At 41.7% G+C, this 288,358-nt stretch overlaps 1 protein-coding gene across 4 annotated transcripts; it reads left to right on the top strand.

The window, feature by feature from the left end:
- Positions 1-87,375: 87,375 nt before the first annotated feature.
- Positions 87,376-287,750, top strand: SCML4 (Scm polycomb group protein like 4). Of its 4 annotated transcripts, none has more exons than XM_073627032.1 (10): positions 87,376-87,898; positions 175,671-175,890; positions 183,718-183,887; positions 212,363-212,482; positions 220,846-220,975; positions 222,609-222,809; positions 257,513-257,707; positions 262,506-262,781; positions 264,678-264,823; positions 279,569-287,750. In XM_073627032.1, exons 3-10 carry the CDS (start codon positions 183,732-183,734, stop codon positions 279,692-279,694), a joined length of 1,350 nt encoding a protein of 449 aa, XP_073483133.1. In that variant the 5' UTR covers positions 87,376-87,898; positions 175,671-175,890; positions 183,718-183,731; the 3' UTR covers positions 279,695-287,750. The 4 variants fall into 4 exon arrangements, with proteins under 4 accessions (XP_073483133.1, XP_073483132.1, XP_073483131.1 ...); XM_073627031.1 differs by having other exon boundaries at positions 87,377-87,898; positions 183,676-183,887; positions 262,509-262,781; XM_073627030.1 differs by having other exon boundaries at positions 87,377-87,898; positions 183,676-183,887.
- The last annotated feature ends 608 nt before the right edge of the window (positions 287,751-288,358 follow it).

Raw genomic sequence — 288,358 nt, 5'->3', positions numbered from 1 at the left:
TGCCACCAAGAAGACGAACACAGGCCCGTCGTGCCCATAGTGCCCTTCCTGCTGCATTCGCCAATCCGAATTGGGTACCCACCACTTCTGCAGCACCCGTACTTCCCCCTTTCACTGGCCAACCCGGAATTCAGGTGGAAACAGTTGACTTTATGCCACTGGATTTTTATTCACTGTTTTTCACCGAAGATCTCTATAGATCTATTGTGGACCAAAGCAATATATACGCTGGTCAACACATCGCCGCTAATCCCCAGTCCTCCCTTGCCAGAGATTGGAGACCAATTACGGTCTCCGAATTTAAGATCTTTCTGGGCCTTTCCCTCAACATGGGCATAACCAAAAAGAGTGAGTTGCGGTCATATTGGTCCACATGACCCAATTCACCATATGCCCGTGTTCTCTGCTTCAATGGCCAGGGCACGATACGAGCAGATTTTGCGGTTCATGCACTTCAGCGACAATGAACTCTGTCGTCCTCGTGGAGACCCTGCATACGATCGGCTCTACAAAATTCGGCCCCTCGTAAACCACTTCAACCAACGTTTTGCAGACTTGTTTACTCCCCATCAAGTTGTCTGCGTTGATGAGTCCCTGATTAAGTTTTCTGGCCGCTTGTCCTTCAAACAGTACCTTCCCAGCAAGCGTGCCAGATACGGGGTCAAGATGTATAAGCTCTGTGACAGGGCCACAGGCTATACATGTAGTTTTATGGTTTACGAGGGCAAAGATAGTCACGTAGAGCCGACAAACTGCCCTGACTACATAGGAAGCGCTGGCAAGATAGTGTGGGACTTGGTGTCACCCTTATTCGGAAAGGGGTACCACTTGTACGTGGACAATTATTATACGAGCGTGCCACTTTTTAGTCACCTTTTTGATCATCAAATTGGAGCATTAGGCACCGTGCGACCTAATCGCCAGGGCTTTCCCCAGCGGCTTGTAGAGTCCCGTCTTAGGCTGGGGGAGAGAGCCTGCTTGAAGTATAATAATTTGCTCGCTGTGAAGTGGAGGGATAAGAAGAATGTTTTCGTTCTCACCTCCCTTCATGCAGACACGACGACCAAAATTACTACGGCGACTGGTGTTGTGGAGAAACCCCTCTGTGTCCACGAATATAACCTTAATATGGGAGGGGTGGACCTCAACGACCAGTTGTTGGCGCCGTACCTAGTTGCCCGTAAGGCCAGACGCTGGTACAAAAAAGTGTCTGTCTATTTATTTCAATTGGCTTTGCTGAACGCTCATGTGCTATACAGAGCTTCAGGACGGATTGGATCCTTCCTTAAATTCCAGGAAGAGATCGTCAGAGCCCTTCTGTTTCCAGACGGTGCTCCACCTCACCTTCCCAATCCAAATGCAGTAGGCCGGCTGCATGAGAGACATTTTCCTTATGTCCTCCAGAGTACCCCTACCCAACGAGCCCCCCAAAGAAAATGTCGTGTCTGCAGAAAGCGCGGATTTAGGCGTGACACCCGGAATTATTGTCCCTCCTGTCCTGGCAATCCTGGTCTTTGCATTGGTGAATGTTTTGAACGCTACCATACACTAGTTGAGTTTTAGCGTAGGGTACAGCACTGCACAGACTAGGACACACTTTCACAGGGTCTCCCAAGATGCCATCGCATTTTGAGAGACCCAAACCTGGAACCGTTACAGTTTTAAAAGTTACAGTTATAAAAAAAAATGTAAAAAAAAGTAAAAAAAAAAAACACAAAAAATATATAAAATAAAAAACCAAAAATAGTTGTCGTTTTATTGTTCTCTCTCTCTATTTTCTCTCTATTGTTCTGCTCTTTTTTACTGTATTCTATTCTGCAATGTTTTATTGTTATGTTTTATCATGTTTGCTTTTCAGGTATGTAATTTTTTTATAGTTTACTGTGTTTTAAACATTTTTTTGTTTTCAGGTATGCCATTCAGCTGCAGCGCGGATTTATTTATCTTGACAGCAACAGCGTTTGCTCCCACGATACATAAAGCCGTGACTCCAGCGCTGTCGGAGGTGATTTCACCACCACAGTTACATACTTCAGCATATATGCCGAAGCATGGGGGCAGAAGTGGGTGGAGGAGCGATTTGCTCCTGACTTTTGCGGGAGGATGCCCCCATGCTTTGGCATATATATATTTTAGGTAGGCACAGGTTGCGTTAAATGTTTTATTTTTTACTATGTTTTTTTTTTGTATTTGCTTTGCAGGTATGGTAAGTATTACTGTTCTACTGTAATGTTACTTTGTTTTTTGTTAACCATCATTTGCTTAGCAGGTACGCCATTCAGTTGCAGCACGGATTTATTTATCTTGACAGCAACAGCGTTTGCTCCCACGATACATAAAGCCGTGACTTCAGCGCTGTCGGAGGTGATTTCACCACCACAGTTACATACTTCAGCATATATGCCGAAGCGTGGGGGCAGAAGTGGGTGGAGGAGCAATTTGCTCCTGCCTTTTGCGGGAGGATGCCCCCATGCTTCGGCATATATAAATGGTGCATGTATGCCCATCATTAGAAGTGGGTGGATGAAGGGAGGTATTCTAATGGTGGGCATACCCACCGATCAATATCTTTTTTTCGTTCAGCCCACAGGCTGCATGAAAAAAAAGTTTACAATATATGCCCAACAAGGACCAGCAACGTACTGGTATGTTGCTGGACTTTGAGTGGTTATACCAGAATGATGCCTGCAGGTTTAGGTATCATCTTGGTATCATTCTTTTCAGCCAGCGTTTGGCTTTCATGTAAAAGCAATCCTAGCGGCTAATTAGCCTCTAGACTGCTTTTACAAGCAGTGGGAGGGAATGCCCCCCCCCCCCGTCTTCCATGTTTTTCTCTGGCTCTCCTGTCCCAACAGGGAACCTGAGAATGCAGCCGGTGATTCGGCCAGCTGACCATAGAGCTGATCAGAGACCAGAATGGCTCCAAACATCTCTATGGCCTAAGAAACCGGAAGCTACGAGCATTTCATGACTTAGATTTCGCCGGATGTAAACAGCGCCATTGGGAAATTGGGAAAGCATTTTATCACACCGATCTTGGTGTGGTCATATGCTTTGAGGGCAGAGGAGAGATCTAGGGTCTAATAGACCCCAATTTTTTCAAAAAAGAGTACCTGTCACTACCTATTGCTATCATAGGGGATATTTACATTCCCTGAGATAACAATACAAATGATTAAAAAAAAATAAAAATGAAAGGAACAGTTTAAAAATAAGATAAAAAATCAAAAAATTAAAAAAAAAAAAAAAAAAAAAAGCACCCCTGTCCCCCCCTGCTCTCGCGCAAAGGCGAACGCAAGCGTCGGTCTAGCGTCAAATGTAAACAGCAATTGCACCATGCATGTGAGGTATCATCGCGAAGGTCAGATCGAGGGCAGTAATTTTAGCAGTAGACCTCCTCTGTAAATCTAAAGTGGTAACCTGTAAAGGCTTTTAAAGGCTTTTAAAAATGTATTTAGTTTGTCGCCACTGCACGTTTGTGCGCAATTTTAAAGCATGTCATGTTTGGTATCCATGTACTCGGCCTAAGATCATCTTTTTTATTTCATCAAACATTTGGGCAATATAGTGTGTTTTAGTGCATTAAAATTTTAAAAAGTGTGTTTTTTCCCCAAAAAATGCGTTTGAAAAATCGCTGCGCAAATACTGTGTGAAAAAAAACAAAATGAAACGCCCACCATTTTAATCTGTAGGGCATTTGCTTTAAAAAAAATATATAATGTTTGGGGGTTCAAAGTAATTTTCTTGCAAAAAAAAATAATTTTTTCATGTAAACAAAAAGTGTCAGAAAGGGCTTTGTCTTCAAGTGGTTAGAAGAGTGGGTGATGTGTGACATAAGCTTCTAAATTTTGTGCATAAAATGCCAGGACAGTTCAAAACCCCCGCAAATTACCCCATTTTGGAAAGTAGACACCCCAAGCTATTTGCTGAGAGGCATGTCGAGTCCATGGAATATTTTATATTGTGACACAAGTTGCGGGAAAAAGACAAATTTTTTTTTTTTTTTTTTTTTGCACAAAGTTGTCACTAAATGATATATTGCTCAAACATGCCATGGGAATATGTGAAATTACACCCCAAAATACATTCTGTTTCTTCTCCTGAGTACGGGGATACCACATGTGTGAGACTTTTTGGGAGCCTAGCCGCGTACGGGACCCCAAAAACCAAGCACCGCCTTCAGGCTTTCTAAGGGTGTAAATTTTTGATTTCACTCTTCACTGCCTATCACAGTTTCGGAGGCCATGGAATGCCCAGATGGCACAAACCCCCCCCAAATGACCCCATTTTGGAAAATAGACACCCAAAGCTATTTGCTGAGAGGTATAGTGAGTATTTTGCAGACCTCACTTTTTGTCACAAACTTTTGAAAATTGAAAAAAGAAAAAAAAAATATGTTTTTCTTGTCCTTTCTTCATTTTCAAAAACAAATGAGAGCTGCAAAATACTCACCATGCCTCTCAGCAAATAGCTTGGGGTGTCTACTTTCCAAAATGGGGTCATTTTGGGGCGGTTTTGTGCTATCTTGGCATTTTATGGCCTTCAAAACTGTGATGGGTAGTGAGGAGTGAAATCAAAAATTAACGCTCTTAGAAATCCTGAAGGCGGTGATTGGATTTCGGGGCCCCGTATGAAGCTAGGCTCCCACAAAGTGCCACTCATGTGGTATCCCCGTACTCAGGAGAAGCAGCAGAATATTTTGGGGTGTAATTCCACATATGCCCATGGCATGTTTGAGCAATATATCATTTAGTGACAACTTTGTGCAAAAAAAAAAAAAAAATTTGTCACATTCCCGCAACTTGTGTCAAAAAATAAAATATTCCATGGACTCAACATGCCTCTCAGCAAATAGCTTGGGGTGTCTACTTTCCAAAATGGGGTCATTTGGGGGGGTTTTGTGCCATCTTGGCATTTTATGGCCTTCAAAACTGTGATAGGTAGTGAAGAGTGAAATCAAAAATTTATGCCCTTTGAAATCCTGAAGGCGGTGCTTGGTTTTCGGGGCCCCGTACGCGGCTAGGCTCCCAAAAAGTCCCACACATTTGGTATCCCCGTACTCAGGAGAAGCAGCTGAATGTATTTTGGGGTGCAATTCCACATATGCCCATGGCCTGTGTGAGCAATATATCATTTAGTGACAACTTTTTGTAATTTTTTTTTTTTTTGTCATTATTCAATCACTTGGGACAAAAAAAAATAAATATTCAATGGGCTCAACATGCCTCTCAGCAATTTCCTTGGGGTGTCTACTTTCCAAAATGGGGTCATTTGGGGGGGTTTTGTACTGCCCTGCCATTTTAGCACCTCATGAAATGACATAGGCAGTCATAAACTAAAAGCTGTGTAAATTCCAGAAAATGTACCCTAGTTTGTAGGCGCTATAACTTTTGCGCAAACCAATAAATATACGCTTATTGACATTTTTTTTACCAAAGACATGTGGCCGAATACATTTTGGCCTAAATGTATGACTAAAATTGATTTTAATGGATTTTTTTCATAACAAAAAGTAGAAAATATCATTTTTTTTTCAAAATTTTCGGTCTTTTTCCGTTTATAGCGCAAAAAATAAAAGCGGCAGAGGTGATCAAATACCATTAAAATAAAGCTCTATTTGTGGGAAGAAAAGGACGCAAATTTCGTTTGGGTACAGCATTGCATGACCGCGCAATTAGCGTTTAAAGCGACGCAGTGCCAAATTGTAAAAAGTGCTCTGGTCAGGAAGGGGGTAAATCCTTCCGGGGCTGAAGTGGTTAAAGCGACGCAGTGCTGTATCGCAAAAAATGGCCTGGTCATTAAGGGGGTAAATCCTTCCCAGTCCCTAAGTGGTTAATTTGGTGCTTAGAGAGAATTCACACTTAGTTGACATATTTCATGGTTTACCTAGTCCACAAAAGAATTAATAGAACCCTGAAATTCAGCATTGGAGCAGAGTGGGGTTTTTTTTTGTGTGCCCCCCCCCCCATTACACTTTCTACTCAAGGACTTGCATGTGTGCACAACCAAATACTTTTGTATGCAACTAGATTTAAGACAGATTTGCAGGGGTATGAATAGTTTGCACTTAGAAATTATATATTTATACTCTGCAAAAGTCAAAGCAAAAAAAAAAAATCAACTTTAGTATAAACATTTGGTACATTAACCACTTTAGCCCTGGAAGATTTTCCCCCTAATGACCAGGCCATTTTTTGCGATACAGCACTGTCCCTTTAACTGATTATGTGGTCGTGCGATGCTGTACCCAAATATTATTTGGCGTCCTTTTTTTCCCACAAATAGAGCTTTCTTTTGGTGGTATTCGATCATCTCTGCGGTTTTTATTTTTTGCGCTGTAAACAAAAAAAGCCCAACAATTAAAAAAAAAAAAAAAAACAATATTTTTTACTTTTTGCTAATAATATCCCCAATTTTTTTTTTTTAAACAAATTTCTTCAGCAGTTTAACCCACTATGTATTCTACATATTTTTGGTAAAAAAAAATCGCAATAAGCGTATATTGATTGGTTTGCGCAAAAGTTATAGTGTCTACAAAATAGCGGATAGATTTATGGCATTTTTATTTAGTTAATTTTTTTTACTAGTAATGGCAGCAATCTATGTGTGTATGCATGTACAGTATATATGTATATGTGTGTGTGTGTGTATATATCTATAACATTTTTTTTTTTTTTTTTTTTTTTAAGCAGGACTGCGACATTGCGGCCAACAGATCGGACACTTGACACTTTTTTGGGACCATTGAAATTTATACAGCGATCAGAGCTAAAAATGGCCACTGATTACTGTATAAATGTCACTGGCAGGGAAGGGGTTAACACATGGGGCGATCAAGGAGTTAAATGTGTTCCCTTATGAATGTTTTGTTTCTAACTGGGGGGGATGGGACTGACTGGAGGAGAAATATCACTGTTCCTAAGTCCTAGGAACAGCTGATCTGTCTCCTTCCCTGTCAGAACGGGGATTTGTGTGTTTACATACACAGATCCCCATTCTGGCTCTCGTGCCTGCGATTGTGGGTGGCCGGCAGACATCGCAGACATCGCAGCCGACGGCCACGAGCATCAGGTCCTTCACGGTGCAGCGGGCGTGCATTTCTATGGCTCTTAACCACCTCAATACAGGGCACGTACACCCCCTTCCTGCCCAAGCCATTTTTCAGTTTTCAGCGCTGTCGCACTTTGAATGACAATTGCGCGGTCGTGTTACACTGCACCTTAATTAAATTTTTATCATTTTTTTCCCACAAATAGAGCTTTCTTTTGGTGGTATTTGATCACCTCTGCGGTTTTTATTTCTTGCGCTATAAACAAAAGAAGAGGGACAATTTTGAAAAAACACTATTTTTTACTTTTTGCTATAATAAATATCCAATTTTTTTTTTTTTTTTTAACAAATTTTTTCCTCAGTTTAGGCCGATACGTATTCTTCTACATATTTTTGGTAAAAAAAAATTGCGATAAGTGTATATTGATTGGTTTGCGCAAAAGTTATAGCGTCTACAAAATACGGGATAGATTTATAGCATTTTTATTATTTATTTATTTTTTACTAGTAATGGCGGCGATCTGCAATTTTTATTGTGACTGCGATATTGCGGCGGACACATCGGACACTTTTGACACATTTTTGGGACCATTCACATTTATACAGCGATCAATGCTATAAAATTGCATTGATTACTGTGTAAATGTGACTGGCAGGGAAGGGGTTAACACTAGGGGGCGCTCGAGGGGTTAATGTATTACCTAAGGAGGTGATTCTAACTGTGGGGGGAGGGGACTGACTGGGGGAGGTGACCGATCGCTGTCCCTATGTACAAGGGACACGCCATCGGTCTCCTCTCCTCTCTGACAGGACGTGGATCTGTGTTTACATGCACAGATCCACGCTCCTGCTGTGTTACCCGGCAATCGCGGGTGCCCGTCGGACATCGCGGCCGCCGGGCACGCGCACCGGGTCCCGAGTGACACGGCGGGCGCGCGCGCCGCCGGCGGCGCGCGCGCGCCCCCTAGTGGCTCGGGAAGGCGAGGACGTCATATGACGTCCTCCCAGAATAACAGAAGCCTCGTCCAGCCGTCATATGACGGTGGGCGGTGGCTTAGCGGTTAAAGGAGCCAACGTTCAAGTACGGCGATGCGCGGGAACAAGCCTCTTTGCTGTTGTAAATGTGTGTGAACTGGTCAGCAAGTGGTTAGTGTACTTGGGCCAAAAAAACATAAAAGGCATGGAAATGATGCTGCAGCATTTGACAATATAGTTAGAAGGGCCCTGCTCAAAAGCGCTTACAATCTACAAGGGTAAGGCACTAACAATTACACATTAGAAAAGCAGGGATACAAATCAAGCTAATAGCAACCATGGCAAACCTTCGTAGTGTTCAGAAGTCCTCGCCCCAAACCCCGAAAAAGTTAAATGGCAGGATTATCGTAAGCAAAAACAGACAGAATTAATACAAAAGCCAAAAATGCAGCTCACAAACTCCATTGACACCACACCAAAGGAAGAACATACAAACCCCTAGTCTGGTAGCGGAATTGGGATTCAAACCAAGAACCTCAGTTCTGCTAGGCAGAAGTGCTAACCAATTAGCCACTGTGCTGCCACATGTCTGTAGACTGCATCTCTGTGGTGTGATACGGTCCTAAGTCCCAGGGCTGCAAGAAGTAAATGCAGATGTAATGTGGAAGGCCGGAGAGCCATTGAACAACCTGTTTCTGACATATGCCACCTGTTTTGAAGGCTGGTTATGGCTGATTACTGTTAGCATGCTGAGAGATAAACGGCTGTCATTTTGTCGGTTTAGGCTTGGTAAGCGGCTGTAATTAGTGCTGGTGAGGAAATGTTCAGGCTGATTATAGTCCTTGCCCATGGGAAACATATGACAAGATTTACAATGTTGGTAGAACCCTGCTACACATAGTCATGCTCAAAAGTTTGCATACCCTGGCGGAAATTGTGAAATTTTGGCATTAATATTGAAAATATGACTGTTCAGGCCAAAAAACTGTCTTTATTTAACCCCTTCAGATCCACGCTACAGCCGAATGACGGCTACAGCACGGATCTACTTTGCCAGGAGGCCGTCAATAGATGTCCTCCTCTTTGCACGCTCCCCGCATGCCCTGCAGGGTCAATGAGACTCTGGTGATCACAGATCAGTGTAAGGGGTCGATCCCAGCCCCTTACCACGTGATCAGCTGTCAGCAAATGACAGCTAATCACGTGATGTATACAGAAGATCGGTAATCCGTTTTTTTTAAATTTTTCTTCTCACACTGACAGCGGAGGAGAAAAAGGCGATAGACCGGCTTCTGGGAACTGACATCGGTCCCAAAGAGGAAGAGGCGAAGCCGCCTCATCTGTGCCCACCAGTACCGCCTGCCAGTGCCACGAATCAGTGCCCACAGTGCTACGAATCAGTACAGTACATAAAAGTGCCAGCAATCAGTGCGACCTCTCAATGCTCACCAGTGGTGCCAATCAGTGCCACCTACCAGTGTTGCCTATCAGTGCCACCTATTAGTGCCCTTTAGTGCCGCCCACCAATGCTACCTCATGAGTGCCCACCAGTGCCACCTATCAGTGCCCATAAGTGTCGCCTTATCAATGCCCATCAATGCAGCCTATCAGTGCAGCCTCATCAGCGTACATCAATGAAGGAAAAAAATTACCTGTTTCCAAAATTGTATTAACAAAATATAAAACGGTTTTGTATTTTTTTTTAAAGAATTTTTTAAAGAACAAAACAAAAAAAAAAAGCCCAAAGGTGATCAAATACCACCAAAAGAAAGCTCTATTTGTGGAGAAAAAAAAAAAATTTAATTTGGGTACAGTTCTGTATGACTGCGCAATTGTCATTCAAAGAGTGACAGCGCTAAAGCTGAAAATTGGTCTGGGCAGCAGGGGGGTTTAGGTGCCCAGTAAGCAAGTGGTTAAGGCTAGCAATCACATGAAGCCATTTATTATCACATAGTTTTTTGCATCCTTTTTAAATCATAATATGCCCTGATAAAAAGTTTACATACCCTGAAATGTTTGGCCTTGGTACAGACAAAGATATGAACAAGTAAGGCCCCTTTTACACGGGTGTCAGTTTTTTAGGCGGTTTGAACGGATGCTCCATTGCGGTCTATGGAGTGACGGATGTCAGCGCTGACATCTGATCCGCTAAAATCAGACGTATGGCGATACGTTCGCCATCTGTCCTGGCAGGCATCAGATGAGATCTGATGAAAACGGACATGCTGTCCGTTTTTCGTCCCATCCTTCCATAGGAGTCCGCGGCACTCGACAGGCCCCTCCCCGCTCAGTGAGCAGAGACAGACCTGTCATCCGCTGGCTCAGTAGAGATCAACAGAGAGAAATCTTGCTGAGCTGGTGGACTCTGCTGAAACGCATCCGCCTCATGTGGAAGGGGCCTAAAAGGCGCAATACTCTAGTACCTCGGTATGACTATATAAAAAACATAATAGTCCAAAAGCAGATATCGGGAGGAGTAGATGAGTTTGTCAAGGCTGCCGCCAATGGGGACCAGAAGCCGATTCCAGTGAAGCTGAGAGAAAAACGAGAGGGGGGCGCCTCTGAGTATATATCAAAACACTTTAATAGTAAACCAATATTCACTCGCATAGAAGAAGGTATAGTTGACTACATCTCTGGGTGGAGCAGGTGGGACAACAAGTCACAGTAAGTCCGCTTGTCCCTGGCAAGGTGCAGCACATCAGATCCCAGGGAGGAGTATGGCGGTGAACAGTCAGCGCCTGTAGATATCAGCGCTGCAGCTCAAAAGATCCTAGCTGGTGACCACAATGATGGGAAACGACCGCGTGTGGATCCCAAAGTGAGGCTTGGACAGCAAACAGCGTGGCACAGGACGGTGACGTCACAAGAATGCAATGCGTTTCTGAGCATGCGCGGTACGAGTAGTATGATAGCCGCGCTCCTTTATCAAGAATAATGAATGGAATGAGAAGACAGTCTTATGTAGGGGGAGGAGTCAAAGAAAAATAACATGTGGAAATAGTATCTGATCATGATAATGGCAATGCATGAATATAAATGAACCCAAAAACAAATATATAATGATGATGGAGTATACCGTAACATAAGTTAAATAGTAAAAATAAATAATTGATAAATAAGATTAATAATGACAATAGCATTAGTAATATAGCAAGTATGACTTAATCTTATAGTTTATACATGGTTATAATGTGTGAATGTATACTGCAACCTAGCTATGTGCATGATGTGTAATAAAATAATTCAATGTTTTGGAGAAATTTTAAGAGGAAGTTCTGGGAGGAGTTTATGGGGAGGGAATTGTTATATATACTCATTAATTGATAATAATATAAGAATAAATAATGAATTAGAGATAGGACTAGATATAAAATGTATAAAAAAAATTAATCGTTCAATTGATCACTGTTTAAACTTATATGGTGTTCTGTGATGGAATAACAATCCAATCGATCTGGAAATATATAGACAGATAGGATATGGGTTATGAGACGTATATAATAATAAGAGAGAGGTATGGTATGGCTAGAGACAAAAAAAAAAGAAGGGGGTGTTTGGGGGGAAAAGGGGAAGGCAAAAACAACAAGAGGAAAGGTGGTGGGGGGGGGGCGGTTAAACGTAATGTTAAAATAACATCCAATATTCTATATTAAAAGAATCAAAGTACAGTCGCAATCTCAATACCCTCGTTTAAGCCACCTGGTGAAAGAACATCAAGATTATAAATCCAGAAAGTCTCTCTGGCGCACAATTTTTTGAAATGTTCAGCTTCTGTGAGGGATTTGGGAATTTGTTCAATGACCCATACTGTTAGGCCAGTGGTAGATTTTTTATGAAATTCAGCAAAGTGCCATGGGACACTGCATGTCCTTACCCCCTTAAGGCAGATGGTACGGCCAACATAGATCAGTCCACAGGAGCATGTGAGACCATAGACCACGAAATCTGATGAACAATTATAAAAATGGTCTAGCGGGTAGGTTTTCCCCTTAGGGCAGAATTTTTTTTTTGCCGTGTTGGACAAAGGAACAAGTTTTACATAGAGCCTTTTAGCATTGATACATACCCACAAGGGGTATAAGGGTCATAGGGCTGGGGCTCGTGTGGATAGATTTTAATTTGCTGGGGGCAATCTTATTTTTAAGGTTAGGGACTTTCCGATAGGTGACTCTCGTTACCGGTGGGAGAATAGTTTTGAGATGGGGGTCTTGTTGCAGAATGCTCCAATGTTTAGTAAGTATTTTTTCAATTTTTTTGTATTGGAAGTGGAAAGTGGTGATGAATCTGGTGGAATGGTCTATCGGTTTTCTGACTGTTTTGGCGGGTTTGCCTTTGGAGTAAAAGCCACGAGCTTTATCCACCAATTCTGGGTACTGCTTATCCATAAGTTTCTTTTTTAGGGGGACACTTAGCAATAATAGTGTCACCTGCGTGGCCTAGTCCTAAATCCAAGAAAGCCAGACTTATGGGATTGAGACGTAGGTGAATGATAAGCCATAGGAATTGGGATTGCAATGATCCATAAACAGGGTGATAAGGTCAAAGGGGCCATCCCAGATGACAATGATGTCATTGATATATCGTCCGAAAAAGACAATATTCGCAGAGAAAGGGTTTTGTCGCCAAATGTGGTTATTTTCCCAATAGCCCATGGCTAAATGTGCATATGATGGGGCAAAATTTGCACCCATGGTGGTTCCCTGCACCTGCAGGTAGAAATTGCCATAAAAATTAAAATATTTGTGGGTGAGGCAAAAGTTAGTAGCTTCCAAAATGAAAGCAGCTTGTCTGGGGTTGATGAGGTCTTGGGCTAGGAAAGATTCCAGAGCTAGTAGGCCTAATTGGTGGGGGATGTATAGAGGGAATTGACATCTAAAGAAAGCCATACATAGGAAGATTCCCATTTATATGGTGACAGGAGTTCCAAGAGATGGGAACCATCTCTAATGTATGATTGTAACTGATGAACCAGAGGCTGCAGATAATGATTGATATATTGGTTAAAACCGGTAGTCACACTATCCATAGCAGCTACTATGGGCCTACCAGGAGGGGATGTAGAGTTTTTATGCATTTTGGGCAAATGATAGATAAATGGGATTTGGTAGAAATCCTTACGGAAGAAAGAGGCTTCTATTTTGGGGATGATTCCTTTTGTCAAAGGCTGATTTACCTAAAATATCAACCTCATGAGCAAAGTCAGATGTGGAGTCCTTTTTGAGTTTAATGTAGGTGGCCCTATCAGAAAGAAGTCTGTGGGCTTCCGTGATATAGTCTACTCTGTTCTACAAGACTATCCCTCCTCCTTTATCAGCAGATTTGATAATATCTGCCTTGTGTATCAGAGAGTCTAAAGCTTTAGTCTCAGAGGCAGTGAGATTGTGTTGATTAGATGACACAGTAGAGGATGACTGGCAAAGCTTGAGAAAATCAGCATAAACAACTCTGTAAAAACTCTCAAGATAAGGTCCTTTAGATTGGGCAGGATAGAAGACTGATTTAGGCTTAAAGGACGAGTGGACTATAGGGAGAGGTGGCAAGATGCTGTGTGAATAAGCTCAATGAGCTATCTTCCTCGGCTAGTGATTCCAGAGCGTCTATGATGTCACTGTCATAATCAAAATAACTCGATGGGATGGGTGGAAGAGGATCAACAAGATCAACGATGGGTTTATTTTGTTTAATATGTAAAAACCATTTGAGGGTAAGATTGCAGATGTATCTGAGGTCTTTGAAAAGCAAAAAAGGGTTAGGTTTGTTGATGGGAGCAAAATTGAATCCTCAGTTAAGCAGTGTCAGCAATGGAAAGATTATGAGATGAAAGGTTAAATATTTTTACAGTTTGCAAGATTTTTAGACTTGGTTCGTCCTCTGCAGCCTCTCCTGTGAGTTTTTTCTTTTTTTGGAGTTGGCTCTAGGAGGACTGGAGACTAAAAAAGTGGGATCTGTGGGAGAAGCTGAGCATGGAATGTGAGGTACAGGGGTAATCATCACTGAGGAAGATATATTGGGTGAATGAATGGCCATAGATGGATCAGAAATGTCCACAGGGCTGTTGGTAGGCAGGTGAACATCCATAGATGGGTCAGAAATGTCTACAGGGCTGTTAACTAAGGGATTTAAGTCTGTCAGGTCAGTGGCATCATCTGAACGGATGACATTTGGTAATGATATAGAGGAGGAGAAAGATGGACAGACGGATGGGTGGTGAACAGTATTCTGCTGTGGAGCACCTGGAGGTTGGCTGGTTATATGATTATTAACCCCGGCCCTCCCAATCCCACTGCCCTCTGTTATAAAACCGATTCAGGTCTTCTAATAAGGTACGGGTATTGGGAGTGTGGCTTTTGGGTAAGGGAATAATGGAGTGTCTAGAAAAGGGAAATGGCGGACCAGAAATGGTGCGTGTAGTAGGCAACTCCAAGGCGGGGGGGGGGGGGCATATGGATCTCAGGTCATAAGGTGGTAGTGTAGATTTTTGTTTCCAATTGAAAACTCTATCCAAATTAAAATCGTCTAGGTCTCTTGAATTTCCCTAGTTTGGTTTTGATGATGAAGTCCTCATCTGACTTGGTGTTTTTCTTTAGTACATCATGGCAAGAGAGGGGGATGGTGACATTATGATTAATGATGTCCAGAGCTAAAGTTTGGGTTTCGTGGGTAAGTTTCTCAAAGCGATGATATCTATGCTCGATGAGAATCTCCATCCGTTTGGATGTACAAAATTTTGAGATGTTTTCCCACTCCTTTTTACTAATAGTATTGAGTAATGGACAGTCTTTAGTAACTCTGACGCATTTTTCCGTCAGAAAAAGTTTGATGGGAGCTTTTCATCATATATTCCAACCGTGTGTATGCCCCATCTGACTTTTTCCGTGGAAAATTCAGACTGACTTAGATAGAGAACATGTTCTATATTTTTCCAACGGAACTAATTACTATCAGAAAAAACGCTCGTCTGTTTGCTGTTCCGACGCACCAAAAACGACGCTCTGAAGCAAGTACGAGACGGAAGCGCTCAGTCTGGTAAAACTAGCGTTTGTAATGGACATAGCACATTCCTCACGCTGCAAATTCTGTGATCTTTTAATGCAGCGCATTCTTTTGTGCTTTATAATGCTAGAAGAATGAAGTTTTTTGCTGCTGATATTCACACAGCGTTCTCACAAACTTATTTCTTTATTATTTCTCATGATCTCATGAATAATCTTTTATTTTTTTAAAGCCAGATCTCCAGAATAATGTTTCGAATTATTTTTTATAGTCTTTTTCTTTTTTTTTTCTTTTTTTTATTTCATCCAGATCTCCTTTTTTTTGGATTATTGAAATTTTTTTTTCTAGTGATCTCCATAATATTTTTTTTTGTGTGTGTCAAGTTACCACAACACCATAATTATCTTGTATTTTTTAACCTCAAGGAGGTTGGTGTTGGTTTCCCTTGTTAATTTGACATTGTATTTTTGAAATATACCTGCCTACTCTCAAACTGTCCTTTTTGTAGAAAAACACATAGGCAAGTATTTGAAAAAAAAATATCCATTTATTCTGGGTAACAAAATAGAGAGGAAGGCAACACTGGAGAAGCTTTTGGAATTCGCAAAGCCTTTTGGCCCCCATGGCAGACATCAAGTCTGTGGAAAATAAATTGGTTAGCTTGAGGAGTCCATATAATTTGGAGCAGTAAAACGATCTGAAAAGCACGAATCGTCTCTCACCAAACTTCTACTAACACAAGATAAACACGAGATTAGCAGAAGGAGCCCAAAGGGTGGCGCACTGGCTATTGCACTTCCTTTTTCTAGTCCAGTCATACGTGTTGTACGTCACCGCGTTCTTGATGGTCGGACTTTGGTGTGACCGTGTGTATGCAAGACCGCTTGAGCGGAATTCCGTTTAAGAAACCTTCAGAGTTTATTCCGACGGCAAAACTGCTTGTGTGTACGCGGCATAAGTCCTCTAGGAGAGATCTTAGTAGCAAGGTATTTCTCCAAAAAATTGTTTTTAATGATTCTTTCTAGGTGTTTAAATTTCCCACACAATGTGTGTCTAGAGATTCCAGTCAGTTTGGCATTACTGGAGAAGATGGGGGTAAGCGCCGTAGAGATAATCTAAAATATTGGGTTTCTACATCATTCAAGAGGTCCATAATTATAAAGGGTATATCATAAAACTGGGGTCTTTAGGAGCAACATAAAAAATATAGTGGCATGGATGTAAAATATTTGTGTGTATATATAGGAAATTTATCTAAAAAAGATTATATACGTAGAATATTTGAAAATGTATATGCGTGATATGGCACTACATACAAATAAAAATACAATATATTATCGAACCTATAGATAAAAACAAGACAAACAGGTAGAGGAGGGAGGGGAAGGAAATTTCAAGGATACTGTAATGGCATACGTAGAGGTCTAGGCATGCAGCACTAAGCTTCTGAGAACAAAGATATGGACAAGTAAAAGGCACAATACTCTAGTACCTCAGTATGACTTTATAAAATCCATAATAGTCCAAAAGCAGATATCGGGAGGAGTAGATTAGGGCTTCTGCCAGTGGAGACCAGAAGCCAATTCCAGTGAAGCTGAGAGAAAACAAGGAGTTGGGCGCCTCTGAGTATATATCAAAACACTTTAATAGTAAAACAATATCCACTCAAAGAAGGTATAGTTGAGTGCATCTCTGGGCTGAGCAGGTGGGACAACAAGTCACAGTAAGTCCGCTTGTTGCTGGCAAGGTGCAGCACATCAGATCCCAGGGAGGAATAGGGCGGTGAACAGTCAGAGCCTGTAGATATCAGCGCTGCAGCTCCAAGGATCCTAGCTAGTGACCATGATGATGGGAAACGGCCGCACGGTGTGGATCAAAAGCGAGGCTTGGACAGCAAACAGCGTGGCACAGAACGGTGGCGTCACAAGAATGCGACGTGCTCTGAGCGTGCACGCTACGAGTTGTATGGTAGCCAAGCTCCTTTACCAAGCAAAATGAATGGATTGAGGGGACAGTCTTATATTGTGGAGCAGGGGGAGGAGTCAAAGGAAATAGTATCCAATCATGATGGCAATGCATGAATATAAATGAACCCAAAAACAAATATATAATGAAGATGGAGTATACCGTAACATAAGTTAAATAGTAAAAATAAATGATAAATGAGATTAATGACAATAGCATTCGTAATATAGCAAGTACAACTTAATCTGATAGTTTATACATGGTTATAATGTGTGAATGTATGCTGCAACCTAGCTATGTGCATGATGTGTGATAAATAAAATTCAATGTTTTGGAGAAATTTAAGAGGAAGTTCTGGGAAGAGTTTATGGGGAGGGAATTATTATAGATACTCAATTGGTAATATAAAAATGAATAATGAATTAAAGATAGGAATAGATATAAAATTGATAAACAATCGTTCAATTAATCACGAAGTAAACTTATATGGTATTCTGTGATGGAATAACAATCCAATCGATCTGGAAATATTTAGACAGATAGGATATAGATTATGAAATGTATATAATAATTGATTGAGAGAGGTATGGTATGGCTAGAGACAGAAAAAGTAAGGGGGGGTTGGGGGGAAAAGGGGAAGGCAAAAATAAAAAAGAAAAGGTGGGGGGGAGGGCGACGGGAGTGTTACAAATACATAAAAGTTACAAATACATAAAAGTAAGAATGAAGATTATAACATAAATGCATCTATGAATATTGTGCAGTGAGCCACAATATATTGCATTTATGTTATAATCTTCTTTCTTACTTTTATGTATTTGTAACCTTCAATAAATTTATATGTTTATACTGTTATTTCCTCTCCAGTGTTTCTCAGCCTAAAAAGTCCGCCCCCCTGGTGATACGTAGTACTACCTATTTTTTTTGTCTTCAATAATAAAATAATGTCATGTTAAAATGACATCCAATAGTCTATATTAAAAGAATCGAAGTACAGTCGCAATCTCAATACCCTTGTTTAAGTCACCTGGTGAAAGAACACCAAGATTATAAATCCAGAAAGTCTCTCTGGTGCACTATTTTTTGAAACATTTGGCTTCTGTGAGGGATTTGGGAATTTGTTCAATGACCCATACTGTTAGGCCAGTGGTAGATTTTTTTGTGAAATTCGGCAAAGTGCCGTGGGACACTGTGCATGTCCTTACCCCCTTCAATGAGCCTTCTATGTTACATAGTTTTATAGTAGGTGAGGTTGAAAAAAGACACAAGTCCATCAAGTTCAACCTAAGTGCCTTAAGGGGCAGTTGGTGCGGCCAACATAGATTAGTCCACAGGGGCATGTGAGACCATGGACCACGAAATCTGATGAACAATTATAAAAATGGTCTTGCGGGTAGGTTTTCCCCTTAGAGCAGAAAGACTTTTTGCCGTGTTGGACAAAGGAACAGGTTTTAAATAGAGCCTTTCGGCATTGATACATACCCACAAGGGGTAAAAGGGCTGGGGCTCGTGTGGATAGATTTTATTTTGCTGGGGGCAATCTTATTTTGATACCAAGCCAAGGTCGGTTAGACCAAGAAAGATTGCAGCCACAACTGGCGGAAGAATTGGTCAGGATACAAAGAAAAACCCACAGGTAACCTCAGGCGAAATACAGACTGCTCTCCAAAAAGACGGTGTGGTTGTTTTTCAGGAGCAGAATTCAACAATACTTGAACAAAAAAGAGCTCTATGCATAGGCGTGCACACAGGGTGTGCCGGGGGTGCCTAGGCACACCCTAATCACCCTGTGTGATGCAGATTCCCCCTGCCGAACTGCCGTGGAAGCTGAGGCTACAGAGAAAGGGACTGGGGAATCTCTGTCCTCAGTTCCTTTCTCTGCTATTTCACCAAAGCCTCTCAATGGGGCTCCTAACAAATTGAGAAAAAATTTAAAAAATATTAAAAATAACATTATACAAAAATAATTTAAAAAAAATATTGTACAAAAATAATTAAAAAAAAAAGAATAATTAAAAAAAAGACACCATCCACTGTTCTACTGACACCACCCACTGCTCTACTGTGCATGTGTGTTTGAACTTTGGGGTGCACACCCTAATGCAATAGACTGCGCACACCTATAGCTCTATGGTTGAGCTGCCAGAAGCCTTTACTGCGCCAATGCCACAAAAAAGCCAATGAGGCATGTCAAGCTGTTGTTGGGCATATTGTAACCAGGCTTTTTTGTGGAACTTATACAGTAAAGGCTTCTTTCTGGCAACTTGACCATGCAGCTCTTTTTTGTTCAAGTATTATTGTATTGTGCTCCTTTAACCACTTCCCTACCCAGCCATAGACATATGACGTCCACAGATGGGATCTCCCATCCTGGGTGGACGTCATATGACGGCCCGGGATTCCCGGCCGTCTAGGGGGCGTGCGCCCGCTGCGTTGCTCGGGACCTGGTGCGTGTGCCCGGTGGCCGCAATTGTCCGTTAACCAGGCCGGACCGTGAATCTGTGTGTATAAACACACAGATCCAAGTCCTGTCAGTTGTGAGGAGAGCGATCTGTGTTCCTAGTACAGCGGAACACTGATCGGTCTCCTCCCCTTATACGTCCCCGCCCCCTACAGTTAGAAACACTCCCTTAGGAAACATATTAACCCCTTGTGCCCCCCTAGTGGTTAACCCCTTCACTGCCTGTCACATTTAAACAGTAATCAATGCAATTTTATACATTGATAGCTGTATAAATGTGAATGGTCCCAAAAATGTGTCAAAAGTGTCCGCCATAATGTCGCAGTCACGAAAAAAAATCGCAATCGCCGCTAAAAAAATAAATAAATATTTTTTTTTTAAAAATGCCATAAATCTATCACGTATTTTGTAGACTCTATAACTTTTGCGCAAACCAATCAATATATGCTTATTGCAATTTTTTTTTTTCTTTTTTTACCAAAAATATGTAGAATACGTATCGGCCGAAACTGAGGAAAAAAATTTTTTTTTTTTTTTTTAAATTGGGATATTTATTATAGCAAAAAGTAAAAAATATTGTGTTTTTTTTCAAAATTGTCGCTCTTCTTTTGTTTATAGCGCAAAAAATAAAAACCGCAGAGGTGATCAAATACCACCAAAAGAAAGTTCTATTTGTGGGGAAAAAGGGACGTCAATTTTTTTGGGGTACAACGTCGCATGACCACGCAATTGTCATTTAAAGTGCGACAGCGCTGAAAACTATAAATTGGCCTGGGAAGGAAGGGGGTGAAAATGCCCTGTATTGAACCGGTTAAAAACAACCACACCATCTTTTTCCAGAGTGGCCTGTATTTCTCCTGAAGATACCTGTGGGTTTTTCTTTGTATCCCAAACAGTTCCTGTGACCGTTGTGGCTGAAATCTTTCTTGATCTACCTGACCTTGGCTTGGTATCAAAAGAGCCCCTGATTTTCCACTTCTTAATAAGTGATTAAACAGTACTGACTGGCATATTCAAGACTTTTGGTGTCTTTTTATGTCCTTTTCCATCCTTATAAAGTTTCATTACCTTGTTACGCAGGTCTTTTGACTGTTCTTTTTTACCTCCTCGTGGCCCAGTGTCTAGCCTGCTTAGTGCATCCATGTGAGAGCTAACAAACTCATTGACTATTTATACACAGACACTAATTGTGATTGCCATTTTAACCTGTGTGCTACCTTCTGTGTCTATTCCAAGGCCAAACATTCCAGGGTATGTAAACTTTTTATCAGGGCCATTTGGGTAATTTCTGTTGTTATGATTTAAAAAGGATCCAAAAAACTATGTGATAATAAATGGCTTCATGTGATTGCTATCCCTAAATAAGACAGGTTTTTTGGCATGATCAGTAATATTCTCAATTTCTGCCTGGGTATGCAAACTTTTGGGCACAACTACTACATTTAGACATAATTTATGTAAGGACCTGAGTCGGGAGCTGTGTTTAACAACATAGGGAGAACAGATAACTTCTGTACATGAAGTGGCATGTTTGGGATTCGAGCCAAGAACCTCAGTGCTGCTAGGCAGAAGTGCTAAACTGTTAGCCACTGTGCTGCCACATGTGGAGCCCTCCTATACAGAAATACACATAAACACTGCATTTCTTTGGACATATAGGTGGTGGAATTACATTAGTCAGGAGTTGTTCTTCTTGATTGATTCTGTGATATTTGGTGGTTCTTGGTGTGTGAGTGTAGAATAGTGTTGTTAACCTCTGAATTTTGGGAATGACATTTTTATTTCTGTTGTTGGTACACATTTTTTGGGCTCAAATTATGATCATTTGGAAATACTAAACAACACACAAAATTGTGACTTATTGTAAATAAAATCAGCAATGGTATGGTATTTGTGGTTTGGGTAAAGATTTATGTGATATGGTCAGCAACAAGTGAGAGAGACAGAGAAAAATATTTTTGATGAAAACATCAAAATATTCCACATTCTAGCATTCTTAGCCACTTAAGGAGCTGAAGAATTTGCCCCCTTAATGACCAGGCAATTTTTTTTGATACGGCATTGCGCCGCTTTAACAATTGCGCGGTCGTGCGAAGTTGTACCCAAACAAAATTGACGTCCTTTTTTTCCCACAAATAGAGCTTTCTGTTGGCGGTAGGTAGGTGTTTCTAACTGTGGGGGCAGTGTAGTGACTGGAGAAGGAGAGAGATCTGCTGTTCCTAATCACTAGAAACAGCAGATCTGTCTATCCTCCCCTGACAGAACAGGGATCTGTCTGTTTACATTGACAGATCCCCGTTCTGTCTCTCTCAGGAGCAATCGCGGGTGGCCAGCAGACATCATGGCCGCCGGCCACGCGCATTGGCTGTGGCGTCGTGCCCCCTAGTGGTCTTAAAGTGGCCAACGGACAATGATGGCGATTTGCCCAGGAGAGCCAACCTGCCGCAGTACAACTGCAGCGGCTGGTCCTTAACTGGTTAAAAACAAAATGGATGAAGCAGAAGCAACAATTTTAGAGAAGGATACAGTTAATCTCAACATTAAAAGTACTTATTTGGGAAAGTTACAATTGTACCTAATTTTGGTATTTACTATAGCTCTTGGTAAAAAAGGCATGGAAGTTAAGAGTAGTTTGCATGTCTGAGCATGCTCAGTTGTGCTGGCACATAGTGATGGGGAATGTATCTCTTCTCAGACTTTTAAAGATATTTCAGTGTATATATCACTTTTTAAAGTAGTTTAAAAGCAGATTATCTTTAAACAATATACCACATATTATATTATATCATGCTCTAAACATTATTTCCATGTGCAATACTTCAGGTTCTAGCAAGAGTTGAGCCTCGCACACACGCTTAGATTTTCGGATGACCGAACGTCTGATTTTTTTTTTTTTGTGGCATGCTAGTCTCATGTCGAAAGTGAAGAGGCTACTAACAATACGAAATTTTTTGTACAACAAAATACAATGTCAGAAGTGATGGAACGTGTTAAATTGTTTTCTATGTATTCTTTCTGAGCATGCGCAGTCTTGCCCTTATGATTTTTTTTTCGTAAGAAAACTGTACTAATGAAATGAAATCGGACGTTGAGTTCACATCCGACAAAAATTTGGAGTACAGTAGAGGACACTGTTTACTACCCTCTCTTCTCTGTGATCTTTTCATTGCTTACTAACAAAACTGGAGTCTCCGACAGGCAGGGTTATATGGACACAGGGGACAGTGTCCAATCACTGGACGGTAGTAGCATATAACCCATGGTCTGTGAATTGATTCCTTGGTTCTGTACTCTACCCCAAAATGAGGAATTTACAGGTCTGCCAAAATTTCCTTTTTTACACCCAGCCTAAATGACCTCAAAGGATAACTGGACCTTTTTTAGTTGTGTTTCTTTGCAGCTGTAATCTTATTCTGCAGAGGACTAAGCAAAAAGTATAGAAATAGGCATTGCTGATGGCATCTACACAGCACGACCCACAGCTAAATCGCAGGGCATTCTGCATTTCTTGTTTTACATTTCCCACTATGCACTGTGGTCTGCCTCACTGTCCGATCTCTGTTTAGTCCTTCATCTTTCTCTCTCTTCTCAGTGTTCTCTCTCTTCTCAGTGTTCCCCCTCCATCTTGCTATGAGCCCCTATCCCATTGGAGCACAGCGTGTGTTTACTACATACGGAGTAGACCGGTCAGACAGAGGCTGAAAAGAGAAAGCTGCTACTGGACTTTTTATCTGCTTTTCTAGAATGGTAGTCTGAGGAGCATTATTCTGCATGGTTGCACATTAATACGCTCATGAATACTGCAAATGTGCCAAGTGTAATTGCATATGTATATTGGGTTATTTGTAGTCTGAATGTCATATTTACAAGTGAATTGTCATATATTCGCAACAGGATCCTTCATAAAAGATTGAAGTATGCAGGTTTGCATCTCCATTCCTTGACTTACAATTGCCAAACTTAGACTTTAGAATTCCACATCTAAATCGAAATACATCTTTACAAGCCCACGTTCACTGATATCAAAGGTAAAGTCCAAGTAGAAAAAAAGTTTTTTGGGGCAGGACCAAACACCTAATGGCAGAAACAAGATTTTAGATCCAGTTTTTACATTTTGAACTATGAATGATTGAACAAGGTACTGTAGAATGGAAAGTACAATAGTCTGTGTTCTTTAATGTCAAGATAAGGATCTTTTATTTCATCCATGTGATATAATTGTCATAGCCTATTGGACTTAGTTTAAATTAAATATCGCCTTTTTACGTACTTGACCTTCAGAAGGTTTTACCTCCTTAGTGACCATACCACTTTTTGCTATTCAGCACTGGCAATTGCTCAGTCATTCGACACTAAAATTTATATCCTTTTTTTCAAATAGAGCTTTCTTTTGGTGGCATTTGATCACCACTGGCTTTTTTATTATATAAACTAACATTTTGAAAAAAAAAAAAACAATATTTTCTACTTTGTTATAAAACCTATCCAATAAAATATAATTTCCTCAAGTGTAAGCCAAAATGTATTCTGCGTATTGTATTAATTGGTTTGTTTGAAAGTTATAGGGTCTACAAACTATGGTGTATACTGGAATTTACGCAGCTCCTAACCACTTCTGGACTGGCTCATGACGATATACGTCGGAATATTGCTAGCTGCCATAACCCCGGTATTCTCTTCAGTGAGCGGTCTAGTTTCAGATAAAAGTGGTCTCTGTGGCGATGCAAGATCACTTTTATCGGTGGCGGCAGAGGGCCCCTCTACCGCGCTTCCTGTCCTCTCCCCTCTGTGGTATGGAGCTAAGGGAAGATGGCCCCCACCCAGCTCCATACCATAGCACGTCAAAACGTCACTTCCGTCCATAGCTCTTAAAGGGATTTTTTAATTTTATTTTTTATTGCATTTTTGTGTAAATCTGAGGTATTTTTGACCACAGATCTCATGTTTAAGAGGTCCTGTCATGCTTTTTTTTCTATCACAAGGGATGTTTACAATCCCTTAATAGGAATAAAAGTGACACATTTTTTTTCTTTAAAAAGAACAGTGTAAAAATAAAAAGTAAAATAAATAAGAAAACATCTTTTTTTTTTTTATGCACCCTGTCCCCGCCGAGCTCGCGTGCAGAAGCAAAAGCATATGTGAGTAACGCCTGCATATGAAAAAGGTGTTCAAACCACACGTGAGGTATCGCCGCGATCATTACAGCAAGAGCAATAATTCTAGCCCTCGTAACTCAAAACATCCAACCTGTAGAATTTTTTAAACATCGATTTTTAAGTGTAAAAGTTTGTTGCCATTCCACGAGTGGGCAAGCGTGACATGTTGGATATCATGAGTATATGTGGCATTACATCCCATAACACATTCTGCTACTTCCGAGTATGGGGATACCACATGTGTAAGACTTTTTGGTAGCCTAGCCACGTACGGGGACCCAAAATCCAATGGGTTTCCTGACAACTTACCACTGCTGTGGAGGCCCTAAAATGCCAGGATAGTACAAATGCCCCTTTTCTTGAAAGTAAACATTCCAAGGTATTTGATAAGAGGCATCTTGAGTATTTTGTAGATCCTTTTTTTTTGTCACAAGGTTTTGAAAAAAAAATACATTTTCGTTTTCTTTCTTTTTCCAAAAATGTGTGGCAACAAATGAGATGCCAGAAAAAGTGTATGCCCAACATTAGAAGCTTCTACCACACATCCACCCCACGCTTCTAATGTTGGGCATACATGTAATTTTTTTTTTTTTTTTTTGTTCTTTCCTTCAGCCCACAGGCTCTATTCCAATTGATCGATGTGGATGGAAAAAAATCTCTGCCAGAAAAAAATATAGTCAAGAGCATAGGAGCTTGTGAATATGTCTCTCGCGCTACTGTGAGTAATGATAAGTAAACCTAATCCAGAACTTCAAGTGATCAATAAATAATTGCAGCCAAACCTCAAAGTGTATCACAAAACACTCAAATATAGTAAAATTAAATAGTGGTCTCGCGCAAAAATCATGTCACTAAATAACACTGTGATGCAATGTACACACGTAGTGGTATTTAAATGAATATGTAAAACATACAACGTGTAAAATCAATGTGCAAAAATTAGCCACATAATCTGACATAAATAAATAGATAAATATCCAAAGTAAAAGTGGAGTATATATTGGACACTTTTACTTAAGAGCATAGGAGCTACTGCCATCTGACCACTCCAAGCTCCTAATGCTGGGCATATGAAGAAATCTCCCCCGGCAGTGCTGCAGGAACTAACATATGTATTCTGAGAGTAGCACTTGACTGCCTTTTTCTCCATATGTTTGAAAGCAGTATGAATAGCCTGTGCCCCTCCCACAGAGCTTATACATTTTAAACTCCATATCTGGCACGTTTGCTGGGGAGATATTGCTTGATTGCCAGTAAAATGTGCAAGGGACTCCTCTATGCAGATGTTTTGTTGGGGCGTATACACTGTATCAAAAGAGTGTATTTTGCGCTAACCATATGTAATAAAACAACAAAACGGTGCAGCTGCTCGTGTAAGTCAAAAATACAAAAAGGACCCAAACAAAGTAACAAAAAAATACAATCGTGCCACCAATAACTATGTATCTGAATACAATGTATACAACTACATTTCCGTGATTCACCACTATTCTCGTGAAGAAATGTTTTAAAAAAATAGATACATTTTTCAAACTAGCTGAAATATCTTGTTTATGCAAAGTGTTTTATATGTCATAAATAAGGAGCAACTAATTTGCTCCATTTACTTTTACTTATACCAATGGGTTAAACGAATAACTATTCAAATGGTGAAATATAAGTAAAAAGTTACCAAGTGCCTTAAAACTGGTGCTTATGTGAAAAAAATCAATTGTATAGATCTTAAAGGCTTGTTGCATTCGCCTGCCGGCATCTGTGATCTCCACCTGGGTAGTAATCCAGAAATGTTTTCCTGTTTTTCTTCAATGGAATAACCAAAAGACACTTTCTTTGGGTTCAGGTGTTAAACTTCCACAGCTGTGGGAGGGAAGGTCAATTATCTTCCCTCAATTCTCCACACATCCAGACCCCTCAATGAAAACAAAACGGGGGAAACTCCATAGTGTAGATGTAAAAATGTATTAAAAGTCACTTGTAATTCCACAGCAATTGCACACAGCACTAAGAACACAGCATTTCGGAAACTGCAAGCCAAAAAGTCAAATCAAATTGCACAGCAACATCACCGCAAATAGTGCACAGCAAAGGGAACTGGATAAAAATGTTTCACAGGCAGCAGAGGCTTGAGCCTTCTCACTGCATAGGGAAAAAATGAATAAAACGTGATGGCATCACAGCCACTTGCTCCATCCGACACGCGTTTCCCCTCAACAAGCTTCCACTGGGAACGGAGACATGAATATGCTCTGACACAGCATGCCTATATATTCAAATGGCAGGAGAGACACAGGAACTAGCAATTAAGCTTATCATCCAGTTGTCATTTAGCACACCTTTGCTTTTCTTTGTATTCAGATACATAGTTATTGGTGGCGCGCTTGTATTTTTTTGTTACTTTGTTTGGGGCGTATACACATCTTGGAATTTCTGAGACCGGTAACTTATGGGGGGCTGAATTTTGTGAGCAGATCATAGGGTCACTCCGGGGATGACAGAGGTTATTGTCACTGTAATGCATAAAACCTATTCTCATCTTTTCCTGGCCATTGTAGAAGAGAACACAGGCATATGATGAATTGGATCCGTAGACCAATAGAAATGCAAATCATTCATTTTTGTACTGCACATGTTAAGCGTTGGGCACAAAAAAGTTTTACACTCGGAAATTGTGATAGGTTTCCACTTGAATAGCCCGGCAAAGTATAAATTTGGGTTGGCAGTGATGTACTGTAAACATTAAACATAACTTTGGTCCACAATCAAATTATAAAGGTTTTCGGTGAAAAACAGCTCAAAAAAATCAAGGGATGTTGTTAAGTTGGCTGTTTCCACCCGAACCCCCGAGCTGGGCTGTGAATGGGGTGGATAACAGGTGCTGCTAATCTGGGGGCAGCAAACACATTTTCCCTTTAGATTTTCCAAAACCATATAATAGGAGGGCAAACCTAAACACTTTCAATTTGTATGCAATCAGGCAGGCCCTTGCACTACATATTTAAAGGTAAATCTGAAGGAAATTAAATAAAATTGTATAATGTATGGCCAGCTTAACTAATTGGCTGACAGTATCTGACATCGCTAGTGATTCTAATACAGTGATTAGCGATAATACTGTACACTGTCCCTGTACTAATGCTACTGGCTGGGTGAAAGGGGTGACCAGGAGTGCAATCAAGGGGTCAACTGTGCCTAACAAATGTATGTGTGCTGACTTTACTCAGGCTGGCTGGCTTTTCTCCCTGATCTTAGCTCTGAACGATAAGTAAAATCAGGAAGAAAAAACGGCCAGGTCTGGGTTTCGTGTTTACTAGCACACTGATCTCTGTGCTGTGGTTGGCCACAACCATCTGCAGGTTTACAGCCAAAATCATTAGCTTCATTACTGCTGACAAACTAATGCTGGGTCCAACCACAGCACGAGTGGCAGGGGGTGCATGTGCCTGTAAACCTTGAAGTTTCCCTGCGACGTACGTGTACATTGTGGGGGAACAACAGAGCCTCCGACCAGCAGTAAAGGTTAAACTGCTGGTTGGCAAATGGTTTAAAAAATAAGTATCCCTATACTGGTGTGTTAGCTTTGTGAATTGAGCCTTATGTATGTTGTTGTGACTTAGTTGAATATTGGACCACATTGTAGGGGCATTTATGCAGAAATTCAATAACTTCAGCTGCATTTTGTCAGCTGTTTTAGGCAGGATTCTCTACCTAGGCCAATTTGCACCTCTGCATTACAATATATGGTATGTTTTTCATTTATTTTACATGACATTCCATTTATCCTCATGTAAGACACTCTTGCTGCAAACCACAACAAAATGCTGCAAGTTGGATTTTTAAAATACACCAAATACTAAAAGGCATAGATGTGAACTGTAAGCCCTTACTTTGTGCATAGCTATGGAAGATTTGGGATCTATATTATACAAATATATAATATAAAAAAGATCTATAATTATAATCTAAATACAAACATATAGATAAATTGTATATTAAAAAAATCAATAATTCCTCTAACAGGTTTTGTACAGATTGCTTTGCCTACTCGTTATTCAAACCCTGCATGCCTCATTAATACCCTCTAACATGTCATAGGACCACCCAATTAGTTGACATTGCTTAACATTTTCTAATTCCCTAATTAGCGAAAGCTGGGAAAAGCTTATCCAGCCAAACAGAACATGGATGATGATTGACAAAGGCCTCCTGCTACATATTTCTGGCACTGTGTATAATCCAGATTGCATCCAACAGGGAAAATACATTACCTGTCTATGGAAATCGAATCCCTCATATTAAAGGGTTATTACAATAATGTTAGCTATTTATTATATATAATGTAATCAATGAAAATTAACATTTTATATGACAGTAAAATGTATTAGTAGAATAGAATATGACATTTAGCGCATGATAACAGGCCTTGTCATTATCTCCGTTCTGTCCAGTGTCATGATACCACTGTATCGTTGCTTGCATTTGTGTGTTCACCAGGATGCTGCATGGTAGAAGAGATAGTGTAAGTTGAGTGTTTATTACACTGTTACTGTATTAAATATTTGAGTGTTGCTCTTTTTGCTACTGTTAGGATTATCCACTTAGGGAGTGCGTTGTTTTGAAGGAGTCAGCTGAATCAAAGACTTGCCTTATGCTAAGGAATAGTAAAGCACAACTACAGTGCAGCATTGAAAATTAGGAATCGGGCCCTGTTCATGCAATAAGAAAATATGGCTGCCAATACTTAGAGTTTTTTATTGGTTTTACATATGTACTAACAATGCATATTTATTTTTACAAGGTAGTCTCTTATTATAGGTATACCTAAACAGCAGGGTTTTTTATTTTGTGTGTATGCTTTATAGTCATGTAAAAGTGATTTGCTGAAAGGGTAAGTTCACCTTTACAGAAAAATCTCCTCACCCCCCCCAGTCCCGATCTGCCGTTATGAGCCGCGGTATAGCCGCCTCACACCTCCGGGGCTTAGAAATCCCCGGAGCTTAAAGCATTTGTTAACCCGACACAAAAAAAAGATCCTATTCCTTTAAAGCATTTTATATACAGCACAGTGCTTGGCCCCCTGTAACATCTGACATGCCTGGCTGATCCTGCCTGGCTATATCCTCCCCTTTGAAAAATGACCACGATGTATCATGGCTGCTGAGCCCTGACACCATGGTCAGTTTGTGTCTCTGCAATCCGCAGCCTGCTATCTGTCTCCTCTGTGATCTCTCCGCTCTCCTTCTCTGCCTGTCAGCTCATGACAGTGCCCACCCCTGCAACTCCTGGTGCTCAAATAATTTTCACATCTTCATACCATCCCCTCTGTGTTCTTATCCTGTGTGTCCCTGTGTGAGTGATTTATTTAAAAAAAAAAAAAGCCTGCTATACCTCATTTCACAGCTCTTCTCAGCGATCACATGGCCGGCCAGCTCTCTCTCTACTTGCCTCCTCCTCTCCTGAGTGACGTCAGCAGGGGAATCTTGGCCCCGCCCGCTGCATCTGTCAGATTGGGAGAGGAGAAAGACAGCTGATCATGTGATCACTGAGAAGAGCTGTGAAATTAGGTATAGCAGGCTTTTTTTTTTTTTTATAAATCACTCTCACAGGGACACACAGGATTAGAACACAGAGGGGATGGTATGAAGTTGTGAAGGTGGCTTAACAACCACTTTAAATTGATTGTAAAGGCTCGTTTTTTTTTTTAAATAAAAAACATGTTATACTTACCATTTTTGTGCAGTTGGTTTTACACAGAGCAGCCTCGATCCTCCTCCTTCTTGGGTCCCTCTTTGCTGCTCCTAGCCCCTCCCTCCTTTGACTGCCCCTCAGCCAGCAGCTTGCTACAAGAGCACCCAAGCAGAGTCAGTGCTCCGTGTGTCCATTCAGACACGGAGTCCTGACTTGGCCCCATAGGATGCATTAAGATAAAAAAACTGTGTTTACAACTCCCTTAATCTAAACGCACCCCATCAGGAGGGACGTTTAGAAGCATTCTAATTGATTGGTCGGCACCGCCCATGTGATGGCACCAATCGGAACCCACATAGCCCGTCCTCTCATTAGGAAAGAAAGAGAAGCTGAGGGGATTTCTAGGCGCCTATACCGGGGCTCATAATGGCAGATCGCTGCCATGCAGGTCAGCTTGACTGGGGGGGGGGGGGCGAGGAGGGGGTCCTTTGTAAGTTCACCTTACAGATTTTTCTGTAGAGGTGAACTTACACTTGAATGTAATCTCAAGGTTAAGTCCTGTTATAACAATGCGTTATTGTGTGCAGAGTTGAGGCAGCCCATTCATTTTGAATGGGCTGGCAGTGCACCTTAATGCACAAAAACAAAACATCTGACGTGCCTTTTTTTTTTTTTTTTTTTTTATTAAATTCAGCACACCACACATGCATTGCCTGCTTTTGAGTGCCATTCAAAATTATCATCACTGCAATGCACCAGTTGCAGGTTACTGTATGTTGTGGAAAAACCTGGCCAAATACATGTTTTAACGCAATACGGCAGGATAAAGGGGGCCTTATATTGTATAAGGAAGCAGCCATATTTACTCAAAACATACATCAGTGGATACATAATGGCTGTGCTTTACTGTTCATCCTCCCCAAGTTACATCTCTCTTAATAACAACAATGCACATTTTAGTGAATGTTCTATTTGAACCAGTGCTAATCAAGGATGAGTTGATGGAGAATGATTGCAGTAAAATACAAATTCATAATCCACATATCTGTACATATAGTAAAAATATGGTACTACCATGTATGTATAAATGTGTAAAAATATACTTACAGTAATAACATGCACTCACTGATGATACAATAACATTTTCTTTATGCCCCGTACACACGGTCGGATTTTCCGATGGAAAATATCCGATCGGAGCGTGTTGGAAATTCCGACCGTCTGTGGGCTCCATCGGACATTTTCCATCGGATTTTCCGACACACAAAGTTGGAGAGCAGGAGATAAAATTTTCCGACAACAAAATCCGTTGTCAGAAATTCCGATCGTGTGTACACAAATCCGACGGACAAAGTGCCACGCATGCTCAGAATAAATAAAGAGATGAAAGTTATTGGCCACTGCCCCGTTTATAGTCCCGATGTACGTGTTTTACGTCACCGCGTTTAGAACGATCGGATTTTCCGACAACTTTGTGTGACCGTGTGTATGCAAGACAAGTTTGAGCCAACATCCGTCTGAAAAAATACTAGGATTTTGTTGTCGGAATGTCCGACCAAAGTCCGACCGTGTGTACGCCCTATTACAGTTTTGCTATGATATGGAAAATCAGGCTTTTGACTTAAGCAGGTAAACTTAAAGAAGTTGTAAAGGCTGAAGGTTTCTAAAAAAGCTTTTGTGTGCTGCTCCCCCCCACAGTCCCCCCCTTATATTCACCTGAGCCCCCACTTGATCAAACAATGAGCATGGGAGCCTCAGCTATCCTGGGTCTCTCTCTCTCTCCTCATTGGCGACTTTGTCTTATGGATGCATAGAGCAGCGATAGGGAGCGAGCACACACCAGTGCCCCCATAGCAAGCGGCTTGCTTTTGGGGGCACTGGTTAGGGGGAGGAGCCAGGAGCCCCAGCAGGGGACCCGAGAAGAAGAGGATCGGGCCTGCTCTGTGCAAAACTATTGCACAGAGCAGGTAAGTATGACCTGTTTTATTTAAAAAAAAAAAAAAAAAAAAACTTTTTAAATCACTTTAACCAGTCATACTGTTCATGCACACCATAGCCCCTTTTAATCCTATGGGTATCTGTACTCTTGGAGACCTCCACCAATTTACTCATAGGAATGAGTGATGAACAGTATGAAGGGGAGCTGTCAGTTTTTAAAAGGCAGCTGCACCATTGTTTTGAAAATCACGTAGCACTACCCCCAAATGAACTGCTGGAATTTGGGCCTCTTCCCTCCCACGCAGCACCCACAGCCAGGCAAAAGGAATTTTCCACACACTCTAATTGGCTCAAGAAATATTTTAGGAGGGGTTTTTTTGTGTTTATTTTGGACTGTAGAACTGGGATGGGGGTTGGAGTACATAGGATACCCAGAACTGAAGAACTGTAAACTCCGAACAGTAAATGAGGACCTGCTATTGTCTCTGGCTACTCTAATCCAAACTGTAGAACTGAGCTGCAACAGTGGGAGTGATTGTGCAGCAATAGCGAAAAAAACAAAGTTCCAAAACAAAAGTACATTAAAAAGACGGCACCTGGCTGCTCTAGGTCCAAAGTAGAGATATTATGGGGTGCTCCTGGCTGACTTGCTCTGCACTTAAGCTTCCCCCTAGTCCCAGACATGAGTTATTGCACTTCACTGTACTTTTTTTTTTTTTTTTTTTGGGTGTATGGCTAGCTTGTACTCAGTCCCCTTTTTGAAGGTTTCCCAAGATCCAGAGTGGCTGCCATTCTGGCCTTTCTGCTGAACAGGTTGCACTGGCTTTGCTTGGGTTCTACAGCTAAGCGTGCCTGAGATTGGGTGATGTCCCGAGTCTCTCTCTCTCTCTCTCTCTCTCTCTCTCTCCCTCTCTCTCTCTCTCTCCTTGCTCTTGAGCCCCCTCTCCTTGCCCCAGGGGGCATAGCCCCCAGCACAAAGGTCACCTGCAGACAGCTGAACCCTGGACTCTGCTCCTAGACTGCCAAGCTTATGAGTATTTATGGGTTGTCTTGCCACCTTCTCGGCCTTCCTCCCCAAAGATTGGTGGAAACTCAATAAATATTCAGGTCACAGCCTCTGTCCCTCCACCCACTAGGTTCAGAAAATATCCACATAGTTCCAGAAGACAGGGGGAGGTAACTGAGCCACAGCCTTTGAAGCACTGCACAGTCTCCTATGACAATGAACCCATGCTACTCTGCCTACAGAGGAGCTAAACTAAATTTACCTACCCTAGCAAACTATGAGGGTACTACAATCAAAATTAACACAGCACAGTGACACACGCACACAAGTGTCTGAGCTTGCTGCTAAAGCCTGCCCCTGCAATCTGACATTAGTGCATTATTATGATGGATAAACTCACTGACCAATAGGAATGTGCAGGAAATGGGAAGGCTAGCTGACTTTGCCCATCAATTCAGCCATGATGGGTAGATTTTAGAGACAGGTTTTTGCAAGTACAGTCTTTTATCCCCGCTCCTGATGGTATGTAGCATGCCTTGAGTAATGCGAAGTGCTCACTTATGTCATACTTGGTGCCATCTTTTCCTAACCTAATTCATTTTATTGTGATTAGTTGCACCCACTTATCACTTGGTAACTAGCTATTGGCACTGAATATTTATGCTACATATGTATTGCTTAATATGCAGTACAGTGCAATCTAATCATGCATTAAGTATGCACTCTTGGTGTAAGCTGTTTAGTTTACATGCTGTGTTTGCATTAGGCACTAGAGGGTGTTCAGAGTCATTGGTAGGAGAATATTATTTGCTTAGTTAAAAATGTTGCAATACAACTTCATACCAAAGACTAAATTCTGTCATAAATATGCAGTACAAATAGCTACTTACCAAGTGCTAAGTGGGCGCATCTAATCACAATAAAAGTGATCAAATTAGGAAAAGATGAGACGGCACCAAGTATGACATAAGTGACCACTTAGCTAAACATGTTTACATTAGCAATTCTTCTGTTTTTTTCAATTGTTGTGAGTACAGATGTGTTGCCAGACAGGAAGGCTAGATGAATTTCAATATTACGAGAATCCACAGCTCTAAAGCCATTAGCTATGCTTAGAGAAAAAGCAGTAGCAGAAACAGTCCCTGGTTCAGTTCTATTCTTTTAACTGCATCTAATGCCAACACATTTTAAAAAACAGTGGGATTGATCTACTAAAGGCAAATAGACTGTGCACTTTGCATGAGCTGTTGCAGTAATTTCTCCCAGCGCTTAGTGAATGTGGTGAAGCTTCACTTGGTAAAGAATACCCAATCAGGTGCTAGGAAAAAAAACAGCATTTTTGCTTGCACATGATTGGATGGAGCAGCAGTGTTGTACTAAATTTACTAAGCTCTGGGGAAAATGAGTACAACTGCACAAGTCTATTTGCCTTTAGTAAATCAACCCCAATATGTTATCTTATTTAGGATGTATTAACAGGTACAGTGGCTTGAAAAAGTATTCATACCACCTTGAAATTTTCCAAATTTTGTCATGTTACAACCAAAAACGTAAATGTATTTTATGTGATAGACCAACACAAAGTGGCACATAATTGTGAAGTGGAAGGAAAATGGCTTAAAATTTTTTTACAAATAAATATCTGAAAAGTGTGGCGTGCATTTGTATTCAGCCCCCTTTACTCTGATTCCCCCAACGCAACCAATTGCCTTCAGAAGTCACCTAATTAGTAAATAGAGTCCACCTGTGTGTAATTTAATTTCAGTATACATACAGCTGTTCTGTGAAGCCTTCAGAGGTTTGTTAGAGAAGCTTAGTGAACAAACCGCATCATGAATGCCAAGGAACACACCAGACAGGTCAGGGATAAAGTTGTGGAGAAATTTAAAGCAGTTAGATTATAAAAAAATATCCAAACATCCCACGGAGCACTGTTCAATCCGTCATCCGATAATGGAAAGAGTATGGCACAACTACAAACCTACCAAGACATGGCCGTCCACCTAAAAGGACAGGCCAGGCAAGGAGAGCATAAATCAGAGAAGCCAGAGGCGGCTCTAGGCTTTGTGAGGCCTTAGGCATAACCTAGACCTGAGGCCCCATTAACGTCTATAATTGGAAAAAAAAATAATTCAAGCAATAAAAATTAATTGCACATATTAAGAGTACTGGTGTCAGTACTCTCTATCTCAGCGCTGGTGTCAGTGTGCTCCATCACACCAGGGCTGAGATAGAGCACACTGACACCAGGGCTCTTATAATATGCAATTAATTTTAATTAATACTTAGTACTGTGTGCTGGTGTCAGTGCTCTCAACTCCCCAGTCACCTGCACACCCCCCCAGTCACCTGCACAACCCCCCCCAGTCACCTGCACAACTCCCCCCCCAGTCACCTGCACAACTCCCCCCCCAGTCACCTGCACAACTCCCCCCCCCCAGTCACCTGCACAACTCCCCCCCCAGTCACCTGCACAACTCCCCCCCCAGTCACCTGCACAACTCCCCCCAGTCACCTGCACAACCCCCCCCCAGTCACCCCCACAACCCCCCCAGTCACATGTACAACCCCCGTCACCTGTACAACCCCCCCAGTCACATGTACAACCCCCCCCAGTCACATGTACAACCCCCCCCAGTCACATGTACACCCCCGTCACATGTACACCCCCAAGCCCATGTACCTTACACATAGCAAGGCTCTGTCCCCTCACAGCTTAGTCAGTCGGCTGCACACAGACAGGCTACAGCGTACTGGAATTGGCTCCGCCTCCACCACGGAAGCCCCGCCCTGGAAGGAGGGTGGACTCCGCGATCCTGTGCTGAGGTGCTAGCTGTGCCCTTGCACAAGATATCGGCTGAAAGGACGGACAGGATTTGCTGGTGGGCAGGACGGACAGGATTTGCTAGTGGGCAGGGCGGGGCAGTTGACGGTCTCTGGGTGTGTGGCTGCTGGTGTTCTGATGAAAAGGACACCTGCTGTTCCAGTGGAGTTTTCTTGAAAGGGGTGGAGACTGGGCAGTGCCCTGGTGGGACAGGGTGTTACAAAGCAGAGAGGAGGCGGACTGACTACTCTGGATGAGGTGGCACGAAGCTCCGCTGACTGTACCTGGGACTGATGTAGTATGAGGATAGCCAGAGGCGGTTCTTTAGGCAAAGTAGGCGGTGGCGAGGCCCCTGGGGGGGCGAGGCCTTAGGCGACCGCCTACTTTGCCTAATTAGAGAGCCGCCTCTGAAAGAGGCCCATGGTAACGCTAGAGGAGCTGCAGAGATCCACAGCTCAGGTGGGAGAATCTGTCCACAGGACAACTATTAGTCATGCACTCCACAAATCTGCCCTTTATGGAAGAATGGCAAGAAGAAAGCTATTGTTGAAAGAAAGCCATAAGAATTACCATTTTCAGTTTTCAAGAAGCCATGTGGGGGACACATCAAACTTGGAAGAAGATGCTTTGGTCAGATGAGACCAAAGTTTAACTTTTTGGCCTAAAAGCAAGACGCTATGTGTGGCAGAAAATAAACACTGCACATCACCCTGAATACACCATCCCCGCTGTGAAACATGGTGGTGGCAACATCATATTGTGGGGACAGGGAAGCTGGTCAGAGTTGATGGGAAGATGGATGGAGCCAAATACAGGGCACTCTTATGGGGCGTACACACAGGTGGACTTTTCGACCGGACTGGTCCAACGGACTTTCCGACAGGCTTTCAACAGACTTTTGACGGACTTCCGACTGACTTTTTAACAAATGGACTTGCCTACACACGATCACACCAAAGTCCGACGGATACACCGGACTAAAATAAGGAAGTTGATAGCCAGTAGCCAATAGCTGCCCTAGCGTCGGTTTTTGTCTGTCGGACTAGCATACAGACGAGCGGATTTCTGGATCCGGCAGAGTTACGATGTAAAGATTTGAAGCATGTTCCAGATCTAAAGTCCGTCAGATTTTCGACTGGAAAAGTCCGCTGAAGGTCCGATGAAGCCCACACACGATCGGATTGTCCGCTGGACTCGGTCCGTTGGACCAGTCCGGTCGAAAAGTCCGACCGTGTGTACGCCGCTTTAGAAGAAAACCTGTTAGAGTCTACAAAAGACTTGAGACTGGGGTAGAGGTTCACCTTCCAGCAGGACAACGACCCTAAACATACAGCCAGAGCTACAATGGAATGGTTTAGATCAAAGCATATTCATGTGTTAGAATAGCCCAGTTAAAGTCTAGACCTAAATCCAATTGAGAATCTGTGGCAAGACTTGAAAATTGCTGTTTACTGACGCTCTTCATCCAATCTTACAGAGCTTGAGCTATTTTGCAAAGAAGAATGGGCAAAAATGTCACTCTAGATGTACAAAGCTGGTAGAGACATGCCCAAAAAGACTTGTAGCTGTAATTGCAGCGAAAGGTGGTTCTACAAAGTATTGACTCATGGGGGCTAAATACAAATGCACGCCACACTTTTCACATATTTAATTTGTAAAAAATGTTGAAAACTATTTATCATTTTCCTTCCACTTTACGATTATGTGCCAATTTGTGTTTGACAAAATGTGGAAAATTTCAAGGGGTATGAATACTTTTTCAAAGCACTGTATATGCACAATGATACTGCCAAAGAAGAGAACTTTAATGTTTAACAAAGTGGTGAGTGGTGAAGGTTTTCTCCTAAGGCATTTAATAATCCAATGGTTTATATCAGGGATATGCAATTAGGGGACCTCCAGCTGTTGCAGAACTACAAGTCCCATGAGGCATAGAAAGACTCTGACAGCCACAAGCATGACACCCAGAGGCAGAGGCATGATAGGACTTGTAGTTTTGCAACAGCTGGAGGTCCGCTAATTGCATATCCCTGGTTTATATTATATATATATACTTAGAAGTACACTCACTTCTATTTTTGTTTTGGTTCCAAGCAGATTGATTAATAACCTGAGATCCTTTGAGGTGGTACACATCACATGAATGAAGTGCAGCGTACTCACGGTTTTTGTGCGGGTTAGCTGCACTTTGCCACAGATTTCCAGATATGGCAAAGCACAGCTAACCTGCACCAAAAATGCAGGTACATGCACCGCATCCGTCAGTTTTACTTTTGTGGGCCAATTTATTCTAATCTGGATGCATATGAGATATCCCAGCGCTAAAAATCTGAATACGGTTCTAAGTCTTCCATAATTTATCCACAATTAAATTAAATTGGCAGGAGTTTTACTTTAAAGTAATCTGATATTGGCACAGCTGCAAAGTTGAATTTGTTTATTTCCCAGAGGGGCTCTTTAACAGCAACTGACATTAAAACCAAAAATGAAGCAGCTGCAGGTGCAAAGTGTGGTTACTTTTAAAGGTGCATGCACATACTTGCAGTAGCCTCTAAAGCGCTCTTGTCATGGGTGAAACTTGGGATGTTCCACGAGGCAAACTTCCAACACTTACACGTACTGCTAAAGCTCCTCCCCCAACATTTGTATTGGTCCAAAACTATTATGTAATGTCTCATTGGCCAATAGGCATTTTTAGAGGGTAGGAATGGGAAGGGAAGCTTCACACTACCAAGGAAGTTCAAATTAAAGTGGACTTTAAGTTAACTTTAAGTCTGTGAATAAATCCCTGATGTCTTAATATACTGTCACAGTACGGTGCGTTTCTGTAACTTATTCATTGCAATTTTGTAGCAAGTCATGGTACAGGGATTTGGCAGGGACTGAAGTGTGTCAAACATTTGTGAACACAGTCAAAAACTGCACTGGCATCAGGATTGCATGGCTGTATCAATTCTGAGCCAACATCTCAGTTCAGAAAGCAGATGCTAACCCTGGATGTTGCCTGAATAAAGATAACTTCATCCTGGTGAGAAAGGTGCAGGTGAAGGCATTGTCAGGAGGAGTTCTGCAGTCTCAATTATTTACACATTACCTAAAATGAAAAATGTATCTGGTGCTGTAAGGGTTAATCCTGTGTCTAGGGTGGTCCCTTAACCTCTCAGACCTCAGATTGATGTATTTATGCAATTTCAGATATATCTGGAGTCAAGTCCCAAGAACAAATGAAAAAGTGCGCATTGATTAAAGTGCCCACAGCATGGGATTGTGGCAGGCAAATTAATTAAAAAAAAAAAAAAAAATTTCTTACTGTCCCTTTAAATGGCTGAATCTAAAGGCATGTGGCTTACGTGCGGGAAAAACATGATTCCAGGCGGGAAAAACACATGTATTGTAGAGTAATACATGTGTTTTTAGGGCTATATAAGACCCTCGCATCAGGCTCCTGTCACAGTTGACCCCACAGCGGCTTGACGAGCTCCATAGGCTATAATACAGAGCTTTATTACAGGAGCTCGTCTGCCGCTTAAGGTTATGAAGACGCTAGTCCGAAGGGTCCTGGAGAAGGCGGCGTCGGTGGGAGGAGAAGAGTGGCTGAAGAAATGCCTGGCAGAGTTTGAGGAAGAGCCGGCACTGGAAGAAGGCTTGGAAGATCCCGCGGTGCATGTGTCGGCGCCTGCTGGGGATGAGTCACAGATCTCACTGCCGCCAGTTACTCACTCAGTGACTCACCTAAGTCAAGCCCGCAGGCAACAGCGAAGCCGCCCGCCGGAGCGTCCTGCTACGCCGGCTCCTGTGGAGAGAGATGAGTCCCGCCCACGTGAGGATGTCTTCACAAATGACGTCACTGCGCATCGGCGCAGTGGACGTCGGGTTCGTCAGAGAAAGAAGGTATTCTCTCCGTCCCCTCTCCGTGTCAGAGAGGGGCAGGGAAGCGCTCAATGATCCCCGCCTCCCGGAATAAATGTTTCTTTCTCTTCATAGGCACCAGCGTCACCCGTTGCCATGCCGGCGGCATCGCGCGTGTCCAGGCTTGTACAGCTGGATACTGAAATGGATCAGCTGATTCCGGGATCTCCTACAAGAACGGCTGCTACGGACGCTGAAATCCGAAATCGTTCTGATTTACAGTCCATTACAGGAATCACCCCTGCTGGTGAGTCAGCACAACAGCATTTGATAACACTATTGCTTGATTCCTTATCAAAATTTACAGATGCTTTAGGTCAAAAACAATTATCTACACCTATCCCTTCACCTGCTACTGTGTGGTCACAAAATCCTGCCTTGCCATTTCATTCACATGCTTCGGTTAATACAAATTCCATTGAGCAGGCACAGGACTCTACTGTTTTGGAACATAGATTTTCTCCTGTGCCTGAAATTTGTTTTAAAGAAGTATTGCCATGTGAGATATCACCGTTAGGTTTTTATTTAGCTTCTAATATAAAAGAAAAAATATGGAAAGGTGAGTTTATCGATCTTTTGACGTTGTTGCCTAGTTCTAAGGAGTTTTCTATTAAAAATTATGAAAGAAATGATGAGGAGGATAGGCGTCGCACAGCCCCGAGGTCTTTTCATAATTGGCTACATGCTTTTTGCATATTTTCAGCAATTATGGGTGAGAAGTTCCGTGAAAAATGTAGTGGTTTATTTCAACATCTTGAACATATTCTCGAGGCTTATAAAAATTTTGGTGGTTACGGTTGGTACAGTTACGATGAATCGTTCCGTCAAAAAATGGCTGTTTACTCTTCTCTCAAATGGGGAATGAAAGACGTTGGTTTATGGTTAAACCTCATTCTTCCCCAGAAACAAGTTGTTGCAAAACAGCCTTTTGGAAATCAAAACACATTATCTGTATATAAGAAAGGTATTTGCTATGCTTTTATTGAGTCCCAGTGCAAATGGTCAACTTCGTGACGTTATAAGCACGAGTGTTCATTTTGTTTTTCGACTCATCCGTTAGTGAAATGTTTTAAAAGGAGCTATTCACAAGTGCAATCCTGGGATAATTCAAAAAGCGTACACACCAGTGAAACTGGAAAAAATGTACCCGTGGCTGCTTCTCTATCCAGACAAGGAGAAAGCGGGAATTTTAATTGACGGTTTTTCTTTCGGTTTTAAGCTTCCTGTTTTTTCTGGATCCGGGTGCCATATGGTTGATATAATCTTAAATCAGTTTTTTTTCATAGTCAGGTGGTCAGACAAAAGTTGATCAAAGAAATCGCAGCGGGTCGAGTAGATGGTCCTTTTGTATCTCCTCCTTTTAAAAATTTTCGCATATCTCCATTAGGTTTAGTACCAAAAAAGGAACCAAACTCTTATCGTCTTATTCATCATCTTTGTTTCCCAAAAGGTAGTTCATTGAATGATGAAATTGACAATTCTTTATCTTCGGTTAAATATGCCAGTTTCGACGACGCTGTCTCTCTAATACGGAGATTCGGTGTCGGTGCTCTAATGGCCAAATCGGATATTCAGGCTGCTTTTCGATTGTTGCCTATTGCACCCGAATCTTTTAATTCTTTAGGCTTTTGTTTCGAAGGTAATTTTTTCTATGACATGTGTTTACCAATGGGTTGCTCTTTATCGTGTCAGTATTTTGAAACTTTTGTTACTTTTTTGCAATGGGTTCTGTTGCATGAATCGGGCTGTGAAGGAATAATCCATTATTTGGATGATTTCCTGTTCATAGGACCTCCTGATTCTCCAATATGCGCTTTATTATTGAAATTATTTTTAGCCGTTTCTCACAATTTTGGCATTCCTATTGCGTATGAAAAAACGGTTCTTCCTTCTCCAGTCATAGAATTCCTAGGTATCAGCATTGATACTAAATTATTTCAGTTTCAACTTCCTTTATTAAAAATTAATCGGATTCAAGAGTTATTCTGCCTATTTTTGCGGAGAAAAAAGGTTTTATTAAAAGAACTTCAGTCTTTTTTGGGCTTGTTAGCATTTGCCTCTCGAGTTATGCCGGTAGGTAGAATTTTTTTTAGGAGACTGTCTATGGCAATGTCGGGGTTTAAATCTCCTTTTTCCCATATTCGTCTTACTGAAGATTTAAAAGATGACCTTTTAGTATGGTCGCATTTCCTTTTGAATTATAACAGTCGTACCTTTTTTCAGGAAGAACTGTTTTTTTCGGCAGATATGGAATTGTTTACAGATTCTGCAGGTTCATTAGGTTTTGCAGCAATATGGCGCACTCATTGGTGCTGTGGTGCTTGGCCTCCTTTTTGGGTTTCTAGTAAAGCTACAAAAAACATTGTTCTATTGGAATTGTTTCCTATCATAGTGGCTTTTGAATTATGGGGGAAAAATTTTGCTAATAAACGGATTTGAATTCATTCCGACAACAAAGGGGTGATTTTTGCGATAAATTGTCTTTCTTCTAAATCTATATCTGTCATAAAACTGCTGCGTCATTTTGTATTTCTATGCTTAAAATTTAATATTTGGGTTAAAGCACGATATGTTCCTGGTAAACAGAATGAGATAGCTGATGCATTATCTCATTTCCAGATGGCTCGTTTCAGGCAGCTTTTTCCCGAAGCGGACCTAGTGGGTTACACATGCGCAAGTCATCTATGGGATTTGATTTAACCCCTGTATTTTCAGCTATTCAGAATTCTTTAGCTCCTAGAACATGGACTGAATATTTGGTTGCATTTTTAAAAAATGGCTATTGTTTAATGATGAATTGGGTTTATCCGGTTTTTCACCTTCGGAACAAACGGTATTAGCATATTTTTGTTTTCTTATGCAACAAAATTTTTCTTATAGTCATATTAACAAAAGTTTGGCTGGAATTTCTTTTTTCTTTAAATTCCTTAACTCACCAGTTTGTACTAGTTTCTTTTCCGTGCGTCAAGCACTGAAAGGTTATAAGAAAAGAACATTTGCGCCTGACATGCGTAAGCCCATTTCTTTGGATCTCTTGCGAAAAATTTGTTTGTCTACTCCAAAAGTGTGCCGTTCAGAATACGAAGCATTGTTACTCAATGCAGCTTTTGTTTTAATTTTCTTTGGTGCTCTTCGTATTTCTGAGATGGTACCGGCTAATAAAAAAGGTAATTCAGGTCTACTTTTTAATGAGGTATTGATTTCCCAAGGTAAGGTAGAAGTTTTTATTAGTCACTCGAAGACGGACGTTAATGGTAAAGGTAATTGGCTCAGTCTATATTCTTGTGGCGACTCTATTGTTTTTCCTTATGCAGTTCTTTCTAAATATCTTTCTATTCGGCCTTCGTCTTTCGGTAATTTTTTAGTGCATCTAGATCATTCACCACTTACTAAATTTCAATTTTCAGCCTTATTGCGGCGTTGTTTATCACATTTAGGCCTTTCTCACTTTAAATTTTCATCGCATTCTTTTCGCATTGGAGCTGCCACAGAAGCAGCTAGGTTGGGCCTTGATGATGCTGGGGAGGTGGGAGTCCAAGAGGTTCAATCTCTATGTTCGCCCTAATTTATTTATTTAATTTCATAGGTGACAAGTCCTACATTTGGATTATTGGACACTCGTTTATTTATTGGGCTCAAAAGAGAGCGTGCCAACGCTGCTATACTTCCAATTTATCTTTGTCTCCTGCTTCTTTTAAAGTTCTTTGGAGGGGCATTCGTGGGCTTCAACGGAATAACCTTTTCTTTCATCTTTCTGCTTTCTCTCAGATCTGGCCCTCTCCAGACATCTTGATAATTCATTTAGGGGGTAACGATATAGGTAAATCATCAACCTTGGATTTGCTTTTTATGATAAAACGAGATTTGCATCGCATACGACTTTCTTTCCCAAGTACTCGGGTAATTTTTTCTGAAATGGTGCCACGTCTTGTTTGGTTATCTTCTCCAGAGACGAGACCTTTGGAGAAGATTAGAAGACGTGTGAACCATTCTATTGCAAAATTCATGCCTTTATTGGACAGTTTTTCTTTCCGACATGTTGATTTGGAATGAGGTTTTTCCGGCCTTTATCGACAAGACGGTGTTCACTTGTCGGATGTAGGCTTGGATATTTTTAATTTAGGATTACAAAACATGATAGAGATGGCCGCGGTGGTGGGGTAGACCGTTTTTTGTTTTGGTTAACAAAAACCGGCTGGTGGGGGACATTGATGAATGTTTTGTTTACGGTACTCGCTCGAGTTCTATAACTGAGCGAGATATTGATATATGTTTTATATATATTAAGAAATAATAAAATAAATAAATAAAAGAAGAAAAAAGAAAATTTAAATATTTTAATTTATTGATGAATTATTTATAAAGTTTATGTTTATACCAATAAAGGTGCCGCGGCCATTTTATCACCATTTAAATTGAGTTTGAGTGTAATTATTTATTTATCTGGTATTCTTTTGTATGGCCTACATTCCCATGAAAAAGTGGGCATTGATTAAAGTGCCCACAGCATGGGATTGTGGCAGGCAAAAGAATTAATTTACAAAAAAAAAAAAAATTTATTACTGTCCCTTTAAATGGCTATATCTAAAGGCATGTGGCTTACGAGCGGGAAAAACGTGATTCCAGGCGGGAAAAACATGTGTATTGTAGAGTAATACACATGTTTTTAGGGCTATATAAGACCCTCGCATCAGGCTCCTGTCACAGTTGACCCCACAGCGGCTCGATGAGCTCCCCATCCCTCCCACCCTGTCGCAGCACCTGTTATGTGGTTTGTCACCCTTGGATCAAGGGGGGACATTGATGAATGTTTTATTTATGGTACTTGCTCGAGTTCTATAACTGAGCGAGATATTGATATATGTTTTATATATATTAAGAAATAAAATAAATAAAAGAAGAAAAAAGAAAATTTAAATATTTTAATTTATTGATGAATTATTTATAAAGTTTATGTTTATACCAATAAAGGTGCCGCGGCCATTTTATCACCATTTAAATTGAGTTTGAGTGTAATTATTTATTTATCTGGTATTCTTTTGTACGGCCTACATTCCCATGAAAAAGTGGGCATTGATTAAAGTGCCCACAGCATGGGATTGTGGCAGGCAAAAGAATTAATTTACAAAAAAAAAAAATTTTATTACTGTCCCTTTAAATGGCTATATCTAAAGGCATGTGGCTTACGAGCGGGAAAAACGTGATTCCAGGCGGGAAAAACACGTGTATTGTAGAGTAATACACATGTTTTTAGGGCTATATAAGACCCTCGCATCAGGCTCCTGTCACAGTTGACCCCACAGCGGCTCGATGAGCTCCCCATCCCTCCCACCCTGTCGCAGCACCTGTTATGTGGTTTGTCACCCTTGGATCAAGGGGGGACATTGATGAATGTTTTATTTATGGTACTTGCTCGAGTTCTATAACTGAGCGAGATATTGATATATGTTTTATATATATTAAGAAATAAAATAAATAAAAGAAGAAAAAAGAAAATTTAAATATTTTAATTTATTGATGAATTATTTATAAAGTTTATGTTTATACCAATAAAGGTGCCGCGGCCATTTTATCACCATTTAAATTGAGTTTGAGTGTAATTATTTATTTATGTGGTATTCTTTTGTACAGCCTACATTCCCATGACACGCACTCGATATTATGTTCTGGGAATTTTCCGTATTGATGCGCATCCTGGCATCTTTTATAGCAAATTACAAATCACACAGAATATTCATAATAAAACATGCGCAGTAGATATTAATTTCATATGCAGTTACAACTGGTTAATACAAGTAGCCTTTGTTCTTTGTTCTCTAGGCTGCTGAATACAAGAGAATCTGAAAACTTAGATAAGCGTGTGAAACAGTTCATTTACAGTGCTAAGTCCTCTTGTTTTTTTTATTAACTGACATTTTTTATTATTTTTCCACAGAAAAACAAATACAGCATTTCAGCATTGGGTACATATAGAGACAGAGATCATAATATCGCAGTTCAATTTGGCACGTTATCATTCACATGTTGGGCGGCAAATCTTTACAGTATAGACAGTTAGTGATAAAAAGAAGTGGATTTACTGGATAATAATACATCTCAAGCAATGTATACACTAGTACCATATGCTTAAACATATAGATTCTCAGATATAGAGAAGAAGGAAGAAAGAAGAGAAAGACGGAGAGAAAAAAAAAAGGGGGGAGGGGGGGCCACTCGCCTCCAGGGTCCGGACCAGGCCGGCGGAGAGCGGTTCATTAATACATAAACAACATATACCTTTAGGTCACAGGGGTCTCCAACAAAACTCAGGGTTCCCAGATACGATTATGTTTGTCAAGTGTGTCATTTAATGAGGCCGTGAGATATTCCATTCTCTTGACATCTCTGATCCTGGAATGCAACTCAGTTAGCGAGGGGGGCTCTCTTTTTTTCCACTTTAGGGCCACCAGGCAGCGTGCTGCAGTAAGCACATGGGCTAAGAGTTTTTTGGACACTTTAGAGAAGGTGGCAGTTGGAAGGCCCAAAAGAAAGGTCCTCGGGTCGAGGAGCATTTCAACATCAAAGATGGACTGGAGCAGGGAATGAACCATATTCCAGTAGGGAATGATTAGAGGGCAGGTCCAGTAGACATGAAATAGTGTTCCCCTATCTTTATAGCATCTCCAACAACGAGAGTCGGCCGTAGGGTATATGGAGTGGAGCAGGTCAGGGGTCTGATACCAGTGATATAGAATCTTAAATTGATTCTCTTTATAAAGCGTGCATATGGAGCTTTTGGTGGCCTGGGTCCATATGGATTGCCAGGTCCTTAAGGATAACTCTGTGCCCAGTGCCTATCTGTGTCCACCTATTGTAAGCATGTAGGGAGCACCAGGAGGCTATAGGTCTTAGTTGAGCTGCCAGGTAGTACTTAGCTATGTTGGGAAACGCCAATCCACCCTGGTTACGTGGGGCATATAAAACAGATCTAGCAACTCGATGTCTTTTATAGTTCCAGAAAAAGTTTATCAGGTCGGCTTGAAGTTTTTTTAGGTGTGAACACGGAATGGGAATGGGGAGTGTCTCAAAAAGATATAGAAGTCTGGGTAGTATTGTCATCTTCAAGGTTGCAAGTCTACCAAAAAGGGACAGTTTCAGAGATTTCCATTTGGTTAGGGAAGCTCTGATAGAGGTGAACATTTGGGGGAAGTTAGCTTTGTATAGTGTATCATATGTGGATGTTATATGTATCCCCAGGTATTTTAGGGAGGAGGACCGCCAAGAGTATGGAAATGTTTGCGAGAGTGTGGATAATGTTTGGGGGGATAGATTAAGAGGGAGAGCCTCCGTCTTGGAGCCGTTAATTTTATAACCCGAAAGGACGCTATACCTTTCCAGCTCTACTTGTAAATTTGGGAGGGATATACGAGGTTGGGCGAGAGTGAGAAGAACATCATCCGCAAATAAGGAGATCTTGAATTCTCTAGTACGGACTGGAATACCATGAATACTTGGATTATTTCTGATATGGGCTGCTAATGGTTCAATGCATAGGGCGTATAACAGAGGGGAGAGTGGGCAGCCTTGTCGGGTCCCATTAGAGATCAGAAAGGTAGGGGAGGTGGCAAAGTTAGTGCGAACCTGGGCTGTTGGGGCCGAGTATAGGTGGGTAATAGCTCGGAGGAATGGGCCCTCAATACCGGCCCGATTGAGAGTCGCGAACAGGAAAGGCCAGCCCAGCCTGTCAAAGGCTTTTTCGGCATCCAGGCTGAGCAGTATTGCCTCCGTTGAATTTCTATTCGCAACCTCCACCAGGTCAATAACCCTCCGGGTGTTATCCCCAGCCTGTCGGCAGGGGATAAAACCCACCTGGTCCCTATGGACCAGGGATGGCATAAAATTGTTTAGTCTGTTTGCCAGCAGTTTCGTAAAGATTTTTAAGTCTGTGTTGAGGAGTGCTATTGGTCTGTAATTGGCCGGAAGAGTATGGTCTTTCCCTGGTTTTGGGATTAATGTCAGGTAAGAATTTTGCATATCTCTGGGAATGGGTGTGTCAGAGAGAAATGAGTTAAAAAGGTTTGTCATATGGGGGAGTAAATGTGGTAGGAACGTCTTGTAATAGAAGTATGGTAGTCCATCAGGCCCGGGGGCCTTATTGTTTGGTAACAGTTTGATTGTTTCTGTCACCTCCTCCTCCGTAACGGAGGCATTAAGAGTCTCCAGAGCAGAGGAGGTAAGCCTAGGAGTATCCGTTTCCGCTAGATAAGTATGGATGGCCTGGGATAGGTCAGGAGGGGGTGGGTTGTGCGGAACACTCGGGTCATTATACAGTGCAGAATAAAAGTCATGAAAAAGTTGTGCTATTTTATTAGGATGGGACTGAAGGACCCCATTTGCCTCCCTAAGTTGTGTAGTTGTAGTAGTTGCTACTTTGTCGCGAAGCTGTTTCGCCAGAAGCGTATGTGATTTGTTGGCTTTGTCGTAATACGTCTGTCTAAGCCTAATTAATGCTTTTTCTATTTTACCCATCTCGATATCTTTCAATCCAGCCCGAACACTAGTGAGTTCTCTAAGGGTTGCTAAGGACGGAGATGCAAGCAAACGCGCTTCCAGATGTTTAAGTCTGTCTAAAAGGGCGCTGCGTGTTGTATTAGCGTTTCTTTTTAAGGCAGTAGAGAGTGAAATGCATTGGCCTCGAAAGACCGTCTTATGGGCCTCCCACAGAGTTGAGGTGGAGATCTCAGAGGTGGCATTTTCCGCAAAGTAGAGTTTCAAAGTTTGCTCTAATTCTATTCTAGATGGGTCATGTTTAAGTAGAAAATCGTTTAGACGCCAATGGCATTTACGAAAGGAGCTTGGGGAAAGTGTCAGGGAGAGTGTAATCGGGGCATGATCCGACCAAGAAATGGCCTGAATGTCTGGGTTCATGCATGCTCGCAGAGTCGGGGCGTTGACAAAAAAATAATCCAATCGTGAGTGGGACATATGGGGATGAGAATAGAAAGTAAATTGTTTGGCAGAAGGATAGGTAGTGCGCCATGTATCAAACAGGGCATATTTCCTAGTTAGTTGGCGAAACTGGGCGGCCATTTTATTGGTTGTTACTTGGGTTTTCCTCTGACCCACTGAGTGTTTATCAAGACCCGGAGAATGAACAAGGTTAAAATCTCCTCCAATCACCAGGTATTGATGGGAGGCCTCAAACAGGCGATCGAAGACCTTAGACAAAAAGGGGATTTGATTCGTGTTTGGAGCATAGATGTTGCAAAGAGTGATATTCGCTCCTCCCCAAAGGCCTCGGAGGATGAGGTAGTGTCCCAGTGGGTCAGAGTATAGGGATTGCAACTGGAAGGGGGAGCCTTGTCTAAAAAGAATTGCCACCCCTGCCCGTTTATGTGGGCCAGAGGCCTGGTATATATGAGGGTATTGTCGCCGTGCAAATGTCATAGTGCCCGTTTTATCAAGGTGGGTCTCCTGAATGAAAATAATGTCAGCTTTGGACCGTTTAAACTCTCGTAGCGCTAGGCTTCTCTTAGTATTTGAGTTAAGGCCCTTTACATTTAGTGAAAATATGTCAATCATGGTGGGTATGTTGCGGGAAGAGACGGTTGCTTACCTAGTGGGCGTATTAGAGTCTTGGAATATAGGATGTCCCTATATTGGGTGTCCTTGTTGATTACGGTTTGGAGGTCTGGGACCCCCCGTACCCGAACCAGGCCCCGGAGGCGAGCGGCACCCAGGAAATTGAGAAAGAGAAGAGGAACGGGAGTAACAGTAGAGGGAGAGCAGAAAAAAAAGAGTGAAAAACAGAAAAAAAACACAAGAATTAGTACAAAGTCAAGTTTAGTTAACCATTCACAATATAACCCACCTACATAGAGTGATGGGGTGGGAGACTCCGAAGGGCCCCCTCTGACATCGGAGGCGGAAGCGCCATTGTCAGAAAAAATAGAGGAAGGAGCCATTCGGAGAGCCCCGGGGGGGAGGAGAGGACGGACCCAACGAGGGGACGACCTCCCTCCGAACCTGCCTGCATCTAAATTCGCAAAAGAGGAACTGAATAACAGAAAAAACATGGAACCTGCATGCATCAACTGGCATCCGACATGCCTATATTCCTGGTTATGACCCGAATAAAAGTATAAACCACTGAGGCTATTGATTCGTAAAATTTGGAGCAATAGAAAGATGTATCCTACAAATTCAAAAACTGTAATAATAAAAAAAAAAAAAAAAAAAAACAGGTGCAAAGGATACCTCTCTCCGTGGTAGTCCTCTTGTTTTACAAAATTTTGCTGGGATGTACAGTAGGTAAAATGTGATAACTAAGCAACCTATCCAAACATTAAGAATTAGACAAAACACATTGGAGACATGCGTTTAAAGTTTTCTTATAATAGAATCTTGGTATATACAGGTTCTCATCACATGACCTTGCCTTCCCTCTTGTTTTTCCCCTTACATATACTATTGTAGATTGGATTTTCTAAGCCATTTATATTTGAGCGGTGTGGGCTGTGAGTAAAGTATACCTTCCATTTTCATGTCAAGGTCTGCTTTATTATTGTAGCATTTCAAGTAACAATGTAAGCCTAGTTTGAAGGGTGTCTGTTTTGGGAAAGAAAAAAAATGTGCATGTTTATTAAATCAGCTTTACTTTTATTTAGCGGGATACAATGCAGTTCGCTGTCATACTTGTCATATCTGGTGACTGTGGAGGTCATTGGAGTACAGTTAACTCATTGTCATGTTCAAGAACCCAGTTTGAGATGATTTGAGCTTTGTGATATGGTACATTATCCTGCTGTAAGTAGCCATCAGAAGATGGGTACACTGTTCCATGTGTTCTGCATACCTTGGTTGTAACAAGTGTTTGATTTTTTTCTATCATCTCAAACCAGTCTGCTCTGATCTCAAACCATTCTTCTCTGATCTCTGACCTCAACAAGGCATTTTTGTCCACACAGCTGATGCTCTCTGGATATTTTTACTCTTACTTTTTTTTTTTTTTAATTCTCTGTAAACTCTAGAGATGGTTATGCGTGAAAATCCCAGTAGATCAGCAGTTTTTGAAATACTCAGACTAGCCCGTCTGGTAACAACAATCATGCCACGTTCAAAGTCACTTAAATCCCCTTTTTTCCCATTCTGATGCTCGGTTTGAATTTCAGCAAGTCGTCTTCACCATGTTTAGATGCCTAAATGCATTGAGTTGCTGCCATGTGGCTGATTAGCAATTTGTTTTACCAAGCAATTGAACAGGTGTACCTAATAAAGTGCTAGGGATGGCTCCTGGATGGGAGGTATGTGTCCCCTTTGGATTGTGGTCCCTTTAGGGGGTCAAGAATGGCAGAATGAAGTACATACAATTCTCACCTATACAAAAATAGAAGGGGAAGTTCACTTGCAGTTACCCTAGGATTGTTAACGAGGAAGTAAACTCTTCCACTCTGATGCTGCTTTTCATTTAGTCCATTATAATAAGTATTTATCAAACTATAGCCACTGTAATCCAGCCCAAATCGCAAATTACTTACTGTTTAAAGAAACTTTAAAAAACTTGTTTCCAGGGTTTAGGCAGCGCCATCTTAAGTATTGTTTTCTGAGTCCACAGTAGAGTGTATTTCCCCCCTTACATTGAGCACTTACTGTACTGTTAACCAATCCTCCTTCTCAATCCAACGTTTCTATGGCAACCCTGCTTCACTGCTCATAGTATTTCATAGTATTTACTTGTGCCTATTATCTATTTTTTGCCTGTGTCAGTCTTATCAGCTTCAGCTGATAAGGCTGCAGTAATGCTGTCTGTTATCCAAGTTTACACTCCATGTGATGTCACATGGTCACATGGGGTGTAGTAGGAGCTCCCCCCTCCCCCGAAAAATGCCAAATGAGACACCGGGGGGGCGCAGGGGACGACAAGATAAGCAGAAGTTCCATTTTTGGAACTCCGCTTTAAGAGCTTTTCATGTGATATTTACCAGCACATTTTTTTGTGATAAATGCCGCATCATTATTTTAGTTATTTTTTTGTCAATTGGACTTCATTTACCGCATGCAATAATTTATGCAAATGAGTACCATGATACTCTTATCACATCCAGTAAAGCTTAGTGAATTGACCCCTATATGTTTTTTACACGCTTGTTTCTGGGCTATGCTAGAAAAATTAAACTTCAATCATTGCCCTCTGCTGTCAAAACATATCACAAATTAATTGGCTGACATAGGTATGTTCCCCAAAATGGATAATTTGTTGTCCCTATCTGCTACACATCAAGACAGATTTTCACAAGTCTGGCTGGAATAAGGCTTGTGTGTTTCTCCTGAACCTGGTTATGACTCTTCTTTATGATTGGCCGTCTATTTGATTCCATCTGTGCTATTAGTTGCCTCCAACCTGTCATGTGCCTGAGGCCACACTCTTTGAATGATCCTGCAGAAAATTCCCTATTCACAACTGAAAATTTTAGAACAGATTATGCACCTACAGCCTTCATGGACAATCTTTCACTACCTTCTATCAACACAGCCTCTTTGGCTTGTCTTCCACCACCTATACATACACTCCAGTTCCTGCTTTGTTTGCTCTGATTCCGGATCTATACTTCAGTTCCCGTTTAATCTGAACAGTGGTGTCTGTATCATATTGATTTCTATCTGTGGACATGTCTTAATGGCAGTGTCAGTACGGTACTTACTGTACATATGTAGGACAAGTTTATGGCAGTGTCAGTACTGTAATGATTTTACATTTGTGGACATGTTTCTAGTGGTGTTTAGTATTGTACTGATGTTATATCTGTGGACATTTCTGACAGGGTCAATATGATACTAATTATATATCTGTGGACATGATTTTGGTGCTGTCAGTATGGTACTGATGACATATCTGTGGACATGTCTCTGACAGTGTCAGTATGGTACTGATTATATCCATGGACATGTTTTAATGGCAGTGTCAGTACGGTACTGATTGTACAGCTGTAGACAAATTTAATGGCAGTGTCAGTATGGTAGTAACTGTATATTTGTGGACATAACACTGGCGGTGTCACTACAGTAATGATTTTATATTTGTGGTCATGTTTTTGATGCCGTCAGTACGTTACTGATTGTATATGTGTGGACATGTTTCTGGCAGTGTCAGTATGGTACTGATTTTATATCTGTGGATATGTTTTCACGTTGGTGTCAGTTTGGAACAGAATGTACATCTGTGGACAAGTTTATGGCGCAGACATTACAGTATTAATTGTATATCTGTGGCCGTGTTTCTGGTGGTGTCAGTATGATACTGATTTTATATCTGTGGACATTTTTTTTTTACTTTTTTTCAAATTTTTGTTGTCTTTTGGATTCGTTTGGATGCAGACACTGTTCAGCTGAACATTTTCCAGCAGGCTCCTCCTCTTGTTGAGCAAAGCGGAACCAGCAGAGCCACCTACTGAGCAACTTTCATTCCTTGCTTCCTAGTTCACCTGAGTTATCTCCAAACAACAGCATTAAACTACTAGACCGTGTGACCAATTTATTGTGTCATTTGATGATGATTGCAATGAAAACAGTAGGAAGTGATAAGATATATCATTGTTAGTTGCAATATATGCAGCAAGGAGGATTTTTACTACTCTTGAAGGAGAAGTTAAATTACAATACAATCAAGCCACACCCAGCACCATGTTTGCATACTAAAAAAAATACCATACCATCGCCACAAATAGTTCTTATTGCTTCAGCTTCCTTTGACAAATAAGCACAACATTTCACAGTTTTGCATTCTTCTAGCATTGCCATTCTTTGCAACTCTCTGCATTCAAACACCTAACATCTCAGATTCGCAAAGGAATTCAATTCTAGAGGATTATTCTCTGCTAGGCACTGTGATTGCAGGTCTGAAAAGGAGCATATAATCCCCGGGAGCTCTGACTGCTAGTCTCACTCTGATTGAGATCTGTATGGGTGAGTATCTATAATATAATTTCAAGAATAGAATGCACTCCAGAGGTCTTGTTACAAATTCACCTTTGTTTTTATTCTCCACTATCCTGACCTTCCTTTTTTCACATAGGTGAGGATGAAAAAAGACACAAGTCCATCAAGTCCAACCTATGTGTGTGATTATATTACCTTGTATATCCCTGTATGTTGTGGTCGTTCAGGTGCTTATCTAATAGTTTCTTGAAACTATCGATGCTCCCCGCTGAGATCCCCGACTGTGGAAGGGAATTCCAAATCCTTGCTGCTCTTACAGTAAAGAACCCTCTACGTAGTTTAAGGTCAAACCTCTTTTCTTCTAATTTTAATGAATGGCGACGAGTCTTGTTAAACTCCTTTCCGCTTAAAAGTTTTATCCCTATTGTGGGGTCACCAGTACGGTATTAGTACATTGAAATCATATCCCCTCTCAAGCGTCTCTTCTCCAGAGAGAATAAGTTCAGTACTCGCAACCTTTCCTCATAACTAATATCCTCCAGACCCTTTATTAGCTTTGCTGCCCTTCTTTGTACTTGCTCCATTTCCAGTACATCCTTCCTGAGGACTGGTACCCAGAACTGGACAGCATACTCTAGGTGCAGCCAGACCAGAGTCTTGTAGAGCGGGAGAATTATAGTTTTATCTCTGGAATTAATCCCCTTTTTAATGCATGCCAATATTCTGTTTGCTTGCTGATTCCTACCCTGACCTACCTGTCCACTACACTGACCTACCTGTCCACTACACTGACCTACCTGATTCCTATACTGACCATTGCACTGACCTACCTGATTCCTACAATGACCACTACACTGACCTACCTGTCCACTACACCGACTCTTACACTGACCTACCCGATTCCTACACTGATCAACCTGATTCCTACACTGACCTACCTGATTTTGACTCCCTGGGGGGGTGGGATCACTAACTCCTCACTTGCTGTCACCTGTTAGTGTCCACTTAGTTCTGCCTGCATGCAAGAGGATAGAGAGAGGGGTGTGAGAGGATGGAGTGGAAGAGGTATGTGAGAGAGGTGGTGAGAGAAAGAGAGGTTGAAAGGGGGAGAGAAATGGGGGAGAAAGAGAGGAACTGAGAGAGGGAGGGCGGGTGAGAGACAGAGAGAGGGGGGTAAAGGAGAGAAAGGGAAGTGGGTGAGAGGGGATGGGGGAGACCCCCTAGCCCTGCCTGCTGTCCCAGCCCCTGTCTGTGGGTAGGTGTGTGTGATGCACCTACCCTCCCGCCCATCCTCGTCCTCTGGGCCCTCGGTCAATCTGTCTTCCTTTTTGGTAATGACAGTGACAGCTGGGAGAGAAGGTTGGAGAAGGAGTGCAGGCTCTGGGAGGTGCTGGGGATGCTGCAATCACTGCTGCTCAGGTCAGGGTGGCGGTGAGGTCTTCTCCAACTCCCTCCCAGGCTGTTGGTTCTAACCAGCCTTGTTCTGCTCACCTGGGCTGCCCGCTTGCTGTTTCAAGTTGCTGCTGTTGTTGGCGCAGGCTTTAGCTCCACTGCCCTGCACCGCACCGCCACTGGACCAGCAGGACTGTCACTCTCTAGGACCATGACGGGGGGGGGGGCAGCTGCTTTGGGCCCCAGGAGCACTAGGCGCAGAGGAGGAGGAAGTTAAATCCTCCTCCGCTTTCAACGCTGGGCATGTAGGGAGTCGCGGCCGCGACGTCACTGGTTGCTAGACGCTAGGCAGCTCTAGCAACCAGTGGCCAGGAGTACAGTCAGGTGGAGGGGAAGCCGGAGCACAGCGGGTCAGTTTGTCCCTGTCCCCTGAATTTCAGACTGCTCCCAATGTCGGTTTCATTTAATTGAGGGGGCACAGGATAATGTTGGGGGGGCCCAGACAGCTCCACTATTACAATGTATCCCAAAGTATCAACTGAATCCAAGATGTGCTGCTATGCATTTTCTCATACAAAAAGGGTAACAGAAGGAAGAAGCTTCATAGTGCAGTATGTAAAAACATAATTTATTTAAAATATATTGTTGCACTTACATATAAAAAGCAGATCAGAAGCAATACAAACAAATATCCAGCACAGGTGTGGACCTCACTAGCAGGTTCATGCGCAGTGATGTCACAAATCCGTGTCTCTTTGAAGCATTTCCCTGTAACAGGCAACGACTGGGACCAGAGGCTCTTGTAACAAGCATCGACTGGGAACAGAGGCTCCTATAACAGGCATAAACTGGGAATGGAGGCTCCGTAACAGGCATTGACTGGGAACGGAGGCTCCGTAACAGGCATCGACTGGCAATGGAGGCTCCCGTAACAGGCTTTACTACGCATCGTTGCACTTGCATATAAAAAGGGGATCAGAAGCAAGACAAACAAATATCCAGCACAGCCGTGGACCTTGCTAGTGGGCTCGTGCGTAGTGACGTCACAAACCAGGGCCACCCGGAGTGTTTGTAACAGGCATCGTCAGGGAACGGAGGCTCCTGTAACAGGCATCAACTGGCACCAGAGGCTCCCATAACAGGCATCGTCTGGGAATGGAGGCTGCGGTAACAGGCATTGACTGGGAACGGAGGCTTCTCTAACAGGTATGAACTGGGAACCAAGGATCCATAACAGACATTGAATGGGAACAGGGGCTCGTAACAGGTATCGACTAGAAACATAGGCTCCGTAACAGGCATCGACTGGGAATGGAGGCTCCCGTAACAGGCCTCGACTGGGAATGGAGGCTCCCGTAACAGACATCAGCTGGGAACGGAGGCTGGAAAGTGGCTCTCTGTGGGGCACCCAATGAAGAGGAGGGGCCGGGGGCGCTGCCAGGGGCCCCCAGAAAAGAAGGATCAGGGCTGCTCTGTGCAAAACAGTTGCACAGAGCAGTTAAGTATAACATGTTTGTTAATTTAAATAAAAAAAACTTTAAAATCACTTTAACTGAACAAGATGAAATTAGAAGCTCATTGGCTACCATGCACAGCTGCACCAGATTTTGCACTCTTTAGTTTTAGTAAATCAACACCTGTGTTTAGTATCACTTTAAGCTAGCCATGCACACTTTTGTTTTTTGTTAGCCTGCAGATTCATTCATCTAACAAATTTATCCATTTACACTAAACAGCATGTTTGGACAAATCTCCTGCTTAAGTTGTTTATTTTATTCTGAGAGCTGGCAATCCGCCAGTTGCCAAAATACCTGTACAGTGCCTGCATCTTTCATTTAAGGTAAATCACTCATATGCCACATCTGTATAAATCATTAGAATAGGTATGACTAACACTGGGACTGGTGGTGGTAACCACACAGATGACACATCTACATCACTCTCTTTACTGACTGCTACTCCAAGCACTGCTAAAGCTTTAGTCGTACACTCCCAAATTATTAGCTGTGCACAAATCAGTGCCACTACTCCTCATCCACAAAGTACACAGGTTGCAGGTACAATTGTAAAAAGCAAGGCTAAGAAAGACTGACTTATCCATAATTTTTTCAAGAGAAGAGAAAATAATATCAGAAATGACTCGGGTACCCACCCACCCCTCCAATTCAACCAACACAATTCAAGCAAATTTTGAGGTGATCAACCTGTCCTCCTACCCGCTGTTCCATGAGGAAACAGAGTTATTGAAATTGGGTTTAAGTTTTTGCCCCAGTTATAACTCCTCAAAATTTGACATCGTAAAAGATCTACATCTATTTACGCGTAAACTTGCATACAAATATATGTTCGATAAAGATAGATGCGATAAACATGTCAAAACTGTGAATAAAGAAATATGGAAAGACTTCTCTGTCCCAGAATTCCATGCATTAAGGGACTTGGTCCATCTACTGCAGGAAAATGATGACAGTGGATCGAATAACAGGAGTGATAATTCCATGGAGAATGCTCCATCCATGGAGGAACAGTTAAAGGCAGAAATTGATGTCCAACATCCTAAGAGTAACATTAAAAAGAAGTCACAAACATTTCCACCTCTACAAACTAACCCAAATGTTTGGGCATTTCTGACCCAAGTTAGGATATAAACCGATCTAAAATCATAAAATCTCCTAATGCAAATGTGAGCCCAACTCAGATTGTGGCTTTGGAAAATTTAAGTACTCTGACCTAGTCATTAAACCATCTGACAAAGGTGGAAATGTAGTATTGATGAGTGCGCTCCAATACAGGAATATGTGCTGGGATATCCTTAAACAAACAATGGTACAAACCTATTCCGGAGGAAGTAGTAAATTAATTTAATCAAGAATTTAATGAGACCATCTTTCAAGCATATATGGAGGGTACAATTAATAAAGACACCTATGAGGGCATTCAGGTACCATACCTAAGAACCCCCACTTTCTATGCCCTACCAAAAACGCACAAAAATATAACAAATCCTCCTGGGAGGCCCATTATATCAGGGATTGGATCTCAAACAAAACTCCTTGATATTAACATCAATATCAACTTGAATGGCTCTATTGATACATCCCTATTTCGCAAACCTACGGCGGGAAACACAATCCTACATGCATCTAGTGCACATCCCTGTCCCCTGGTTCAAAGAATTCCCGATAGCCAGTACCAGTGACTTAGGAGAAACTGTTCTGATGATGAAGTGTTTCAATGAGAGGTGGAGCTCCTGCGTGATAGACTAATGGATAGGGGTTACAGTCAGACATATCTTAAGAAGGCTTTTAAAAAAGCCAAATCAAGATCAAGGACTGCAATCCTTTATAATGGACCCAAGCCCAAAAATGCAGATACGGTCAGATACTACATATTTTGACCAACGTGGACAGATCAGGGAAATTATGAACAAACACTGGAACCTACTATCTAGTGACTCGACCCTGTGTAAGTATATTAAGGAATATCCAGAGATCACCTTCAAATGGTCAGGATCCATCAGGGATCGATTGGTCAAAAGCCACTACACCAGAGACAAACAGGGGGACAGACCAGCCACATATAGATGCGGTTTATGTGACTGTTGTGAGTTGCTACTGGAGTTGCTACTGGAAGGCTCCTCATTTCAGCTTCCCAAAGGATGTATACACTCACTGAAAGACCATGTTACATGCCGTACCAAGGGAATAATCTACATTATCCTATGTCAATGTGGTACCTTCTACGTCAGCAAGATGATAAGGCCGCTCTGGAAACGTATGAAGGACCACATATATTATGCTACAGTTGGGAATTTAAATACGCCTATTGAACATCACATAGCCTTTCAACATAATTACCATCCTCACGTTTTCAAATTTGGCAGTGTTGAATAGAATCTATGAGGACCCTAGAGGGGGAAATTTTTATCAGAGGGTATTATGTAGAGAGGCCAAATGTATATTTGACCTCAAAGCTACAACGCCATCTGGCTTGAATGATGTATTATGTTAAAGATCTTTTTTTAATACATTTTCTTTTTTATTATCTTATATTTATGTTTTATTCACCTTGTTCTCCCTCCCTTTTATACCTTGTGTAGGTCCATCTATAGAGGATTATTATTAATAAATGACTGTACTATATGTACAAATCTCTATTGGTGCATTTAACCTCATCTATATAATGGGGTGAAATAATACTTTGCTGAATAGCATTGGTCTACACCTATGTTTGCCTTGTCTGGTTTGCATGCTCTTGCCTGCATGCAATTCCAATTATGGGCATATGTTTGAATGGTCCACTTGTAACTGTGTGTGCGTGATTGGCTGGGATGTGTGGGTCTTTCCTTGGGTGTTGGTACCTTTTATTGTGACGGGTGTTAGTCGTGCTATATGACCTGCTGTTCGGGGGATGGAGCTGTATTCTCTGTTTACTATGGCTCGCCCCGCCCCTAAGACGCCACTTATGTCCTTCCCCTGTTCTCATGTTTTGTGAGGGGAGATAGTTGGAGTCTGGCAGCACCATGAGGTGGATGTGTCCACTTGTTAGGGCATGATATCTGTGTATACAGACGGTGGCCATGCCCCACTATGTCACCTTCCACCATGTATGGTTTACGATTACCCATTTGGAGACAGTGATGGGCGGTACCTTGGTTGCAGTGCCGTGTCACTCAAGGAGCGTATGCTGAATAGCTGTCTCTATGTAGTACGACAGCCACGCCCCATCATGACGCTGCAAGCGCTATTTGTCCATGCCGTGATGTCTCGGCCTGCGTCAGCATTGGGTGGCGGCACACATGGGTTCCCAGTATGGTGGAGGAAGCGTATAAATAGGCTTCTGAGCGGACGATCTCTCCAGGGGAGGATATTTGGACACACTAACAGGTATGGGAAATGGCTGGCCATACCAATTTTTTTTTGCTGCATTGTGAGTTAGATGGTGCTTCTAGGACCCTTTTTACCTCTCTGCTGCTTTCTGGCTTCATTCAGGTGTCGGTCCCCTGTGGATTGATGCAGCTGGCGCTGCGAAGTATATGGCTTCTATATTAGTAAAATGCTGTAACCTGGCTACAATAATCTTTCAATCAGTTTTTTTAGCGTTTTTTTTTTTTTCAAAATTTTTTTTTTTTTTCAATGGATCAAAAACATTAAAAAACGTTGGTGAATGACGTTTTTGAGCGTTTATCAGCTTTATGCCCCGTACACACGGTCGGACATTGATCGGACATTCCGACAACAAAATCCTCGGATTTTTTCCTACGGATGTTGGCTCAAACTTGTTTTGCCTACACACGGTCGCACAAAGTTGTCGGAATTTCCGATCGCCAAGAACGCGGTGACGTCAAGCATGTACGACGAGACTAGAAAAGGCCGGTTCAGAACCAAGCGCAGCACCCTTTGGGCTCCTTTTGCTAATCTCGTGTTAGTAAAAGTTTGGTGAGAGACGATTTGCGCTTTTTCAGACTCGTGGCTTTCAGATCGTTTTCTGCCGTTCAGTTTGTGCTTGTGGGTTTGTATCTGCTCTTCAGTGCGTGCAAGCAAGTTCCGCGTGACTTTAGTCACTGTATTCTTGTTCGTTCGTTACTGGTTTTCAGGTCACTCTTCACAGGCCTTGCTGTTCTTCAGTGCGTTCTGTTACTTCGTTCTGAGCAGCCGACCGTTTTCTAGCCATGTTTCGTATGCGTACTCCTCGTAGGGTTCGTGCTGTGCGGGGGCTTGGTGTTGGGGTCCTGACCTTGACACAAGTCCAGTCCATGAACAGGGTGGGGAGGAGTTCATGGACCAAGAATTGGTTGCTTCAGCGTGACCAGTTCTGTCATATGCCTTTGCTCCGTGAGATCCGTGAGAATAATCCTGATGATTTCAGGAACTTTCTCAGGATGACGGACCCCATGTTTCACCGTTTGTTGGCTTCGCTGACCCCCTATATCAGCAGGCAGGATACCTGCATGAGGCAAGCCATCACTGCGGAGCAGAGGTTGGTCGCTACCTTGCGGTATTTGGCCACAGGGAGAAGTCTGCAGGACTTAAAGTTCTCGACAGGCATCTCCCCCCAGGCTCTGGGTATCATCATCCCAGAGACCTGTTCTGCCATCATCCAGGTTCTGCAGAAGGAGTATATGAAGGTAAGATTTTTATCCTTTTATATCACATTTTATTGTATTGAATGTTTGCTAATATATTGTATTTCTTTCCTCATTCCCTAATTACCATGATTGTAATATGCTGTGAATGTCCCCTTTGTCCTCATGCATGCTGGATTTTTATGTAATTATTATTTTATGTCCTTCATACATATTTGCCCTTCAATAACCTCTCCAGCATGGTGTCCCCTGCCCTATATTCACCTCATGTAGTCACTTAACAATGTATTTTATCAGCTCCATAGTAGTGCTTTACCCCAAACACCTCCTAAAATGTTTGGAAATGTTATTTTGGATTTAAATTCAGGCAGAGGGCCAGAGGCTTTTTTTTTGTGGTGTCCCCAAATTTTTGGTAACCCTCCCTCCCCCAACTGCTAAGTCAGCTGATCCCAATTCTCTATCCTCAATCATCTATCTGCTGACTTTGCCAAACCCATACACACTATACCCATCTCTTTAGTGGTCAGATTTATGGATGAATTCCCCAAAGCATGTAGTGCAAGGGCCTGCCTGTATACTTTCCAATAGTACTGTTTAAAGTTCTTGTATCCTATTATTATCTTGATAGGTAATAGCAGAATGTCCAAATGTGCTCAAATGTGTACAGTGTGTATTTATATCTTTGTATTATGACACTTCTTACCTGTCCAGTGGGCTGCCAATAGTGTAACTAAGGAGGGGCTGTTGCAAGTAATACCCTGTATTTAGGCATTCATCTCTCAATGAAGTGAAGAGGGTTACCTGTTCAATATTCCCCCCCCCCTATAATGTTAGAAATGGCCCATGAGAGGGGGGGAGGGGGAATATGATAGGTGTACCTTATACTTTGTTGTTGTTAAATTCCCCTTAATAAATGCTATCTGGAGGTTGACCCATAATGTTTGTGTCTAATCTGCTTGCCAGGTTTATGTGAAAAAATAGTAATGTTTATTGTTTTTTCCTCAACAGTTTCCTTCCACGCCACAGGAATGGCAGACTGTGGCCTCCCACTTTGCGGTGGGACTTTCCTAACTGCGGAGGGGCAATTGATGGGAAACACGTCCACATCGTCCCACCACCCAACTCGGGGTCGTACTATTATAATTACAAGGGGTTTAATAGTATAGTGATGTTGGCGGTGGTGTCGGCTAATTACGAGTTCTTGTATGTGGACGTGGGGAAGAATGGCCGGATGTCCGATGGTGGAGTCATCGCCCAGACGGAGTTCTACAGGCGTCTCCAGAATGGCAGTTTGGACTTGCCACCTCCAGAGGACAATGTTGAAGGTCTCCCATTTGTGTTCGTTGCTGATGAAGCATTTGCGCTGGGGGACCACCTGATGCGGCCATTCCCGATGAGGACCCTCACCCTGGAACAGAGGGTTTTTAATTACCAGCTGGCCAGAGCCCGAAGAGTGGTGGAGAACACATTTGGAATCCTGGCCAGCCGGTTCCGACTATTTCTGACACCCATCCATATGGCGGAGTATAAACTGAACCATATTATACTGGCGTGCTGTGTTCTCCATAATTTTTTAAGAAAACATTCAGCCAACTATGCTGGCTCAGTTGGGCCTGAGGCCGGAATACCAAATACATCAACAATGACGGCACTTGAAAGCGGCCGTCCTGGCTTGCCCTCCCTGAATGCCCGTGATGTCCGGTTACGATACCTGGAGTTCTTTGCGGGTAGGGGGGCTATCAATATGCCAGACAATCTGTGACACCTTTTTCAAATAAAAAACAACCAAAAGCTATTCTTGGTGGACATTTCCTGCTTGTGTTTGTTTAAGCTGACCCTGACAGAAATGTGTTGAGTGCAGAAAATGTCGTGATTGGGTAACCTTATAAAAAACAGTGTTGGCTGGTACTTCCTAAATGCAAAAACACTTTTCACTACAAGTGCACTTGCAACTGCACTGAACCTGCACTTGTAGTGCAAAGTGTATTTGCTCTTAGGAAATAACCCCCATTTGTGCATAAAACAGCAATTACATCACCCCAAAAGTGTTGTAGTGTTGAGACAATAATCCACACATTCTTGAGTAAGGCACTTTTTTATACCTGCACAGTCACATGCGCATTTACTGAAGGTTTTTAAAACAAACCAACATGTTTGTTGTATAAAATGTTTGCATTAGCATTATGAAAAATCAAAATATCCATTTCTGATAAAACAGGCCTGTGTAAAACCAACAAGAAAGCCAAAAAACTAGAACTTACAAAGTTCACATTAGGTAAAACCTGAAGGCTATATCAGACATCAGTATTTAGGAACTGGGTTTGATATAGCGTTCAGATGGGGGGAACTCACCCCCTGGAAAAGCCAAATTTGGAAGATGCACACCAATTTACGAATGTCCACATGTGCTATCTGCCATCAGGGGGGATCAAGGGACGTGTTTTGGGGGAGCAAGCCCTTCCTCAACGCTACTTTATAATTGAGGAAGGGGTTGCACCCCCAAAACGCGTCCATTGATCTCCCGTGATGGCAGATAGCACATGTTGGCACACTGTGTGCATCCTCCAAATTTGGCTTTTCGAAACATTGTAAAAATTTAAATTACATAAAACAGGTGATTTTGTGGGGTTTAAATTCGCCCCAAAACATCAATGATGTTATTATTTTTTTTAATAACATCAGTGATTTGTTGCTGGATGTTTTGCAATTGGAGATTACATCCCATGATCTCCCCTATCAGTATCTGGGCACTTTCTGATGTAAAACGTTCTCTCTCCCTCACATCACGATCACCTGAAAAGAGATAAAGAACAAAAAAAACAGGTCTCAAAAATCTGCCACCAGCCATCTCTTTTACCTGAGCCTGTGGTCGCAGACACTCACCTGTTGTGGTGCCAATCTCCACCACATCTTCTTCTTCCTCCTGCTCTTCTTCTTGGTTTTGCGGTATTTCCCCTTCTTCCAGAGGGGGGGGGGGCTCTGGTCTCCTGGGATGAGGAGTGACCTCCGAGTCTTTTCTCCCCTATGTAAAACAAAAATGGTATACTTAGCACACAGATATTTGATGGCAGAACTATAGAAATAGGAAACATTGCTTGGAAGTGGGGTACAATTGTCTATTTTAGCCGAGTTCCAAGATGTATATTTTTTATTGCCCTTTGTCAAGCTGCAATACTTTACCTGTTTGGTACAAGCTTCACAGATGTAACCCCCCCTATAGTATACACTGGAGCACCTGTGTGCCCCCCCTAATAAAAATGGTGTTCTGGGGTCCCACACTAGTGCTCCAGTGTCCAGATGTGAAAACAGCTGCTCAGTGTCCTCTCCTTACACACAATCTAGTTTGCATTTCATTCTAGTAACAAACCCATCTACACAAACTAATATTTGGCATCCAAGTAGGCCCAAAAAAAAAGTGTGAAAATGCATATGGCCTAAACAATGGTGTTCTAGAGGCCGAAAGAAAAATGTTTGATACGAACGAATAATGGGCCCATGAACATTAAAGTTGCCCTTTTAAACGTTACAATTACTAAAAGCATATGGAGCAGAACGAACGGAATAAAGACAGAAAGAATATGAACACAGCACAACTACTTACTTTTTTGCAGCACTCTCCGGATCTTTCGGTACTGCTCCGGCTCTCTCAACTTCAGGTCCGACCACCGCTTCCTGAGCTGATCTTTTGATCTTCGTACCCCGAAATTCCTCTCCAGACTCCGGACCACTTTACCAATGATTTTGGCCTTTCTGATGTTGGGGTTGGGGTAAGGCCCATATTTTCCATCATAGTCGGACTTCTTCATGATGTCGACCATCTCCAACATCTCCCCAAACGACATATTTGTGGCCTTAAAACGTCTCCTTCTGGATCGGGACGTGCCTGGATCCGGGCTTTCCTCCTCCTCGTTGTTCGAATTATCACGCACCTGGTGTAACTCCGCCATCATGCTCTTCCCCCACTGCGCCGAACGAAAAGGGGCGGGGAATAGAATAGAAAGAACGTCAGGGGCGGGCGGAGTTACACACATGCGCAGTGTGTATAAAGCGTAACACGCGTGCGTATTACGTACGATCTGTGAGCGGAGGAAGGAGCATTGGACGCGCCGATCGTAAGAACGAAGGTAAGAGACAAACTTGGGCCTATACTGCTTCTAGATTGAGGCCTATATTGTAACAAGATTAGGAGAGTTTGGTCTGACATTAGGCTTTGTCTTGTGTTGTGTCTTGCAGTGAACATGGATATCTTAATGAGAGATACTGACTTCATGTCACTATTCATTGATATGCTAAGGGAGCTGCCCTGTCTGTGGGAGATTACCCACCCCCATTTCAAAAACCAAGCAAAGAGGAAGGCAGCACTGGAGCAATTGTGTGAAATTGTGAAGCAGGTGATCCCCACGGCAGACATCACCTATTTAAAGATTTTCATTGGTGGCCTGAGGAGCATATATCTGAGGGAGCGCAAGAAAGTCCTGGATTCACAGAGATCTGGAGCAGCAGATGACATCTATGTCCCCAGGATGTTGTACTACGACAGGCTGCACTTTCTGGCAGGCCAGACTGAACCCAGGCCATCCCTCTCAAGTCTTCCTTCCACGCTTCCTTCCCCCCCCGGCTGAGGCTTCTGATGCCCAACCTGGGCCTTCCAGGCCATATGTGGAGGAGCCCAGATTGAGCCAGGTATAGCATTCCTCTAAATATTGCTGGTTGTCCAATCAATGATGTTAACTAGATGTTAGTTGGGAGTACTAATTTATGATTGTGATTGATGATGCCAAAACTAAAACCATGTCCCTTTTTCATACACAGGGAAGTCTCAGCCAGGAGGTGGCTGATCTGCAGGTCCCTCCACCCACCCTGAAAACAGAAAGTGGCAGCAGGAGGAGTAGCCTAGAGGAGGCGGCTATCAGATTCTTTTGGAGGGCTACAGAGGTCCTGGGAGCACCACACACCATGCAGGAGAACCTTGCGGCATTCATTGCCTATAAAATGCAGAGGATGGAGGAGGGCCAACAAGCCATGTGTCAGGCCCTCATATCAGAGGCTCTGGAGAAAGGTGTGAGGGGCCAACTTACACCTCACACACAGCTTTGGGATGGTCCTCCTCCTCCTCCTCCCTCTCCTCCAGGTCCTCCCAGTCCTCCTCCAGGTCCTCCCAGTCCTCCTCCAGGTCCTCCCAGTCCTCCTCCTCCTCCAGGTCCTACTCCTCCTCCTCCTCCAGGTCCTACTCCTCCTCCTGCCACATCTCCTACTGCACAGCCACAGCCCGGAAGGAAGTGTGAAAGGAAGACCAGAGAGTGATTGCCCTGGATCCAGTCTGGTCGGCCAAAAGATGCAGCCTCTTGTGGTACCACAGCCTGGGGACACTGATGTCATCTGCTGCTATCCAAGTCTCTGTGAATCCCGGACCAGACTGCCCTCCCTTATATATGGACTCCTCAGGCCACCAATTTTGAGGTTTAAGAATTGATGTCTGCCGTGGGGGTCCCAGGCTTCGCTAATTTCTCCTGTTGATCCAGTGTTGCCTTCCTCTTTGCTTGGTTCTGATACCTTAATAAAGGATTTTTGTTTTGAATTATACTCTCCTATGTGTTTTATTTCCAAAATGATGGTTTGTTTGTGAGGATTCAGGTACATTTCTAATATACAATGTGAAATGAACAAGGGACACCAACAACAAAAAATCTCCTGGAGATTAAATAATAAAAGATATCAATGGTGTTGGGGTAACTTGCCACACAAAACACACCCAAAAATATTCTGGAGTAAAAATAAAAATAACATTGAACAAAGATCAGCCTTGGAAAAAATACAAACATTAAAGAAAAAAAAAGGCTTAAAAACCAAAAAAAAAATCCAAAAAAAATATAAAACTGTCAGATGTGACAACTAATAACAATATATTGAGGGAATCCCACTAAAAAAACACAAATAAAAGTTTGTGAGAAGTGTGTGTGAATATGAGCAGCAAAACTACTTAATTCTTGTCACATTATAAAGAAGAAGAGAGTGCGCTGTATTAAACCATTTTTTACATTGCAGCGTGACGAAAGTGCTGTATCCATTGTGAACGCTAAGTTTACCAGAACGAGCTGTCCCGTGTCGGAATTTCTTCTGAGCATGCGTGGCACTTTGTGCGTCGGAACAGGCCACACACGGTCGGAATTGACGCGATCGGATTTTGTTGTCGGAAAATTTTATCTCCTGCTGTCCAACTTTGTGTGTCGGAAAATCCGATGGAAAATGTCCGATGGCGCCCACACACGGTCGGAATTTCCGACAACACGCTCCGATCGGACATTTTCCATCGGAAAATCCGACCGTGTGTACGGGGCATTAGAGCGTTTTTACAGCTGAAAAACGTCTCTCAGAACCCACTGGTCCTGGGTTTTTTTTTACAGCTTAAAAACGCCTATGCCATTTGCAGCTCAAAAACACCTAGGTGGGCATGAAGCCATAGACTAACATAGACAGGCCTTTTTAAGCTGAAAAAAAAGCTCAAAAAAGCAGCTGTAAAAACATCCGTGTGCATGAGGCCTAAATGACCACAATTGACCCTGTCAACTAAAATTGTATTGTGAGCTTCACAAAAGTAATATTTGTACAAGTTTGTCATATGCAAAAGGTCTGTATCTGAAGTTAAAGCACAATATAGACCACTGGGCTATTAAAATAATTAAAGTCTGATGAGTCATCTTTCTATTTCCAATTGTATTGTTCCTACAAAAGCACATGAAAATGGTTTATTTGTGTACAATAACCTACAAACACTAGAAATCCGATACTGATTCTAGGACATCAAAATTTAGCTGACATGCGTTCCAATGCAGAAGAGAGTACTACTTGGCATACTTCATTTTAAGTGTATTAGGTGTATGCACTGTACATTGTCATTGCTGTGCTCATCTATGTGAACATCCTGCAAGTGTAGTAAAATACAATTACTGTACAGTATTGCAAAGCCTGAGTATGTAATGAGCAAATAGAAACAAGTGAAGCACTTACCCCCGAAGGAGCGGCTAAAATTTTGCTATATCCGTAATTCACGTTTATCACTCAACCCTCGCAGCCCATAAATTTAAAAGTCACAGTCCTTAATGCTTTTTCTTAATGCTTTATTCAGCAACATAAACTGGGATGGGAGAAGGACTTCCTTTGAGATGCTCTTTTGTTACATTGTCATCTTTCAATGATTCTTACAGGAAAATCTATGAACAATTGGGGATAGTCAGGAGATCATTTTAAACGATCTCTTCAATCAGGGACGATGGAAGTAGATTTGATAGAGAATTAGTTGATAAAGAGTCACTCTGAATAACTTCTTCATCTAGATAACTTTAAAAGGAACGATCCATAGCTCTATATGTGTACTTGCAGCTTCACCGCTACCTCTTTACCACTACTTCCCACCGGCATGGTACTTCCAAATTAAGCTAAAGGAGAGCCACTCTGCATAACTCCTCCCGCTTGACTGATTGGAATCCCGGGGCAATGCTGAACTCAGTCATAGGCCATCTCTGGTAGTACCCTTCCCTTGGGCTTTCACTCACATGATCAATAGTCCATGTGCCACTCATAAATGATCGATCGCCCAGTTTCCTTCCGCTTTGTCGCTACTTCATCCGCAATGATTATCAGTTTCTCTGCCTCTTTGTGGCCCGCTTCCCTCCCCGCAGGGGCAGCCTACGACATCCACGACTACACGCTGTAAGATGTCATCTGTTTCTCCATGAGGATCGGATCTCCACCCTTCTCGCTAAGGTGAAGCTCCGTTGGCTCCCCGGAGGGGAAAACCTCCATCTCCCCCTCCGGGAACCAGGCTGGCTCTCTCGCTCCTTAGAGCAGGACCGGACTCGAACTCCCCCGGGCGGCATGTGACCCCGCTTCTATATGAGAGTCCCGGGATTACCAAATTACAAATCAATGATTGGCCGAGACCAACACACAAACTACCTGTCACTCAAATATGGAAATTAACAAAACAGGCCTGCTGTAATAGCATCAGCCTGTCTAAATGTAGCTGTCATAGAAAGCTAGCAAGAAAGGTCACCTACCTAAAAGTAGGTGCCCGCTACACAAGGTAACAGACATTTGCAACCATATTAACATGAAGCTGATATTTTTTCACAAACAAATACAAGGATACGTTTAATGCTTACATATCAGTAAATGGACCATTCTAAAGAAAAACTGAAGTCTGGAAACTGTGCTCAAAAAAGAGGCAGAGGGCAGAGAACTAGTCACCGGTATTACCTGTGGTCTCCCTGGAGCGGATCTTTCCCCATTACTGACTTATAATGCCTTGTTTTGCACTGTGTCTCTAAGTAGTGTCCATCTTGGTACAGGCAGGGCTTTGCCTTCCAATGTCAGAGCCTCCAGCAAGGAGAACAGATTGCAGCACAGTAGTGACATCACCAGATCTCACTGAGACTAACCGTCAGAGGCTGCAGTGCCCTAGATGTCACACTGAAGATACACAGCTATGAGCCTAGAGGAACAGGAATGACTCGGCAACCTCACATACTAGGAAGTACATTTACTTTTTTTTAGGAGGAATTATAAACAAAGTACATTCTTAAATATGCTGCTTATGCACAATTACCATTTCTAGATTTCTAGTTCTAGACTTTCAAAACCAAAAATGATCTGTATAGACTTTGGTAACAATCTTTTTTTAAATGCACATTTACAAATGATAACAAGAATCTAATTTGCTGTTAAGGCCAACACAAATAGTCCATCTTTCTGAACATAACTAAATGAAGCTCATAGTACATGTTACCTCCTTTTTACTATATGTTGTAGATACGTAAAAAAAAAAAAACACACTGTATGTGTTCCTGATTCAATTTTATAGAGTAGCGAGAGAGGGGACACAACCACACAAACCACATCTGACCGGGCGGAAGAGGTGAACAACTAAGGCAGCAAGCTGTCTTATGATTGTAGTGATAAAAGAGGTGTACTACTTTCACAAAATGGCAATGTAAGGCAATAAAACAAGATGCTCTCAACGTGTTATTGTGATCTGCCAGTAGCGTGCTTAAAAATTATGGTGTGTCTGTCTAACTACCTTCCTGTCTGTCCATGTGGGTTTCTGTGTATTAGTGTGTCTGTGTGTTTAGTATACTATGGGGGGTTTACTAAAGCTGATGCACACAGAATGTAATGCAGCTGTGCATAGTAACCAATCAGCTTCTAGGTTTTAGGCCCCTTTCACAACAGAGATCCGATTGTGTCCAGCTGTCTGTTTTTCAGCTGGACCTGATTGGACCCTCCATTCTCCTCCATGGAGCACTAAATGTAAACAGACTTGTGTCCGTTTACACCCGACTGGCCCCAGGTCAGATCTGCCCAAAAAAATGGAAGGGGATCCACTCCCCTCTGGGTGGCCGAATTGTATTGGAGGACAATTGGGTGTAAACGGATAGCTGGTCCATTTACATCCGGCTGCTCATAGAGCATAGTGGGCTGTGTTGTATCCTGCTCTGCATAAGCAGTGTGGGCATGGACTAGTCATGTAGCTGCTCCGCTCAGCTCAGCAGGGGATCAGCGGTCTGATATATGTCTCTGTCTGCCTGTATTTCTGTGTGAGAGTTTGTGTCTGTCCGTTTGTTTGTATACTATGTGTCTGTCTGCCTGTGTTTCTGTGTGTGTTTGCATGTGTATGCATTGTGTGTGTGTATGTTTGTATGCGTGCCTGTCTGTGTATGTCTGTCTTTGTTTATGTCTGTGTTTGTCTGTCTGTCTTTTGTGTGTGTGTGTGTGTGTCTGTGTTTCTGTGTGTGTGTGTGTGTGTGCGTATCTGTCTATTTGTGTGTGTGTGTGTTTTTTCTCAGTGGAGGGAGGGGGGTGTGTCTGTTTTTTTTCAGTGGGTGTGTGTGTATGTCTTTTTTGTATTTCTGCGTGTGTGTCTGTCTGTGTGTCTGTATGTTTTTTATTATGTATTCATGTGTCTTTCTGTGTGTCTGTCTGTCTTTCTGTGGGTGTGTGTATGTCTTTTGTGTGTTTCTTTGTATATGTAAGCTATCTGTTTCTTTGTGTGCGTGTGTGTGCCTGTATGTCTGTGGGTGTGTATGTGTCTTTTTGTGTTTCTTTGTGTCTGTCTGCCTGTTTCTGTGTGTGTTTGTCTGTGTTTGTGTGTATGTGTCTGTCTGTGTGTCTTTCTGTTTATTTGTGTTTGTGTGCATGTTTCTGTGTATGTGTGTGCCTGTCTGTGTTTGTGTGTCTGTTTGTCTGCCTGTGTGTCTTTCTATTTATTACTGTCTGTGTTTCTGTGTGTCTCTTTCCGTTTGTGTGTCTTTCTGGGTATTTCTGTCTGTGTTTGTGTGTGTGTGTATGTCTTTTAGTGTGTTTGTCTTTCTATCTGTTTTTGAGTCTTTCTGTGTGTTTCTGTGTGTGTGTGTGTGTGTGTGTGTTTTTCTATGTATTTCTGTCTGTGTGTGTTTGTGTTTGTTTGTGTGTGTGTGTGTGTGTGCATGTGTGTATTTCTGTCTGTATGTGTGTCTCTGTTTCTGTGTGTGTGTCTGCCTGTGTTTCCGTGGGTGTGTGGATCTCTTTTTGTGTCTGTCAATCTGTGTTTGTGTGTCTGCCTGATTCTGTGTGTGTCTGTCTTTCTGTTTTCTATGTCTGTGTGTGTGTCTGCCTGTGTTTCTGTGGGTGTGTGTATGTCTTTTTGCGTGTGTCTGTCTGTCTGTTGGTCCGTGTTTGTCTGTGTGTGTGTGCGTCTGTCTGTCTGTTTCTGTGTGTCAGGAATCATGAATTAGGCAGAGACAGAAAATGCAGTTAAAATCACACCTTTTAATATACAGTAATGGTAAAAATGGTAGAAATAGTAAACGTAGTCAAAACATAGCTGGGGTACGGTAGCCAAAGCGGGTAGTCAGAACAAGCCAGAAATCGGGAAGCCAGAGATCAGCGTGGTTGACATTTATTTATTTTTATGGTTGAACTACATAGACTTGTGTCTTTTTTCATCCTATGTAATTTATGATTTCTTGGCCATTTTTCAGAGAATATGAATAACACAAAAACATTTCTTTCACTCATGGTTAGTGTTTGGCTGAAGCCATTTATTATCAATCAACTGTGTTTACTCTTTTGAAATCATAATGAAAACAAAATACCCAAATTACCCTGATCAAAAGTTTACATACCCCAGTTCGTAATACCGTGTATTGCCCCCTTTAATATCAATGAAAGCTTGAAGTCTTTTGTGGTATTTGTGGATGAGGCTCTTTATCTTCTCTGATGGTAAAGCTGCCCATTCCTCTTGGCAAAAAGCCTACAGTTCCTGTAAATTCTTGGGTTGTCTTGTATGAACTGCACGTTTTAAATCTCCCCAGAGTGGCTCAATGATATTGAGGTCAGGAGACTGAGATGGCCACTCCAGAACCTTCACTTTGTTCTGCTGTAGCCAATGACAGGTCGGCTTGACCTTGTGTTTTAGATCATTGTCATGTTGGAATGTCTAAGTACGTCCCATGCGCAGCTTCCTGGCTGATGAATGCAAATGTTCCCCCAGTATTTTTTGATAACATACTGCATTCATCTTGCCATCAATTTTGACCAAATTTCCTGTGCCTTTGTGGCTCACACATCCCCAAAACATCAGCAATCCACCTCCGTGTTTCACAGTATTTCATCATAGGCCTTGTTGACTCTCCAAATTAAGCGTTTATGGTTGTGGCCAAAAAGCTCAACTTTGACCTCATCACTCCAAATGACTGTGCCAGAAGGTTTAAGGCTTGTCTCTGTTCTGTTTGGCATATTGTGAGCGGGATACTTTGTGGCATTTGCGTAGTAATGGCTTTCTTCTAGTGACTCGACCATGCAGTCCATCTTTCTTCTTCAAGTGCCTCCTTTATTGTGCATCTTGAAACAGCCACACTACATGATTTCAGAGAGTCTTATATTTCACCTGAAGTTATTTGTGGGTTTTTCTTTGCATCCCGAACAATTTTCCTGGCAGTTGTGGCTGAAATTTTAATTGGTCTACCTGACCATGGTTTGGTTTCAACAGAACCTCTCATTTTCCACTACTTGATTAGAGTTTCAACACTGCTGATTGTCATTCTCAATTCCTTGGATATCTTTTAATATGTCTTTCCTGTTTTATACCGTTCAACTACCCTTTCCCACAGATCCTTTCACAGTTCTTTTGCTTTCCCCATGAACCCAGAAACGTCAGTGCAGCACTGGATGAAAGATGCAAGGGTCTGTCAGAAGTCCAGAAACTTATTGACCTTTTATACACACACTAATTACAAGCAAATAGATCACAGGTGGGAATGGTTACCTTTAATAGCCATTTAAACCCCTTTGTGTCAACTTGTGTGCATGTCATCGGGCCAAAATCACCAGGGTATGCAAACTTTTGGTCAGGGTCATTTGGGTAGTTTCTGTTTTCATTATGAGTTAAAAAAGAGTAAACACAGTTGATTGATATTAAATGGCTTCAGCCAAACACTAACCATGAGTGAAAGAAAAGTTTTTGTGTTATCATTCATATTCTCTGAAAAATGGCCAAGAAATCATAAATTCTGCCAGGGTATGTAAACTTATGAGGACAACTGTGTATATGTGTGTATGTGTATATATATATATATATAAAATTAAATACACTGCCTGCACGCCACTAACTAACCTGCCTGCCTAATCTAGCTCAATCTATCTCCGTCCACACATTATACACAGCTACTATGTAAGCAGCCTTATATAGTGTGGAGCATGGACTCAGTCCCCCTGAGCCATGATTGGCCAAAGGCACCCTGCCTTTGGCCAATTATGGCTCTCGCAGCAGAGCGAGCTGTGATTGGCCAAAGCATGCAGGTCAGGTGCATGCTTTGGCCAACCATTAGACGTCAATGCACTGCGATCTCGCGGTGCATTATGGGGCGCTCTGCAGCACTCAAATTTCCCGCAAACGCCCCATATGTTCGGTTCATTTGCGAGCAAACACCCAATGTTCGAGTCGAACTTACGTTTGACTCGAACCGCGGGCTCATCCCTATTGAGCATCCTGCCCATTACAGTTTGGAATTAACTGATGTATTGTGCTTGAACATTCATTACAGGATTGCTCCAACAAACTCTCAATCTGCAAGCCAGCACCCGCAAATATACAGGTGTACTTCATACACACTTGCTCTTTTTGGTTCTAAGGAACTTTGGACTGATTTGTTACTTTTTTAGGGTTCAACAAGCTCAGCTTTCATTTCTTAGACAATAGACCAATTGGTAGTGTGACTGAATTAATGGGTGTATGTGCAACTGTGATTTCCATATCATGACAACGTTATCTTTTTAATATTGTTTTGGAAGGTTATTCACTGAATTTTGCTGTTTTGTGATTTTGATGGTGTGTTTTTCTTCAATAAAATATTTTTATTCATCCGTGGTGTGCCACTGAAGTGACCTTCTTGGTAGGCTTTCCTCCTTTTGTTTATAGTTTGAGGCAGCAGACAGGATCAGGAACCAGAGGGGACGTCAGCCTACTGGCATGACCCCTTCCTCTAGCTAACATTGCACTATGGGTCTGTATGTTTTCATCATGGCCTATACATGTATGCACGTTTGGGTCAGTGGATGTGGCTTCATGTGCAGTGATGTATAGATCCTCCTATATACCCCTACTGGTATTAAATATCCCTTAATATCATTTTAATACTTTTTCAATAAGCACAAAGTTTATGGATATACGTATGTTGAGATATACAGTGGGGATGGAAAGTATTCCGACCCCCTTAAATTTTTCACTCTTTGTTATATTGCAGCCATTTGCTAATATCATTTAAGTTAATTTTTTTTTCCTCATTAACCACTTGAGCCCCGGACCATTATGCTGCCTAAGGACCAGAGGTCTTTTTCCAATTTGGCACTGCGTCACTTTAACTGCTAATTGCGCGGTCATGCAATGCTGTACCCAAACGAAATTTGCGTCCTTTTCTTCCCACAAATAGAGCTTTCTTTTGATGGTATTTGATCACCTCTGCGGTTTTTATTTTTTGCGCTATAAACGGAAAAATACCGAAAATTTTGAAAAAAAATGATATTTTCTACTTTTTGTTATAAAAAAAATCCAATAAACTCAATTTTAGTCATACATTTGGGCCAAAATGTATTCGGCCACATGTCTTTGGTAAAAAAAATGTCAATAAGCGTATATTTATTGGTTTGCGCAAAAGTTATAGCGTCTACAAACTAGGGTACATTTTCTGGAATTTACACAGCTTTTAGTTTATGACTGCCTATGTCATTTCTTGAGGTGCTAAAATGGCAGGGCAGTACAAACCCCCCCAAATGACCGCATTTTGGAAAGTAGACACCCCATGGAAATTGCTGAGAGGCATGTTGAACCCATTGAATATTTATTTTTTTTGTCCAAAGTGATTGAATAATGACAAAAAAAAAAAAAAATATTTACAAAAAGTTGTCACTAAATGATATATTGCTCACACAGGCCATGGGCCTATGTGGAATTGCACACCAAAATACATTCAGCTGCTTCTCCTGAGTACGGGGATACCACATGTGTGGGACTTTTTGGGAGCCTAGCCGCGTACGGGACCCCGAAAACCAATCACCGCCTTCAGGATTTCTAAGGGTGTAAATTTTTGATTTCACTCTTCACTACCTATCACAGTTTCGGAGGCCATGGAAAGCCCAGGTGGCACAAACCCCCCCCCCGAATGACCCCATTTTGGAAAGTAGACACCCCAAGCTATTTGCTGAGAGGCATATTGAGTCCATGGAATATTTTATATTTTGACACAAGTTGCGGGAAATTGACACTTTTTTTTTTTTTTTGCACAAAGTTGTCACTAAATGATATATTGCTCACACAGGCCATGGGCATATGTGGAATTGCACCCCAAAATACATTTAGCTGCTTCTCCTGAGTATGGGGATACCACATGTGTGGGACTTTTTAGGAGCCTAGCCGCGTACGGGGCCCCGAAAACCAATCACCGCCTTCAGCGTTTTTAAGGGCGTGAATTTTTGATTTTACTCTTCACTGCCTATCACCGTTTCGGAGGCCATGGAATGCCCAGGTGGCACAAAACCCCCCCCAAATGACCCCATTTTGGAAAGTAGACACCCCAAGCTATTTGCTGAGAGGCATGGTGAGTATTTTGCAGCTCTCATTTGTTTTTGAAAATGAAGAAAGACAAGAAAAAAGATTTTTTTTTTTCTTTTTTCAATTTTCAAAACTTTGTGACAAAAAGTGAGGTCTGCAAAATACTCACTATACCTCTCAGCAAATAGCTTGGGGTGTCTACTTTCCAAAATGGGGTCATTTGGGGGGGTTTTGTGCCACCTGGGCATTCCATGGCCTCCGAAACTGTGATAGGCAGTGAAGAGTGAAATCAAAAATTCACGCCCTTAGAAAGCCTGAAGGCGGTGCTTGATTTTCGGGGTCCCGTACGCGGCTAGGCTCCCAAAAAGTCTCACACATGTGGTATCTCCGTACTCAGGAGAAGCAGCAGAATGTATTTTGGGGTGTCATTTCACATATTCCCATGGCATGTTTGAGCAATATATCATTTAGTGACAACTTTGTGCAAAAAAAAAAATTTGTCTCTTTCCCGCAACTTGTGTCGCAATATAAAATATTCCATGGACTCGACATGCCTCTCAGCAAATAGCTTGGGGTGTCTACTTTCCAAAATGGGGTCATTTGGGCGGGTTTTGAACTGTCCTGGCATTTTATGCACAACATTTAGAAGCTTATGTCACACATCACCCACTCTTCTAACCACTTGAAGACAAAGCCCTTTCTGACGCTTTTTGATTACATGAAAAAGTTTTTTTTTTTTTGCAAGAAAATTACTTTGAACCCCCAAACATTATATATTTTTTTAAAGCAAATGCCCTACAGATTAAAATGGTGGGTGTTTCTTTTTTTTTTTTTCACACAGTATTTGCGCAGCGATTTTTCAAACGCATTTTTTGGGGAAAAAACACACTTTTTTAAATTTTAATGCACTAAAACACACTATATTGCCCAAATGTTTGATGAAATAAAAAAGATGATCTTAGGCCGAGTACATGGATACCAAACATGACATGCTTTACAATTGCGCACAAACATGCAGTGGCAACAAAATAAATACATTTTTAAAAGCCTTTACAGGTGACCACTTTAGATTTACAGAGGAGGTCTACTGCTAAAATTACTGCCCTCGATCTGACCTTCGCGGTGATACCTCACATGCATGGTGCAATTGCTGTTTACGTTTGACGACAGACCGCCGCTTGCGTTCGCCTTAGCGCAAGAGCAGGGGGCGACAGGGGTGCTTTTTTTTTTTTTTTTTTTTTTTCTTTATTTTTTTTTGCTTTTTTATCTTATTTTTAAACTGTTCCTTTCATTTGTTTTTTTTTTTTTTAATCATTTTTATTGTTATCTCGGGGAATGTAAATATCCCCTATGATAGCAATAGGTAGTGACAGGTACTCTTTTTTGAAAAAATTGGGGTCTATTAGACCCTAGATCTCTCCTCTGCCCTCAAAGCATCTGACCACACCAAGATCGGTGTGATAAAATGCTTCCCCAATTTCCCAATGGCGCTATTTACATCCGGCGAAATCTAAGTCATAAAATGCTCGTAGCTTCCGGTTTCTTAGGCCATAGAGATGTTTGGAGCCACTCTGGTCTCTGAGCAGCTCTATGGTCAGCTGGCTGAATCACCGGCTGCATTCTCAGGTTCCCTGTTGAGACAGGAGAGCCAGAGAAAAACACGGAAGACGGTGGGGGGGGGGCATTCCCTCCCACGGCTTGTAAAAGCAGTCTAGAGGCTAATTAGCTGCTAGGATTGCTTTTACATGAAAGCCGACCGCAGGCTGAAAAGAATGATACCAAGATGATACCTAAACCTGCAGGCATCATTCTGGTATAACCACTCAAAGTCGTGAATGGCGTACCTGAACAATAAAGCACAGTAAACGGTAAAGTATAAAAAATTGCATACCTGAAAAACAAACATGATAAAACATAATAACAATAAAACATTGCAGAATAGAATACAGTAAAAAAGAGCAGAACAATAGAGAGAGAGAATAGAGAGAGAGAGAGAGAGAGAGAGAGAGAGAACAATAAAACGACAACAATTTTTTTTTATTTTATATATATATTTTTTTTTTTACACTTTTTTTGTAACTGTAACTTTTATAACTGTAACCGGTTCCAGGTTCGGGTCTCTCAAAATGCGATGGCATCTTGGGAGACCCTGTGAAAGTGTGCCTAGTCTGTGCAATGCTGTACCCTACGCTAATACTCAACTAGTGCATGGTAGCGTTCAAAACATTCACCAATGCAAAGACAAGGATTGTCAGGACAGGAGGGACAATAATAGCGGGTGTCACGCCTATATCCGCGCTTGCTGCAGACACAACATCTTTTTTGGGGGGGTTCGTTGGGTAGGGGTACTCGGGAGGACATAAAAATGCCTCTCATGCAGTCGACTGCATTTGGTTGGGGATGTGAATGGGGGAAGTACGGGCGCTGCAGAAATGGTGGGTTCCCAATTAGGATTGGTGAATGCAGCAGGAAGGGCATTATGGGCACGACGGGCCTGTGTTTGTCTTCTTCTTGGTGGCAGCGGGACACTACTTGTGCTTGCCACCTCACCAGCTTGAACTGCACTTATGGGACTCGCCACGTCACCAAGTGTCACTGCAGTGCTGGTTTGACTACGACCGGGGTGTACTAGGCCGCTGGTGCTTGCCAGTTCAATAAAAAGCTTCCAAAAAAACTGTTAGTGATCGCAGGGATCAGGCCTGACTCTGCGAACGCTGCAGTTATGCGTTTAGTGTTTTGTAAGTGACAGTGATCGATCGATACTGCACTTGGGTGGGCTGGGCTGGGCCGGGTGGAGGGGCAAAACGCAGGTGCTAGCAGGTATCTGGGCTGATCCCGCTAACACTGCGTTTTTGGGAACCCTAAACTGCTGGGGACGCTAGTATAGATCTGATCGGATCAGATATTGATCCGTTCAGATACTATACCACTAAGGGAGGTGTACGGCGCGTGCGTGGGTGTTAGCGGTACTGGCGCTAACCTGACGCTGCCTGGGGCTGGTGCTTGCCAGTTCACCAAAATGCTACCAAAAAAACTGTTAGCGATCGCAGGGATCAGGCCTGACTCTGCGAACGCTGCAGTTATGCGTTTAGTGATTTGTAAGTGTCAGTGATCGATCGATACTGCACTTGGGTGGGCTGGGCTGGGCCGGGCGGAGGGGCAAAATGCAGGTGCTAGCAGGTATCTGGGCTGATCCCTCTAACACTGCGTTTTTGGGAACCCTAAACTGCTGGGGACGCTAGTATAGATCTGATCGGATCAGATATTGATCCGTTCAGATACTATACCACTAAAGGAGGTGTACGGTGCGTGCGTGGGTGTTAGCGGTACTGGCGCTAACCTGACGCTGCCTGGGGCTGGTGCTTGCCAGTTCACCAAAATGCTACCAAAAAAACTGTTAGCGATCGCAGGGATCAGGCCTGACTCTGCGAACGCTGCAGTTATGCGTTTAGTGATTTGTAAGTGTCAGTGATCGATCGATACTGCACTTGGGTGGGCTGGGCTGGGCCGGGCGGAGGGGCAAAACGCAGATGCTAGCAGGTATCTAGGCTGATCCCTCTAACACTGCGTTTTTGGGAACCCTAAACTGCTGGGGACGATAGTATAGATCTGATCGGACCAGATATTGATCCGTTCAGATACTATACCACTAAGGGAGGTGTACGGTACGTGCGTGGGTGTTAGCGGTACTGGCGCTAACCTGACGCTGCCTGGGGCTGGTGCTTGCTAGTTCACCAAAATGCTACCAAAAAAACTGTTAGCGATCGCAGGGATCAGGCCTCACTCTGCGAACGCTGCAGTTATGCGTTTAGTGCCTTGTAAGTGACAGTGATCGATCGATACTGCACTTGGGCTGGGCCGGGCGGAGGGACAAAACGCAGGTACTAGCAGGTATCTGGGCTGATCCCGCTAACACTGCGTTTTTGGGAACCCTAAACTGCTGGGGACGCTAGTATAGATCTGATCGGATCAGATATTGATCCGTTCAGATACTATACCACTAAGGGAGGCGTATGCCGCGTGCGTGGGTGTTAGCGGTACTGGCGCTAATCTGACGCTGCCTGGGGCGACACATATCACCGCCGGGCGATCAGGGGGCTAAACCTTTATTCGGTAATAAACGGCGGGTGCCCTGACACTATACAAAATAAACGAACTAACCAGCGTCACCCGTAACGGTTATACGGTGATCAGTGGTGAAAGGGTTAACTAGGGGGCAATCAAGGGGTTAAAATATTTATTAGGTAGTTTATGGGGGTCCCTGTCGCTATATAACGCTGACGGCGAACCTAGATATTTACCTCACTAACTAGCGTCACCAGCCACACTAATACAGCGATCAGAAAAATGATCGCTTAGTGACACTGGTGACAGGGGGTGATCAAGGGGTTAAAACTTTATTAGGGGGGGTTAGGGGGGTATCCTAGACCTAAAGGGGGCTAATACTCACTGTCCCAACACTGTAACTGTCACAAACTGACACCAATGCAGTAATCAGAAAAAAAAAAAAAAAACTGCTGGTGTCAGTTTGTGACGGGGGGGGGGGGGGTGATTGGGGGGGGATCGGGGGGCGATCGGGGGGGGATCGGGGTGTTTTGTGTGCCTGGCATGTTCTACTGTGTGTGTAGTGTTGTGCACTCACAGTGAAGTCTTCTCTCCTCGGTGCTGCAACGGAAAATACCGAGCCGAGGAGAGATGACATCATTTCCTTTGCTGCTGTTTAGCATACAGCAGCAAAGGAAGTGATCTGATTGGCCGGCGGCGATCGGGAGGGGGGGGCCACGAACGGATGGCCTCCCCCTCACCTCCGATCGCCGGGGGACAAAACAGGACCGCCTCGGGCACCAGGGGGGGGGTCCGATCAGACCCCCCACCCGCGGGAGGCAAATCACGTACATGTACGTGATTTTGCCTGCCCGTGCCGCCTTGCCGACGTACATCGGCGTGAGGCGGTCCTTAAGTGGTTAATGTACACAGAGCACCCCATATTGACATTTTTGCAGATTTATTAAAAAAGGAAAACATGGTCCTAAGTATTCAGACCCTTTAAAGCTCAGTATTTAGTAGAAGCACCCTTTTGTTCTAATACAGAGTCTTTTTGGGAAAGATGCAATAAGTTTTTCAAACCTGGATTTGGGGATCCTCTGCCATTACTCCTTGCAGATCCTCTCCAGTTCTGTCAGGTTGGATGGTAAACATTGGTGGACAGCCATTTTTAGGTCTCTCCAGAGATGCTCAATTGGGTTTAAGTCAGGGCTCTGGCTGGGCCGTTCCAGAACAGTCACAGAGTTGTTGTGAAGCCACTCCTTCGTTATTTTAGCTGTGTGCTTAGGGTCATTGTTTTGTTGGAAGGTAAACCTTTGGCCCAGTCTGAGGTCCTGAGCACTCTGGAGAAGGTTTTCATCCAGGATATCCCTGTACTTGGCCGCATTCATCTTTCCCTCGATTGCAACCAGTCATCCTGTCCCTGCAGCTGAAAAACCCTCACAGCATGATGCTGCCACCAACCATGCTTCGCTGTTGGGACTGTATTGCACAGGTGATGAGCAGTGCTTGGTTTTATCCACACATACCGCTTAGAATTAAGGCCAAAAAGTTCTATCTTGGTCTCATCAGACCAAAGAATCTTATTTCTCACCATCTTGGAGTCCTTCAGGTGTTTTTTAGCAAACTCCATGCGGGCTTTCATGTTTCTTGCACTGAGGAGAGGCTTCCGTTGGGCCACTCTGCCATAAAGCCCCGACTGGTGGAGGGCTGCAGTGATGGTTGACTTTCTACAACTTTCTCCACATACCGCTTAGAATTAAGGCCAAAAAGTTCTATCTTGGTCTCATCAGACCAAAGAATCTTATTTCTCACCATCTTGGAGTCCTTCAGGTGTTTTTTAGCAAACTCCATGCGGGCTTTCATGTTTCTTGCACTGAGGAGAGGCTTCCGTTGGGCCACTCTGCCATAAAGCCCCAACTGGTGGAGGGCTGCAGTGATGGTTGACTTTCTACAACTTTCTCCCATCTCCTGACTGCATCTCTGGAGCTCAGCCACAGTAATGTTTGAGTTTTTCTTTACCTCTCTCACCAAGGCTCTTCTCCCCCAATAGCTCAGTTTGGGCAGACGGCCAGCTCTAGGAAGGGTTCTGGTCATCCCAAACGTCTTCCATTTAAGGATTATGGAGGCCACTGTGCTCTTAGGAACCTGAAGTGCAGCAGAAATTTTTTTGTAACCTTGGCCAGATTGTGCCTTGCCACAATTCTGTCTCTGAGCTCTTCAGGCAGTTCCTTTGACCTCATGATTCTCATTTGCTCTGACATGCACTGTGAGCTGTAAAGTCTTATGTAGACAGGTGTTTGGCTTTCCTAATCAAGTCCAATCAGTATAATCAAACACAGCTGGACTCAAATGAAGGTGTAGCACCATCTCAAGGATGATCAGAAGAAATGGACAGCACCTGAGTTAAATATATGAGTGTCACAGCAAGGGGTCTGAATACTTAGGACCATGTGATATTTCTTTTTTTCTTTTTTAATAAATCTGCAAAAATGCTCAACAATTCTGTGTTTTTCTGTCAATATGGGGTGCTGTGTGTACATTAATGTGGAAAAAAAAATAACTTTAAATGATTTTAGCAAATGGCTGCAATATAACAAAGAGTGAAAAAATTTAGGGGGTCTGAATACTTTCCGCCCCCACTATATATACATGAAATAATTTTATTATTATCATTTGTATTGTGATTCCTATCCATCTATATTGTTGTAGTTTAGTGCCCCAAAAATCAGCTAACCTTTTATGTGTATATATATGTGATATATATTTTAAATGATTTTTTTTTTTATGTATATATTTTTATATCATATATCACGTATATATATTTTTATATTTTTCTATCTACGATCATATTATTATGTGTATATTTTTCTACATTTTTTTTATATAATATTTTTTTTATATATTTTTAATGTATATTTTTAAAATTTAGTGTATGTGAATAATGATTTATGTATGCACACATTCTTCATGCATGTTGTACATTTTTAACTATTTTGAATGCTTATATCTCAATGTACCATCTTTTGGCTATATAATCAGTGTCTATACTAAAAATCCTGGCCCAACCCATACTATTATTTCCGTGTGGGTGCTGGCAGTGCGCAGGAGCTTGTTGTCCCACGGCCGGCCTGGGTACATAAATAGCACCTTTCCAGCACTGCCATGTTAGGCCTGTAGAAGGAGCTGATGCTCCGACCGCGTAGCCTGCCTATTCTGCCCATCTAGAACGATCTCTCCTTGATGTCCATTCACTTCTGGTGACGTAATTTCCTTGCTTTCCATGCTGGTTCCGCCCGGCTTCCTGGTGGCCACAGGACTGCTATCTCTCTCATGCCTGGATGATGGTCTTGGACGTCTGGAGAGTCACCCCCCCCCCCCATACACACAGATGAGCTTGATTTTCATTTTCATCTTGTGAGTGTACTACATATCTTGTGATTAAAACTTTGCTTTACTACTACACTGAGGTGGCGCTTCCTGTGTTTTCCCTCCTTACTATCTATGAACAGGCCTGCAGCCCCAGAGTCGACTAGAGCCTGTGTTTCGATGGACGACTCAGACTAAGAAAGGGTAACAGGAACTAAAGGCTTATCCGTTAGGATAACTGGGGACATAACAACGCCACCTAAGGTCTGACCCCTACAGGACCTCAAGGTGCGGGCATTTCCTGGACAGGTAGGACAAGATTTCAAAAAGTGACCTGCCTGGCCACAATAAAAGCACAATCTCTCCCTCCTCCTTAAGGCCCCCTCATCTGCAGAGACATGTATAAAGCCTAACTGCATGGGTTCTACTTCACTGGTGGACTCGGTACCAGGAGGCATGGGAGGTGAGGGAGGTGAGGGAGGCGAGGGTGGGACTACAAAGCTCAGAGCCAAATGTACAGGAGGCTTCCGTAAGCGCTCCTTAAAGGAAGGTCTCTCGGAGTCTGAAGTCAATGAGAATGGCAAACGTGATCAACCTCTCCAGATCTGTAGGTATGTCTCGGGCTGCTATCTCATCTTTGATGTTATCCCAGAGACCATGAGAAAAAGCAGCCACAAGGGCCTTATTGTTCCAAGCGACCTCTGCTGCCAGAGAACGGAATTCAGTGATGTAATCGGTAACAGTTCTTGTACTCTCATGTTCCTGCACGCTCCACTTCTGCTGCCAAGAGCCTCATGTCCATCAAATACCCTTTTAAAGGAAGCCACAAACTCAGGGTAACTCAGGACAATGGATTTTTGCATCTCCAAAAGAGGGTTTGGCCAAGGCTCTATGAGAAAGCAAAGAAATAATGAAGCTTGCTTTGCTTCTGTCTGTGGGGAACACCTGGGGCAGCATCTTAAAGTATATCCCAACCTGGTTGAGAAACCCTCTGCATTGAACTGGATCGCCCCCAAATCACTGGGGAAGTGGAGCGGAACCACACATACCTCTTATAGAGGTAATATTCGAGGCGGGTGCCTGCACAGGGACTAGAGCAGCAACAGAGATGACCTGCAACACAGGTTGTACCGGAACAGCCACTGTGGGAGGATCCAGGTGAACCGTGCGAATCAGCGTCTGTAACACTGTGGCAAACTGATCCAAGCGGTGGCCCTGCTCATTCAATCTGGAAAAAATATTACCACTAGGTGTATTGCCTGCATCTTCTGAATTCATAGCCTACTGTCAGGAACCATAAATCAGATGGAGACAGAAAATGTAGTAACAATCACACCTTTTAATTTAATGGTACAAATGGTAAACGCAGTCAAAACATGACCAGGGTACGGTAGTCAAACCGGGTAGTCGGAACAAGCCAGTAATCAGAAAGCCAGACATCAGCGTAGTCGGAGGCAGCAGACAGGATCAGGAACCAGAAGGGACATCAGCCAGGCAAGGCTTCAACAGGAACACAGCAGAGAGTCTTCAGATATGTTTGACCAAGGCGAAGGCATGGAAGAAATGAACCAGTCAGTTTTAAATAGCCAGAAGGGGCTGGCTGTAGGCTGGACTGACAAGCAGGAAATGATCACCAGGTAGGCTGGACTGATGAGCAGGAAATGATCACCAGGTGATCCTCTGTGGAATGATGAGTGCTGGCAATTAACTGACAGCTGAGCACTGAGAAGGGAGGGCTGAGAGCCCGGCCCTGAGAGTGTCTGCCTGTGTTTCTGTGGGTGGGTGTTTTGTCTTTTTGTGTTTTTTATTGTATCTCTGTTTTTTTTGGTCTCTGTGTGTCTGTCTGTTTCTGTGTGTGTCTCTCTGTTTCTGTGTATGTGTCTGTCTTTATGTTTCTCTGTCTGTTTCTGGGTATGTGTGTGTGTGTGTGTGTCTCGCTCTGTTTCTGTTTGTGTGTGTGTGTCTCTCTCTCTGTTTCTGTGTATGTGTCTGTCTTTATGTTTCTCTGTCTGTTTCTGGGTATGTGTGTGTGTGTGTGTGTGTGTGTGTGTGTGTCTCGCTCTGTTTCTGTTTGTGTGTGTGTGTGTCTCTCTCTCTGTTTCTGTGTGTGTCTGTCTTTATGTTTCTGTGTGTGTGTGTGTGTGTGTGTGTGTCTGTCTGTCTGTCTGTCTTTATATTTCTGTATGTCTGTGTGTTTGTCTTTCTGTTTCTGTGGTGTGTGTGTGTCTGTTTCTGTGTATCTTTGTGTCTCTGTTTCTGTGTGTGTGTCTGTCTCTCTGTTTCTGTGTGTGTGTGTCTGTTTGTGTATGTGGGTGTGTATCTGTGTGTCTCTCTGTTTCTCTGTTTTTATGTTTCTGTATGTGTGTCAGTTTCTGTGTATGTGGGTGTGTTTGTGTGTGTGTGTCTGTCTCTCTCGGTTTCTGTGTGTGAGTCTGTCTTTATTTTTCTGTGTGTGTGTCTGTTTCTGTGTATCTGTGTGTGTGGGTCTCTCTCTGTTTCTGTGTGTGTGTCTGTCTGTGTGTGTCTGTTTCTATGTGTGTGTTTCTGTGTACCTGTGTCTCTCTGTTTCTGTGTGTGTGTTTCTCTGTTTCTGTGTGTCTGTTTCTGCGTAGCTGTGTGTCTCTCTATTTCTGTGTGTGTCTCTGTTTTGATGTTTCTGTATGTGTGTTTGTTTCTCTGTGTGTTTGTGTGTATCTGTGTGTCTTTATGTTTCTCTGTGTGTGTGTGTCTGGTTCTGTGTGTCTGTCAGTGTGTGTCTCTGTTTTTGTCTTTATGTTCTGTGTGTGTGCGCACGCTCCTCTGTTTCTGTATCTGTCTTTGTTTCTATGTGTCTGTCTGTATGTGTTTCTCTTTCTGTGTGTGTCTGTTTCTGTATGCTTGTTTTCTGTATGTATCTCTGTTTTTATGTTTCTGTGTCTCTATTTCTGTATGTGTCTGTCTTTATGTTTCTGTGTATGTGTGTGTCTTTATGTTTCTGTATGTGTATGTGTGTGTGTGTGTGTGTGTGTGTGTCTGTATGCCTGTTTTTATGTTTCTGTGTGTGTGTCTGCTGATTGTTGTGTGGTAGTAGGCTTCCGATGAGGTGGAGGAGGGGAAGCCAGGTAGAGCCACCAGCCGTGTCCCCATGCATTAACACATGAAATTCCCAATCACTGAGAGGAGCTAATGATATTCCAGGGCTGAGTTTGGTGACTAGTGATTGCAGGCAGAGTAATATTCATGTGGTGATAACACAGGGCTGCCTACATCTGCATAGACAATAACCTTGGTGGTTTTGTAGTCTAGAGAGAGACTAAAGAGTAAACCATGACAGGAAACCCGAGCGTGGCTCCACACACTGCTATTCATCATGTTGTGTGCATTTCTCCATGTGAATCCCCTATATATATACAGTATAACTATATGTGTAAATAGGATAGTATATAATGTTGACCGAGTAGAGGAGTCGGGTTGCTGCACAATGAGGACAAAGAGATGTTACAGTCTGGTTTCTATAGCAACAGAAGATAGTGTAGTTCTAACCAAAATACTTGATAATAGCAAAGTGTATTGTGGGGGTTGTGCTGAGGGGGTAGGTGTCTTCTAGAAGCGTCCTCTCCCCCGGACCCCTGTACACACACCGAGCACGCTGACACTTTCCTATAGTGACATGGTTGTTTGGCTGAGGAGCTGAGAGGAAGGGACAGCAGACACACACACACACAGGCCTCATTTTGTGCATGTGAAATGTGTGTGTTCTGTAAAAGCTAGTGGTTGGCTGCTTTTCCGGACATGATGTGGTTGAATCTGTCATCGTAATGGAAATTCATTGCTGTAGCTATGGTAAATCGAGTTTTCTGCCTGTGCTGAATGCATTAGTCTAATGAGATGTTTGCAGCTGGAGAGCTGAGCTGCTGGAGACTTCCAGCCTGAGAGCAGACGGGGAGAAGATGGCTTGTGCGGGGGGCTGTGTGCATGGACTGCCGATCATCTGTCCTTCCAGTCATAACATCAGCTCTATGTAGAGCCTCTGACAACTGGGCTGCCAAAAATATCCACCCCACCAAGGTAAGGAGGAAAGCTTTCTTCATTGCTGTGCACAGTCACCATTCATGCAGCATTGGGGGCAAGGAGCACACACACTCATCTATATATCATGATCTATATACACACTGCTCTATACACACTGCTCTATACATCCTGATCTATACATACTCCTCTATACACACTATTCCATATATACTGCTCTGTACACACTGTTCCATATATACTCCTCTATACACACTACTCCATACATACTGCTCTGTACACACTGCTCCATATATACTGCTCTATACACTGCTCCATATATACTGCTCTATACACTGCTCCATATATATTGCTCTATAGACTGCTCCATATATACTGCTCTATACACACTGCTCCATATATACTGCTCTATACACACTGCTCCATATATACTGCTCTATACACACTGCTCCATATATACTGCTCTATACACTGCTCCATATATAATGCTCTATACACACTGCTCCATATATAATGCTCTATACACACTGCTCCATATATAATGCTCTATACACACTGCTCCATATATAATGCTCTATACACACTGCTCCATATATACTGCTCTATACACTGCTCCATATATAATGCTATATACACACTGCTCCATATATACTGCTCTATACACACTGCTCCATATATACTGCTCTATAGACTGCTCCATATATACTGCTCTATACACACTGCTCCATATATATTGCTCTATAGACTGCTCCATATATACTGCTCTATACACACTGCTCCATATATACTGCTCTATACACACTGCTCCATATATACTGCTCTATACAGACTGCTCCATATATACTGCTCTATACACTGCTCCATATATAATGCTCTATACACACTGCTCCATATATACTGCTCTATACACACTGCTCCATATATACTGCTCTATACACTGCTCCATATATAGCTCTATACACTGCTCCATATATACTGCTCTATACACACTGCTCCATATATACTGCTCTATACACACTGCTCCATATATACTGCTCTATACACTGCTCCATGTATACTGCTCTATACACACTGCTCCATATATACTGCTCTATACACTGCTCCATATATACTGCTCTGTACACACTGCTCCATATATACTGCTCTATACACACTGCTCCATCTATACTGCTCTATACACACTGCTCCATCTATACTGCTCTATACATACTCTATACATCCTGATCTATACATACTGCTCCATATATACTGCTCTATACATACTCCTCTATACATCCTGATCTATACATACTCCTCTATACATCCTGATCTATACATACTCCTATATACATACTCCTCTATACATCCTGCTCCATATATACTGCTTTATACACATGCCTCTATACATCCTGATCTATACATCCTGATCTATACATACTTCTCTATACATCCTGATCAATACACATTGCTCTATACATACAGCTCCATTTATACTGCTCTATACATCCTGGTATATGCATCCTGCTCTATACATAGTGCTATATATATACTGCTGTATACATAGTGCTATATACATCTTGCTCTACACATAGTGCTATATACATCCTGCTATATACATACATCCTGCTTTATACATACTGATCTATACATACTGCTATATACATCCTGCTCTATACATAGTGATATATACATACTGCTCTATACACACTCCTCTATACACTGCTCTATACATACTCCACTATACATCCTGATCTATACACACTGCTCTATACATACAGCTCCATTTATACTGCTCTATACATACTTCTCTATACATAGTGCTCTATACATAATGCTCTCTACAAACTGCTCTATACATTCTATTCTATACATTCTGCTCCATACATATACTCTCCATCATCTCACATTACAGGGTTATGACATCTATGCTGGAAGCTGTTATGGTATATGGATGCTGTATGGAGAGAACATAAAGCTATACATCCCTGTCTGGAAGATCAGCCAAGAAGGTTAAATTGTTAATGTGCATCATGATGGAGGCTTCATTTTATTAAAGGTGTGATCATAGATCATATTCTAATTTTTCAGGTTATTTGTAACTTAATACATTGAAATCTATTTTCTATGAAGAAAGCATTTTCCCCTAGTGTAGGATCCAAATTGCTAGCCACTATACTAGCACCACTTTGCACAGTCAGGTCTACTTCCCAGTGTCATCAGCAAGGCCCATCAGCATGATTGGTTCCGTGTCTCCTCTCCCTGGACATCACCTTTAAGGGGATTTTTACATCCAGTTGATCATTTGATTGTGTGTGTACAGCAATCTCTCTAACCTCCAGTAATGCAGATTGAATGCTATTACTTAAAAAAAAAAAAAAAAAAAAGGTAGAGGTATGTTAAAAAGTTATTTTTAAAAAATGTATGTATTATGTGATTCATATATCAAATTGGCAGCTCTTGTGAGATCGCATCCATAGTTTGACCTAGTTATGGGAATGACAGAAGTTGGACCTGTGGCCAGCTCAGATGGTAAAGATGGCTGGAACATTTCTAGTTTGTTTATGCTGCACCATTTGTTTGTACATTTTATTTCAACTTCTGAATCAACATGTCCATTTGTAGGTAAATAAAGCAGTGGAACATTTGTAGGAAAACGACCAACACAAAATAAAATTCAAGTGCAGATGTCATTTAGTCATCATCATCATTTAGATATAGATATATTTTATTGTAGTCAAGCTACAGCTCTTTTTCTTTTTTATATGTCTTTTGTAAAGAGACTTCTGAATCTTTTTTTTTTTCCTTTGGTGGGATAATGCTTATCTGCAGTGCAAAATGTAAAACAAAATAGCAGTTCTATTTGTTACATTAATTACATTACATTGCAATATTTGTTACATCAATGACATTATATTACATTATTTGTTACATTAATTAAATCACATTATGTTGCACATGTCATATATCAGTGACATTTTTTTAATTATATTTTTTTATAATGATGGCTCTGTTACTTTTTCATTATCTACACCCACAGAGCACAGTGTGGAGTAAAATGTAATTTAGAATGAACCAGTCTGAAGATGAAAGTCTGTAGCAGCATATACTGTATGTTCAATATATATACATATTTTTTTATTTTTATTATATGTTCAATATATATACTATAATGTATGTGCATTTAATTCTGTGTACAATATATACCCACTGTGTATATATATATATATATATATATATATATATATATATATATATATATATATATATATTTGTATACATATCATGATTAGGATTCCAATTGACTATACACGTTGCTATCCAAAGAGAAAGGCTTCTTAATGAATGTCCTTGGCTGTGTCACTTGGCAGTATATCACAAATTCACATAATATACACGGAATATGCAAACTCACATCCAGTATCCTAGCAACGCAAAATAGTGTAATGTCATCCCAGTAGTAATGCATTTAAGACAAGCATGTATGGAGGAAAGGAAATTCACTCGCCGAGCACCAACAGAGCACTATTTTGTTGTTAATGCAATACAATATAATAGATAAAAATGAACATTTTCAGGTCGCCTAGAGTGCTTTGCAGTGTTTGTAGCTGTACATTGTAACCTATGTTTTATGTCTCTGCTTGAACCACCTCTTATAGCAGTGGGTGGTTATCATTGTAACCACAAAATTTAGAGCTGCAAAGTGTAGGCAGCAAAAATACTGATCTGTTCCCCTGCGGTCACCAAAACCTGACTGTCACTGACAAAGAAAGAGAAGAGTTTGACTAATTAGCAAAGGAAGACCTCAATTAGCCTTTCTGGAGCCCTCACATATTACTAGCATCATTTATAACATGTTAATATTTACTCTTTGTTAACTCCTTAAGGCTTGTCATGCCTGCCTACTGCTCTACAAGGGGTCTATCTGGGAACCTTTCAGTTCCTCGCTTTTCTAGTCTTATTTTCCCTCAGTCAGCAATTTAACAGAATTATTTTAAAACCTTGAACAATACAGTTTCCATGAAGGCTGTGAGATGTGGCTGATTAACCTGCCATCTAAAATAATAAAGAATTCTACCATAATTACCAGGGCCCAAATGTCATCAGTCTCAATAGCAGCTTTTCTGACTTAAGGGCAGGAAGATAATTGGAGGTAGTGATTGAAAACATACATAGTTTTAATTACATTTCGTATCTTGTGCTGATGGTTCCTCTTTCATTTTAATATTTTAAAATGATCTGTCATGAATACCAGATGGAAATAAAAATATAACCTAAAAAGCCATGAACGGTATACCATTAATTTCACAAACATTTTAGTAAACGAGTTACAAAGCTGGGCAACTAAAACTGAGCAAATTGTAAAAAAATACACAACTTTTTTAGGATTTTTTTCATCTTAATTTTTCCCTAGTGATCAAGCCAGTAAGTCTGTTAGTTTACGTACTTTACTTTTACTTACTATAACAGACCAAGCTGTCCAGACACAGTTGCAATTAGAGGGTTAAGACAAATCATTTACCACTGACAGGACTTCTTGATCGGGGGTACAACGATAAGCTTTTACTCATTTTTTTATAAAACTTTTATCCCAAAACAAACAAAAAAAATGATTCCATTTAAATTAATCGCCAAAAAATAGTTAGATGGAGTTCAGCTTTAAAGGGGTTGTATGGGTTTGTTTTCTTTTTTTTTTTTTTTTTTAATAACAAACATGTTATACTTACCTCCACTGTGCAGTTCGTTTTGCACAGAGTGGCCCCGATCCTTCTGTTCTGGGGTCCCTCGGTGGCTGTCTCGACTCCTCCCCGCAATAGCTAACCCCCCTCTGGGAAGCTCTATCCTGAGGAGGTTAGCTTGCGGGCACGCTCCCTGTCATACACGCTGCGTCCATAGACACAGAGTGTATGACTTGGTCCCGCCCCTGGCGGCCGCATCATTGAATGTGATTGGCAGCAGCGCGAGCCAGTGGCTGCGCTGCTATCAATCTATCCTATCTATCCAATCAACAGTCAGACTCCATGGAGAAGAGGATGCTGGGGGACGTGCACAGCAGGTGAACGGGCTCAGGTAAGTAAACGGGGGGCTGGGGGGCGTCATTGCCAGGTGTTTTTTCACCTTAATGCATAGGATGCATTAAGGTGAAAAAACACGAACCTTTACAACCCCTTTAAAGCTGTTGTAAACGATCTATTTAAAAAAAAAAAAAAAATGTCATACCTACCTGCTCTATGCAATGGTTTTGCACAGAGCAACTTTGAACCTCTTCTTTTGGGGCCCCCCACTGGTGCTCCAGGCCCCTCCTCTGCATCGCCCCCCCCCCCCCCCACAGAAAGCCGCTCTCCATGGGGCACCCCTGCAGGCTCACTCCTGAGTCCTGTTGCTGTATCCATTGACACAGCTAGTGGGACTCAGCCCCGCCCCCCACTCGCATGTCACAGCTTTTGATTGACAGCGGGAGCCGCCATGCCTCTCCTCCTCCTAGGCGTCCAATAGGATCGCCTGGCATTTTGACCAATCGAGAAACAGGTATCACAACCCACTTCCTGATTGGCAGGGAGGAGATTTAGTGTGAAAATAGCAAATATTTATTTGCTATTGTCACACAACTGGGTGGGATCAGGACGCAGTGCTCTGTGCCCCGAGCCCACCTTTTCTTGAAGCCTATTAGAGCCTCTGGCTCTAATCACGTGCTTCGATCCCCCCCACCCTATTGGAATCCATAGTCTGGCACCCTGTTTGTAGATCAGGGGGCCGGACGCATGGATAGGGGGGAAGCACCGGTGCGCCCCTAATGGACAGGCCGCCACTGCTGTAGAAAATGTAAAAATCTGGCACCAGGACATCTTGGCATAAAAAATAGGTATCTTTATTTAATCTATCGAAACATAAAAAGGAATCAATTCCTAGAAAGATCAACCCTCTTTCTTAGTCATAACCCTCCCTTACTCTATCCAAAATGAAAAAAAAGGTTTTGCCTATAGTTCTACTTTAAAGAAAAAAAGGTGTCATCTATCAGAATACAATAGCTGTCAGGGAAGCATCCACACTGCTTAGCATAGATAGGAGCAGGGCTGCCATTAGAAATTGCGGGGCCACACAGCCCCTGGCTGTCAGTGTTCTCTCTTTCACATTGAGTAGAGATGAGCCAATGGCTCAGCCTGAACCTAGGTGTGGACCGAACTTTGGCTGTTTGGGCGTTTGGATGAGCACCTAAACTGTTGCCTGCTCATCCCCTGTCGAACATCATATATGAAAGCAGAATTTATACATGACAGGTTCCTGCTCATACTGGTCCCTAAGTGCACAGAGAATTATTCCGCCTGATTCTAAAAATGAGTAAATAGTCCCCTTCTGTCCCGAGACTGCTGAACTAAGGGGTCCCGGGGAACTTTTATTTATTGCTTGGATCCATGGCATCTGGGATTACTCTGCATGCCCAAAGGTATTTAGAGTCCCCTCTCTGTTCCTGGGCCCCCTTGTGAAATGATGGGACCCTGGCCCCATACAGGAGGGCCAGCTCTTCCTTCACTATCAGTGGTCCTGGATGGGAGTATCTATGGATTTTCCTGGCTCAGATCTTTCTCAAACTCACTGTTGAGTGGAGGGGGGGTTCTCTCTATTATATCTGCTGGATGTAACAGGGAAGATGTGGCATTGCAAGCTATTATCAAAAAAAAAAAAACTTCATGCAGAGCCTGAAATTGTACCTCAAGTTCTGTACATACTTTTGGAAAAATAGCAAGCCATTCAAATGATCATGAAATTCGATTATTTTCTCTGTTTGGAAAAACCATAACTGACTGATTAAACATCATCAATGAAGCAAAATTGTTGACAGCAAGAATAAAATGCAAATGTGTTATTTCACAACAAAACAACCGGAGGATTTGGAATTGTATTCCCCTGTACTAAAACTATTATTACACAGTGCTTGGTTTAGGCATCTGGTATAGGTCCTGATGGTTGCTTGTGTCAAAACCATTCACTGCAGATTATGGTGCTAAGTTCATGGGTAGAAATGATTAGCTCCCATGCTTCAAAACTAGCTATACGGCCAGGGCAGGATAAAGAACATCATGGGCCTGGTGCTGAGGATTATGGTGGGGCTTTTTATAAAAAAAAAAAATTAAAATTGCAAACAATTTTTTGTTATAAGAAATTAAAATAAATAGAGAGAGGAAAGATGAGAGAGAGAGAAAGGGGATGAGAGAGAGGTGAGGGGTGAGGGAGGGAAGATGAGAGAGAGAGCGAGGATGCAAATGAGCATGTGTGGAAGTGACAGCAACACAGCCTGGCCAAGGCAAGTGACGAAGGCACAGAACCCGGAAGGAAGATAGGGTGAAAATGGAACAAAAGTGTGCCCATTCTAGAGCTGGTAACATTGAGGATATTCAATATAATTTTAAAGAACTGTTTTTGTGTGTAAGAGGCATAGGGGAGGAGTATGGATGGTATAAAAGTGGGAAGTATGTGCAGGTGAGGGAGAGGAATGTGGAGGATATAACAGTGGGCACTATATACAGGAGAGGAGTGTGGAGGGTATGCCAGTGGACAGTATGTACAGGAGAGGAGTGTGGAGGGTATGACAGTGAGCAGTATGCACAGGAGAGGAGTGTGGAAGGTATTATGAGGGCGGTATGTACAGGAGAGGAGTGAGCAGTGGGCAGTATGTACAGGAGAGGAATGTGGAGGGTATGACAGTAAGCAGTATGCACAGGAGAGGAGTATGTACAGGAGAGGAGTGTGGAGGGTATGACAGTGGGCAGTATGTACAGGAGAGGAGTGTGGAGGATATGACCGTGGGCAGTATGTGCAGGAGAGGAGTATGGAGGGTATGACAGTAAGCAGTAAGTACAGGAGAGTAATGTGGAGGGTATGACAGTGAGCAGGATGTACAGGAGAGGAGTGTGGAGGGTATGACAGTGGGCACTATGTATAGGAGAGAAGTGTGAAGGGTATGTCAGTGGGCATTATGTATAGGAGAGGAGTGTGGAGGATATGACAGTGGGCACTATGTACAGGTGAGGGGGATGAAGGAATCTGGGAAGGAAAAATGTAAAGGTTTGTGGAAGGATGTTTAGGGACTGCGTAGTGGTTAAGTGGGCCATACGTGAATTGAAATTAAGCCAATTAAGCAGAGACCAGCCATAGTCGATCTATGTATGGGCTAGCTGGTTGTACACAAGTCAATCTATTAATCAACTTGAGTACAACCAGCCTGTCAGGTTTTTACCAAAACAATCAGTGCTGCCAGCTATAGTTAGCAACACTGATCATTGTATTCTGTGAGCTGGGAAGGCTCCCCACTGGCAGAACACAATAACATTGCGGGAGTGATTTCCCCATCCACAGGTCAGCAGGTGAGAGGGTGTGTGGGGATAGGCTGGGGAGAGAGGCCTGTCGGCAGGGGGGTGTGAGGTGGTCATGAAGGGATATCAATCAGTGGGTGGGGGGAGAAACTGTGAGTGATATCTTTTGGAGTAGGGTGTGTCATCTGCAGGTTGGGAAATGGTCACTTGTGATATAAGTTGAAGGGAGGTGGCTAGCATGGAAAGTGGCTAGGGAGTGACCTGGTTGGTGGTGAGTGCGAAATGGATGATGTGTTTCAAGTTTCTTTCACATTTGCAGTAATGCTTACTGCCCTCTGAAAAGTGATCTGTGGTGTATTGCTTTTCAATGAGTGGTATAGCAGCAGCTGACAGGCTTTCATGAGGTGCTACCGCTACTGCCGCCTCCTTTTTTTTTTTTTTTTACATTGCTGAATGGCAGTTTTACATTGTTGGACTATGCTGCTACTGCGAGCGAGTTTGACAGGCGGTGCTGCCTGTCAAACACTGCGGGCTCCAAGCTATCCATTGATCTCAGTGCCTCTGAAAAGAAGTGAGGAGAGGTACTGTGAGCTCATCCTCTCAGTCTGCTGCAAACAGAATATGCCAGCTTGTATTTAAACTGCCTGCTCTGTATGTAGCTTCTGACAGGCTGTGCAAGGATCCCCATATCTCCAGGATCATAGATGATAGGAGCCCCAAATTTTGACCAGTAGTGGGGTAGACCTTTAGATACCTACCCCCTAAATTTGGGCTCTATGTGACCCCTGGTCACGAGCCACGACCTTCGAAGTCAATCGTTTGTTTTTTTTGTGTTTTTTTTTTTTTTTTTATTTCATTTAAGTGGGCCTATCTTAGGGTAAGGGGCCTGGAACTGCAGCTCCAATATCCCCTATGTTAATGTGGCCCTGTATACGGCACTCTCTGCTTCTGCTTCATGGTTACAGAGGAAATCCTTTGATGTCATCTCTCAGTAGGGCGGAGCAGCCAGTCCGGCTCTGCTTTACCCCCATTTGCAGCACCAGATCACTAATAGCGTTATGCTGTTTTCTGATAATGGCAAGCAATAGATCCTTATTGCAGCGTTTTTTCCTGCCTCTATCCTTGCAGGATAACTTGTTAAGAAATTATTTGTGCATTGTTAAATGTTGATGCCCCTAATAATTTTAGAGTTCTCGTTAGATATTTGATGTAGGTCCAAATAAATAAAATGAAGCTAAATGACTTTAATGCCTTCATATAATTCATTAGACTGTTAGTGATTTACTTAATTGGAATTGAGCCTTAGTTCAAAATATTTGGGTTTTTTCATGCATGGTATACAAGTAGGATTGAGTTTTACACAGTAGTCTAACTATTCTTTAGTCTGTAATCTAGTGTTTAATTTGTAACCTTATTTTCCCTAGCATTTTATAGTTATTGTACCCTTTTATTCCTGGCATCTCCTGATTCATGTTCATGTTTGCTTTTTGGAATGTACTGTTTTATGTGTAGTTATATACTGTATACAGAACTCTGCAAAAGTCTTAAGCCAGCCATAGATGTTCTGAATCTCGGTCGGTGTTTTGTCAGATTAGGCGATCTGTCAGATTTTGTAACGGAAGTGACGTTCTGTCACGGCCATCTGTGTACACCCTACACTCAGCTGCAGTAAACCTACAGTCAGAAGGGGGCAAGCGGACATCTTTTTCTACCCACCGGAGTATTGCATTTCATGCTTATTTTTACCACTAAACTCAGCTTTTAAAGTGAAATATAGTATTTTGAAATCCACCTGGCTGTTTTGATGTTGAATTTTAAAAGCAGCAGTGTTCTGTCAGATTAGCAAACCTGTGAGATCAGCAGGCTTGCCGCTGCTTTTAAAATTCAACATCAAAACAGTCAGACGGATTTCAAAATACTGTATTTCACGATATAAGCTCAGTTTACAGGTAAAAATAAGTGTGAACAGCAGGGCTCCGGTGCGTGTAAAAAGATGTCTGCCTGCCGCCTTTTCTGCAACCACCACCTTTGTTTGCAGAAAAGAAAATCACATCATCTATGGCCTGCCTTAAGCAGGTGTAAATAAAAAATGGTGTAAACTAATAATGCTTTCAGAAATAGAAGTGTTGATAGTTAATTTACTTTCCATTTTGTTAATTGATAAAAAAAATAAACAGAAGAGAAAAACCAAATCAAATCAATATGTGGTGTGATCACCCTTTGCCTTCAAAACAGCATCACTTTTTCGATTCTTCTAGGTACACTTGCACATGCCTGATGGTATGGCATGATGGATATGTATCTGCCTGTATTTCTCAGCATTGAGGACACCATTGATCCTAACCAAATATCCAACTCCATTTGCAGAAATGCAGCCCAAAACTTGCAAGGATGCCAGTGTCTGATCACGCACCTTCCATCCATCCCTCCCACACTATCTTCTTCAGACCACCCCGGGTCAGTCCAGGCAGGGGGACATACATGACCACTTTCTCCAGTTTGGCCATCATAACAGCACTACGTACCCATACCAACAACGCCCCCACGAGCGCAGGAGTTAATCTTTTTTGTTTACAATTTGCAAGGAACCTCCACCATGCTTCACTGTTGCCTTCAGACAGTGATTATTGTACCGCTCTCCAGCCCTTTGTTAGCAAAACACCCTTTGCTACAGCCAAATATTTTCCATTTTGACTCATTAGTCCAAAGCACCTGCTGCCATTTTTATGCATCCAGTCCCTATGTTTTTGTGGATAGTGGATTTGCTTAGCCTATCCACTTATTTCCTTTTTGTTGGGGGGGGGGAGGCATAGCAAACATGTTATATCTACCTGCCCTGTGCAATTGTATTGCACAGAGCATACCCAAACTCCTTCTTCTGGGATCCCCGCTGGCACTTCAGGCTCCTCCTCTTCTCTTCCCCTTCTCAGTGCCCCTTCATGGGAAGCCACTTGTGAACCTGTGCACTTGATCCTGAGCCAGTTTGTCTGTGGCTGTTGACACACACACACAGAGCGTGGCTCAGCCCCACCCCTCTGCTCACAGGATTTAAATGGCAGCAACTGCCTCTGTGAGCAGAGAGAGAGGACAGAGTCGATGTGGATGGGCACATCTCTGGATCCCGATAGGACTAGGTAAGTAGGGGGGGTGTTACAATTACAGGGACCTTTTTAATGTGGTTGTAAACCCTTATATATACCCAGGGAAATTACTAGCCTCAGGTGATACACAGTGATGAAACACATTTTTCTACAGTTGTACCTGTTCGTCTGCAGTCTTCTTTTCTCTACATCCGTTCAAAATACAGAATTTATAAAGCCTGCCTGAGCTGGCAGAAAAGGGGCAGAGAGCTAAAGTTACACTCTGCAGAGCTCAATGTGAAGAGCTCTGAGAGCTCATTGGAGGGAAGGGACACACCCTCTTCACCAGCACACAGGAACAGAGCTGAGGTCCCCTGTAACCTTTTTTCTTTGGTATCAGGAAAACTTGTTATACGTGATTCAGCGTGATTCTGATAGCAGAGCAACCAAGCAACAGATAGAAATAACACTTAGTGCTCCTAATTGAGACAAATACACACTATAAAGGGATATGCTTTGTTCATATTTCATGTCTGAGGTTTACAACCACTTTAATGCAGAGAATGCATTAAGGTAAAAATGTTGAGCCTTTAAGACCACTTTTAAGTCTATGATCTGCCGGAACACCCTGATCCTGCTCGACCATTGACTCATTCAGCTGTTCTTCTTCTAGAATGTATGATGCAAAAGTGTTTTTAGCTCCTAAATACATAACTTTACATTTATCAACATTTCAGTGGCTTGAAAAAGTATTCATGCCTCTTGAAATTTTCCACATTTTGTCATGTTACAACCAAAAACGTAAATGTATTTTATTGGGATTTAATGTGATAGACCAACACAAAGTGTCACATAATTGTGAAGTGGAAGGAAGATGATAAATGGTTTTCCGCATTTTTTTCAAATAAATATCTGAAAAGTGTGGTGTGCATTTGTATTTAGCCCCCTTTACTCTGATACCCCTAACTAAAATTTTGTGTAACCAATTGCCGTCAGAAGTCACCTAATTGGTAAATAGAGTCCGCCTGTGTGTAATTTAATCTCAACATAAATACAGCTGTTCTGTGAAACCCTCAGAGGTTTGTTAGAGAACCTTAGTGAACAAACAGCTTAATGAAGGCCAAGGAACGCACCAGACAGGCCAGGGATAAAGTTGTGGAGAAGTTTAAAGCAGGGTTAGGTTATAAAAAAAATATTGCAAGCTTTCAACATCTGACAGAGCACTGTTCAATCCATCATCCAAAAATGGAAAGAGTATGGCACAACTGCAAACCTACCAAGACATGGTTGTCCACCTAAACTGACAGGCTGTGCAAGGAGAGCAATAATCACAGAAGCAAGCCAAGAGGTCCATGGTAATTCTGGAGGAGCTAGAGATCCACAGCTCAGGTGGGAGAATCTGTCCAAAGGACATCTATTAGTCGTGCACTCCGCAAATCTGGCCTTTATGGAAGAGTTTTCACGGTTGCACTGCACTTATGTTGTGTTATAAATTTGGTGGACATTCTCTAACTAGTGTTGTCGGCAATCACATTAGGCCTGTGACATAGGCCATTGGGTAATACTACTGATTATTTTTTCACCCAACTTAGGACATATTTGCGCTGATTATATATTAATTCAATGTGGAGTAAGGCACTTTGGTCAGATGAGACCAAAATTGAACTTTTTGGCCTAAAACCAAAACGCTCTGTATGGCGGAAAACTAACACTGCACATCACACCGAACACACCATCCGCCCTGTAAAACATGGTGGTGGCACCATCATGTTGTGGGGATGCTTTTCTAGCAGGGACAGGGAAGCTGGTCAGAGTTGATGAAAAGATGAAAGTAGCCAAATACAGGGCAATCTTTGAAGAAAACTTGTTAGCCTGCAAAAGACTTGAGACTGGGGCGAAGGTTCATCTTTCAGCAGGACAAAGACCCTAAATATACAGCCAGAGCTACAATAAATAAAGGCATGATATAGAGGGAAAAAACTTTCCTCCGCTAGCTGCGATTCTCCAAGCCAGATATAGCTCCAATCGGCCGTTTCCAATATCGATCAAAATTCATTCAATCGTTGATGGTGAATGGTAATTCCTCAAAAGGATGATTCCTCAAAGTATTACACTCTGAAGTGTAAATCCAACGCTCCTGATCTTTAGACCTGTGAAAATTGGCTCCCCCATAAACGAGCCACAGAGAGGCAATATAGTGTAACACTGTCTTTAATAAAAAAGCACTTACATGCCAATGTAAAGTACAGCAGATAGCAGCCCAAGCGATTAAGGAATTATCCTTTTGAGGAATTACCATTCACCATCTATGATTGAATGGATTTTGATCGATATTGGAAACGGCCGATTGGAGCTATATGTAGCTTGGAGGATCCCAGCTAGCGGAGGAAAGTTTTTTTCCCTCTATTGCATGCCTGGTGGTCACTTTGTGGCCAGAGATATCTGTTGAGCAGATTTACATGACACTTCGGGTAAAGCACTTTTTGTTTAACAAGAATCAAGCACACTGCACTTTAGCAAGGCACGGTGTTGGAGTCATTACATATACAGAAGAACTGAATTAATACATATGTTTTTTAGATATAATTTTATCACTTATGCTGGACTGTTTTGGTGTCATATTTATGGTATATGTGCTGGTATATATGTGCACTCACGCATGATTGGGTGATTTCATATTCATATACATATTTATATGGTTCTGCGCCCAATTTTTCCATTATTTTAATCTAATGGGAGTGGTTTCATAATTATCTACCAGCTGCTGCACCTGCAGGGCTCTTATGAGGAAAATTGCTGGTTATGCATCCCTTTAGACGTGATTTCCTATCGGGAGTATCTCACCAAAAATTACATTTTTGTTGTAGGGGATGCCACAAATCTGACTTGTATCTTAGTGCAGACTTCTGGGGAAAATCAGTGAGCCAATCACACAAGCAGAAAATTATGTTTCTAAGGGGCGCTCTGTGCACATTCTGTGTACAGAACACCTCCAGGTAGCCATATTGCATTGCATTTTACAGAAAATTACAGAGCTGCAGATTGAAAAGGAAAGGTAATTTTTAATAACATTCAACTACAATGTGACATGTGTATATGCTATATTATTTTTTATTTATTTGCTATTTTTTCCCTATGAAAGTGGAGTTGCCCTTTAAGTGTTTCTGGGTCATATCAATTTTTAGCCATTGTGGCTCATCTAGGCCTATGTCAATGCTATCCCCATTAAGGGCTTGAGCTCTCCTAATTTCCTTAGTATACACAGAGTGAAGAAGGTCATTAATATATTTGCCCTATTGTCAAGAGCCACAAAGTAAAAATTATCGTGTAAAGGGCCTACATGCTCAGACCTGACCTTTTTACTATAAATATATTTGAATAACTTTTTGTCTACTCTCTTTTGCAGCCTGGCATTTGTTTTGAATTTTTGTGGCCTTTATTTTCTTTTTACACATTCTGTAACGTTCTTTGTAACTTTTAAATGATGATAGTGTTCCTTCATATTTTTAAATGCCATTTTTTATTATTTATAGTGATTTTAACTTTGGACATGAGTCACATAGTCCATGGGAATATATTTGCATTGTGTTTGCATACAGTCGATCTAAAGCATTCCCATTCCATTTCTGTGTTCTTTAACCACTAGGGCACCATGCACCCGCAATCGCTCCTGAGAGAGAGAGAACAGGGGATCTGTCAATGTAAACAGACAGATCCCTGTTCTGTCAGGGAGAGGAGAGAGATCTGCTGTTTCTAGTGATTAGAAACAGCGATGTCTCTCTACTCCCAGTCACTACACTGCCCCCCCAGTTAGAAACACCTTCCTAGGACACACTTAAACCCTTGATCACCCCCTAGTTTTAACCCCTTCCCTGCCAGTGACACTTATACAGTAATCAGTGGCTAATTTTAGCTCTGATTGCTGTATAAATGTCAGTGGTCCCAAAAAAGTGTCAAAGTGTCCGATCTGTACACCTCAATGTCGCAGTCCCACTAAAAATCGCAGATCGCCGCCATTACTAGTAAAAAAAAATAATAATAATAAAAATTCCATAAATCTATCCCCTATTTTGTAGACACTATAACTTTTGTGCAAACCAATCAATATACGCTCATTGCGATTTTTTTTGCCAAAAATATGTACTAAACTGATGATTTAATTTGTTTTTGAAAAAAATGTGGGGGATATTTATTATACTAAAAAGTAAAAAATATAGTTTTTTTTCAAAATTGTTGCTCTTTGTTTATAGCGCAAAAAATAACTGCAGAGGTGATCAAATACCACCAAAAGAAAACACTATTTGTGGGAAAAAAAGGACGTCAATTTTGTTTGGGTACAGCGTCACACAACCTCGCAATAGTGAGTAAAAGCGACCCAGTGCCGCATCCCAAAAAATGGCCTGGTCATTAAGGGGGCAAATCCTTCCGGGGCTGAAGTGGTTAATGACAACACTCCCTCTCAGTCTGAATCTTGGAGTGCAGCCTCAGCCTTGAAAAATTTAGAGTATATACACCTGTGGATCTATAGCTTCTGTGAAATTATAATTTGTTGCATACCGTGACACTTTATAAACTTTCACAAGGTATTAAAATTACTTTGCAATTTCACAAGGTATGATCACTCCATAGCCCCAATAGTTATTAGGGAAGGAATTAGCAGATGCATATAAAACATTTTGGATCAATAAAACCTCTGCCCTAACCCTCAGATCGTCTCACCTATAGTACATCCATTAAGTGCCATCTGCTGCCCTGATACCTTAGGGCAGTGGGTACCTAAACAATTTACTAGTTTTTCTTTGTCCTCTCCGCATCTGGAATTGAAAGTTGTTTTTTTTTTACTAACAGAATGGAGCAGGTATTGACAGACAAATACCACCAGCAGTGGGGATTCTTCCTCTCGCCGTGGAAAGAATGAGCAGATTAGTAGATTGCTTGGCCAACCCTCCTTAAAAAAATAGGTTATAAGATAGTGGGTGGATTTTATTGTGCTACAGGGAAAAATGGAGCGGAAAAAAATGTTTGGAGTAGACATAATGCACTCGCTTATCGTGTCTGTCATTTACTGCAATATGGTAGAAGAAACAATCAGCGCAAAAAAAAAACTAAAAACACAGCAGTTGAACACTCAAGGTCAAAATATCAAATCCCAGCAAATAGACATAATACACAATAGTCCAGCGCTAAGCAAACAAATTAATTGAACATTGGAATAAATAAATAAAAAAGTTCATGGCGAGCAACACACACAAATTCCCAAGGTGGCGTTAAGATGTGCATCTAAGTATATTCTTATGGGTGAAGCCATGCAGAAGCTCCACCACAGGAAATGCTAGCAGGTCACCTCATCAAGTGAACCCCTGAATTAACAGATGGGTCAAGTGCGCATTCCCATACAGGGTAAAGGTGCAATATCGCTTGGTGTGCTCTCCTGTAGTAAACGAGAGGTCCAATATGCTTGGGAATAAGCACATGACTGAGCGGTCTGCGATGGATCAACTGACCTATATCCTCAGTAATACAGATCGAAGCTCTGACTCATATGATGCATGTAATAAAGAGAATATATAGTGCTCTCTGCAAGGACTGACTTTATTAAAATAAAGAATAACACAAACACGGCGCTGCAACCCGGTGCCTGGTATAAGAGCGTTCTTTACAGATGAGTCAACGATGGCCACGGGTGACATCACGTGACTCCTTTCTGTACATGTTAGTTCCCAGGGGCGGGACTTCATCAGCGGATACGGAGTCACGTAGGACACACGCCTAATATAGTCTTGGCCAGTTAGCTATGGAAACTCCTCACGTGGTAAATCACCAAGGCAACTATACACCATCCCAGCGCAGCCAGGAAGTGTCCACAGACATTGGCCCAACATGATCACATGTCTGCAGCTACGTAGCAGCCTGACAAGACCACCTAATACAATCTAGATCATGTATGTAAACATCTCTGACACGGAATCTAAACATCCCGAATCCCTGCCCAAAGTATAAAATACTAGACCGCTTACATAAAAAAAAACATTCCCCAATGGGTAATAAATGGTATTCAAAAATTATATTAAAATAACCCATCAAAGGGAGAACACATTATAACACATATAAAAATTCATAATTTATATCTATATAAAATTATGTAGAAAAGATACGTCCATCCACGGCCATCCTTAACAACATATACAAAGAAAATTGGACAAAAACATTACCGATCTGATATAAAACAATTTAGATCAAATTGGACTGAGACCTTAGTCTCATACATCCAATACGATTCCCTGCGGCTCAACTGTCTAATAAAGCCCCCCCACCTCCATTGTTTTTTAATCCTTTCAATACCTCAGAATTTAAGACCCCTAGGATCTTGATTGTGAAATATTCTAAAATGCTTAGAAACATTATGGGTTTTCAATCCTTTTTTGATGTTGTTTACATATTCCCCTAATCGAACATGAAGGGGTCTGGAGGTCCTCTCAGTATATTGTAGACCACATTCACATTCTATCATGTAAACAACACCAGTGGTGGAACACGTAATAAGAGCATGTACTGTATTTTATTCTGTTTATTGGTCGCCAAGGCTAAAAACTCTTTACATTTTTTGGTGTTAAAGTGGCGTTCCACCCAAAAGTGGAACTTCCACTTTAGGCTCCCTGGCGGTAATCCCAAGTGTGGCTCGGTTAAATTTCAGTACCATTAGCGGTAACCCTGTGCCACACTCGGGATTGCATTGCAAAATCCTGGTACAGCGTACTTGCAATGTCCCCTTGCTGTGTCCCCCGCTGTGTCCTCTGCCCGATGCTCGGTGTGCCGGGCTCCATTCACTGCAAGCGTCACAATGCATGGGGGCGGAGCCTGGCGGCAAATTTAAAAAGTACACAAAACATAACATATACAGTACACTGTAATCTTACAGATTACATTATTGTATCAAATCATTTCACCTCCCTTTTGTTCCTAATGCTTTGTCCAGTGCCCTGCATGCAGTTTTTTATTATATATACTGTTCTTTCTGCCTGGAAACTTGAGATTGTACATGAAAACCAAAAAGTGTCCCTTTACGTCAAAAGTAAAGCCACATTTGGCATGTCGATTTTTTTAGGGGGAGAGTGGGTGCCTAGTTTTGACAGGTACCCAGCTTCCACTTCCACCTGTGCCGCCTAGGCGACTCCTCCTCTGCAATCTTCTGGGACATGTCACAGGTCCCAGAAGATTGCTCGGCCATTCACGACTCGCACGTGCACAGTGCCTGCACTAGTGATGCCAGCGCAGAGGAGAGGAGGGGGAGAGAACAGAGGCTTCGGGTGGCCGCATCGCTGGACCGTGGGACAGGTGAGTGTGTGTTTATTAAAAGTCAGCAGCTACACTTTTTGTAGCTGCTGACTTTTAATAAACTGAAAATTGAGTAGAACTCCGCTTTAACTTTTGAATGCCTGCAGGCAGTACAACGCCCGCAGGCATCAAAGCCAGTAAGGAAGGAGAACAACCTATTTTCTGAATGGATGGGAGGGTCAATAACCCCTGGGGCCAAGCGGTCACGTAAGGAGGGAGCTTTTTTATATATGATTTGCAGTTAGGATGGAAACACAGGGCCTAAAACCTTATCCTGTTTTAATATGGGCCAGTTCTTAAGAACGTTTTTTTTAATTTTTTTATATTGAACATTGTAATCCAAAACTAACTTTAAATTATTATCATCGGTTTGGTAATCCCTATATTATTATATTCTAACGTCTGTCTGTCCATAGCTCTCATCACTCCATCAAGAATAGTTTTATTATACCCCTTCTGTTTTGTGCATTGACTCCATTAAACACCTGCAGGAAAAATTAACTGAAATCTGATGGTATTGGTTCCTGCACTTTACACATCATCGCTTCCCTTTGCACTACCAAACTACTAAATAATGTATTTTTTTTTTAGCAGAGAAACAGTTGCTTTAGTAATCAATTGATGTTCAAAATGTCTATTACAGCAAAGTAAACTTCATTCATGTTAGAAATATTCTGCTGAACCCTGAAATGCATTCTTGCATATGTAACAATTATTGTATGAATAATGTGTAGGAAAAGCACTGAAAACTACAAGCAGCAGCCGAGAACAATGATCTCAAGGGTCATCATTTGCTACTGTTGTATTCACAAGTGGTCTTCCGCTTTGCACAACAAATACTTATGAATCTTGACAACGCTTGAGAATCTATGGTATATGGCATGCTGCTATACAATATTGGCCAAGAAGCCTTCAATGGCTAGGATCCTGATTGTATTTGTCGCTTGCTGTGGTGCTTGAATGAATGAAAATCTATCATGTCTATTAGCTCTGCTTACCAACACTGCAGTGCAGCATAATGATCTACAGCTTCTAGAGAAAAGCTTTGTGGGTTTGAAAAAGGACAGGCTCTTTCATAACTACCATACAATATACTGCATCTCTTATGTATCTTTGTTGCATGCATGTTTGCAACTATTTCAGACATTTAAGTCATTTATGGATCAACTTTTCTTAAACATATTTACAGATAAAAAAAATAGAAAAGGAGGTTTGCACACCCCCCGAAAAAAATGGGACTTTAGATTAGCAAAGACAAATTCGTGTAAAAATTTTGTTGATTTATTACAATATAAAGACAAAAAGACTATGCTAAAAAATTATCTACACATGATGAATAATAAAACAAACACTGACAATAACACAATTGCACATAAAAAAAAAAAACAAAGGTATCTTGCAATAAAAAAGGTGATAATACATATACAGAGTAGTTTCACTCCAGTGTCCAGGAGTACTTTATGGTGTCCAACATCCGGTATAAGTCCTAGCGGTACCCAGCGCGTTTCAGGTTCAAAGTCCTTTTATCGGGGGTAATTATATAGGAGGATTTATATTCTGATAAACAGAAAAATACAGTGTAGTTTATGAAGCAAACCCATAATCTAAACAGGCAAAATGAGCATAGTGCAAGCCTAGAAGGAAAAGGGAAAACAACCCACCTAGGCCAGGTGAGTGGCATCATGATCAAGAACAAAAAATGGCAATATTGCAGCAAGAATACATAAATATAGCGTTGTCAGTGGATGGCGTGTATAGAGGTTTTTATTTAACCTGCACACTTTGAAGTACTTTTGACCCAGTAGGAGATAGTCAAACATACTGGTCCTTCCGATAGAAGTTTAAATAGGCACAGAAATAAAGCTGTATGAAAAAATGGAAGAAAAAGGAGAAGGAGAAAAGAGAATGGCAATGTGAGCTCGTCTTATCAAACAATTTCCCTCCCCAAATATTACTATCAATAGTCCCATTATATAGTCTCAGGACTCCAATGATAAGAGAATAATTGACTATTATGAGGATCTTTATACAGACATAGAATACAAAATAGTCACTAGTTAGCTTGTAATTTAGAACGAAGAGTATCGTAATATAAGCAACTTCAGGATTATAATTAGAATCCTACATTGAATAATGCTGTTGCAGTAAGATAGTCACTAACGTCTGTTCAAGCTGTGAAAAAAAGAAGGAGAGGAAATAAAGATACTATCCACCTGGTCTCCCTTTGGAGAAGGATCTTGTCCCAGTCCCCCACACCTCGCACTGGGGTATATCTGGTCAAGTATAAGAAATTTAATATCAGGGAAGTTTCCCTGGTGGACATCTTGTACATGTCGCCCCAGGGGTAAATCTGGGTTTCAGGTCTGCATACTGTGGATATGCCTATAGGCTATTTTGTGAAATTCCAATATGGTCATTCCCACATAGAAACAGCCACACGAGCAGCTGACGAGCTGAGGTATACCATTCTGGCTGTCCTGCAGTTTGCATAATGTGAGGGCTTATATTTCTGTCCATTTGGTAAGCGTATATTAGGGTCCGTATGCATATACTGACAGTATCTGCACCCCCCACATTTGAAGGTTCCCTTCCATTTGCACGGATCTTTTCTAAACTCTCCCGTATATTCATTCTTCACTAGATGGTCTTTGAGTGATCTTGTTCTCTTAGATGTAAGGGGGGGGGGGGGTTCTGATACAAACAAGCTCAATATCGGGTCTATTTTTAAGATATGCCAGTATTTGGTTAGGATGTTTCTGATTTTGTGTTGTTTGGTGTACTTCGTAATGATCCTAATTTGATTTTTTTTCTTCTACGCCCTGTCTGTCTGTACCTATCCTCTTAGTCCTAAAGAGAAGGTCCTGCCTAGTCTGATTTTTTGCACGTTTAAATGCTTTTTTGAGGCATGTTCTAGAATAGCCTCTCTGCAAAAGTCATAATTTTAAATTATTAGCTTCCAGCTGAAATGTTGCCTCATCTGAACAATTTCAGTGAATCGATACTGACTGTAAGGTATAGATTGTATAAGGGGTTTAGGGTGGGAGCTGTCAGCATGCAAAATATTATTCCCTGCTGTTTCCTTATGGTATAGTGTACTTGTCAGTCTACCATCAATACCTTTCAAGATACTTACGTCCAAAAATGCGATCCTATCTGGATCCGATTGTACAGTAAATTTCAAATTGAAATCATTTTGATTCATGGCCATGATGCATCTATTCAAAGACTCAGTTGCTCCACTCCAGGTGATAAAAATGTAATCAATAAATCTATACCAGGTTAAGATGTTATCATCGGTAAGATTGAAGAGACTATCATTGGCCAAAAATAATCTTTCCCACTCCCCCAGGTACAGATTGGTGTAGGATGGGGCACAACATGTCCCCATCACTACGCCCTGCACCTGGAGGAAGTGGGAACCGTCAAAAGAAAAAACATTGTGGGTCAATATAAATTCAATAACCAATTAGATAAACTCATTGAATTTTTTACCAGCCCTATGTGTCTGGGATAAAAAATGTTTAATAACTGCTACGCCCTGTTGGTGGGGGATGGAGCTATACAGTGCTTCAACATCCACCGTCACCAATAGGGCGTCAGGTGGTATAGAGAGACCGTCAAGATTTTGCAATAAGTGCAATGTGTCTCGGACATAGGAGGGAAGATTGGCTACCATTAGTCGCAACTGCTCGTCTATAAATCTAAATCTTAATCCACCCCTGCCAGACACTATCGGTTTGCCAAAGTTTTTTTTATCCTTGTGGATCTTTGGTAGACTGTAAAATGTGGGAATACGGGGATGACTGGTGCGTATATAGTCCCATTTTTGTTTATTTATTATATTATTCCCTGTCCACCAAAGAATATAATTTTTTTATCAAATTTCTCAATAAGTGGTCTCAAAATTAGTTTGTACCAGTCTTTGTTAGAAAGGTTTTTCATACACGTTGTTCTGTATTGGTTATTGCTCATTACAACAATATTTCCTCCCTTATCCGAGGGCTTTATGGTGAGATGGTGTTGATTAGTCAAAGATGTTAATGCTTGTCTTTCCAAGTCTGTTAAATTGCCCTGGAGAGAGGCATGTTTGAGTTTGCGAATTTCGCATGTAGTCAGTCAAAAATGCTCCTAGATTGGGATTAAGATTTGGGGAGGGAAACTTGTTAGATTTCTTCTTTAAGGTAGAATTTTCCTTTCTATTTACTGTTGTGGTTGAAATGTCATGTTTGTTTAATAATGCCTCAAGGTCAATCTGATCTTTCAGATTTCCCATTTCTTGTTCCTCTAAAAGAAAGATTAGATTGTCTAAAGCTTCCTTCTCCTGTGTTGTTTGTGAACTGCGCCTGGCATAAAGGGTCTGTAGTATCAGCTTGCGAGCAAACAACTGCAGGTCCTCGATGACCTCAAACGCATCAAAGTCCGAGTCTGGGCAGAAGGTCAATCCCTTTTCTAATAACTGCAATTCCTCAATAGATAATTTATAGTCTGACAAATTGATAACACTAAGGTTTTCATCCTCTCCAAAATGTATCAGCTTCATTTAGTGCTATAGATTTTCAGTGGGATCATCTGTGATCATCTCCCCAGAGGGTACCACCGAATTTTTTGTACCATTTTTAGGTGTTGTACCAGTAGGATGTTTACCTTGCTCTGAGCTGCCACCACGTGCGTTACCTGACTTTTGTGTGCAATCAGGACCCATCACCATCATAGTTGTGTAGGAACTGTAGTTTCTGTGATATGTTTCTTATTTGTCGCTCCTTTCCTTGGGGAGCGCCATTTATGTTTCTGTGGTGACAGAAAGAGGAAGAGGTAAAAAAAAAACTATGCGCTAAATAAGATATCACTATATTCCTCCAATAGTTTGCATCTGACTGTTGCTCATATATGAATGGGATGGAAATGTACTGTCATGTATTACAAGGTGGTGCCTGTATGTCCTCCCAGCTCTATGTAGCTGAGCTCTATGTTATACTTTTCTGCCCTTCCTCTAGCTCAGTTGCCCTCCACTGGGGTCAGCCAGATTGTAATAAAGCAATGGATAACAAGGATGCAATGGACAAAATAGTGGAAAACCCAATCTGTATTTGTATAGACATAAGACAAATGCCAAGTCAGGGTTTATGCAGTCTGTGTTGTAGGATGTTGGGGACTGACGTTTATGCAGATACAGTTAATCGATGATCTGCCTGAACACCCTACTCGCATCTTGCTAAAATGTTTGCAGTTGAAGGCACCACATGACCAGTCAGCTCTGTTTGTTTTTTTACCATAGCAGTATTGTTTAAGTAAAAACCTTGTAGTTTGAGCCATAATTCTGAAATTTCACATTGGGGTATTTTCATTGAACTAATAGTTTAGGAAGTCAAGAAAACTGATGGAAAAATGATGTCAACCCTTTTGTTTAGAGACATGCGGAACCTACTTTTTTGGCAACAAGCTTTGTAGCTGATTGGGCCCAAGCAAAAGTTTTGTTGTATTTTGCCCCTTTAAACTATACAGTACTGTTCACTTCATGTACATTTCAGATGCGTTGCATAAATGGCCTACTTCAAATGGTATCACAGCACATTTAAGAGATTCAACTCAAGATTCTAACTTGACCACTCAAAAATACATAATTTCATCTTTCTGTGCCCCTCGTGTCCGTACACCTGTGTTTTAGATCATAATCATGTTCAATTATACAGCTTCTTTTGAGTTTGAAATAGGCACCCTGAATTTTACTGGAAAATTTCCTGATACAATTTTGAATTTATTGGTCTATTGATGATTGTAAACTGACACTATTAATAGGCAGCAAGTCAGTTCCTTCACAGTTGCCATACATTTTTAAGAGTCCTTATATCACCCTTTTCTGATTTTATACACTTCAATAACTTCTTCAATGTTCAGTTTGTAGAGAACACATCATTTTGCCTTTTCAGGTTATGGAGGAACCTGTGACCTCCTCCCCTTACTTACTAGATGAATTGTGGTTCATTTACTAAAACTGGAGTGTGCAAAATCTGGTGCAGCTGTGCATTTTAGCCAATTAACTTCTAACTTCAGCTTGTTCAGTTAAGCTTTGACAAAAAAACTTGAAAGCTGGTTGGTTTCTATGCAGAGCTGCACCAGATTTTGCACTCTCCAGTTTTAGTAAATCAATCCCAATGCGCGGTCCCGGGCCTTTCTGCAGAAATGAACACCATCACATGAAGGACTGGCAGAGGAATGGAGCAGTGGTGGGGTATTGAGGGTAAGTAGAGTATCAATAAGCGGGGGGTGGGGGAATATTTTCTCATTTGACAGAACATTTTACCTTGCTTTTAATGGGAAAAGTATTTAAATTTCTTCTGATGAAGCACTTGAACTTGTTTTATGAAGTTAGGTAGTCAGAATTATTTATATATACAGTATATATATAATCTGGTAAAACCTACACTTGAATTTATTAACCACTTTAAGACCGTTTTTAGATGTTGTGCTTACAAGTTAAAAACATTTTTTTTTGCTCGAAAATTACTTAAAACCCCCAAACATTATACATTTTTTTTTCTAACACCCTAAAGAATAAAATGGTGGACATTGCAATACTTTCTTTCACACCGTATTTGTGCACTTTTTTTTGAAAAAAATAAGCTTTTTTGAATTAAAAAATAAGACAACAGTAAAGTTAGTCCAATTTTTTTTTATTGTGAAAGATAATGTTATGCTGAGTAAATTGATACCCAACATGTCATGCTTCAAAATTGCGCCCGCTCCATAGGCGACATTGCAAAAATTCTACCGGTTACATGTTTTGCATTACAAAGGAGGTCTAGGGCTAGAATTATTGCTCTCGCTCTACTAATCGCGGCGATACCTAACATGTGTGGTTTGAACACTGCTTTCATATGCGGGCGCTACTCACGTATGCGTTCGCTTCTGCACGCGAGCTCGGCAGGACAGGGCGCGTTTAAAAAATTGTTTTTTCTTATTTATTTTACCTTTTATTTTTTATTTTTACACTTTTTAAAAAAATGTGTCACTTTTATTCCTATTACAAGGAATGTAAACATCCCTTGTAATAGAAAAAAAGCATGACAGGACCTCTTAAATATGAGATCTGGGGTCAAAAAGACCTCAGATCTCATATTTACACTAAAATGCAATTAAAAAAAAAAATGTTGGCTTTTAAAAAAATCAAAAAAATAAAATGGCCCTTTAAGAGCTACAGGCGGAAGTGACGTTTTCACATCGCTTCCGCCCTGCGGTGTCATGGAGGCGGGTGAGGGCCATCTTCCCCTCACTCGTCTCCATGCACAGCTAGGGAACGGAACCCGATCGCCGCTGCCGACGGCTCCGGTAAGCGGCTGAGGGCACAGGATCGCGGCAGGAGGAGGGGCCCCTCTCCCGCCGCCGATAAAAACTAATCTGCCGCAGAGACCACTTTTATCTTGTAGCAGGCCGCCGGCTGAACACAGGGATACCGGGGTTATGGCAACTAGCTGCTGCCATAACAAAGATATCCTCCTTCAAAATAGGGACGTACATCAGCGTGCGGCGGTCCGGAAGTGGTTAAAGTACCTTATTCAATTACAATATCACATTGAAAGCAACATTAATCCTGCTGGGTGAGAAAGGTTCTTGCCATAATATGCATGTATGGACAGCATTATTGCACATTATGGAACACTTACCTACTAGTGTAGGCTCACTGTAGCCGCTCTGTCCCATGCTGCCATCTGTTCTGCTACTTCTTCCAGGTCCCGTGTCATTATACTATGCCACTAATGATGCAATCTTGTGTATTTTCACACAGGAATGAGGCGGAAGTGTACACTGCACTGTGCATGAACTACAGGTAGTGTACACATAAAAAAATATTTTTATGAGGTAGGGGAAAATGTTTTTTTTTTTACATTAAGTATTTTGACTAAAGTGGATGTAAACTCCATTCATGAAATTATTATTATACACGATTTATATATCCCAGCTATCCCATGATTAAGTCAATTCATGACGAAACATGTCGGGGGCGTGGCTGTGAGACGTGACGCTGTACGCTGTAAGCCACACTGAAGGAGAGGAGTTCTGTTTACACGGAGGAACGGAGGATCATCAAGGGAGGGGTGAGATTGGCAGCTCGGCACCAACACACCTCGGGTCCGCCGTGACCGCTTGTTATTTATGGTTTCACTGGATTGAATTTGCTGTGAATTTCACTTTGGCTGATTTTTATCGTTTGAAATGTGAGTGCATTATTGCAAGCTTGCAGTGTTTTTAATAAATTTACTATACTGGTTTACACTATTGGAGCACTTATCATTTTTTTCATGTGGACCTGATTTAAAACATTTGCTGTGGAACATCGATTGATCCGATTACCCTCATGTGTGGTAAACAAGTGATTATTTGCCTTGCATGAGAGTGCTGGCAAATCAAGTCGGTGAGTTTTATTCTTGAGGGAGTGGAAGCACTGGACACGAAGGGAGAGGTGGAAGATACACAGAGTCATCTTTGTTGATTTTTCTATCAAGATCCTTTTCACTGTCTTGGACACTTTTGTCACGTTTGATTTAATATTCTTTGGACTGTTTTATTTATTTTATTTTATTTTTTAGCGATGTTATGCACTTTTGATCTGGTATATGTATGGCATGGAATTAAGTGACTGTGCTATATCTTTTACTGGATATTTATATAAATTTATGGTGATTTGTCACTGTGTGTGAGTGCTTAGTACACATTAAGAGGTTCACACCATCATTGTATCTAAGACACTGAAACACATTTTTACTTTTTGTGTTATATATACACTGGTTCTAGCTCTTATCAGTTTATGGTAAGATCATATTTTGTGTAAGTGATTAGTACACATTTAGAGGGTTACACCATTACTGTATATACATCACTTGGTCACACACTTTTTTAGGTTGCGGTGTAGAGCGCCTCTTATTTCTTGCTGGATGCCTGTAGGAGGATTGTGGTAATCGCAGGCATTTAGGATTTAATATTTAGTACATGTATATTCATTTAAAGGGGCAGCTTACACACTTGTTGAGTTTATCACTTATTTTGGTATATTCACATTTTGAATTGTGGATTATAGGGGGCGCGGTGGAGGTATTGTTTGTTTGAAGGGCGGTTTACCATTCACAATACCTTGATATATTTACGATTTATATAGCACCAACAGTTTACACATCACTTTACAATGTAGAGGGGGGACAGCACAATTACAGTGCAGTTCAATAAAGAAGGGACAGGAGGGTCCTGCTCGTAGCGCTTACATTCTACAGGGAGGGGGTGGTGGTACAAAGGTTAATAGATGCAGGGAATGATTTGATGGGGGTGGCTCAGGGACAGTTGTTAGGTGGGTGTGGGATAGGCTTCCCTGAATAAATGAGTTTTCAGGGATCTCCTAAAGGTGGACAGGTTAGGGGCTGATCGGATATACCAGGGCAGGGAGTTCCAGAGGATGGGAGAGGCTCTGGAGCAGTCCTGAAGGCGAGCATTAGAGGAGGTAACAAGGGAGCTAGAGAACAGGAGGTCCTGGGAGGAGCGGAGGGGACGATTTGGGCGATGTCTGCAGATGAGGTTAGTTATGTAGCTGGGGGCGATGTTGTGGATGGCCTTGTATGTTGTGGTTAGCATTTTGAATTTTATACGGTGAGGTAGGGGAAGCCAGTGAAGGGATTGGCAGAGAGGGGCAGCAGTCACGGATCGGTTAGTGAGGCGTATTAGTCTAGCAGCAGCATTCATAATAGACTGAAGGGGGGATAGCCTGCGTAAGGTTGGCCTTTAAGGAGAGAGTTGCATTAATCAAGGGGGGAAATAATCAAGGAGTGAATAAGTTGCTTTGTGGTGTCATTAGTCAGGAAGGGTCGAATTCTGGAGATGTTGCGGAGGTTAAGGCGGCAGATTTAGCCAGTGATTGGATGGGGGGGGCTGAAGGAGAGGTCAGAGTCAAGGATTGCACCCAGCACCCTGGCATGTGTGGAGGGACCAGTGGTTCTCAGACACAGGAGATAAAAGCAGCTGGAATTTTGTGTTGGGGAGGTAACTTAGAGACAGACAAACAGAGAGCTAGTTATTCACAGTACAGCTCTGCATGTTTCTTTGTTTTTCTGCCTATGTGGGGGGGGGGGGTGTGCCTTTCCTCCAATCAGCTCACACACAGTGTATGCCCAGACTCTTCCCACTGCTGAAACAGGAAGAAACATTTGTAACACCATGTGCACTCCTCTAGATTTGAATATAGAAAGGGAAAGACAGCAGATATGCATGTAAAACCTATGTAGGGAGATTTGTGAGGGTTTACATCCACTTTAAGTCATTTGAGCATTAAAGAATTGACTGTTAATGCAGAGAACTCAGCAAGGGTTCACACAACAAAACTGTAGGGGTGTGCATAATATAGGAATAGCTTAGTTTATGGACAATATACCAACAATATAGCACCACATCCCTTGGTTAAATCATGTAATTGGCGGTTATGGGATTTTTTAGGCGCATGCTCAATAAATCATGAAAATATAAATGTTATTAATAGTCATTAAAAGGTAAATATTTCATAAAAGCAACACAGTGCATTAAAAAAGATTCATACAGTACAGTCCTTGTGGGTACAGCATGGTGGCATAGTTCCCAACATGTTTTGCCCTATAACTGGGGCTTCCTCAGGGGATGCTGTCCACTTGAGTAACAGAGCCTTCTAACAAAAGGCACATAAGAATACATATATTGTCACAAATTTCATATTTAAAATATTTTAACATATTTTAACATCAACATTGGTATTACTGTATGTGTGCATTGTACACTGTATGTGTGCATGTACTGTACATCTCAGAGAATCCCCACTTACCCGAGAATATAGCGTTTGCAACTAATGGTGGTTCAGGGAGTTAAACAGACACCATATGATCAAACACCGGACTGCAAGCAACCACAGGAGGCATTAAAGGACCAGCTACAAAAATATTTAAATAAAAAAAGCAGAACTTAAGTGTATCAGTAATATTGATTGTTGCACCAAAAATGCCTATAAATGAAATGTACACTTACAGAGTCTAGTTTGCAGAAAAAGAAAACATAAGGATGGTAGATTCCTATTAAGGGCACTCAGAATCTGAGCTAGAAAAATATCTAGAAGGAAAAGGACAATTCATTCATGTATGCTTGATACAAAGGCCAGCAATACATTAAAAGTGAAAAAACGAAAGGATACTTCACAAGGAGAACATCCTACAATCCCCTGCTACAACAGTAGCCACTGGGTAATGCCTCATTTAAAAGAAATAATTTTTGTGCTAATTACCTAAGGTCCTGTATAGAATGTATATCTCCTTGTGGTTCCAACTAATGTGTTTGCCGAAAGTAGCGGCCTTAAATGAGATCACGCTGCACATGCGTCAGTGTGCCGCCGCTCTGCCCATCCTCTCCAAGCCCCATGGTTTTACCACTGGCGTAAGATGGACAGGAAAAGAGAACCCTCCGCTGCCCAGGAGGGACAGTAACAGCCAGGCAACCAGAACAGTGAGGCACAGAGACAACAGGCGGAACCAAGATGGTAAAAATGAAATGAGGCACACCGACGCACACAGTGTGACGAAAACGGGCGTCCATCGGGGGAAAGAGGATTAACCCCCGAATGGAACGACATGGGCATTTGTATGGTTACCCAAGTGTCTAGGATGGTCAAGTGTCAGGACTCCCCGATAATTAGAACCTCAAGTTAAAAAGAAAAAAGGGAGGGGGGGAAAAAGAGAATTAAACATGCACATATGTTTACAGCGTTATGCATAGGTATAGTCAACATTATCCATATCATTTCAAAAAGGATGTCATATATATTGACAGATATTGTATTATAATCATACATTATTATTATGGAATAATAAAAAAAAAAAGGATAGAAAAAAGAAACAAATGGCTAATAAATATTGTAGCCTATATTTACAATGGCCAAAGGTTGCAGAAAAGAAAGGTTTCAAAAACAAAAGGAGGAAAAAAGGAGGGGGAGGGGAAGGGCAAGGGAAGGTGGGAGAGGAAAGGAAGGGGGAAAGGGAAGAGAAGGAAGGAGGCACAGGGAAAAGGGAGAAATGTAAACTACAAAAAAGGTTTAAATCTTAATGTCTCATTGAGACCAGGAGATATTGTAGCTTTAAGGAGATGAATCCAACGGGATTTACAGTTGTAAAAGTTTTTGATCATTACTACCCCCTCGAACATCATTAGGGATATGTTTCCATGCCATAAATGTAATAGTATGTAGACTAGAGCTATGATATAAACCTGCATGTGGGCTAATAGGACTTTCCATTTTCTGCTTCTTAATAAGGGAGACATGTTCTCTAACTTGTTTAAAAAAAGGCTGTATTGTTTTCCCAACCTAGAAACAGTTGCATGTACATTTCATCAAATATACAATGCCTGGAGTTTGGCAGGTAACCCTGTATCTAATAAGGTGAATTTGATTATTAGGAAGTATGACTTGAATCGGCAACAGTCACATGTTCTACAAGAAAAGGTTCCAGGAGATGTAGCAAGATCTTTTAAGGCTGTATAGTGACTCTGAACAAGGCAATCCTTCAAGGAGTTGGATCGTCTATACGTAATTTGCAGTTGTTTTTCAATATACTTACTCACTATAAGGGTCAGCTAATAGTAAAGGCCAGTATTTGCTCATCACTTGTTTCACTTGTCTGTGTTGTTGAGAATACTTTGTAATAGTTCTAACTGGTTGAATTTTCGATTGAATTTTGGTTTTGTAGATCAAATTTTCTCACACATGGCTTTGGCTCCATTGAAAGCCTTTTTTAGATTATTATGAGTTTAGCCTCTTTGACGCAATCACAAGTAGAGTCGATGAGCCTCAATTAAGAAGTCCTCATCTCTACTGCAATTCCTCCTTAATCTTAAATACTGACTATAGGGGATACTCTTTACAAGGGACTGAGGATGAGAACTGGAGGAGTGTAAAATAGTATTGCCAGCAGTTGGCTTCCTGAATAGTGAAGTACCCAGGGAGCCACAAATTGTGACATCCAAAACGTTGATTGATTTTTGGTCACATGACATGGTGAATCTGAGATTGTATTTATTCAGACTTAGAATATCCATAAACTGAAGGAGTTCATGATAAGAACCCAACCTTTTTTCTTTTTAACTTGAGGTTCTAATTATCGGGGAGTCCTGACTGTTACTTCCTGGACACTTGGGTAACCATATGGACGCCCAGGGTGTTCCATTCGGAGGTTAATCCTCTTTACAACATTGGACGCCCGTTTTCGTTACGCTGTGTGAGCCGGTGTGCCCCATTTAATTTTTACCTTCTTTCGCCTGTTGTCTCCGTGCCTCACTATCCTGGTTTCCTGGCTGTTACTGTCCCTCCTGGGCAGCGGAGGGCGCTCTCCTCCTGTGATCTCGTTGTCTGCATCCGGCCGTGCTCCTTCCAGCAAACACATTAGCTGGAACCACGAGGTGATATACATTCCATACAGGACCTTAGGTAATTAGCACAAAAATTCTTTCTTTTAAATTTTCTTTTATGTGAAGCATTACCCAGCGGCTACTGTATCAGGGGATTGTAGGATGTTTTCCTTGTGAAGCATCCTTTTGTTTTTTTCACTTTTAATGTATTGCTGGCCTTTGTATCTAGCTTACATGAATGAATTATCCTTTTCCTTCTAGATATTTTTCTAGCTCAGATTCTGAATGTCCTTAATAGGAATCTACCATCCTCGTGTTTCATTTATAGGCATTTTTGCTGCAGTCCAGTGTTTGGTCATATGGCGTATGTTTAACTTGCTAAACCACAATTAATTGCAAACGCTATATATTCTGGGGTAAGTGGGGATTCTCTGAGATGTACCTGCACACATGTAGTAATACCAATGTTGATGTTAAAATATGTAAAAATATTTTGATTATGAAATTTGTGACAATATATGTATTCTTATGTTCCTTCTGTTAGAAGGCTCTGGACAGCATCCCCTGAGGAAGCCCCAGTTATAGGGCGAAACATGTAGGGAACCATGCCACCATGCTGTACCCACAAAGACTGTACTGTATTAGTCTTTTCTAATGCACTGCGTTGCTTTTATGAAATACCTTTTAATGGTTATTAATAAAATTTATATATTTTAATAATATTTTCATGATTTATTGAGCATGCACCTAAAAAAATCCCATAACCTCTAATTACACAATTGTGCACATAATGTCATTTTACCTTTATTACTGTTGTGTTTTGCCTGCAGCTCTCTTTTTATTTGTTAATTGTTTTGTGTACAAGTCTTGATATAAAATACGAATATAAAACATTACTTTCTCCAGTAAAGCAACTTTGCAGTTCACAAAAACTGGCTGCAGAATTAGACAGTCTTGGCTTTTAAAAAAGACAGGTACTGAAAGTATTATCACTATGCCAGTTGGCTGTTCTTTTCCATGTCTTCAGGGACATTCTTTCCTTAATTAAAATATTTCTTTTCCACAATAAACATCAAAATATTTTTCTTACCACCTTTCAGCAACTCTTTTGTCATAGTAGTGTAGTACAATATAATATCATGGTGTATTGTTGTCATTGCGAATGACTTTTTATTAATCAGAGCTTAGCTTACCAGTGGTGCGGTGGAGTAGCATTAATATTTGTATTCTGACTGTTGACATCAGAATACTACAGAATATTAGAGTTGGAAGCATATTACCTTGCATAGCTGGCCCGAGATAAAAAGTGGCTATGGTATTATAGAGTACCAGCCTCAGTGTTAAATAATATTCTTGTTGGAAGCATACTACATGGCAGAGGTGGCCTGGGACTAGAAGTGGCCATGGCCTAATAGAGTACCAGCCTCAGTGCGTAGCAATCAGGTCAGAAAATAACCAGTGTCTCATTAGGTAAACTTCAATATCACTTCTCAGTTGTCAGCACTGTCATAAAAAGACTGATGGTAGCCCTTATGGTCTTGCTTGTACAAGCCATTTCCAGATTGCCAAACTTGATTTGATACTTGATAATATACGATAACTGGCACATGAATAGACATTTCTGGTGGCATGAAACTGATAAATACTAAATATGGCCAGTTGTCACAATAGTTTCAGCAATATGTATCAGTTAAGTGATTGAAAACGATCATGTTGTAAAATAACCCATTCAGTTTAAAATAGAAATGAAAGGCAAAACATTTGTGTATAGATATAAAAAACATTGTAACCACTTCCGGACTGCTCAGAGTAGATGTATCACTACAGGGCGGCCTCGCTGTGCCTGCCACCTCGGCTGTGCTGTCATTTGCTACAGCACAAGCCCATCAGCGGGTCCCAGCCAATGGCCGGAGCCTGCTGATTGGCTGAGCGAATGACAGAAGAGGGTTTCATTCCCTGCTTAGCAGGGAGGAAAAAAATGGCTCATTGCTGCTGTCTGTAGAGAGCCCTGTGTTGTTTACCAACACAGAGCTCTCTACAGAGAGCAGTGATGTGCTGTTTTTTTCTCCCTCCTAAGCAGGGAGTAAAAACCGGCACATTGCTTAGTAAAAATAGAACACAGAACACACAGTAAACATTGTTAGGCACACGGTTAACCATTTTATTGCCCCTAAATGTTGACGCCTTCCCAGCAAGTGTCATTAGTACAGTGACAGTGTATATTATTAGCACTGATCACTGTATTGTTGTCACTGGTGATGTCAGTGTCAGTTGGTCAGTTACCACAAAGAGTCAGGTAGTGTCAGATTTACCACCGCACTTTTTTCAGGCCCCATTCACACCTCAGCGTTTTGTAGCTTGAGGCTCAAAGCTCCAAAACGCTGGAGTAGAAAAAAATCAATTATTATTTGTTGAGATGGTTCATATCTCCACTACAAGTCACCTGAAGCCAAACGCCTGAAGCACAAAAAAGTTCTGTAGCTTTTTTGTAGCTCGAATTGGGCAGATTTCAATATTTTTGGCACGTTTTTGTTCTTATAGAAATGAAAAGAAATACGCCATTTTCATGCTTTTGTGTGCATAAATAATTAACCACTAACCTTAAAAAATGTTAAATAAATGATTATTATTATTAATCATAATAATAACAATAAACACCCAAATCAAACAAAAAAATTATAATAATGTATTTATTTATTTATTTTGTGTTAGGGTGTTTAGTTATTTATTTATTATTTTTTTTGTTAGGGGTGGGGTTAATTATTTATTATTACTTAGTATTAATTTATTGAATGTATTTATTATTTATTTATGTATATTTGTTTTTATTTGTGTATTTATTTTACATTTATTCATTTTTTTTTTTTTTTTATTATTATTATTATTATTATTATTATGAATATTAGTAGTAGTAGTAGTAGAATTAACTCCCTAACCTTACAAAAAAAATTAAAATAAATAACCCTAACCCTCACCTAACCTTAAAGCAGAGTTCCATCCATTTCTGTGTTTATTAAAAGTCAGCAGCTACAAAAAGTGTCCAGCGATGTGGGCGCCCAAAGCCTCGCTTCTCTCCTTCTCCTCTCCGCGGGCATTGCAAGTGTGGGCACCTGGCTGTGACAGCTTGTGACTTCACAGCCGGGTGCGCACTGCGCATGTGCAAGTCACGCTGCATGTCCTGAATGGCCGGGCAATCTTCTGGGACCTGTGACACGTCCCAGAAGATTGCTGGGAGGGAAGGGAGAGGAGAACATCTGCTGTTGCGCCACGAGTGGAAGTGGGAGCTGGGTACCTGTCAAAACTTGGTACCCGCGCCCCCCAAAAAATGACATGCCAAGTGTAGCATGTCAGGGGGTCAGGAGTCCTTAAAGCGGAAGTTCCACTTTTAAGTGGGACTCCGCTTCAACTCTAACCCCATACCCTAATGAAAAAAATAAAATAAATAAATACTAATAATACAAAAGAAATACAAGCTAAAATAAAAGCTAAAAAAGCTGAATTGCCTAGCAACAAATAATGCAGCAGAATAGATTTCTCTAATAAAAATACGCAAAAGCTCAAAAACGTTGTGCACAAAAATTATGCATAAAAAACGCCAAAAGACGCTACGCTCAGGTGTGAATGCAGCCTCACAGTCCCACTTTAAGTCACTGATCATCACTGCCACTACTAGTATAAAAAATAAATAAATAAAAGTTCCAGTATATATCTCATCGTCTGTAGATGCTATAACTTTCACGCAAACCAATTAATATACACTTATTATGATTTATTTTTACCAAAGACATGTAGCAAAATACATTTTGTCCTACATTTATAAAGAAATTCGATTTTTTAGATGTTTTCATTGGATATGTTTTATTTTAGAAAGTTTTTTTTATTACAGTAATTTTTTCATTTATATAGTGAAAAATAAAAAACCCAATGGTGATTAAATACCACTGATAGAAAGCTCCATTTGTATGAAAAAAAATGATATAAAATAAATTTTGGTACATCGTTGCATGACCACGCAATTGCTACTTAAAGTAGCGCAGTGTTGAATAGAAAAAAATGGCCTGGTAATGAAGGGGGTAAAATCTTCCAGAGCTTAAGTGGATAAATATCCTCTGTTGTCAGTTGTATAAGAGCTGGGGGAAGAGAAGCAGCAGTGCACTGATCTTTCCAGTAAAAGGCTGTGTGGGGGAGGGAGGGGAGGTGTCAGGGCAAGTCTGAACATTGGAGGTGAGCAGGCTAAGTTCCCAGCATAGCTAGAGAACTTACCATGGTGTGTTCTCCTGCTTAGTGTGTTCTCCTGCTTAGTGTGTTCAGTTTTTCATAGGAAAGCAGAGGGACTGGCAGGAACATCAGGGATTTCACACAAAGGAAGCAATACTAAGAGAACAGGATACTTTTTCATACATTTACACGGTACAGCAGGTACATATCATGAAAAGGAAATGTTGGGGTAACATATTCTTTAACCACTTTCCGACAAGCCACAGTATATATACTGGGCAGGTTGGCTCTATTGCGTGAAACGATGTACCTGTACGTCATTTCGTGTAATAGATACAGGACGCGTGCATCCGGGGTGTGGGAGCCAATGTGCGTGGCCACCCACGATCGAGAGGCAAAATGGGGATCTGCCAATGTAAACAAGGCAGATCCACATTCTGACAGGAGAGTAGAGAGAGATCTGCTGTTCCTAGTGATAAGGAAGAGCCATCTCTCTCTACTCCCAGTAAGCACATCCCCCTGACAGTTAGAAAGCATCTCCCTAAGGAACGCTTAACCCTTTGATTACCACTAGTGTTAACCCTTTTGCTGCCAGTGCCATTTATACAGTAATCAGTGCATTTTTACAGCACTGATCTATGTATTGGTGTCACTGGTCACCAAAAAGTGTCACTCAGGGTAAGATTTGTCCACCGCAATGTTGCAGTCCCACTAAAAATCGCAGATCGCCGCCATTACTAGTAAAAACAATAAAAATAAAAAAGTCCCTAAATCTTTCCCCTATTTTGTAGACGATATATAACTTTTGCGCAAACCAATCAATATACGCTTATTGTTTTTTTTTTGTTTACCAAAAATATGTAGAAGAATACTGTACATATTGGCCTAACCTGATGAAAATTTTAAAAATTTTATTTTTAATTCTTATATTTAGGACACAAGCATGTTTCAGGAACAGATTGATCTGCATTTGCTGTAATCATTTGAGCTCTATATTATTAGAAGTTATAACATGCTTTTTGATTTTTCCTGTGTCACTGTTTATCCATTCGTATGCCAACTATCAGCCACTTCTGTTTTTCCTCAAATCACTCTTCTGTTCTCTTCTTGTATTTTAGAAAACAAAATCACTCATAGTGTAGCATTCCAAATTTTACTGAATTTTTTTTTCAAATATAAGTTTTATTGGTTTTTAAAGAAAAGTCAGGGAGGGTACAGTACAATAATGCTCATAACAGAAAATGTAAAATGTACTCGGGTGACAACATTGATAAGAGCTGCCATATTGTGAAACACATAACAATATTATTAATCGGGGTTAATGTAATATTTTACCATAACAGTGCTAGACACCTGACATTTTTATCCTGTGTGATTGGGTGAGAGAGTCTCGTTGACCTCTCAGTCCAATATTCATGCGGGCTGTCCGATCCCTGACCACTAAGACAGCAGAATGGTCAGAGAATAAGAAGACAGAAAGCACGAGGTGCCAAGAGGGTAATTCAGGGGGGAGAGAAGGAGAGAGAAAGGAGAGGGAGGGTGTTGACCCAGGGGTGATGGGTGTATCGTTGCTATCAATTTTCATTAGGTCTGTGTCATGTTGCTCTCCAGGAATTAAGTAAGGAAGTGCCTTCATCAGATAAAATAAACATATTTCAGGGCCTCCATACCTTAGAATGTTTTTCCTGTTTGTGTTGTGCCGTGAGAACTAGATCTTGCAGTTTTTTAATCTCTTGCACTCTACGCAACAAATTTTACGCAAATTTAAACCTTTAACACATTTATATGCTATAACTTTTGCGCAAACCAATCAATATACACTTTTTGCGATTTTTCTTTTACCAAAAATATGTAGAATAATATATATCGGCCTAAAGTGTAGAAGAAATTTTTTTTTTATATATATTTTTTGGGGGGTATTTATTATAGCAAAAAGTATTTTTTTGTTTGCAGCGCAAAAAATAAAAAATGCAGAGGTGATCAAATACCAACAAGGAAAGCTCTATTTGTGGGGAAAAAGTACATCAATTTTATTTGGGTACAGTGTCGCATGTTCGCGCAATTGTTGGTTAAATTAACGCAGTGCCATATCGCAAAAAAAATGGCCTGGTCATTAAGGGTAAATCCTTCCAGGGCTGAAGTGGTTGAATTAAAAATCTTCCCTCTCCAAAAATGGGAGGCTACAATTCCATATGTTATATGCTTTTGAAAGAACGTGTACAGCTTTTTCATGGCAGTTATGCACAGGCATTTGATAAAGAAGTTAAAAGAAATAATTTCAAGAAATCCACAGCAACCAATGGGATTTCAGTAGAAATCAGTGTTAGTCTAGGCAGTCCAAGGAAAGCTAATTTTTGATTTGTCACTAAGGATTACTGTAGCTTGCTCTTCACCTTAACACACATAGGCCTAAAGAGCTTCACTGCTTACTTGTACAATATAAATAATGTACATGATGTTTTTCTAGCTGCTTTATAAACAAATGACATGACAAAAAGTAATGGACAACTCTTCTTTCATTACATAAAATGGACTTTGTTGTTTTACCGCTGTAATCTATTGTGCGTTTATTGAGTTCATGTAAGCTACAATAATTTATGGCTACACTACTTGTATGTATTTTCTAAATTTACTCTACTTACAGCTTTACGCTATAAATCAAATTGTTTTACAGATTTTATCAGCATTTTTCACTCAACTGAGGATAGAAAACTGATAAATAAGCACATTAAAACTACTGCCACCTGCTGAAGTCCATAAGTAAAAGATGTGCAGTAATTATTACTTTTTTTCCTTTCACTGAACTAGTAACATTGGCATTTATTCGATTAGGTAAAACATACACTTACACAGAATCATAAAGCTCTCTTTTGCAGACCTACTTGTTAGATTGGTGACCAGTGTGTGCCAGCTAGGGAATCTAGGGAATCTGGTTGTTGGGGTGAGGTGGGAGAGGGGAACACAATATATGGTTGCTGAAAGGGCCAAATTTGTGCATAACCAACATAAGCTATGGCCTAGGGCAGCAAGATGGCATTCATCTAATTTCACATAATGTCACTGGCTCCTCATACTTCTTAAGTGCTAGCAGAATAGATCAACTGTGTGCCCTAAACCTTAGGCTGTTGGTTCTACAGTGAGGGAAAAAAGTATTTGATCCCCTGCTGATTTTGTACGTTTGCCCACTGACAAAGAAATGATCAGTCTATAATTTTAATGGTAGGTTTATTTTAACAGAGACAGAATAACAAAAATATCCAGAAAACTGCATTTTTAAAAAGTTTAAAATTAATTTGCATTATGAGTATGTGGTGGCTGCTGTTCTCTTTTTTTTATTTTTACTTTTTTTTTTACAATAACAACTTCCTGTCTCAGGGTGTCTCCACTCTAGATGCAGGAGAAACAGTCCCGGGTCCCGGGCACACTCCTGCACCTTTTAGACAGCAGCATTGTCATTCTGGATAGAGGGTTGGATGCACTAGAAGATTAATTCACTTGGCTAACAAATTCTAATGGGACTCCTTTTAACCCTTTCTAAGTAGCAACAGCAACATTTTTTTTGCCCTATTGGGATAAAAGTTTTGCATAAATAAATGAAAGCTGACCATTGGAAGCACTCTTGTCAGTAATAAATGGTTTGTCTCAGCCTTGTATCTGACACTTTTGCTCTTAGGAAGTTGAAAAACAGACTGCTGACAGGTTTATGAGGTGAATATAAAGGAAAAAAAACTAAAGAGTTAGTTCACCTTTACCAAAAAACTGCTTATGCAGATAAAAGGGGCATCTGTAGATAAAAACAAACTGCGCAGCTCTGGTTAAAGTTGAATATTGCCCTTGCCATAGGTGCAGGCCATCTACACGCCTCCCAAAGCCTTACTGGAATACTCCCAGTACGGTGCTAAGATGTTGCTAAGTCAGTTCTAGTCATTACTGCTTACCTCCTCTGTCACAATACCTTGATTATTTTATAATGACATGAAATAGTCTAAAAAAAAAAAAAAAATATTGTGTAAGGGAAATCTAAAGTGATTGTAAAGTCAAATTTTTTTTTTAGTTAAAAATAACAAACATGTTATACTTGGTGATATTAATGGTTTTGCACAGAGCAGCCCAGATTCTCCTCTTCTCAGGTCCCTCTTCGATGCTCCTGGCCCCTCCCTCCTGTTGAGTACCCCCACAGCAAGCAGCTTGCTATTGGGGCACCCGAGCCAAGCCACACCTCCCTGTGTCTATTCAGACACGGAGCCGCAGGCCAGGCCCCACCCGCCGACTTTCTCTCCTCATTGGTTGACTGACTTTGACCGCAGCGGGAGATAATGGTGCCGCGCTGCTGTCTCAGCCAATGAGGAGGGGAGTCCCGGGCACACTCCTGCAACATCGCTGGATCTAGAGGTACCTCAGGTAAGTATTAGGGGGGCTAAGGGGGGCTGCTGCACACAGAAGGCTTTTTATCTTAATGCATAGAATGCATTAGGATAAAAAAACCTTCTGCCTTTACAATCACTTTAACCCTGTTGCCAGTATCAATTAATTTCACAAATTTGTTTGATATGTCATTTTAGTATTTAACAACAATTAAATACCCAGTTTCACTTGCCCATTTTTTAAGCATACATACTGTATTTTAATGTACAGAACTTTTTTGTTCAGATGTGAGCACATCACGTTTTGTATAGACCCTGTTTGAAAACACATGGGTCAGTTATTTATGTGTGTTTACTGGCAGGTTCCCTCTTCTCGAAATATCCTTTACTATAAGTGGTGTAGTCTTCCCAAACAATGTAGCAGCTGTCCAGTGATGAACTGTATGTGTATGCTGGATTGACTAATGCAGAAATTGTTTTGTTTTGTATCTCTGTGAAAAATACCAGAGTTGAACAAATACTTTAAACAACTATTAGGAATGTTTATTTTTCATCAGATTTATATCAGTGAAACAAACATGTGTCAGTAAATTCTGCCCTTTCCGTAATGCTTGCTAAAGCAATAATCTTGAGGAGGCTGCAGTTAGTATTTTTTATAGGATTCTACAGGAGTTTGCAGTTCTTTGTACAGTATATAGCATGGTCATAGGGGTTCAGGTTGGGAGAGAAATGGACAGTACTGTACCCTTTCTTTCCTGAATTGAATACTATGATCCTAACAATTGAAGCCAGCTTGTAAGGAGGAGGATGGGTGGAGGGTTAGACTGGTGTTCTGTCACGTTCTCCATATTTCCCTCGCTTGTTGGGCACCAAGCAAGGGTCACATGAGAGGTTACTCTTCAGGGTGGATTCTTGGACTATGCCAGGCATTGAACGAGGTCACTAACTCTTGCGATGGGCAATACTTTGCCCGAGGGCGTGCTCACCAGTGCCTGGGGACCAGGCAGAAGCCCGGCGGCCATGTGAAAAGTCAAACATTAAGGCTGTCTCCTAACTCCATAACGCACCATGTGTGTGCAATACCCAGGATATGGAGTCCCTCCTTAAACTTCTTCATATAATGTTCTACGCACTTGTGCTGTTGTATGTGTTGCATTTGGAGGGGCAGGCTGAGCCACTGTCCACTCCACAGTACCAGAATGGGGGTGACCAGGCATAGATTTCCGTAACGTTAGTCCACTTCTGGTGACCGACGGAGATGGACAGCTAGGGATGGAGCCCAAGCATCGACCCCCTCGCTACCGAGGACCTGTCTCCTATTAGGTACCACACCAATGATTGGTTGCTGTTTCTCCTTGTAGTCTCTTATGAACCTTTACTGTAGTGTTGTATTCATCCCCCTTGAAATTTTCCATATTTTGTCATGTTATAACCAAAAATGTAAATGTATTTTATTGGGATTTTATGTGATAGACCAACACAAAAGGGCACATGATTGTGAAGTGGAAGGAAAATAATAAATGGTTTTCAAAATTGTTTAACAATAAAAATTTGTGAAAAGTGTGGCATACATTTGAATTCAGCCCCCATGAATCATTACTTTGAAAAACCACCTTTCACTGCAATTGTTATTTTTGCTGCAATTACAGCTGCAAGTCTTTTTGGGATGTCTCTACCAGCTTTGCACGTCTAGAGAGTGAATTTTTGCCCATTCTTCTTTGCAAAATAGCTCCAGCTTTGTCACATTAGATGGAGAGTGTCTGTGAGCAGCAATTTTCAAGTCTTGCCACAGATTCTCAATTTGATTCAGTTCTTGATTCAGTTCTTGACTTTGACTGCGACATTCTAACACATGAATATTCTTAGATCTAAACCATTCCATTGTATCTCTGGCTGTATATTTAGGGTCGTTGTCCTGCTGGAAGGTGAACCTCCACGTGTTCAGGGTGATGTGCAGTGTTAGTTTTCCGCCACACATAGCGTTTTGCTTTTAGGCCAAAAAGTTAAATTTTGGACTCATCTGACCAGAGCACCTTCTTCCACATATTTGCTGTGTCCCCCCACATGGCTTCTCGCAAACTGCAAACAAGACATCTTATGGCTTTCTTTCAACAATGGCTTTCTTTTTGTCACTCTTCCATAAAGGTTAGATTTGTGGAGTACACGACTAATAGCCGTCCTGTGGACAGATTCTTTCACCTGAGCTGTGGATCTCTGCAGCTCCTCCAGAATTAGCATGGGCCTTGTGGCTGCTTCTCTGATAGATTGAACAGTGCTACAGGAGATGTTCAAAGCCTGGGATATTTTTTTATAACCTAACCCTGCTTTAAACTTCTCCACAACTTTATCCCTGACCTGGATGGTGTGTTCCTTGGCCTTCATGATGCTGTTCTCTAACAAACCTCTGAGGGCTTCACAGAACAGCTGTATTTATACTGAGATTAAATTACACACAGGTGGACTCTATTTACTAATTAGGTGACTTCTGAAGGCAAAAGGTTCCACTAGATTTTAGTTAGGGGTATCAGGGTAAAGAGGGCCGAATAGAAATGCATGTCACACTTTTCAGATATTTATTTGTAAAAAATTTTTAAAACAGTTTATCATTTTCCCTCCATTTCACAATTATGCGCACTTTGTGTTGGTCTATCACATAAAATCCCAATAAAATACATTTAGAGTCCAAACTTGGCAGTTCATGTCCATGTTGCAGGGTTCTTCCGGTGATTTGGTGTTCCAGGCGGACCATAGGTCTCAGCAAATCTTTAGCGTAGATTCCCCATGTGCTTCCCAATAGTTCCCTGGAGCCCCCCAGTAGCTGCAGCAACTCTGTGTGTGGCTGGAGACTACATGCTGGGTCGTGTCAATCCTCCCCCCTTTTATTAACAGCACAGAGAAGCACAGTTCAGCAGAAAATTCAGGGAATAGGTTAACTGCTTCCCTCCCTGTTGGGGCAGCATTAACCACTACCTTCCTACAAGCTGATTGGAGGAGAAGGAACAGAGATGACCTCATCAGTGCTGCTGTCCATTCACTAGCCATTCACTTTTTTGACCATGCAGCATTACGTTAATTTTAGTAGGAGAATTAAGAAATCGGAAAAATAATGGTGACCAGAATTACATTTTTGGCAGGTGAGACAGTTTATAAATTACACAATAAATGTGTACTTAGCTGCTTGCCTACAGCTAAATACATAAGAATTTCCCAGTGCCAAAAGCTTAACTTCAGACTAAACATATTTTAACAGAAAATGACTATTATACTCAAGCCATTTTCTGCAAAGGTCACAAAGGCTGCATCCTAGGGAGGAACATTTTGGGGCTCTATGAAAGCATGAAACAAATACATATCTATTCAGTTACATACACATATTTATTTCATGTTAGAAACTATGCTTACTTTTATTCAAAATCATACAAAAAGTGCAATATAATGGATTAGGGAGTGTACAATTAAAATCTGACCCTAATCATAATTTCTTGATAGTGGGTAGAAGCAGGGATGCAATGTTAAATGCTGAGTTAGGGGAATCTAATAAGCTATATTTATCTTTATTGGCCATTTAAAGTCTTTCTTTTATTCTCCAGTCCATGGGAGTTTCAATTTGATGGGCCAGATATTACCATAGTACAAATAAACCTTTGGAGGTATTATACTGAACCAAGTTGTAAGAATAAAACCACCTTCCACCTTTTTTGGAAATACTGCTAAAGGCTTTAATTGGTATTCATGGAAATTCTTGCACCCTATTTGTAAGTGTACTGTCTGTATATCTTTCCAAGGTCATATCAACTAGTCATCCATGCTTTTCTAAGAACAGCTGTCTATTCAGTGTTTCTGGGGGTTTGTGAACGTTTCCTACAAATGATAACATTTAGGCTTCATCTGTTCTTATATCTGCTCAACAAGTCTAGTGAGGTCATTCAGAATATGAAAAGAAGACAAACAATGACTGTCTGCTCTGTGAAAAATTGAATTGGTTATAAGACAATACCTTGTTATATGCCTGATCTGTCTCTGTCTATATACAGTATATCACTTAAAGCGACCCTGACGCTATACCAAAATTATGTAGTAAAGCCATACTTTAAAAAAAAGAAGATACTCGTCCTGCCCATGCCACCAAACACCAAACCAATGCCGTGAAATCCTAATCTGAAGTCTGCTGGAGAGACACTTCAGGGATTGTCGACCTCCTGGGTTCCCTACTCACTTTTTCCGCCTACACATATCTCCACTTCACTACTGTATACTTTATCCATAATACCTGTAATGTGTGCAGGGCAGTCCTTACTGCTGCACTGAATAATGTTTGAGTAATGAAGTGTGGACACCGTGCAATAATAATCATAGCCCGGGTTGTTTGATCATACTTCCCCAGGAGGCAGGTCCATGACAGCCAGGGCTCAGAAAAAAAGCGGTTTGGATGATGCTGGCCATCATTCAACATGAAGACAGAAGACATTTGGTGAAGCAAAGTAATCACTGCAGGTGACAGCTCACGTTTTTAAGAAAAGGCTGCTTTTTTTTTTTTTTTTTTTAAATAAGTTATCATTTTTGTTTTGGCTGAAGTTATGTTGTAAAGTATTTTACATCAATCATTTACGTGGATTTATGTGTTTATTTTACAAAGCAGCAGATGGATTATCGCATTCTTGGTTGGCTTTGTGATGGCTGAAGTACATGGAATATAGGTGGGAATGCTTATAGATACATCCATCTTGTTTGGGTTGCACTTGGCCTTTAATAATTTTGAAGGCAGAAACCCAAAAAAGCACATGAACCCAGAATAGTTTTACCATTATTGACAGCAGTTTATTTTATGTTTGTCCCTTGATTTAGAGTACTTAAGTGTTAAAGCAAAATGAAATTAGGAAAGCAGAACATAGAAAAGAAGATTTTTCTCCACTTAATCTGTTGGCTGCATCATTATTTATCTCTGAACTCAGTTTGACACTTATTCCAATGCCCTTGCAATTAAACCGTGGCAACATATTTAAGCCCACTAGTTGAATGTTGGAGATATTCATTTTTAATATTTTACTATATTGTAAGGCAACAGGCAATAATTCTTGCTGTATACTTTTAATGGGAAAAGACATTTTAAAGTGATTGAAAAAATGGTATTAACTATGGATTTTAGCCCTGTAATGCATATTGATTTTCTAATGTAATAAAGGCCTTGCCAGGCGATGTGGCTTTAACAGGTTATTTACCTTTTTTTTAGATTGCATTTGGTTTAAAGTGGAAACAAGCATTAATAGTCTTACTGAGATGGGTACATACAAGTTTTAAAACAGATGAAATAATTATTTTTCACCAGTAAAATGCTCAGTCAAGCTTCCTCTAAGGGCCGGCTCACACTGGAATGGACTGCGTTCCTGGCGATTCTGTGCTGTGCAAATGGGCTGGAATCACACTGGATCGTACAAAAGTAAGGCATGCACTAGTTTTAAAAACACACTGCAGCTAGATTGCATGGTACTGCAGTACCATGATATGTGGTGCAGGAAAACGCAGTGCGTTTGCAATCTGCATTTGGGGTGTTGTCAGGATTAAAGTAGAACTATAGGCAAAACTTTTTTTTCATTTTGGATAGAGCAAAGGAGGGTTATAACCCTGGTCAGATTTTTTTTTTGCCATCTGTGCCTAATTGCAGAGATTTCCCTTCACTTCCTGTCCCATAGCAAAACAGGAAGTGAGAGAAAATCCCTGCAAATTAAGGGAATTCCTTGGGGATCCCCAGGTCACCAGAACTAGTGTCCCCATTGGAAGATTTTCCTTCTGTTACTCTTCTAGGGAACAACCCAAAATTTTCTTTTACTTTCACTTTCAATGATAATGGTAAACAGGACAAATAGAGAAGCTCCATAACGGGGGCACAGACAGCAATAAAAATGGACAGGGGATCTAATCCCTCTCCACTCTATCCAAAACTAAAAAAAAGTTTTGCCTTTAGTTATACTTTAAGTTGACACCTGCAGCAGATCACGCACAGTGCATTTTAAATGCAGTGTGGAAAACGCGTGTGGGATGTGGGTTTCCCACACCTTGTTCTTACTACCTTTTTGAGCACAGCATCCAGAGTTATATTATTTAATATAAGTAAGTAATATTTTTTTTATTAGTGTTTCTCACCAATTCAAAATTAAAAGAGTAAGAGCTTTGCTGATAAGTAACAAAAGCAGCAGGCACAGATTACTTTAAAAACAGTTTTCCAAAAAACACAGACACTGTGGTCAAAAACAATGCTTCTTAGAGCAGTACAGCAAGAGACTCTCTGTCCCTCTCATATAATGTAACTGATTCTAAATTGCACAAAGCTTCATCCCCCCTTCTCTTTAGCTTACAGGCCTACATGCATCCTGCGACTCTTTATGATGAGTGTCTATGCACTATACATTTGCTGATCTGCTGCTGCTGGCAGTAGGGATTTCTGGGTCATCTATGATGCAGAAGGTGATAGGGAATAGGGAGGCCCTCCAATGTCACAAAATATGCATGCATGGCAGCAAAATGCCATTAATAGTGGTAGCATATGGTACTGATTATATCTGCAAGTTCCCACCTTGCAAGTGGCCTAGTATGCAGCAAACTGATTCTTTTGGATTGGTTTTCTCATCCCTGCAACAATGCATGCAGGTAGACATGGGCCTGACAACCCCCCCCCCCCCCCAGTCGGTTTTCAGCAGAACTCCTAAACAAGGGAAAAAGTTTTTTTTTTAAATAATAGTTTTTTTAGGAGCAGTGATTTTAATAATGCCTAAAGTGCAACAATAAAAATTAGAAATTCCTTTAAATATAGTGCCTAGGAGGTCCCCTTAGTTTGCCCATAAAGTGGCGCATCTGTAACATATATAGAACATGCAGCAAAAAGGTCACTTCTATAGAAAAAAACGAGTCAAATCACATTTAAAAGGACTTGCGGTTACAATTGTTGGCACCCGGCTATTAAAATAATAAAAATAAAAAATGGTGTCCTCCCCCAGACCATACCAGGCCCTTTGCCAAATTTTAAAGGAAACGTTGCGGGGTCCCACCATACCACATGCCATCAACATGGGGGGTGGGTGCTTTGGGGCAGGGGGGCTCTGCCTCCCCGCCTCAATGCACCTTGTCCCCTTGTTGATGTGGACAAAAATAAAAAAATAGTGTCGCTTGATGTAAATCCATCGTCAATCACGCCGCCCATCGACCTGGTTCATGCTGGGCCGGTGATGTCACAAGGGGCCTGGTCACCAGGTGACGTTGCCAGGTGGCCTCGCCCTTACCTATATAAGAACAGTCAAAGCGCAGAGGAGGCATTCGGCGGGCAGCTGTCCCAGAAGGTGGAGCGTTTATTTATTTTTGTATTTTTTCGGGTCTGGGGTGCGGCGGGCGGCATGTTTGACGATGGATTTACATCAAGGGACACTATTTTTGTATTTTTTAATTAAAGATCTGTCAAAAAACTGTCTCTTGTTTTTATTTTTTTTGTACACTTTTGGTGAATGGGTAGTGCAGATGAGGCCCTTGCCCCCATCAACATGGGGACAAGGTGCTTTGGGGTGCAGTGGGCAGAGCCTCCCTGCCCCAAAGCACCCACCCACCATGTTGACGGCATGTGGCCTAGTATATTACATGAGAGGTGCTCGCTCATCCCCCCCTCTTTCCTGACGTGCTAGGCTGCATGGCTGGATAAGGGTCTTGTATGGATTTTTGGGGGATCCTACTCCATTTTTTTTATATTGGCGTGGGGTTCCCTTTAAAATTCATACCAGACCCGAAGGTTTTTTCTTTTTTTAACCGTCACTTTTTTTTTATTATTCAGCTATCAGCTGAGAAACTCATGATAGCCGATGACTTATCAGTTGTTAAGGATGGCACAGCTGGCTTCCCAGCCCCGCTCCTTAACAACTAGTTTACCCTGCGCCCTGATTGGGCAAAGCTTTGCCCAATCAGGGTGCAAAATGCACTGTGCAGCGCTCAGTGCATTGCAGGGTGTTTGGTGGGGCGAACACCCTGCAAATTTAGTTGTCCGGCGAATGGCTGAACAGGCAAATGTCTCTACATACAGGTAGGCCTAGGTTATCCTAAAGTCTTTGTGAAGAAATTGATCTTTGGTCTCAAGAACAGCACAATTAATTCCCTAATTACCTACAGGAGTCAACAGCAAGTAAGTGAAGAAAATAAATAATGGTTCATTGATCTGACCTTGATAGACCAAGTTAGAGATGTTACTTTAGAAATAAACAGTTGCATTACCAGGAAATGATTCATTCTACATTGACTACTAATAGGCAAAGGCCTAGACTGACTGTGTCCAAATGAAACAAAGACATTGACATGTAGTAGCCGACTCAGCAGAGTGTCAAATGCAGCAGTTTTCTTGAAATACTGGCATCAATAGATCATTAAAAGGCACACCATTATAAGATGACTGCATCATGACTGACCCATTTGAATTGTAAAATAATAGCAGCAATTACATTTGAAATCCACTGGGAACTGGTACACGATTTTTAAACTTTCACACTCTCTTACTATTAACGCTAATGGTCCTGAAGTATTTCCAGAGGAATCGCTGAAAAAAGCATTGCATCTAAAATGAGTTTTAGTAATTAAAATCTTCACACATACCATGAATAAAATACACAAAAAATTGAATAGTAAATCAGGATACATCTGTATACTTCAGATAAGTAGCACACAGCATTTTACTTGCTAAAACATTTCTAAAGCCCAGATTACATGTTATTTCAATTAGACAATTTTGTTTGTACTCTTTTTAAATCTCATACATTTTTTTAAACAATAAAATATGTATACTGAGAACTGACAAAACTCAAATTAAAACCCGTCACAAGACACAATATACTGTATATATATATTCATTGTTTTGCATAGACCAGGCAAGAGGTAGAACTTCAACTGTGACTACACTGACAATAACTATATTGTGTATATATATATATATATATATATATATATATATATATATATATATATATATATATACTGTAAGTGTATACTGCATACCTGTATACTGTTCTCTCTGCCTTTTCACCCTTTGCACCCCCCCGTCCAATGGCGACCCTAGGGGGGGGGCAGAGGGGGCCCTGACCCCCCCAACATTATGCTGTACCCCACCATGTGCCCCCCCAAAAAAAAAAAATTTTTTTTTTTTTTTCACAAAAAATCAATGTCTAAGAGGGAGAGAGTCCCCAGTCAGCTCCTGCGGGTGATTCATCCCCCCTCCCCTGCTCGCTGACACTGCATAATGCGAGCATTCACACAACCACGGCCGCCTGATCTGCTCCTTCACCTGCATCCTCATTGGCAGGGAGAAGAGCGAGTTGCAGGAAGGACTCCACCAGGACTTTCAGTTACTGAAAAAACAGACTGATTTCTCCCGTCCTTAGGACAGGAGGACCAGCCTGTAAATTCCAAGAGATGCCAGACCAGAGCTGTCAATAGCAGGGGCAGGACAGCAAGAGGAGGCTGGGGAACCCCACAGTGGCAGAACACCAGGGCCCGGAGGCAAGACAACCTTTGCAACCCTGATAGTTCTCCCACTGCTTTGGATCCTTATATTTTCTTGATATGCTGGTGACATATATCTCTTGTTTTCTGCCACCCTGGGGGACCCCAATACAGTAGGAAGGGAGCTCACTGCAGAACATGTGAAAGGGCCCGTTGTGGGGTCGTAGTAAAGGGCCCCAGGATATATATATATATATATATATATATATATATATATATATATATATATATATGCATTTTATAGTTGCCCCCCTACTTTTGTCCCTGTCCCCCCATGTGCCCCCCCTAAATTTGAAAGCTGGAGACGCCACTGCCCCCGTCTGGTGCTCCTTACCCCGTATAGTGCTCCTTTTCACACCTGTATACTGTTCTCTCTGCCTTTTCACCCTTTGCACCCCCCCCCCCGTCTGGTGCTCCTTACCCCGTATAGTGCTCCTTTTCACACCTGTATACTGTTCTCTCTGCCTTTTCACCCTTTGCACCCCCCCCGTCTGGTGCTCCTTACCCCGTATAGTGCTCCTTTTCACCCCCCAAAATCACTATGTGTGTGTGTTGGTATAAGTTTTTAAATTTTTGCTCTGAGTGAGAGCAGTGCTTCCTATATACTGCAGTGAGTCTGTGATGAATTAGGGCAGCCTCACAGCAACACGTTACATAGCAGCAACAACAACATCCATGGGACATGTAGGATATGACCAGCAGCACATGTGTAGGATATTTGGTGGACTGTGGATGATGTGACACAAATGCATACCAAGATCCTCTTTTGCTAGGGATGTGCAGTAACCACAAAAACAGGGCCTCATGGCAAAATAAGATCCCTCCCCCCCCCCGGTAGCCCCTTTTATTATTGCTTCAACATTTGGCATTTTGCACCACAGGCCCCTTTATCTATGCACTCTCATGGGGTAACTGCTCTTACATTTATGGTCAGTGAACAAGTTTTAGTAATTAAAATCTTCACACATACCATGAATAAAATACACAAAAAAATTGAATAGTAAATCAGGATACATCTGTATACTTCAGATAAGTAGCACACAGCATTTTACTTGCTAAAACATTTCTAAAGCCCAGATTACATGTGATTTCAATTAGACAATTTTGTTTGTACTCTTTTTAAATCTCATACATTTTTTTAAACAATAAAATATGTATACTGAGAACTGACGAAACTCAAATTAAAACCCGTCACAAGAAACAATATACTGTATATATATTTTTTGTTTTGCATAGACCAGGCAAGAGGTAGAACTTCAACTGTGACTACACTGACAATAACTATATTGTGTATATATATATATATATATATATATATATATATATATATATATATGTATATATACTGTAAGTGTATACTGAATACCTGTATACTGTTCTCTCTGCCTTTTTTTGCACCCCCCCCCCTGTCTGGTGCTCCTTACCCTGTATAGTGCTCCTTTTCACACCTGTATACTGTTCTCTCTGCCTTTTCACCCTTTGCACCCCCCCGTCTGGTGCTCCTTACCCCGTATAGTGCTCCTTTTCACACCTGTATACTGTTCTCTCTGCCTTTTCACCCTTTGCACCCCCCCGTCTGGTGCTCCTTACCCCATATAGTGCTCCTTTTCACACCTGTATACTGTTCTCTGCCTTTTCACCCTTTGCACACCCCCCCCCGTCAGGTGCTCCTTACCCCGTATAGTGCTCCTTTTCACACCTGTATACTGTTCTCTCTGCCTTTTCACCCTTTGCAAACCCCCCCCCCCCCCACTGTGTGGTGCTCCTTACCCCATATAGTGCTCCTTTTCACCCCCCAAAATCACTATGTGTGTGTGTTGGTATAAGTTTTTAAATTTTTGCTCTGAGTGAGAGCAGTGCTTCCTATAAACTGCAGAGAGTCTGTGATGAATTAGGGCAGCCTCACAGCAACATGTTACATAGCAGCAACAACAACATCCATGGGACATGTAGGATATGACCAGCAGCACATGTGTAGGATATTTGGTGGACTGTGGATGATGTGACACAAATGCATACCAAGATCCTCTTTTGCTAGGGATGTGCAGTAACCACAAAAACAGGGCCTCATGGCAAAATAAGATCCCCCCCCGGTAGCCCCTTTTATTATTGCTTCAACACTTGGCATTTTGCACCACAGGCCCCTTTATCTATGCACTCTCATGGGGTAACTGCTCTTACATTTATGGTCAGTGAACAACCCACCTAGTAAAATTCCTCTGTGCATTGATTGGCAGTTAAAAAGACAGGATTTCTAAGCTATTTACATTGGTCAATGTAAAGCTAGGTTTATGCAGTTTTCTGCCGCGTTTGTGGTGCATTTTGCATTTTTGCATAAATTTTTAATGCATTTTTTCTCCTTAAAAACTGTGAAAAGCTGGTTGCTAAGGAACGAGTGGCCACCGCATCCTTAATAACCGATGACTCATCAGCTGTCAGCAGGGTTCCCTGCTGACAACTGAATATAAACTAAAGAATCCTGGCATTAAAAAACTGTGTGGGGGTCCCCTTAATCCATACCAGGCCCTTCAGGTCTGGTACGGATTTTAAGGGGAACCCAACACCAATTTTTTTTTTTTAATGGTGCGGTGCCCCCCCAATATCCATGCCAGACCCTCATCCGAGCATTCAGCCTAGCAGACCAGGAAAGGGGGGGATGAGCAAGCACCCCCCTTCCTGAACCATACCAGGCCACATGCCCTCAACATGGGGGTACTTTAGGGGGGCTCTGCCACCCAGTGGCTGGGAGGAGTTAGTTACGGATCATGTGATCCTTAGTGACCCAGAGGTGATATCAAGGAGAGGGGATTATTACTGGCTGGCAGCCCTTCTTGATCCATATTACAAGGGTAAGGTTTCAGAACTCATCCTGCCTTCGCAGAGGGAGCAGAGGATGAAACATCTTCAGGAGTCCTTGAAGAGAGGTTTGTGCAAAGCATTTCCAGACCCTGGGAGGTTACAATTTCCTGGTGCTGGACAATGTGTTGCCAAGGCTTCGTTCTGTCAGAGGAAGAGTGGTGGAGAAGGTGGTCAGCTGACAGATGCCTTTAAACAATTTTTCAGTCCTCAGCACCAAAGTATGATCGGTTCAAGCAACCATCACCAGCATCTGCATTACATGGTGCAGGAATATCTAGGGGCAAGAGCAGACTTTGAGACCTTTCCAACAGAGCATCCACTGAGTTACTGGGTCTTGAGGATGGATACCTGGCCAGAACTTGCTCAATATGCAATTGAGTTACTGACCTGTCCTGCATCCAGCGTGCTTTCTGAATGCACATTCAGTGCTGCTGGAGGGTTTGTAACAGATCAAAGAGTGTGCCTGTCCACAGACTCTGTTGATAGGATCACATTCATATAAATGAATCAGTCTTGGATCAGCTTTCAAGCGCCTGATGTTGATGTAACTGATTTAATTTGCTATGGATGTGGGATCCCATGAAGACTGCTAATGCTGACTATCCTATTCCTCCTCAATCTTGATGATGCTAGCTTCCAACAATATTTTTGGTTTAGGGCACCACCACCCAAGGCCCATTTTTTCTGCCCCTGTTGAGCGCGCGAACACTGTAGCTGATTGGAATGAAAACAACTCCTCCCACCACTTAAGCATCGCAACAAAGCTAATGCTATAGATGGGATGGACGTCCACTCTCACTAAACAGGCAGCGCAGATAGCTCAAGTGTTATGATCAGGAAAAACAGTTTGTATTCACAATAACATAAACAAATCACCTCATGTTTGCACATAATCCAATTATGCCTTTTGATTTGTTACCATACACTCTGCCTTAACCACATAGTCACCATTTTATATAAAAGAACAGTGGTAATTCAAAAGGAGATAATGTAAATATCATCTAATTAGAAAACATGAGATATTATACTAATCACTTCCAATTAATAAAATGCTCCTTACAAAATATAGAGAAAAAAACTGAAGATTAAAAATAAAAATTAATCATTGCAAATGTCAATTAATTCAATAACAATACCTGAAAAGTAGCTAATAATAATAATAAAATACATATAAAATTATATATAGCATGAAAGAATTCCACCCATATCGACAACTATGGATTGAACTATATGGACTGGACAAATTCATTATAATATTAAAATAGTCATGCAATATTGATTTAAAAAAGTATACAGTCCCATGTGTTTATCTGAGTCGCAATTCATAGTACGGTATATATTAGTTACTACCATTTTAATCTTAACATATTATAATGAATTAATCATGATATGCTAATGGCCATCTCTTTACAAGATCATATTGACACATTTCTCAAAACTGCAATCATGCGACCCATTAAGATTACTCTAGATTTAAATTGCATAATATTATCTAGCGCATGGCTAAGTATACTCCAACATATTGTTATTATTAAAATATTTTGTGAGCCGCCATCCGAACAGCTACAATATATTGCTACTGCGACTGAAAAAGGTTGCATAAAAACGCCGCTAAACAATATTTGAATTAGCAACATCATAATGGGCTGTAATTTACAGAAATATTTTTAAGTGTAAATAACTTGTGATACTACTGCCAACATGGGTTCTATGACAAAGAATCCAAAAGGTGGGAATCAAATATATATCATAGCTAAAAAAAATAAATTATAATAAAACAATTGCATGGCATTATATTAAAAAAATGGGGAAGAAGATTGGATAATGTGTATATTTATGCATCACTGATAAAACAGTTGATGTCTAAATCTATCTTGATGCCTCTTGGTGAGAGAGTATCTGTAAGAAAAATCTACTGGGTCTCACGTTTAGGCACTTAAGGCACTCAATACCCCAAAATTTAAGACCAGAAAGGTCTTGATTGTGTTTTAATTTAAAATGTAAAGAGACATTGTGGTCCTTGAAACCAATCTTTATGTTATAGATATGTTCGGCTATTCTCACACTCAACACTCCCTTTGTGAGGCCTATATATAACAGCCCACATGGGCATTCTAAGGCATAAACCACGTGAGTAGTGTTGCAGGGGATGAACTGCCTGATATCAAAACATTTATTATTAGAAATAGATTTGAAGCTGCTGAGGCCTCTAATCGGTCTGTTAACCTCCCGACAGGCCTTGCAACTTCTACATGCATAAAAACCTTCTTTACACCAAAAGGATGGAGGTTTACTTGGAGGGTCTAAAACTTTTTTTTTTGACTACCCGGTGATCAAAAATTAGATCTTGATCCTACTGCTGAATATAGAAATCAATCGGATATTCTTGTAAATAGGGGTTACAATACCGGTGTACTCTCTAATAAAGAAAAAGCTTTTTTGGTACCTGGCAATTGTCGGGTCCCGATGATTTACACCCTTCCGAAGATCCATAAAGACTCCATTCACCCTCCAGCAAGACCCATTGTGAATAGCAAAGGTGTGGTGGCATCCAGAATGGGTCAATATTTGGATCATTTGTACAGCTTGTATAACAGTGTAAATTTGCTGTCCCCTCAAAATAACTCAACACACAACCATTAATGTCTAAACCACTGGCAACAAAAATGAGTACACCCCTAAGTGAAAATGTCCAAATTGGGCCCAATTAGCAATTTTCCTTCGCCGATGTCATGTGACTCATTAGTGTTACAAGGTCCCAAGTGTGAATGGGGAGCAGGTGTGTTAAATTTGGTGTTATCGCTCTCACTCTCTCATACTGGTCACTGGAAGTTCAATATGGCACCTCATGGCAAAGAACTCTCTGAGGAGCTGAAAAAAAGAATCATTGCTCTATATAAAGATGGCCTAGGCTATAAGAAGATTGCCAAGACCCTGAAACTGAGCTGCAGCACGGTGGCCAAGATCATACAGCGGTTTAACAGGTCAGGTTCCACTCAGAACAGGCCATGCCCTAGTTAACCAAAGTAGTTGAGTGCACATGCTCAGCGTCATATCCAGAGGTTGTCTTTGGAAAATAGACATATGAGTGCTGCCAGCATTGCTGCAGAGGTTGAAGGGGTCAGCCTGTCAGTGCTCAGACCATATGCTGCACGCTGCATCAAATTGGTCTGCATGGCTGTCATCCCAGAAGGAAGCCTCTTCTAAAAATGATGCACAAGAAAGCCCACAAACAGTTTGCTGAAGGTAAGCAGAGTAAGGACATGGATTACTGGAATCATGTCCTGTGGTCTGATGAGACCAAGATAAACTTATTTGGATCAGATGGTGTCAAGCTTGTGTGGCGGCAACCAGGTGAGGAGTGCAAAGACAAGTGCGTCTTTCCTACAGTGAAGCATGGTGGTGGGAGTGTCACGGTCTGGGGCTGCATGAGTGCTGCCGGCACTGGGGAGCTCTAATTCATCGAGGGAACCATGAATGCCAACATGTACTGTGACATACTGAAGCAGAGCATGATCCCCTCCCTTCGGAGACAGGGCCGCAGGGCAGTATTCCAACATGATAACGACCCCAAACACACCTCCAGGATGACCACTTCCTTGCTAAAGAAGCTGAGGGTAAAGGTGATGGACTGGCCAAGTATGTCTCCAGACCTTATTCCTATTGAGCATCTGTGGGGCATCCTCAAACAGAAGGTGGAGGAGTGCAAGGTCTCTAACATCCACCAGCTCTGTGATGTCATCATGAAGGAATGGAAGAGGACTCCAGTGGCAACCTGAGAAGCTCTGGTGAACTCCATGCCCAAGAGGGTTAAGGCAGTGCTGGAAAATAATGGAGGCCACACAAAATATTGACACTTTGGGCCCAATTTGGACATTTTCACTTAGGGGTGTACTCACTTTTGTTGCCAGCGGTTTAGACATCAATGGCTGTGTGTTGAGTTATTTTGAGGGGACAGAAAATTTACATTGTTATACAAGCTGTGCACTCACTACTTTACATTGTAGCAAAGTGTAATTTCTTTAGTGTTGTCACATGAAAAGATAGAATAAAATATTTACAAAAATGTGAGGGGTGTACTCACTTTTGCTAGATACTGTATACTGTTGTTCAGAGTATATAGTGCCTGGGGGACCCCCATACCATTTTTTTAAAAATTTGGGTGCGGGGTTCCCCTTGATATCCATACCAGACCTGAAGGGCATGGCGTGGATTTTGGGATCCGACAATACATTACAGCCGCAAATGACATTTTTTCCTTTAGAATTGTCATTTTGCTGTGGCACTGTTATAAACATGGGAAAGATGCGCTACTTAACAGGCATACTAAGGACACCCCCTGGCACGATATTTAAAGGAATATTTTTTATTGTTTCACTGCTGATCAACAAATCTGCATTTGTTGAAGTTGCCCGGTCAGGTTCTATCAAGTATCCAATGTAGCTTAACCGCTTGCCGCCTGCCCACAGTAGTTCTGCTGCGAGAAGGTAGCAACTTCAAGCCGAGCAATGTACCTATACGTCGTGACCTTTCTTCTGGGTTTGGGGTGCGCGCCCTGCCGACCTGTGCTGTGATTGGACACAGCAAGAGTTTGGCAGTTGATTTCAGCCAATGATTTTGGCTTAAGTTTGCTGATTGGCTTTGGCCAATCACACATAGTGGGTCATTTACTATAGAGCTGTTGCGCTAATTGCCGCGAATTAGCACTAATTAGCGCTAAAGTGGGATTCACTATAGCGCTGGTAAAAAAAATACTCCCAAATTTGAAAATTTAATGTGATTTTAAGCAATGCCAGTGTAATCTTGAGGTCTATGGACGCAGGAGTCGCAGGACAAGTCGCACAAGTGTGAAAGGGGCCTTAGGGCCGGTTCACACTGCTGTGCTGTCCGACATCGGATGTGATTTGCCCCACACTGCAAATCACATGCCATGTCTGTGTGATGCAAACTCAGCTATACAGATTGTATGGCTGAATTAGCTTCGCATTCAGATGAAACTCGCACAGGACCCTTTTTTGGTCTGCAACAGAATCGGATTGCATGGGTGTTCACACCCATGTGATCTGATTCCTGTCTGAATTTGCAGTTCACTCTGCGATATGCAAACTGATTTGGGGGTGTCCTTAGCTTTCTACTGACACTCCCAGCAGTTCGCATATGGCAGTGTGAACTGCCTGTGAGTTGTATGCGATGCGGGAACCCGCACTGGATTCGCAGGGTTCCTGCATCACTCCAGTGTGAACCGGCCCTGACCCTAGGTTCACACCTTAGTGTGTTTGCAGTTTGCAGAAACGCTCTACAGTCCATTTAACATGGTTTTCTATGGTACTAGTTCACATCTATGCGTTTTGTGGCCAGTGCGTTTTTGGAAATGGTTGGGGACTTTTTCCCTGTGATTTGAGGGTAATAGATTTCAATGGATCTGCACCAGAAACGCAACTGTTGCGTTTGTGATGCGATTTTTGATGTGTTTTGCGGTACTTATTTTAACACTGCATATAGCTGGTTGCCAACCGGGGTGCCGGGAAGCCAGCCGCCGCATCCTTAATAACCAATGAGTCATCAGCTGTCAGCGGCTTGCCCACTGAAAGAAAAAAAAAATGCAGGCAAAAAAAAAAAAAATGTGGGGTTCCCCCCCTGGTCTATACCAGGCCTTTCGGGTCTAGTATGGATTCGGAGTGAACACCTACCAAAAAGTTTTAAAAATGGACGTTTTTTCAGGAGCAGCAATTTTAAAAATGCTTAGAGTGAAACAAGAAAAATTAAATATTCCTTTAAATATAGTGCCTGGGGGGTCTCCTCGTGGGGAGGATGCTTTGGAGTCCCACCAAAACACCTTGTTGATGGGGACAAGGGCCTCAGCCCCACAACCCTTGCCCGGGGGTTGTGGGGGTATGCGGGCAGGGGGGCTTATCGAAATCTGGAAGCCCCCTTTAACAAGATCCCAGCCCCCCGTGTGAATGAGTATCGGGCACATTGTACCCCTACCCATTCACCAAAAAAAGCAGTAAAATGTGACAAAAAACAATAGCCAGTTTTTGACAATTCCTTTATTGTAAAATAGCTTTGAAATAGGAAAATAAAGTCGCGCTAATAAAAGGTGTGGTGAAAACTGCAAAGTTAGGTGCCACAAATAGTAATGATAATAATGAATAACAAGGTAATATTGAATGCAAAAATAAAAACAATTGAAATCAAACAAAAGTGCAGACATTAAAAAGTACTGTAGAGAAATTGTCCATACAATAAATGCACAGAAGGGTGAAGTTGAATGTATAATGATTAATACATAGGAAAGTCCATATAATGAATAACAAATCCCAGAGTGATGGGTGATGTGGATTCTCATTAAAGTGACAAGTGCATTGATGGGACCTCCACCTTAGGAAAACACTGCCACTTACCAGAAAGCGATGGTCCCTTATTACAGGGGACCACACTGAGCAGATGGCTGTAACCCCAGCCCGGGATCTCACAGGCAGGCACTAGACACCACAGCGTCCGTGGGGATCCTCATCATGAATCACAGCAGAGTCATGTGTTTACCGGATTGGGGAAAATGATGAGAGGGGTGGAGCGTCTTATTCAGTACAGAAGTTGGGTGGAGCAGGGGCAGCAGTCTGGAGTCAGCAAGATAGGAGGAACGTTCTGGGTGCACTGCTGTCACTGATGCTGCCTTCTGGACTGATGAGTTGATGTTCCGCCTGATTAGCCTGGTGGAAGGAGACCGCTCCAGGTTTCCCTCTTGTTGATCTGTCCAGTGGAGGATGGCAGGGGCACAGTGCGGGGACACCTTCTCTTCTCTGTTCTGGCTCAGGCAGTGGCGGCTGGTGGGTCAGTCAAGCGGAGGAGGAGGACACACCCAAAGAGCTCTCTGTGAGAACCAGCCTTTTTTCAAGCCTGGGCCTTGCCTGTTAGCTTGGCCCAGGAATAATGCCTGATCCTGGGGGAGGCCCAGGGAGGGATCCCCCTGATGACACGGGCCTAGTGAGGAGGAGGTGGAGGATCTGACTGTGGGTCCAGGCCCTGGAGTGGATGCAAGTGTCTTCAGTCAGAAGTTTATGGATCGCTTTAGGGCGATTGGAAGAGGTGAAGAGAAACTTAAAGTTTTGAAAGCTGAGCATAAAAACTTCAGAGCCAAATACTTCCAGGCATGGAGTAAAAATCGCACTTGGCCGCCCCTTTATTATTTTTTAATAAAGGGGGCGGTCTCTCCTTGACAACACAACGGAGAAAGACGGTGGCGAGGATGAACAAGGCGGAGAAGAAGAACACAGCAGCAGGAGAAGTAGGCGGTGGCGGGAGAGACAGCGGCAGAAGACGATGGCGACAGAAGATGGCGGCAAGAGAGACTGCACCAGGAGAAGATGGCGCCGGGAGACACGGCTCGAGGGAGAAGACGGATCAGAGCTATTTCACAATAAAGTAATTGTCAAAAACCGGCTATTGTCTTTTGTCACCTTTCACAATGTTTTTTGTTGAATCGGTAGAGGTACAATGTGCCTGATACCCATTCACATAGGGGGGCTGGGATCTGGGGCCACCTTGTTAAAGGGGGCTTAAAGATTCCGATAAGCCCCCCGCCTGCAGATCCCCACAACCACCGGGCAAGGGTTGTGGGGATGAGGCCCTTGTCCCCATCAACATGTAGACAAGGTGTTTTGGGGGGGACCCCAAAGCACGCCCCCCCTTTTCCTGCGGCCTAACAGGTTATATGCTCGGATAAGGGTCTGGTATGGATTTTGGGGGGACCTCCACGCCCTTTTTTTTATTTCGGTGCGGGGTTCCCCTCAAAATCCATACCAGACCTGAAGGGCCTGGTATGGATTTTGGTGGGGACCCCCACAACATTTTTTTTTAATTTTGCCGCAGGGTTTCCCTTAATATCCATACCAGATCTAATTTTGGGGGACCCCAACGAAATTTTTTTTTTTTAATTTTGGTGCGGGGTTCCCCTTAATATTTATATCAGACCCAAAGGCCTGTTATGGACTGGGGATGGAAAGAAATGTCCTTTTGCTGCGGTACTGTTATAAACACGGGAAAGATGCGCTACTTTACAAACAGACTAAGGAGACCCCCCAGGCACGATATTTAAAGGAATATTTAATTTTTATTGTTTTACTTTAAACATTAATAAAATCTTTGCTCCTGAAAAAAACATCCTTTTTTAAAACTTTTTTTTGCATTGATACATGTCCCCTGGGGCAGTACCCGGGTCCTCATACACTTTTTATGGCAATAATTTGCATATAAGCCTCAAAAATGAGCACTTTTGATTTTTCATGTTCGTGTCCCATAGACGTGAAACGCGTCTACCTCTTTGTCCCCTGCTCCACCTGTCAACCACTTGTCATATGAAGCTTCGGTAAAAGGATTTTGGAATTGCAACCATCTGGAATCAATTCCTTATATCATGTCCCATAGACTTTAACGGTGTGCGCACAAATTTTTTGTCTGTTCACAAGTTCTGGTGCAAACCGAACAGGGGTTTTCGGCTCATCCGTACTCAATAGCCAAAGCCACATGAGCATGGTTGGTATCATAATATTAATGCCTCAAATGCAAAATAATTATTGTATAGAATGAAAAGAATCAAACATTAGTAATTGTATTTTCTACGTGTGATTGTGCTCAGCTCCGTAGCGTAGTGGTATGCCCTGCTACTTTCAAAGGTTCAAGCCATGGGTTTGAATCCCACCAAAAGTATCACCTCCTGAAAACATACGTCAGTTTGGTTTATTCCATCATTTTAGCTCTTCAAATGCATGCAACGGTATGGGTGGCACAGTGGTGTAGTGGGTAGCACTCTTGCCTAGCAGTAACGAGGGTCACTGGTTCGAATCCCAACCTCAACACTACCTGACTGGAGTTTGCATGTTCTCCCTGTGCCTGCGTGGGTTTCTTCCGGGTACTCCGGTTTCCTCCCACACTCTAAATACATGCTGGTAGGTTAATTGCCTTCTGTCTAAATTGGCCCTAGTATTTGAATGTGAGTTAGGGACCTTAGATTGTAAGCTCCTTGAGGGTAGGGATTGATGTGAATGTACAATATATAGGTAAAGCATTGTGAAAATTGACGGTGCTATATAAGTACCTTAAATAATAATAATTATTCAATAATATTATGGTGTATTCCAAAAATCCAGGTATTCAAAAATCAAGGAAAAAAAAAAACGGGTAGGGTCCCCCCAAAATTCATACCAGACCCTTATCTGAGCACGTAACCTGGCAGGCCACAGGAAAAGGGGGGGTTGAGAGAGCGGCCCCCCTCCCTCCTGAACCATACCAGGCCACATGCCCTCAACATGGGGAGGGTGCTTTGAGGTCCCTCCCAAAACACCTTGTCCGCATGTTGATGGGGACAAAGGCCTCATCCCCACAACCCTTGCCCGGGGGTTGTGGGGGTCTGTGGGCGGGGGGGCTTATCAGAATCTGGAAGCCCCATTTAAGGGGCTTCACCCCCCCCAGTTTCGGCCCTGCTATGTGCGTTAGGTCCTCTGGAGACTAAGGGACCCTTCTGGATATCATTGATCCCTTGGTTTACTGGGAGTAGTTTGGATACATGGTTAAACAGCTTGAAGCCTTTCCCTTTTCCTTTGTTAGCCTATGCTTTTGCTGGTATGTGTTGGATTTGTTTATTATTGAGGGCAGGGTTGTCTAAGCTAATTTTCTCTATATCTGATGGCCTTTGGTTATTGCATTTTCAGCCTTGTTTGGAGGTGTGATCACTACCATCTAATATTGATAGGAATACTGGGAAAGCATTGATGCACGCTCGCTGTGTGAAGGTCAGTGGAGCTGTTTAGACCTGTATGTATAGTATAGACTCTTTGGCTATCTTTTCAGCATATTTCCCTATATACAACATTCAGTGTACGAAGCTTGTATCGTGTGTTTGTCTTTGTTTGGTGATTATTTTATGGTCATGCGTCATTCTAGTATATTACACGTATTCCTTGGCTGCTTTTCCCAGTTCCTTTTTCTAGCTTTCTCCATCCTTACGGGTCATCATCTTTGTTTCGGATTTTAATATATGTCCCCCTTAGCCTAAGCAGACATGACGTACTCACTAGGTATACTTTGCACAATTGTGTTTTTCTCCCTTTTTTTATCTCTTCCCTTTTTCCATGGGATAGGGGGTTTTGAATTTATTCACAAACATGTTTGTATATAATATGTGTTGACTTATTATGTCTATTTGACTGTTAATATTGGGCACTGCGTCAGATGTAGAGATGTTGAAGCCCTGAAGAAGCGGCATGTGTAGGAAGCTCTTCTACCAGTCTGACTGTTGCCATTATTGTTTTAAATGATATATGGTGGGACTGTATCATCCACCCTATGTATATTTTTTTAAAGATTTGTAATAAAGATATAATTTTTTTAGAACGCACTTTGTATTTGGTGATAAAGGAAATACTAAGATGCTGTCTTTTACCACCCATCACTCCATACTTTCCTTGTCTACATTTTACTAGTTGATGACCTCTAAATATTTAGCTTGATTAGCCATTACCATATGCCCCTCCCACACACCATTTTATCTGTTGTACCCATAAGGAAAATTTCCCTTCACTCCCTGCACTGCTGACTGGTGACAACATGGAGGGGAGGTGACAGGAAATCTTACCAACAAAAACTAAACAGCATTAAAAACCAGACAGAGGTTCTAAACTTTCCCACTGTAAGTTTAATTGATTATAAACAATGAACAATTGAATTAAGAATTTAAAGGCATGTATTTTGTTTGTTTTTTCTTTATTTTCAGAACTAAAAATATTTCTTTTTATTATTCTTTTAGGCAAATGAATGTTTGCTAGCTAGCTCTATGCTTAAAGAGCGTGTAATTTGATTCCTTGAGTTTTATTCAGAGCACACTTAATGGGTCATAGGAAGGACAGCCCCCACCCCCTCCTATCTCTATTTCATATGAGAATCCTAATAAGAGAGAGACAGCCCAAAAGTGAGCATCTTGTGATGGGCTGTCATATTCGAAAGACCAGAATGCTCTGAGATGCACTTGGTGTTAACAAAGTACTCTGTATGCAATTTTTATTTCTAAAATTACACATAATTAAAAAATTACATTAGACATCATTTTATAAACGTGCAAACATTCAAAATGAATTAAAATATAATTGACCAAAACCATTATGGTTTCCCTTTCAGTAATATGAATACCAAACAAAATGGCCTATTGTATACTCTATATAGATTAAAAAGGAGAAATAACCCTTGCTGAATGTGAAAGGGTATTCCTTGACAGATTTTGTCTCCATCAGTTGGACGCTAGCATATTGATTTTCTGGGATTTATAGATTCTGGTTATGTAAAGCTGTACTAATTATGTTTCTCCATCAGACAGGCAGATCTCACATTGTAATTTACTAATTTTGTCTTGTGTCCTTGCTTAACATGCAAACAAACAGCTTATAACAGTGGCTGTCGATTACATTTTTGCTACTTTTCCTAAAGCAGTTATAAAAATTGTGACATGTACCTTTTCAGTTTCCATAGAATAAAAAGAGACAGACTTTCACAAAACATTAATAAAGTCACCCTGTTGTGTAAAAGTGGTGGACGCAATACATTTGTGCAAATGGCACAATCTAATAGTTTTTGTTTTACTTTTATGTTGATTCTGGTAATCTTGATTATAAGGAACTATTTAAAATTCACTATGCTTTTGGTAACACTTATGGGCCACCCTTTCCCAAACCAAAAATCTGCTGTTGCTTACAAGGGTTCTGCTGCTCAAAGTGATTTCAGAATTTGCAAGTCAATTTTTCAATTTTTATTACAATGTAAAAGTGATTTGGTTTTGTTTTTGTTTTGTTTTTTTCACATGCTCTTTTTACTGGGGAACTTTCAAGTCTTTATGCTTGATATTACAGATGTTTCTCTTTATTAGTTGTCTACCTTTTTGTTAGTAATATGTAAGGGTCAGTATATTCCTTACATTCACTTTTATTTTATTCTTTACATCCAATTTTAAAGTATTTTTGATGGGTGAGTTCAGACTGGATCTCATTGAGCAGTGTACACTTGTGTTTATTGATGCCTTTGCCACACATCTGGTTCCTCTATGCAAGTCAATTTGAAGGCATTTCAAATGCATCCCAAACTGATCTCAAACCAATCTCAAATGTACCTCACATTGATCTTCGATATTGACCTAAAATTGATCTTAAATGCATGCAATTTTTCTTTAGTTTGATTCTGGGTCTGCAGGCTGTGTACACAGGAACTGGAGATCAGTTTTAAAGCTGAACTAAAGTCTCAATTGTAGACAACAAGCAGGCAGGCTCTTTATTGTAGAGTAGACATGTATTATCTCTTCTGCAATAACATAAAACTTCCTGTCTGCTTTAAGTCTTCTACAATGTACACTAAGCTGCGCAGGTGCAGCTCAGTTTACATTCTGGCACAGATCATGTGTGCCAGGTTGACTTAATCGACTTAACCCCTACACATGCACAGGAGTGACATCACCCTGCATCGGCCAATGAAGATGGCCCCAGCCTAATACCCAAAGGAAGCCAGGTAGAAGATGCTGGCAAAGGACATTAGACCGTTGAAGAAAGGATAAGTATCACAGACTTGAGGTCCACTTTAAAGGAGGACTACACTGCATTTGAACTCCAGAAACCAATATTTAACAAAACTTCCCCATCCATCAATGTCTCCTTGTTTTTTTGGTGCTGAGAAATCACTTTGAAAAACACCCCCTAGCATTTCTGTCCATGGTCATCTTGATAAAGGACAGATGATTCATGTTGCATTTACTTCCTGGAATCTATCTGCCCTTAACTCAGGCATGCAGACAGGAGGGTGTGCTTAGCTGAGAAAACCCCTCCTCCGCTCCTGAAGACTCTAGAGATATATGACATAATTTGCTTAGGCCTAGAAACCAGAAAATAACTGAAGAAAAAAATCTAAATGAGTAAATATGATATACTTTTCTCTGATTACTAATGCTAACAGCATAAGGATTAAAAATAGTCAGTGTTGATTGAGAGAGTTAAGTTCCGCTTTAGGTCAGTTTAAGTTTGTGTGTACATTGCTTCATAAATCCAGCCCAAAACAAAAAAATCTATATTCTCCATTTATCAAAAATGTTTGACAAACTGATGTCAGAAGAAAATCACAAATGTTATTGTACAGTAATTCTGATTGGTGCTGTTTGTGTTGATGAGATTTTTGTGTAAATGCCATCATTCACTTTAAAGAATTGGTTTGTGCAAATGCAATTTTTTGCTCCAAGACAACAGTGCCCTACCATTTATAAATTATGGCAACTAAACCATGTGATATACGATTACTGATCTTCCTTCTTGTTATCCTGAAAGAAAGCCAACAATGAGCCTGGTTTGAAGATAGGACACCAGTATCATTGCCGGTGGGAAGAAAAGAGAGAGCAGCAGCAGCGGAAGGAAAGGTGAACAGAGGGGGAATGATTAGGCAGCATGGCAGAGACAGGGGATCACTGGGTGGTGGAAGACAGAGAATATGGATCAGGCCGGTCTTGCGGTATGGGAGTAGACAGTGGAAGGGCACACCGTAGAGTGCAAAAAGCAGGTGGTAATGGTGCAGCGGGAACCAAATTTTTTTGTGTACTGCTGTGATTGGCTTCTTGTTGGCCGCTGATCACAGCCATTCACAAATCCTTACTTGTGGTTCTCCCTTGCAGTGGGGTTGCACCCATACTGCAAGGGGTAAACAGTCGTCTATGTCTAATGGACCAGGTAAAGTGGTTTTACTTACCTGATCCTCCACTTCCACAAGCTCCTCTTTGCTGCTAGACTGGTCCCTACAGCCTCCTCTCCCTCATACTCCAGTGATTGGGTGTGCTCTGAAGTTATCAAGACCATAGCCCTTCATTGGATGTGAGGATGTCAAAGGACAGTCCAGTGTAGGAGCATAGGGCAGTGCTGTTTGCCGGGGAATAGAGAATCGTGTAAGTATAAGTGCTTTTGCTGTCCACTAGACATAATTGAGCAGTCAGACCTTGTAGTGCAGGCTTAGTCTGGAGTTGAGCTTTAAATCATTAAAATATACCCAATTTTGTTGAGGAAATATTTTCTTCAGGAGAACTATATACATTGGAAATACATGGGGCTGCACTGCAGGCCGCAACCCCCAAGACCAATACGTAATCAACATAAGCACTAAATACAGCAGGACAATATCATTGGCATGAATTGGCCTCGGCACCTTATTGGTTTACCAAATATTCATACAAATAATAATAGCAAGAAATCACTTTAAGAAATAAAGAATACATCCAATATCATCACCATTTGTGCTCAGTGATTAGAACTCGAGGAGAATTTACTAAATTACAACAATGCCAACACCCCCCCCCCCCCGATCCAGGGTGGCAGAAAACCACATTAGATACAGCGATGGGTGGGAGCTCTTTTGCTAGAAGGTCCAAAGAGGACAAGATCCAGTCTGTCCACACCCTATACAACCTTGCAAGGTTTTCCAGAAGTTTCCAGGTATTCTCATTGGCTGGAATATATCACAGGCAAAAAAAGCTACAGATTCTTAAAGGGGCAGCACGCCCAAAAATGTCACACAGAAATATCTACACATATATTTACACATAACTAAGAGCAAAATAGAGGGGGGTGAAAGGCCCAAATGTAATGGTACCAGATCTTGGTACACCCACTTAGCTTTCTCTGTTATGAAGAAATTGATATTTATCTTTACATGTCCATGTTCAAATTCATAGAGGGAGTCAGAAAGAGTTTCCTATCACCATTGGAGCAATCTCAGTGCTATAATAATGATTTAAAAAAACCCACAATCTGCAGCCATTTAGTTGTAAAGTATCAGAAAGTATGATCAAAAAACAAAGCAAAAGCTCTCTAATATGGCTCTATGTTTTGTGCAGACTTTTGAGAAAATCACTAAGCACAATGCATAAAAAAACTTTTTTTTTCAGTGCAGCACAACGCACAGATGGCTTCCAATGCACACACAGCACATAGAGGTTTTACATCGCACACACAAAGCACAGATGGTTTACATCCGTGTGCTTTGGTTTGCTGAAATACAGATGTTCAGGCATGTTTGAAAGGTGCATTGTTGTGCCATTCAATATAATGGCAATGCACCATGGATTGTAAAGCAATCATTACTGTAACGCTCAGGTATAAATTGGGCCTATATACAGTATATTTAATTAGGATTTTTTTTTTTTAAAGTATGGTTTTCTTTTAACAAGAAAAAAGTATGGTTTTCTTTTAAACAGAATTAACTATGTACAGAGAGGAAAACAAGGTAAATAAACCAATCTGTTCTTGAATTACAGAGTCACTCTCCGAATGGGAAGAAGTAAAAACATGAAAGGCCGTAATAACACAAAGAACAGGCTAATTTTGCACTGTTAATAGAAATAGCTATATTGTGTTACGGAAATATCTATACCTCACTTAAACGATTAACGATACAAATATAAGTGATTAAACCTTTGTCTATATAAAAATAAAAACGAGTGATAACAGGGAAAAAAGATAAAAATTACATTTATTTACACAGAAAAAGAAGGTTAGAATGATTAGAATTTATCATATATCTCTATAGTGTTGGCTCTAGGCTGCAAAGTTAATTCTAAGTTAATTCAGGCATAAACTCATAATTGTTTTCAATGGACATATACAAGATATACAAAGTTATAAGATAAATCCTAGGATTAAAAAAAAGGTTAGAAAGAAAGATAGACATAGATACTTTACACAGACAGCATGTCCCTCAGATGTTCTCGGGCTGGACTGCCTGTAACCATTTAGCCCACTTCCTTTTATATGCATTCTCCACCAATCAGAAGATGCCACAAATGAAAGAGATGTCTCAAAATTCATGCTCGGACATTGCTGTTACAGTGCGACCCCCTCGGTGCCTACCAGTCTATGAATTAATGAACAATCTCCTTTGATCTCCTAGCCCAAACAGTCCCGACCGTAGTATGTTAATGGCCCCTGGTGAGTTGATTACCACCTAGGGGACCTTCCCTGATTCCCATCAGTGTATTGGAAGCATGTTAATGGCCCCCTGAAGAATGAATGCCTTAAAGTCTGCCAATACTCTTTGATCTAATCAACACCTCTAGGGCTTCTCGGGTTCAAATCAAGGTAACTACATTTCTTAAGGTGAGCTTTGTTATATTAAGAAACATATTCCCATATATGAAATATATATAGATACCCACATATACACGTAGATATATATATCTATATATATAGATATATATATATATCTATATATATACATACATACATACATACACATACACATCCTATGAGGCAAGGCAGTTTAAATTGGAGTCCTTGCAATGGTCCACTTGAATCTCATTGATATAAATATGATATCCAATATTTCCATCACATTTCCCCCTGAAGTTCATTCTTGAACTTATGTCCTCCTTCAATGATCTTGCACCCACCCACAACAGCCCAGAAGCCCCGACCCTTCTCCACCACCACTGCGGCCTCCTCTTCCTTTCTTGAACACGCCGGAACAAAGTAGGCTTAAGATAGCAAAGAAATCTTGGTCCATTGGAGACTTCACATCCAAACCATGAGTGTCTGTATTGCAATGTTTCATCACTCCTCTGCCTTGGAGGAGCGGAACTCCAACATTGATGGCGGGATCCTAGCATATCTAGTCCTGTATCTTTGTAAGACCATGTAATGGTTGCATTGATTGGATCGGACCGCGAGACAGCACTTTTCAGCATGGTGAAGGAAAGTCCAGGAAAGTCTTATTCGTGACACATTTATCTCAAGAAATAACTTGGTGGTCGCTGCTTCTTCAGGTGGAGTCGGGCAGGCCTCCAGACAGTCGTGCATGAATACAAAAAGAGAGAGGAGAACGTTAGTGTACAGATATTGGAGAAATGCTGGACAGGAGCAGAGTGTTGGCCATTAAGACTAAATACTCATAAAGGGTGTAATGTGGACGAGTAGAGTGGGTTCCCCACAGGGTACAGAGTCTGAGCAACAGCCAGTATCATCCATGGCCCTTGATGGTAGGGATAGACAATACTGTCTGTTATTGCCAGGTCCCTGGGTTCACCACACCTGCTCACGGGGCTCAGGTTAAAGTAGTAGGTAGACTAGGGGAGGTGAAATTACATTAAGACATAAAACTGGATGTTCAGGGATACTTTAGTTAACAATATGGTCAAAATAAGTTTTTTTTAACCCAAAATGATATGACTGATGTCTTAGTTACATTATCTTGAGAAGATAGATGATAGAAATCAAAGGAAAAAAACTCAGAGAGCATAATATTAAAGAAGAAAAAGGAATGGAAGAGAGGTGAGTAATGAAAATGAACAGGAAAAAATAGTGGAAATGAAAAAAAAAAAAAGAACAAAAAAACGAAAAAAACTACAGATCGAACGCTGCTCCAACCAAGACTGTTAAAGAGCCTTGAATCTGTATATAAAAAAAAATGAATACATTGGTCAAAAAAACATAATAATAAAAAAAAAATAAAAAACAAAAAAACAAAAAAAAACAAAACAAATGTTTTTCTTAAAAAAAAAACCTCCTCTCCCATTAACAGTATTTTTGCAGGTCAGGTACACAGATATTAACAACAAAAGGGAGAGAGAGAGAGAAAAAAAAAAAATAAATAAATAAATAAAATAAAAAATTAAAAAAAAATAAAAATAATTAAAGAAAAAATGATTAAAACTTTTGGAATTTAGGTAAACCTGACTGCACTTTATTACTAAAAATTGAAGAGGCTTATCCCTGGAACAAGAAAAATATAGTTCTAGGGTCCTCTCTTACATGTGCAACTTCTTAGTACTGGTCTGGATTGGATCTGGCTTCCTCAGAGATTTGTTTCTGAGTTAGTGGCCTTTCTGTTCCTTGAGAGAAGATACCTTGTTGAGGTACACATTCTCATAGCTTTGGCATTCATTCTCCTGATAGTAACGCACATTATTACCTGCATCAGGAAAAGCAATAAGGCTGCACAGGTTAGGACAACAACAGGGTGGAGCAAAATGTTTAGGAAAGCTGTAGCATTCGGACTATACCCAAATAAACTTTCCCACCAGGAAATCTTAGCGTCTGCGTCTAAAGCGTGGGATACTTGGATCAGTCTATTTTGATCATGGGTGAGTCGTATGGTGGCTTGTTTTTCAGCATCTCTTAGTACATTTAATATTTCATCCTGTTGTCCGAAATCCATCAGCCAAGCTTTTAACTCAGCCCCAAATACCAGAGGAAGTTTCTGTAGGTGTAAGGGGATGTCAGGTTTGCTATAAAACCTTTCTTCAGGGGTGATCGGGGTACAACCCGGTGTTCCTGCTATATCCATGCCACGGGCCAGAGGAGGTGTACTATAGACTCCCCGAGGTAGTGTACCCTGCTGAGTACCATTTAATCTGATGCTGAAGACGGTGCATCATTAGACATGTGATACTAGCACCAGTACCCTGGTCTCCAGTCTCAAGTAGTTTTAACTTTGTTTAGGACCAGTTGGGACACTACCCCGGCATCCATTAGACATGACCCCCCCCTGTGCCAGCATTGTTGCCTTTTCCAATAGCACAACCCCTACCTTCCTCTAGCACTCATCAGTACCAGTCATCTGAGGCTGTCCATACTCAAACCATCAGAACAAGATGGACTCCGGGGTGTAATCCAGTAGAGTCTGATAGGATAGTATCCAGACTGACCGTGATATCTGCACAATGTTCCATCCCTGCCATTAGGGATGAGAACAGTGCAAGTAAGATTTTTGACGATCCTGGAACTGAGTCATCCACCAATCTATTACGACTCATAGGCAACCTGGATACTACCCCCACCTGTCTGTCCCTGCAAAGTGATGCTGGACAGAGCAAGTTGGCTTTCCTAACCCCTTCCCTGATATGTAGCACAAGACCCCCCCAATGTGATCCTGAATAGCTCCAGCTCCATAGTGTGTTAGGGTACCCAGTGCCCCACCTCCAGCTCCAAAGACAGTCTCCATTAAGCCTCTCTTTCCTAAGGATGGGAAATAGTCAGAATACCCGGATTGAAAACCACCTGCCACCAGGTACACAAGTTTCTTTATAGAGGCTGCACACCTTCTGGGGCACTGGTCTTCCTGTCATGCAGGACACAGACCACTAGTTAAGGTACCGAGGAGTCTAGGACAGGAAGGACACCTATGGGTATCCACTGAGGAGAATACAGCGTGCCCACACAACTCCATCCCTGTGCCTGGATTTCAGAGACCATGCCCAGGGTATACAATGCACCTCTACCTATGGTTAGGTTCAAGGAACCCTCTAGTTCCCTGGTTAACGTTACATTGGTATTCCTTAGGACCCAGAAACAAACTCGTCTATGTCCCAAATAATACCCAGGTGCTCCCTTCCCAGCAATGACCTCTCCATCCAGAACACAGAGTGCAATATCTTACACAATCTTCCTGCACAACTCTTCTCCAGGCTCTCCCAAAACTATACACTCTCAACTTGTATGCCATCAGGCAGGCCCTCATACTACACATCTGAAGGAAATTGGAAAGCAAAAATTGCATAATGTGTATCCAACTCAAGGAACTTCTGCTACCAAACACAACTGGCCAAAGGGCAAAGAAATATCCCTTGCAGCACTGAGGGATCACTGAACAGTAGTGGGTACATGAGCCGACCGATGTGCCCTTTAAAGCCAGGAAACCCAATTATCAAATCTGAGAAATAAAACACCAATAAAATTTAGTAATAAATATTCCATTTTCCTCCTAGAAACAAAATAATCCAATGGTTATATACCTGTAACAATACATTAGCATATGAAACACAAATATACATTACATTACATAAACAGTGCACTTTCTTTTTAAGATACCAAAAAATTGTTGAGCTCAACTTATCATTAATATGTATTACTTAATACACATTAATACCACGTGGATTTTTTGTTTTATGGTATACCAATAATTCCAAAAAAAAAGAATGTATTCACCATGGTTGAAAAAAAAATTAGCAATCCGTAAAAAACCTTTTAGCAGTACCATTTGTCAGCAGATCATAATACCTCATCACAAAGAACCTCTCCAGTACTGTTTTCCTGAAAAACAAAGTCATTTTAATACATGTATCTTTCAATTCACTAGTACAGATAATTATCTTGGCTCAGGTCATTTGCATGTCAATACAGTTCACTGTACCTTTTCACAGACCTGGTGAGAAAGAAGGGGGGTCATTTGGGTGGGCTGTCAGCAGCTGAGAACAAACGTCACACAACACAAAATATATTGCATATTCCACACACACACACACAAATGGCTAGGTTATAGATGAACTCTAGACATCACACATATCAGCATGTTTCCTGTAATACCCGGTACTTCTTCTTAAACCCATAACATCTGTTTGGTAAGGTTGAAATTCTTTCAGAGATCCATCCCATTTCATTAGCCCCTTCTCAGGAGTTTGGAATGGGACCCCTGACCCAAGTGGTCCATACTTCCTACCTCTAGGCCATGTGGCGAAGCGTGCAGAGTACACTTCAAAATCACGTCTTGTGGTCCTATATGGATTATGCTTACCGACTTTTTGACTGGAACTGGAAAGACAGAATCTCGCGATGTGACCCAGTAATCCGCATAAGTGGCATTTTATCTTATTTAAAGTGGTACAACACCTCTTAACAAAGGGCTTTGTTTTAGATGACTGTGAATATGGGATGGCCTCTTCTGGATTAGTAGTTTTTACCTGCGGCTTACAAAATATAGGGGCAATTTTTAAAGAGCTCTTACCTTCCTGGGATTTATTCTTGTTGATACATACCTTAGGTGTGGAGGATGTCCCCCTGAATTCAGACCTACCCAAATCAGTTACCTTGTTATCTTCTCTATCTGAAAACTGATCCAACGGCTCCTGGCAGCTGACAGATAATGGTTTCACCCCACCTTCTGCATCCTTCAGTCTCTTTCCCAACTGGAGAATGTCCTCCTGTAGTCTTTTGTTTTCTAGTACTAATTGCTGGTGGATAGCCTCTGAATTTGACATAGAAGCTTCTAAAGTACTGATGTTACCTTTGGTGATTTCTAGCTCTTCTTTTAGGGATGTGTTTTGCACTTTCAAATGCTCATACTGTTTTGCTAACCACCTGGCCGCAAAGATTAGCGGCGGTTTTCCCGTGCGCTTATTACAGCTTCTTTCAGTGAGATTTAATTTCACATCCTCTCTTGTCAGCGGGACAGAAAGTGTCCCTTCTGCCTGGAGACCTTCCTCCCTTAATGCCAGCATTGCCATTTCGTCTCCTTGTCTTGCTACTCTGCCTTCTTCTTCCTGTACCTCCCCATCCCCCTGTAATCCACATTTTACTGAGGTATCAGACTTGTGTTGTGGCTCTACCTTTTTGTCCACCACTGAAAGGTGACAATTCATGTCAGCCCCTGAGCATTCAGCTGACAAGGACTGGGCAACTGCATAAGGCCCAGGTCCTGACAACTGCTCCTTGTCTCCCTGACAATCACTGTCACCCCTTGTTGGGGGTTGTGATGGTTTACGCTTGTCCCTACGTTCAAGCATTGTTTGGAATGATTTCTCCTTAAATCCCATAGTAATAACATTCACTTCCTCTGTTTTATTCGCTGACTCCAGCATCCATATAAATAAAGTATCTTTTTCATATGGTCGTGTCATCTTACTGTGATGAGCACGATACAGATCTTCCCAAGCTTTTAACTCAAAAGTACCTCTTTTAAAATACTTCTTCCCAGTCCAACGATCCCAATCTTGCAAATATTTCACAACCCAAGGTCCATATTTATCTATCATCTCTTCCCTCGGGGTCAAGTGGTAGGGTTCCCCACGGTTAGACGCCCTCTTTGAAGCGATTAGATTACCCATCCTTTACGGACTCCGGACCTTGAACTGATTCCCCAACCTTTTTACAGGTTGCCTTTACTTCAGAGGTAGCTACTCTCTGACCAAGAATTGGGTTGACAGGTACTGCCCCTGTCACCCTTGCCGATTTTTTTTCGCTACTTGCCAGGCCAATTCCCTGTCCTGGCTATAGTCCTTCAAAATATCAGCCTGGAGATTTCCCAAACTAAATAATAGTTTAATCCCCCCGTGGACTTTTCTGAAGTACTCTAAAAGAAATGCTTAATGAAAGGTTATTACTAATGCGTGCTTGTAGTACAGGAGGTAGTTAACTGATGCACACCTAATTGCAATACGATTTGTAGGAGTTACAACATTACAGATCTAATCACAAAGCTTACGATTCCCAGTTAGTAGTTTACACAGAAAGATAGATACATACATCGAAGATCATTCAGTGTGTACTAGGCCCACAGGTGCAATTCGATCTTAAAGACCGGGAAGCGTCTTGACCTAGACTCATGCAAGGGTCAACCAGAAGCGCTTGTTGGCAGAAAGGCCCAGATCCTACTTCTTTCCACTGCCTTCAAACGTCCAATCAGAACCCCTTATCATTCACGCAGACACCCTCCTGCAGTGTTGGCCCAACCGAGCAGGATGCCTTCTCATACACTCTCAGTACAATTTTATTTCACTTATACTGTTCATATCAGTCTCATCAAAGTATTAGTACAGACAAAAGGTTATATATATAAACAATGTTCAAAGAAGCTTGCTAGTTTGGGTGTTCATACAGGGGAGACAGACATACAAACAGAGACATAAAAATGCTTACCGTTCCTGGAGTTAGACTTGTCCTCCAGCCGCAAAATCACTCAAACGTGAAGCTTCCTCACACGTTGGGGCACCATTTGTTACGGAAATATTTATACCTCACTTAAACGATTAACGATACAAATATAAGTGATTAAACCTTTGTCTATATAAAAATAAAAACGAGTGATAACAGGGAAAAAAGATAAAAATTACATTTATTTACACAGAAAAAGAAGGTTAGAATGATTAGAATTTATCATATATCTCTATAGTGTTGGCTCTAGGCTGCAAAGTTAATTCTAAGTTAATTCAGGCATAAACTCATAATTGTTTTCAATGGACATATACAAGATATACAAAGTTATAAGATAAATCCTAGGATTAAAAAAAAGGTTAGAAAGAAAGATAGACATAGATACTTTACACAGACAGCATGTCCCTCAGATGTTCTCGGGCTGGACTGCCTGTAACCATTTAGCCCACTTCCTTTTATATGCATTCTCCACCAATCAGAAGATGCCACAAATGAAAGAGATGTCTCAAAATTCATGCTCGGACATTGCTGTTACAGTGCGACCCCCTCGGTGCCTACCAGTCTATGAATTAATGAACAATCTCCTTTGATCTCCTAGCCCAAACAGTCCCGACCGTAGTATGTTAATGGCCCCTGGTGAGTTGATTACCACCTAGGGGACCTTCCCTGATTCCCATCAGTGTATTGGAAGCATGTTAATGGCCCCCTGAAGAATGAATGCCTTAAAGTCTGCCAATACTCTTTGATCTAATCAACACCTCTAGGGCTTCTCGGGTTCAAATCAAGGTAACTACATTTCTTAAGGTGAGCTTTGTTATATTAAGAAACATATTCCCATATATGAAATATATATAGATACCCACATATACACGTAGATATATATATCTATATATATAGATATATATATATATCTATATATATACATACATACATACATACACATACACATCCTATGAGGCAAGGCAGTTTAAATTGGAGTCCTTGCAATGGTCCACTTGAATCTCATTGATATAAATATGATATCCAATATTTCCATCACAATTGCAACATGATGGAGTAATCTTTTTTCAACACTCTTATCAATTTCTCATTAACAAAATAATTGCTTAGTTAAAAAGTCAAAAGTCGAAATTATTCTATTAACTGGAATAATCATTGGCCCATACAATATAAAGTATGTTTAATACTCAACTACAATGACCTGCCCAAAATGCTCTTACAGAGATAGATATACTTTTCTCTTGTGTTAGATCAGTAAAAAAAAGGTTTGTTTGCTATTAAATTAAATTGTAAAATATAGTGCATTTCAAAGGCACCAAAATGGAATATAATTACAGGGTGATAACACTAAGTCTGGTGTACTTACCTATACAAATCATACATAATTTATTATGTTGCTATCATAAGGTTTTACAATTTGTAGTTGATTAATTGTGAATTGCGACTTGTGGGAACTTTTGTGACAGACATAGCCGTGAGCAAATGGAGACCTTTATCAGCAGAGTCATCTCTTGATCATTGGGTAATCAAGCCTGCTTAAAGACTCCAGGGAGATCATTTGTCAATGTGTCCTAGCAGCAAATCAGCGCTAAAACTAACACAAAGTATAGAGAAAGACATTTATTAGAGCCGTGCTATAAGTAACGTGAAACTAAAATACTTTTTTAGTAATTTGCCAGATAAAATCTGCTTGATGATTTGCTAAAGAGATTGACAGATTATTAGGTTTCAAGAAAATGACAGCAATCCACTTACACAATGGTATGCTTGTCACATGTACTAAATGTATAAATCATCAGTAGCAATTAAAATGACTGTACAAGTAATGGGGAAGGAAATATATTTACTAAACTGAAAACGTTATACTGTATGCTAACTGGCCATATGCTATAGTGTATACTTTCCAGAAAGCTGAGTCCATTGGCAACAAACAAGCTTTCTTCTCAGTTAGACAGCTGGTATGTCATTGCTGCTACAGGATTTTTTATGAGGTCATTAGTAGCTGGATGGGATAAGCTGCAAATATAACTATTCCCTCAGAATTATATATATGTAAATGTTTCTAATACTATTATTGTATCTGACAATTACAATATTAAACAGAAGCACAGTGCTTCCTTCAGGTTGCAGTGGCATCTGCAGGCCAAATGTTTATTTTGTAAATTAACTCCCAGCTTGCATGTCATCACTATGGCATAACTAATACACCAATCATATGATTATGAACCACTTTGGCTCTCAAACATTAGTGGGGAAGGGAGTTCTCAGTGATAGCTCCACCAGAGAGCTAGCAGCCAGCTGTTTTCAAACTACTGTTTTAGCTTTTTTACATCTATATAAAATATTCATTTTTCAAACACATATTTAACCACTTCAGCTCCAGAAGGCTTTACCCCCTTCATGACCAGGCCATTTTTTGCTATTCAGCACTGCGCTTTATTAACTGGCAATTGTGTGGGCATACAATATTATACCCAAATTAAATTTATATCTTTTTTTTTCACACAAATAGAGCTTTCTTTCTGTGATATTTGATGGCCACTGGGTTCTTTATTTTTTGCAATATAAACGAAAAAAGACCGAAAATTTTGAGAAAAAAAGAAATTTTCTACTTCTACTACTTTTTACTAAATGTATTCTGCTTACATGTCTTTGGTAAAAAAAAAAAAAAAAAAAAAAAATCCCATAGGTGTATATTGGTTTGCGTTAAAGTTATAGTGTTCACAAACTATGGTATATAGGAACAGCGATCTCTCTCCTCCTCCAGTCAGACCCCTCCCCCCACAGTTAGAAACACCTCCCAGGGAACACATTTAACCCCTTGATCGCCCCCTAGTGTTAACCCCTTCCCTGCCAGTGACATTTGCACAGTAATCAGTGCATTTTTATAGCACTGATCGCTGTACAAATGTCAATGGTCCCAAAAATGTGTCAAAAGTGTCTGATCTGTCCACCGCAATGTCACAGTCCTGCTAAAAATCCCAGATCGCCGCCATTACTAGTTAAAAAAATAATAATAAAAATGCCATAAATCTATCCCCTATTTTTTAGACGCTATAACTTTTGCGCAAACTAATCAATGTACTCTAATTGCATTTTTTTTTTACCAAAAATATGTAGAGGAATACATATTGGTCTAAACTGATGAAGACATTTTTTTTTTTTTTTTAGTTTTTTTGGTATATTTATTATAGCAAAAAGTAAAAAATATTGTTTTTTTTTCAAAATTGACGCTTTTTTTTGTTAATAGAGCAAAAAATAAGACCCGCAGAGGTGATCAAATACCACCAAATGAAAGCTCTATTTGTGCGAAAAAAAGGACGAATATTGTTTGGGTACAACATCGCATGACCGCGCAATTGTCAGTTAAAGCGATGCAGTGCCGTATCGCAAAAAATTGCCTGGTCATTAAGGGGGCAAATCCTTCTGGTCTGTAAGTGGTTAATCAGGGCTGGCCAAGGCAAGTCCCTCTCAGGCTCTCATGTCTGGTTCAACTTGAGATGTGTTTGTACTTACAGTTTTGATTCAGGTTCCTGCAGACAATGCTGCTATGGGGAACTCACTGGTGGCAAAATGGACAGGGTAAGGGTCCAGGCCGACTTCCGAGTCTCCAGAACATGGACACAGCGACAGGCTGCAACACCTCAGGCAACGGCAGGTGCTGTGCAGGTGGACTGTGGACAGCTGCTCAGCTCACACTTACAGGCAGAGGCAGCCTACAGGCAGAGGCAGGCGGCTCACAGGCACAGGCAGAGGCAGCTCTCTTCAGACGTGCTCCCTTCCCTCAGGCTCTAAGCCACGCTGAAGAAGATGGAAGAGGTTGGTGGAGCTAATTTACTAGGTGTGGAGGCTGAGCGCTCTGAATGCTGGGGCAGCTGCGGCCTCTGACGTCACTGGTTGCTAGATGCTGGGCGACAAGCGATTCAAGCAACCAGTGAAGCGCTCAGCTGACCAGGATCGGCCCTGCTGTGATCCAACCTGTACCTGACAGATACAGCTACTAAGTGGCAGCCAGTACTCCTGACAACTTGTCACTGCATGCTCGGGCCGACTGCCGCCCCTCTTAAAGTGCCGCGTGGGACCAATGGTCCCACTGGGACCCATGGTTGGGCCGGCGCTGTGTAGAGTTACACATGTGAGTGTATGCACAGTGGTAAATGACAGCCCATTCACTTCCTCCTCCTCCATGCTCACTAATCAGCTAAACACAATGTAGAAAGGTATTATATGTAGATTATTGGATGCTTCATCTCCCACAGGCTGGAAGGGTGTGACACAGACCGTGACTGGCAGAAAGCTGCCCACACCATGTTATTGCCAAAATATAATAAATATTTGATTACAAATATATATTTGTATGACAATTTATTTTTTTTGAACATGTGACCAGCAGCAGAGGACTAGAAGCTCCTCCTGCTTATGTTTCCCTGCAGACAGGCTGGGAAAGATCTGTGTCATGTGACAGCTGTATATCGATTTGGAAAAAGGTACTTGGATTAATCACAGTGCCATCATCCACATACAGAAATAAAATGGGCAATGTAAATTAAACAGGGTGTGTTTAGTATCAATTTAAGACTAACCTAATTAACATGTACAAAGCCTAGAGCTCCACTTACTGATTGGCAATAGATAAATATTTCATATTTGCATGACCAAAGAAATGTTCAGTCCTGAACATTGTAAATTAAAGAAATGTGAAGAAAACAATAAAAGTTTGTGGTAATTCATTTGTGCAGGCAATATACTGTCTTCAACATAATAATATATATGTAACAATAAAGAAAAGCAGAGTGTCATCATGCCAGCCCTAGTCTTAAAAAAAAGGAAATGCCTAGGGGTACTTATCCTCCTTGTCACCATGAATACATTTCGGAAGATTTAATTACAATTTGCCAGTTATTGCTACAGAAGGTCTAGATTTCTTACTTCCAGTAAAACTGTAATTTATCCAAACTATTAGAAATGGAAATGATGTGCTGGGTTCTCATTTATTGTAACTAGTATGACTTTAGCTAATGCAATTGAAGACTCTGCTATTTAATGCTTATTTGGCAATTAGACCTTTTTTCACAGAATTTTAAATAAAGGTACTGCTTACTGTTTTGAAAATTCCAGACTTCATTATTTTGCATTAAGTGCAGCATAAGTAATCCTCAATAAAATATAGATATAAATATATGATAGCAAGTCTCTCACAAGCAAACAGTAGAGAAATATGTGCTGGGAGTGAAAGAAAGAGGTTGAAAAAAGACACATTTATCTTACTTGACCTATCGCCAACCAATTCTTGTATCTATAGACTACTAAAAGCCAGGCCTTTTTTTCAGCGGAAACGCGGGGAGTGCAGCTGCTGGAGAGTCTATTGATGCTGGCTGCTGGAGGATCTATTGTTGCTGGAGTAGGGGGGGTCAGTTGCTGCTTCGAGGAATTTACTGTTGAGGGAGTGGTCTATTGTTGGCTGCTGGAGGGTCTATTGATGCTGGCTGCTGGGGGATCTATTGTTGCTGGGGTAGGGGGGTTCAGTTGCTCCTGGGAGGAATGTACTGTTGAGGGAGTGGTCTATTGTTGGCTGCTGGAGGGTCTATTGATGCTGGCTGCTAGGAGATCTATTGTTCCTGGCAGGGGTCTACTAATGCTGGGGTGGATCTATTGGGTGGTCCATTGTTGGATGCTGGAGGGTCTATTGATGCTGGCTGCTGGAGGGTCTATTGTTGCTGGGGTAGGTGGGTTCAGTTGCTGCTGGGAGGAATGTACTGTTGAGGGAGTGGTTTATTGTTGGCTTCTGGAGGGTCTATTAATGCTGGCTGCTGGGGGATCTATTGTTGCTGGGGTAGGGGGGTTCAGTTGCTGCTGGGAGGAATGTACTGTTGAGGGAATGGTCTATTGTTGGCTGCTGGAGGGTCTATTGATGCTGGCTGTGGGATTCATTGTTGCTGGGGTAGGGAGGTCCAGTTGCTGCTGGGAGGAATCTACTGTTGAGGGAGTGGTCTATTGTTGGCTGCTGGAGGGTCTATTGATGCCGGCTGCTGGGGAATCTATTGTTGCTGGGGTAGGGGGGTTCAGTTGCTGCTGGGAGGAATCAACTGTTGAGGGAGTGGTCTATTGTTGGCTGCTAGGAGATCTATTGTTCCTATTGTCACTAATGCTGGGGTGGATCTATTTTGAAAGGGGGTGTATTGTTACTGGCTGTAGGGAATATATTTTTCAGCTTATTACCAAATTCCATACAAATTACTTAGCTTTGTAAAATGATACTTGGTTCTGTATTCTCTAATAGGGGTGGTATTGGGAGGTGGATAGGGGGAGGAATCAAGGAATGGTGCTCAGAGGTGGGTAGGGGTGGAGACAAGGGGGACTTAAAAAGGGGAGTTCCTGCACCTATTTCCCAAGAAAAAAAAGCCCTGCTAAAAGCTACTATGGATTCAGAGGAAGGTAAAAAAGAAGTACAGCCAAAGCTCCTTTGGCTGTACTTTTCCTGTGGATCTGCACTCATGTGACCCGTTTTCAGCAGACAGCAGGCTGAAGCCCACTGTCGGCTGATGTTCGTGAATGAACATGGAAAATGATCAACCCACTGAAGTACCTGCTGAAAAAAGTGGCTATAAGGATACTGTGAGCTGTTTATGTAACTGACACCATCAATTCCTAGTAGGCAGGGCAACTACCATTGAAAAATTCATGCATAGAGGGACAACAGCACATGTTTGGCATTTCCATAGAGCCTGAAAGGTACTGCTACTCCCCTGGTGTACTGAAACTGAATAGTGCGAAGAATAATCATACTTTTCCATTTCGAACTTGAAATTAGTTATTAGTGGCCTTATCAACAGAGATAGCCCATAAGATTTTAAAACATAAGATTTTAAAACATTAACACAAATTAGATCTTTGCTGGCAAATGAAGTGTTTTTAAAGCCAAAACTTTCACCCCCTTCCTGCCCAGGCCAATTTTCAGCTTTCAGCGCTGTCACATTTTGAATGACAATTGCGCGGTCATGCAACACTGTACCCAAACTAAAGTTTTAGCATTTATTTGCGACAGATAGAGCATTCTTTTGGTGGTATTTAATCACCACTGGGGTTTTTATTTTTTGCTAAACAATAAAAAAAAAACGGACATTTTGAAAAAAAAAAGTTTGTCTTTGTTTCTGTCATACAATTTTGTAAATGAGTGATACTCAGTGCACTGATGGCAACTGATATGCTGCACTAAAGGGCACTGATAGGGGCAACCGATGTGCACTGATGGGCATTTATAGGCTGCACTGATGGGCACTGATGAGGCAGCACTGATGAGGAGGCACTGATGGGGTTGCACTGATATGCGGCACTGATAGGCAGCACTGATGTGCACTGATAGGCAGCACTGATGGGCACTGTTAAGTGGCACTGATAGGCAGCACTTATAGGCCTCCCTTATGGGCACTGATTGGCAGCACTGGTGGACACTGATTGGCGGCACTGTGGGCACTGATTTAGCACTGGTGGGCACTTTTGGGGCTACACTGATAATCAGGACACTGTGTGGATTTGCTGGTTATCGGCTCTCTTCTCACACGCTGTCAGCGTGAGGAGAGGAATGCTGATAACCGGCAAATCCTGTTTACATTGTGATCAGCTGTGATTGGACACAGCTGATCATGTCGTAAAGAGCCATGATTGGCTCTTTACACCGATCACAGATCACTGCTGAACCGTGCCACAGGGGGGCACGCAGGTAGCACGAGCACAGGAGCACGGGAGGATGTCATATGAACAGGATAGAGTAGGGAAGGGTTGAAACCCCTATCTATGACCCATCACCTTCTCTCTTTGTCCTGGTGACCATTATTTCTGGTACAGAAAGCAATGAACTCCATACTTTTGGTGTTGTCACAGGACCGTGAGGTAAAGAGAAATCTTTCAATGGAGACATCTAATTTAGTGACAGTTGTCTAAAGCTGGTCATAAACTAGTAGAATTTTGTTTGAAATTTTTGTTTTAGGAACATTTGTTTGATTTTCTAAACCATAGTGACAAGAAAATTCAAAGGAGCAGGATGGAAAATTCTTCTGAAATGAACAAGTTTCTAACAATGTATGTGATTTTTGTTTGGGAAATTAAATTTATTTCAAAATTGATTGTTAAAAGTAAACAACATTTTAAATCACTTTCGAACAACATTTACCAAATCATCAAATGTAGAAAATATTTTTGTATGAATGTATGAATTAAGAGGGGAGTTTCCCTTTCTGTGGAGAGAAAGGACCAGAAATAAGGGGGAAACTTCCCCAATGGGACACAGACAGCAAAAAAAAAAAAAACCCTCACAGAAGTCCTAACCATTCTATACTGTCCAATGTCCAAAAAAAAAACAAAAAAAAAGTTTTGCCTTTATATGTAGTTTAACCACTTGATTCTTGGATACCCTTTAAAACGGCAAAGAGAGAGTGGCTGTTTGCCCCAGTGTCGTTTTAAAATAACACCCAGACTCAGTCATGACAGTGTTATTGTTGTGTGACTGTGGCTTCAGAGTGGTAAGAACTCTGTTGTGACGGTGGAAGGTGTGTGGAGGTGACCCTAGTCTGAGGTCTATGTGTGGAAGAACTGTGAGAGTGCTGAGAGAAGAAAGGCTGCACACCTATTTAGTGGTAGGAGGACAGGAAGAGTGCCATCACTTTTGCAGAAATGAAAGTGAGGCTTGATTCTCAAACTAGTGGAATTGCTTGACAGGAAGGATGGTGGTATCGGCACCAGTTCGCAATCTCAGCAAGGGCTGGGTATGTCCTGATGAATACCACTCTAAATGCAATAGGAAATATAAGATTGGACAGTATAAACTTGGACTGTAAGAGTTCTGGTGAGATTATACTGGAGACTGCACTGGGGAGATCCCTGAAGAGTTAAAGCACTTGATAGGATTTTGTTTTTTGCCGTATAATATTTAATTGCGTCACAATTAACCACTTAAGGACCAGAAGGATTTGCCCCCTTAATGACTAGGCCACTGCGTCACTTTAACTGACAATTGCGCGGTCATGCAACACTGTACCCAAACAAATAGATCTTTCTTTTGGTGGTGTTTGATCCCCTTTGCGGTTTTTATTTTTTGCGCTACAAACGAAAAGACTTTTTGCTATAATAAATATCTCCCCCAAAAAATATTAAAAAATGAATTTCTTCCTCAGTTTAGGCCGATATATATTCTTCTACATATTTTTGGTAAAAAAAATCGCAATATAGCGTCTACAGAATAGAGAATAGATTTATGGCATTTTTTTGTTACTAGTAATGGCGGTGATCTGTGATTTTTAGTGGGACTGCGACATTGCGGGGGACAGATCGCACACTTTTGACCCTTTTTTGGGACCATGGACCTTTTTACAGCGATGAGAGCTAAAAATAGCCACTAATTACTGTATAAATGGGTACTGGCAGGGAAGGGGTTAACACTAGGGGGCGATCAAGGGGTTAAATGTGTTACCTAGGGAGTGTTTCTAACTGTGGGGGGATGGGACTGCCTGGATGAGGAGACCGATTGCTGTTTCTAATTAGGCCCATTAGGTTCTCAAACATGCTGATTTGAGTGGCTCTACACTTTACGGTTGGTGTGAAGATGAATCAAAGTACAATTGTTTACACCTGAGAACCCACCCCTTCTCATAACAGAGGAAAGAGGAACTAATGAATAGATGATCATTCATTAGTTCCAGAACTTCCAGAGTACAAGTAGCAGCAGATTTAAGGTGGTGGTGGGGGGGGGGGTAGGTTTGAGTGTGAGATTTTTTTTTTTAACCTTTTCACATTCCCCTTCTCTCCTGTCTGTACTGTGCTGGCATTTTATTTGCTAAATTTTTTAACATAATATAACTGTATAACTTTTATATTATAAAAGCAGGGAGATTTTTTTGTCAACATTTTTGGTTTTGAAGTGTTCAATAAATACCACCAAATGAAAAAACTCAAAAAAGAGAAAAGAAAATTAATTTGGGTATGCTATTTTATGAATGAGTAATTATCAGTCAAACTATGAAAGCAATGAACATTGAAAAGGGGTATATAGTGGCTGGTACTCAAGTGGTTAATGTGCTGTAGCAATGTTGAGTAAGTAACTAAAGTGATAGGCAGTCCAGGTGGTACACATCATATCATACATATCATTACAGAAGCAATAGACACAGTGAGGCTGATTTTTTTAAAGGAGAGAATGTTTCCTCAAAAAGTTTTGTGAATATTTATTTCAGTTATGCGCAATCACATGAAATGCAAATTCCTGTTCACTTTAAATACCCAATCATTCACAGAGGCTTTTCACATGATTGGATAATTGAGGTGAATATTCATACAACTTTTAAGTGAAGATTCTCTACTCTTTTAGTTAATCAACCCAGATCACTGTATGATATCAATGTGCTGATACGAACTGCATCATCAACCTTCCTGTGTATTATTCAGGCAAATAACTATTGTGAAGGAAAGCCAGTTGCAGCACATATACATACTTGATATTCAGATACAGTGTACTGCAACAAAGGTTGTTTTTATAGCACCTCATTGCAGCCTTGTCAGTATTTGTGGTGATGGGGATTCTGTGTGGCCAGGGCAAGAAGAGACAACGAAAATTATATTTGACTGCATGCACAAAAACACATGGTGAAGTGTAATATCGGGCTCCAGCAGCTACAATAATGCAACGTTTCCAACCATTAAAACGTATTGGATTTTAAGATGTTAATGCAGTATACAGTAGCACCATTGTATTTGTATGAGCACCTTTAAAGAGAATATTGTGCTATTTTATCCACCACAATCTCCCTTTATGTGTCCTTCTCAGTACACCTCACCCTCCATTTTGTTTTCCTATATTACTTGTTTGCTTTTTTCACTAGATGCAGGGTCAGTTTTAGATAAGTTGGGGCCCTGGGAAGACTCAAAATCAGGACCCTCTTGACTGTAATACTGCAGATGCTTTGACACAACCCACTTCATAGGGTACAGATTATTCCTTGCAAGATGTTTTTTTAGGTTTAAATTTGAGTAAAATTTGGAATGCTACACTAGGAGTGTTTTTGTATTCTAAAATACAAGGAGAAGAGAACAGAAGAGTGATTTGAGGAAAAACAGAAGTGGCTGATAGTTGGCATAGGAATGGATATACAGTGACACAGGAATAATCAAAAAGCATGTTATAACTTCTAATAATATAGAGCTCAAATGATTACAGCAAATGCAGATCAGTCTTTTCATGAAACATGCTTGTGTCCTAATTATAAGATCTTTGAAACGTAATGTATGCTCTAAGGAAAGCCTCCAAATATTTTGCAACAGGGGCAAAGATGGAGTTCATACCAGACACAATTGAATGTCCCTGGAGAACTTTAGGAAGAATATACAAAAGAGAGTTCATTTGTGATTTTGGTTGTCAGTATGTTGCTAATTTCCCATCAATAATACCTGTCTCCAGGTCACCATTCAACATCAGCATTATCTGCCTCTAAATAAAAAAAAAAAAAAAAAAAAAAAAAACGATCAGTAGCTAACTTTTAGCATGTAGAGGTATCCAACAGAAGAGAATAACTGTGTTGTGTATAAAGTAATCGGTCCAAGATTAACCCTCCCTTGATGGCAGATTTCCAAATTAGGCCCTCATTCTTGGGTTAAGGTTTGTTGTTTTTCCTCAGTGAGATTCCTTTCAAATCCCTGTATTTGTCCTAGTCAGAATTTTTTCTCGAATGCATCCATATCTCACCTCCAATAAAAACTTTTCAATCGCTGAATGAGTTGGAGGGTTAAAAAAACAAAAAAATGTTGAATTTAGGCCATTGTGATTTGGACAATCATCCGCCCTCTGTTTTGTTTCTTATTTTGGCATTATAGCAAAATTATAAATTAAGATGTATGTCTGAAATCCTCTGTAATTCAATATCTAGATGTTCATAACTAGAGAAACTGACGGTTGTGGAGGTGTCATCGCTTCTTCCCATTGTAGAGGTTAAAATTCCTTCTTTTGCTTTCTGTCACCACACCTGAACATTTCTTGTTTTCTTTTGCAGAACCCTCCATTGAAGCTTTACCTGTGGCCGATTCCAAAAATCTTTTGAGGTTTCATCACCAGTCATTTGTGGCACTGTCTTATGTCTCCTTCGGCACACATGACCCATCAAATCACCATAAGAGGATTGATTCTGAAATAGTTGCTGCACCTATAGCCCGTCGGATAATCAACGGCATCGTGTTGAAATATCGCCTTTTAGTGACTTCTATATTACTACGGTGATTCTTCAATATATCATATCATTTTGTTTAATTCTCAGTTGAAATCTACACTTCTTTATTAGTAATGGGGATAGAGTTTATGGATATGTTTGAACTAATTCAGTTCTTTATCATTTCCTCTAGTTGCAGAAGTTGGGGTGGCCCTACACTGTCTTGTTCCTTAATAGGGTCAGAGTTGATTGGCATTGGGAAGTGTAGCTGATGTGGTAAAGCTAATGTAGCTCCCCACCAGGTTCACTGTGTAGAGGTCCGGGATACAGTTGATTTGGCGCAGTGGTAGAAATTCAGACTGAGAGGTCATTGGTTCAATACTGGGTGCCCTTTGTGTAATTCAATCTTTGGGTCATGTGATACTGTTCAGCAATGATAGACACTAGAGAGTTTAGCCTGTGTATTTACAATTATTACACTACCCATATAGTCTGCTGTGTTAAATGAGTATGGTTATGATGTGATTCAGGTGTCCGTTTATGAAGCAGTGAAATCTATTCACTGCTTCGTTCTCCGGCATTCACAGTGAAGATCTTTCTCCTCTGTGTGCCAGTTTATGAAGCTTTGTAGATCGCTTCACCTTCGGAGGAGTGAAGAGATCTACAAATGCTTTCAACAGTGGAGAACGACCCCTGATACTGGAATCTCGTGAGACTTTACGAGATTACAGTACCCGAAATACAGAGATGTCAGTTTATTAAGCGGTGATAAATTATCACCGCTCAATACACGGACGATTAATGTTAATAAAATAATGAGTCCCCCTACATTATATACATATGTATACACACACACACACACATTATATATACATGTATATACACACACATTATATATATATACATATACACATTATATGTATATATATGTATACACATAAATATGACAGGGGGACATGCTAACAGTGTTGGGGGGTCTGAACGAGGCATAAGGAAGTTAAAAATCTTCCTCCTTCCCCCTCAGATCCCCCCAGATTTCCTCTTCACTCCCCGATTCACCACCTCTGAGCTGGTGAACCTGGGAGTGTGAATTTTGACTAAACTGGCCCTTACTGTGTCATTCAATGAGGATTCTCTGTGTGTAGAGATAATCGTCGGGAGAACAAGTTCAAACATGTTCTCCCCCGATTATCACTGTTTCATAAACTGTTTATGGACTGTGATCAGCGGTGATCCTCGGGATCACCGCTGATCACTGCTTCATAAACGGACACCTCAGTGAGATGGGGTGCTTTTTATATTTTGTAAAAGGTTCACCTTTAGATCTGCTTCTTCTTTTTGGAGGCTCTAGTTTTGATTGAATGTAGGCTGTATTTTTTTTTTTTTTTACTGATCATAGTTGCAGTTCCTCATCAGGTCCACATAATGCTGTCTGATTGGTTCATCTGTATTGATGTGGTCTGTGATTCATTATGGGAGTATTTAAACATGCGTTAGTATTCTGTGTTTGTACTTGACTGGCTTGATAAAAAGGCTAGTGTGGACATGTAACATTACCATTTTTTCATCTTTTGCTGCAAAATGTTCTGGTTGACCCTGTGGATGCTGATGGGTTGGTGAGTACTTTATTGGGACTGTTTGGTGTGTACTGTGCAATTCAGTGGATTGGTCACCCACGCCTTTCCTCTAAATTATGTCAAGGCTGGGACTCTACAGGCACCATTGTGAAAAAGATCACGCTGCCTGATGATGCCTGTTACATTGCCAGGTGATAGAATGCTGGGCTTTCCAGCACCCAGCATCCACTTTTACTGCATACAGCAGCTCCCTCTGTCTGACTTGCAATCAGAAAGGCTGTTTTGCAGGGCCTTTTTATTGCAGGGGCTAGTCTATGGCAATCAGGGGTCATAGTTTGGGAGCCACTGCTATTAATGAAAGGACACATAAAAAAGGGAGTATTAATTTGGTAAAAAGTGGGAAGAAACATATATAAGAGTTTTATTAATTTTTGTTCATGTACTTTTAATGGGTTTATTGTAACTGGCACAGTTTTTTACATCATGTTTTACAATAAGGGAATCTGATGTACTGTATATTAAGCCCTGTTTTTTATTTACAGACTTGTCACATTATATACACGCAAGCATATATGTAATATGTACCACATACACAAACATGCATATAGTTCTGCACTGTACACACAAACATACACAAAATCTGCACATCACACAGAAACATGCACACCATCTGCACATTACACACAAACACACGCACCAGGGTGGATTTACTAAAGCAAATAGATTGTACACTTTACAAGTGCATTTGCTCCACAGCTTAGTAAATGAGAGGAACTTCTGCTGACTTCCATCATCCAATCATGTGCAAGGAAAATAATGCTGTTTTTTTTTTCCGTGCATGTGATTGGGTATTCTTTGCAAAGTGAAGCTTCATCTCGTTTACTAAGCTCTGGAGAAACTGCACTTGCAGTCTACTTACCTTTAGTAAACCATATGCATATTACACACAAGCATACATATATCACTGCCTTAATGTTAGCAATATGTTTTACCTGTCAGACGATTTGTCATTTTCTACAGCTAATATTTTGATCTGAGCAGCCTCTTCCAGACTGCCCAGGCAGGTGCATTATTAGCTCTACAGCTTGGTTAAAAACACACTTATAGCCAGTGCCTGGACAGTAAAAGAGCAGCAGAGTAGTGGTTAGGTCATCCTTCTGCTCTCCATTTCTGTAAGCATATTCACTTTGTGATTGTAAGCACAGTGCAAAGAAATTACTACCTAACTACCTCAGAGTGCTGCCCCACTCTCTCTCAGTCTGGGTCCTGCTATATTTGAGAATATGGGAGGCTAATTCAAGACAATTGCATATATTTCTAGTTCAATATTAAAATAGATGTAATGATTTTAATAATACTTAATAAACAATAATAATAATAACAATAATAAAAACAATTAAAACTGAGTCACATGGCATTTACCCACCTGCAGTTCAGCCTTAAGGGTTAGAAAATTATTTAAATGTTGCTTGATAAGCTGCAATATTCAGGATTAGTTATGGCTAGGTTTTACTGATTACTGATCATCGTTTGCGACTAAAGCATACAAAAAATCCAAAAGACTGGTTGTACTGATCGAGGCAACCAGCCTGCCCATAGATGGATCGAATCTCAGATGGTCCCTGCTGAACCGGCTGAGATTCAATCCATCTATGGCTGGCTTTACCTCCATTACATAGGATGTGGTGTTTAGAAGTTCACAGAACACACCAGGGAAAGCTGATAACATTGTTTTAGCTTTCAGGTCAGTAACTTCAAACAGGAAGTTACAAGGACACTAGATTGATGACATGTATTTTTATATACTTTCAGAAAATGTACTAAAAAAATAAAAACAATGCAACCATCACATTGAAAGCCTTGTACACACAGGCTGAAGATAAGCCAAAATTGGTCAGTTTAGCAAGAACCAGCTGACTTTCGGCCCATGTGTGCAGCTGTCTTTTATAGGGCATGCTGAAAAACCAGCATCCGATCAGCATGCTGTCTGTTCGAATGGGCATGCTGATAAACCAGCATTCGATTAGTGCTGGCAGCCAATGGCAGCCACTTTTGATCAGTGTGTTCTGTCAGGGGAGGGGGTAGTTCCCTTGTCAGAATGCAAATTACACAACAGGGAAGATCACACTAACATCGCTTGTGTTAATACTTCTGGTGTGTGCACACCTTAAGTCTGGTCATACATTATGCAATTTATGCAGAAAATTGCTTGATTCCCCCATCATCACAGTTAGTGTTGATGGGGAAATCCCTCCTGCAGTGATAATTGTATTCTGATAGAAGGGAAACCTCCTGCTATCAGAATACAATGATCACTGCTGCCGGCTATAGCCAGAGGTAGTGATCGAGCAAAAGAAAAAAAAAAAACCCAACAGGCTGGTTGTACAACCATCCTATCCATAGATGGATTGAAATTCAGTTGTTTCCTGAAGAACTGACCGAATTTCGATCCCTCAATGGCCGGCTTAAGGGCTGGTAAGCTACAATATATTCCGTTTTTGTTCTCAGGTTTAGATATCCTGTAAGGATAGGGTTACATTTAGGGCCAGATTTACAAATAGGAATGCTAGACATTTGCCTAGATAGCTGACTTCACCAATCAGGCACCTTTGTAAAAAGCTCAAAACTACTTATGCCCTGTACACACGGTCGGACATTGATCGGACATTCCGACAACAAAATCCATCAGATTTTTTCCGGGATGTTGGCTCAAACTTGTCTTGCATATACACGGTCGCACAAAGTTGTCGTAAAATCAGATCGTTCTGAACGCGGTGACGTAAAACGCGTACTTTGGGACTATAAACGTGTCAGTAGCCAATATCTTTCGTCTCTTAATTTATTCTGAGCATGCGTGGCACTTTGTGCGTTGGATTTGTGTACACACGATCGGAATTTAACCGATCGGATTTTGTTGTCGGAAAATTTTATAGCCTGCTAAACTTTGTGTGTCGGAAATTCCGACAGAAAAAGTCAGACGGAGCCCACATACGATCGGAATTTCCGACAACACATTCCGATCGCACTTTTTCCGTCAGAAAATCCGACCGTGTGTACAGGGCATTAGCCATCGATTTCTAAAATATAATACTTTTGCAGCCACATCTGCCCTGCCTCATCTCAAGCTGTGTAAATTTGTAGATTTATTCTAAAGATGCAATAATGAATCTCACTTATCTTTACATAACTCTCAACATATTCAACCTAAATATTTCAGTTTTGGCATCTTTTGACAACCTAGTAACTTAGAATAACACATCTTGTAAAGTTAGCACCTCTGTCACCTAGGAAACAAAATTTGTTTTTGGGCCTCTTCATATTCATTTTCGATATATGTTACATCATCATTCAGATTTGGATGAATAATAAGAAACACGTACCTACATTCAGTCCATAATCAGTTCAGGGACTAGCAAATTTAACAGATCCCTTTATGTTTGTGTGGCTTTATTTAATAGGGAGTTTTACTAGTCAAATAGCACAGACATTGTTTGAATTAAAATATTTTTGAGTAACTGTGGTCAGCCTATGGCACTGTCCTTTGGTGGGTATCATGATAAGTGTGACACATTGATAAGCATGATCTCATTGGAGTGAACAAACATTATTTCAGTTACCTGGAATTGTCTTTTATGTTATAGAGCCATTTTTATTTAACAGTAAAAGAAGATTATCTTATTTGCAAAAAAAAATTACATGGTATTCAAAGATATTGATCTTCTCCAAGATCCATTGGGTGTGTATATATGTATGCATATATAGTGAATAATATTGATCTTCTAGTATAAATGTTCTGGATTACTTTATGGTTCCTATTAAAGATCACACGAGATAGCTGAGAGTATATGGCTCATTTTCATGACTGATCTCTCTTTTCACTGTGCTCTTCAGTGTTTTGTCTGTTTTTTTAGATAGATTTTCCAATAATTTGAGATAATGTAATGTTTCAGAACTGCTTTTAAGGCTCAGTTATATTTAGAAATCATGACACCATGAACCCTTAATGATTACAAGTCAAAGTACTTTAATTGGCTTTATAGGTCATACATATGGTTTCATTGATATTTCATGATTCAACAGAAGCTGTATTGTGGGTCCTTCAGCAAAAAAACTGCAGACATGATTCAGTGACTTGACATGGCATGTCAAGACTCATAGCAATCCACCAGAAAAAAAACTTGCAGCTTAGTGCACTGCAGTCAAATGAAAGCTGACTAATGAAATTAATTATTCTCTTTTATCCCATATAGTGCACCTTGTAGACCCTATGGGGTTGAGTTACCAAAACTGTAGAGTGCAAAATCTGGTGCAGCTGTCCATGGTAGCCAATCAGTTCCTAAGTTCAGCTTGTATTTTATTAGAGCTCCTGAAGAAGTGCGTCAGTTGTGAAACATGTTGAGCTGGATCTAGAGCTGAACTTACCCATCTCAGACTGTGGCCTTCCACGACAATTGTTTATTTTGAGGCAAATAAGTGCATGTCTACCAAGAGGGATAGTCAGTTGGCCCAGATATCTTGGCTTAGGTATTATACCAGCGACTTTGTATGTTGTTTATCACACAAATCTATTTTAAATATTGTCTTTTTAAAGTTTATGTTGAATAAAGCTTATCGATTTTTAAACAATTTATAATTATGGTGCCTATAAAGTCCGTCTTCTCTGTTAAACCAGTTGTCTTCAATATTAGGACATGGCCACGGTTTACTAATTGATGTCCGTAGTACCTCCCAATTAGGCTTTGACAGAACTCCCGAAAGCTGAAGGTTTCTATGCAGAGCTGCACCAGTTTTTGCACGCTCCCGTTTTAGAAAATCCACCCTATGTGTCACCCTATGTGTTGTAATATTTAAGCAATGAGCCCTACATCATATATTTCCAGATAATCTACTGACCATGTTCATAAGTGTGTATCCCACATTCAAAGATGAGGCAAATGACCTTGTTTGCTATGTCACTCCAAACCTCTTGTAAGTAGACTGACTGGGAAGGTTCTGGTAGAAGAATGTTAATGTAGGAAGAATACAAATCGATGTTCCGTGCTTGCTTACTACAACGATTCTTGGAACTAGATCTACTTTAATCGCAAGATTTTACCTAGAATTTCTTTAAAATGTACATTCCAAGAATGTATAGATAAAATAATCCAGCATGCCACAAAATACACACGGCTTACCCTAATGGGATACTGATATATAAAGGGAAATTAAGTGGTTGTAAACATCTTTCTTTCAGTGAGTTACAAAAAATATAGCTGTATATTTAAAAGCACACAGATTTAAACCTTTTTTGCTTATAAGTGCTAAGATTGCATGCTCTCCTCTTTTACACAGTGTCTACTAGCCATACAGTTCTGAAATGTATCTGCGAGTAATTACCATTATCTCATTAGTAAACCTATATAAGCAAACATACAAAAAAAGACTAAATATACAATAGATGTTTGCCCATTAACATTTATGTGCATAACATGTCTTTTGAGTGAACTGAAATTAAAGAAAATCCTAAATTGCCTAAATTATGTTAAATACATAGGCATGTATAGAACACAGTTATTTCTACAGTGCTAAGCAAAAACAAATCCAGAGATTGATTGTTTTGAACTACAAAAGGCTCCAAATTCCAGCAGTGTACAGATTATTGGATAGACATCATATGCATATTTCAGTTTCACACAATGTTTCCTTTGGGAATAAAAATAAATTTAAAGAATGCTGAGTACACAGTGTCCCCTGCAGTATAAAGCTTTCTGATCTTTACAATGCATTGTTTTGTTTTAAAGAGAAAAGGGGTTACAGCCATGATTATTTACTTTCCAAAATATATATTCTATACCAGTGGTCTCCAAACTGCGGCCCAGGGGCAAAATGTGACCCTTTGCTTGCTTTTACCTGGCCCTTAGTTCACTGTTTTCATCCTCTGATACCAACAATGGGGCATAACTCCCCCCACTGACACCAATGAAGCGGCAGAATTCCTCCCAATGACACCAACGATGGGGCACAATTCTTCCCAATGAAACCAAAGATGGGGCACAATTCCTCCCAATGACACCAACAATGGGGCCCAATAAAACCAATGATGGGGCAGAGTTCCTCACACTGACACCAACGATAAGAATGTACAAAAGGTAGGAAGGGGCAAATTTTGCCAGTTACTAACTGCAGTTGTTTTTTTTTTTTCATGACAGATTTTTTTAATGTCAATTTAATAGACAAACATAAATGTATATTTTGCTGAAAATGAGATATATGATTCTCTCTGTTTTCCCTATTAGGTCTTGTTTGGTGCATGAATATTTCTTTAATTGCTGTGAAAGATCAAAGTTTGGGGATGCAATCTCCTAGAATTCCTGGCAGAAAACGAGGGAGGCCCCCACTCCACTCCAGTCCTCTGAAAATGACAGTCCATAATATCTATTCTGGCTCAGCTGGATCCATCCCACCTGTTAAAATTCCAAAGAAGAGAGGAAGGAAACCTGGTTTTAAGGTACAAACCATCTCTAAAATGAAATGTCATTTTTTATAGTGATTAACTTTGCGATATCTGAAAAGGAATAAAATCTGAAGCAGCTGTTGTATAGTGATCAAGCAGGTATGCTTTTATAGGCTGACCATTATTCAAACAAAATGTATGTGTAATGCAATGATAACAGTCTGAGTGGGTTTTGTACTAAAACACTGTGTTGTAACTGCAAACAGTAGCCTTGCTTGGTTGGTGATACAAGGGCATCATTGTTATGAGGCAGGCAAGCAGGACTTCTAGCAAGGCAAACAATATCCTTGCAATAGATAGTAGAAAGTAAAACAGGCACTTTTTATGTAACCTGTGTGCTACCATAGAATAAATATTTTAAAGGGATTGTAAAGTCAGAAGGTTTTTTATCTTAATGCATTCTATGCATTAAGATAAAAACCTTCTGTGTGCAGCAACATCCCTCAGTCCCCCTAAAACTTACGTGAGGTCCCTGCAATGTCCACGTGTGTCTCAGCCATCCGAGATTCTCTCTCCTGATTGGCTGAGACACAGCAGCGGCGCCATTGGCTCCCACTGCTGTCAAAGTCAGCTAGCCAATCAGGAGAGAGAGGGGGCAGGCCGGGTCGGGGCTCCATGTCTGAACGGACACAGGGAGCTGTGAGTCAGATTGGGTGCCACCATAGCAAGCTGCTTGCTGTGGGGGCACATAACAGGAGGGAGGGGCCAAGATTACACAAGAGAGACCCGAGTAGAGGAGGATCTGGGCTGCTCTGTGCAAATCTACTACAACAGAGCAGGTAAGTATAACATGCTTGTTATTTTTATAGGAAAAAATATGAGACTTTACAATCACTTTAACATGTGTACTGGAACTAACGAATGTTCTAAATGAAATGTGTAATGGTTTTGTACATATGTCTTTTATGTATTATGGTCAAGGGTGAAAAATATATTTTTTTAGCCAGGTAAATATGAAATAATTTATATTTATATTTTGTGTTCTCCCTTTGAGCGACCAGTTGAAGATTGTGGCTCCCTTTGCTTTTTATGAAGCTCTGTTGATCAAGCTTCATTTTACAGACAAGTGGATGAGTGATATATCCTTTATTGGACTTCACTGTATGAAGTTTATATCAGACAAAGTGAAACAAATGACAGGCAGCTAGTGCTGTCCCTGGTGTCCCAGTTCTTTTTCTAACCCCAGTGCTTTGGGAATCCATTGTCATTTATTAAATGTTGACATGCAAAAACAGAGATTGTATACATATTAACAATGCATAACACAGTTTGGCAACCTATAAACCTTAGCAAAAAAAAAAAAAAGTACAGAAGTTCCCCTTTAAGCCTTTCAGTGATGGCTTTATTTAATAATCATCCTTTCAGGGGTAGCAGGTAGTCAGTGTTTTCCTTCACCCTTCCATGTACTTTGCAATAAAAAGTACAGGCATTGAGTGATAGTTTCTCCTCTTTTTGTCTTCATCAAACGCGTGTATGATGAGAGTTGTGGACAAAAGGGGACATAATGATTTAATGCATTTATTTACTGATCCTGATCATTAGAGAAGGGGCGCTGGCAGCACCTGAGCTGGGAACGAAAAAACACTGATGACATGGTCATTGATTCCCCTGCTATTCTGCAGGGAGTGATTATATCTGTTTGTAAGGCAATCCAATACTAGGTCAATACTGCATGTGATGTAGCAATGTTAGAGAGCCAAGGAGACCTCAATCATATCATTTGGCCTTAATTATACTAACTGTGTTCATAAAAAAGGCAAGCACACATACACACTATTCTTTAATTTTGGAACACTCAACCTACATTTTACTGCAGCTTCATGTTTGGAAATCTCATTTCTGCATAGGTACTCCATGAGGATTTATGGGTTACATAGAAAATTATTCAGATTAGGACATACATCTGTATGGTAAACTTGTACATCTGTACAGATGGCATGATTATATGAACAAACATTTTTTGCAATAAACCATATATTTATGCTCAACTTATATTTTGTACCCACCACTGGAAACAAAAGACAGAAGTACATTAAACAGCACGTGAGAAGCTAGCCAAAGTAGTTTAACTTATGCAGTGACAAGCTCAAAACAGTGGGGGTTATTTACTAAAGGCAACTCCACTTTGCACTACAAGTGCAAACTACAAGTGCAAAGTGCACTTTAAATTGCACTGAAAGTGCACTTGGAAGTGCAGTCGCTGTAGATCCGAGGGAGACATGCAAGGAAAATAAAAAACAGCATTTTAGCTTGCTCATGATTGGATGATAAAATCAGCAGAGCTTCCCCTCATTTCAGATCTACCCCTCAGATTTACAGCGACCGCACGTCCAAGTGCACTTTCAGTGCAATTTCAAGTGCACTTTGCACTTGTAGTTTGCACTTGCAGTGCAAAGTGGATTTGCCTTTCGTAAATAACCCCCAGTGTCATAGATAAAAAAAAAACACAAGCATATTTGTAGAATAGAAAGCATGAACTGCAAATTGGTCCTTAATAGGGATGCTATGAAATAGCCTAATTCTATACTATGTTTCTGCAAAGTTATTAACCAGTGGCTCCAAGTATCATTTTTAACTGGCTAAGGGACAATCCTTGGTGAGGTATAAAACCTACTATAAAACCTACTGAACAGTAATGCCGCGTATACACGACCGGACTTTACGGCATACTTGGTTCGGCGGACCGGAGCCCGTCGGACAATTCGATCGTGTGTGGGCTCCAGCGGACTTTTTTCCCCCAAAAGTTCGACGGACCTAGAAATGAAACATGTTTCAAATCTTTCTGACGGACTCAAGTCCGGTCGAAAAGTCCGCTCGTCTGTATGCTAGTCTGACGGACAAAAACCAACGCTAGGGCAGCTATTGGCTACTGGCTATGAACTTCCTTGTTTTAGTCCAGTCGTACGTCATCACGTATGAATCCGTCGGACTTTGGTTGATCGTGTGTAGGCAAGTCCGTTCATTCGGAAAGTCCGTCGTAAAGTCTGTCGAAAAGTCCGCAGGACAAAGTCTGCCTTAAAGTCCGCTCGTGTGTACGCGGCATTACAGTTTTTTTTTTTACATCTACCATGAAAATGAATACCTGAAGGATTTGAACTTCAGGTTGGCCCCTTTTGCAGTTTTAGCTATGTAAAACATTAAAAATAAGTGCCTATACTGTTTAACTAGTTAAGGACCGGAAGGATTTGCCCACTTAATGACCAGGCCATTTTTTGTGATACGGCACTGGGTCGATTTAACTGACAATTGTGTGGTCGTGCGACGCTGTACCCAAACAAAATTGATGCCCTTTTTTCCCACAAATAGAGCTTTCTTTTGGTGGTATTTGATCACTTCTGTGGTTTTTATTTTTTTGCTCTATAAACAAAAAAAGAGCGACAATTTTGAAAAAAAAACAATATTATTTATTTTTTGCTATAATAAATATCCCCCATAAAAATGTAAAAAAACAAATGTCTTCATCAGTTTAGGCCGATATATATTCTACATATTTTGGTAAAAAAATTGCAATAGGCGTATGTTGATTGGTTTGCGCAATAGTTATCACATCTACAAACTATGTGATAGATTTAGGGACATTTTTTTTTTTAATTGTTTTTACTAGTAATGGCGGCGATCTGCAATTTTTACCGGGACCGCGACATTGTGGCAGACAAATCTGACCCAAAATGACACTTTTTGGGGCCAGTGACATTATTACATTGATCAGTGCTATAAAAATGCACTGATCAATGTAAAAATGACACTGGCAAAAAAAGGGTTAACACTAGGTGGCGATCAAGGGGTTAACTGTGTTCCCTAGGTGTGTTCTTCTAACTGTAGGGGAGATGGGCTGCCTAGGACATGACAGAGATCACTGTTCCCGATAACTGGAAACAGTAGATCTGTGTCATGTCATCTGTCAAAATGGGGATCCGCCTTGTTTACAAAGGCAGATCCCCATTCTGCCTCTGTACTAGGCGATCGCGGGCCGCTGGCAGACATCGAGCCCGCCTGACCGTCCCCGTGGGCACGCTCCCGCAGCGGACGCCGATTCGCCTAGGAGAGCCAACCTGCTGCAGTATAACTGCGGTGGCTGGTCTTAAAGTGGTTAAAATCCAGTAATATACTGTCTCACCCTGCTCTGCACGTGCTCAGTTGCTCTGAATTTTTAGGCATTTTTGGCACTGCTGAGTTTGTAGGGGCCGATCTTCTGACAGCCAATTAAACCCTCCTATCCTTTACAGCCAAGGAAGCTGTTTCTGTTTGATCTGCAACTGCCATGGTGCTGCACATGTGATCAGCTATAACAGCAGCCATTTGTTGGTTTGACAGTTTGGTTGAGGACACAATCAAATGTGACAGTTTGCCTTTCCAGCATTCCAGGAATGTAACTGTCTTTTGAAACCGGTAAATTGATGGGTTTAGTTCCGCTTTATGATTTACTGCTGGGGCGTTGGGCTTCAGCAAAATGGCAGCCTCCAGCAAGAAGAATCAGGAGCAATACTGGAGGCAACTTACAGCACACACTCATTTTGGTAGCAAAATTATTAATGTGGAATTTATGTTCCTTGCTAAAGAACATTATTTTTTTAGGTTGGTATGGGTAAAGTTCCACTTTAACTTACTGGAGGCCATTTTGGGCTGCTATGCATGGCGTTAAACATTAAATTAGACTGGATACTAGGTATCTGTGATGATGCAGGCTTTTACCAGGGGAGAAATCATAGTTTATGGAAGCAGAGAACCAGCCTTGTTTTTTTCCATTAAGATGAACAATAAAAAGATTTACCAAAATGTTATCAGAGTGTTCAATCATTAATACAAAAATATTGTATTTTAATAACTGTATCCAATTAAAACATGTAATGATTATATTCAGTAAGCAATCATTTTTAAGGCAGTCTCTTTTTGTACATTTATCCAGATTTACATGTCAACCAAGCTTTCCAGCAAAATTCAGTGACAGCGGTTGGGACAAACTATAAAGCCGCGTACACACAGGTGGACTTTTTCGACCGGACTGGTCCGACGGACTTTCCGACGGACTTTCAACGGACTTTCAACGGACTTTTGACGGACTTCCGACTGACTTTTTAACGAACGGACTTGCCTACACACGATCGCACCAAAGTCCGACGGATTCGTACGTGATGACGTACACCGGACTAAAATAAGGAAGTTGATAGCCAGTGGCCAATAGCTGCCCTAGCGTGGGTTTTTGTCCGTCGGACTAGCATACAGACGAGCGGATTTCTGGGTCCGGCGGAGTTACAACGTAAAGATTTGAAGCACGTTCCAAATCTAAAGTCCGTCAGACTTTCGACAGAAAAAGTCCACTGAAGGTCCGATGAAGCCCACACACGATCGGATTGTCCGCCAGACCCGGTCCATCGGACCAGTCCGATAGAAAAGTCCGCTCGTGTGTACACTGCATTACAGTGCATGAGCAGTTGAAATATATTTATCTCTGACACACTATACCCTTACATATATTTTTTTTTTGGTCCCTTTTGATGGACAGCCTGATCTGTATACAAACGTGGAACATTGACTAGGGGGTCAAGACCGACTGTACACTGCTGGGGGGGTGCCTGAGCAGTTAAAACCACAGTTTTAGAAAATATATTTGAACTATTTAAATAAAAAAAATAATATTAGAAGCACCCTTGTAGTGTTTTAGTTTGTAGTATAAAAACAGAAAATAATTTGTAGTCTAAATTTATGCAATCAATATTATATATGTATATAGTATGTAAAGATGAAATATTATTAGCACAGGAAGTGTACTGTTTTCAAAAAGTTGGCTGACTTGTAGACTTGCTTTGTGTGGAAAAGTAAAGCACAGCCTTTGTGTACCACTACCAAACAAAATGCAGATACTTTATAAATAATTAACAAATATGACTTGCATGTTACAAATAGTTTTTTTTTCTTAACAATATAGAGGCTGTCATTATTGTCTTTCTGCTGAGAATGCTAGTTTCCTCGCTATCTCTTGCTTCAGTGTTTTGAATCACTGACAAAGAATACTCATGCAGATAAAGAGACAGTGTGAAGTTAGATTTTCTGTGTACTTGTTCTGTCAGTGATAAAGAAAGTACTGAAGCCACTGGGTCTGCATGACAGTTAGGGAAAAATAATTTTCAAAAGGAGAGGTCAGCAATAGCCATCCTACTTCCTCTGCAGAGTGCTTTTAAAATATTAAGCTTACCAGTATTTTTGTTGGTAAGCTTACGCACAACAAGATAATCTCTTTTACATGTTTTTTCTTAAAAAAAAATGAAAGTAATTCACATTCCCTTGTACATCCAACTCACTTTGTTGATTCTGGGGCGTTGTTCTAACAAATAATAATGTCCTCGTTTTTATATAAATGATACCTGTATTTGGACTCCAAATAGTAAAGTTTGTGTTGTGAAAGTGACCCCGACATTGTTACACACTGTGAAGAGGGTAAAACACATTCTTCCATTAATATAAATGCAGTCAAGCTCTGAATATAGTAAATTACCAATTTTGACATTGCCCTAAAGCTAACACACAGGCCTCTTTGTTTCTATTTTCATTTTATTTCCAAAGTTGTATCCATCAATTCCTGAACCCTACTGCGCAGGGATTCTTTTTAGTGTGCTCACTTGATTAATTTTCCAAATTGTTTCTGCTTTTTACAACACCCACTTTGACAATTCTTTCTGCTATCCATTTCTAAATGTCACAGATTATTCAAACTGTTTATTTGAACTCATCAGGATTAGTCAATCCATGAAGCTCTCAATGGCTCTATCACCATGGTTACAAAATTGAATTTGTAAAACCTACGCTGACTGTCTAAAGACTGAATCCCATTAATATTTTTCACTTGGATTCTGTGTGATGTATTTCCTGTGATTTCTTTTTTTCATCACACTTATTTGATCTAAGCAGCCACTACAAAGCATTGTACAGTACAGGATATCAATTGCTTGTTTTCCCTTGTGCCAGCTACCATGACACAAGATGTGTATAAAAACAGGATAAGAGATAAACTAATGTAAAAATAAATTATATAAGAGGATCGATTTTCCATATTTTTCGTCACCATGTCACAACTACTTCAGATAAGCCACTGGGTCCAAAATTAAAATCATTTGGGTGGTTATGGCTCTGGAGTCCCAATTTTGTTAAAGAAAACATTTATGTCATCACAAGTAATTTAAAAATGTATATACTGATATATATCTAGATGCAGGGCTCCGGATGCATGGATTTCAATGGTTTTTTTTTTAAGCACATGATTAGAGCCTGAGGCTCTAATTGACTTAAAAAAGGGTGGGCTTGGGGCGCAGAGCACCCCTCTTACTGTGTGTGTGTGTGTTCGTGTGTGTATATATATATATAATATATAGTGGGGAAAATAATTATTTGATCCCCTGCAGATTTTGTAAGTTTGTCCAATTACTTCTGGCAGCTCAACCATGAAGCTCTTTTTTTTTTTCAAGTATCGTTGAATTGTGCTCCTTAAAAACAACCACACTGTCTTTTTGGAGAGCAGCCTGTATTTCTCCTGAGGTTACCTGTGGAGTTTTCCTTGTATCCTGGGCAAATCTTCCGCCAGTTGTGGCTGCAATCTTTCTTGGTCTACCTGACCTTGGCTTGGTATCAAAAGAGCTCAGAATTTTTCACGTTCTAATAAGTAATTAAACAGTACTGATTGGTATATTCAAGGCTTTGGGTATCTTTTTATATCCTTTTCCATCTTTATAAAGTTCCATTACTTTGTTACGTAGGTCTTTTGACTGTTCTTTTCTACCTCCTCATGGCTCAGTGTCTAGCCTGCTTAAGGCATCCAAGTGAGAGCTAACAAACTCGTTGACTATTTATACACAGACACTAATTGTGATTTAAAAAGCCACAAATGTGGGAAATTAACCTTTAATAGCCATTTTAACCTATGTGTGCACCTTCTGTGTCTGTACAAAGGCCAAACATTCCAGGGTATGTAAACTTTTCATCAGGGCCATTTGAGTAATTTCTGTTATCATTATGATTTTAAAAGGAGCCAAAAAACTATGTGATAATAAATGGCTTCATGTGATCACTATCCTTGAATAAAACGGAAAATTTCTATCAAATACTTACCGTAATTTTCCTTTCCTGATGGACTCCATGGCAGCCTACGTGTGGGTTAATTCCGCCCCCTCATACCTCATAGGACCCCCTCCCATAAATCTTTTGCTCTGGCCAGAGGCCAGAGGCCGTGTTCCATAATTTAGCCTACTCCAGCCACTGGGAGGGAACTCCTGCTGCCATGAAGTCCATCAGGAAAGGAAAACTACAGTAAGTATTTGATAGAAATTTTCCGTTTTGCTGACAGACTCCATGGCAGCCTACGTGTGGGAAATAACTAGCCATACACACCTGGGTGGGCAAAGTGCTGGACAAAAGAAAAAAGGTTTAATTGGCACCATCAACAGACAAGATACGTAAATGAAAATTAACAGCAGAAAAAGAGCCTGGCTCTATGCAGTAGTGCGCCATGAACGTGTTAATTGAAGACCACGAGGCCGCTTTGCAAATCACTTCTGGAGCCACGTGACGTGAAGCCTCCCATGATGTAGACATGCTTCTGGTTGAGTGAGCGGTCACCGATTCTGGAGGCGCCAAGCCCTTAGCTTTGTAAGCCCACTGAATGGTCTGAACAATCCATGCTGCAATAGATCTGGAAGAGGCACGCAATCCCTTATTCTTTCCATGAAAAAGAACAAACAGGTAGTCGGACTGACGGAATGGAGCTGTAGCTTCTAGATACTGTCTCAGAGCTTTCCCGACATCTTGGGCAGTGGTCATCAACCCTGTCCTCAGGGCCCACTTACAGGCCAGGTTTTATGTATTACCTTGGGGAGATGCAGACTAGAATACTGCAATCACCGAGCAGAAATTATATCACCTGTGATGTATTTCAGTTATCTTGCAAACCTGGCCTATTAGTGGGCCCTGAGGACAGGGTTGATGACCACTGATCTAGGGGATGAACACTGGAATCTCCGGTTCAGCTAAACGTTGGAAGAGCAATTTCCTGATTATCATGAAAAACAGATGATACTTTGGGGTTTGAACCCAGCATAGGAATCAAAACTACCCTATCAGGAAAAAAGGTTAGAAATGGCTCCTTGCATCCCAGAGAGCCTTTTTCAGAGACCATCTTGGCCGATGTTATAGCCACCAGAAAGGCAACCTTTAGAGAAAGTTCCTTAATAGAGAACTGATCTGTGTGTTCCATCTCTCTTCCTGAGAAGAAATCCAGGACAAGGGGAAGAGCCTTATTGCTCCTCTGAAGAACTGCCGAATAAGAGGGTGTCTAGCCCAGGAAACGCCTGTGAAGGCAGAAATTGCAGAGACTTGAACCCCATTATAGGAAGCCCAGGACATCATGTATCTCTGGATGTGCAGGTGCAGATGGGCCGGGCATGGATGTAGAGTTGCCCCTTGCGATAGGAGATCTGGTTTGGAGGGCAGAGGAACTGGGTCTCGGAAGCTGAGTTGCATCTGCAGGGGAAACCATGGCCTGTTTGGCCAGTACTTTTGCCACTATCTCTACTTTTTCCATCCTGAGCCTTGACAGAAACCAGCGAATGATGGGAATCGGGGGAAAGGCATAGGCCCTGTGGAATCTCCATTGGTCTGTCAGAGCATCTACCCCAAAAGCCTGGGGACAACGAGACCTCGTGTAGTATCTCTCTAGTCTGAAGTTGCACGGGGAGGCAAACAAGTCTACTTCCAGAATGACTCCCAGGGACAGGACCCACTTGAAGACTTTGGGGTGGAGAGTCCACTTGTTGTTATCTAGAGAAACTCTTAACAGAAAAGCTGCCTGAACGTTCTTGACTCGGGGGAGATAGACAACTGTTAGGTTGGCCAGGTTCATCTGGGCCCAGATCATGATAGGCTCTACTTCCTTCAACAGGGAGAGACTGCGAGTACCTCCCTGTCTCTTGATATATGAGACTGCCGTTGTGTTGTCCAGTCTTAGGAGGACTGAGGCTCTTACCATTAAGTGGTGAAAGGCCTGTAGAGCGCAGAATGCTGCCTGGAGTTCCAGAACATTGGAGACTATCCTGTGAGAAGGAAAGCTCCATATGCCTTGGGCTACCTCTGTCAGGCAGAGAACGCCGCAGCCCTTGTTACATGCATCTGTTGTGATGGTGATCCAAGACACAGGTGCAATGGAGTGTCAGTTGAGGAGGTTTCTCCGCTGTAACCATCAAGGAAGGCTCTCACGCATGGACAAGGTTATTCGGATAGAGTGATCCCGGAGCCCTGCTGGAGGAAGCCCTTCTGGAAGAGCTGCATTTTCCACTGCGCCCATTTCACTGTGGGTGTTGTTGCTATCATGGTGCCGATGATTTTTAGCCACTGTGAGGCTCAGAGATGAGAGGAGGACATTGCAAACTGAACTCTGTCCCGGATCACTGGAATTTTTTCCAGGGGCAAGGAGATGGTGCTCTTGAGTGTATCGAATTGAGCCCAGAGGAATATCAAGGACTGCATAGAATCTAGGTGGCTCTTTTCCAGGTTCAGTAGCCAGCCAAATTCGAGTAGAGATGACCTGGGATCTGTAAATTAGCAACTGCTCCCTGTCCTGAGATAACAACAGCAGGTCGTCCAGATAATGATACAGATGGATATCTCTGGTCCTGATCAGTGCCACGACAGCCAACAAGAGTTTTGAAAACACATGAGGCGATGTCGTAAGCCCGAAGGGGAGACAGGTGAACTGCAGGTGGACTTGATCGACAGCAAAGCGAAGGAATTTCTGGAACTCTGACGCTATCGGGACATGGAAGTAGGTCTATAGACACGAGCCAATCACCTGGCTGGATTGCCTGACGGATTGTGAGTAGTGTCAGGGGCAAGTAGACCCCTTGAAACCTGCTGGAACTGGTGTCACAGCATCCTGAGTCTCTAGAGAGTCTGCGTAGGACAGGAGAATTTGCTTTTTCTCTTCCGAGAGAGGCAAGGATGTGGGTACGAATCGGAGAATGGGTGGGCTGCTTTATGTCCAGGCATGGCCTGAGGAGACCGTTTTGATGACCCAATAATCTCTGATCGAGGCTGCCCAGACGTGCTGAAAGCGAAGTAAGCGAATCCCGACTCTCTCTGTCTGGGCAGGAGCAATATCAAAAAGACTTAGAGGCTTCCCGTCCACCTGAACATGCCCCTTTTGAGAACTTCTGGCCTGAAGGCTGATTTTTCTTCCAGGTCTTCCTGAACTCATGCCCAGGTCTATAGCAGCGAGCGTCCCTCGCCCGATCCTTGCCTGGGCTGTGTTCTCTTCTGGTTTAGCAGGCGACGATCCTGGGGAAGGAATCCCGACTTGCCACCTGTGGCACGGGTGATGGCACTGTCCAATTTGTTCCCAAAGAGGGAGGAAGCTTCAAAGGGAATCCTGCACCATGCCTGCTTGGAGGCAGGGTCAGCTACCCATGGGCGCAGACACAAGGCACGCTTAGCCGTGACAGACAACAGCATGATCCGAGCCACCAGGCAAATTTTGTCCAGGTATGCCTCCCCCAGAAAAGCCGCCGCCAGTTGAACTCCTGGCCATTTCTTCCGAGATGCTCCTCAGGGATGCATCTACATCGTCTGTCTAGGCCTCCATCACTTTTGATAGGGCTGCGAGAGCCAGAGCTGGTTTGCAGGTCATACCTGCTGTGATGTAGATCCGCTTGAGGTCAGTATCAATTTTCCTCTCCAGGCCATCCCTAAAGGATACAGTATCCTCCAGTGGGAGTGTGACGTGCCTCACCAATCTCATTAGGGCTGCGTCAATAAGAGGAGCCGACGCCAGATGTTTCACATCCCTACTTTTAAATGGATACATCTTTGATACCTTTGTTAGCACGGAATTCTTCGTTTCGACACTACCTCATTAATCAGTAATTATTTCGCTGAGTTCACCCAAGAAGGGGAAATTAGGGCATTCTTTTTTGAGGTGTTTAAATATTTTCTCTGTTTGGAGGGTGTCTCCACTGGCTCTTCCCATCTCAAAGCTTCTTTGACTGCTTTGACTAGCTGTGGTACTAAAGCATATTCAAAACCCACACTGGGGTCATCTACCTCCGCCTCACTGTCTGAGGCTTCAATTGAGGAATGGCTCGGCTGTGAAGGGCCTGGAGCCTCAAGATCATCCCCAGTAGGGACTGACACTGTGTCGCCAGCAGGGTTGTGGGTATGGTTGAAATCCATTTTACGCAAGGACTCACGGATCCAGGGCCGATCCTAGGGTCACCGGCGCCTGGGTGCAGAAATATTTCTGGCGCCCCCACATGGGCGTGGTCATCTTACCAACTCCTCGCCTATACAAATGTTTCTATGGCAACGACTCAAACACAGAGATGCTCCCCTAAGAAGTCTTTGTTACCCTAAGATCCTCCCATGATCTTTTAACAATAAAAAAAATACAGGAAGAGCTTACACTAATGAGACCTGGAGGGGAGTCTCTCTGATGCACACAAAGAGGGCTTCTGTTAGAGAGTCTGTTAGAAAGAGCCCCCAGACATAGTACAGGAGATGGTCAGAGACTGCAATCATGGTACAGGAGACGGTCAGAGACTGCAGACATAATACAGGAGATGATCAGAGACTGCAGACATACTACAGGAGATGGTCAGAGACTGCAGACATACTACAGGAGATGGTCAGAGACTGCAGACATACTACAGGAGATGATCAGAGACTGCAGACATAATACAGGAGATGATCAGAGACTGCAGACATAATACAAGAGATGATCAGAGACTGCAGACATAGTACAGGAGATGGTCAGAGACTGCAGATATTGTACAGGAGATGGTCAGAGACTGCAGACATAATACAAGAGATGATCAGAGACTGCAGACATAGTACAGGAGATGGTCAGAGACTGCAGACATGATACAGGAGATGGTCAGAGATTGTAGTTATGATACAAGAGACAGTCAGAGACTGCAATCATAGAACAGGAGATGATCAGAGACTGCAGACATAGTACAGGAGATGCCCAGAGACTGCAGACATAGTACAGGAGATGCCCAGAAACTGCAGACATAGTACAGGAGATGCCCAGAGACTGCAGACATAGTACAGGAGATGGTCACAGACTGCAGACATAGTACAGGAGATGGTCACAGACTGCAGACATAATACAGGAGATGGTCAGAGACTGCAGACATAGTACAGGAGATGATCAGAGACTGCAGACATAGTACAGGAGATGGTCAGAGACTGCAATCATAGAACAGGAGATGGTCAGAGACTGCAATCATAGAACAGGAGATGGTCAGAGACTGCAATCATAGAACAGGAGATGGTCAGAGACTGCAATCATAGAACAGGAGATGGTCAGAGACTGCAATCATAGAACAGGAGATGGTCAGAGACTGCAATCATAGAACAGGAGATGGTCAGAGACTGCAATCATAGAACAGGAGATGGTCAGAGACTGCAATCATAGAACAGGAGATGGTCAGAGACTGCAATCATAGAACAGGAGATGGTCAGAGACTGCAGACATAGTACAGGAGATGGTCAGAGACTGCAGACATAGTACAGGAGATGGTCAGAGACTGCAGACATAGTACAGGAGATGGTCAGAGACTGCAGACATAATAAAAGGAGATGATCAGAGACTGCAGACATGTTACAAGAGATGGTCAGAGATTGTAGTTATGATACAAGAGACAGTCAGAGACTGCAATCATAGAACAGGAGATGATCAGAGACTGCAGACATAGTACAGGAGATGCCCAGAGACTGCAGACATAGTACAGGAGATGCCCAGAAACTGCAGACATAGTACAGGAGATGCCCAGAGACTGCAGACATAGTACAGGAGATGGTCACAGACTGCAGACATAGTACAGGAGATGGTCACAGACTGCAGACATAATACAGGAGATGGTCAGAGACTGCAGACATAGTACAGGAGATGATCAGAGACTGCAGACATAGTACAGGAGATGGTCAGAGACTGCAATCATAGAACAGGAGATGGTCAGAGACTGCAATCATAGAACAGGAGATGGTCAGAGACTGCAATCATAGAACAGGAGATGGTCAGAGACTGCAATCATAGAACAGGAGATGGTCAGAGACTGCAATCATAGAACAGGAGATGGTCAGAGACTGCAATCATAGAACAGGAGATGGTCAGAGACTGCAATCATAGAACAGGAGATGGTCAGAGACTGCAATCATAGAACAGGAGATGGTCAGAGACTGCAATCATAGAACAGGAGATGGTCAGAGACTGCAGACATAGTACAGGAGATGGTCAGAGACTGCAGACATAGTACAGGAGATGGTCAGAGACTGCAGACATAGTACAGGAGATGGTCAGAGACTGCAGACATAGTACAGGAGATGGTCAGAGACTGCAGACATAATAAAAGGAGATGATCAGAGACTGCAGACATGTTACAAGAGATGGTCAGAGATTGTAGTTATGATACAAGAGACAGTCAGAGACTGCAATCATAGAACAGGAGATGATCAGAGACTGCAGACATAGTACATGAGATGGTCAGAGACTGCAGACATAGTACAGGAGATGCCCAGAGACTGCAGACATAGTACAGGAGATGCCCAGAAACTGCAGACATAGTACAGGAGATGCCCAGAGACTGCAGACATAGTACAGGAGATGCCCAGAGACTGCAGACATAGTACAGGAGATGGTCACAGACTGCAGACATAATACAGGAGATGGTCAGAGACTGCAGACATAATACAGGAGATGATCAGAGACTGCAGACATAGTACAGGAGATGGTCAGAGACTGCAGACATAGTACAGGAGATGGTCAGAGACTGCAGACATAATACAGGAGATAGTCAGAGACTGCAGACATAGTACAGGAGATGGTCAGAGACTGCAGACATGTTACAAGAGATGGTCAGAGACTGCAGTTCCTATGGACGTTAGTACATAATGGCCGATAGGCCCTCTCACCTGACCCAGCGATACAGCAACGGTTCCTCTGATCAGGAGTCAGCTCACTCTGAATTGCCCATGGTGACTCCGCTGGGTAGCACCCAGATCTGTATTCCTGCAATGACTCCATTCCTTTCTCTGCCAGGGATGGCGCTAGGCTGTGTGGCTTTCCCTCTGGTGGCGCAGGGCAGCGGGGTTCTCTCTCTGATGGTGTTCCCTCAGCACTGTTCTCTCCCTCTGGAGTCCTGGGTGTACTTCCCTGAAAGCTTTCCCGGCTCCTGGCTCTCTCTCTCTTTCCCATTCAGCTGAGCATGCTGTATGAGCTGCAGTTTCCGTGTTACAGTGGGGCTGCCAGTCCTCGGGACTATATGTCCCACAATCCTCTTCTCTGCTCCTTTTTCTATTCTGTTTCCTCCCTGGTTGATATGAAGGCGGGGGAAGAAACATAGTGGGCAGCTGTGCTGGCCAGCACCGCTCACTAGTACAGCAGCACGCAGGAGGAGAGGGAGGGGGGAAAGGAGAGGGAGGGGGGAAAGGAGAGCCCGCAGCTGCATTGGCTTCACTAGGGTTGGGGTCACCCCCCTTCCACCAACTATAGTTGCCCCTCAGTACATACCCCCCTCCACTACATATAGACCCCCCTCCGGCAGTGCAGAACCCGCACTAAGAATAAACCCCTCCCTCAGTACAGACCTTACTCAGTATAGATCCCCCCCAGGTAACCCCCCTCCATTAGTACAGACCCCCCCAGGACAGATCTCCCTCTCCATTAGTGCAGACCCCCACAGGACAAACCACCCCTCCATTAGTACCGACCCCCCAGGACAGACCCCCCCATTAGTACAGACCCCCCTCCATTAGTACAGACCCCCCCTCCATTAGTACAGACCCCCCCTCCATTAGTACAGACCCCCCAGGACAGACCCCCTCTCCATTAGTACAGACCCCCCCATCCATTAGTACAAACCCCCCTCCATTAGTACAGACCCCCCCTCCATTAGTACAGAACCCCCCTCCATTAGTACAGAACCCCCCTCCATTAGTACAGAACCCCCCTTCATTAGTACAAACCCCCCTCCATTAGTACAGAGCCCCCCCAATTAGTACAGACCCCCCCTCCATTAGTACAGACCCCCCCTCCATTAGTACAGACCCCCCAGGACAGACCCCCTCTCCATTAGTACAGACCTCCCTCCAATAGTACAGACCCCCCTTCATTAGTACAGACCCCTCCTCCATTAGTACAGACCCCCCAAGACAGACCCCCCGTCCGTTAGTACAGAGCTCCCGACAAACCACCCCCCCCATTAGTACAGACCCCCCCTCAGGACAAACTACCCCCTTCCATTAGTACAAACCTCCCCACACAAACCACCCCCCTCCATTAGTACAGAGTAGACCCCCCCCAAAAACCACCCCCCTCTATTAGTACAGACTCCCCCTCCATAAGTACAGCCCCCCCTCAGGACAAACCCCCCCTCCATTAGTACAGACCCCCCATAAGTACAGACCCCCTTCAGGACAAACTACCCCCCCTCCATTAGTACAGACTCCCCCCCACAAACGCCCCTCCTCTATTGGTACAGACTCCCCCCCCACCTCTATTAGTACAGACTCCCCCCCACAAACCCCCCCTCCTCTATTAGTACAGACTCCCCGAGTCCCCCCACAAACCCCCCCAGGACAAACCCCACCCGGGCGTGCAGCCGCGCCACCCGGGTGGAGAAGATCGTGACGCAGAGGAGAAAAATAAATGACAGGCACTGTACGCCGCGCCGCACGGCACGGACCGCCCCGCCTCCCAACGACGTCACTGCGCGGGTCTCTCTCCGAACAGAGAGAGCCACTCCGATCTCCTCTGACAGGAGGATGGAGTGGGCGGGGACGGACTTAAGCAGGAAACACAGCGGCAGGGGAGAGAGCGGCCTGTGGACACCAAGAAGAGGAGGAGGAGGGAGGGGAGCACTCTGGAGCTTGAGCGCCCCCACCTCTGTGGCGCCTGGGTGAACTGCACCCCGTGCACCCGCCTAGGATCGGCCCTGCACGGATCACCTTTCTGACCAGTACTTCCACTTGTTGGTCTCCACCCTCTCTTTCTCTTACGGCTCAGAAAAGCATTGCTCGCAGAGTGACTTGTCATCAGGGACCTGATCCCCACATCCTCAGCAGGCTCTCCTCTCACAGCGGCTGGAATGGTGGTGAAAGTGTCGCCCAGAAGTGGTTTTAAGGCTCCTCTCTGTGTTGCCTAGATCTGGAGGACGATCTATGACGTCTGGAGCTTAAAGAGGAGTGACGACGTTGAGACCGGGGACGGTCTTTATCTTTGCGTGTCGTGTTTCTGTGTTCAGACCTAGAAGGGCTGAGTGAAAAAGAGAGAGTTAGGATGAGTGAACCCAAACATCACAGGAATAAGAGAACTCAATCCTACCTGCAGCACAAGGGTTGGCCACACGGGGGCGGTGACACATCCATGGCAAGGCAGCTTGGAAACTGAAAAGAGAGATAGGAGTGGCATCAGGCATGAGAGATCACATAATAGACATCAGACATAGCCAGGAGCCTGCAGCATGCATTTACCTTAAAAGAGGAGACCAGTGCCTGGGGAAACCGCCGCATAAGCCCGCAGGTCATCCCAAAGAATAGCTGCTTTGGCAGCTATTTAAATCTGCCACCTTTGATGACGTCACCGCGCCCCGCAACGCGCCTGCGCCAGAAATGTCGCCGCCCGGTGACAGCCGCCATCTTGATGGAACCGCGCATGCGTGAACCAAGCCTCTGTTTTACTCACGGCTTGCATCTTGGTCCTAGGAGGAGGTCAAAAAAGGAACACAACCTCTGGCCCGGAGCAAAGATTTATGGGAGAGGGGTCCTATGAGGTATGAGGGGGTGGAATTAACCCACACTTAGGCTGCCATGGAGTCTGTCAGGAAATTTCACAATTTCTGCCAGGGTATGCAAGGTTTTGAGCACAACTGTGTATATATATATATATATATATATATATATATATATATATATATATAATTTTTTTTTTTTTTAACAGAAAAGTTTTTATTTGCTTCCATAAGGAGATTATATACACATACAAACAATAAAAAATAATGAACAAAAAGAATTGAATAGTGTGCTGCTACACATTATACATATAGATTCAAGTCAAATAGTTACAATTCGGACTATGTTTTCCATTTATCATCCTAACATAAGGTTGTATATAGAAATCTTAATAGAGGCGTATCAATATCTTCTCCCATACCAAATCTTGTGCTTATTGTATTCTATAGTGTCTAATAAAGGGATGCCTGTCTCTATGGTGGAAAATAAGTAACAATGCTAGACACTCATATTCTTTTTCTTTTACCCTTGGGGGGGGGGGGAGGGAGGGAGGGGAGAGGGGGGGAAAGGGGGGAAGGGACGGAAGGAGGGAGAAACACAGGAGAGGGAAGGAGGGGGCACGGGGGGGGGGGGGCGACGGAGACCAGGAAAAGACCTATCCAAGCAGGATCTTCCCGCTTCAATAGCCTACATCCATCTTATTGGTGGGACCAAGCTCCCCAAATTTTGGAGAACTTTTTTGGGCATTTGCGATTGATATAGGTAAGCTTATATAATGGCAATGTGGAGTTAACTAAGGCTTTCCACTGGGCCACCGTGGGAGGGTCAGGTTGCTTCCATTTAATCAGTATAGTTTTCCTAGCATAGAACGAGGCATAAAACACAAACAGTCTTTTATGAATATTGGGTATAAGGTTATCGCATACTCCCAAGAGAAAGACAATCGGGTTTAGTTGTAGATGTAAGTCACCCACCAAATTAATCACGTTTACCACCTCCAGCCAAAACTGTTGTATAAAGGTCCCCAGTTCTCCCCCACACTTTGGGCATCTATCTGACACTGTCGGATAAATTCTAGACAATCTCTGTGGTGTATAATACGCCCTATGGAGAAACTTAAGCTGGATATAGCGATCTTTCGCAGATACCATGAGAGGAATGTACTTTTGTATACCCTCCTCCCAGTCATCCGCTGCAAGGGCAGGCATGTCCTCTTTCCATTTATCAAAAAGTTTGTTCTCCTTAGATGGCTCTTCACCTATTATTCGCATATATAGGGAGGATAGAATTAGGTCCACATGTCTGGAAATCAAAAAGGACTCAACCCCATGTGAGTGCAAAGTGATTCCCGACGGGAATTGGGCTCGTAGTGCATGACGCAGTTGCAAATAAGGAAATAACATTCGCGAGGGGAGTTGAAAATCGTTTTTTAATGTATCATAAGGAAGGATCCCCCCTCCCGACATTACCTGTTTTAGTATTTTAACTCCATAATTTTCCCACAAGGCCGGGTCTGGAACTGATTGGAGTTGTTTCAATTTGGGATTGCCCCACAGTGGTGTATAGGGAGACATAGAGCCTGGTTCGGTAAGTTTCCCCGACATCTGCTCCCAGACTCTAACCGTCGTATACATTGAGGACGTCATATCTGGATGTGTTTTTGGGCCCCTAAAGACCAAGTTGCTCAATGCTGAATAAGATCCCAGTATAGCGGCCTCCAAGTTAACCGCTGGGTTGAACTTTGGCTGGGAGAACCACCAACGAACAGTCACTACTACTGCTGCCCAATAATACTTTTTAAAGCAGGGGAGTGCCAGACCTCCCAACAACAAGGGAAGCTGCAAGGTGGCCCTAGCTACTCTAGGGGTTCGTCCTCCCCACACAAATGTGTTAACTAATTGATCCAGCTTAGTAAAGAAGGAGCTAGGGATGGGGACCGGGGTGTTACGAAAAACATAAAGAAATTTGGGCAGAAATGTCATCTTAAGCAAATTAATTCTTCCTACTGGTGTAAGGGGAAGAGACCTCCAAGCCTGACATCTGGTGTTTAGTTGCTGTAAAATTGGGTAGACATTATGCACTAAATATTGAGATGGGTCTCGCTGTATCTCAATTCCCAAATACCTGAACCTAGACACCATAACCAGCGGTATCTGCGGGTCCACGGGAATCGGGGTGTGAGACAGCGAGAATAGGGTCGACTTAGTCCAGTTGATCCGTATGCCCGAGAAAGCCCCATAGCCATTAATAAGTTCCAGTGCCGCCTCCAATGAGGCAGACGCATCCGGTAGATACAATAGCGTATCATCAGCGTATAATGAGAGTCTCTCAGTCAACGGACCAACCGCTATGCCCTTAACCCTGTGAGACGTTCTAAGTAGAATAGCCAGGGGCTCAATGGCCAGGGCAAACAGCGCTGGAGACAGAGGGCATCCCTGCCTAGTCCCCCTACCCAGAGAGAAAGGAGGCGAGAGCACACCGTTTGTGCGTATTCTTGCGGTGGGGCCATTATAGAGGAGCTTTACCCAGGAAATGAACTTGGGGCCAAAATTAAACCTTTCCAGGACTTGCCATAGGAACTCCCACTCAACCGAGTCAAAGGCCTTCTCGGCATCCAAAGAGGCCACCACACCCGGGGATTCCTTTTTCTCCGCAAAAGATATGTTTGTGTATAGTCGACGTAGGTTAAATATATATATATATTTACAGTATCTCACAAAAAGTGAGTACAACCCTCACATTTTTGTAAATATTTTATTATATTTTATTATACCTTTTTATGTGACTACACTGAAGAAATTACACTTTGCTACAATGTAAAGTAGTGAGTGTACAGCTTGTATAACAGTGTACATTTGCTGCCCCCTCAAAATAACTCAACACACAGCCATTCATGTCTAAACCGCTGCCAACAAAAGTTAGTACACCCCTAAGTGAAAATGTTTTACACCGTCTATTTTAAATATGTATATTTAAAGGTAAAGCAAAAAACCTTCTGCTTGCAGCTTCCCCCCAATACCCCCTTATACCCCTTGTTTACGTACTTGAGCCTGATCTTGATCAAGTAATGTGCACAAGAGCAGAGGCTCTTTAGTCTCTCTCCTTCTTCATTGGCTTATTGGCTCAGATACAGCAGCAAGAGCCAGTGGCTCCCACTGCTGTCAATCACAGCCAGTGATAAAACTTACAGAGCCGGCTCAAAATTGAGTCTGCATAAGTGCCCCCATCACAAGCAGCTTGCTATGGGGGCACTTAGTGGGAGGGAGGAGCAAGAAACACCGGCAGAGGGACCTGAGAAGAGGAGGATCAGGGATGCTCTGTGTAAAACTGTTGCACAGAGCAGGTAAGTGTGACCTGTTTGTTATTTTTGAAAAAAAGAAAAGAAATTGTGAGCCTTTACAATCACTTTAAATATTCCCCTTTTGCTAGTTGCTAGGCTATGATGCTGAAAAAAAAGGCTTAAATACTTTTTTGAGTCACTGACTTGGAGGAAGCATGCAGCCAATAAACTCATAACTTCTGATCTGCATATGTGTTCTGGCAGTAACTCAGAAACCAGAATCCACTGAATCAACATAGGTGCCATGCAACCATGGAGTCAAAGACAACCGCTGTTGGTTTAATTCACACCAGCTTAATTTAATCCAAGCCCTAACATAAGCCAGTTAGCCATATTAAATGTAGTGTGCATGAATACAACTAAATTTAGGGCAAGTCTGTTTCATAAACACACAAAAATGACACTTTTGAAAACCCTAAGGCCTCTTTTACACGGACTGTCCGTTCAGGTCCGCCTGTCAGTTTTTTAGGCGGACCTGAACGGACGCTCCATGGAGGTCTATGGAACGTCGGATGTCAGCGGTGACATGCCCGCTGACATCCGACCCGCTCCGATCCGAAAATGTGTAACGGAGGAAAAACCTACTTTTCCATCTGTTTTCGGATCGGATTGGGTGACGACGGACTCTACGGTCCGTCATCATCCGATCCCCCATTGGGGAGAGCGGCGCTCTGACAGGTCCGTCCCTGCACAGTGTGCAGCGATGGACCTGTCATCTTCCTGCTCAGCGGGGATTGGCGGAGCGATCCCCGCTGAGCAAGTGGATGTTCACGGGGCGGATCATCACTGATCCGCCCCATGTGAAAGAGCCCTAAATGTGTACAATAATAAAATAACAATTGCTGAATAGGAAATTGAGAGTATTGAAATCAAATTCCAGTACTGGCGGGACATGCCACTCTTTTTTTGCTCCAGATTTTATCAGTGATCCCAGTAATAAGGATAGAAGGAATATGACCAAGTACCTGTTAGAAAATTAGCTCACCCAATTTTTTGTTTGCAACAAGGCATGGGTGATTTTATATACAGTGCTCAGATGAGAGAGGGAACCTAGAAGATTGTAGTTACACTATTTTAAATCATTAAAAAAGACTAATACCACAAAGTCATCGCTGCATTTCAGAACTGCCACCTCACATCATTTATCAAAGCGGCACGTATATACACACCTGCTACACAAAAGCTGCACAACAATAAAATGATACCATTTCTTTAAACAATGTTAACATGCTATAAAACAATATATAAAGCTTGGAACCATAACATACTTCATAAGTGTTTCTTATAATCCAAATGGATAGTTATTTATAGGTAGGTTATTAGGAGGTTTGTAAACATAGAGTACCAATATACCAACTTTGATACAGAGGAGTTGATTTACTAAAGGCAAATAGACTGTCCATTTTGCAAGGGAATGTTCCCTTAGCTTAGTGAATGAGGTGAAGTTCTTCCGATTTCCAATATTCAATCATGTGCATGCAATAATAATGTTTTTTTTTTTACTTGATTGGATATTGTTTGCATAGTTAATTTGCACCACATTCACTAATCCAGCAGATGCGGCCCTTTGCTTGCTTTTGTCCAGCCCTTGGTGCAATAGTTTATCCTCTGACACCAATGATAGGGCATAATTCCCCACACAGACACCAACAGTGGGGCATAGTTCCTCCCAATGACACCGATGATGGGGAATAGTTCCTCCCAGTGACACCAACGATGTGGCATGATTCTTCCCACCCAATAACACCAACGATGGGGGACATTTCCTCTCACTGACATAAAAAAAGGAGCATTGTTTACTCCCACTGATGCTGGGACATTTTCTGCCCCCCCCTAAAGTCTGAAGAATAGTAAACTGGCCCCTTGTTTAGAAAGTTTGGAGACCCCTGCACTAAGCTAAGGGAAAATTCTCTTGCAAAGTGAACAGCCTTTTTTGCTTTTAATAAATCAACCCCACTGTGTCTCTTCAGAGTTGCTGTTGACAATAAATCTTGTAACTCATGATTTCACTTGCTGCATATCCAATCTCCACAATCTTAAAAGGAGTAATAGGCCTTATGGACAATGGCGCCACAATTTTCTCTGGTAAGACCATCTGCTCCTATGTCCCTTTTCCTGTATGAGCACAGAATGCTCCCAGGGCTAGTTCATGTACTCAGTGTCCCTCCTTGTAAGGGCTCCTCCAAATAAGTATAACACAGAAGCTAAGCAAGTTTGTTTCTCACATTAGGATATCCACCAAAGATTTTTACTTGGTGTAAATAAATTATATTGATTTATTGCTGATCCAGCACAATCGGTTTTAGTTTTTGTGTAGTAAGTATGTAAATACTAATGCCCCGTACACACGGTCGGATTTTCCGACGGAAAATGTGTGATAGGACCTTGTCGGAAATTCCGACCGTGTGTAGGCTCCATCACACATTTTCCATCGGATTTTCCGACACACAAAGTTTGAGAGCAGGATATAAAATTTTACGACAACAAAATCCATTGTCGGAAATTCTGATCGTGTGTACACAAATCCGACGGACAAAGTGCCACGCATGCTCAGAATAAATAAAGAGATATAAGCTATTGGCTACTGCCCCGTTTATAGTCCCGACGTACGTGTTTTACATCACTGCGTTTAGAACGATCAGATTTTCTGACAACTTTGTGTGACCGTGTGTATGCAAGACAAGTTTGAGCCAACATCCGTCGGAAAAAATCCTAGGATTTTGTTTTCGGAATGTCCGAACAAAGTCCGACCGTGTGTACAGGGCATTAGACGTTTGATAAAAGATTTGAGGTGAGGGTTCTGGAATGTAGCAACGAACTTGTGGTGTTAATCTTTATTTGAATGATTTTACATGTTGGCAACTTGTGGTCTTCTAGAGCAAAAAGGTATAGATTCTAAAATGGAATTTCCTACACATACCATAACAAAAGCAAAACACCAGAGATAAAGTATAGCTTGATCTAGATATAACCAGTGCCTATGTAATGTAGCTTCAAGTATGAATTAATTTACTTCTTATGCCGCATACACATGATTGGAATTGCAGCCCGCAAAAGACCGATGAGAGTTTTTCATCGGAAAATGCGACCGTGTGTATGCTCCATTGGACTTTTGCTGGCCGAATTCCAGCCAGCAAAAGATTGAGAGCATGTTTTCAATTTTTCGGTTGGAAAAAGTTCCTATCCGAAAATTCGATCGTCTGTGGCAATTCCAACGCGCAAAATTCCTACGCATGCTCGGAAATAATTCGACACATGCTCAGAAGAATTGAACTTCATTTTCTTGGCTCGTCGTAGTGTTGTACGTCACCTCGTTCTTGACGGTCATAAGTTCAGCGAACTTTTGTGACCATGTGTATGCAAGGCAAACTTGAGCGGAATCCCGTTGGGAAAGCCGTCATATCTTTTTCCGATGAGAAGTCCGATCGTGTGTACGCGGCATAACACTTTATACAAAATGTATAGAAGAATGTACAAAGTAGCAATCTTACTGATAGGCAATAGATACGTATTTACTGGTTGCGTTGTTTTAAGTTTGGGGAGGTGTCTGCACATATCTGCATATACACTGTATTGTCAAAAGTATTGGGATGCCTGCCTTTATACACACACACATATGAACTTTAATGGCATCCCAGTCTTCGTCTGTAGGGTTCAATATTGAGTTGGCCCACCCTTTGCAGCTAAAACAGCTTCAACACATCTGGGAAGGCTGCCCACAAGGTTTAGGAGTGTGTTTATGGGAATGTTTGACCATTCTTCCAGAAGCGCATTTATGATGTCAGGCACTGATGTTGGCCTGGCTCGCAGTCTCCACTCTAATTCATCCCTTGAGGTGTTCTATCAGGTTGAGGTCAGGACTCTGTGCAAGCCAGTCAAGTTCCTCCACCCCAAACTCGCTCATCCATGTCTTTATGGACCTTGCTTTGTGCAGGAAGGGGCTATCCCCAAACTGTTTCCACAAAGTTGGTAGCATGAAATTGTCCAAAATGTCTTGGTATGCTGACTCCTTAAGAGTTCCCTTAACTGGAATGAAGGGGCCAAGCTTAACCCCTGAAACACAACCACACACCATAATCCTCCTTCCACCAAATTATTTGGACCAGTGCACAAAGCAAATTCCATAAAAGACATGAATGAGCGAGTTTGGGGTGGAGGAACTTGACTGGCCTGCACAGAGTCCTGACATCAACCCGATAGAACACCTTTGGGATTAATTAGAGTGGAGACTGCAAGCCAGGCCTTCTTGTCCAACATCAGTGCCTGACCTCACAAATGTGCTTCTGGAAGAATGGTCAAACATTCCCATAGACACACTCCTAAACCTTGTGGACAGCCTTCCTAGAAGAGTTGAAGCTGTTATAGCTGCAAAGGGTGGGCCAACTCAATTCAGCTTTTATCAGATTTTGGTACTGGAGCTTGCCCACTTACTCCCAGCCCCCACATATTGTAATTGACCCATCATTAAGATAGTCTGCCTCACTGACCAGTAGGAATATGTGGGATGCATGGGGGATGACAAGCCTCTGCACTGTCAGGAAATGCTTTGCCGAGTCAGAAGGGCACGGCATACTGTCTATGCAAAGCAAATGGCTCTGAAAGTCACTGCAAAAAAGTGAATCCAGATCTGGGTGCCTGCATTTCAAGTCAGCTGCTTTTTTATTGCTTACAGTAAGCTTCTCATAAAAAAAAAAACATGGAGGCTGCTGTTGCCTACCACTGAAAGTTCTAGTTACTTACCTATTTTTTCTACAATGCTAAAAATAATGGACCTGAGGCAAGGATACAGAATAGGACTTTAACTTTTCCATAGCTTTACTGATCCTGTTTCAGGTTACTAAAACAGCCAGAAATTTTGTATTTATAGAATTAGGTCAGCACTGGCATCCCCAATAAAGGTTACGTTGACCGCTTCCGGATCGCCCACCGTACATATATTGCATCAGGGCGGCCCGGCTGCACGGAACAACGTTCCTGTATGTTTTATTCTCTTCCTGAGTCTCGAGCACGCGTGCCGCCGGAGTCCCGCTCCCGCTGTGATTTGACCGCGATGGCTGCCGGCCACCCGCAATCGTTCCTAGGAGAACTAGAATGGCGGTCTGCCTATGTAAACAAGGCGGACCGTCATTCTGTCACAGAGGAAGAGAGAGATCTGTGATTCCTGCTAATCAGGAACACAGATGTCTCTCTTCCTCCAGTCAGTCCACCCCCCCACAGTTAGAAAGCATTCTCTAGGAGCACACTTAACCCTTTGATCGCCCCTGATATTAACCCCTTCCCTGCCAGTGTCATTTATACGGTAACAGTGTGTTTTGTTTTTTTAGCACAGGTCACTGTATTTGTGTCACTGGTCCCCAAAAAGTGTCACTTAGTGTCCGATTTGTCCGCCGCAATGTCGCAGTCCCACTAAAAATCGCTGATCGCCGCCATTACTAAATACAAAAATATCCCATAATTTGTAGATGCGTTCATTTTTGTGCAAACTAATCAATATACGATAATTGGGATTTTTTTTTACCAAAAATATGTAGCAGAATACATATTGGCCTAAATTGATGAAGAAATTAGATTTTTTACATATTTTTATTGGATATGTTTTATAGCAGAAAGTAAAAAATACATTTTTTTTTTTTTCAAAGTTGTCGCTCTTTTTTTGTTTATAGCACAAAAAATAAATACCACCAAAAGAAAGCTCTATTTGTGGGAAAAAAGGACATCAATTTTGTTTGGGTACAGCATCGCACAACCGTGCAATTGTCAGTTAAAGTAATGCAGTACCGTATCACAACCACTTCCGGGGCTGAAGTGGTTAATCTCTCACCAGAATGGCTGTATTGAGCCACTGTCTGCCAACCTGTGTTATTGTGAGCAGGTCCATAAAGCAGACACTGCTGCTGAAAACTTAGTAGAGTTTGTGATTTTTTTTTTTAATCTAAATTGTAAGGTTCAAAGCACATAGAAAAAGAATCTTAACAATTGCATCTTTCCGCTTTGTGCTTTTGATAAAGTAACATACTACCTTCATGATGAAAAACATAGGCTGTCATGCATAGGTCAGCAACAGTGAATATCCATTTGTCTATTTGCCTGCAGAACTGCGCTAATAGACCAGTGCTCGATGTCCACTTCAAACACTGTAGATACGATAGTAGGCTCTCCAAAATCTACCTTCTACAAACAGCATTTTTGGAACACAGCTATCAGAACAGGTTTTCAACCTTCCTTAAGCGAAATGGGATATTGCTCAAAGCACCTAGATGCAGGTGATTATGTGGATTATCCCCATGATGATAATATTTGGTTTGTTTCATTACGGCCTGATTTTTGGAAATAAATGTTATTTTAATGTAGTTGTTATTACATTTTACATTCTTTCACATATGATCACACATTCCAGTATGCTTTATTTGTTGATACATTGTGCTTTTGGCTGATTACAGTGCATTAAAATTTGAGCAATTGCTGGTGCATCCAAACCATATTTTTCATGCTGCTGGAATAACCACCCATATTTAAAGCCCAACTCCTGCCATTTTTTAAAATTAAGGTTAGGACAGAACAGGGAAAGGTAGGAGTCTCTGACTGATTTTTAATGTTGTCTTGTCCCTAATGTGTCAGCACAGGAACCGATGGGAAATCACTTCTGTGGTTTCTATCGGAGTAAATATAAAAGCAGATTTAAGTAAGAAGGGGTTAAAACAATATTAATTATTGATCCATGTGCCTTCTCATCCTGCCACAACCACACCCTGTATTTCTAGTATAAGTATCAGAGAGACAGGAATTGAGGGGAAATCTCTTTAATAGGTTCACAAACAGATATAACAATCAAATAGAAATTGTAACTCTTTTCAACTCCAAAACTAAAAAAATGTTTGGAGTTTATCTTTTAAGAGCTGTTCACAGCTTCTTGTATTGGTTGAGAAAGAACATGGTGCACTTCCTGTGATTTTTACAGTGTACTGATAGAGTGCTGATTTTAGTTTGATGGTTTAGGTCTGCTGACTATATTCTTTAAATCTGTATCAAGGGAGCACTGGCTGTGGGAGTGGAGCTTAATTCTGGGTAGGTGATCATGTCTACTATAGCCTACATTTACCATGGAGGTATATACCGGCTGTATACATTTGTAAGCATGTTAGCATTATGGTATTGGGTGGGATAAGGCATCTGCAGAGATTCATCAAAATACCATTTACCAAAGAAATAAATGAATTACAGGAACTGAATATCAAAGTAGAAGGAATACATGCAAATTTGAAAGGTCTTTTTTTGGGCTTGCTTTTAGAAATCATTTGTAAAGACAAAAAGGGTGGTGTATCCTAATTGGGAACTGATAGCATTGTTCTCACTTATGTTTTAGTATATAAAGGCTCCTGTGCCACTGTTCAACTTACCAGATGAAAGGGCCATAGCCAAACCGAAACGTTGTTACTCACTGAATGCCCTCACAATAAATCTTCAAGCACTGAATCTTCAGAGTGTGAGTATTTAATTTTTTTTTTCAGGATACACCACCAACCTTTAGTCTTTACATACATTATTTCTACATATTTTCATGTATCACCTCCTATATTACCTACAGTACAGCTCTACTTTTAAAACAGGTTGGGGCCAAATGCCCCTCCTTGCACACCATATCCCTTAGATATTTCCCATGGCCTCCTTCTCCACAACCATATGGCTCAATGAGGAGGTCTTGAGCCCCCAAGCCAGCACTGTCCACGAGAAGAGGTCGCTGGTCGGTTTGAGGTCAGCAGTGGGGCATATCTATAGGATGAGGAGGACAAGTGGGGGAAGTTGACCACAACTTGTAAAAAAAATTGGAGCTGTATTTTAATTAAGGTGCAACATGTATCCCACACTTGGATTTAATGTTGCAAATTTAAAGTAGAATTCCAGGCAAAAAGAATAATAATCTTCAACTTTATGCCCCTACTATATCCTGCTTTTTTGTATGTACAATTCCCCTTTCTCCAAAGGAATATGGGTAAAGGGCCTCCCCCCATGTGATGTGTGACTAATATGCCTGCTGATCTTCTGCTGCCTTGATCACCCTCCTCCCCATCAGCATACTGAGAAAATTCCTAGTCTGACTGACAGTACTGTTCCAAGCTATAAACTCTAATGCCCCGTACACACGGTCGGACTTTGTTCGGACATTCCGACAACAAAATCCTAGGATTTTTTCCAACGGATGTTGGCTCAAACTTGTCTTGCATACACACGGTCACACAAAGTTGTCGGAAAATCCGATCGTTCTAAACGCGGTGACGTAAAACACGTACGTCGGGACTATAAATGGGGCAGTGGCCAATAGCTTTCATCTCTTTATTTATTCTGAGCATGCGTGGCACTTTGTCCATCGGATTTGTGTACACACGATCGGAATTTCCGACAACAGATTTTGTTGTCGGAAAATTTTATCTCCTGCTCTCCAACTTTGTGTGTCGGAAAATCCGATGGAAAATGTCCGATGGAGCCCACACACGGTCGGATTTTCCGATGGAAAATGTCCGATCGGAGCGTGTTGTCGGAAATTCCGACCGTGTGTGGGCTCCATCGGACATTTTCCATCGGATTTTCTGACACACAAAGTTGGAGAGCAGGAGATAAAATTTTCCGACAACAAAATCCGTTGTCGGAAATTCCGATCGTGTGTACACAAATCCGACGGACAAAGTGCCACGCATGCTCAGAATAAATAAAGAGATGAAAGCTATTGGCCACTGCCCCGTTTATAGTCCCGATGTACGTGTTTTACGTCACCGCGTTTAGAACGATCAGATTTTCCGACAACTTTGTGTGACCGTGTGTATGCAAGACAAGTTTGAGCCAACATCCGTCTGAAAAAATCCTAGGATTTTGTTGTCGGAATGTCCGAACAAAGTCCGACCGTGTGTACGGGGCATAATAGTTTCACACTATTGGCCCTCCCCCTCTCTCTCTCTCTCTCTCTCTCTCTCTCTCTCTCTGAGCCCTGGTCATGATGGGGATTATAGTAAGACAGTACTTAAATACTTATGCAAGCAATATGTAAAAATGAAACTTAATATTTTTAAGACCTGTGTTCAAGTTTTTTTATAATTTGCCTGGTGTTCTGCTTTAATGATTAATGATGGGTTGTATTTTGTCACAGATGGGGCAAGATGATGTCCATACCTTTTCCTAAAAAGAATATAATAAATAGTCATAGATACATTTTTGAAACACTTCATTAAGCAGTTCCTTCTAATTGTTGTGTCAAAATATCAGTACTAAGAACTGTAGTTAGCTTCTCATGGCCATGAATACGGTTCAATGTTTGTATGTGGAGCGTCAAAAGAAATTAGAACAGTCAGTTAAAGTGTAAAAGTCTACTTTCTTGTATGTAAGAAGCCAACATGTTTAAACACACCTACTTCATCAGAGCTATGAATAAAGAGTAACAGAACTTCTTGAAATATCTGTTAAAATGTATTTTGGCTCTTTACATACAAATCTGGATTTCTCACAAGTAAGCTTCCAACCCTTACCATGGTGACTTCATTTTGAGGGGAGCTCATCTATGTCCTTCTAAGGCACTAATCAAGACATGTCACCCCAACTACTCTCACCCACCTCTGTTGACTAATGGTTAAAAGGAAGCAACACCAGTTCTTAGTACCTTGAAACACCAGGCACCCACTGTTTATGTGGTTCTCATGTATCTAACGGTCATTGCATACATACGGAGAGCTAACCATATAGTGATCACTGTTCTTCCTCCTCTGTTTAAGAGATCAGCAAATTTGCATATTGAAAGACATCTCCTCTTGGAAAAATGTGGAAAATAATTGTTAATAGATTATATGTAAGCAGCTTTGTCATTAGAAATTTAGCCCAAAGTTCTTCCCTTATATTAGTCCTTATTTTGTTACTAAAGTTTGATTCAGTATACAATTAAAACAACAACCCTTATACATTCAAATACATTTTAATAAATGTAGCTCTCGTTCTATTTTCCTTTTTAACAATCCTTAATGTAATTTAGTAAAATAGTATTGTTAAACATCTGTGAAATCACTTATTATAATGTTTAAATATAACATACAAGAAGAGGCAAGGGCCGGCACAGTTGGGTATATGAGATTGCAGGCCACACCCACCCGCAGTAAACTTCCCCAGATACAAACATAATTTTAAAAAAATAGCAAAACTTCTTATTTGGCAAAAAAATTGGCCGCGACACCTTTGTTGGTTTTAAACAAATAATTTTCCATAACTCTTTATTATAACTCATAACTTCATATATATTCAATAAATAAACAGATTTCTACCTGCTCAGTTTTTAGAACTCCAGCAGTAGCCCAACTTTAAATATAAATAACAGTCCCCCCAGAATCCAAGGTGACCCTACCACATAACAGGTGTTCGCTACTGGGGTGTGAGGGAGGGAGCTCCAATCTTCTTTACTGTCCACTGGAAAAGAGGGAAAACCCCTCACCTGCTGGCCCTTTTATAGCCTATCCTCATACTTCCAGAAATTTCCCTGTGCCCTCATTGGTTCATCCTGGATACCTCTGTCCTTGCCTCTTAAAGGGACAGTGACCTAAACTACTATACCACACAATATTTAAATAAACTTACTCCTGACCTGGAATGGGGAGTCCACAATCTCAGGAAAGTGGCTCCATATTGTGCCCCCTTTTTTCATGAGATTGCAGGCCACACCCACCCGCAGATACAAACATAATTAAATAAATGCGTAAAACTTCTTATCTGGCAAAAAAATTGGGCGCGAAACCTTTATTGGTTTTAAACAAATAATTTTCCATAACTCTTTATTATAACTCATAACTTCATATATATTCAATAAATAGATTTCTATCTGCTTAGTTTTTAGAACTCGAGCAGTAGCCCAACTTTAAATATAAATAACAGTCCCCACAAGCCGGGCTTGAGCAATCAAGTCCGGCCCACCCCAAGCATTGCGGCCATCTCTATGCTATTCTGTAAACCCAAGTTAAATATATCGATGCCAACTTCCGATAAGTGAACTCCGTCCGGCCTGTACAACCCTGGATAACCACCTTCCAAGTCCACATGCCGATAAGACAATCCACCAATCTGGGGCATGAATTTTTACAGAGCCCTATTGACTCTTTTCCTAATTTTTTTAATAACCTTCCTCTGAGCAGAGGAGAGCCATGAAAGACGAGGGACCACCTCGGAAAAAACAAGTGTTGTACCTGGGGAAAAAAATACTAAAGCAATGCAAGTCTCGCTTGATCATGAATAGTAAGTCTAACATTTTAACGTTCCCCAAATCATTACCCCCTAAATGAATAACCAAAATAGATGGCGGAGGCCATATTTGACACAACCTGGTCAAGTGAAAGTAAAGTTGAAACCATTGAAGGCCTCTTATACCTTTCCAAAGTAACCTAAAAAGTCCGGGTGCAGAGATAAATTTGTTAAATAGCTGCGTTGAGCCGCTCTTTTTTGCGCCCAATAAACAAATGAGTGTCCCAGAATCCACACCATGTGCTGGATATCTGAAATTCAAACAAACAGATTAGGACGAACATATAACTTAAAACATTGGGACTTCCACCTCCCCATTTCTTTAATATCCAATTCTGGTAATCCCAACCTGGCCCCCTCAGAAGCTGCACCTATCCTAAATGAGTGGGAGGAAAACCTGAGGTTATTTAATCCCATTTTTTCCAAACATTTTTTTAAGACTACATCAAATTGGTACTTGGTAAGAGGCATTAAATTAACGTGAATTAGAAAAAACCCTCCTCCAGAAGACCTAAACCCCACAAATTGCCTAACTGTGGCTACCGGGCATATGACTACATCATCGTGCTCCCGCAAATTGACCCATCTGCCCTTGCCACGTTGATCAATTTTTTAATGCTGCAGCCAAATATGAACACCTGAGTGATTAATCAGCACCTGATCAAACCGAATCCCCGAATTACCTCGCTTATTTGCCGGTACCAACTCCGAGATGCGGAATGCACCAAAAAAAGCAAGCACAAAGGCTGTCTTGAACAGTAAAGCTTTGTAAGAGGAAAAACAAACTACTTCAGTAACTTTGCAAAGGCCCCTGAGGATGTCAAGGAATATTGGTCGCCTGTCATCTGAGACAAAAGTCAATCTCTTGTACTCCCTCAGTGCCTGTTTTACAGAGAAATAAGAAGTACAAGTTCGTAAACCCAATAGCTGAAAGAAAAATGAAATGCCAGCCAACGTTTTCGTTACATGACTATTTGAAAAGCGCCACCGCATTAACATGGACAAGAAAGCCAAGATAGTGCCTTCAGATGGTCTATTACAATTAAAACCTTCAGTGCTAGCAAAAGACAACCAGCTGCTCCAAGCAGCTGAGTAACTGGACCAAGTCTTGGGGGCTAATGAACCCCTAATAGCATCCGTCACCTTCAGATCACCTCCCACAGATGGTTCGGGCATGGGGTGCTCTCCTTGTCCGCCTCTGGAAGCAAAAGGCAAAAACGGTCCACCTGAAACCGAGATAGGGAATTGGCTATATTTTTCGATATCCCGGGAGTATACTTAGCTTTCAACCAAATATTAAATTTGAGGCATCTAAAAACCACCTGTCGCAAAACTTTTATCACCAACCAAGAACTGGACAAGAGACAATTAACCGCATACAGTACGCCTTTGTTATCAGATTCAACCAAAATATGCCTGTGCGCAAACTCTAATCCCCACAATTCCAAAGCCACCAAAATCGGGAACAATTCTTGTAAGATCACGTTCCTAGTTGCCCCTGTCCTCACCCATGACTCCGGCCAAGCTGCACAGCACCAGTGTGTTCCCCAGATAGCGCCAAAGCCTCTAGAGTCGGCCGCATCTGTGAACAAATGGAAATCCCGTGCCATTACAAAATCAGACTGACAAAAGGACTTTCCATTCTAACAGTCGAGAAAACTAGACCAAACCATTAAATGCTCTTTAAGAGGACGAATAAAAAATCATCCAGATAGTGAACTACACTATCCGAACCAGATTGAACACAAAGAACCCAATGAAGTAATGTTGAAAACACCTCAAAATACGAGCAAGACGGTGAACATCCCAATGGGAGACACATGTCAAAAAAATACTGACCTTCAAAGTGAAAACCTAAAGAATTACACACAGATGGGGAAACAGGCAAGAGCAGAAAGGCCGATTTTATGTCAGCCTTTGCCATCAAGGTCCCAGGGTCGAACAACCTAATTTTACAAATTGCCTCCTCAAACGTGGCGTAAGAAACTGAACATAAATCTCCATCGATAACATCGTTCAATGAATCACCTTTTGCAATGGACAAATGGTGTATGATTCGAAATTCATTAGGCTCTTGCTTGGGTACCACTCCCAATGGAGAAATACGAAAATTACCGAAAGGGGGGTGCTCAAAAGGCCCTGCAATCCGCCCTTCTGCCAGTTCCCTACACAACTTACCCCTTACCACCTGAGGAAACTGATCCACTGACTTTAAATTTCCCACCATTTTACAACCAGCTCCCAAAAAGGAAGGCAGCGGAAAGCCATTAGCAAATCCTTCAATGAGCAAACATGCCTTCTCCCTGTTTCGGTAGCTGTCCAGCTACGGGCGCATTCTTTCCAGCCTCACTGGAGTGCGGGCTTTTGGAAAAAGTATCTCTTTGTGCTGGACTCGGACCTACATTTATGTTTCGCTTAAAACATTTCGCCGCTGGATGTGTTCCAGCGCAAATTGAACATTCATGCCTGTATTTGCACGAAGTGTTCCAACGGCATTGACTGTCATTAAATGCGAAACAACAGCCTTTTCTAAATGCTGCAGTGGAAGGGTTGGCCGTGGCTTGTCTAGGTGCCATCTGTTTCTGGGGCAATATCAGATTGAGCCACAGACCCACGTCCTTCATTCCCCACCTAAGTGACGGGTGTATGGACAATTTTTGACGGAAGGACTCGTCATAATAAAACCAACCCAGGCTGCCAAAGTTCTTGTACGTTTCCAAAATATGGTCCAAATGTTGGAAAAGGCATCCGCACCTTTCAGGGTGCTTTTCTGCCATTATGCCAGAATAAATACAAAAGGCTTGTAGCTAATTATTAAAGGACCTGGGAATTGACCTGCGCCTTTCCTCCTCGCCTCTCGCCTCACCCCTCTTTTCCGGTCTAGCCATGAAATCCTTATAAGAAGGCAGGAAAGAAAGAATATCTATTTATTCCCCTTTCCAGATTTTGTCTTTAACTGACGCATTTAAATTATATCCTAAGGGAGACACCTCGCAGGGCATGACATCTTTCATACATGTCTCAGGGACATTAACTTTAACAGGAACTAAAATGTCACTTTTCAGGCAGCACCACATGTTGCTGAACCTCATCCTCCAGCAGTACCCTGGTGTCTGGGGCTTGTAGTGCCTGCCCAACCGTTACTTGCTGAGGCACCTCTGTTAACTGAGTGCCTTGCTGAGAGGATTCACTAGCATACTGCCAGGGAGACTGCAGCGCAGGCTGTCTCCCCCTTGTGTCTTTTGCGGGCTGCTGGAGCTGGCCCCACTGTCCTCCTCTCCCTGCTGGCGACTGCAAGCAAGTCCGCCTCTTCTTGCTGCCGTGGCGGCCCCGAGCCATCACGCCGCCACCATCTTCTTCCGACCTTCCTTGTGGCACACGAGCCGCTTCTTCCGCATCCAGACTGTCTCGTTCTGGAGGCGCGCTTCTCCTCGCAATTCCATGCAGGGTGGGTTCTTGCACTCTCCGCCCCGCGCCATTAGCATAAGTATGCTCAGTGCTCACAGCCAAGCCGCCTCCTTCTTTCTCTTTAGGCTGTGCATTCTCTTCTGAGGCTAATGTCAGACAGTGTCGCAACCATGACTCCCCTCCTGTGCTGCCTGCCTTCTCCAGCAACTGCATTACTAAGACTCCTATCAGGCAGCAATGGTAAGAAAAAGATTTAAATCTGCAGAGCTCCAATCTTCTTTACTGTCCATCGGAAAAGAGGGAAAAACCCTCACCTGCTTTTATAGTCTATCCTCATACTTCCAGAAATTTCCATGTGCCCTCATTGATTCATCCTGAATACCTCTGTCCTTGCCTCTTAAAGGGGCAGTGACCTAAACAACTATACCATACAATATTTAAATAAACTTACTCCTGACCTGGGATGGGGAGTCCACAATCTCAGGAAAGTGGCCCCATATTGTGCCCTCTTTTTTCATTATGAGACAAAAAGTATACAGCAACCAGTTAGTAATTACTGTTAATTGCTTAGACTGCTTAGAAACTATAAACCAATACACAAGCATATATGCCTTTTCCTTCAATCATGCATAAAGAATGACACAGCATAAAACTGCTATATTGCTACATTGTGCTTTTTACGTATATATTTTATTTTTAGGTAGTAGAGTCTTAAGTTTTATTGTAAATTTGGAATAAAGAATCATTAAATAAGATTAGATACCAAATGCAGCAACACTTTTGTAAAACATAAAAACATACATAAATACATCTGCTAATTATTGTTCAGGTGTACTTGTCTTTAACAAAGAAAGGAGGTACTTTAGAGTGAAACTTATAAGTTAACATCTTGCATTGGTGTCACTGCTCTCTTCAACCTGGATAACTGATATTCTTTGAAAGCCATGATACCATGTTATAGCTTGCACATATAATAATATATTGCACATATAATAATCTTGACTGCAGAGCAAGCTATACAAAATGATATGTTTGTAATTCTTGCTCTTGCAATAATTTTTTCTAATGCAGCCCTCTGTAAACCAAGAAAAACCTTTAAATTAATAATTACATTTTATTTAATGGTGTATATTTTTCCTTTGACCTTTTTTTCTAATTTTTAATCTTTTGCAGCTGAAATCTCGTGTTGTAATGACACCATTAGCAATTTCACCACCACGCAGTACCCCAGAGCCAGATATCAGCTCCATTCCTCAGGATGCAGCAACTGTGCCCAATTCCACTATCCCACAGGCACTCACAGGTATAAAATCGTGTTTGATAGAAAGCTACAGTATCTGTATTTAGGGTTTGTGGAGATGCCCTTAAACTTCAGGTCACCATCCAAGTAATGATTAAAGCTAAAGTAAGGTACTTTTGGAAATGGCATACTACTTATTTTATGTAAAAAAAATGTTAAAATTATACATTGGTAACATGTGCCTGAGATTGCTAGAACTTACAGAGGCGGCTATACTTTCATTCTCATTTATTTCTGCGTGCACTGGAACAAATTGAAAAGGTCAGTTCACCCAAAATTGATATTCCAGTTTGTGGTACAGTAAATGCTTGATCATTAAACCACCTGGCAGTTTCCTATATCTGCAACCATGGCTGAGATAACCAAAGCTCCAAGGTGGACCAGAATAGTTGAAAACTATGGAAGGCAGAGTTTGGTTCAATCCACCAGTTCCTACGTATAACTAAAATATCACTTTTAGGTGTATTGGTCCTTTAATAGCAGATTTGACAAATGAAGGATAAAGACTGTAAAAGATTAGATCTTTATCATTTGTATTGTGCATACTAATTCTGGCCATACACTATATGAAAAATCTTGTGAAATTCAGTCATTTGGCCAGTTTGTTCATTTTTCGGCCAGTTAATGGGCACAAAATTGGTAATCGTTAGGACGTTTTTGAGCCAAAAAAACGAAGGACAAGTTTGGAAATTTTCTGCCGAACTAACAATAAATTGAAAGATTAATATGTTTCCCATCCGAAACTATTTGCACTAGGTATATGTAAAAAAACGAACAAAAAATTGATAAATTTATGTCTACTGAATGCTTTATCAATCATTACATGATGGCACTATCATTTGCTGTCATGACCGAATGTTCGTTTTTTTGAAAATGGGTTTGGCCCATTTTTCGTATAGTGTATGGCCAGCATAAGAATGTATATCTCTAAAAAGTAAAGGGATACACTTTACTATTATGTTTGGAAATTTTTTTTTTTTGGGGGGGGGATGGGAGAGGGGAGAGACCGTGGAAAACATTTAACATTTTTTGGGAAGGTACTATGAGATTGATCCATGAACTATGTCAATTGTAGTGATTATGTGTTTTGTTTTATATATATGTATGTTAAGCATGTTTATATATAAGGTTGTGAAATTAAATGATATGGAATGTTTTTATGTGAAAATATCTTAATACAAATAATTGAAACAAGAATGTATATCTCTAAAGCCCCGCACACACGGACCGAATGTCAGGAAACAAGGGGCAGTTAAAAAAAAAACAGCTGACATTCGGCCCGTGTGTCTGTCAGGCTGTCCGACAGAAGCCGGCTGACCGACTCCCAATCAGGGCTCTCAGCCAATGGCAGAGAGCGCTGATCAGAGTGTTCTGGCGGGGGGACATTCCCCTGTCAGAACACAACAGCTCAGCAGGGGAGATCGCTGGACTAACCTTGCATGGTTAGTACAGCGGCTCCAACCGGATCTGTCAGTTTTTTTTTCATGAAAAAAAAAAGAGAAATGTGTGTACCCGGCCTTAAGTTGAATGTCTCGGACTGAAAAATGCTGAACATTTCTTGTTTCACTGTCGTAATTCATGTACATTTTGTCTTGGCCATGTCTAACATTACTTTTTCATTTTCTTTAAATTACAGTTTGTATTTATGTAAACAAACAAGGTAACACAGGACCTTACCTTGACAGAAAAAAGGTCCAGCAACTGCCTGATCACTTTGGACCGGAGCGCCCTTCCATGGTATTGCAGCAAGCAGTTCAAGCCTGCATTGACTGTGCTCACCAGCAGAAAAGTGTATTCTCCCTTGTTAAGCAGGGTTATGGAGGAGAAATGGTTTCAGGTAATTCAAGGACATGCATATCTTGACATTTGTCATATATTTTATTTGAATACCACATTCATTGTCCTGTCTGTTGCCATCTTACTGAAGAGCAAACTTGGTCTTTTCACACTGAACTTTTCTCTTGCCCCGTTAGCTTACACACTATAACCCTCCCCCCCATCTCTACTCTGCCATCCACTAACCCAGCTTTTCTCAACCTTTTTTATACAGGGGAACCCTTGGAATAATTTCTTGTCTCTGGGAACCCCTGCTAAATTATTACCCCTCTAGCGCACATTTGTGTAATCAGTAAGTTGTAAATATCATAATACATAAAAGGAATAAAGAATGTAGTGTATCTAGCATATTTGACAATCAGAGCAGGTCGTTTTTTTTACACTCCCTAAGGAATGTTAGGAAAAAAATGTTTCAGTAATAGTCATAAAATGGAATAAATAACAATAATTGGCAGAAAAGAAACACCATTTGTGAAAATTGTAGATTGGTGGTCAATGGAAAAGTGTCTTCTTATATTGGTGCAGTGGTCCTATACATTGGTGGGCAATGGAAGAAGGACCAGTTATGAGAGGGATCTTCAAAAAGTTTCCACACTTTTATATTTTCCTTGGAAACGGTGAATGCGGAAGGAGTAGTAATTGGTCGTGTCTGAGAGTGTAATGTGAGTAGTCTGGCAAGCCGGCCGACCTTGCAGTTTATTATAGAAGTTATCAAACTTTTTGAAGAACCCTCGTATATTAATGGTCAGTGGGAGAAGGACACTCTTGTATTGTTGACCAACTGAAAAAGTGCCCCCTTGCACAAAGTTAAAAAATACTTGGTATCAGTGAATCCTGGGAGTTAGAAACTCTACATTATTCAAGCAACTCCTAGAAACCTCTGGAGGTACCTCACAGAACTAACTAGATCTAAGCTATGTACTCCTCAGACAGCTGAAGTCTATCCCTACGCCTGCTCCTTCCTATACCAACTTAAGCTTTGAACTACAAAAAAATATATATATTATTATACTTAATAGAAACCTTTTTTTAAAAAAATGGATGGTATGCAAAGGAATGGATGCACTCTATAGAGCACAATTAATGAAAATCAGCTTTCCAGCTCTTTTTAACACAATTTATGCCTTTCTTCAGCTAATACCCAGCTAAATTATCTGTTTTTTCAAACTTACTCTAATATTCCCCCGTCAGTTCAGTTCACTGGCAATGCAAACTTTTCTAACACCTGTTGATTAGTTTTTGCTCCTTTGTTGAATAGGTCAAATGACTGATGTATGGTTTGTTATCTGAAAGGGTTGCAAGTAGACTACCTGGGTTAGGTAGCGTTTGTAACTAATTGTTTTATTTTAAATAACAAAAAATAATTGAAACTGATCTTGGGCATTTTCTTAAATTTGCAGTGTAAAGCAACAGACAAAAAAAGTTAATGGCTTGCCTAAGGATCATACATGTAGCCACTGTATATACTTTGAATAGCTGAAATGAACTGCCAGTGGATACATCTGCCTAAGAGTAGAGATGAGTTTGGGTTCAAGTTCAAGTGTGGTCTGAACTGTAAATTAGCTGCCATTGCTGGGCCAATAAACTTTGGGTGCAAGACTCAACGTTCTGCAGCTGATGCACACAACATGATTTATCTAAAATGGGCGCATGGCCATATTCAGGGCTAGTGCAAGGATTATTGACACCCTAGGCGAAACCTAATTTTGCCGCCCCCCCCTGGCTCCACCCCTGACCCCATCCCCTTTGCCCTGCAATTAAGTGCCCACCAAATGCAGCCCACCAACACCCATCAAATGCAGCCTCACCAGCACCCATCAAATGCAGCCTCACCAGCGCCCATCAAATGCAGCCTTACCAGTGCCCATCAAATGCAGCCTACCAGCGCACATCAATGCAGCCTCACCAGCGCCCATCAAATGCAGCCTCACCAGTGCCCATCAAATGCAGCCTACCAGTGCCCATCAATGCAGCCTCACCAGCGCCCATCAAATGCAGCCTCCGCAGTGCCCAGTGCCCATAAAATGCAGCCTCCCAGCGCCCATCAATGCAGCCTACCAGTACCCATCAATTAATGTTTGCTTGCTTCCATTCATTCAGGAGTTGGGACACAGACACAGTCCTCCGCCGCTGCTGCGCCTCTGACACTATGTTTGAACGGAGCGGCGGCTGCCTGCTGATGCTGAGACTTAGTTGCTTGCTGTAGAGAAAAGAGAGTAGGAACACCAGTGGCCGGGCACCCTAGACAGCAGTGCGCCCTAGACGGCTGCCTAATTTGCCTAGAGGTAGCACCGGCCCTAGCCATATTATGTTAATGATGGCATGAGCATCCCTACCCATTTGTATACATGCAGCTGCAGGACAAAAAATTTCCTGCTCACAGTTCATTGGCCCATCAATGACAGCTAATTTTTGGGTTCAGACTGAATATACAAAAACAGAAACAATACATTGATATTTTTCACTGTATTTAAGCAAACTTTATCTTTGTCGATGATTACAGAAGCCACCACCAAATGCCCATATTTAGATTATAGTGAACTGACAGGTGTATAAATGAGATTGATGTTTGGCTTTTTTATTTTTGACAAAAGTCAAAATTAGTATTTCAGTAACATGACATTCCAAAAATTGTTTGGTTGTGTGACACTCAGTATTGATACCAATCTGCCCAAGCATGTTATTATATATTATTTATATTATTTATAAAGTATTGCCAATATATATATATATATATATATATATATATATTTGTTATTTGTATGTAGTGAAGCAAAATTTGTTTTTATCTTGTGTAGTTATCCCCCAGTAGGGATGAGCTTCGAGTTCGAGTCGAACTCCTGTTCGACTCGAACATTGGCTGTTCGCAAGTTCGCCGAACAGCGAACAATTTGGGGTGTTCGCGGCAAATTCGAATGACGCGGAACACCCTTTAAAAGTCTGTGGGAGAAATCAAAAGTGCTAATTTTAAAGGCTAATATGCAAGTTATTGTCATAAAAAAGTGTTTGGGGACCTGGGTCCTGCCCCAGGGGACATGGATCAATGCAAAAAAAAGTTTTAAAAACGGCCGTTTTTTCAGGAGCAGTGATTTTAATAATGCTTAAAGTCAAACAATAAAAGTGTAATATCCCTTTAAATTTCGTATCTGGGGGGTGTCTATAGTATGCCTGTAAAGGGGCGCAGGTTTCCTGTGTTTAGAACAGTCTGACAGCAAAATGACATTTTGAAGGAAAAAACTCATTTAAAACTACCCGCGGCTATTGCATTGCCGACAATACACATAGAAGTTCATTGATAAAAACGGCATGGGATTTCCCCAAAGGGGAACCCCGAACCAAAAAAAAAAATGACGTGGGAGTCCCCCTAAATTCCATACCAGGCCCTTCTGGTCTGATATGAATATTAAGGGGAACCCCGGCCAAAATTAAAAAAAAAAAATGACGTGGGGTTCCCCCTAAATTCCATACCAGACCCTTCAGGTCTGGTATGGATTTTAAGGGGAACCCCGCGCCAAAAAGAAAAAAAAAAAAACGGCGTGGGGTCCCCCCAAAAATCCATACCAGACCCTTATCCGAGCACGCAACCTGGCAGGCCGCAGGAAAAGAGGGGGGGACGAGAGTGCGCCCCCCCCCTCCTGAACCCGTACCAGGCCACATGCCCTCAACATTGGGAGGGTGCTTTGGGGTAGCCCCCCAAAACACCTTGTCCCCATGTTGATGAGGACAAGGGCCTCATCCCCACAACCCTGGCCGGTGGTTGTGGGGGTCTGCGGGCGGGGGGCTTATCGGAATCTGGAAGCCCCCTTTAACAAGGGGACCCCCAGATCCCGGCCCCCCCCTGTGTGAAATGGTAAGGGGGTACAAAAGTACCCCTACCATTTCACTAAAAAACTGTCAAAAATGTTAAAAATGACAAGAGACAGTTTTTGACAATTCCTTTATTTAAATACTTCTTCTTTCTTCTATCTTCCTTCATCTTCTGGTTCTTCTGGTTCTTCTGGCTCTTCTGGTTCTTCCTCCGGCGTTCTCGTCCAGCATCTCCTCCGCGGCGTCTTCTATCTTCTTCTCCTCGGGCCGCTCCGCACCAATGGCAAGGGGGGAGGCTCCCGCTCTTCTCTTCTTCTTCATCTTCTTCTCTTCTTCTCTTCTTCTTTTCTTCTCTTCTTCATTTTCTTCTCCGGGCCGCTCCGCACCCATGCTGGCATGGAGGGAGGCTCCCGCTGTGTGACAGCGCTCCTCGTCTGACAGTTCTTAAATAACGGGGGGCGGGGCTACCCGGTGACCCCGCCCCCCTCTGACGCACGGTGACTTGACGGGACTTCCCTGTGACGTCACGGGGAATACCACAGGGAAGTCCCGTCATGTCCCGTGCGTCAGAGGGGGCGGGGTCACCGGGTGGCCCCGCCCCCCGTTATTTAAGAACTGTCAGACGAGGAGCGCCGTCACACAGCGGGAGCCTCCCTCCATGCCAGCATGGGTGCGGAGCGGCCCGGAGAAGAAAATGAAGAAGAGAAGAAAAGAAGAAGAGAAGAAGAGAAGAAGATGAAGAAGAAGAGAAGAGCGGGAGCCTCCCCCCATGCCATGGGTGCGGAGCGGCCCGGAGAAGAAAATGAAGAAGAGAAGAAGAGAAGAAGAGAAGAAAAGAAGAAGAGAAGAAGATGAAGAAGATGAAGAGAAGAGCGGGAGCCTCCCCCCCATGCCATGGGTGCGGAGCGGCCCGAGGAGAAGAAGATAGAAGACGCCGCGGAGGAGATGCTGGACGAGAACGCCGGAGGAAGAACCAGAAGAGCCAGAAGAACCAGAAGAACCAGAAGATGAAGGAAGATAGAAGAAAGAAGAAGTATTTAAATAAAGGAATTGTCAAAAACTGTCTCTTGTCATTTTTAACATTTTTGACAGTTTTTTAGTGAAATGGTAGGGGTACTTTTGTACCCCCTTACCATTTCACACAGGGGGGGGGCCGGGATCTGGGGGTCCCCTTGTTAAAGGGGGCTTCCAGATTCCGATAAGCCCCCCGCCCGCAGACCCCCACAACCACCGGCCAGGGTTGTGGGGATGAGGCCCTTGTCCTCATCAACATGGGGACAAGGTGTTTTGGGGGGCTACCCCAAAGCACCCTCCCAATGTTGAGGGCATGTGGCCTGGTACGGTTCAGGAAGGGGGGGGCCGCACTCTCGTCCCCCCCTCTTTTCCTGCGGCCTGCCAGGTTGCGTGCTCGGATAAGGGTCTGGTATGGATTTTTGGGGGGACCCCACGCTGTTTTTTTTTTTTTTTTTTTGGCGCGGGGTTCCCCTTAAAATCCATACCAGACCTGAAGGGTCTGGTATGGAATTTAGGGGGAACCCCACGTCATTTTTTTTTTTACATTTTGGCTGGGGTTCCCCTTAATATCCATACCAGACCTGAAGGGCCTGGTATGGAATTTAGGGGGACTCCCACGTCATTTTATTTTTTTTAATTTTGGTTCGGGGTTCCCCTTTGGGGAATTCCCATGCCGTTTTTATCAATGAACTTCTATGTGTATTGTCGGCAATGCAATAGCCGCGGGTAGTTTTAACCACTTACCAACCGGCCCATAGCCGAATGACGGCTGCAGGGCGGTTGGATAACTCTGGGAGGGCGTACTATGACGTCCTCCCAGAATTCCCCTCTCGCGCGCCCCCTGGGGCGCGCACCCGAACACATCCGTGACCCAAATGACGGCGCGATCACATGTAAACAGACCGGCGTCATCTGATGACGCCGGTTCCTCTCCTCCCCTCCTGTGTACCGATCGGTACACAGTGAGCGGGGAGGGGGATGGATGGATGTCTGCAGCGCTGTGGGCTGGATGTGTAGTGCCCACAGCGCTGCACAGAGACATCCATCCATCCATGCTCAGCCATCCCTCACTACTAATGCTGTGCAATACTCTGCAATACCAGCACAATACTCTGCAATGCTGTGCAATACTCTGCAATACCCCCACAATACTCTGCAATACCCCCACAATACTCTGCAATGCTGTGCAATACTCTGCAATACCCCCACAATACTCTGCAATACCCCCACAATACTCTGCAATGCTGTGCAATACTCTGCAATACCCCCACAATACTCTGCAATACCCCCACAATACTCTGCAATACTCTGCAATGCCCCCACAATACTCTGCAATGCCCCCACAATACTCTGCAATGCTGTGCAATACTCTGCAATGCCCCCACAATACTCTGCAATGCCCCCGCCATACTCTGCAATGCCCCCCGCCATACTCTGCAATGCCTCCGCCATACCCCGCCATACCCCGCCATACCCCGCCATACTCCGCCATACTCCGCAATACCCCGCCATACTCCGCAATACCCTGCCATACCCCGCCATACTCCACCATACTCTGCCATACCCCGCCATACTCCGCCATACCCCGCCATACCCCGCCATACTCCGCCATACCCCGCAATACCCCGCCATACTCCGCAATACCCTGCCATACTCCGCCATACCCCGCCATACTCCGCCATACCCCGCAATACCCCGCCATACTCCGCAATACCCCGCCATACCCTGCCATGCTGAGCCATGCTCAGCTGTACTCGGCCTCTGTATGTGGCCAGGCTGTGGAAGTCTCACACATGGGGTATCGCCGTACTCAGGAGGAGTAGGAGAATCTATTTTGGGGTGTCATTTTTGGCATGTACATGTTATGTGGTAGAAATATTGTATAAATGGACAACTTTGTGTTAAAAAAAAAAAAAGCGTTTTAACCACTTCCCGCCCGCCGGCCGTCATACAACGTCCTTGACTTTGTGCAGAGATATCTGAATGATGGTTGCAGCTACAGGCATCATTCAGATATCAGCTTTTTCAGCCGGCGATTCCCTACACCATGAGAATGATCATAGCAGCTGTTCCACTGCTTGATCGTTCTTACGGGAGGCGAGAGGGGACGTCCCCCCTTCCCGCCGCCTTGCGGTGCTTCTACCGACTCACCGCTACGATCGAAGCCAGGATCTTTTTTTTTTTTTTTTTTTTTTTTTTTTTTTAATTTCAGGCTTCCCAGCCTAGAGGTGAGATGTGGGGTCTTATTGACCCCATATCTCACTGTAAAGAGGACCTGTCATGCCATATTCCTATTACAAGGATGTTTATATTCCTTGTAATAGGAATAAAAGTGGTCAAAAATTTTTTTTTTGGGAAAAAAGCATCAAACTAAAATAAATAAAGTAAAATGAACAATAAAAAAAAAAAAAAAAAAAATTTTTAAAGCGCCCCTGTCCCTGTGTGCTCGCATGCAGAAGCGAACGCATACGTAAGTCCCGCCCACATATGAAAACGGTGTTCAAACCACACATGTGAGGTATCGCTGCGATCGGTAGAGCGAGAGCAATAATTTTGGCCCTAGACCTCCTCTGTAACTCAAAACATGTAACCAGTAAAAAATTTTAAAGCGTCGCCTATGGGGATTTTTGAGTAGCAAAGTTTGGCGCCATTCCACAAGCGCGTGCAATTTTGAAGGGTGACATGTTGGGTATCTATTTACTCGGCGTAACTTCATCTTTCACATTGTGCAAAAACATTGGGCTAACTTTACTGTTTTGGTTTTTGTAAAGCACAAAACATTTTTTTTTTCCAAAAAAAACGCGTTAAAAAAATTGCTGCGCAAATACCGTGCGAGATAAAAAGTTGCAACGACCGCCATTGTATTCTCTAGGGTCTTTGCTAAAAAAACATATATAATGTTTTGGGGTTCTAAGTAATTTTCCAGCTAATAAATGATGATTTTTACATGTAGGAGAGAAATGTCAGAATTGGCCTGGGTGCTCCAGAACGCCTGAAGGTGCTCCCCTGCATGTTGGGCCTCTGTATATGGCCACGCTGTGTAAAAGTCTCACACATGTGGTATCACCATACTCGGGAGTAATAGCAGAATGTGTTTTGGGGTGTAATTTGTGGTATGCATATGCGGTCTGTGAGAAATACCCTGCTAATATGACAATTTTGTGGAAAAAAAAAAAAGTAAAAAAAAAAACCTTGATTTTGCAAAGAATTGTGGGAAAAAATGACAACTTCAAAAAACTCACCATGCATCTTTCTAAATACCTTGGAATGTCTTCTTTCCAAAAAGGGGTCATTTGGGGGGTATTTGTACTTTTCTGGCATGTTAGGGTCTCAAGAAATTAGATAGGCCGTCAGTAATTCAGGTGTGATCAATTTTCAGATATGCGCACCATAGCTTTTGGACTCTATAACTTTCAAAAAGACCAAATAATATCCACCGATTTGGGTTATTTTTACCAAAGATATGTAGCGGTATAAATTTTGGCCAAAATATATGAAGAAAAATTACTAATTTGCAAAATATTATAACAGAAATGAAGAAAAATGTATTTTTTTACAGATTTTTCGGTCTTTTTTCTTTTACGGCGCAAAAAATAAAGAACCCAGCAGTGATTAAATACCACCAAAAGAAAGCTCTATTTGTGTGAAAAAAAGGACAAAAATTTCATAAAGATACAGTGTTGCATGACTGAGTAATTGTCATTCAAAATGTGAGAGCACCAAAAGCTGAAAATTGGTCTGGTTAGGAAGGGGGTTTAAGTGCCCAGTTGTCAAGTGGTTAAATGAGTTTTTTCCTTCAAAATGTCATTTTGCTGTCAGACTGTTCTAAACACGGGAAACATGCGCCCCTTTACAGGCATACTATAGACACCCCCCAGGTACGAAATTTAAAGGGATATTACACTTTTATTGTTTGACTTTAAGCATTATTAAAATCACTGCTCCTGAAAAAACGGCCGTTTTTAAAACTTTTTTTTGCATTGATCCATGTCCCCTGGGGCAGGGCCCAGGTCCCCAAACACTTTTTATGACAATAACTTGCATATTAGCCTTTAAAATTAGCACTTTTGATTATTCATGTTCGTGTCCCATGGACTTTAACGGTGTTCGCATGTTCGAACAAACTTTTTTCCTGTTCGCATGTTCTGGTGCGAACCGAACAGGGGGGTGTTCGGCTCATCCCTATCCCCCAGTAATGTCTTCCCTCTATCATGAGAAATCCATATATACATATATACATACATACCGACCACTTTATTAGGTACACCTGTTCAATTGCTTGGTAACACAAATTGCTAATCAGCCAAACACATGGCAGCAACTCAATGCATTTAGGCATCTAGACGCGGTGAAGGCGACTTGCTGAAGTTCAAACCGAGCATCAGAATGGGGGAAGAAATGGCATTTAAGTGACTTTGAATATAGCATGGTTGTTGGTGCCAGACGGGCTGGTCTGAGTATTTCAAAAACTGCTGATCTACTGCGATTTTCACGCACAACCAGTTGTGTGGTCTAAAATGCCTTGTTGATGTCAGAGGTCAGAGGAGAATTAGCAGAATGGTTCCAGATGATAGAAAGGCAACAGTAACGCAAATAACCACTCATTACAACCAAGGTATGCAGAATACCATCTTTCAATGTACAACACATTCAGATAGTAGGGTCATAATTTGGTGTAGAAAGCATGGATCCAACCTGCCTTGTATCAACAGTTCAGGCTGGTGGTGGTGTAATGGTGTGGGGATATTTTCTTGGTACACTTTGGGCCCCTTAGTACCAATTGAGCATTGTTTAACCACTTGCCGACCAGCCGCCGTCATTATACTGTGGCAGGTCGGCACGATCCCGTGAGCCATTGTAGCTATATGTTGGTCCCTTTAAGCGGGATAGCAAGCGTGCACGTGCCCCCTGCATAGCAGAGGCGCCGATGCTTGTGACCAGCGGTCACGATGACCACCAGCCATGAGCGATCGCGGGCACGAGAGGCAGAACAGGAGTGTGTGTGTGTTAACACACACATCCCAGTTCTGTGAGGGTAGGAGAGAGAGATCTGAATTCCTACGAGCTGGGAACCATGATCTCTCATCTACTATAGTCAGCCCCATCCCCAAAAGTTAGAACACACACATAGGGAACACAGTTAACCCCTTGATCGCCCCCTAGTGTTAACCCCTTCCTTGCCAGTGACATTTATACAGTAATCAGTGCATTTTTATAGCACTGATCGCTGTATAATTGTCAATCGACCCAAAAGTATGTCAAAAGTGTCCGATGTGTCCGCCATAATGTTGCAGTCTTGATAAAAATCGCAGATCACCACCATTACTAGTAAAAAAAAAAAAAAAATAATAAAAATGCCATAAATCTATCCCATTTTGTAGATGCTCTAACTTTTGCGAAAACCAATCAATATACGCTTTTTTTGCGATTTTTATTACCAAAAATATGTAGAAGAATACATCTCGGCCTAAACTGAGGAAAAAATTAGCTTTTTTTTAAAAAAATTGGGGCTATTTATTACAGCAAAAAGTACAAAATATTGTGTTCTTTCAAAATTGTCGCTCTTTTTTTTGTTTATAGCGCAAAAAATAAAAACCGCAGAGATGATCAAATACCACCAAAAGAAAGCTCTATTTGTGGGAAAAAAGGACGTCAGTTTTGTTTGGGTACAGCGTCGCAAGACCTCGAAATTGTCAGTTAAATTGATGCAGTGCCGTATCACAAAAAATGGCCTTGAAGTCAGGATATGTCTGTGAAACCTTGTGTAGGGGTAGGCAACTTTTGAGAGGTGGAGATCTACCCGAACTACATGAAAGAGATCAAAGATCACCGGGTTCAGTTCCCTTTTTTTTATTTATTTATTTTTTTTTAGCACTGTATCAGTTCAGACACTTCTCACATATTTGTAAAATTCCAAAATCTTTTACTAGAAAATTACTTAAAACCCCCAAACGTTATATATTTTTTTAAGCAGAGGACCTAGAGAATAAAATAGTGTGTGTTGCAATTTTCTTTGTGCAGCGGTTTTTCAAATGCAATTTTTTTGGAACAAATATTTCTTTAGAGAATTTTAGTGAACACAAACATAATGTAATACCCAATTGTTTGGTAATATATAAAAGATGATGTCTGCTCTCTGCTGACATCACAGGAATCAGTCCAGGTACCGCGTCATTGCCACAAAAAAGTTGGGATCTGCCAGTTGCCTGGACTGATACCGTCTCAGCCTCTCAGTGAGCCACTCCCCGCCCCTCCACAGCTCAGTGCGGAGAGCTGCTGATTGGCAGTCAGCAGCTCTCTGCTTGGGGAGCTGAGAGAACCGAGTCACTGGTGGTGTTTGATCGCTCGGTTCTCAGTGCAGAGGCGGTGGGGGACAGATGCAGCATCAGACCGATGCTGCATCCACCTAGGTAAGTATGATTATGGAAAAAAACATACTTCTCTTTTAATGTGGCACAACACCTGTCCCAGTTGTACATTGTCTTGTGGGTGCATTTCACGCCCCCGAGATTATTCAGAATGGGAGTAAGAGCGGACTCAGATTGCCCAAGGTGTTCTAAGGATCATGGAGACCTAATCCATCTGTTATGGCGATGCCCTAAGTTACATATACTGGACAGGGGTTCTGAATACTATCAATAGGGTTTTTCAAGTTAACATCCAGACAGACCCTAAACCATGTATATTGGGTATTTTTTATGCCCTCCCCATTGAGGATAGTCCTAAGCAGGCCATTGCTAGAGCCCTCTTTCAGGCTCGCAAGCTCATTGGAAGGCAGCGGACCCTCCCAAGTTGAAAGACTAGATTACCCAAATGGGGGACACTCTATGGTTGGAAAAGTATATCTTTCAACATAGGGGGAAATTTTCTAAACTGTGATCACTGCTTAGATACCCCTGGACTCTCTCCAGTGGATCTGGTATTGGGCAGAATATTACACTAATAAATTTGTTATAGAGATTTGGATTGTTACGGTACCTGTTAGCATGAAGCTTAGCCGGTCCTGCTGAGTTGTGCGGTGGGTGTGCATAGTTAATAATTAATGTTATACGAAAGTGATTTTTACTTACAATGGCTGTAATTCTGTACTATCTGGAATCGGATTCTATGGCTTGTTTGTCTTTTTGTTCTCCTTCTTTTTCTTTAATAAACTTCTATGAGAAAAAAAATTAAATTATTATTAGGGTTCGAATGGCCCTGCCAAAAGAACTCAAAGGTGTAGTGACCAGTTGCAGTCCAATCAAAAACCTGATGTGTGCTACAGTGTATAAACCTTCGTATATGTGCAAATTCTTGTCAGAAAAAGTGCAAATGCTTATATGTATCAAATGTCAACAAATACTTAAATAAACATACTGTACATATAAAGTGCTGGCAAAATTAAATAGTGATATTTGAAAATGGCATATATATAATTGTCCTTTAAGTAACTTTCCAAAGTGACTAATATAAATAATGTCCTTATAAGTGACTTCTCGGCACATGCCGAGATCTCAGCAGGTGTGTGATCGGGGATCGGTGATCCAGAGCTGCGCAGGGAAGCTGATGTCACAGATCCTACCTATTCTGGCAGACTTTTTTTTCGTTCTGAAGCCCCATACACACTATCAGATTTTCTACTGATTTTTGTCTTCAGATTTACCAAAACAATGTAGTGCAAGGGCCTTCCTGATTGCATACAAATTGAAACTCCTTAGGTTTGACCTCATATTATATGGTTTTGGTAAATCTGAAGGAAAAAATCAGCACAAAATCTGATAGTCTGTATGGGGCTTTACACTGCGAGTGTCCATTTTTCCATCCATCCATATGTGGATATCCCATGATTTAACACGCCGTGGAGGAGGCTCTTCTACTGGATACTAGGATCAAAGGCAGATCTGGTTATATGCACTTTACCCCTGCAGGGGTGCAGCTGTCTGGTGAGTGTGGAACCGAGAGGGGAGCACGAGTGTTATTCACTTTTCTGCAAAGGAGCGGTGATCGATTTACTGCATAAGTCACCTTGGAATTCTACACAAGTCACTTTGGAAAGTCACTTATAAGGACATTATTTATATTAGTCACTTTGGAAAGCTACTTAAAGGAGAATTATATATATGTATTTTATGCTGCCATTTCCAAATACCACCATTTAATTTTGCCAGCACTTTATATGTATGTTTATTTAAAGATTTGTTGACATTTGGTACATATAAGCATTTGCACTTTTTCTGACAAGAATTTGCACATATACGAAGGTTTATACACTGTAGCACACATCAAGTTTTTGATTGGACCGCAAGTGGTCACTACACCTTTGAGTTCTTTTGGCAGCGCCTTTCCACCACTTTACTTGTATATATTATATAAACACTTCGCTAGTGGAGTTCCTAGAGGAGGCAGCAGCCACATTCATACCTAAGCGCAGAATTATACATATCTTATAAAATAACTTCTTGTTATCTATGTGTACTTTTAATAACCATATCTTTGAATGCACTTCTCAATGTATATAATATATAGAGTAATATTAACCACCATTAATGTATAGTATGACATGAACAGTGAGGATCATATACATAGGTTTTATCCCTACACACCATTTACCCGACTGGCAGGGACATGTCCTTTGCCTGAATAATTTGGCCAAAAGGTGTCCCTCTTTATCATTTCAGGAAGTTGGAAGGTATGCTTACAGTGATACTTGCATCAAAATATGGCTGAAACAACATTCCCATTATTATTTCTCTCCCTTTAAACAGAGCACAGAAATGATTCTTCACTTGCACATGGTTTTCAGGCACTTACTTTTTGCCAACTAAGTACAATGTGCACACTGTTCAGACTTGTAAAGATGAATGTGATGTGTTCATTTGTGTTTAATGGCTTCATTAGCTGCTTTTGAAACTAGCAGTAAATTTTGTTATACTGCCGTCTCTTCCAGCACACTGTCTAACTGATGTTGTACATGTGCTCAGAATGATATTGTGCAAGTGCATCAAAACATATACTATAATCCTAGAATAAATTAAGATGGAGATAAAAGTCATTTAACAGAAAGACTTTGAGTACCAGTACAATCATGTGTTTTGAATTTTGTACAATGAAGCTCAGCATTCATTTTCCCAAAATATTTTAATTTAGTAAAGGATCATTTTACATTGTAGAGAAATCACAGCTACAATACACACATCTATAATATCAATCTCAATGACTCTTAGCATTTGTGCGTGGAACTGAGCTGACTGGCAAGTGTCAGCATGCGTTGGTTAATTTGACAATAACTGTTTAAATAATTTGCATACATAATTATTTTTTTATGTATTATTTTAACCACTTCAGCCCCGGAAGAATTGGCTGCTCAATGACCAGGCCATTTTTTGCGATACGGCACTGCGTCGCTTTAACTGACAGTTGGGCAGTCATGCGACACTGTACCCAAACAAAATTGACGTCCTTTTTTCCCACAAATAGAGCTTTCTTTTGGTGGTATTTGATCATCTCTGCGGTTTTTATTTTTTGTACTATAAATAAAAAAAGAATGACAATTTTGAAAAAAACACAATATTTTGTACTTTTTGCTGTAATAAATAGCCCCAATTTTTTTTAAAGCTAATTTTTATCCTCAGTTTAGGCCGATATGTATTCTTCTACATATTTTTAGTAATAAGGAATACAAAAATCGTATATTGATTGGTTTGTGCAAAAGTTATAGCGTCTACAAATTAGTGAATAGATCTATGACATTTTTATTATTTTTTTTTTTTACTAGTAATGGTGATGATCTGCGATTTTTATCGAGACTGCAACATTATAGCGGACACATCGGACACTTTTGACACATTTTTCGGTCGATTGACAATTATACAGCGATCAGTGCTATAAAAATGCACTGATTACTGTATAACTGTCACTGGCAGGGAAGGGGTTAACACTAGGGGGCGATCAAGGGTTAACTGTGTTCCCTATGTGTGTGTTCTAACTGTGGGGGATGGGGCTGACTATAGGAGATGAGAGATCGTGGTTCCTAGCTCACAACCTCTCTCTCCTCTCCTCACAGAACTAGGATTTGTGTGTTTACACACACACGCGTTGCTGTTCTGCCTCTCGTCCGCCAGTCAAGAGCATCGGCACCCCCCGCTGTGCAGCGAGCAAGCGCACCTGCTATCCCGCTTAAAGGGATGGACGTATAGCTATGACGGTTCGCGGGATCGTGCCTACCTGCTGCGGTATAATGATGGCGGCTGGTCGGCAAGTGGTTAAGGACATAAAGCTTTTGTGCATGTCACTTTTTTCTTTTTTAATAGATGGCACTGCAGATTCCAACAATGCTATAGTGCCCACTATAACAGACCGCTTGCTATGGGAGCACTCGTGCGTGCTCGCTCCTGAGCCGGCTTTGTGTGCTATTGACTGACAATGTGGCTCTGCCCCATACCCTGTTCCTTGTCATTGGCTGTGACTGACAGAAGCAAGAGCCAATGGATCCCACTGCTGCCTCTCTGTCCAATAAGGAGAGAGACAGCTCTTTTCCTGTCTGCTGTCATTTGTATTTGATGTGAACCTGTTGAATAAACAAAGCAAACCTACGAGTGCGGCTGTCCAGCATTTATTTTTGTTTTATTGCCACTAGCAATAGCCAGCACCGACAACCTCCAAACCGAGAAGGATTTACCTCTTGCCTGTCAAATCCTCCTGAAACGGTGATAACTCTCTCAATAAGGAGAGAAAGCCAGGAAAGCTGCTGCTCTTGTGCACATCACTGGATCGAGATTGGGCTCAGGTAAATATAGGGGGAGGCTTGGGAAGGAGCTGCTTGCAAAAGTTTTTCTAACCTTAATGTACAGAATGCATTTAAGTGGAAATAAACTCAGCTTTTGAACTTGTACCTACAGGTAAGGCTCTGATAAGGCTTACCTTAAGGGCCCTTTCACACTGGGGCGGTTTGCAGGAGCTATTGCACTAATAATAGTGCCTGCAAACCGATCCGAAAGTGCTGAATTCTGAAAGGACGGAGCTCCCATGTGTATGCGCACAAGTGAAGTCATCGCGGCCCAGCCAGTCATACAGCCGGAGCCTGCGATTCCGGAAGGAAGACCTGGTGAAAGTGACCTAGTAGACAATCTGCAGCCTTTCTTTTGCCTATGCTTACTTTCACATGTATTCCACATCACTGTATGTCTGCAAATTCTGATGTGTGGATAGAAGAAAGTGGGGTGCCTAGCCATTATTACATGTGGTAACGTGCTCTGCTCATTGTAATAGGGAATTATGTGCTAAAAGTAAATGTTTAATTGCATTCTTTGTCACATTAAACTGTGCCACCGACCCCCTGTTAGACAGCTTTCAGCTATAGGTCTGCTTTAGGTATACTTTCCAAATTCCACCCATCCCAACGTCTCCAAAAACTTTATAAATGTTAAATGCGGTTAATCAGTAGTGTGAACTATAAGTGTTCTATTGCTGCCTGTGGCACTCTTTTTATTGCTGTTGGCACCCTTTGCTGGAGTGTCAGTATATGTTCTTTATTAGATCCTAAGATACCATTATGAGGCCATTCCAGCTTTGCGATGTAGGTCTTTAGGACAGCAGCTGAGAGTATTGATTGGCTCACTTTTTTCTCTGTCAGAATTGATCATGTGAGAGAGGAATCAGAGAAGCTAAATTCCAACCATGCAATGTTCTTGTTGATTTGTTTACAGTCATTGTTACATTAAAGTATTTATAAAGCCAAAACTTAATTTCACGTTTTAGATTGAGTGGGGAAGGGTAGAACTTCTGTCAGGTTTTTATTTCTGCGTTCCCACTTGGAAGATTCACACCTCTATTCCTCCTGTTGACCATTATCACCGGAACTAAACCTGAGAGAAAATTCAAAATTTTGAGTTATTAACAGCACAAGGAATAGAAGACAAATCTTCAATTGAGGACATCTGTTCCAGTGACAGCTGTCTAATGCCCCGTACACACGATCGGAAATGCCGCCAGCAAAACTTCGATGAGAGGTTTTGGTCGGAAAATGCGACCGTGTGTATGCTCCATCAGACTTTTGCTGGCGGAATTCCAGCCAGCAAAAGATTGAGAGCATGTTCTCTATTTTTCGGTCAGAAAAAGTTCCTATCCGAAAATGCGATCGTCTGTATGCAATTTCGACGCGCAAAAAATCACGCATGCTCGGAAGCATTGAACTTCATTTTCTCGGCTTGTCATAGTGTTGTACGTCACCGTGTTCTTGACGGTCGAAAGTTCAAAGAACTTTTGTGTGACCGTGTGTATGCAAGGTAAGCTTGAGCGGAATTCCATCGGAAAAACCATCCAAGTTTTTTCTGACGGAATTTCTGATCGTGTGTAGGAGGCATTAGAGGGATTTTCCCCTAATTTTTGGAGAGATTTAATTTCCCTTTTTTGTGTCTACAGAACAGGAAATAAGAGAAAATAAAAAAAATGGCAGGGGTTTTAATCCTTACCTACTCTGTCCATAACAAAAAAAAAAGTTTTGTCTTTAGATATACAGAGTAAGCATCCCTTATTTTATTTATACCACCTGTTCATCCCACAACAAGACTTAATCTATTAAAATCAAGTTACAGATAGAGGGCCCATTTGTATTTGTGCTTTGTGTCAGCACACAATATTTTGTGTCTTAATGTTTGCGTTAAGGTAAGCCATTTATTTGAATGGACTGCCTAACACACCAAACTGCACAAAAAAGATGAATGTATATTTTTTAGCAGTGCAGTGCATCGTAATGCATGGTAGTGCATTAATATGTGTTAAGCTACAATTCATCAATAGAGGAAATGGCACTACCCCAACCAGCCTGGACAACTTAACAGTGAATAGCACTTCAGACTGCATGTCTCTGCCAAACCACGCCCAATGGCAGGTTTTTCCCCGCCCACTGGGCTTAGTGACAACTTCTGTGGATCCAGGAATGACATTTTTCTTCAGCTTCAAGCGGCGCTCTAAGGCCTCGTACACATGGTTTGATAGTTGTATGATCGAGGGTCTGATTTTTGTCAAAAGGACGTGTACAGGATTTTGTCTAGCATACTAACTATCCACAAATTGTCATTTGACAAACACAAATGTAGTGACTTACTATGAGAGTATAGAGAGGAAGTTCATTTCTCAAGCGCCACCCTTTGGGCCCCTTCTGCTAATTTCATGTTAGTAGAAGTTTAGTGAGCGTTGATTCGCGATTTTCAGATCGTACAAAACCAGATGCCTTTTAAAATATGTTTGGCATAACTACATCAGTATCACCAGCAAAGCAGCTTCATTATTGTCCCATTAAAGAAGATGAGAATGTGCGCTGCATTTTGACATTTCATCAATTGCCGCGTTACGAATGTTAATTCTAAATTACAAACTGTAGTTTACAAGACTGAACTCTTCCCAGTCGTTCCTTGATTCTGAGCATGCGTGTTTGTCAAATATTTTTTTTTTCTAATTATGCATACAGATAGTGTATCAAATAAGTTCATTATGTATCTGAAATTATTAAATGATATATAAGAGAAGGAAAGAAAAAAACAAAACAAAATAACAAAACAAAAACATAAACCAAACAAACCTTGCACCTCTCGTATCAAATTCACTTATCATATAATAACCAAAGCATAATAGGAGCATAAATACAGTCTACTAATCAAGTTAAGCTGAGTATGTGTGTTTGTACTTTCAACTTTTGTGTGACGATTTCTGTACTGACCATCCGAAAATCAGACGTTGAGGTCACATCAGACAAAAATTTTTATAGCCTTTTTCGTCAGACAAAAGCTGGATGTGCAGGCTATAAAATTTTTGTCGGATAGGAACTCATCGTCTGTTTTTCAGGTAGTCAGTAAAGAAATAGTCACACAAGAGTCGAAAGTACAAACACGTATGCTCGGAATCAAGGAACGACTGGGAAGAGTTCGGTCTTGTAAACTACTGTTCGTAATCTAGAATTAACATTCATGACGTCGCATTTGATGAAATGTAAAAATGCAGCTCACATTCTCATCTTCTTTAATGGGATAATAATGAAGCTGCTTTTGCTGGTGATACTGATGTAGTTATGCCAAACGTATTTTAAAAGGCATTTGTTTTGTATGATCTGAAAATTGCGAATCAACGCTCACCAAACTTCTACTAACACGAAATTAGCAGAAGGGGCCCAAAGGCGCTTGAGAAATTAACTTCCTCTTTATACTCTCATAGTACGTCACAACGTTCGTGTTTGTCAAACGACAATTTGCAGATAGTTAGTATGCTAGACAAAATCCTGCACGCGCGCTTTTGACAAAATTCAGACGCTCGGTCATACAACAATCAAACCGTGTGTACGAGGCCTTAGTCTTTATTCAGGTCATTGAGCTGCAATGCAGGTGTGTTGCAATGCCATTCACGATTGAGGGCACTGTAGCCCATCAACGAGCATAACATGCATTGCCTGTGTCAGCGCAACTGTGTAAATCCACCCTTAATAAACTCTCCTGGTAGCCTTATGTTTTTTTTTTTACTTTCAACTAAAATAATAATAATTGGCCCTATTAGAAGTAAAAAAAAAAAAAAAAATATATATATATATATATATATATATATATATATATATATATATACCGTATATATACAATATAAGTATATATATATATATATATATATATATATATATATATATATATATATATACAGACAGTGAGGGAAAAAAGTATTTGATCCCCTGCTGATTTTTTATGTTTATCCACTGACAAAGAAATGATCAGTGTATGATTTTAATGATAGGTTTATTTTAACAATGAGAGACAGATCAACAACAACAAAAAATCCAGAAAAATGTATTTCAAAACAGTTATAAATTTATTTGCATTTTAATGAGTGAAATAAGAATTTGACCCCTTTGCAAAACATGACTTAGTACTTGGTGGCACCCAGGACCCAGGACTTTTTGGTCATGCTACATTACCTAAAGTTTTTCCTGAGGGGTGCTATACAGGTCCAAGGGAGTGGAACCCCCTATAATAGGGACCCGGTCCTTGAAGGTTTGCTAACGCAGCCCGCTGTGATGGGTGAAGTTTGGATCTGTCTGTTACAGCAGTATCCTGCAGCGAGGAAAAGGTAAGGGAAGAAGCCTAGGAACTGTAAAAACTCCACCTATGCTTTTTTCTTCCATAAGTAAAATGTTGTCATGCCTAAAGTCTCCACTTGAGGGAGTAAATGTATACCATACTACGTTGCTCCTTCAGTCAGCTCAGAAGTCCCAGCTAAACAACACGTGTGTGATCTCAGAAAGCCAGGGGGGATTCCTCATCCAGAACATTTCCCCCCTGGGTGAAGGGAGGTACAACAGTAGCTTGTATTCCCCCCTCTCGCCCCCCGGGGGTGTGGCGGCAGCTTTCATAAAGTTTATTCCCATTCCCCAAGTTTTTCAAACTTCCCGCCTCAGCCCTTCCTTCCCTCCCTTTCGCTCTGACAAGGAGCGTGTTGAATGCCGCGTTGAATGCCGATTAGATCCGTGTTAGATCCCCCTCCCCCACCTCAGACCCCTTACCAAGGCAACAGCGGGTAGAGGATGAGGTGTTACCCTCAGGCGATCAGGCGGAAAGGCAAACCGATTACTCCTCTACGGAGGAAACAATGATAGATGAACCTTTTTCAGCCTCGCAATCTGAGAGATTGCTGGTACAATCTCTTACGGAGAAGGTTCATGCCTCTTTCAAGCTACCCCTATCAGAGTCAGCTGAAAGTTCTGTTTCTCCTTAGGTTCCTTAAAACCTTCACAGCCTTTTCATGCGTTTCCTGTACATGCATTTCTTGAAAAGCTTATTTATGCTGAATGGGATCACCCGGATAAGCATTTTCTCCCTCCAAAGAGATATACAGCACTCTATCCCATGCAGGAGAAATTCACCAAAAAAAAAAAATGGAATGTACCAGCAGTGGATGCTGCAATTTCCAGTGCGAATAATAGTCTAACTTGCCAGTAGACAATTCACAAATGCTTAAAGATCCAACAGATAAAAGGTTGGAATTTCTGTTAAAATCCTCTTTTTCCTTGGCCAGGGCCGTTACTCAGCCTGCAGTCGCTGCAATAGGCATTTGTCAATCCCTAAAGGACCAGTTTAGACAGGCCCTTAAGGAGGCCCCTGCACAACAGGCCCGCGATTTGGCCAAACTACCAAGGGTGCTATGTTTTGCCATGGAGGTCATCGAAGACTCTATTCACCAGGTGTCCCGCCTTGTGCTTGTGCTAGTACACATGCGTAGGACCCTGTGGTTAAAAAATTGGTCAGCTGAAGCACCTTGCAAAAGGTTTCTGACTAGTTTCCCTTTTCATGGGGATTGACTATTTGGGGATGATTTGGACAAATACATCCAAACGCTTTCTAGTGGGAAGACTACTCTTTTGCAAGTCAAAAGAAAATATAAATGTCCTTTTATTCAAACAGACTCTTTCCCCTGCGCCAGGGGCATCCGCCTCTAGGCAGTGGCGATGGCCTCCACCGTCAGACTCTAGAGGAAAGCCTCAGGGTCAGGCCCAGGCACAGAAGAAGACCTGGGGCCAGAAATCTGCAAAGCAGAATTCTAAAAGCCTCATTATGAAGAGGCGCCCCCACTCGCTAGAGTGATGGGGAAGACTTCTGCAATTTTCAGAAGTCTGACAAGAGGAAATCAGGACAGATGGGTCATCTCCACGGTATTTATAGGATACAAACTAGAATTTTGGGAGTTTCCACCGTCTTGTTTTCTGAGATCAAACGTTCCCAAAGATCCAGGGAAAAATCAATCTCTGTTTAGACCAATTACTGGCTCAAGGGGTGATCATACAGATCCCCACAGAAGAGCAAGGTTTGGGGTTTTATTCAAACCTCTTTATGGTACCAAAAACTGAATGGGGTTGTCAGACCCATTCTAGATCTAAAGAATCTAAATCAGTTCCTGAAGATCCGCTCCTTTCGCATGGAGTCGATCAAGTCAGTAGTTTCTATCCTTCAAGGAGGAGAACTCCTTGTAGGATAAGGAGTTCTCCTCCTTGCCCCCCCACCCCAAAGCACATTGTCCCCATGTTGATGAGGACAAGGGCCTCTTCTCGACAACCCTGGCCATTGGTTGTTAGGGTCTGCGGGCAGGGGGCTTATTAGAATCTGGAAGCCCCCTCTACTAAGGGGGCCCCCCAGATTCCGGCCCCCCACCCTATGTGAATGAGTATGGGGTACATTCTCCACTGATGTCTCCTAGCCCTCTAAGGTTCTTCTCCCTCTGTCTTCTGCCTTTGCTGGGTCTTCTCCACTATCTTCTCGCTCTTTTGCCGGGTCTTCTCTGCTGTCTTCTCCCTCTGTTCTTCTTCCGATGTTGACTCGATGCTCTCTTCTGCTCTAATGCCGGGTGCGCGGTGTGCCACTACTTATTTTGGCATGGGGCGGGGTCACCGGGTGATGACACCCAGAGGCCCTGCCCCTTATGACGTCATTGCCCGGGGCATGATGGGGCGTTGGCGTCATAAGGGGGGGCCTCTGGTGACCCCGCCCCATGCCAGTATAAGTAGTGGTACACTACTGAAGCGTTTGTCGTACCAGTGTGAGCCTGGCCTTAGGCTTTGTTTGTTTGTTAGGCTTTGTTTCCACTACTGCGAGTTTGTTAGGCTTTGTCAAGTCGCATGACAAGTAAAAATCCATGTATTTCAATGGTCCCCATTCTAATTGGTGTGACTCAAGTTGCAGCGATTCCAAAAAAGGTTTTTGTACTACTTTGTTCCGACTTTGGTGCGACTTGTTCTCTCATGGTTCTCACTAGTCACATGACATCGCATCAAAAATCGCATTGCAAAGTCGCACTGTAAATCACGCAACTTTGGGGTCGCAGTAGTGGAAACCTAACCTTAGCCCTGGTTCACATTGATGCTACTTCGAAATTGCGCTACTTCACTTGAAGTAGTGCGATTTCAAAGTAGCAAGGTCAGCGCGATTTCAGGTGCTACTTGATAGACATCTGTGTGGCTTCATGCACAGATGTCTATTGAAGTCGCACCTCAAATTGGCAAAAGTAGTGCAGAAACTACTTTTGCAAATCGGTGCGGCGCTGCAAAATCGGTGTTGCACTGATTGGAACAGTGCCATTGCCTCCAATAGGCTGCGACTTGTCAAATCGCATGACAAATCGCTCCATTGTGAACCTAGGCTGAGGCCTCTTTCACATTTGTACAACTTGTCCTACGACTTGGGACTGCAAAGTCGTAGGACAAGTCGTTCCCCATGATTTCCAATGATTACCATTCATATTAGTACGACTTCAAGTCGTGCCACCTTCAAAGTAGTCCCTGCACTGCTTTGGTCTGACTTTGATGTGAGTTACACAGGCATTCCCTGAAATCGCAGCAAAAATCACGTCAAAATCGCAGCCGCAAAATTACGTGACTTTGAAGTCACGGTAGTGTGAAAGGGTCTGTGAACAATATTTGAGAGAAATAGGCCTTTTGTGTACATAGAAAAAGTCGTAGATCTTTAACCACTTCAATACAGGGCACTTAGACACCTTCCTGCCCAGATCAATTTTCAGCTTTCAGCGCTGTCGCAGTTTGAATGACAATTGAGCGGTCATGCTACACTGTACCCAAACTAAATTTTTATCATTTTGTTCCCACAAATAGAGTTTTCTTTTGGTGGTATTTGATCACCTCTGCTGTTTTTATGCTTTGCTAAACAAATAAAAAAAGACTGAAAATTTTGAAAAAAATAAAAGTTTTGCTTTTGTTTCTGTTAAAAAATTTGTAAATAAGTAAGTTTTCTCTTTCACTGATGGGCACTGATAAGGCGGCACTGACAGGCACTGATACAGTGGCACCGATGAGGTGGCACCAATGAGCGGGCACTGATGGGCACTGATATGCGGCACTGATGGGCACTGGTAGGCGGCACTGATGGGTGGCACTGATATGCAGCACTGATGGGCATTGATAGGCGGCACCGATGGGCACTCATGGGTGGCACTGGTTGGCACTGATGGGCACTGATAGGTGACACTGATGGGCACTGAAAGGCAGCACTGCTGGGCACTGATAGGGTGGCACTGATAGGCGGCACTGATAGGCGGCACTGCTGAGCACTGATAGGCAGCACTGATGGGCACTGATATGTGGCACTGATGGGCACTGATATGCGGCACTGATATGAGGCACTGATAGGCATCCCTGGTGGCACTGCCAGTGGTAGGCATTGGAGTGGGCACTGATTGGCAGCTGCCTGGGCACAGATTGGCAGCTGCCTGGGCACAGATTGGTATTTCCCTGGGGGTCTAGGGGGCATACCTGGTGGTCCAGTGTGGTGGCCATCCTGGTGGTCCTGGGCGGCTTCCCTGGTGGTCCTGGGCGGGATCTGAGGGGGGGGGCTGTGCTGATAAACAATCAGCACAGACCCCCCCTGTCAGGAGAGCAGCCGATCTGCTCTCCTCTACTCGTGTCTGTCAGACGCAAGTGAGGAAAAGCCGATCACCGTCAGATACTCTTTACCTAGATCGGTGTTGCGGGGTGTCAGGGCGCGGAGCGGCTCGATATCCTGATCACGTCATAAGACGTCCGGTCAGGAATATCAAACCACTTTGCCGCCGTCATTTTGTAATAGAGCGGGCGGCAAGTAGTTAAGTTCAGCTCATGATAAATAGGGGCAAACACAAAAGTGTTATAATTTTGCTCAGTGCATATATATATATAGAGAGAGAGAGAGAGAGAGAGAGAGAGAGAGAGAGAGAGAGAGATGTATCTCAATGTGTTTAAAGGGGTTGTAAACCTTCGTGTTTTTTCACCTGAAAAAACACCTGGCAGTGACCCCCCAACTTACCTGAGCCCTGGAACTTGACCCAACGGGGACGCGCTGTCTCTCAGCCCGGGGTTCTCGGCTCTTGATTGGATAGATTGATAGCAGTGCAGCCATTGGCTCTGGGCTGCTGGGGGGCGGGGCCGAGTCATACAATGCTGGACTCGGGAGCGCACCCGCAAGGTAACCCCCTTGGGAGAGCGCTTCTCCTAGGGGTTATCTGATGTGGGAAGGAGCTGCAAGAGCTGCCGGAGGACCCCAGAAGACGATAGTTTGGGGCCACTCTGAGCAAAACGAGCTGCACAGTGGAGGTAAGTATGATATGTTTGTTATTTGAAAAAATAAAAAAACAAACCCTTACAATCACTTTAACTTCTTAAAGTATAAGTTCACTGGTAGGGACAATGAGTTCAGGTGTTGGAGCATTATGTTGTTTTCTATGTTGGAGAATGTAAGCTGAAGACTCACCTTATGAAAATACAGCACCTGGTCATTTTTAAAGATTATGCGGAGAAAACAAGAGGCAAACAGATCCATGGGTGAGAAAAGGAGATGAAACAAGGATGACTTAAAATAAACATTCTCAGTTCTGAAGGAATAAAAAAACATACAAATAAAATATGCTTTGTGAAATTGCTCAGCCGTTGCTGATTTTGAAGCTGCTGAGATAATTAGTAAGCTGTCTTTCCCACAAAGAGAATTAATTAGAGCAAGAAAGGATCCAGCGCATACAAAGCATACCGACAAACCTATGAATACTATGGTGGGTTGCAGAGCTGCCACTAATGTATCATTATGCTGCACAATTTATGACACCATCAATGACTGTCATAGACCAAAATTGTATTCCAGCAGACAAATTGCCCGGTACTGAGAAAGATAATTGGAAATGTTAAAGAAATGACTCATTGAGAAAAAAGGGTCGTCTCTTACACACAGTCTCTTTTTTTATTCGCAGCTATTTATTCTGGTATGTTTAAGGATCAAAACAAAGTAAATATAAAAGAATGTGCACTATAAAAAAAGCACATTTTCAACTCTATTTTAAGGTTACTTTAGGATATGTAAATAATTTAATTGGCACTAATAAAGCAAGTTCAGCCTTCACAACTCCCATTTTAAAGTGGTGTTCCGGCCGAAATTATACTTTTTAAATAAAAATACCCCTATAATATACAAGCTTAATGTATTCTAGTAACGTTAGTCTATAAATGAAGGTCTGTTTTGTTAGTTTATAGCAGTAGTTTGTTATTTTATAAACTTACAGCAGGCTGTGGCCATCTTAAATGTGGGCATCTGAATCCAGACTGTATTTCTTCCTGGATCTCATCCTTGCAGATCTCGCACATGCTCAGTGCAGCACAAGCAGTGTAATAGGTTTCAGGTAAGGTTTCCATAGCAATGGCAGTTTCAGAGGAAGTTGCCGCCCCTTCCCAGAAGGCATTGCAAACAGGAAATGATGCGATGGGCCGCCGCCAGGGAGGAGGAAGTGAAAAATGAACACAGCAGATATACAGTAGGTGCTGAGAAAAAAAAATTTAAAAATATCCAATTTGTTTACAGTGCACAGTTTAGTGAGGGATGCTGAAGAGTTGTAAAAGTGGGTGGAACTCCACTTTAAGTAAAATTTTCTTGATAGAAATAACCTTTTTGTGAAAATTCTAGTTCTCTGATTGTCATTCTAATTCACCAGCTTAAAGTATTACCAAAGTCAAAACTGTTTTTCTTAACCACTCCAGCCCCCAGAGGATTTACCCCCTTCCTGACTAGGCCATTTTTTGCGATCCATCGCTTTAACTGACAATTGCGCGGTCGTGTGACGTTGTACTCAAACAAAATTGATGTCCTTTTTTTTCCCACAATTAGAGCTTTTTTTAAGTGGTATTTGATTGTGGTTTTTAATTTTTGCGCTATAAACAAACAAAGAGTGACAATTTTGAAAAAAACCACAGTTTTTTACTTTTTGCTCTGTATACAGTATATCTCCAATTTTTTTTTAAAAAAAGCTAATTTTTTCCTCAGTTTGGGCCGATATGTAATCTTCTACATGGTAAAAAAAATTGCAATAAGCCTATATGATGTGAATAAGTTATAAAACAGTAATAACTAACTGACTCATAATAAGGAATGATTCCGTATAAGACATATTAATGAGTGACTCAAACATATGTTTAAACAGTGTCCACCAAGTGACAAGTGTGGAGATGAAAATACAAACATAAACTATATCAAGGTGAATCGCTGAAGTAAAAAAACAGTCTTTAAATTTCAGTTCTCTTCTTCAACTTCCACCACACCCGAGTGTTCAGTGATCCCACTCCCTATGAATCCCATGATTAAGTCGGTGTATGATGAAACATGTCGGGGCGTGGCTGTATGACATACCCCACCAGTGACGAGTGACGCTGCCGCATCGTATGAGGAAGTGACACATCGTTAGAGCGGTGAGGCGCCGGATAGGTGAGAGAAGCAGTCTGATGCCTGCACACCTCGGGTCCGCCGTGACCGCATCTCTATGGTAGCTGTTCTTTATGCTGATTGTGCTGTGCTTTGAAGATCAACTTGCTGTGTAATTGATTTTTTTCTTGTTCACATTGGAAATATGTGAGTTTTATACTTTTAATTTGGAGTGCTTTTAATAAAATGTTATACGGTTTTGCACTTTTGGAGTATTTTTTTATTTCACATATGGAACGATCCCTGCACACGATTCTGGCATTTGAACTGCCGATGTGATCCTTGCGATACGATCGTTAATGCTTTTGAGCCCTAACACGAAAGTGTGGGAATTGGAAGTCGGTGAGTGGATTTTCATAGGGAGTGGGATCACTGAACACTCGGGTGTGGTGGAAGTTGAAGAAGAGAACTGAAATTTAAAGACTGTTTTTTTACTTCAGCGATTCACCTTGATATAGTTTATGTTTGTATTTTCATCTCCACACTTGTCACTTGGTGGACACTGTTTAAACATATGTTTGAGTCACTCATTAATATGTCTTATAAGGAATCATTCCTTATTATGAGTCAGTTAGTTATTACTGTTTTATAACTTATTCACATTGTTCAGCGCCACTGTGTTTTTTGATTCACTTAGTCACATTTATTTAAAAACACTTATTTTACAGTATTTTGATTTTTAAAGTGGCAGCTTTTGCAGTAGGGTTTTTTTGTTTAGTTTGTGGCGCAGTGGTGGTGGGTGAGTCAAGGGGGAGTTATTAGCACTCATACTTACCAACAGTTGAATAAGCCTATATGGATTGGTTTGTGCAAAAGGTATAGTGATTACAAAAAAGGTTATTGATTTATGGCATTTTTATTATTCTTTTTTTTTACTAGTAATGGCGGCGATCTGGGATTTTTATAGGGACTGTGAAACTGCGGCGGACACAGACACTTTTGACACTTTTTTGAAACCTTTGACATTTATACAGGGATCAGTGCTATAAATAGCCACTGGTTACTGTATAAATGTCACTGGCAGGGAAGGGGTTAACCCTAGGGGGCGATCAAGGGGTTAAATGTGTTCCCTCAGTGTGGGTTCTAACTGTGGGGTGATGGATACCGATCGCTGTTCCTTTATACTAGGCTCACACGATCTGTCCCCTCTCCCCTGACAGGACGTGGATTTGTGTGTTTACACCCACAGATTCACGTTCCTGCTCTGTCACAAGCGATTGCGGATGCCCAGCGGACATCGCGCCTGCCGGGCATGCGTATTGGCTCCTTAGTGATGCAGCGTGCGCCCCCTATACCCCTTAAAGCAGATGCCCTACAGCTACGGCAATTTGCGCAGGGGAGCCATTTTTCCGCCGTCAGACAGCAGGCAGGTGGCATGTGGTTAAAGGGGTTGTACAGCCTCAAGGTTTTTCACCTTGACGGAGCCAGTTGGAAAATACTTGGCGGAACAGTAACTGCATCGATCTTATCTTAGCTTGGTCCTCTATTTTCACCCTAACAGATACTGTTCTGCTTCCGCAATCTAAGCACTGAAAGTGTGATCTCTACAAATGATCCAGTTGTCATTAGATAGTTTAACTTACGGTCTCAGTAGCTTGGCAGATGCAATCCAAATGACATCTTGCAGTTTGCAGAAAGCTTTAATCCAGACTTTTGAAGATCTTAACAGATAAAAATCAGATAGGCCAAAAAAATCATAGTATATAAAGGAGAAGGGTGGGACTAACTACAGGGGGCATCCTCTAGCTACGGGGTAAGCTAGGGACAAAATGATTCAAGGCAAACAAACAGACATTATTTCAAGTCTTGAACAATTGTGAATCAAGTTCAAACACTACGTGAAGACTCTGTTCCAATAATACCTGAAAGAGAAGAAAAGAGGAGACCATAGAAAAGTAGTGCAAACATTAACATACTGTAAAACGTTTAAAGTTGTTACTGGTATCTTTAAGATGTCACAGAAGACAGTTTATGACAGTGTATTTTCAGAGGGGAAGACAGCTACATGCACCATTTTTCTTACCTCCCTTTGAATCAAGTTCTTAAGAGGGGCAGTCAGCAACATGTCCCAGTCCTGCTTACCTCCCTTTACAATGTAAATCAGGTTCTTCAGAGAGAAAAGCAGCAGCATGCACCAGTTCTTCTTACCTTACTTTAAATCACGTATTTAGAGGGAAGGCAGTAACACACACAAGTCTTTTGGAATGTCCTTTGCAGATGTGCCATCCACAACACTCTTAGTGGTCCTCAACCTTGGTTGCAAAATGATGAACAACATGGACAAGTCTTGAAATAGGTCATACAACAGAAGACCACTTTGAAAAGCATTCAAAGCGGTGAGAACTCAGTCACGCCTTTGACTTCACAGAATTGTTGAGTGTAATGATATTAGCTCTGATTTCTTTTTCTGACTTAGGGTCAATCAGCTCAAATGTAGAGTCAGTGTGTTTTAAGATGGGCTCATCATTTAAGAAATCAGGTGGAGATGACCATGAAATGTCCAGAAATGCAGCATCTGGTACTACATGGGTGTTGCGATCAGCTGGTTGGAAGTCCATAGGCACAAAGCGCAATTGATCGGGATTGGAGAACCTTCTAAAGCGTTCTACTCTGTTACTGACATACATAAAGAACTGTTTGGTTTGGTTGTGTATGTATCCAAACACTATCTTGTTGTTTGTGTAAACCTGAAAGGAGTCTATCTCAAAGTATATTTCACATTTTATGGGCTTTTTTATAGGCTTATCAATTTCAACAGCTAATATGGCTGCACAGAGTTCAAGCCTTGGCATGGTATGTGCTGGTTTGGGAGTAAACTTGGCCTTACCAAGGACAAAACCCACACTTACTTTGTCTCTTAGAGCTATAACTATTATGTAGGCTACCACAGCTATTGCTGCAATGGAAGCATCAGAGAAAACATGGATCTCTGTTCTGGTGGCATTCGTTAGGGATGCAGAAATGTAAGAACGCAGCAACTGAAGTTGTACTAGGGCTTTCAGGGACTCTCTCTATGATTCCCATAGAAATGGGAATAATTGGGTGTCCCAATCTGTGTTTTCAGAAGAAAGCTGTCCTAGAAGTATCTTACCCTGAAGTGGAAAGGGTGCGATGAAACCTTGAGGTTCATAGATGCTGTTCACAGCAGACAAAAGTTGTTTTGTGAAGGGATTGTCATAAGTTGATACTTGAAATGTAAATGTGTTTTGTTTGACATCCCAAAGCAATTCAAGCCTAATGCCATGTACACACGGGCGGACTTTTCGACTGGACTGGTCCGACGGACTGAATCCGGCGGACAATCCGACCGTGTATGGGCTCCATCGGACCTGCAGCTGACTTTAGATTTGGAACATGTTTCAAATTTGTCCGACTGACTCGTGTCCGGGTGAAAAATCCGCTCGTCTGTATGCTAGTCCGACGGACGAAAACCCACACTAGGGCAGCTATTGGCTACCGGCTATCAACTTCCTTATTTTAGTCCGGTCGTACGTCATCACGTATAAATCCGTCGGACTTTGGTGTGATCGTGTGTAGTCAAGTCCGTTCATTCAAAAGCCCATCAGAAGTCGGTCAAAAGTCCATTGAAAGTCCAACAGAAAGTCCGTCGGATCAGTTCAGTTGGAAAGTCCGCCCGTGTGTACGCGGCATAAGTTGTGTAATGGAAAGATCCGTTCCTAGCTTGAATCCCTTTACACTAACAGCAGAGTCATCAGACGGTAAGGCTTTCATTACCTTGTCACTGTTAGGTTTAACTTAGACGTGCAGTTGGAGGGCGGCAAAAATGTGTGGTTGAGCCACATTTTTTGCTGTCATCAACTGCCACCCCTTAAGCTCCAATAGGCAGTGGATGGGGGTGTTTACATGCCACAGTCATGATTCTTTGCTTTGTGTCCACGGCAAAGTTTATCTGATACACACTCAAGCAAATGGGGAAGTGCTGCAAACACCCTGCAACCATATGCATTGAACACTGTTGCGACGCTTTTGTAAACAAAAATGGGGTTAAAAAATTGAGTTAATGCCTCCTCACTCTCGGTCAGTAACCCGAATGTGCATTTAGATACACGTCTAAATCTACCATTAGAGACAATTTTAAAAAGCCTGAGGGTGGCAGTGTTAAGCATATTCTGTGTTCTTTTGAGACCAATTGAGACCGGTTCATCTTTTGTAGACAGAGATGTGAGCCCGTCCTCTATGTAGGAATTCTTTTCCACAAATTCTTGGGCATCAGATCCAAATTCTTTTTTCACCTTCTTGAGTTGTCATTCTCATCCTATAATTTGCTACAGCAGGGCTATTACCAAAAACATGTACTTTAATTCGGTAGTTTATGACTTTGTTGCTGACTTTGTTGCTGACGTTGTTGCGATACCAACAAAACCTGAGGATGTTTCTGTTGTCTTTTTGAAAGTTGAAACAGTGGAACATTTGCTGAATGTCGGCCATAACAGCAACTGGATCTTATCTGAAGTGAAGCAAAATTCTTATAAGGTTGTTGTTTAGATTAGGCCTGGTGAGAAGGACATCACGGAAGGGAGCACTTTAGTCGAAGACCACCCTGATCTGGTTTGCAAGAATGGTACACACCAAAGTATGTTAGGTACCAACATTCCTCTCTTTCCCTAGAAGGTGGTGGGGGCTCAGCATGATCTCTCGCAAACACCTTCTACATAAAGTCAACAAAGTGTTTTTTCATCTCAGGTTTTCCGTTAAGGGTTTATTGTAAAAAAAATAAACTGTTTTTAGGAACTTCTTGTCTTCCATAGTGGCTGCTAACACATTGTCTTTAGTTTTTACATCAAACACTGTGGTGCTGACATTATCATCCCAGAAACGAAGGAATTTGCTGTTGCCTTGTGTGAGGAACTTTTGAGTGCCTTTACTGCAAAGTCTCTCCTCAACATGGTATTGATGTGGGCACTGCCCGAAACAGGTAATGTGACCATTTAGCAGGATGCGCGTATTGAAAGACGAAACTGTGGAAGACCCCCTGACATTACCCAGACATGTTGCCTAACATGGCACAGCCTAGGTCTACTCGTTGGGCACATCGTGCATCAAGTGGCCTGTTTTTTGGGGACCGGAATGTCTCTGCTGAGAAGCAGAAGAATATCGGCATTTCTGTCAAGAGCTGGTAGATGGTCAGCTATGCCCCTTAAGTGAGAGTGGTGAGAGGCAGCTGCAAGACTAGGGATCTCCTCTCTGTTGGTTGGAATCTGGTTACACTTGAGTGTGGGCAGTGGGATGCATATACTGCCATTCAGGGGAGCTACTACAAAACAAGTGGCTCTCCTGGCGTCTCCAGTTATGTATAACAGGTCAAAAGGCTTTGCAAGAGACCTGTTATTCTGAATAGTATATAGTCTTACAGCCTTTTCAGGTTTACCTTTGGGTTATGTACGAACTAAGCATATTTTCACACAGCATTTGTCAGAGACTTTTTAGACATTCTTTTTCTATTTTGACCTGCTAGGAAGTCTGTTGTTTTTCTTTGTTGTTTCTCTCTTGCAGATGTATCAGTTACAGGGATGAGAAAAAACATTTAAGACTGGCATGGGTGCTTACAATGATCAGATCAAAAGGAAAAAATCTGTTACTGTAACTGCTTATAAACTATTGGCTGGAGGTTGGCTTTAAATTGTTAGTGTATTTAAATGTTCAAGTACAGCTAACACCCCCCCCCCCCGTTCCCCAGACTGACGATATTGCTGTCCAAAGGTATGTCTGTTGCTCCTTCATTCACAATGCAAGCACCCTAAGGCAGCAAGTGTGTTACTGGCCAGATCACCAGGTGAAAACAAAGGGGAAAAAAAGCCTTAAAAAACTGATGCAACCGCCACATGTAATGATTGATAAGCTGCAAAATATTACATTTTTAGGTTTAGTGGGAAGTGTCCTTCGCGCTCGTCGGATGATAGCCGTAAAGGATATGTAAATATTCTCTATATTTGTATAAAGTAAAAACTTGAAAAGCACATTAAAAATTGAATAAGAATATTGCAGCAAAATGAGGGTGTTCACACCAACACTTAATCAAGTAGATATTGTAATATATTTTGCGCAATATTATAAGTGAATAAGAATCAAAATAGTGAAGTAGTGGTAAAGAAATAAATGAGTGACAATGGTGATAGTGATGGATATAGCCTTTACTGCAGGGACCTATTGTTTCTACATTGCAGTCAATTGCTATAACCACTATCTCCTATAGGTGACGATATATAATGCAAATAGTATATCCAGGTGACCGTGTTGTATGTTTAGAAAAATACATTAAAAAATACATAAATATAAGCTGCTCATGCCACTTGCACTTCATTGCTTATGTATTTTTCTAAACATACAACACGGTCACCTGGATATACTATTTGCATTATATATTGTCACCTATAGGAGATAGTGGTTATAGCAATTGACTGCAATATAGAGACAATAGGTCCCTGCAGTAAAGGCTATATCCATCACTATCACCATTGTCACTAATTTATTTCTTTAACACTACTTCACTATTTTGATTCTTATTCACTTATAATATTGCGTGAAATATATTACAATATCTACATTTTTAGGTTTGGGTTTAATACTGTTTTAGATGCAGCCACCAGAAGGTGACACCTTTAATTGTGACCTCCACTACTTCAACTTGAAGTGTTACGCCCCACCTATAGGTTATACTATACAATAAAAATGGCCCGTAACATTGCCTCCATTGGTTTGTGGATAGCAAGAAACAACTAAATAATCATTCAAGCTGATTTCCAAGTATGGCATTTTTACATAATTTTATTAGTGCAGCTTGGACCAATGTAGGTATGCATATACCATATCTGTGGGATACCTCCTGAAGCTGGTAATCACTGTAGTAGACACCACTTCTACAGTGACCTCCACCGATTGGATGAAGTGGAGATGTGAGGTAGTGATGTTATGCTCTCCATCTCATCCAATCAGAGAACACTTTGTATTCATTGAGAAAATGCAAAGCATTCTCTAAATAGCGCCTGTGCCGATCAGCTGACTGCCTGTGTTTACAATGCAGCTGGGCAGCCACTCGGCATGGGACCCAGAAGCTAGTGGAGATAGCTGAAGTAGCAGTGTGAGTAGCATGGGTATAAGATATACATAGTTACATTGGTCCAAGCTGGATCAATGTAATTATGTAGAAATATCTATACTATGAATCCTCCTTTAAGAATTGAAACCATAATTGTATATGCCAGAAGCTGGACTGAGAAGACATCTTACAGCAGTTAGATCAAAGTCAGACCATTCTCTAATGCCCATAACCTGCTCACATACACAAAGCATTTGTAAGCTACTTTCAGGTTCAATGTTATGTTTAATAAACTTTAAAATCGTTTTCATCAGACCACATTGTATTAGACTATTAAATATATTAAACAAAGCAACGCTTATTTTCCATTTATGCAGATAATTGTCCAACATGTTCAAGTAAAATTTCTTGTTGTGAGATTGTAAATGGTAGGAATCTGAATGGCTGATAAACTGGATCCTTCTAATCACTGCTCTTCTGTCTTCATGTACACTGCATGTTTACCCCAGACTGTGGAATGTGCTCTGACTCCTACTAAACTGACAGCAGGATAAGTGTGTGTAATAAAGTAATGGCAATGTTGCTGTTTTGCAGTGTCTGCTTCATTTGAGGGAAAGCAGCATCTCCTCAGCCTGCCTGTGGTGAACAGCATAGGGTATGTCCTGCGCTTCCTAAAAAAGCTCTGCCGCAGCCTGATCTGTGACAATCTGTTCAGCAATCAGCCCTTTGTACAGTACAGCTCCACTTCAGACAACCCCAAGGAATATGACACTGGCAGGATGGAGACAGGTAGGTCTCTCATTTCAAGGAATCCTTGTCAGTGATGAGTAAATTCATTCACAAGTAAGGAAAATCAGTGAACTGCATTTTCCCTTTTATTCACCTATGTATGCATGCAGTTCTATCCATACTGAAAACAATAATACAGTTCATGGATCACAATTGCACTGGTTTCTTCTCTGCACCTGTGAGTGAGCCAGGTCAATGTGCAAATAACGTATATCTAAAGCCCAAACATTATTTTTTTTAATTTTGGATACAATAGTGACAGGGGCGTAACTAGAAATCACAGGGTCCCATAGCAAAATGTTGTATGCCCCCCCCCCCCCCCCAAAAAAAAATTAACAATGAATGTTGGCCCTTCAATCATTACGGCACCATGGTTGGTATGGTGTCAGGATGATTGAACACACATTATTTCTATTATTACATCGTTATATAAAATGAAATAGTTCAACTCACCATAATGCAGAATCAGTGGGAACCCTGAGCGTGTCACTTGCCAACGTCACCTGCCACAAGTTGCGGATTGTCCACTTGCCACGTCACCTGCCACACGTTGCAAATTGTCCACTTGCCACATCACCTGCCACAAGTTGCGGATTGTCACCTGCCACAAGTTGCAGATTGTCACCTGCCACAAGTTGCGAATTGTCACTCGCCACTTCACCTGCCACACATTGCAAATTGCCCACTTGCCACGTTACCTGCCACACATTGCGGATTGTCCACTTGCCACGTCACTTGACACATGTTGCAGATTGTCACTTGCCACGTCACCTGCCACATGTTGCAAATTGTCCACATGCCACATCACCTGCCACACATTGCGGATTGTACATTTGCCACGACACCTGCCACATGTTGCAAATTATCCACTTGCCACATCACCTGCCACACGTTGCAAATTATCCACTTGCCACATCACCTGCCACATGTTGCAAATTGTCACTTGCCACGTCACCTGCCACACGTTGCAAATTGTCCACTTGCCACGTCATCTGCCACACATTGCGGATTGTCCACTCGCCACGTCACCTGCCACACGTTGCAAATTATTCACTTGCCACGTCACCTGCCACACATTGCGGATTGTCCACTTGCCACATCACCTGCCACACGTTGCAAATTGTCACTTGCCATGTCACCTGCCACACGTTGCAAATTGTCCGCTTGCCACGTCATCTGCCACACATTGCGGATTGTCCACTTGCCACGTCACCTGCCACACGTTGCAAATTATTCACTTGCCACGTCACCTGCCACACATTGCGGATTGTCCACTTACCACAAGTTGCGGATTGTCACTTGCCACGTCACCTGCCACACATTGCAAATTTCCCACTTGCCACGTCACCTGCCACACATTGCGGATTGTCCACTTGCCATGTCACCTGCCACACATTGCGGATTGTCCACTTACCACGTCACCTGCCACAAGTTGCAGATTGTCACTTTCCTGCTAAGGTGGGGAATGGGGATTGACACTTCCTGTTTCCCAGTCTGAGTCAGGCAGCAGAGAGAGGATGTAATCTCTCTGCTGCCTGCACAGTGAGTGAGGACGGAACTGCCAGGATGCAGGGCGGGCCCCGGGCAGTCAGAGATGATGTCATCTCTCTGCTCCGCCACCTGCTGATTGGCCAGTCCACCCACCGAGACTCCCAGCTGGCAGTGTCCCGTACGTTCCCTCACCCGCCCGCCAAGCCGCCCAGCTGCGTCCGCTCGCACAGTCAATGTGACTGTACGAGCGCCGAACGGAAGGGCAGCTCGACGGCTCACCTGATGCCCGCTCACTTGCACACCGACTCACGGGGCCCTACTCAGCTGCGGGGTGCCATAGCGCCCGTGTGGGTCGCAATGGCGGTAGTTCCACCACTGAATAGTGAGAGGGTTAAGCCCCATACACACTATCAGATTTTCTGCTGATTTTTTCCTTCAGATTTACCAAAACCATATAATATGAGGTCAAACCTTAGGAGTTTCAATTTGTATGCAATCAGGCAGGCTCTTGCACTACATGTCTTTGGTAAATCTGAAGACAAAAATCAGCAGAAAATCTGATAGTGTATATGGGGCTTTAGAATCCCTTTTATTATTATATCCTGCTGTCTGTGTCACCATCCAGGTGATTCACTCTCTCTGTTTGTCCTAGTGACCACTGTCATCGACTGCAAAAGTTCTAGTGAGGACTCTTGTTCCAGTGACATCGAAGAGGGCATTTCCCTAACTTGGGAGAGATTTCTTCTCACTTACTTACAGGAGAGAAAGTCATGAGAAATATCCACAGATGGCAAAAACGAAAAAAAACCTGGCATCCCCATGAGAATAAAAAGTTTGGCTTTAGATATAATTTAAGTAGGATTGCACCGATACTGTTTTTCTTTATCGGCGAGTATGAGTGCCGATACTTTCCGCCAAGTACTCGCCCATACCAAGTGCCGACACTGTGCAGTGCGATTTGCATTAAAAAAAAAAAAAATTGGTACAAATCGCACTACAAAGAATCACATGCAATTTGAACAGGAATGTGGTGTGATTCCTGTCCGAATCTAATGCGATTTCCCCCACTGCTCCTGTGTGTAAGTATAGAAAGGGAAAAGCGCCTTCAGCGGCCGTGATTTGCTATCATCAACGGGACCGGGACACCTAGGCAGATTTTGCATTTGGCTAGATATGTACTGTGAGTTCTAACATTTTAAATAAACTGCCCACTAGTTGGCACTTTTTCCTTTCTATACACACATACACACACAGGAGCAGTGGAGGAAATGTTCAGACCGGAATCACACCGCATCCCTGTTCAAATCTCATGCTACTCTTTGCAGTACATTTTGCACCCATTCATTTTGTATTGACACAAAATGCACCGCAAAGTATCAGTTTCGGTATCAGGAGCATTTGCGCAAGTACCAATACTTGCACAAATGCTTGGTATCAGTGCACCCCTAATTTTAGGCGCATTAAGAATTAGCCATTCTGGGATTCTCTTTCTTGTATCATCACCATATTGCTTCCAATTTTTGTACCACCAAATGTAAAAATATTATGTGTAGTATAATAACAAGCACATAGCAAGCATACATGATCCAAATGTATTTTTTTTTTACTAAAAGGGAATCTTTCAAGACAGGGATATGTAAGTTGCAATTGCCAACTTGTTATTAAAGATGCATGCTCCAGACCTGTCACTTCTATCCTTACTTTATTATTTAGTGAGTTAGCGAGCTGGAAAAAGCATTTCTATATTAGATGTCTATCACCTGATATGCACAAGCTTGTCCCAGGTCAATGGTTCACCAAATAAGGGTACATTTACATCAGAATTTGTGTGCGGCTAGAGTTGGCCACCAGCAAGAATGAATAGATTCATGCCAGCGGTTGTAATCGCTGCTTGCACACACCCCCTGGAATTCATAAAGACTGGTGCACACAGATTTCGTGAAAGTGTCTCTTGTGTGTTTGAAAAGTGGTGCAGCATTTGCCAAATTCATGTACCTGTCTAGAACATGTACTTGCATTTGGAGCATGCTGCGCCACTTTTAGATTGCACACAAGGCACTTTCACAAAATCTGTGACAGTTTCTTTCTTTGTACACAAAAAGAGAGTTGATCTTAATTAGCTCCACTCTTGTAAGATGCGAACAGCAGTTTATTTTGAACTTGGTGCACTCAGTATGCCACGATGTAAAAATTTTGTATCTTAGAATTACCTGAATTTTGGTACACGAGTCGCTGTCAGAACCAGAAATGTTGCAATTGCTTCATGAATTTGTCACAACACATTAACAAGAGGGATTAATGCCAGAAAAGTGGTGCAGCAGCTTTATTGAATTCCCCCCAGTGTGTGCCAACAGCTGCAATCATCAGCTACTCTGTACAAATCAATGGCCATCACTGCTGCTGTTCACATGTAAATTGCTCATCTAAGTGGTGATATGGAAAAAGAGCCTCCAACCAACACAATGGACACAGCCAGTGTGCATCCAGGGTTGGAGTTTCTGCAGAGTTTTGGCTGCACACAAACCTGTCACAGCTAATCGGCCAGTTTGTGTGTGGCCATAGCACAGATTGTTGCTGCATCCTGAAGTGGCGTTATCTGTTTCTACATACAGCAAATTATCTGCGGCTAAACTGTCTTGTGAATGTAGTCTAATAAAGAAAGTTTCAGAGTGACAGCTTTGGAGAATTCTTTTCAAATTATTAGGAAATTGAAGTGAATATCCACTCTTTTTTCGTGTGAACATTACCAACTTCTTTAGTAAATCAGCCTCAACCTCCTAAATTTTGTAGTATAATTTGTGGTTTATTGAGCAGAGGTACACCTTTTGGTGTTTTCCAGGGGAATGACCCTGTAATTGGATGTTGATGAACTGAAACTATTTATTAGAGTGTGTGGAATGTGCATTACTAGGAATCACCAAAATATTCACCATCACCTATGACAGTGGTCTCCAAAGTGTGACCTGGGGGGGGGGGGGTCAGATGTGGCCCTTTAATTGCTTTTATCCGGGGCAATATTGTATCCTCTGACACCAATGATAGGGCATAATTTCCCCCACTGACACCTATTAAGGGGCACAAATCCTCCCAATGACACCAATAATGGGGCATAGTTCCTCCTTTGCTGCTATTTCGAATTGCGGCAATTCCACCTGCGATTGAGAACGCGGAGATGTGAACGGAGCCTTAGAAAAATAATTACACATCATTGTTTAGGAGCTAGAATTTAAATACAATGAGCAAATGCTTTGTTTAACATTGTTAAAGACTTTGGCTGTTCGTGTTCAAGCACTGATGTATCTCTTAGCAGAAACTGTCATACCAGAAGATTACCTGGTAGACCCTGTGAATACAAAACGATACAGTGTTGATCCTTCTGATTCCGCCTTCAACTATATGAGTTCCCTATACCCTGGAAGACAGAGCAATGGAGAAGGACGTCTAAGTGGTGGAGGTGGGGGAAGCTCTTCATGCAATCACCGGTCAAGTCAGATGTCTTCAGGAGGGCAAGCATCAACAGGTTTAAGACGCCAAACATCAAGTCCTACTAGAAGTGGAAGCTACCTTGAGGGAAACAGAAGTGGTAACAAATCAAACTGTTTGCTTACTTAAATAGTAATTAGACAAGTAATTGTGAATAGAAAGCAGCAAATTTATTATAAACCCTTTTCCTTCTTTAAACATAATTGTATATGAAAATCTACCACTATGACTTATATTCTGTAAAGACAAAAAGCCTACTAGGTAGTGTAAATTGCTGTGTCTTATTGCCTTTCTACACTGCTGGGTAAGGTCACTAATCCTTTGAAATATATTTATAAATAATTTGCAAAACTATTGTTCTTTGTTCTATAAAGCTGCATTCACATGTGTTCTATGCAAATGATGGCAAAACTAATGTTGTTAGGATATTTTCTCTCAAGTGAAATGTTAATTTTCATGTTCAATAGAGTGATTTAAAAAAAATTCCATTATTGCCACTAGAAGAAGCTAACAATCATAGTATATAAGTATACAGTATATGTGTTACTTTCCTGATTCACTCTATTGTGTGTGAAGAATAACATTCAACCTGGAGACAAAATAGCCTAACAATTGGTTTTGTCCCTATTCATACAGAATTAATGTACATGCAATTTCGCAAGGAAGAAGAGCTCTACAATTTTTTTTATAAATATACTCTAATAGTTTAAATTATAGTTAAATAGATTCTTGCTTTTTTGTGTATCAATTTGGCCTAATTGTCCCCTTCGGCAGTTACACAGGATAAATAGTTCTGCAAACTTTTTATAAATACACCTCATAGATTGTTGCTTTTGATTTGTCTTACAATTTGGTTTGATTGTGTGACATGTCTAAACCTCTTTCAGCAGAGGTAGTGCGCGAATGAGCCAACCAGGAAAGATCTTTCATATAAACGACCTTACCACAAACATACACATGCGTGTCTCAGCCTAAAGGGCAAGAAGAATAATACTCATCAGTCTCCCCCAATCAGGGCAAAACATTGGCGGTTTGCCAGAAAATCAATACTAATATATTCTTACCCCAGAATGGCCAAGGTAGATCTGTCAAGGTCAAGGAGTACATAGAGATCTCTGATTGTTGTCCAATCTGGCTACAACCAACCACATCAGCTGAAGTTGATCTTATTTCTACCTCACTTTTGGGAGTGACCCATTTCGTTCTAACTCACTGTCTGCCTATTTGAACTACTTTATATGTGATACATTTATTTGTGTTTATTACTATTTATGTTCAGGCCTTTTTAACTTACTGTTTTTAAGATAGTTTGTTGTTTTTAGCGCTACACATTTTTTGCATATATCCATCTGTCTGGCAACGATTCTAGTTGTGGTGTGAGCAGCTCATACGATTATATGATTTTCTATGATCATTTAGAGTAAGCGCAAATTTAATATTGGTGCAATTTTTAGTGTTATTTCTATAAGCAACTTCATTTAAGTGGTGCTAAGACAATCACTTACATTTTAATAGTTACTCTTCACAATTTACTGATTTATCCACCTTCCTATGCCAATTCTTGTCTGTTGCAGTTGTATGCTATTAAATTAATTGTATTTTTTTATTGAACTCCAGACACAATAATCCCCATTATATATTCCTTATTAGCCGAAAAGTATATAATTCCTCTTTATGAGCACCAAATGCCTTTTGGAAACCAGGTATTAACTTGTAAAATTATCAGTGACATCAGCACTATTGGGTTGATTTACGTTAGCTTTTTTTAGGTTTTTTTTTCAATGGATCAAAAACGTTAAAAAAAAGCTGGTGAGCCACGCTTTTGAGTGTTTATCGACGTTTATTAGCGTTTATGTGCGTTTAACGTTTTTAGGTCGTTTAATGGCTGTTTATGAGCTTCAGTGTGCATGGAACTTAAGGCTTAATAATCAAGATGAATAGCTTACACTATGCACAATAACCAGGCTGATTTGTCAATAAATTTCCTTCTTTACAGCCTCAAGTCCTTCCCCTGAGAACCAGGAGACCATAAGGCCATCTAGTAAAGATCCCTCCAGCTGGACTGTGGAAGATGTTGTCTGGTTTGTGAAGGATGCTGACCCACAGGCATTGGGCCCACATGTTGACCTCTTTAGAAAACATGTATGTGAGCTTTTTAAAATAAATTATTTGGCTGTGTGAAGTGCTAACATTGAAATGAGCAGGGTATTGCTGCATACAGGCCTGTGCCGTATGCATTGAAGGATCAGCTGTATACACTGAAATTAAATTAAGCTGATTGCAGAGAAGCATCAAAGAAGGCAAAGCATGACGCTGAACATCATGAACCATGAGATGCAATTCTCTCTGATGCATCTCTGTCATTTGTTCAAGATTGACTAGTTATGGACAACAAATATGCTACTACTTACAAACATTCAGTGTTCTGTGTAGTCTGTCTTTACCCTGCATCTCTTCTATATGGTGCAGTCTGTCCTTACTCTGCATGTCTCTAAAGCTGGCCATACACTTATGCCGTGTACACACGACCGGACTTTACGGCATACTTTGCCCGGCGGACTTATCGACAGACTTTCCGACAGACTTTCCGAATGAACGGACTTGCCTACACACGATCAACCAAAGTCCGACGGATTCGTACGTGATGACGTACGACCGGACTAAAACAAGGAAGTTCATAGCCAGTAGGCAATAGCTGCCCTAATGTCGGTTTTTGTCCGTCAGACTAGCATACAGACGAGCTGACTTTTCGACCAGACTCGAGTCCATCGGATAGATTTGAAACATGTTTCAAATCTAAGTCCGTCAAACTTTTGAGAAAACAAAGTCCGCTGGAGCCCACACATGATAGAATTGTCCGACGAAACGGTACGCCGGACCAAGTATGCCGTAAAGTCCGATCGTGTGTACGCGGCATAATAGAATTTAATTTCCATTGTAACTTTAAGAACTTTTGTTCAATTTTCTACTTGTTAGTGGAGTCAAATCAAAATTTGAAGAAGCAGGATTGGACATTTTTTTAAACTAACACATTTCTAACACATTTCAACAAAAATGGAATTTCGAAGTTCTTTCAAATGGCATGGAATGTGCTGAGAATTTTTATACAAATGTTTGAAAATCTACTAATGTATGACCATTCTTATGGGTATTTTCTATTTTTTGTGATGCAAAGCTAGTCTAACATATTTTCATATTATGCAATGGAAAGCAATTTCAGTTAAATCAAAGTCCAAATGATCATAATATAATAATATACTCTGGAAACTTCTATTTTTTTATGTGCAAAGTACTGTAGTAGTTAGTCACATTACACTTGATTTGTTCCAACTTGTTGATAACATTTTGCCACTTATCCTCAGTTCTACTGTTGCACTGTTCTGCATCCTTTGATGAATTAGTTTTAAAGTATTTGCCAGTCAGCATGGCTAAAATCCAATTTTTTAAATGATCATTTCAACATAGCAGACAAATGAATACCCTACAGCCTGCTTTCTGTACATTTCACTACTGTGATCAATGGCTTTTTTCTACAGTCTATTGATTGTGCCATTTAGCAATGAAGTGAGCACAGTTTCAAGTTATAAGAGGCAAACCAGTTCAGCATCACAGGAACACATCTACTAAGATAGATAGCAGGAAATTGTTTTGTGAACAAAAATCTCATGTTTCTATCTACAAGAAGTGAAATGTCTGCAAATGTTTAGTTTTCTAACATTCAAATACAATGACTTTAAAAGACATAAAAAAACAACATTTTATTTATGGATATGGAATCTTTGCATACTATGAAAATCAAAGTGCGGGCCTATAGAATGGAAATAGAGAAATATGCTGAACCAATTTGTAGAAACGAGCATGTCAACAAATAACCTGGATCACAACAGTTTTTTTTCATATGAGTATTTACACATTTTTATCATATATATATTTTTGCTTTTTGGTGACTTTACCCATGTTGCCTTGCACGCTTTCTCATCATTCTCTGTACCAGATGGCCTTTTTCCACAGTCAGTCAGGAAAGTTGGTGTCATTAAACACAACCCTTGTATAAAATCATTGCAGGAGCACAGTAGTGGTAATTTTTTAAGTATAATTTTTCTCAGAAATGCTCAGTATTACCATCAGATATTCTTGGTGCGTTGATTTCGGCAAGTGTCATAAAGCTATCATTATCCTTTATTAGGGGCAAGTTTAAATGACCTAAGCATTGTGCCACCAGATGGACTGGGTATAAAAGCGGAACCAATACTCTTAAAGTTAAGCGTCAGGTAGAACTGCAGTATTAGCTGGTGAAATGTACTCGTAAAGCCTAAAGCCCCGTACACACGTTTGGACTTTCCGATGGGAAATGTTCAGTGTCAGGCTGTTGTCGGTAAATCCGACCGTGTGTATGCTCCATCGGACAATTGTTGTTGGACTTTCTGCCAACAAATGTTGGCTGGCAGGTTTTCAAATTTTCTACGGACAAATGTATAATGTCTGTTGTTGGATTTTCCAAGCGTGTGTACACAAGTCCATTGGACAAAAGTCCAAAGTACAAACACGCATGTTCGGAAGCAAGGACGATCCGGAATCGGTCTGTCTTGTAAACTAGCGTTCGTAATGGAGAATTAACATTCGTGACGTGGCAAAATATGAAATCTCCAAATGCAGCGCACATTCTCTTCTTCTTTAATGGGATAATAATGAGGCTGCTTTGGTGGTGATACTGATGGAGTTGTTGCAAACAAATTTTCAAAGGCTTTTTTTTTTTCTAGTGATATCAAGAATAATATTATTATGCTTTTTTTTACATTTTTATTTGGGCAAGTTACCACAACACCATTATCCCGTAGTTTTTAAGATCAAAGATACAACTATGTTGGTGTCCCTTGTCAATTTTACATTGTATTTTTTTAAAATGTAACTGCCTACTCCCAAACTGTCATTTGAAGTAAAACACATAGCCAAGTATTATTCTACACAATTTTTTATTGTGCATTAAAAAATAAAACAAATAAAATTAGACATGCTATCTGCCAATAGAACTTAACCAAAAAGTGCATTCCATGCATTCAAAAATATAGAAAATATACCAAATCAAATCATTATTCAACCAAAAAAATAATGTCAAAGCAATAACTCCAAGGCCAATAATAAATAACACGTTATCTCCTCCGATTCCGCAACATGTCTGGTTGACGAATGGCCATTCAGAAATGAACTGAAAAGTGCGAAATGAAAAGTGCGAAATGAAAAGTCTGAAATGAAAAGCATGAAATGAAAATTGCGAAATGAAAAGCACGAAATGAAAAGTGCGAAATGAAAAGCACGAAATGAAAAGTGCGAAATGAAAAGCACGAAATGTGCGAAATGAAAAGTGCTAATCAACACTCATCAAACTTCTACTAACACAAAATTAGCAGAAGGAGCCCAAAGGGTGGCGCTAAAGAGCTGAAAAACACGTAGTACGTCTAGTACGTCACTACGTTCGTAATTGTTGGCAAACAATTGTGTGGCCGTGTGTATGCAAGACAAGTTTGGGCCAACGCCCTTCAGAAAAAATTCCACAGTTTTGTTGGCCAACAATCCGATCATGTGTACGAGGCTTTACAGTGTGCAGAACCTGTGTAACTCCTTTCCTGGGACCTGCTGCTGCAGTGTACAGTCAATTAAGATGAATTGGAAGATGTGGCTGTAGGTAGTTATACACTGGGGTTTGCATAAAGCACTCACACACGCATGGATGTATGATCTACATTACTTCTGTGTGCACGCAGGGGCTTTACATCCATGTGCATGAAACCTTAAAGCCTGACTCCATTTTTAATGTCCTCTTTAACTTTGAGAAGCCCGAGATCATCAGCCAAGCATGTAGGTTAAATCAAACAGTCCTTTTATTTTCAACAGCAGGCAAGCAGAAAAACAGCCAAGCCTCAGAAAACAATAATAGGCCATTAATTTGTACAAAAAATAAAGAGGCAGTTCACTGCCAGTCACACTCTTCCCAGGGTGTTTGAAAATTTCCGTCTGCCTCATGGGTCCCAAAGAGGAGGTCTCCACATTTAAAGTGGAAGTCCACCCTAACACTTAAACATAGCTCCCAACTGTCCCCGATTTCAAGGGACTGTCCCTGATTTGGAGTAATGTCCCTCTGTCCCTCTTTCATCCTCATCTGTCCCTCATTTTGCTCTGATCTATATAGTTGTATACAAAATGCACTATTTATCTTTCAGAAAATTTTTTCCCAGTGCTAAACCTTTCATCCAAATTCTAAATTGCTGCATTTGTAAATTTTAATAGCCATTGTAAAGGAATAGTAGTGGTAAAAAAAAGTCCTTGTGAATTTAATTAACCTTTGGTTAATTTACCTTAAAGGTGGTGTGTCAGTGGAGCGTGTCCTATGCCTACATATGTTTGCAAGTAGGTGTCCCTCATTCCCATCTCAAAATGTTGGGAGGTATGCTTAAATTATCCCCTGTAATCATTAATGTGAGCTAAGTTCAGCCTTATGTCTCAAAATGAAAAAATCCCAGTTTTTCTACCTTTATTTTGCAGAATCCAGTGCTGTCACATGACTTCAATTCTACTTCCTTATGAGTGTAAAATCAGCCAGTGGGTGTGGTTACTGAAAGCTAGTGACATCACTTCCTGGGAGGGACACTGTTCCTGTGTAGCCAGTGGGTGTATACAGGATGGAAGGAGCTAATCATAGGTTCCTGCCCAGTGTTCTCTCATTGTACATCCTAATTCATGAGAAAATGAAGAAATAAAAAGCCCCATCCACACAGGACCCGGTGCAGCGCACTTATACAGTATAGTTGTGCAGAGGAGAAGGGAGCTGGACACGCAGGGGTTATACTGTCAGTGTAGCTGGAAGTGCTCTGGGGTCTCAGCTCACAGTCTACAATGATCATAGTACAGGCAACCACACTAAGGCTCTGTTTCCACTAGTGCAACTTGTCATGCGAATTTGGACACATAAAGTCGCATGACAAGTCACAGCCCATTGATTTCAATGGCACCCATTCCCATCTATGCGATTTTGAAAAGGTACCTGCAATGCTTTGATGCAACTTTTGATGCGACTTTGACCCAGAGAGTGTAAAGTTGGATCAAAGCTACATCTAAATCATGCAACTTTGTGGCTGCAATAGTGGAAACGTGACTATGTGTCCAAGTCACAGTCCAATTGATTTTATTGGTACCAGTTCCTATCTATGCAAGTTTGAAAATCAGCAACTTTGATACCTGCATTGCTTTGATGCAACTTTGATCCAGAGAATGTAAAGTTGGATCAAAGCTGCACTCAAAGTTGCATCAAAGTCACACTCCAAAGTCGTACTCTAGCCTTAGGCTACGTTTCCACTAGTGCGACTACAAAGCTGTGCAATTTAGAGTGCGACTTTGAGTGCAGCATTGATCCAACTTTACACTCTGGATCAAAGTCGCATTAAGAGTTGCACCAAAGAAGTGTAGGCACCTTTTCAAAGTTACATAGATGGGAATGTTTGCCATTGAAATCAATGGGTTGTGACTTGACATGCGACTTTATGTGTTCAAAGTCGCATGACAAGTTGCACTAGTGCCAACAGAGCCTTAAACTCATTACTCACATGTAGCCCCCTTAGCTGGGCGTGTGTCACACCATGCACACAGTGCCACCACAGTGCCCATCACACCATGCACACAGTGCCCATCACAGTGCCATGCAGAAACAACCACGTGGTTGTACAGAAAATCTGCAGCACGTTGCATTGTAACCTATCTTACAGTTTCTAACAAACAGAACATACTTCCAAAGCTCTCTCTCTCTCCCTCTCCTCTCTCTCTCTCTCCCCCCCCTCTCTCTCTCCCCCCCCTCTCTCTCTCTCTCTCTCTCTCTCTCTCTCTCTCTCTCTCTCTCTCTCACCCTCCCTCCCTCCCAGTGGCATCACTAGGTTTGGTGTCACCTGGTGCGGTAAAGCATGGTGTCAACCCCTCCTGTCTAGGCTGCCCAGCAACCTGCATGTAGCGCACGGTCATGGGACGCACCCCAAACCGGCCCCTGTAAATTATAGTGTAGGGTGATATAGTGGCAGGTTAGGGTATTATAGGTTGGTATAGTGGCAGGTTGGAGTGGTATAGTGGCAGGTTGGGGTGGTATAGGGCAGGTTGTGGTGGTATATTGGAAGGTTAGGGTGGTATATTGGCAGATTGGGGTGGTACAGGGCAGGTTGGGGTGGTACAGGGCAGGTTGGAGTGGTATAGGGCAGGTTGGTGTGGTAGAAGGCAAGTTGGGGTGGTACAGGGCAGGTTGGGGTGGCACAGGGCAGGTTGGGGTGGTATAGGGCAGGTTGGGATGGCACAGGGCATGTTGGGATGGCACAGGGCAGGTTGGAGTGGCATAGGGAAGGTTGGGGTGGTACAGGGCAGGTTGGGGTGGTACAGGGCAGTTTGGAGTTGTATAGGGCAGGTTAGGGTGGCACAGGGCAGGTTGGAGTGGCACACGACAAGTTGGGGTGGTACAGGGCAGGTTAGGGTGGTACAGGGCAGGTTGGAGTGGTATAGGGCAGGTCGGGGTGGTACAAGGCAGGTTGGGGTGGTACAGGGCAGGTTGGAGTGGTATAGGGCAGGTTGGGATGACACAGGGCTGGTTGTAGTAGCACAGGGCATGTTGGGGTGGCACAGGGCAGGTTGAGGTGGTACAGGGCAGGTTGGGGTGGTATAGTTCAGGTGTGGGTGGCACAGGGCAGATTGGAGTGGTATAGAGCAGGTTGGGGTGACACAGGGCAGGTTGAAGTGGTATAGGGCAGGTTGGGGTGGTACAGGGCAGGTTAGGGTGGTACAGGGCAGGTTGAAGTGGCACAGGACAAGTTGGGGTGGTACAGGGCAGGTTAGGGTGGCACAGGGCAGGTTGGAGTAGTATAGGACAGGTTTCGGGTGGCACAGGGCAGGTTGAAATGGCACAGGACAAGTTGGGGTGGTACAGGGCAGGTTGGAGGGGTATAGGGCAGGTTGGGGTGGCACAAGGCAGGTTGGAGTAGCACAGGGCATGTTGAGGTGGCACAGGGCATGTTGGGGTGGTACAGGGCAGGTTGGTGTGGTATAGGGCAGGTGAGGGTAACACAGGGCAAGTTGGGGTAGTATAGAGCAGGTTGGGGTGGCACAGGGCAGGTTGGAGTAGCACAGGGCATGTTGGGGTGGCACAGGGCATGTTGGGGTGGTACAGGGCAGGTTGGTGTGGTATAGGGCAGGTGTGGGTAACACAGGGCAGGTTGGGACTCTATGCAGTGAGTGTGCTGTGCAGTAACTTACAGCATGCCTCATTCCTGCAGATGAAGACTTGGGCGGGTCTGCTGTGTCCTGGCCTATATCTCCTTCAGCTGCGGGATCAGCCAGTGTGAAGGGATCTGTGGGAGGAGTGGAGGAGGTGGTGCGGCCACACCCCCAGCTCCGCCCACCAACTTCTGCTGCCTCGGAGATATTGGAGATCTCCGAGTGACAGCTTAACCTGAAGGGGGAGTGTTATAGGCAGCTTCCCCCGCACTGCTGGATGCCCTGCTCGCACCGCTCCGAGGCAATCTATAGTAGTGTTTAGCCCGCGGCCCCGGTGTCACCCCTTGTGGGCCGCCACCCCCCGCACCCCCATAGCAACGCCACTGCTCCCTCCCTCTCTCCCCCCCTCTCTCTCCCCTCTCTCTCTCTCCCCTCTCTCTCTCTCTCTCTCTCTCTCCTCTCTCTCTCCCTCCCCCCTCTGTCCCCCCTCTCTCTCTCTCTCTCACCCTCTCTCTCTCTCTCCCTCTCTCTCTCTCTCTCTCTCTCTCCTTTTCTCTCCCTCTCCCTCCCTCCCTCCCTCTCCCTCCTCTCTCTCGCTCTCTCTCTCCCCCTCCCTCTCTCTCTCCTCCCCCTCTCTCGCTCTCTCTCTCCCCTCCCTCTCTCTCTCTCACCCCCTCTCTCTTTCCCCTCTCTCTCCCCCCCCTCTCCCTTTCTCTCTCATCTCTCCCCTCTCCCTTTCTCTCTCTCTCTCTCTCCCCCCTCTCCCTTTCTCTCTCTCCCCCCTCTCCCTTTCTCTCTCTCTCTCCCCCTCTCCCTTTCTCTCTCTCTCTCCCCCCCTCTCCCTTTCTCTCTCCCTCTCTCTCTCTCTCTCTCTCTCTCTCTCCCTCTCCCTCTCCCTCTCCCTCTCCCTCTCCTCTCTCTCTCTCTCTCTCTCTCTCTCTCTCTCTCTCTCTCCTCTCTCTCTCTCTCTCTCTCTCTCTCCCTCCCTCTCACTCTCTCTCTCTCCCTCCTCTCTCCCCCCTCTCCCTCCCCTCTCCCTCCCCTCTCTCCCTTTTCTCTCCCTCTCTCTCTCCCTCCTCTCTCTCTCTCTCTCTCCCCCCTCTCTGTCTCCCCCTCTCTCTCTCCCCCCCTCTCCTCTCCCTCTCTCTCTCCCCCTCTCTCTCTCTCTCCTCTCTCTCTCTCTCCCCCCTCTCTCCCCCTCTCCCCTTTCTCTCTGTCCCTCCTCTCTCTCTCCCCTCTCGCTCTCTTCTCCCCCTCTCTCTCCCTCTCTCTCCCCCTTTCCCCTCTCCCCCTCTCTCTCTCTCCCTCTCCCCCCCTCTCTCTCTCTCTCCCTCCCTCTCACTCTCTCTCTCCCTCCTCTCTCCCCCCTCTCCCTCCCCTCTCCCTCCCCTCTCTCCCTTTTCTCTCCCTCTCTCTCTCCCTCCTCTCTCTCTCTCTCTCTCCCCCTCTCTGTCTCCCCCTCTCTCTCTCCCTCTCTCTCTCCCCCTCTCTCTCTCTCTCCTCCCTCTCTCTCTCCCCCTCTCTCTCTCTCCTCTCTCTCTCTCTCTCCCCCTCTCCCTTTCTCTCTGTCCCTCCTCTCTCTCTCCCCTCTCGCTCTCTTCTCCCCCCTCTCTCTCCCTCTCTCTCCCCCTTTCCCTCTCCCCCCTCTCTCTCTCTCCCTCTCCCCCCCTCTCTCTCTCTCTCCCTCCCCCCTCTCTCTCTCTCTCTCTCTCTCTCTCCCTCTCCCTCTCTCCCTCTCCCTGAGAAGCTGATTGTCTAGCTTTGATTAGACTTTCTAAGCTTGGCAATCGGCTATACAGAAAATGAATAGTGTCAAGTATAGAGATATTTTACATGTCTCTCCAAACCTCTGTATTCAAGGCCCCGCACGAGGACCAATCCTGAGAGCACTGTAAACAGTGGTGTAGTGGATAGCCCTTTCACCTAGCAGTAAAAAGGGTTGCTGGTTCGAATCCCGACAACGGCACCACCTGCCTGGAGTTTGCATGTTCTCCCAGTGCTTGTGTGGGTTTCCTCCCAGACTCTAAATACATACTGGTAGGTTAATCGCATTCTGTCTAAATTGGCCCTAGTATGTATGAATGTGTGTTGGGGACCTTAGGTTGTAAGCTTGAGGGTAGGGACTGATGTGAGTGTACAATGTATATGTAAAGCGCTGCGTAAATTGACGTCGCTATAGAAGTACCTGAAGTAAAAAAATAATAATAATAAAATAATATCACTCGACCCTTACATTTACACACCGCAGCCTCCCTGAAATAAACATCTTGTTGGTAGGTCAATGTTTAAGAGCTTAAAATGTATAATTTAAGGGTATTGGCAAATACTAGAGCTGCAATATGCAAGTGAATGTAACTACATTGAAACTGAAGGACTAGAAAGATGTGGAAGTAGGATGACAGTATATGTGTACTACTGCCTTAAATTTGTGGCGAAGATGTGATTTTGTTTGGTAGTAGATGGTGGTTGGGGGGAAGAAGATGTCTAGCCACAGGAAATGGTGCTGCTTTTACTAAATGGCAGTTTTCAGTACTAGCTCTCACTTTTTTCTCTGTTCACTGTTGCAAAAAAAAAAAAATGACAACAGGATTTTGATATATCTATTTAATCCACTTAAAGTGTTTCTTTACATGGAGCAATTAAATTTGCCGCATGGAAATGAAATGATCAAGTTTTGAAGTATTTTGTATATAAACATCAATTTAAAAGAATATCACACAGAGTATCGCTCCTTAACCACTTCAGCCCCGGAAGATTTTACCCCCTTAATGACCAGAGCATTTTTTGTGATTCGGCACTGACTCATTTTAACTGACAATTGCACGGTCGTGCGACGTTGTACCCAAACAAAATTGATGTCCTTTTTTTCCCACAAATAGAGCGCTCTTTTGGTGGTATTTTATCACCTCTGTGGTTTTTATTTTTTACGCTATAAACAAAAAAAACTGACAATTTTGAAAAAAAAGCAATAATTTTTACTTTTTGCTATAATAAATATCCCCAAAAAATATATATATAAAAAAAAAATGTCTTTCTCAGTTTAGGCCGATGTGTATTTTTATACATATTTTTGGTTAAAAAAATCGCAGTAAGCGTTTATTGATTGGTTTGTACAAAAGTTATAGCGTCTACAAAATATGGGATAGATGTTTGGCATTTTTCTATTATTATTTTATTTTTATTAGTATTGGCGGTGATCTGCGATTTTTATCGGGACTGCGACATTGCAGTGGACAGTTCGGACACTTTTGACACTATTTTGGGACCATTGACATTTATACAGCGATCAGAGCTAAAAATAGCCACTGATTACTGTATAAATGACACTGGCAGGGAAGGGGTTAAACACTAGGTGATCAAGAGGTTAAGTGTGTTCCCTCAGCTTGTTCTAACTGTAGGGAGGATGGACTATCTAGGACATGACAGAGATCACTGTTACCGATGTCATGTCACTAGGCGAGACAGGGAAATGCCTTGTTTACATAGGCACCCCGTTCTGCCTCTCCTTGTCGCAGTCGGGGGCCACTGGTGGACATCGAGTGCGTGAGCGGCGCAGGCGGCGAGCGCACGCGCCCCCTAGCCCGGGATTACGAAGGGACGTACGGGTGCGCCCTTTTTGCGCACCCGTGCCATGCTGCCGATGTACATCGGCGTGCGGTGGTCGGGAAGCAGTTAAAATACTATTAGATACTTATTGGTGATAATTATTAGGTTGGGTCTATCAAGGAAAGAATTGTGGTACCAATAAAATAATGGTTAATTTATCTAAGTTGAATATCTTGATGAAAAAATATCATGTAATATAATAATGAATGCAATTTAAGTAAATCATGTAGGTTATTTAACTGACACTTATGCCTCAGTTTCTCAGATTTTACTAGGGCATAATAAATCAGCAGAGATGATAAGTTAGCAATTTTCATTCTTGCTAATTGTGTAACCAAAAACCACTTGGAAAAAAATGCTAACAATGTCTAAAAGTAAAAACAAAGGGTCCTTGTGAAGATAGCTAAATGACAGTACTTGCCTAGGATTTATCACACAACATTGTGCAACAGCAAACCTGTGCACAGTTAACAGCGGCTGTAAGCCACTAGGTAACTTACTTGTGAACCTATTTCTACATTAGGAACAATGGGCAATATTTATTTTGCACAAAGAGTACAATGTGGAAAAAGATTACCCCAAAAGTTCTTACTTGCATATAGATAACTATACCTTTACACAGAGAGACTAGATGTAGAGCATTAAAGCCATTTTCTGTTTTCATTTGCACAGGCGTTGTTTGTATGCTGAGTCATTATATAATCGATTAAATCCAAATATGTGGATGTCGCTATGATCTAGGCAAATCCTATCAATTTAAATGGATATTTGTCTCTGTTGCATATTCACTGCAGATCCATTCCTTCTATTGCCTATCTCTTGGCAAGTACAAAATTCACTAGGTTTACATTAGAAAGTATATTAATTCCTTAGACAAAGCCATAAAATGTTAGTTAAACTTTGGGTGGCATTCTCTACTACCATGGTATATCCATGCATGATGACCTCATTGTTATAGACCAAATTTAAACTAAGGAGGCAGTGGTCTCTATGGGGCCTCATACCTGGTACGGGTACTATGTAGGTCCTAATGCGTCCCCACTTGTTTTAAATTGTTATTTCAGACAGCGATAGCTTTGTGCATCTTACTGTGCGTTAAAGGATTTCCATTTAATTTAAGGTGTAAAATAACTGTCCTGACCTGTAGAATTTGCCCTCCCGTGTTGGGCAAGTTGTTTGTTAAGAGGTTGTTTTGTCTCCCCAATGTAGAGGGTCTTTGCATTCCACTCTACACTGAATTGCATATGCCAGGTTACTTTGCTTGTCTTTTGAATTGATAAGCTTTTGTCTCAGTAAATTGGGGCAGGTAGGGGTGCTTGTACTATGTGGTCTTCCCTTTGTTATGTTATCTTTCAGCCTCTTTTGAGTTATCCTGAGAACCTAGATGTTAACTAGAATGACTAGCGGGTAACTTCACATATTTATTTACTTTGCCCAGTCACAAAAGTTTTTTTCCTAGTGCGATGCATAAAGCAAAATGTTAAATAGCTGGAGAAACTGGTCCGGAAGCTTCCTTGGAGTCTCAGGGTATTGACCCTGTCCTGGGTCTTGAAGGGTGGATTATATTGCAGCTGATGCCTTACCCATATATCCCAGAAGTGATAGGCATAAAAGCTACTAGAACCTTCACAGTTCTACTGCTCCAGTCAAAAACCTGGTCCTATCGTCAATAGGAATCTCTGCTTTGGGGATCTGCTATGTATCCTTCCTAGCAAATGAGCATTGAAAATGGTTGGTATACTAAAGGGATACACAAAACAAGGGTCACTTAGCTTGGGGTATAGTGGCTTTATGATTTCTGTAGGCAACCAGGACAACCAGATTGCAGAAATCAGGCACTAGTATTATCTCCGGGTGAAGTTATGTCTTTGGTCTTGTGAAGTCCTCTCTGGCACAGACTTTTCTTTTTAGTTCTTCTGTTATTATGGAGCCCTTCTGCTTCTACCCAGGTCTTCTCTCCTTTCAAGTCCTTTGTGTCCAAGACATGGTTGTGTTATTTACTGGTAGCTTCTGGTAGCTGAAATGTATTGTTCCATATTAAATGCTTGTTAATTGAAAACTCAAGGTGAACACCGCTCTAAGCAATGATATCCAAGTAACAGGTAACAGGTATGCAGCGGCACACCCAAGTCCAGGTGCTCTCAAGCTAAGGGTGCCCTTCCCACATCCAAAGAACGAAAACTGAGAGAATCAAATAGATGAGCCGGCACTGCTGGACATTGCATCTGTGATCTTTATTAAAGCATAACCAAGTTAAAAAGACAGGCTAACATATTTCGGCACAAGCCTTGTTCACAGCACAGTCTGAGAGTGACAAACAATACATATATATGCACAAAGTAATGCATGTCACCCCCTCCAATCAATTAATTGAGTGACGTCACAGACAACACAAACAACTGAAAGAAAAATGGATCTGTAAGGAAAAAGGAGGAAAAAAAGGAATATATAGTATCAATCATTTATAAAAATCATCTATATCCTAAAGCACAAAAAATCACTATAAAAACATTATTATAATAATGTCCTTTAACAAAGGAAAAGATCAACATCGTATCTCAGATTCATACCGTATGTATTCTTGTATTTAAATTAAAAATAACAAGGCGTACAAGAAGCTTTATTACTTGCTCTATTCCTCCCTTGAGCAGGCTGCATCACTCTCCTGTTTACTCCCAGGTTCTTAGTTGTGGCCAGGCCCACAGCATCATCATGTACCGCGCAGGGCTGTTAGTCCTGCATTATACTTGATGTGGCCACTGGACAAAGCAACTTAGAGAGAAGGCGGTGGTGGACTGGCCACTTAGATGGAGGGAGCCTGCTGGAGCAAGGAATAGGGTAAGTATTACACCTTATTTCTCTACACCGGGGGTCAGCAACCTATAGAATGGTGACTGGTAGATCGCAGTCTGGGCTTTGCTGACCTGCCATTCCAGAGCATCAAGCAGAGTGCAATGCAGAGGGACTATTTGTAAAGTTGGAGCTGTAGTAGGGAGCAAGAGCCACATTAGCCAATGTCTCCTCTGTAGTGCTGGCTCCTGTCCCTCACAGAGTGATACCAACTGCACTTCACCTCTTTTCCCAGCTAGTGGTCTCCAGAGTGGTGCCAGCAGCAGGAAGGAAGAGATCTTCAGATCAGTGTGAAGCAATATACTTGGCATAATAGTATAGGGCTACTTTTACACTGATGCACTGCCGAATGCCACGAAGGGCTCATTCCCAAGTGCAGCAGATGCTGCTGCGCCTCTGAAAAAGTGAAAAAGCGACCTGAGTGTGTTTGACAGGTGGTAAGGAGGCGATATGTTGCCTCCTTACCACCTGAATTAAACCCATGATTGCTGTGCAATGCACAGTAAATGATAGTACAGCAATTAGAAGTTTAAATCAGGGGAGACAACACTTTTCCCGGTGATCTTTGCCTTCTCCCATGTTGTTCAGCTAGATCTCCACCTCTTTAAGGTTGCCTACCCCTGCTCTACACCTATACTTAAAGAGTATTTAACCCTTGTAGCATTCAGGGGCCCTACTGCATGAGTATTTTTTCTTGTGCCCAGAGTTGGGCTTTCAGAGAAAGGAGGTCCCTTGTCTTCTTTGGGTATTCTACCTACTCCTGTTTTGTATTCCAAGTTTTTCTGCAATAAACTTATTGCCTGGGTACTAGCTATATGTATCTAAGTTTGGGGTCCCACTCGAATTCAAAAGGCCCAACAAAGTGGAGGTACTGCCAGAGAGGTTCAAAGGGAATAGTCACATAGTTTTACGAGAATAGTCCCATACACCAAACTGAGTGTAGCCACAAAGAATAGTCCCCTAATTCCAGAAGAGCAAAGGCTTAACCTTCAGTTACCATACAGGTGTGTGCTGCATTGTTAGGGATTCTGTATACAGATTTTATTCAAATTTTCACAGCCAGTGTATAGTAAAACATGTTGCTCAAAGTTGATCTATGTGGTCATGCAACGCCTGGTAATGAATTTATACTATAATATATCTTCTTTTGTACAATTGTGTGCACGTTAATCTTTCTCTTCTTTTCTGCAGGAGATTGATGGCAATGCTCTGTTGTTGCTGAGGAGTGACATGGTTATGAAGTACTTAGGACTAAAACTGGGGCCTGCTCTGAAGCTTTGCTACCATATTGATAAGCTGAAGCAAACAAAGTTCTGAAGTTCAGACAATTAAATAGAACTTTAACACACAAGAGCGGTAACATGTTGCCTTATCCAAAGGCCATTCTGACACCTCTTTTTATTTTTTCATAGGCTTGTGTTTTACAAATGGTTGTGTAATTTTCATATTGGCCTATCTTTATTACTGACAAAGGTATTCAGTTTACATGGTGGATATTACAGTAGATGGCTGTTGTTAAACATTGCAAAAAACAAGCATGTGAACCCAAACAATGATGCTGCACTATTTATAGGACAGGTGCTGTGAGATTACACCTAGATGCAACATCCAATCAAGAATTGCCATATGAACTTAATTTTGTGAATGCTGGAGGTATCACTTTGATATTAAAGAATAACACCTTTTGGGTACACAAACTTGGCTGCTATACAAATCATTTTTATATAGAAAACTTGCATACTGAGTGCTTGTTATCTTGCCTGTATCTTGCATTTAAACCCAGTAAATATGTAAGCCAACAATACATAGAAGGAGGAAAAAGTATTGCTGAAGTGCTTCATTTTATCAGCTAACTGAATAGATGAGTATTGCAGGCATCAACTCAGGTCCCTTCACCAGGTATGGTGACACTGTACAGAAAAAGGGACCTGGTAATGTCAATTTATTCTGCTAAATAAGCCCTCACTTCTAATCCACATGTGCCAATATGCATCTGTTACAGATTACTATGATCATGTTGCTTTCATTATATAAGGCTCATGGCACACTGTTGATCCTGTTCCAACAGGATAGCTAAAAGGTGCAAAGAAAATTCTCACCCGTTTCAATGCGTCACTCCCCTGATGGCCAGATAAGTGAGACATCACTCCCTCATTGATAGAAACACTCTGTCAGTTTCTAGCAAGGGAGAGACAGAGCCACACGGGGCTCATCTGGCCATGGAAGCAGTTGAGTATTTCTCCCTGTACCATGATTCCATCGATTTTTACCAGCTACAGGACAATTACTGTGCCATGGCCAAAGGCTTGCAGGTATTTGAACTAAAATACATATTTTGTACGGGAATACATCAGTTAGGAAGACATCTTTGATTTGTTTCTGATTTTCTTTAAAAATATCAAATAAAAGATGCTGCTGACACATGGTTTGACCCTCAGTACCATGTCATAATGGGCTCCAAGCCCGCAGTGTCAGTCTTCGGGGTTTACACTCTGTATTCAGGTGCTGGCAGAGACAGGGCGCGTCTCACTCTAAGATACTATAATAATAATATAGCATACAAGTACCACCATACACTACTTAACTCTGGTGTGAAGTAAATGAAAGACAGCCTTCCCTCACCGGGTTGGGTCTAGAGCTGATTCCTGTCTTTCATTCACTTCACACTTGAATTGCATACAGTGTATGGCAGTAATTGTATGAGCTCACAGTAAGCCCTAATCTAAGGATCATAAATTAAAAATGCATACAAATGAAAACAAAATAGCTTTCTGCTCAAATGCACAAATCAGTCACCAGTTTTGTTTTAGAATATGTCTTTATTATCAGTGTCACTTTGTAATGCCTTTTAAATTGTTTAAATAAGATATTGTAAAAAAGATTATTAATTACGTATTTTGAAATATGCAGTCAACAAGGTGCTTTGAAGCTATATTCTCTGATTTTCCTAACTATATTAGATTTCAGAATACTTGACAGTGACTGCCATCTATCTGACACATACTGTAAAATGAAGGGTTGGGTGCTATTCTTGAAATGAAATGCCTGACCTGAATGCTGGCCCAATCAGAATGTTCATTTAATGTATTATTTATTTTATCAATTTTTTATGTAGCTTGTGAATTATGCATCAGAGTTAACCATCAAAATGTTGCAATTTACAGGTAAATTGCAGTGTTATATCATTCACAGTGTACACTGGGAATTTATTGGTTTTCAAATGTGGACTTTTTTTTTTTTTTTACACTTTTCTTTGTACAGTATAAAAGAAGCAATGCTGGGCGAAAAAGAAAAAGTGTGTATTTCATAGTAGCATATGTCTATCAATCAAAAGGGAAACATGTACATTATTACCACATGACATGGTTATATTGTGTTGACCTGCCCACAGGAACATACAGAATACATAACAATTAGTTCAACACTTGCCACTTATTGACAGTTAATGTCATATAAAAAAATGGCACAAATTTTAAAAAGGCATTGCTTCATGCTTAGTAACGAAATAGTCATTTTAACAGAAGTCCAAAGCAAAACAAAATTACATAATGACAACTGTACAAACATATTTAACACAATAACAATAAGGCTCGGTTCACACTGGGGCGACTTGTCAGGCGACCTAGTCGCCTGACAAGTCGCCTCCCGTTCTGTGCTATGGAACCGTTCTAATCGGAGCGACGCAAGTCGCTCCGACTTAGAAAAAGGTTCCTGTATTACTTTGGGGGCGACTTGGGGCGACTTGCATAGACTTCTATGCAGAAGTCGTCTCGCAAGTCGCCCCGGCAGTCGTTTGCAGGTCGCCTCGCTGAGGCGACCTGCAAGTCGTGCCGCCCATGTGTGAACCGAGCCTAACATTTTAAGGCAGCACAATTCAAGCCCATTTAAATAAATCTCAAACTATAAGTACTCAAACTATTCTATATTGATAAATGCTTTACTTAAAAACTGCTTTACTTAAAAAAAACGCTGATAATGTTTTGTGGCTCTTTCCCAAGGAAAATGTTATAATCCGCAGTTATTATGATAAAAAGAAAAACGACTATATTAGCAAAGTGCTATTTTAATTGAACAGGAGTTGAAGTGGTAGTAAAGCATCTAAAAAAAAAGTTCCCTCCTGCAAGGTAATATCATAATGTGCTATTATGCATCGCATACTAGCTCATTATGAAATACGTACGTTAAAACAAAGCCATCCAGCGGTGCGCTGTGACCGCTGACAGAGATTCCATCTTCACCCTGTCTGCCTTCCGGGTTCGTGGACTTTGGCTGTGTGACTGGCCTTGCCATGGTGACGTCACACCCCAGGCATGGCACAGAGCCTTATTATAAGCTTACCTGTAGGTAAATATGGCACACAAGAGGAAAAGGAACTATTTGTTCCATTTATTTGGCGATCATTGCTACACCTAGAGATTAACCTTACTGATGTTTGGAAGCAGGATTTAGCTACTAAAATGTGTTGTGTAGCTTTGACCTTTTTTAGTAACTGTCAGCAATTGGATAAATCTCTTAACAACAAGAGATTAAAATCGTCCATGTAGCTTAGCCCTTAAAGCAGAATTCCAACCACAAATATCTGTATAAATTCCCAAGAGAAAAGATGTTACCTCTCACCTGTACGAGAACAAGAGGAAATGTTTTTCCTCTTAATAATTCATTTTTATTTATTTATATAGATGTCTGTGACTGGAGCTAATACAGCTATCAATATGTTTTGTATTATGAAGATAAAACCTGCATTTTTGTCTATTAATAACCAGGGGACATAAGGATTGTTCAATGAAGCAGTGCAAAATGCTATCCATGGCATTAAGTTTGATTTCAGATTACTTTATGCAAGTTGGTTAAGAAGAGATTTCTGATTGGTCACGGAAGGTTACTGCACTTAGTATATCTTCAGTGCTTTTTTTTCAAGGTTTTGTTGAATTAGTACTCAACCTGTGATAGGTCCTATGAGGACACAGGTTGCCAAACAGTGCCCTCTAGTGTGAAACAAGATGACTACTCATTGTGACCATCTTAAGGACTTTTGGACTAACATTTTTATTTCTATTTTAACTATATTTACTATCATTACTATGTTTCGATCATTTCTGTTAAAAATATGCTATAGACAACTTCCCTAGAGTATTTTTGATTTTGTCACAGAGTCTAATAACATGCATCCATTATGTATATTGTCAGCAAGACTTAACTATCAGCACAGCAGATCATACATTGGTTAGAAGGTGAAAATCTGGATGGTCTCTTTTAAAGCCCAACAGGCCATATTTCTTTTTTTTTTTTTTTTTTATTTGGATATAATGAGGAAGATTTACAATTTCTGTATTTTTTTTTTTATTTGTACCAATATTGGTGGTGGCAATTCTTCTCAAATATGACTCAATTTAAAAGCTGACATCCCTTAATTTTATACCAAAACAACTTTTTTTCCCCATAGGACTTTATCATTAAGCATTAAGGTTATTACTACTATAAGCAAATGGATATCATATAAAATCATATTTTATACATAAATAAATGTAAAATAGAAAAAAAAGTATCTATTGTTTTTTTACATTTGCATTAAAAAGCTATTAAGCATCAATTGACAGTTTTAACTGTTTTTACACTGTATACTTCAGTGTTAGCATGTCCATTGATGAGACTTTAGGTTGTACACTTTTCCTTGGAGCCTGTTTGGGGTATAAATGGTTACACATTTCTCAGACAGTACTTCTTCAAAACTAAATCTCAATGTATTCTCCAGCCATTGCTATCAGTATTACAAATATTGCACAGATAAATGTTTGCATACAATTTATAGCATATCACACAATTGTTTCCTGTAGGTTTTTCTCATGTCTAAATAGTGAAGTGCACCCATTTCTCTCCCTCCACTATACATCTAAATGACGGTACCATGGTTTAGGGGCACTATGGGATCTCTAACCACCTTTCCCAGTGTGGATGGTAGACAGAGACAGAGAGATGCGGGTGTCCTCTGGTAATAGTTCGTTAAGTATTTTACACACTTTGCTATGCAAACATTTATCTGGATGAACATTGACTCCAGCAAAACCCATTCCACAGACATAATTATTAGTGCAGCAGCTCATGTGTTGGTTAGGAGTTGAAGATATGGATAGTGTCTTTTAAAGCCCAACATCTGACAACTTTTTTTTTTTTTTTAGGCTGGCAGATCAGCTTACATAGCATTTGCACTAAGTCTAAGGCTCTCAGGCCTGGCCACAGGTGTTCTTCTCAGTAAGGATGCTTTATTAGGGCAAAATGCCATATACAATGTGCAGTAGTCCCTAACAACCACTTAAAAATCTGTTTTTTTTTTTTTTTATATAATTGCTGCATTTTCCACTGCCTTATTAAATAAACCTGTAAATCTTGCTTGCATTATATTGGGAATTACTTCTTGTTCTGAAAAGTTTTAGAAGAATTTACCCTTAATATAAATGATATATTCCTGAACATTATATTGGAATGAACGTTTTTAGATGTTATATAAAATGTGCTACCCCTATCGTAAGCATTAAACTGGAACTGTAAATGAGGAGCAGATTTCAAAAAAGTTTGAAAACTACCTAACATAATATATACGTTATATTTAAGTATCTCTTCCTTGGAGCAGGAAGATGACTATATAGATTTTTTTTTTGTATGATTTAACACCTAGCACTTAGCTGTAACATACAAGTTTAAGGCGAGGCTTCTCATACGAATGTACAGCTTAAAAAGGTATTTTACAAACAAAGCATGAATTATATGAATTAGTCTGGAGTCTGGGCCAGCAATAGATTTTGGTGCTATACATAAGTAAAATCTTCATATTATACCTTAATTCTATTTGATAATATTATATATATTTATTATATACATGGTGCTAATAAAAAATAACTCTTAACTGTCTTTTTGCAATGAAGTCTATCATGCAGAAATAAATGATGCAGTACAGCTAAACACAGATGGTCAGGAAAAGCCATAATAACAACAACCATATTTTTTACATAATAAACCTAAAAGCATGTTGTATGACTAAACAGACAAACAAAAATAATTAGGCTGGGTTCACACATATGCAAGTTGGATGCGGGTTTCACCGCATCCAATTTGCATGACAGGCAAGTGTGACTGGCTCTCAATGGAGTTAGTTCACACATGTTCGGGAAGGCTGCGGTCCGGGTTGAAAAAGGGTCCTGTGCATGTTTGGGTTCGGTTCAGGTGCGAATTCAGGCAAAAATTCAGACCTGAATCGCACCTGAACCGGTGAAAAGACACGCGCCAGACCCCAGGCACGAACCCATGGCCGCACATGAGTGAACCCAGCCTAAATCAGTAAATGTCTCATAATATATATGTGCTTTTTAAAATCAAGTGGCATCACATGAAAAACCAACTTTTGTCTAATAATATATCACATATTTAATCACATATTTTGACTGTACACCAAAATGCAAAAATTATCACTGACCTTCATGTAGCACTGTATCTAAGTGACATACCTGAAATATCTAATACAATATTGTAGTTAATGTACCAAGGTAAGCTACTTCTTACACTTATTTACTGTAGCATTAGATAAAGGAGCCTAGAGATTTCCATTTCAAGGCAAACAAGAAGAGCAAATATTGGTAAGCGGTGACAGTAGAGGTTTTTCATTATTATACTGTGCCTATGGGCTTTAAGGCTTTGGTGCTGGAAAACTGTTGAGACATATTGACTTAATGAAGTAGCTATGATTGGCCTAGATGTCATAACAGTTCATACATTACATGGTCAAATTTAAATCATAGATCATAATGGTAGCTTGCCCTGTTTGGCACGTTGAGGCTTCCAAAGGCCATTCCGGTTTCCAGGTTGCTTCTTGGAGCACAGACAGTCTTAGAAAGCTGCTATATTTACTGTAGATAACATTGAGATTCAGTGCTAGCCACAGGACACAGAATCTCAAGGTCCCACCCAGCCTAGTTGGTGTAGCTAAACCCCTGCATTTGCACAGCTGGAGGCAAGTGTTTCCTTTAATATTTATTCTGGTGTTAGGGTAGTAGAGAAGACTCCCTAGATGGCAATTATGTTTTTTTCATACATGTGTAAGTACGCCAGGCATACTTGCCAAGAGTGCCCAAGGCCTATCAACGTTTTTTTACAGCTACCTTCATAGGAAATGATAATTCATCATTATATTAGTGGGCCTGTACAAGTTTCCTTAGATCTATTCTGTTGCGTTGGGCTGAGTATGATTTTGTGTCAGGGAATGTTGGCAAGTATGTTCTGATATAAAATGCAATACTTAAAGTGTACTTTCACCTTTGCAATCAATTTTGAGTAAACCCCACTATATAATTGTTAGGTGTTCCCGTGCACACGGCATACCTTAAAATCATTTTTAAATATATTTCTTACCCTTCTAGTTGTTTCGTAGGAGCGAGTTTATACATAGGACTTTATAAGCAGCTTGTATTGTCCAAAATAGCTTGCAAAATGCAATTAGGGAACACATTTGTTTAAAAGTGTGTTAACATACAATGTACTACACAGGCCTTGATATCTTTAATGCTTTGTTAGGACACACAGGAGTTTATTTAGCAAAGCTGGAGAATTAAAATCAGGTTCACTTCTGCATAGAAACCAATCAGCTTCTAACCTCAGCTTGTTCAATTAAGCTTTGGCAAAAAAAAAAACTGAAAGCTGATTGGTTTCTATGCAGAAGCGAGCCTAATTTTGCACGCTTCAGCTTTAGTAAATAAACCCCACAGTGTGCACATCTAGTTTACAACTGATAATGAATATTTGCCAGCACAACACAGATAAGGTTAATTATTACATAGAAGAGGAAAGATATGTGGGATTTGCAAAATGAATTGGAACATGTACCAAATATAAAGTAGATGTTACCTAATATGGCTGCAAGTGTGGAAATATACTTTAGGCATACCAGCATAGTATCACGTATCAAGAAGACTGCATCTTCACATGCACCGGTCTGAGATGCAGCCAACTCACAGCATAATGCTGCAGAACAGCATGTTACATATGGGTGGTGCCAATTCATTGATGTATACAGTGTTTTAGGAGAAATACTACCAAATGTACAATGTAAAAAGTGTCAATGTGCTTTTTCATATATTTTATTTGTAATTTATTAAAGTGTATGATGTCACTATTTAGAGGCATGTTTTGAATATTGTAATTGTACATTGACTGTTACGTGCATTGTATCTCTGATGTTTGCCTATTAATCAAAATGAAATATACTTCGCCTTAATGTTTTTAATTATATTTCAAAGTACCTTTTTAAGTTTTTCATATTTAAGGCTTTATGTTTTCAATACTGTCAAATAAATGACTGTGATTAAACAGAATTATTTAAAACATACTCCTCTTGTGTATTTTTTATATTACCCAGTTATAAGAATTAAGCCAATTACAGGGACCATGCTATAGTTTTCCTTCACTATGGAACTGTAATTTAAATAAGTATTTAAGAGGTTCATCTAAATAAGGAAATTAGATGGTATTTCTAATTTTCAGGACATGGGTGCTGCTTTCCAACATAACTATATATGTTTTATATAAAAAAGTATTTTCTGAAGTATCATATAAATATGAATATCGCCTAGTTCTCTATACGCAACATAATTTACAAATCTAAAATCTGAAACTGTATTGAGTTAATAAATAAAGCTCCATGTGTGACTGAGGTATTGGGGGCCATTTACATGGGTGCAGTTGTCTATACAGTGCAAATCAATGTTTTTTTTTATTACATTAACACACCCACATTTGTGATGTGACACAGAATGGATGGCAATCCATGCAGTGGACACTGGACAACAGGAAGTTGTTTTGTCTGTTTAACAAATGGGAACAGGCTAGCTGTAGAAATACATGGACCTCGGGAAATCGATTAGCCATGACACCACAAATTTCAGCCGCAACATGTGAGCCCATCATTACAAGGTAAGGCAAACAGCACAGGGAATA

This window comes from Aquarana catesbeiana, linkage group LG04 (genome assembly GCF_042186555.1).
Source record: "Aquarana catesbeiana isolate 2022-GZ linkage group LG04, ASM4218655v1, whole genome shotgun sequence".
Lineage (NCBI taxonomy): Eukaryota > Metazoa > Chordata > Amphibia > Anura > Ranidae > Aquarana > Aquarana catesbeiana.
This window is presented reverse-complemented; position numbering and strand designations above follow the sequence as displayed.

What these genes read in the sequence shown, in the direction of transcription:
- SCML4 (XM_073627030.1), top strand. Translation starts at nt 183,690, where the DNA reads ATGAATATTTCTTTAATTGCTGTGAAAGATCAAAGTTTGGGGATGCAA. An exon ending in TATCCCACAGGCACTCACAG is followed by an intron (nt 220,976 to 222,608) that starts GTATAAAATCGT and finishes TTTAAATTACAG; the next exon opens with TTTGTATTTATGTAAACAAA. An exon ending in TGGAGGAGAAATGGTTTCAG is followed by an intron (nt 222,810 to 257,512) that starts GTAATTCAAGGA and finishes GCTGTTTTGCAG; the next exon opens with TGTCTGCTTCATTTGAGGGA.